This window comes from Sinohyriopsis cumingii, chromosome 2 (assembly GCF_028554795.1).
Source record: "Sinohyriopsis cumingii isolate HCF-2022 chromosome 2, ASM2855479v2, whole genome shotgun sequence".
NCBI classification, from domain to species: Eukaryota; Metazoa; Mollusca; class Bivalvia; order Unionida; family Unionidae; genus Sinohyriopsis; species Sinohyriopsis cumingii.
In genome coordinates, this window is record NC_142962.1 from 136,334,786 (window position 1) to 136,623,143 (window position 288,358).

Here is a 288,358-nt window from a genome sequence, read left to right on the forward strand (position 1 = left end):
AAAACATGATCCAGAGGGATAGAGAGAGGTGAAAGAGCACAATTTCATAAAGTGTGAGTAAAAACAAAACACGCCATCCTTATTATACAATGTCAAGACCAAGAGACACTTACGTTTTCTTTCTGGTCTATTCTCTTTTAGAAGGTAGTATGAAATTTCACATCAGGGCCAACGCATCGGCTCACATTGTCAATTTTTTCCATTTCTATGTCTTTACTGGCACACGTTCTTCATCATCTTCAATTTCTTCTTCTTCTGAATCCCTCTTCTCTGTTTCGTCTTGTTTTTGTTTCTTCTCTTTTCTCGTAGGGCACTCTGAATTCCAGTGTCCTTTCTCCTGACAACGATATTAGGTATCTTGACTTTTGTCTCTCTTTCTTAGACGAAGCAGGTATTCTGGAGACAAATACCCATTTACCTTTGCAGATATAGCAAACTTCATTAGCACTTACACACTTTCGTATGACTCTCATCAAATCAACGACCAAAAGAGTAAGTTTTGTTGCCACTTTCGCCTGTGAATTATGCTTTCGTATGACTTTTAGCAAATATTTGACCAGCAGGTCGATCTGTGCTGACTCTTCCATCTTCTTGATCGTTTGAGAGCGGAATGAATACTCTGACGCTAAGACACTCTCCTTATATACAGGGACCTGCTGCGTAGGGAAACCTCTCAAATGTAATTTTGCAATAAGATGAAAAGATTTCATTGAGGAAGTAAAAGGCAATGATGTACCGTATCGCCTCACACAAAACCTGAAGTGTTAGTTCAAATCCGTGTCAGCGATTTCGAAGACGACATAACTGGGCTTTAATCAATGCTATCCAATTATACCACAAAACCACGGGTCCTGATTCACGCCAAAAGAAATTTCGTTCGGTCCATAAAAAATAGTATCACATCTGAGAAACGCAAAAACGAACTTCCAGAAAACTGAGAACGACGGCTTACACCTACAGCGTAAATGTATGAGTTCAAGTAGTGCGTAAAACTTAGTCAAATTAAATTTTTATAGTCAAGACGAAACGATCTCTTTTCGAAGAAGAAAGCAGACACCAAGCGACAATGGCGATCCGTGTCACACAACACTTTTCAAAATGTGTATTATCAGAGGTTTGTTCTAGCGATCTGCACGGTTAAATTAAATGTTGATGTATTTTGCAATGAGACGGACACAATTTCCATGGGATCGCCCATGGTACGATAGTTCGTGCAGTAGTTTTATTTTTAAAAATATTTTTTTATATAAATCGCCTATAGGATAGACCCAGTAAAGCATGGCCATTCTCGTCACTGTCTGAATAGCTACTTAAGTCAATTCGAAGCGAACGCGGTAAGAAAATAAGTATAGCCAATGAAATGGCTTACAACGGGTGATGCATTGTTTTGTTCTAGGACTGTGTGGCATAATAATCCCTATGTTCTTGCGTTGTTACCATTACAGTGCAGACACTGAAATGTGAACTTACAAGCCCTCTTTGTGTGTGTGTTGTACCATTTCCTCTTACCACATCAAAATACTGAGCGTCACAGTATTGGTTCGCGTTTTCAAGCTGACCATTTTTTTATATCTCACTTAAACATTTCGACATAAACATTCACACTCACATCGGTAGAGTCAGAACAGACGTGTTACAGTATTGAGGGGCATGTAGCAGCAGAGGGGGCGAATCGGACATTTTGTCCAAACGTCATTTGGTTTAATTAATACCTTCTGCACTCAGCGGATCCGGCGTCGTCGGCGCCTGGTAAAAAAAAAACGACGTCGTCGTCGGGGGGTAAATCGAACGTCATTTAGTTTAATATACTTTCTGCGCGCCGATCCCAGCGTTGTCAGCGTCCGGTAAAAAAGCGCGACGACCGCGTCGATGTCATCGCCCCCTCTGCTGCTAAGTGGCTATTTACAATGAAGATCTTTATGATCTTACAATTTAACCGAATATTTGGTCGAGTCCGATACGATATCGTGTCCGAGGATCATGTAAATTTATCGTTACAAATCCATGTGGGGTCGACTGAGCATGACTAAAAAAAGTTTCGAAAAACATTAAAGTCCATGTCACCGCCGCACCATGTCTGTCAAATATTTCGTAGCGTGTGTGTATCAACGCCGTTGAATACAGCAAGAATATTACAGTTGTCTCTGATTACTTTTGGAATCTGAGTGTATCGTTAAGTGACATATATCACGTCGGTGTTTTTATGCCTGCCTCTGGAAAATATCCTAGCTGGGTTTTTTTGATTGTCTAACATAACATCATCGTACACGACTAGATTGTTAACGTCGCCATCAATATCATCAATACCTGGTGCATCATTGATATCTGTAATAAACTCAATAACATTTTTTTCAGTGATCGCTGATGCATTCTCGTTAAAATCTTTCAATACCTCGTAGCATCGTTGATCATCTACGCTAGGGGCGATTAAATACAACTTGTCCCACTTCATCCATCTCATTATTAAATTAAGTAACAATTGCGTCTTGCCGGATCCAGATGGTCCGATGATAATCATCCGGATCGAGTTTGGTAACGCTGCAACATGCTTAACTGGTTCTCTTGTTTTAGTCGCCGAAAAATCAATTATATTCATATCTCTATACATAAATTATGGATCTATATTGTGTGAAGTGTAGAGTGCGTACTGGCACAAATGATATGACAACCGTTACAACAAGAAATAACAGATCGGCACTTACTGGTAAGTGTGTACAATGCGGTACAAAGAAATTTAGATTTATTTCTATTAGACCCGGGGATGTTTTAAAAAAAAGCGAGGAGGTGATATTGCAGCCAAGTTATCAAAACTCCCCGGAACACCGTGGGCAAAGTATCTAGGAGAAAAGCACCTCCCAGGATATAGCTACTGTGGCCCCGGAACACGATTAGATATCAGACTCGATGATCAAAATCAACCCAAACCCGGTGAGTATCCAATAAACGCTATCGATAAGGCGTGTCATGCTCATGATGTTGCTTACTACAAAAGTAGCGATCTGCAACAGCGTCATATCGCGGACGTAAAATTAATTCACGCGTTAAATGCTATTCCTGATAAATCCTTCAAAGAAAAATTGGCTTCATGGTTGGTAAAATCGGCTATGAAAGGTAAATTAATGATGGGCGCTGGTAATTAATAACAACATGGAATCCATCTATTATTCTCCGAGAGGATACTGGAAGGGGAAGGCCGCAATTGGTAAGCTTGCAAGCGCTGCAAAAGTAACGAGGGCCACTGCGGCTAATTGGTTATCCAGACAGGCTATATGGCAAATCTATCTACCACCGCCTAAACAAATCAACTTTTCGCGCTTTGATGTCAGCGTACCTAATGAGGTTCATCAGGCTGATATACTATTTCTGCCGCATGACAACGGTTACAAATAGGCGCTAACCGTAGTTGATGTTGCGAGTCGATACAAACAAGCGGAACCGTTAAAAACAAAGTCAGCAACTGAAGTAGCCGATGCGTTTGGGCGAATTTATCGAAGAGGTCCTCTGCGCTGGCCAAATCTATTACAAGTTGATCCTGGTTGTGAATTTCGCGGCGCTGTTTTATCAACGCTGAAACATCATAGCGTCGCGGTACGACGAGGTCATACTGCGCTACATCGTGATCAGGCAATTGTTGAACGATTCAATCGGACTGTTGCTGAACGGTTATTTGGATATCAATACGCGAAGGAATTTATCCAAGAAAAACGATCTCGTGAATGGGTCAAAAGGTTGCCAGGCGTAATTGCAGCGTTAAATAACGAGATTACCCGAGCAATCAACATGAAGCCCAGCGACGCGATTAAAAAAAAGTGTATACCCGGAAGATCAAGAATAGCGTTTCCAAGCCGATTCTCGGCGATGTCACTGTTAGATATCTATATGAACCAGGAGAGCTTGAAGGCGGTAAAAAAAGAGCTACTGATCCTATTTGGAGTGTTACCACACATAACATATCAACGATAACACGATCAACTAATAGACCACCGATCTATAGACTGGATTCAACTGCCCCACAGCGGGGGTTTACACGCGAGCAACTACAAGTGATACCTGACGATACTCAATTGCCCCCGCGTGGTCTTAACTAGCGCCGTTGCGTCTATTGCACTCAAGACAGGTCAACCTCACATTGTTTTTGACATGACCGAGACTGTTATCGATCCTGTCCACGGTAAATTGGCGAGCGTCTTTATCCGAATAACGCCAGCGCATTACACAATTACAACTCGCGCAGTGATTATTCTGTTGTTGTCGTAACGCAATTATTAATTCGGCATCAATATCAAAACGCCGCTGTTTTTTTTATCCTGTTGGCGGTAACCCGAGAGTTTTCTATCAATGACGCTTGCATCGATGATGTCGTTGGTGACTTTGTCGGTGACTCCGTCACTGGCTTCGTCAATAACAATTCTTCGAAGCTGATTTATCCTCCGTACTCGGGACACTGCAAGATAGACTAGATTTGACCATTCGATGCGATTATCAACCATCCAAACAATTGTGTCCGTGATGGTTAGTCCCTGCGAGGAATGTATTGTTGTTGCGTATCCTAGCGTCCACGGGGATTTATCAGCACGTAGCGCGTCCTCGACGACGCTGATATCAACGAGCACGATATCATTCAGCACAAGAATTTGTTTTTTTGTCCCTGACGCTGTCGGGCCCGGGATTTCAACTTCAATGTTCTGCCGCCGTGTGTCCGCGGGTCTATAACATAACGGCACTGGGCGCGTTGGAAACTTTTCCTTATGCAACGTAAACAACTTTTGCTGAAGTGTGTCTCTGACTATCTTTCTACTCGCTACAATCAAATCGTTTGGTCTCCATGTTTCCCAGAATTCATTTAACGGCGTTTCCGGAATCACCTCGCGGATTATTTCACATTGAATTCTATCCGGCTGTAATCTGATTAATTTTTTAACCTCGCGCAGTTGTTCATCAAGTGCTCGGTAATCAGTATCGGTTTCTTCATAATAGTCCACAAAACCCTTTAACCAATCATGTGGGCCCTCGCCGACAAATGGTGGTGGTTGACCATGATCCCCGCACATTATCACCGCCGTATTCACGCGCAGCAACCACTCAAGAAACATTTGTAAAACATCTAACGAAACAGTACATATCTCATCCCAGATGATAACCTCAGGAATAAATTTTTCCCCCATTCGATCAGGAGTCCACTCACCGCCGCTGTATCGAAAAAAGCTGTGATAAGTAACGGCGTCAACATTTCGTTGTTTTATCTCTCGCGCTAGTCTATGGGTTGGTGTAAGCACGATTATACTTGCCCGCGTTCGAAATAATTCAATTGCCCGAGTCGTCTTTCCTGACCCGCCACAGCCGCTTAAATAAACTGTTTTGTGCCTACAAATTGGATCAGAACACGGTGGTGCATTAGACCATTCTGATAGATTATCACCGCGTAAGTAGTTGTTCTCAACGGTGACATCTGCTGACGGGGAATAATCGCGTCGTATTTCATTTTTAATTCTCCATGTGCCCCAACTCTCGTCTGGACTAGTAAACTCGGCTATGTTTTCCTTATACTTTACGTCAATATAAAATGAATCAATCGCAACTCTAACTGCGGTGTCAGGAAATCTATTTATCATCGAGAATAAATTGATAGCGGCGTAACCCAGCATAGATGCCCTCAAATGCGGGTATGCTGGGCTGTCTCCATCGCTGTAAGTAACAACTGTACCCAACCTTGTTCCATTGGACAAGAAAGCTGTTTTACAGTTCACGTATTTATTTTTCGCCACTGCGTCCTTGATTACGAAATCATATTCTGCGTCATCTATAATCAGCCGTGAGCAATATCGTTTGTAATCGCAGTTTTTTCCACCTTGTGTGAACTTACCAATTATTCTTCTACCGAGATCTTTTGCCTCTCTGTTTCGTTGGTTGAATATCTTTTTGGACCATTCGATGATATATTCCTCGTTGGCATCAATGTGTTTTCTGGACTCGTCAATTATGCTATCTAGACGCTCCGGTTCTGGTAACCAGACTTCAGTCTGCGCTCGATATGATATAATCGCGTCACTGACAATCAACGAAACTAGCATTTTACAATCAATCATATACCGTAGCAGTGCTATTGGCAACCACTTCTTTTCATTCATGTGTCTACCGATCCAAATATAGCAACAGCGATGAAGTCCTGCCGCGAACTCAAATGATACTATGCGAGCGAATCCGGTTAAATCAAAATCAGGCAGTGGTCCATTAATAGCAACACGAGTCATTTCATGTCTGGGGTGTCCAAATCGTTTAAAGTACTCAGCGGCGGATCCATACCCGAGAAAACTCGCTGGATAACAGGCAACCATATCAACGGAAATCATAGCGTCGCGGTTGTATTCAGTGTTCCATAGTCCACCGTGATAGTATTCCAAACAACTGGATTGTACATCCGGTAGAAATTCCTTGCGCGTTGGTCTCCACGCATTTTTCCTTGCTGCAACATGAGCCGCAACCGATGGAATCGTAAAACAATTTGTTAGCAGTTGTTCATCATGCTCTTCAAATTCCATGGCGGTTTTTTTCATCTTGTTGTGAAACGCTTCAGTGCGATATAATTCACCGTTTGGTCTTACAAACTGATCAAAGGTATCCGCATCGTTTTCAGCGCTGCGAAGTAACCACACTGATACAGGGTCGTTTTTACACAAGCAGGCAATAGCATCAAATAGTTTCCTCTCCGCGAGGAAACCGTCCTTGGAGAATTGTTCTCCCAGGAATTCCCCCGGGATATACTTTACTGTTCTATCCCGTGGAAATACTGTGATCGCGGGCGTCCACGCGTGTTCGTTATGATCAATAATTTTGATTGGGGCTCCCTTTGATTTGTACTTTGATTCGTATAATACTTCACCGGTTATCGTTGTAACGGTTATTGGAAATCTCAACGACGTTTCTAATCTCGCTATGTCGCTGATGGTTGCTCCACGCTCGCGCACTGTCTCCTCCCACTGGTTGATTTTGCTACGTCGTAAATCAGTCAATTTGTTTCCTCGACATGCATTTGTAAAATGCTCTATTATTCGTTCTGCTACACAATTTATCCCCGTTGACTGTTTCATCGGCGCTAGTTTTCCGATATCAGGTTTCTTATTTAACGGGTATATTCCATAAACAACTGCTGTTTCAGGATATGCTCGTTCATAGTATGGTCTGTCAATTCCGGTTAACAGCCCCGGCTTGGAGTCGCGGCTAACAGTGACTGTTTTCTTGTCGCTGAGAACTGGTTCAAATTTATCACGTATGATCCAATTACCTGATTCCACCCGGACAATGAATTTTACTCTGAAAAAATACTTTTTACCGTCAAGTTGTGATATTATCGTTGCTGCGCGTTTGTCGTTCATGGTAGCATCAACAACGCCATCAATTCGAAATGTTGACCAACTATGAGATGCACCATCACGCTTGAATTCATTGATACAATCACGGATTTTATTTAACAGGGTTCTATCGTTTATTAACGCTTTTGGTGCGCCCTTGAGGGCTCTATCGAGATTGAATTTAATATTTTTCCAGGGCTTAATTGCTGCTAATTTCTTGAACTCCTCCTCCATATAATTAAAACAAGTATTTAAATGAAAGAATATAGTATAATGAATCACTGCAAATGGTTGATGATTGGGTCGACAACCCCGTGCAATAAATCATGTAGAGGTGAATTCTGCGGGTATCATTTACAAAGCGTTCGTAATGGTTCTCTTGGCCCCCTCCCGTGCTTGGTTTGCCACGTTGGTGTAAGAGGAAAATAGCAGTTGTGTATCAATTGTGGCGGAAAGCGATACAGAGAGTGAAAACGTTATTACGACAAGCGAATAAAAAACGCCGTCATTGACCCCACCGCTGACTCCGTCAAGGACAAAATCATCAAAACTCCTCAGGACTACATTGAAAGGTTTATAATTAAACCAAATAATGAATTAGACAAGTAGTATTATTATACAAATGGACCAAGAATTTCAGCCGCATCCTGTGCTTGTTAATTACGAGGCATCTGGCGACGGTGTTGTTCAAAACCGTAGACTAAAAAAACCAGTTGGTACCGTAAATAATCACGGGTATTTGACATTTGGTGCCGGGAAAAAAAGCTATTACGTTCATAGAATAATCTATGAAGCGTTTAACGGACCAATCGAGGACGGTCTCGTTACTGATCACATTGATGGATGCCCTCAAAATAACAGACTGTGTAATCTAAGAGCTGTTACACCGAGTCAAAATAATAAAAAAGGCCAAACTGGTAAGTTCTCAAAGCAAGCAAGGGGGGTCAAATCGTTTGATACATCAACGCACGAGGAAAAAATATTTCAGTCGATGAATGAGGCAGGAAAATATTTCGACACTTGTAGAGCCTCGGTACGATTTGTTGCAGAACGAGTATATCAAACAGCGATCTCAAAAAAGACTGGGCACAGAATTCGATTTTCATATGTAACATCAAGGGGAATAACTCGTGATGGTATATCACCGAGTGACGAAGTTACCGACAGTGTGAACGCTACAGTCTATTACAATTAATAAATTGTCTGTTCCGGAAGAAAACTGATGAAATAAATTGTTTTTACAAACAACTGTAATATTCTGTTTTATGTTTCATCGAAGTATTTAGTGTTGTTTAAACGCTATTGATGGCGTTTTTTAAGTAAATTAACGAAATACAATAACACACCTTGTGACTGACGCGGTTGTACTAGTCACCTTATATATAAGACGACTCGTTATAAGCCTGGGGCTTTCGAAAGCCAATTCAACTAGTCAAAACTAACCCACGCTCTTGACCCGGGCGTGTGGTTGTCTTTTGTTCACAATCATGCAACCGGGTTAATTTAATTGGGTTGCTTTTGATTGGTTGAATTGGCCGTAGAGTTCCGCCCCGCCGTTTTATGTTTGTGCTGTCTTGTGCCGTCCCATCATCCATCAATCATTTCATTGTAAATATATCCATCCTTAATTAAGTACATGTAGTGATGTCCCCCCAAGCATATCTTCTGGGCGGTCTACGATGACGTTTGTCACCCTAGGCCTCCCTCCCGGAGATGTATGTTTCGGGGTTCCCTTGGGCTCAGATGGATGCGAAGGCACCCAAGGGGTTCCAAGATGTGTTGTTGATGAATGTCCTTAATTAAGTAACCGATGGGCCTCTCTGCCAAACGGGTCTTTTATGTATGTGCCGTCCAATCATAATACTCTCTGTTAACACGAAGATGCGGTGGCAACTTTATGTTATACGAGTCCATAATCACGCACATATTTCTCTAGGCAGTAAAGATGTTAACAGCACCTTTATGTGCCTAGAGTTCATTTTGTAAAACATTTTTTTTTATATTAGAAATAAAGATGTTTATAAGAATATGAATATCGAAGACATCAATAACATTTTAACTGAAATTTCAAAATTAAAAAATCAAGGAATTGTATTATCTGATAAGCTTGATAACCAAAAAATATTGTCCGATTATGAAATTATTAACGAGCAATCAAAGAAAGGTCGATATACCTTGCCACGTGAGTATTCTTTTATAAAGCGATTACAATATACGATCAATGAAAACCTGTATGGCAATGACGTAAATGCATTTATTGGATTGTTTACTACCGTTGAAAAAATACGACGAAAACTCGGACAGGCTTTTGAACGGCGTCGAGAAATCTCTAATAAAATTAAAAACATCAGGAAGATTCTAGACGAAGACGCTGCGGAGGAGAGAACTCTCTCAATTGAAATCACCGATTATACTCATTGAAGTTACTTGTGTGTACAAGTAAAAAAAAAATAAAACGTTAAAACAACATTTTTTTTTTTGCCATCAGCGAAGTCATATACGTGTGCAGGTATATTTCTACATAGGATTTTCTCCTCCAAGAATTCTTATCAATCTGGATTTTCCTATACAACTATGTGCGTACTGAATTACCTGTTCGTGGTCGCAGATAATTACTGCGACACCGCCGTTTTCACGTAGTTGCTGATATTGCTGTGGTGTTAGCAAGAATCTATCATCACCGTGTTCAGCAACCACTAGTTTAAAACCCTCCCCGTGATTATTTTTGAAGCATTCCCGGATTGCGTCGTATAGTTTGACTTTGTCGTTGATGGATACTTTGACCTGGTAGTACATTATTAAATAACTCAGTACTTAATTGCAATGACGTGTTGGGGGTTTGTATTGTAAAATTAGAAGAATTTTATTTATAATAAATGGTAGGTGAATCACTTACAACGAGATTAGCACGTGAAAGACTATCAGCGCTTAAAAAGTTTATACCGTTACGAGACAGAGTGAGAGAGAAACTTCAAACGCGACAACAAATGCAAACTGATTTTGCTGTTGGAAGTGAACAGTTATTTGCCCCGGTAACTAAAGCGACTAAGGATGTTACAGCGGCAACAGAACGAGCAATATATGGAGATATTCCTAAGGAGGGCGAGCGACGAGAACTGCCTCTTCTTCCTGTACTTGAAAAGATAGCAGCAGAGACCGAACAAACAAAAAAGTCTCTGGAAACACTTCCCGTGGATATAGCAACTACTGGACAGCAACAACAACAAAAAGAACGAGTACTAAAAGAACTACGACGACGAGGTGATACTGAAGAAGAGGAAGGAAACGTTACTATAGAAAAAATGTATTCACCACAAAGTATATTTACACACGATGTATACAATAAAATTAAAAGTTTAGATGTCACTGAATTAGCTAAATTCACCGGGCTGAATTTTTCACCTGATCTAAGAGAAAACGCTGTAAACAAGATGTATAAAGAGTATATAAAAAATGACAAGAATTGGATAAAAAAAGTATACCTGGCAAAACGTGGCAAATTTAGAATCACAGAAAATATCCGCGATGATTTCGAGGATTTTAAAGAGATGGTATTGAGTAGAGTAGATAAAGAAAAGTCAACTGGATTTCTTGGTAAATGGGACACAACTAAAGAAACAACTGGAGATGGATATTTAGGCAGCGGCTTAGTTGGAAACGCTAGTGTTACTTGTCCTGGTAATGTTCTCAGTGATATATCACGGTTAGAAGTACTTATCGGAGGGAAACGAGCCGGAAATAATTCCAGAGAAATTATTAATGAAGCCGCTGATATTTGCAGGCGGCTATTTGCCGGCGGCGTAATGGGTATTGATATATATCGAATGCTCATAAACGAACTCGTGGATGGTTTTGATGACCACGGTCATCACAGCGATTGATCAATCACTGGTGATCACAATCACTAATTGGAAAACATTAACATGATAATAATAAGATGATCATACACTACAACCATGATAAACCAGTACTCGTCTACGTGGTAAACTCGCGATTGCCTGTTTACCGCGCGTACTATGGAGATGGTCTCGGTAATACCATTGCGGGGTTATTTACAAGAATGGCTCCAAAAGTAGCGCCGTTAGCCAAACAATTAGGAATGAAGGCTATTGATGTTATTCGTGATAAGGGTATTAGTGCTATTGGAGATGTCGCCAGAAGGGCGTTTTCTGCCGCACGAGATAAACTAGCATCGTTGGTGAGAAAAAGAAAACAGAAACCACCGGTGATGCCATCAACGACAGTGATGCCTGCAAATGTCAGTAAAGTAATAAATAACGCCGTGGAAGAAAAACTAGAGTCGTTGGCGGCTCAGTCATTGATGACGACTCCGTCGTTGGCGGCTCAGTCATCCACCGATGCAACAACCAGCGCTATCATGAACGCGATAGCGGGAAGTGGCCTTAAACAAAATTCAAAGAATTTACGACGAAAACGACGTTGATGAATTGCAAAGCAATTTCAATTGAAAACATCAATATGATAAATAATAAAATGTTTGCGCGAACCGCTGATCCCGCGTTTGATATGGACGCCCCAGTGCGCAGGGATAATTCTGTCCGTGATTATCAATTTTATTCCTATCATGCAACACAACCCAACCTACGATCGCGAATTGAACTTCAAGTCCAAGATACCAGTAGATACTTTTTGCCGTGTGAAGCGTTTATCGAAATCGAGGGAGAACTCGTGACAAATGTTGTCGCTAATACACCATACGCAGATGACCCTCGTGTTCGAGTTGGCTTCGTCAACAACGGTATCATGGCGTTATTTGAGAGTGCCAGATATCTTATTGACGGGCGAGAAATTGAATCAATAGAACGCGAGGTTGATGTTGCAACGACGATAATTGGGCTATCAAGATACTCAGATGATTATACAAGATCGGCGGGCCCATCTATGATGTTCGCAAAGGATACCACTAATAACGCTGACCATCTTCAGTACATTAACGTGCTGACGAAAGAAAATACCGCAGTTGACCCACAGGCTGAAGCAGCTAATCCAGACCGCAGAGCAAAACCAGGCGTTGATTTCACTGTCATAAAAAGTATTAACGATAATTTTAATTTAGGATTCGCAACACGAGTAGCAACATTGCAAGGACAACGCCGACAGTTTTCATGCGCGATTCCACTCCATCACATATTCGGATTCTGTAGAAATGTCAGAAAAGTTATCTATGAGGCTAAGCATACAATCGCGCTAACGCGAAGGGGCGATGATAACAATGCAATATGGCGTGCTGCTGACGTCACTAACGGTAAAGTCGTTTTAACTAAAATAGCATTGTGGATGCCGGTGTTAACTCCATCAGTTACCACGGAAGCACGATTGTTATCATTTATGGAACAGGGGGGGAAATCATTATTGAGTTGGCTAGCGGTAACAACTGATACTAAAGAGGATAATGTCGCTGATACATTTACATGGCACTTGGCATCAAAACAAGGCGTTTCAGCCCCGCGTCATATATTTATAGCGCTACAGAATAGGGATCGATTGGGTAATCAAGAACGCAGCCATATGATATTTGATCAATTAGGAGTCAGGGATGTTTCGCTGAGAATAAACGGACAACAGGAACCATCCGAGGATATACAGCTTAATTACGGCGACAACCATATCGCACGTGTGTATCATCGATTGCTGTCATATATGGGTCGTGATCAAAACGTCGACACTGGTTTGCAAATATCACAACTTGATTTTAAAAACCTGTATCCGATTTATTACTTTTCGTTGGAACATCTTGATTTAACGAGACAATCCGTCGTTGATATACACTTCCAAGCTCGTATAGCCCCGGGTGGTGCTGATTATAGAGCGGTTGCTGTCATTCTCAGCGATAAATCAATGCTGCTAGAAGGTGTTGGTGGACGAATGAGAATCGTTGATGCGCCAGTGGAAAACATGTAATTGAAAACACAAACGCGTTTACAATAAAATGTCGTATAGTGTTGTCGGCGTTACACTAACTGATGGTCAAGTCAAGAAATTACGATCAAAGTCGGCTAAACAATGCGGGACCACAATAACGCTAAAGCCGTCGCAGGTGGCAGGTGGTAATCATAAGATATCGTTGACGGCGCGTCAAATAAAACATTTCAATGATGCAATGAAGAATAAAAAGGGTATTCAAATAGATTTTTCATCCGCAGCGATTAAAAACATGGAAAAGACCGGTGGGATATTTCCGCTGTTAGCTGCGATTCCAGCGTTGATTGCCGCGGCCGCACCAGCAGTGGCTAAGGCGGCGGCGTTGGGGGCCGTTGGTACCGCGGCGGGAATGGCATTGAAGAAGGTAACCGGGAGAGGCTATAAAAAAAAGAAACGAGGACGATCCGTAGCCGGAAAGGGTCTAAGACTACCGGGAACCCCGTATTCATGGTATTCGGGAAAGGGTCTAAGACTACCGGGAACCGTTTATTAACGCAAGAGTCTATGGTTCCGTTATCCAATTTTGATTTAATAGATGCCGCCGACGCGTTATCGCTGAAAAATTTCAGAGGTGTTTTTATGAGGGATCAATTACCGGCGGCACCAAGGAATATTGAAACCGGTATAATTAACCTCGATAAATCCTCCGGAGCGGGAACTCATTGGGTTGCATACGCGATTGATCCGCGTGCGATCGTCTATTTTGATTCATACGGGTTAGCCCCGCCGAACGAGTTCATGCGGTATATCCGGGCGTGTTCAGCCCCGGTTTTTTATTCCACGCTGCCAACACAGCAATTAAGTGACCCACCGATATGCGGCCGTGAGGTATTGAACGTACTCGCGGCGATTTCATCATCGCGAAAACCACCTCATGTGGTTGTAAACGAATACACTAGTGGGAAATTTAGAGACAATTACATTAGATAATAATGATTGATATTTGGGGACGACCTATTTCGGCGCTGAAAGAATCCACGGAAACTCCCGCCACCGATGACATAAAAAAACTAATCGAGGATGAAATCGCTGAGACGTTGAACCTAACAAGTGTTGACCCGGGCGAAATAGTTGTATTTCAAGACCGCCAGGGTAAATTGAAATCCAGTAATGTGTCGCTGGATGACGTTTTAACACGACAGCGTGATGCCGCCGAGAACGCTATCGCGCTGTATACCAGCGACGGACGACTCAAACCGGGTGAACATCTACTGACGATAACGAATAGGGTAACATTAATCCAAGACGGTTTTATAAGGTTGGATAGATTGGTGACCGAACTTGACACGCAGGTGAAAAAATCTGTCACCGAGGTGAAAAAATCTGTCACCGATATACAACTCACTACCGCTAGTTTTTTTGGGACCCCGACGGTAACCGAACCGAATATTACAACAATAAAAAATACTATTTCGGAGTTTACAACGCTGTCGGGCCAATTTTACACGTTACGAAAAAATGTTAACAGGATCGATGACAACTTTGATAAATTTTTTGGTAAAAAAAATACCAAGCTGGATGAAATTACAACAACTATAAATGATATCACTGCGTATGGACAGGAAATAAGTATACTCGGTACTAAGGTTGCAGCGAACAAGAATAATGTAGACGCGAATGGACAGGAAATAAAAACAATCAAAACTGATGTTGAAGCGAACAAAAAAAGTATAGACGCGAATGGACAGGAAATAGGAACGATCAAAACTGATGTTGCAGCGAACAAAAAAAGTATAGACGCGTATGGAGGGGAAATAAGAACAATCAAAACTGATGTTGCAGCGAACAAAAAAAGTATAGACGCGTATGGAGGGGAAATAGGAACAATCAAAACTGATGTTGCAGCGAACAAAAAAAGTATAGACGCGTATGGAGGGGAAATAAGAACAATCAAAACTGATGTTGCAGCGAACAAAAAAGTATAGACGCGTATGGAGGGGAAATAAGAACAATCAAAACTGATGTTGCAGCGAACAAAAAAGTATAGACGCGTATGGAGGGGAAATAAAAACAATCAAAACTGATTTTGCAGCGAACAAAAAAAGTATAGACGCGTATGGAGGGGAAATAAAAACAATCAAAACTGATGTTGCAGCGAACAAAAAAAGTATAGACGCGTATGGAGGGGAAATAGGAACGATCAAAACTGATATTACAGCGATCAGAACTAGTATAGACGTGCATGAACGGAGAATAGGAACGATCAAAACTGATATTGTAGCGAACAAGAATAATATAGACGCGCATGGATGGAGAATAGAAACAATCAAAACTGATGTTGTAGCGAACAAAAGGAATATAGACGCGCATGGAGGGGAAATAGAAACAGTCAAAACTGATGTTGCAGCGAACAAAAGGAATATAGACGCTCATGGAGGGGAAATAGGAACGATCAAAACTGATGTTGCAGCGAACAAAAAAAGTATAGACGCGCATGGAGGGGAAATAGGAACGATCAAAACTGATGTTGCAGCGAACAAAAGGAATATAGACGCGCATGGAGGGGAAATAGGAACGATCAAAACTGATGTTGCAGCGAACAAAAAAGTATAGACGCGTATGGAGGGGAAATAAGAACAATCAAAACTGATGTTGCAGCGAACAAAAAAAGTATAGACGCGTATGGAGGGGAAATAGGAACAATCAAAACTGATGTTGCAGCGAACAAAAAAGTATAGACGCGTATGGAGGGGAATTAAAAGCAGTCGACAATAATATTACAGCGATCAGGACTAATATAGACGTGCATGAACGGGGAATAAAAGCGGTCAAAACTGATATTACAGAGATTAAAGACAGACTACCAAGAATGACAGAGCAACTCGAAAAAATGAAAACACCTCATGGGAACATCGGCAATAGCGTATACACGGTTCAACACGGATCATTCGATTGGACTCCTACGCATAATATAGTAAATATCACCGCAACTGTTAAGGGCATTTATCGATTGACATTGATTTCAGCGATGCAGTTTAATATATCATCGTCGAGTTCATCCGGGTTTAACAATACAATATCAACAATCGTTGACAAGGACGCAACTGAACGGTTTATAATTAGAGCCGTTGATAGCGGTCTATTTAGGACAAACATTACATGGTATGTGGAATTCGTGGTGATAATTTAAGTAAGTAATTGAAAACACTAGCTCTTTTAAAATAAAATGACCACCAGGGTAATTGAATCAGAGGTATCACCGACGTCACATCAATATCGATTCAATACAGTAAAAGAATTCTCCGCGAACTTGAAAACGCTTTCCGAACAATACCGTGTAAAAATAAAAAAATACCGTCGTAAAATAACCGCCATCGACGTGGCCGTGTACTCGGTGTCCGGTATAGTAGCTGGTACCGGTGTCATTTTATCCACGGTGACCATGATGGCCCCGATCGCTGTTCCAATCGCTATCTCTGCGGCGACAACAATTGCTGGAGTCGCCAACGCAATCACTAGAAAGATATCATCGTGTTCTCAAAAAAAACTCAGCGAGTATACAGTAAAACATCAAATAATATCCGACGCGTACTCGAAATTATCCGGGTTGATCTCGTTGTCGATCGATAATTCGTTCATATCCGATGTTGAATTCTCCACGATGGTCCAGTTGCATGACTCCGCGATGTCAAAAATCGAGGATTTTCAACTGGAAGCTGGAAACCACGTCGCTGAAACCACTTCAATGGGCTTAAAACATTCTTCTGAAAACAAGCAAGTTGTTAATATTCGGTGTTGAAATTGAACACTAAAAACAGCGAATAATAATAATGTCGCTGAACCCCGAAGAGTTTCAATTACTTCAACGGATCGCGGAGAACACCACTCCGGTACAAACAAGTATGATATCGATAACGTCAACGAAACCCGAATTCAGTGTGAACTTCCCATCATCGGTTCCAGTAAAGGAAATAGCGCTGGCAAAATTGCGAGTATATCACAGTTGGCCTAATATCCGAGCGGACGCATTTAACGGACAACAACCTAATAACTCGCTGGTTTTTGCATGGACAAATAAGCCCGATGGGACCCCAGACTGGAAGGAGGTTACAATACCAACTGGGTCATACCAAATAGAACAAATCAATAAAGAATTTCAACGCAGGATAAAATCGATCACAGGAAAAGAATCAAAAATCGCTATTACGGTTCATGAACCGACGTTATCGTCGACGATTGAAATAAGCACACCGGGGTATATGGTTGATATTTATAACAGTTCAATAAGAACCATACTAGGATGGCCTAAGAATCCACCTCATGAAATCTCCGCGGACTTGCACACGAATGCGCAATCGTATCATGAAATTAATCCCAGTTATCGAGATGATTTGTCTATTATAAAAAACACGTTATTACCCAGCAGGTTTATATTTCAAGACAGGAATACCATGCAATGGTATTTTCCGTATAAGGAAACTCCTGAATCGTCCGCCGTGGTCACAGTTAGTTTAAATGATATCACTGGTGCGTTTGCCGAGATTAATCGTAATTACCAATCACAACTAGAACAGCTACGGAAAACAAAAGCACGAAAACACGTTGAGGTGTTAAATCAACTTATATCAGACATGGAATATATTAATGAATGAATCGTTAAAACAATATCTGCTAACAGCGATGATAATAAACAAAAATTCCTAACCGAGTATAATATCACAGAAGCCGATTTACCCGATTTCAAGTTTCCAGGATACAACGCACCAGAACTAAGAAAATCTCTTAATGATTTTCTCGCCCCATCAACTATCCTCAGACACGATAACGGAGAGGATGGTAGGCATATTGCTCCATACAACGTAAATATTACGTCTGTGATAGCAATCAATCTAGTGTGTGATGTTATCGAAGGGAGTTACCAGGTGAATACCAAGCAATCAAATCAGGCTCAACAGGGGTATATCCTTTATTCATTTTCACCAACAGCCCCTCCGGGATTTTTAATCGTTGAGAGTCCGATTAATCCGGTCTATATGCGATGCCATAATCGGTTTTTAACGAGAATTAATTTTAAACTTACCGATCAGTCAAATAACCTAATTGATCTACAAGAGGAGGAGTTAGTGATCACTCTGTTTGTAAGATCATTGTAAATAGCCACTTAGCAGCAGAGGGGGCGATGACATCGACGCGGTCGTCGCGCTTTTTTACCGGACGCTGACAACGCTGGGATCGGCGCGCAGAAAGTATATTAAACTAAATGACGTTCGATTTACCCCCCGACGACGACGTCGTTTTTTTTTACCAGGCGCCGACGACGCCGGATCCGCTGAGTGCAGAAGGTATTAATTAAACCAAATGACGTTTGGACAAAATGTCCGATTCGCCCCCTCTGCTGCTCATGTTATCTTTTTTTTTTCAAACTAATAAATTTGGGGTTTGTATGAAGTAAAGAACCGAAAGTACAGTGAAACTCAAGGATGATGACCCAATCTGTCTGTCTATTGATGCGTGTATTTACTTAAGAAGAAATATGACCTCTAAAACACAAAGAGATACGGCAAGCATGATTAGATTAAACACAACGATGTTTTCCTTCACGCCCGTGTAATTTAGAGTTTCAATCGTCTTTGAAGACAAACTTGGTCTTCTTTTGTAGGGCTTGAAATACTAAAAAAGCTGAAAAATCTTAAGCACTTTGCTATAGATAATTTCATCAACAGACTAAACAACATAAATACCGTTACAACAATAGAAAGCCTTAAATCTTCTATCAAAAAGAAATGCATGAAAAAAATTAAAGATTAACGATAACTAGCCAATGAAACCGAATTTAACAAAGTCAATGACATGTGAAGAAATGCCTCTCACTTTGGAAAGGTAGGCGAATGTACTCTGTCATGCACCATCAACTTGAAAAAAAATTATAAACAGAGAGAAACCTGAATTCAAAATTCAGTTGTTTTTTTTTTTTTCTTCAAAATTATTTCGTTTCTTTTTTCTTTTTCATTTTTGGAACAAATCTAAGCACTAATATAGAGTGGAAAAGGGAAAATGCACATACAAGCTTTGATATTTCTGAAAAAATGAGGGGATATTCCTAACGTTCATAACCACCTATATATGCTTGGACTTGTCTGTGACTTATCCACAAAACAAGATGTACATATTTCTGGTCAAGCTGCAAGTGTGTGCGTGTTTTTGAAAATGGTAAAACTTGGATATACAATTTTCTCGTGACACTTATAAAGTGAAGAGTCTGTGCAAGTGTCAAAAGCCAAAGTCATATAAGTTTTGTATTTTGTACGGCTTGTAAAGATTTCCACTTTAGGAAATGTGAAGTATCACAAGTTATTATCACAAACAGAAGTGGAACATAGGGGCTTGCAAGAAAGAAAATAACCCAGACAGTTGGTGTCATCAAGAGTGCTAGAGACGGTACCCGAACTTGCTTGCTTGCTTACTTGAATTAAAGTGATTTTCGCTCTAATGGAGCATGCATCACTGGTTTAATAACACACCGCGTGATTTTTAATTACTCCTGGGGAAGGAAAGAGAGCCTCATCCCCCAGGCTTTTATGTACTCACAGACTATTTTTAAATTTAGCCACTCAGGTGTAGGACTAACTAGTCCTTAACAACCTGACTGAAAGGCTTTAAACATGAGTGGGAATTGTCTCACCACACACTCATTTTTCTGTCCGAGCGTGGTAAAGGAGGAAAAAAGGTGCTCAGCAAGACAGCCATGGATGTTAAGTACTCACCAAAATGCTAGCCCGTACTTATTTCAAATCAAGTCCCGTTTTTTGCTAATCGACAATAATAAGTACCAATAATGTGTTAACCACCTGTGCAATTAGTTCAAATCTAACGAGTCTGTTAAATTTCCTAACATATCTGTCTAATATTAGTACTTAGTGTACATAAAAATAGCCATACTGATCTTTTTTAAATTATTATGTCTAAGCGACATATACCAGTTTGGTCACTGTTAGGTTTAAAAAGTTAAGTTTGTTGCAGTGTTCCAATGGGTCAAGTTTGTTTCGAGAATAGTGTAGTCAAGGAGGGATACCAAGCCAAATATGGTTCCCTATTTAATAAAAAGCAATCTTTTGGAGCCCTAAAAAAAGTCTGTTTTTTCTGTTAGAAGGTAACACGTCTCTCTTTTGCTTTCACGTTCTTTCCCGCACTCCTAGTCTCATGATTCTTGATATCAGGAAATGCGTAGCCATGATGGGCGGTAATGTAAGCAGCGGCTTCTCCAGTTGACTGAGGGGGTATCCAGTGTAGGTTTGTCTGTAGAATTGGGGAAGAACTCTGACCCCTAATCCCCATTGAGAAGGTCTTGGTTTAAAGGTGTCTAGAGATCTGTAGGCAACGTATTGTATGGCTCTAATAAACTGCCCTGCTATGTTGACGTCATACAATGCTTGATCTAGCCCCATTTCGGTGTACTTTTCAAAGAGGGTCAGCGTCCCCCTCCTCCTCATCAACCGCCTCAATTTCCTCTTCTGGTTATGATACAAATTCTTCAGTTGATGTAGATAGTTTCAAATCCGCTGCTATGGTGTCTGTGGCTGTTATTGTTGTTGTGGTTGTTATTTCAGCTGAGATTGCCTGTAGTATCGGAGTGAGAAAAGAACGTAGTGCCTCCGATAATTACATCTGAGTTTGCCATACCGTTTATCTAACATAATTTGACCTTTGTTTTGCAACCACTCTTTTCGGGACGGGTTGTTTGTTAGGTATAGTCGGCTGTTGACTAGATGTTATTTGTGTTCTCGAGGTGGGTGGAGTGCTAACTGGCAGAAACCGTAAAGTGGGCAAACGACGTGTCAAAGAAGTCAAAGTACGTTGGAAAGGATATCCGACCAGTTGTCATTCTTGGATCGACGCTTCGCACGTCATCGACTATAAAAAGAAGTGACCATCATTCTCTTTCACACAGATTCAGCTACTGCGATCACTCCTTCACCCAATTCTTCTCTGCAAGATTTACAAAAACAACCCTTGTGGGTGAGGTATAGAGAACGTGTGCCTAAAACGCAAATCGTCTTTTTCTGCCAAATCTTCGTGGTGTATTGTGTCATCGGGGCAGCCATTGCCAATTTGAGTTTGCAACAAGGAGACAAACAATTGTGGACCATTGTATTGAGCAGTTGCATCGGTTACCTGCTTCCTAATCCCTCCCTGAAATTCTCCTCGAACGGGAACCACGGGAACCTTGTGTCCAGTGTCAGTGCCAGCCACCACTCCAACAACAACTCCATTTTGGGCGGAGACACTCCTCTGACTTCCAGTAACACCTCGAAGAGCCACAAAACTCTGGAATTATGAGCAATAACAACCAGTTTATCTTAACCTTACCCAGTGACAGTTCCATGGAGGTGTTTCCCAACAACACGTTGTGCTGTTACACGGTCAAATTACCTCAGACCATCCCCTTAGATCACGAAGCCCATTGGGAAGTGGCTTTAGTGGAAATCATTCACCCAACACAAATCAAAAACATCACCGAAAAGCAAAACACTTTCGAGGTGGAAATCCTGAATGCCCAGTTGGAGGAAGAAATCAATAAAATCGGGTTTTTAGGGGACACAAGACCAGCCAGCAATCCAGCCTTCATTATATACACCTTGAAAATTCCTTCAGGTTATTATTTTAGTGGTGAACATTTTATGGACACTATTGCGGACAGGTTCAACTTAGCCTTTGGCAAAGCACTGAACAGAGCCAACAAAAGTGTGAAGATTGAGTACCATAAAGTGGCTCATCGTCTCATGATCAAATTTCAAGATATGGACACATTGTCCCTCAGGTTCAATGGTAGTTTGTTTGAAATTTTGGGTGGACATGCAGAAATGGTCGCAAACAATATGAACCCCAAAATCAAAAGTAATATGGATTTTTACAGAGCTTTTGGAAACCCGGTAGAACTGAACCAAGGACTTAATTTGATCTTTGTGTATTCCGATGTGGTGGAGTACAACGTGGTGGGACACACCTCTGTGCCGTTACTGCGTGTCGTTCCTTTCAAAGTGGATAGTGCCACGAACAATGACCAGGAAGGTGCAAACACCTATCACGTACACCGTGAATTTGTACATCCTCACTATTTGCCCGTCAGTAAGTCGTATTTAGACACTGTCAACATTGCTATAAAAGGAGATCTGGGACAAAATATTCCATTCTTCAAAGGGAAAGTTACAGTGAAACTCCATTTTCGAAAACGGTTCTCTAACGAATTGTAAGTCAAGACAGCGACGAGTGACATTTTCACCCTATAAAATCCGGCCAGATGCGTGTGGAATTTCAGTTTGCAGAAAATCTACGCGCAGATAATACGGTGAACGTCCTCCTGTATGCTGAATTTGACAATACGATATAAACCAACAGTTTGAGAGAAGTCATTCTACACCATTAGAAGTCATGGAAGACTTTTATCAATGTTTATATAGTAGGGATTCTTTGGACATGGAATGTGAAGATCCTGAGTAAGGAGAACCCCAAGACAAAGACGAAGAAGTCATCATGATGAAGTCTAGATGGCCAGAACAAGAATCACATATAGTTTCCTGTTATGCTATAGTCTTGACAGAGAAAAATTAAGGAATTGATCAAGGAAGAGTGCTATGGATGTCATAACGATCATCCCAGTCAAATTCAACACTATAAATGCCTAATGCTGAGTCAAGAAGAAAAATTGGACGAGTATCTGGACGAAGCTTGGAGTCTCATCTCGGAAGAAGACGTGTTACAACAGTGGTATAAAGGCTTGCGTGAAGATTATTGTCCTCCATTAACAACTCAAGAGATCCATCGCATCGAAGCTCTGTTGGATCAGAGTTGGGAGACAAGGCGAAGAAACGGTTACTTGTCAGACATTTTCAAGCAAAAAGTCAGGATCGAATTGATGACTTATCATTACCTGTGAAGAAGAAAAAAAACAAAAAATGGATACCTGAGAACTTTATTACCTTTTGAACCACAGTTCGTACACTGCTTCTTGGAATCCCGTCGTCTGTGCTAAAGATGAACTCCCTCATCGCAAACCTCAAAACCATCAAGCTTATGTCATTAACACGGACGACAGTCATCTCCCAGGAACCCACTGGGTAGCCGTTTACTTTCCTCAAGAAGGATGTGTGAAATATTTTGATTCGTACGGATTGCCCCCTTTGGAAGACGATATCATCGACTTTATGAGAAGAAATGCTCAAACCACCCGATTCAATAATGTGAAATTACAAGGCACAGATTCCTTGGTGTGCGGACAGTACTGTGTGTATTTTCTGAATCATCGCAGCCTGGGCTATTCCTTAGAACATTTAGTAACTCATTTTGATCCTCGTTCTTCTTCAAGAAACGATGTGAAAGTAGATCGATGGTTTTGTGACCATTATGCTTATCTTTTGTCTCAAGCTAGGAAACGTAGTGTCCATCAATGGCCTAATGACTTCCAACAGTGGAAATCACAATTTCATTCACAACGTTGTCAACCCTGTTTAAAGTAGAGTGTGAATTGAAAAAATGTTTGGTATTAAAAAAAAAATGTTTGATGTTATATGGTTGGATTATTGTTAAACAAATGTTAGAGTTGTTTGTTAGTGTTAAGTGATTTTGAATAAAAAATGTTGTGTTTTGAAGAAAAAAATGTCTTTGTGGTTTGTTTGGCTATAGGAATCCTGATTCATGCTCTTTGACTTCTCTCTACCCCTCCCATAACACTATTTGAACGGTTCGACTCGAAAACCGTGTAGTAATGTTTTCCTTCACGTCCGCGCTTTGACAATAAAAACGGAGTAGACTCCAGTCCATTGTTAACTTATCTTCCTACGAAGATGTGCTCAAGATTAGCCAAGTTGAACGAAGCCTATGTGAATTTGCATAGGGTCATGACAAGTCTGATACCGAGACCTGAAGAGATAGACAATATCATAATGTTAAAAGTCACTGAAGACCTGAAAGAAGAGCTCTTCAAGGAGGAATTCAAGAAGGAGAAAGAAGAATGGATGGAGAAGTACAGACTTCATAAACAGCAGAGAGAGCAGCAACAGCAGCAGCATGAACCTGACAGAGGCTTTGTCAACAGTTGTATCGACACCAAAGAGTTCTTCTTCTCTTTTCCGAAGAAGCAGACCTTATCCTGTGAGAAAGCCTGTCGTCAGAGGAGGCCGTCATCTTATAACCTAAACGATCGCCATAGCTTCAAGTTCCCATAAAAAATTTCAGGAAAACCCCATACTCTCGAAAAGAAATAACATTCCATTGCCTATGATATGTTAGTCAGTTAGAAGAAAAAATACAGAAGTGATTCTATCAGCACATGATTTCTTTATCTTGGTTAGAAAGTGTGACTCTAAGTTGTTCGTTTCCGTCGCTTATCAAAATTTTAAAAATAGTAATGTTCAGTAAAAAGTGAGTGATTGTTTCTTTTAGGTCTGTGCGTTTTTGTTTTTTTTTGTTGGTGATAATATGGATAATGTAAGTTCGGGTACAACGAAATTTAAAGAATTAGGCCCATAACTCGGTGTGGAGGGAAGAAATATACGCAACAGCAGCGGGAGCAAGAAAGGCAGACCTAGCCAGTTAGCATTGAGGCATTCTGCGTTTGACAATGCCTTTGATGTCGTACACGTCGTCTTTTTTGGTGACACGACTTGATTTGAAATAAGTACGGGCTAGCGTTTTGGTGAGTACTTAACATCCATGGCTGTCTTGCTGAGCACCTTTTTTCCTCCTTTACCACGCTCGGACAGAAAAATGAGTGTGTGGTGAGACAATTCCCACTCATGTTTAAAGCCTTTCAGTCAGGTTGTTAAGGACTAGTTAGTCCTACACCTGAGTGGCTAAATTTAAAAATAGTCTGTGAGTACATAAAAGCCTGGGGGATGAGGCTCTCTTTCCTTCCCCAGGAGTAATTAAAAATCACGCGGTGTGTTATTAAACCAGTGATGCATGCTCCATTAGAGCGAAAATCACTTTAATTCAAGTAAGCAAGCAAGCAAGTTCGGGTACCGTCTCTAGCACTCTTGATGACACCAACTGTCTGGGTTATTTTCTTTCTTGCAAGCCCCTATGTTCCACTTCTGTTTGTGATAATAACTTGTGATACTTCACATTTCCTAAAGTGGAAATCTTTACAAGCCGTACAAAATACAAAACTTATATGACTTTGGCTTTTGACACTTGCACAGACTCTTCACTTTATAAGTGTCACGAGAAAATTGTATATCCAAGTTTTACCATTTTCAAAAACACGCACACACTTGCAGCTTGACCAGAAATATGTACATCTTGTTTTGTGGATAAGTCACAGACAAGTCCAAGCATATATAGGTGGTTATGAACGTTAGGAATATCCCCTCATTTTTTCAGAAATATCAAAGCTTGTATGTGCATTTTCCCTTTTCCACTCTATATTAGTGCTTAGATTTGTTCCAAAAAAAAAAGAGAAAAGAAATGAAATAATTTTGAAGAAAAAAAAAACAACTGAATTTTGAATTCAGGTTTCTCTCTGTTTATAATTTTTTTCAAGTTGATGGTGCATGACAGAGTACATTCGCCTACCTTTCCAAAGTGAGAGGCATTTCTTCACATGTCATTGCCTTTGTTAAATTCGGTTTCATTGGTTAGTTATCGTTAATCTTTAATTTTTTTCATGCATTTCTTTTTGATAGAAGATTTAAGGCTTTCTATTGTTGTAACGGTATTTATGTTGTTTAGTCTGTTGATGAAATTATCTATTGCAAAGTGCTTAAGATTTTTCAGCTTTTTTTGTTATTTCAAGCCCTACAAAAGAAGACCAAGTTTGTCTTCAAAGACGATTGAAACTCTAAATTACACGGGCGTGAAGGAAAACATCGTTGTGTTTAATCTAATCATGCTTACCGTATCTCTTTGTGTTTTAGAGGTCATATTTCTTCTTAAGTAAATACACGCATCAATAGACAGACAGATTGGGTCATCATCCTTGAGTTTCACTGTACTTTCGGTTCTTTACTTCATACAAACCCCAAATTTATTAGTTTGAAAAAAAAAAGATAACATGCCCCTCAATACTGTAACACGTCTGTTCTGACTCTACCGATGTGAGTGTGAGTGTTTATGTCGAAATGTTTAAGTGAGATATAAAAGAATGGTCAGCTTGAAAACGCGAACCAATACTGTGACGCTCAGTATTTTGATGTGGTAAGAGGAAATGGTACAACACACACACAAAGAGGGCTTGTAAGTTCACATTTCAGTGTCTGCACTGTAATGGTAACAACGCAAGAACATAGGGATTATTATGCCACACAGTCCTAGAACAAAACAATGCATCACCCGTTGTAAGCCATTTCATTGGCTATACTTATTTTCTTACCGCGTTCGCTTCGAATTGACTTGAGTAGCTATTCAGACAGTGACGAGAATGGCCATGCTTTACTGGGTCTATCCTATAGGCGATTTATATAAAAAAATATTTTTAAAAATAAAACTACTGCACGAACAATCGTACCATGGGCGATCCCATGGAAATTGTGTCCGTCTTATTGCAAAATACATCAACATTTAATTTAACCGTGCAGATCGCTAGAACAAACCTCTGATAATACACATTTTGAAAAGTGTTGTGTGACACGGATCGCCATTGTCGCTTGGTGTCTGCTTTCTTCTTCGAAAAGAGATCGTTTCGTCTTGACTATAAAAATTTAATTTGACTAAGTTTTACGCACTACTTGAACTCATACATTTACGCTGTAGGTGTAAGCCGTCGTTCTCAGTTTTCTGGAAGATCGTTTTTGCGTTTCTCAGATGTGATACTATTTTTTATGGACCGAACGAAATTTCTTTTGGCGTGAATCAGGACCCGTGGTTTTGTGGCATAATTGGATAGCATTGATTAAAGCCCAGTTATGTCGTCTTCGAAATCGCTGACACGGATTTGAACTAACACTTCAGGTTTTGTGTGAGGCGATACGGTACATCATTGCCTTTTACTTCCTCAATGAAATCGTTTCATCTTATTGCAAAATTACATTTGAGAGGTTTCATACGCAGCAGGTCCCTGTATATAAGGAGAGTGTCTTAGCGTCAGAGTATTCATTCCGCTCTCAAACGATCAAGAAGATGGAAGAGTCAGCACAGATCGACCTGCTGGTCAAATATTTGCTAAAAGTCATACGAAAGCATAATTCACATGCGAAAGTGGCAACAAAACTTACTCTTTTGGTCGTTGATTTGATGAGAGTCATACGAAAGTGTGTAAGTGCTAATGAAGTTTGCTATATCTGCAAAGGTAATGGGTATTTGTCTCCAGAATACCTGCTTCGTCTAAGAAAGAGAGACAAAAGTCAAGATACCTAATATCGTTGTCAGGAGAAAGGACACTGGAATTCAGAGTGCCCTACGAGAAAAGAGAAGAAACAAAAACAAGACGAAACAGAGAAGAGGGATTCAGAAGAAGAAGAAATTGAAGATGATGAAGAACTTGTGCCAGTAAAGACATGGAAATGGAAAAAATTGACAATGTGAGCCGATGCGTTGGCCCTGATGTGAAATTTCATACTACCTTCTAAAAGAGAATAGACCAGAAAGAAAACGTAAGTGTCTCTTGGTCTTGACACTGTATAATAAGGATGGCGTGTTTTGTTTTTACTCATACTTTATGAAATTGTGCTCTTTCACCTCTCTCTATCCCTCTGGATCATGTTTTAGTTAGAATTGAAATGGAAGGATGTTTTCCTTCACGCACGCTCTTTAGGCATGCAAGTCGGTAAACAATAGTCAGTCTATTCATCCATCATTTTGTGTCTTGATGTTTCCTAAATCACACACTGATGCCATAAAATTACGGGTTAAATGGGTTTTGTAGTGTTGGGAGTGGGGGTGGGGGTGTGGTGGGGTAGGGTGTAGGTGTTTGGCAGAGTTGGTCATTGCAGGTGAGGGCTTAGGTGCTTTGCAAAAATCTTTTTCTTCTTCACTCTGTGTTGATAGTATATTTGGGGTTTGTATGCGTTAGCGACGTTGTGTGGATAGTATATTTGGGGTTTGTATGCGATCGCGTACGTTTGTGTGGATAGTTTATTTGGGGTTTGTATTATCTCCCTTCTGTGTTGATAGTATATTTGGGGTTTGTTTTTTCCTCTTCCCTGCGTGTGTGTTTGTGTGTGTGTGTGTTCGCGTACGTTGTGTAGATCGTATATTTGGTTGTTTTTTTCTTCTTCCTCCCGAGTGTGGATAGCATATTTGGGGTTTGTATGCGTTCGCGTACGTTTGTGTGGATAGTTTATTTGGGGTTTGTATGCGTTCGCGTACGTTTGTGTTGATAGGTTATTTGGGGTTTGTATTATCTCCCTTCTGTGTCGATAGTATATTTGGGGTTTGTATGCGTTCTCGTACGTTTGTGTGGATAGTTTATTTGGGGTTTGTATTATCTCCCTTCTGTGTTGATAGTATATTTGGGGTTTGTATGCCTTCGCGTACGTTTGTGTGGATAGTTTATTTGGGGTTTGTATTATCTCTCTTCTGTGTTGATAGTATATTTGGGGTTTGTATGCGTTCGCGTACGTTTGTGGGGATAGTTTATTTGGGGTTTGTATTATCTCCCTTCTGTGTTGATAGTATATTTTGGGTTTGTATGCGTTCGCGTACGTTTGTGTGGATAGTTTATTTGGGGTTTGTATTATCTCCCTTCTCTGTTGATAGCATATTTGGGGTTTGTATGCGTTCGCGTACGTTTGTGTGGATAGTTTATTTGGGGTTTGTATTATCTCCCTTCTGTGTTGATAGTATATTTGGGGTTTGTATGCGTTCGCGTACGTTTGTGTGGATAGTTTATTTGGGGTTTGTATTATCTCCCTTCTGTGTTGATAGTATATTTGGAGTTTGTTTTTTCCTCTTCCCTCTGTGTGCGTGTGTGTGTGTGTGTGTGTGTTCGCGTACGTTGTGTAGATCGTATATTTGGTTGTTTTTTTCTTCTTCCTCCCGAATGTGGATAGCATATTTGGGGTTTGTATGCGTTCGCGTACGTTTGTGTGGATAGTTTATTTGGGGTTTGTATGCGTTCGCGTACGTTTGTGTGGATAGTTTATTTGGGGTTTGTATTATCTCCCTTCTGTGTTGATAGTATATTTGGGGTTTGTATGCGTTCGCGCACGTTTGTGTGGATAGTTTTTTGGGGTTTGTATTATCTCCCTTCTTTGTTGATAGTATATTTGGGGTTTGTATGCGTTTGCGTACGTTTGTGTGGATAGTTTATTTGTGGTTTGTATTATCTCCCTTCTGTGTTGATAGTATATTTGGAGTTTGTTTTTTCCTCTTCCCTCTGTGTGCGTGTGTGTGTTCGCGTACGTTGTGTAGATCGTATATTTGGTTGTTTTTTTCTTCTTCCTCCCGAGTGTGGATAGGATATTTGGGGTTTGTATGCGTTAGCGACGTTGTGTGAATAGTATATTTAGGGTTTGTATGCGTTCGCGTACGTTTGTGTGGATAGTTTATTTGGGGTTTGTATTATCTCCCTTCTGTGTTGATAGTATATTTGGGGTTTGAATGCGTTCGCGTACGTTTGTGTGGATAGTTTATTTGGGGTTTGTATTATCTCCCTTCTGTGTTGATAGTATATTTAGGGTTTGTATGCGTTCGCGTACGTTTGTGTGGATAGTTTATTTGTGGTTTGTATTATCTCCCTTCTGTGTTGATAGTATATTTGGGGTTTGTTTTTTCCTCTTCCCTCTGTGTGTGTGTGTGTGTGTGTGTTCGCGTACCTTTTGTAGATCGTATATTTGGTTGTGTTTTTCTTCTTCCTCCCGAGTGTGGATAGCATATTTGGGGTTTGTATGCGTTAGCGACGTTGTGTGAATAGTATATTTAGGGTTTGTATGCGTTCGCGTACGTTTGTGTGGATAGTTTATTTGGGGTTTGGATTATCTCCCTTCTGTGTTGATAGTATATTTGGTGTTTGTTTTTTCCTCTTCCCTCTGTGTGTGTGTGTGTTTGTGTGTGTGTATGTGTGCGTATGTCTGCGCGCGTACGTTGTGTGTGTGTGGGTGTGTGTGTATTGGTCTCTGTTTGTCCCTATAAAAACTCACTTTATCCCTATCAGATACACTCTACCTACCTACCTGCAGTAGCGTGTATTCAGGTCAGCCGCTTGCAACACTGTTGACATTTATCCCCTAGTGTTCAGTACAGTGACGTCACTGACGCTGGAAATTTCGAGACTATAAATATGGACTTCCATAGGTTGTAGCTATACATATGTACTAGAGTTCATAAACAGGAACGTCACTCAAGCTGAGGCTATAAAAAGATAGTGGGATTTTCCAAAGGAATAACCCACAAGTTGTAGTGTAAATAGATAGTGGGACTTCATAGGAATTTTAGCTGATTATAGCTATAAATAGATACATGGGTGTTTATCCACGATCGTCATACAAGTTGATATTGTAAGTAGTTACTAATTTTATCCATTTTAGTCTAAACCATTGTAACTTAATTTTCGGGGATATGTTTATTTTCCTTTAAATTCTGGTACAATTTCGTCATTTTAGCGTTACTTTTAGTCACATCCATTTTGTCGTTGAGCATTTCCTTGATTATAGCTATTTATAGCATCATTACAATTATGCAAATTTTTGAACACCCCAGCAAGATTTCAGGTCTTGGTAATGCTTTATATATAAATCTCACGCTTGTACTAGTGTATGTATGTCTCTGTCTCTGTTGTGTTTGACCCTCTACCATCATTGTCCCTAGAGAATCCCACCATGTTCAATTCCCCTTGACGCTATACAGATCCACCATGTTCAATTTCTATATGTTAAATTCCCCTTGACGCTAGACAGTCCCACGATTTATTCCCATGTTCAATTTCCCCTTGTCCCTAGACAGTCCCACGATCTATTCCCCTGTTCAATTCCCCTTGTCCCTAGACAGACCCAAACTCTATTCCCATGTTCAATTCCCATTGTCCCTAGACAAGCCCAAACTCTATTCCCATGTTCAATTCCCCTTGTCCCTAGACAAACCCAAACTCTATTCCCCATGTTCAATTCCCCTTGTCCCTAGACAAGCCCAAACTCTATTCCCCATGTTCAATTCCCCTCGTCCCTAGACATGCCCAAACTCTATTCCCCATGTTAATTCCCATTGTCCCTAGAGTGGCCCAGCAATTTTCCCCCTGTTAAATTTCCATTGTCCCTAGAGTAGCCGGGGGGGGGGGGGGTCTGTAATGCTAATTCCCATTGTCCCTAGGTTGGCCCCTATTACTACTGTCGTTCATTAATATACATCTTTAAACCAACAGTGGACGGTTTATTCACGGGTTCTTATTTACTGTTATAATTATAATCAGGGGCGGAGCTAGGATATGATAGATCAGTAGGCATGTTGAAAGGCGAAGATGTGAACGGTTAAGGGATTGTATGTGTGTGCTTGTTTTGGGGGGAGGGGGAGGTGTACGGGGTAACATTGTTAAAATCTAGAGCTCTGAGATAGTATTTCATGCATTTCAGAGTCCTGAGTATCTTGTTGAGACTTTCTGAGACCTGGCACTGTTTTAATAATGTAAAAAGAAAAAGAAAACATCAAGTTCTCTATTAACATACTGAATAAAATCGAGTCTGCAACTATATTAGTTCATGTTTGTGCTTCCAAGGTATCCTTTTTCCGTATGTATGGTATTGTAGAAAAATACATCTCACATCGGTTTTGTGAGTGAAACTTAAATCATTTAATTAAATGCTTCTGACAGACAGCATCATGGGACGTCATGCGGGACAGTTTCGTTAATATTACAGGTCTGGATAGGGGTGGGGTGAGTGGAGTGCTGGGTAGATATACGACAATAGAGATATTACCATCTCGCGTTCTCTGAAGAAGAAAAAAACATACAGATAGCGGGTGTCTTCTGACTCTCTCTGGTGGTGAATTGATATAATTGGATTTGATTTTTGAATTTTTGTCTTCGTACACGTAGATCGGCGTCAAACAAGTGCTTACAAAAGACGCTTTACAGTGATAATACAAACAATGCCTCTTTATTATACTTCATAAAATAGCCAGTAGATCACGTGTCAGAAAAATCGATACAATCATAATTGAAAATGTGGTTGACCTTTGCTCTATGAATTAGTTTAAATAAAATGCGCGATATATATTATGTAATATTATGTAACTGAATTAGCTGGGTATGATTATATCACTTCAGAGATCATGAAGTAGTGGTCTCCACGGATAATTAATAAATTAATCAGAACCAACGAACCAAGTGATTTATATTTTCTGATGAAAAAAATACATGAAGAGTGCTAGTACTACAGCCGAACAGCCCAGTACCTGAGCATGTAAACTCCATGGAACAGACCAATTGTCAGACTGTATTGATTATTTGAAATTGCCATTTAATCAGCCCACCTGTTCTCTGGGGATGCACATGTTATACGTGTATATGAAAAACATGCCCATTAAATATAGTATTTATACAACAAAACACAAACATTAATACCAATAATAGTTGTGAGAACTTGCGTAAATATTGAAGCACTATACTTGCTAGAAAACACCCACGGTAATTATCTCTAACAGATAGTTCAATTTGCGTTGAGCAGTATTAAATTTATCCGTAATATTTTAAAATCCAATTAAGTGTAGGTACAAGTTTGGTGCAGCGAATACCGTCTGCAGTGTGGCACATTATAGTGATGGCTAGCACTGGGGCATCATCCCGCAGATATGTAGCATGATGTCCCACCCAGTCACATTATCCTGACACCAGGCTGACCAGTCCTAACACTAACCTCTTAATGCTGAGCGCCAAGTGACGCAGCTGTTAGTATCATTTTTATAAGTCGATGGTATGACTCGGCTATAGTTCGAACCCGCTATCTCCCGAATCCGAGGCTGTCGCTTTAACCATGCTAGGAGCGGTCTCGTTAATTTTGTGTAATGCAAAACATTAACCCTTGCTTTATTGAATATGTTTGCATGTGGCGCATTTATAGGTCGATTACTATTCTGCATAAAAAAGTTTTAGTAAAGAAGTACGCAATAAACTGACAACGAACAGTTCTAAACTAGTATAATATATATATATATATATATATATATATATATATATATATATATATATATATATATATATATAAAAGAATAATAATAATAATAATAATAATAATGAGGACTTTGTATAGCGCCTAATCTTTAGAAGCTCTAAGCGCTTTACAACATTAGACAACACCTATAAGATAAATAACATATAATGATATGATTACAAAAACAAACACCATGAAATTAGAAAGAAAAAAATAAACAAAAAAAAACATGCTGAGAATATTTAAGGTAGGAAACATTATTAGGTCTTTAAGTTTGTTCTTGCAGTCGAAATAAGTGAGGTTTGAGAGCACTCTTGAATGGGATCACTATATATAAATAAATATATATATATATATATATATATATATATATATATATATATATATATATATATATATATATATATATATGTATGTATACGATTGAAAGGAACAGAAGGCTACCTATGATCCTACATTGAAACCGCTATCACAGCATGAATATATTTTGTATTCACTTAAAGCCTGATGCCACAGTTACATGCAAACATTCGTGCATGCTAAGTCATCTAAATAATACTGAATCTTGAAATATATTGGTCCTAAACATTTTTAGATTCCATTAAAACCAGATAACATCTATGTTTCATCATATTGTGGTGGGCCCCGAGTGGCCGAGTGGTCTACAGCTCTCACCATTACGGATCACTGCAATATCACCTCTCTCTGCGTGGGTTTGAGTCTCGGGCTCGGCAAATGTGGGTATGTGAGAAAGCTTGCCAGTAGCTTCTCGTGCGTCTGTGGTTCTTTCCTTGGTTTTCCAGGGTTCTTCCTCCACCATTTTTACTGGCCGCATGTATATCCTTTCTTGTGCTGAAAAATGGCGTTAAACCCTATGACAACATCATCATATTATGAGTCATGTAATTTCTCCCTCAAACTGAGAAACCCTGAAATATTTCTAATTAATCTGATGTTGATCGGCGACATCAGTGGGTTTACCGATTTCAGTCGAAAGCTGGAACAAAAGTTTTTATGACGCCATCCTTGTACATATGCGAAGTCAACACGATAGTAGTGAAGGGGGATATTATAGGGTCTATGGGATTTATCATTAAAAACACCCTTGGGAACATATAGGGTCTATGTAAATTTAACATGGAGAAAAATCGTGGGAACATATAGGGTCTATGGGATTTAACATGGAGAAAAACCCTGGGACAATATAGGGTCTATGGGAATTAACATGGCCAAAAACCCTGGGACAATATAGGGTCTATGTATATTTAACATGGCCAAAAAAAACCCTTGGGACTGTATAGGGTCTATGTAAAATTGAAACATAAAAAAATAAAAAATAAAATAAAAAAGGGGTAGGCAATGGAAAGGCTATCTCTTTTCGAGAAATATGGCTGGCCCTGAAAAGGGCCTTTGGGTTTATGTTAATGTATTTATTAACATAAATGGCACCGCATTGGTCTTCTTCTTGTCCTTAGGCTGCGTCTTACTGTTGGTCCGTACATCAGCACTCTTTTCAGGCATCCTTGTCTTTCGACGTAGATCCTACGTATCCACAGGCTGGTGTTTGTCCTGTGGACAACGGTCCACTTGGATCGGACATACATGAGCAAGTCTGTCCGAAACATCATGGAAGACACAAGGGTGGATGACTCAACTGTAGTCCACATCTTGAAGCGACGAGAACAGGTGAATCAATGCATTGAACGGCGCTTATTTATAGGGACAGGAAGGATTGAAACGGATTGAGTTCATTCACCAATCCGAACACGCGTTACAGAATTCAGTCAGCCCGCATCCAATCCGAAGAGAGCAGTCTGTGACGTCACGTAGTCTATATAGATTCGCTAGCGCTTGTGTGCAGTCAATCTATGCGACAGTGATTCAACATGACGGAAACTCAGAAAACGATCCATTGGGGTGCACCAGCAGGGGAGACTGCCCAAGGGAACTCGGACTTACTTTCAGAAGAGGTGAATTGGGATTTTGTGGATTTTCTCTCCTCGCAAGAATTTGTTCGGAACCTTCGTTACCTTCTTCATTACCGCAAGTGGAGAATTTTAGACAGAGACAGAAAGAAGAATTGGAGAAATTTATACAACGACAAAAGGAAGCGGAACAGGCTTTTCTCCTACAGCAACAGCAACAAGAAGAAGAGGTAAGAAAAAAACAACAGCAAGAAGAAGTAGCAGCAAAGAAACAAGAGGGTGAAAATCAAACGGTCACGGTACTGTTGGACATTTTAGCGGAGTTAAGAAGTCTGAAACAAATGTATCAGACTTCTTTATCACGACCGAAGAGAATACGACCTTCCCGAGCTAAACACGTCAACCCTGTGACTAAGCCTACCGTACCACCCTTAGTGATTTCAACCCAATCATTATCATCATCAACATTACGCAGTCCAGAAGTAGGCCTTGGCCGTGGCAAAGGCATAAGGCAGTCAAAGTTGATTGCTTAAACTCACCCCTTCACCATGAAGAAAAAGGCCCTTTTCAGGGCCACCCACATTTCTCGAAAAGAAATACAATTTCAATTTGCCAATAACTCAAAAAAAAAAAAAAAAAAAAAAAAACAACTCAAAGACACTTACCTTATATCATTCATTTATTCTTTTATCCATTTTTTACAATCCAATTCACAATTCACAACACAACACTTTAATAAAAAGTTCATTGACTTCTTCTTTCTCCTTGTTTACTCTCTCTGTTTTTTAAATTTCTTCACCGTCTTTTCCTCATTTTCTTCCCTTCTTCTTTTCTTCTTCTCCTGTTTCTTTGCCTCTTGTAAATAGAATTGTCTTTTTTCTTCCTCTTCTTCCTCTGAAGAATCCCTCTCTTCTTCCGAAGAATCCCTCTCTTCTTCTGAAGAATCCTTCTTTTCTTCTGACTCCTCTTGTTTCTTTTTTGGGCAATCTGGAGACCAATGTCCTTTTTCTTTACAATAATAACAGGTATCTTGACTTTTGTCTTTTTTAGTCCCTGTTTTTGTTCTTTTTTGACGGTCTGGACACTCTGAAGACCAATGCCCTTTCTTCTGACAGATATAGCAAGTATCTTGACTTTTATCTCGAAAGGGAGGAGAGTAGTCCGTAGGCTGGTCTGAAGAGAATTTTCTAATGACCCCTCGCAAAGCTCTGACGAAACGTTCCATCTGGTTAGTCTCTTCCATCGTTGTGCTCGGCTTGAGAGTGAAATGAATAGTGAAAGGATAAGACACACACCCTTTTATATACGCTGGTCTGCTATGACTATAAAGTAGCTCATGGTGTTTGAACTTGAGTCATTTGACTTTTTGCTTTCAAGATGAAACGATCCCATTCATTTGAGAAGAAAGAAGAAGAAGAAAGTAAGAGGCAGAAACGTGATCTATCGCCTCGAACCAGGGGTGAAATCTTGGCACAAATTCATGCCAGTGATTTTGAAGAGGACATGAGTGAACCAGAATCCGAACCCTCTAAACCAAGTTCACCACCCTTAGTCAACCCTGAAAAATACTATTCCATTCGAGAGACGGAAAAGCGCTCCTCTAGAAAATTTAGAACCACGGCTTACAAATACACGGTGAAGTTTAAAGATTTCAAGTCCGAAGTACCGTTAGAGAAAGCAGAAGGGTTCATCACCGGAGTGTGGGATTCTCTGCTCACTGCACTCAAGCGACAATGTCAACCCAAAGAAGACGATCGCTTGAGACTTTCCATACAACACGACGGTTTGAAATCCCCTGTTTGGATCGAGTTTAGCACCCCTGCAGAATTGACCGCTTCCAAAGTCATGGACAAGATTCAACACGTGCAACAATCTAATGACCAGTTTGACATCACCGATGGAAAAGCCACATTGGACATGACCCACGTCTCTCCTCCTCAAGGGACTGGACGCAAAAAGATGTTATTGGTGAGCGACCTTCGCAGCATTAAGCGTAGCCTTGTCCAAATTCACAATCCTCATGACCAGATGTGTTTAGCCCGTGCCATCGTGGTGGGACGAACCTATGCCAACAAGAACGACACGGTAGAATGGAAAAGAGACTGGGAGAACATTCGACAATCGGACCGAGCCAAACAACGAAGTGAAGCAGAACTCCTGTTACGACAAGCTGGCATGTCCAAAGACACACCCTGTGGCATTCCTGAAATGCAAAAATTGCAAGATGCCCTAGCTCCACGATACACCTTGAAAGTGCACCCTCAAGAAGTGCGCGGGTCTTTGTTGTTTCGAGGGCAAGACTTTAAGGACGGAAAATACATTCACGTTTATCATCACGATGACCATTTCGATACCATTACCACTATCACCGGATTCCTGGGATACGGTTATTACTGTGAGAAATGTGACCATGGTTATAATAATCAAGAGCAACACAAGCATTGTGGATCGAAATGCTCAGGATGTTTGGCCTCTTCACCCTGTCTGAGCGAAGAACCAGTGCCTTGTTCCACTTGTCTGCGCACGTTTGTTAGCCCTACCTGTTACCAACAACATCTGAAAACGCAAGGTTCACAGAAGAAATGTGCTTGTCAACTTCTGAGATTGTGCCCTACGTGTGAACAAGTCATACGTACCAATAATACCAAGGCACACGTATGTTCAGGAAAGAAAAAATGTCACATTTGTCACCACATCGTGGACTTGGAACACCAATGTTACGTGCAAAAATACCAACCCCCACCAGAGAAAGAGGACGGTCACAAGAAGAAAGGCAATTTCATCTTTTTCGATTTCGAATGCATGCAAGAGACTGGCATTCACATTCCTAATTTCTGCGTGGCTCATCGAGCGTGCGAGAAGTGCATTCAAGAACCTATCTTCAGTCATTGCCCTCACTGTAGCAAGATTCCTGGAGGGCGTGAAAAAATCTTTCGGGGACCAAAGACGCTAGACGATTTTGCCCAATGGGTCTTAGACCCCATCGACAATACGTGGAGCCAAGAGGACATCGAACTTTACGGAGATTGTCATCGTCATGCCACGGTGATGGCTCACAATTTCTCCGGATACGATGGACAGTTTCTTTTGAGGTACTATACGGAACAAGGCACCGAACGTCCTAAAGTGACTTTGAACGGAGCCAAAATCATTTTCATGCAAGTGGGACAAGTACAGTTTAAAGATTCGATGAGCTATTTGGCCATGCCTTTGAGTCGAATGCCTAAAACGTTTGGAATGACAGAAATGGCTAAAGGGTACTTTCCACACTTTTTCAATACGGAAGCCAATCAACACGCCGTTCTACCCCATTTACCTGAGGCTCACTATTACGACCCCGACAACATGCGTACCGAACAACGAGAAGCTTTCTACGCTTGGTACCAGGCTCACGCCTCGGACCCTTTCGACTTTCAGGAAGAAATGCTAAAGTATTGTCGTTCCGACGTGGACATTTTACGACGTTGTTGTGGAAAATTTCGAGAACTGTTCATGGAACACGGAGGGGTCGATCCTTTGAAAGAAGCTTGCACCATTGCCAAAGCGTGTTCCTTAGTGTATCGAAAACGATTCATGCCTGAAAACACCGTGGCTGTCATCAGCCCTCAAACGACCAACTTTGTCAAACGTCAATACTCGGTCAAAGCCCTACGTTGGTTACATTACTTGTGCGACAAGGAAGACAAGTGGAGGGGGCGAAAAGACCATCGGAACGTATTCGGTCGATGGCTGGGACTTAGAAAACCCCAAGATCGTGTACGAGTTTAACGGTTGCTTATTTCACGGATGTCCCATCTGTTACCCTGACCGTGACACTAAAAATCAGTTTTTGCAACGAACCATGGAAGACTTGTACCAGGACACTTGTCAGCGGCGCCTAAAGTTAGAACAGCAAGGATACCAAGTGGTGGAAATGTGGGAACACGAGTACGATCACCGTATGAAAACCGATCCCGAGTTTAAACGCCTCGTGGAAAGTTACCAGTTCATGGACCCGCTGAACCCGAGGGATAGTTTGTACGGAGGAAGGACCAATGCCACCTGTTTGCTGTACCAAGCCGACGAAGAGAAAGGAGAAGAAATCAAATACTTGGACGTGTGTTCGCTGTATCCTTACGTGTGCAAATATTGTCGCTTTCCTGTAGGGCATCCGCAATTGCTGACGGAACACATCGACCTGGTCAACATTCGACAATACGAAGGCTTGATCAAGTGTAAAGTTTTGCCTCCCACGAACCTATACCATCCCGTCTTACCTCACCATTGTCAAGGCAAACTGATGTTTCCCTTGTGCCGTACTTGTGCCGAAACGTGCAACCAAGACCAACCTTGCCATCACATCCAGGAAGAACGTGCCTTGACGGGAACCTGGGTCAGCGTAGAATTATTCAAAGCTCTGGACATGGGATACCAACTGTTAGAAGTGTACGAAATTTGTCACTTTCCCAAGACACAACAATACCACAAGGGTGATCCCAGTCAGAAAGGCATTTTCGCTGACTACGTGGATGCCTTTTTGAAACTGAAACAAGAAGCCAGCGGCTATCCTTCCTGGTGTCACACTCCCGAAGACCAAATACAATTCAAAGAGAAATACTACGAACAAGAAGGCATCTCTTTAGACCACATCGAGAAAAAACGAAGGCAGGCGATCGTTTGCCAAAGTGATGTTAAATTGCTTGTGGGGTAAAATGGCACAACGACCGTGTTTACCCAAGACGGAATATTTGACAGAACCTTCCCGTTACTTCCAGATGATTCACGACAAACCCAAATACATGAAACACGTGGACGTCGTTCGAGAGAATTTGATCTTGGTCAATTACGAAGAAGATCTGGACTTTGTGCAAGACGACCCTTTTGGAAATGTCATCATTGCGGCTTACGTGACAGCCCATGCTCGCTTAAAATTGTACGAAGCTTTAGAACTGTTAGAAGAACGCGTCCTGTACTTTGACACGGACAGTTGCATTTACATCCATCACCCGATTCAACATCACCCTAACATCGAAGGAGACCGTTTAGGAGCCTGGACAGACGAGCATCCCGACGACAAGATTTTAAGTTTCGTCAGTGGCAGTCCCAAAAATTACGGCTACGAATACCGTGACAAACAAGGAGAAGTGCACACGACGTGCAAAGTGAAAGGACTGACTCTGAATTATCGTACCAGTCGAGTGGTCAACTTTGGGGTATTGAAAGAAGCCTTGCAATCGGGAGAGGATGGAAACTTTAAAGTGACCACCTACCAACCGAACAATATTGTACGTTTACCCACTCACCACATCGTCAGTCGACCCTTGGAAAAAATCTATCAAATTGTATACCAGAAGCGAGTTCGACTTCCCAATCATTTCACCTTACCGTACGGTCACGTCGGTATTGGTCTGTATATAAAAAGGAACCCTAGGCAAGATTGATAGTTCATCGTGACTACCAAGACCGAGCGAACAAGATGAATACTTTGAAAGAGACATCGTTCCAGTTTGGGGATTGTAAAAAAGTTGTATCTTCCTCTAGTGTGACTAATATTGGATGGATAAGACCCAGACATTGCGACGGAAAATGTCCGGAAGGAAACTGCGATTGTCCATGTGGTTACTATTGTAATTGCGTAACGGAGTTTGCAGACGAGTGCGATTGTGAGCCTTGCGATGGATACGATGCTGTACCTTGTGACCTGAGCGATGCCGTAAAGCATCATGGGAACTTTAGTGCCCCTACCCCTATCATGGAAAGTGATGCTGTGCGTGTCAAACCTGTGGGATGCGAAAGCGATGCTGCTCGTCCTCTTGGACATTTTACTGGGTTTCGTTTTAAAGGGGAATGTTCACCTTCACGTCTACCCCCCTACGGATGTCATCCAGCCCTGAACAAACTCCTGCCCATGTCACTCAACCCTCATCGAAACGAACCTGTGAAAGACGAATATTCGTTTCCTGTGCGTTTGTCGGAATACTGCGACTTTGAAAATCGTCTTCAATCGTTCAAAGGAAAATGGCCAAAGTATCTGGGAGGACCGACCCCCGAAGAATTAGCCAGAGCCGGATTTTTCTACTTGGGCGAAGGAGATAAAGTCAAGTGCTTCAGTTGCGGTGTGTCACTTCACCACTGGGAACCGCAAGATTCGGCCTACGTAGAACATGCTCGATGGTCACCGAATTGTCATTACTTACCCTTAGTGGGACCGCGACATTGAAGTAACTTCTTACCATAATAATCTGTTCATGGATACTTTACAAGAGAACATTCGTGCTTTGCCTGTGGAGTTGAGAGAACGCATTTATCGAGAACTGGTCAAAATACAAGTGAAACGTAAAGAACAATTGCATCCGTTACGTCACCGGTGTTTGAACCACTGGTACCTGAAGGCTATACAAGGATTGATTCAATTGAAAGTGTTCCATCGGACAGACATTGATCAACGATCCTCTAGTTTTAAAAAGGATTGGTTTGGTATGGACGATTGTAGTTACATCATTGTAAACGTACTGCATCGAATTCCAGAGGAAGAGTTAACGAATTACCAACATCTTGAACACAATGTCAACTTAGTGAAAGAGGAAACTTCTGAACGAATTGTAATGTGTAGATTAGTGACTCAACGATTTAAATTCGACACTGAAGTGAAACCATGTTTGTGCAAAGAGTACATTTCTTGTGTCAGACCAAAGAGGATTTAGTATGACCTATTCATGGATACTTTGCTAGAGAACATTCGTGCTTTGCCTGTGGAGTTGAGAGAACGCATTTACCGAGAGCTGGTGAAAATACAAGTGAAACGTAAAGAACAACTGCATCCGTTACGTCACCAGATCTTTAACCACTGGTACCTGAATGGTATAATAGAACTGATTCGTCAGAAATTGTTTCAGTGGTCAGACCTTGTTCAATACTTCCAGGCCCCCGATGATTCACGTGTTGATCATTTTGGTTACTTCGAGATTCACCTAGAGCAACCCATTGAGGAAGACGAGGTAAAGGATTACCAACATTTGTTACGTGGAATCTACTTAACGGAAGAGGAAACTTCTAATCGAACTCTGACGTTTCGGTTACAGTATGCAAGATTTACATTCCCAACTGGAGAACGAAGATCTCTGGCTAGAAAGTACGTGTATTCTTTTCGAAACAAAGAGACTATAAAAACAGGCTGTTATGCCACGACTTATGTCGTATGTCATCCAACAGATTCCGTGGAAGGAACTCAATGACCATATTCAAACCGTGGATCATTACCATCGATTATTACAAGAACTGTATCCATTCAATTTGGGACGACAAGTGGTGTGTGTCTTAGTGACTTGTTTTTTGGGATTTCGTTTACCAGCCGATTCTTTGTGGACTCTTTACGATCAGTACTTACCACCTTAATGGCCTTAAATGGTCACGAAAAACTCCTTTTGCTCAAAGCCTTGCGTTTTCATCTGGATACTTCTCGACCTCAACAGGAAAAAAAGATTCGTCAACTTTTAGCTACCCAAGACGTGTATGACGATGTGTGTGTAGCTTGTGACTTACATCCCCATTGGACAGATGTCCGTGCCTGGAAAGAATGGGGTTTTGAGGCTTGGACCCAAGAAATGGCCCAGTATGCACGAGAGTTGTTCAAGGAAAAAAGTTACTTTTCAACCCGTGTTAGTGACGGTGCCAGAAGAACCCGTCACCCAGGACAGGACTGTCGTGGACAGGCCTGAAAGACCCTTTCGGGAGGACACTTGTGTGACCTTACCCCCTACTATAGAACTGGTTAGAACATTACCCAAAACATGTGGTTGTTGTACAGACACTTGTGTTTATTCCACGTTCATAGTTATCATGTGCCTTTTATCCTTGTACTTAAGCCTTTGGCTTTTATGTATTTTTGTCTTTCGTATTTATGTTTGAAAAAAAACATTCAATAAAGGTGTTCTGAAAAAGTATATAAACTCTTGTCTTGTTTGTTTTTCGTGTCACAAGTGACATTTCTCACACCATGGCTACCTCTACTGTCTCTGCTCCCTCTTCCTCTACTGTCAAAGTCATCGACGAACACTTAGATCGTGCCAGTTGGGAGGCTTTGTATCTTCGCCATCCCTTTAACATGCTCATTGCTGGACCTAGCGGTTCAGGCAAAACCGAATTCGTCAAACGTTTGATCGAACATAAACATCATTTGATCGATCGACCCCCTCAACGGATCGTGTGGTGTTACAAAGAGTGGCAATCGGCGTACAGCCTCTTGCGAGAAAGTCAAGGCGATTCCATCGTGTTTGTGGAAGGCATTCCTAAAGAAGACGACGGCATCGTCTCTGACTCCCGTCAAACCCATTTGGTCATTTTCGACGACATGTTAGGAGAAGACCAAGAAGAAATTAAACTGTGGTTCACGCGTAAAAGGCATCACCGTAATGCCAGTGTCGTTTACATCACCCAAAATTTGTTTCAACAAAGTAAAGCCCATCGCACCATCAGTCTCAATGCGCATTACGTGGTCTTGTTTAAAAGCCCTCGAGATAAATCGCAAGTGCAAGTCTTAGCCAAACAGTTAGGAACGCCTTGGCTGACTCAGGCGTACGACGATGCCACTCAAACGCCACACGCCTATTTACTCGTCGATTTGAAACCTACGACTCCCGAGGATTTGCGATTTCGTACCCACTTGTTTCACCACTGGTGCCAAGACGGAGGGCCTGTCCTGTACACGTCTCCGTCCTCGACTTCATTTCACTCCCCATAAAAAAATCTATAAAAACCTCAGACCCTTTTTCGTCTGTCTCACACAGTGTGAACATGACGTCCCTTCAGTCGCATCTTCCCGTCAAATTGATTCGTGCCTTGTATGGCATCAGTCGAGAAAAAGATCCACAAACACGAGCTCGTGTCATAGAAGCTAGTCTCAAAGAAGTCTTACGATGGTTCACGGTGACGGCACGTCAAATACTCCAAGGAATCATTCAGATTCCTCATCAAACCAAACGCTTTTTCGATCGAAACAAAGTCGCTTTGGTCCAACTGGCCGATCCCCGCATCGACACTCAAACCAAAAAACAAATCATTTTGAAACCTGGAGGGAGCGGTACTCTAGGAGGGGTCATCATTCGCTCACTCTTAAGATGGGATCCTAATGCCCCCAAAGTTATCCCCAAGACAAAAGTCCAACGAAACCCCAAGAAGAAAAAGAAAAAGACCCCAAAGAGAAGAACTTCTCCAGTGGCGGGACCCTCCTCTTACCAGACACCACCCCGGAAAAAGAAAAGAAGCCCCAAGAAAAAGAAAAGTCCACAGAAGAAAACTAGTCGCAAGAGAGGCACTTCGGCCAGGACGCAACCTTACACTCGCAAACCACGACCTGCCACAGCGGTGACTGCGTCTCCGGCAGCCTCACGTTTATCCACTTCTCCGTTGATGTCACCAGGAACTGAAGAGTACTTGGAGACGTTGATCACACCAAGAACTTCTCCGTTGATGACCCCCAAAAGAACTTCCCCAGTGGCAGGACCCTCCAATTTAGTGGCAGTGGCTGCTGCTCACAAAGTACCTTCTCCCAAAATCAAAGTCCATGAAAGATCGGCCATGTTACAAAGTTTACTGGATTTGTCCAAGCAAGAACTGGCTCGATTTAGTCCGTTGCGTACCCCTGCACGACGTGTCATGCCTGTCCTCAAACTGATACGCCGTAAAGACAATCAATGGCGACGCGTTCCAGTATAAAAAAGGCCTGTGACCGAGTAGGGTATCAGTGTTTTTAGGTGCTCCTAAAGACTCAAAGATGTCACCCTCCAGAAAACCCCAAGGAAAGAAAAGGAAAGGACTGCCACCACGTTTAGCCAAACATGGGGACCTGTTATCTGTCCTGTCCAAAGCTTCTCCACCCCTACGAAAAAAACTCATTCAAACGGCCTCCAAAGAGGTCATCGATACCGTGTGCGAATGTTGTTTGAACGTTTTGAAAGGCACGATCCCTTTGTCCAAACACCAGAAACAATACTTAAGCAAACATCGTCACGTTCTTCGCCAAATGGTTCAAAAGAAAATTCCCATTCGTCAAAAAAAGAAGATGTTAGTGCAACGTGGAGGCATTTTGCCTCTCTTGTTAGGCCCCATACTGAAAGGAGTCTTGGGAACCATGTTGGGAGGACTGGTGGGAGCAAGATTAAAAGGCCCTCGGAAGTCCCAAGATCTCAGAATTCACCCCTGACAACCCCATGGAAGGACGAAAACTAGCTTTAGTGCCTTACAAACGATGGATGGAATACCATCGGTGGCAAGAACAACGCACCCCGCATTTACCTCCCAATCCCAATTTGAGCGAGATGTCCCAGTTACAACACGAATTGCAATCCTTGATGGATCGCCAAGATTTGTCCGAAACAGAAAAATCGCAAAAGTACGGTCAACTCTTGCAACGACTGCAACTCTTTCACCAGAAAGCTTTAGACGAAACAGCTCTACCCACTTTGAAAGATTTTAAGACCTTGATGAAAAGTCCAGCACCATCACCAGTACCAGTACCAGTACCGGTACCAGTGGTCAAGACAGAAAAAGGAAAAGAAGAAGAAGAAGAAGGGTTTCAAACTCCACCAGAAAAAGTACGCAAGTTAACAACACCACCTACCTCCAGAAATGGATGGATTAAAAAGATGATGGCCACCCCTTCTTCCTCACAAGAGAAAAAGAAAGTGAAGACAGAAGTGAAGACAGAAGTGAAACAAGAACCGATATCCCCCGCTCAGACATCCTTCTCCTCTTCGACACCTATTGCTGGCCGCACACGCAAAGCATTGCAATGCAAGAAAGTACCCCAAGAGAAAAAGAGTAGCATCCTCCAAGAGTGGGTGTCTTATTAACACACCAACCAACACAAAAAAATGGAAAAAGTCTTAGCCAGCATTTACTACGATCCCTCCCATCCTGCAGGTTACGCAGGAGTTCAAAAATTGTATCGTGCTGCCAAAACGCGACTGAAAAGTCTCCGTTTACCTCAAGTGCAACGATGGTTACAAGAACAAGCTACCTACACTTTACACAAACCCATTCGACGCAAGTTTGCCAGAAGTCGCACCCGAGTGGAAGGCATCGATCATCAATGGCAAGCCGATTTAGCCGATGTCTCTCATTTGGCCAGCTACAATCGTGGCTACAAATATTTGTTTTGTGTCATCGACGTCTTTTCCAAATTTGCCTGGGTCGTGCCCTTGACTTCCAAATCGAGCAGCGAGTTAGTGCGAGCCCTACAACGGGTGTTGAAACAAAGCGGTCGTCACCCTCTTCGATGGCAAACGGACAAAGGCACCGAATTTCTAAACCAAGCTTTCCAAAAAGAATTAAAGAAACGTGACATTCATTTTTTTACCACCGAGAATCCCGAAACCAAAGCCAGCATCGTGGAACGTTTTCAACGCACTTTGAAAGAACGCATGTGGAAATATTTTACGCATCACCACACTCTGAAGTACATCGACATCTTACCGCACCTGGTGCAAGCGTACAACCAATCTTACCATCGAAGCATCGGACGTGCTCCGCAAGACGTGACTCCCGACAACGAAGTGTTGGTGTTTGAGCGTCTGTTTGGTACGTCCCCGACGAGGGCTGTCCCCAAGAAAAGTGGAGAGTTGGCCGTAGGAGATTGGGTGCGCATTGGCAAAACCAAACGCACTTTTGACAAAGGTTACTTACCTAACTGGACGACCGAATTGTTTCGCGTCACTGGACGAGTGCATGGCCGTCATCCTGCCGTCTATAAATTGGAAGACATGAACGGAGAAGTGCTCAAAGGAACGTTTTATTTGCCCGAGTTACAACGTGCCACCAAAAAAGAAGACGACGTGTACGACATCGAAAGCATTCTCGAACGCAGAACCCGTAAAGTGGGCAAACGACGTGTCAAAGAAGTCAAAGTACGTTGGAAAGGATATCCACCCAGTTTCGATTCTTGGATCGACGCTTCGCAAGTCATCGACTATAAAAAGAAGAAGTGACCATCATGCCCTTTCACACATCAGACGCAGCTACGTCGACCACTCCTTCTTCCCCTAGTTCTTCTGTGCAAGATTTACAAAAACAACCCTTGTGGGTGTGGTGTGGAGAACGTGTGCCTAAAACGCAAATCGTCTTTTTCTGCCAAATCTTCGTGGTGTATTGTGTCATCGGGGCAGCCATTGCCAATCTGATTTTGCAACAAGGAGACAAACAATTGTGGACCATTTTATTGAGCAGTTGCATCGGTTACCTACTTCCTAATTCCTCCCTGAAATTCTCCTCGAACGGGAACCCCGGGAACCTTGTGACCAGTGCCAGTGCCAGTCACCACTTCAACCACAACCAGAACCCCATTTTGGGCGGAGACACGCCTCTGACGTCCACTAACCCCTCGGACAGCCACAGAACTCTGGAATTATGAGTCACCAAAACCAATTTTACTTAACTTTACCCAGTGACAGTTCCATGGAGGTGTTTCCCAATAACACATTGTGCTGTTACACGGCTAAATTACCTCAAGCCATCCCCTTAGATCACGAAGCCCATTGGGAAGTGGCTTTAGTAGAAATGATTCACCCGACCCAAGTCCTCAATGTCCTTCCCAATCAAAATTATTTTACGGTGCAAGTTCATGACGAGCAATTGCAACAGTGGATGGATACCCATAGCAAATATGACAAGAAAAACCGTAACAAAGAAAATCCAAACTGGACCGACTATAAGTTGTTCATTCCCTCAGGTTATTATTTTAGTGGTCAACATTTGGTGAGCACCATAGCCACCAAGTTTAATGGCGTGTTTGGGGAAGCTTTTAAGAATGTCAAGAACAAAACTGTCACCCTGGAATACCACAAAACAGCTCGTCGCTTCCTGATGAAATTTCCTGAGGGGCCCAAATTCATGTCTTTCTTATTTTGTCCTGAATTGTTTGACATGTTGGGCGGTGACATGGAACTGAGGAAGAAAGTAGAACAACAAAAAGGCGAATCATCAGTCATTTCTGACAAGGATAATTTTGCCAAGTATTTTCGTACCCCGGTAGAACTGAACCAAGGACTGAATTTGATGTTTGTGTACTCCGATGTGGTGGAGTACAACGTGGTGGGACACACCTCCGTGCCGTTACTGCGTGTCATTCCTTTCAAAGTGGATTCTGCCGCAAACGCTGACGAGGAAGGTGGAAACACTTACCACGTTCACCGCGAATTTGTCCATCCTCACTATTTACCGGTCAGCAAGTCGTATTTGGACACGGTCAACATTACTATAAAAGGAGATTTGGGACAAAATATTCCATTCACCAAAGGAAAAGTCACGGTGAAACTCCATTTTCGAAAACGGTTCTCTCACGACTCTTAAGTCATGTATCCAGTGTACCGAGGGGTTGCACGACAGCGAGGACACGGTTTAGGAGACATGTTAAAATCGGCCTTTCGTTCGGTGGCCCCGGTGTTGAAACCGATGGTGACACGCGGATTGCACGTCTTGAAAGATGCGGCACTGACGCAAGGCAAAGAATTTCTCCAAAATGTCATCATCGACAAACAAAACCCTAAAGAAGCCTTCATGAGGGCAGGCAAAAATGTCTTGCTGCAAACGGGCAAAGACATTTTGGGTCGCCGAGACACATCTATAAATGCCCTGCACGCTACCGAGTCAGGCATTCAGCAAGGACAAGGCAGAAAGAGACGACGAAGAAAACACCCTTTCACCAGACTTCAAGCGAGAAAGGCCAAGAAAAGAAGAACCGTTCGAGACTTAGACGTTTTCGATTATTGAGAAAAGAGACAAAAAAAATGATGCACCGAGAGTCTTGCGCTTGTTCCAAGACGGAACTGGATCTGTTTGCCATGCCCCCCACCATGATGACGATGCAAGAATCCCAATGGGTGGAATTTCACCCCGTCTCTTCATTGACAGCCTCAGCTCCCATCGAGTTTGAAATCAAAGGACAGCCCGAAGATTACATCGATCTGAATAGCAGTTACTTGTACTTGAAAGTCAAAGTTGTCGATGAGGACAATTCACCCCTAGATGGCGATGAGGTAATAGCTCCCGTCAACAATTTCATGCATTCCTTGTTTAGCGGAGTGGACTTGTACTTGAACAACAAACTGGTCAGCAGCAGCATGGATACTTACCCTTATCGAGCGTACCTGGAAAATCTCTTGACGTACGGAATAGACGCCAAGAACACTCATCTCAATGCCTGTGTGGTATGGGAAGCTGACGAAGCAGGCCAGTTTGAAGAATTCCAAACTGATGCAACCAAAACACCAAACAATGACGGATTTGTAGAACGAAGAGACAAAATCAAAAACGGGCAAAGTTTAGAACTAATGGATCGTTTGCATTTGGACATGTGGTTACAAGAGAAATATTTGCTAAACGGGGTGAATGTCCGCCTGAGACTGAATCGTAGCAGTGCCGCTTTCCATTTGATAGGTAAAACTGCTTGCAAAACTGTCATCGAGGAAGCCAGGCTCTACGTACGACGCGTAGAAGTGTTACCTAAAGTGGGAAACGACATCAGTCAGACGTTGAGCAGAACGACCGCTAAGTATCCGATCCGACGCGTGGAAGTGAAAACCTTCACCATTCCCAAGGGACAGCGATCCATGATCGAAGATCATCTGTTCCAAGGACAGCTACCCAAACGTTTGATCGTTGGTATCGTCGAAAATACAGCCTTCAACGGAGATTTGGGTAAAAATCCTTTCTACTTTCAACACTTTGGCGTGTCCAAGATCGAAGTCAGTCGCGATGGCAAGACCTTGTGTACCCGACCTTTCGAACCTGACTTTGAGAAGAAGAATTACTTGAGATCGTACTTGTCCCTGTACGAAGCCACCGGACAGTTAGGAACCAATACCAGTCACGGTATTACGTACGAGGATTACGCAGGAGGCTATGCTTTGTGGGCTTTCGATTTCACTCCTGACCAAGGCAGCGACGAGGGACATTTCCACCCTATAAAATCCGGCCAGATTCGTGTGGAAATTCAGTTTGCAAACCGTATCCCTGATGAAACGGTGAACGTCATCCTGTATGCAGAATTCGACAATACCATAGAAATCAACAGTTTGAGAGAAGTCATTCTAGATTACTAGAAACCATGGAAGACTGTTCTCCCTCTTTACCTTGTGGAGAAACTTTGGACATGGAATGTGAGGAGACTGTGGAAGAAGTGATCATGATGAAGTCAAGATGGCCAGAACAAGAAGCCCATTTAGTCTCCTGTTTTGCCAAACACTTGGTCGACAAAATGACGGAATTGATCAAGAAAAATTGCTATGGATGTCAAAACGATCATCCCAGTCAAATTCAACACGATAAATGCCTGATGTTGAGTCAAGAAGAAAAATTGGACGAGTATCTGGACGAAGCTTGGAGTCTCATCTCGAACAAAGACGTGTTGCACCAGTGGTATAAAGACTTGCGTGAACATTCTTGTCCACCATTAACCACTCAAGAGATCCGTCGTATCGAAGCTCTCCTGAATCAGAGTGAGGAAACAGAACGAATAACCGTTTATTCGTCAGGCATTTTCAAGCAAAAAGTCAGGATCGAATTGACGACTTATTATTACCTGTGAAGAAGAAAAAAAAAAAACACAAATCAATGGATACCTGGGAACTGTATTACCTTTTGAACCACAGTTCATATACGGCTTCTTGGAATCCTGTCGTCTGTGCTAAAGATGAACTCCCTCATCGCAAACCTAAAGATCATCAAGCTTACGTGATCAACACGGACGACAGTCATCTCCCAGGAACCCACTGGGTAGCCGTCTACTTTCCTCAAGAAGGATGTGTGGAATATTTCGATTCGTACGGATTGCCCCCTTTGGAAGACGATATCATTGACTTTATGAGAAGAAATGCTCAGACCACCCGATTCAATAACGTGAAATTACAAGGCACAGATTCCTTGGTGTGTGGACAGTACTGTGTGTATTTTCTGCATCATCGCAGCCTGGGCTATTCCTTAGAACATTTAGTGACTCATTTTGACCCTCGTTCTTCTGCTAGAAACGATGCGAAAGTAGATCGATGGTTTTGTGACCATTATGCTTATCTTTTGTCTCAAGCTAGAAAACGTAGTGTCCATCAATGGCCTAATGATTTCCAACAGTGGAAATCACAATTTCATTCACAACGTTGTCAGCCTTGTTTAAAGTAGATTGTACATTGAGAAAAAATGTTAGTGATTTGAAAAAAAATTGTTTGATGTTATAGTGTTGGATTATTGTTAAAAAATGTTAGAGTTGTTGTTTAGTGTTAAATGATTTTTGAATAAAAAATGTTGTGTTTTGAAAAAAAATGCCTTTGTGGTTTGTTTAGCTATAAGAATGTTGGATTGATGCTCTTTCATTTCTTACTATCCCTCTCATGACACTCACTGAACGTTGCGACTAGAAAACCGTGTAGGGGGATGTTTTCCTTCACGTCCGCGCTTTGACTTTAAGAACCGGTTTGTTCCCAGTCTAACCATCCATTGTCGACTCATCCTCCTAAGAAGATGTGCTCCAAACTAGCTAAGCTCAACGAAGCCTACGTGAATCTGCATAGGGTCAGACACAGTCTGATACCGAAGCCAGAAGAAATAGAGAATGTAAGAATGTTAAAAGTCACTGAAGACCTGATAGAAGAGCTCTTCAGAGAAGAAATGAACAGGGAAAAAGAAGAATGGACAGAGAAGTACAGACTTCAGAGACAGCAGCAACAGCAGCAACAACAGCAGCAACCTGAAGCTGACAGAGGCTTTGTCGATTGTCGTATCGACACCAAAGAGTTCTTCTTCTCTTTCCGAAGAAGCAGACCTATCGCCAGAAAGTCTATCCTCAGAGGACATCGCATTCTTAGAAACTAAAAAAGAAAGCCATAGCAAAACAAAAAAACAGCCCTTTTCAGGGCTACCCATTACTCTAGAAAAGAAATAACTATTAATTTGCCAATGTGTGTAGGTAGAGTAGTGTGAAAATAAACACTAACTCTTTATTAATAGTGGAAGTGTATGTGTTTGTGTGTTTGTGTTAGTAAGTTGTTAAGTAAGTTGGTATGGGTAGTAGATTAAAATGATGTTTATTTTGGTGTTGGAGGTGTATATTTGGGGTTAGACTGGATTGCTTTGCATATGTAAATAGTCTATTGAAGTGATTTATAAAAAATTTTATAATAGTGATGGGTAGCATAAAAAAGTGAGTGAGTGTTTCTTTTAGGTCCGCGCGTTGTTGTTTTTTGGTCATGATCTAGGTAAGATGAATTTTATGTTTTTAGGGGATGTTTTCCATCACGTCCGCGCTTTCAGTATAAATTGAAACTCGCTGGGCAGTCAAGCTACCCTTGTTGATTGATCAACACAAGAATGAATAGCAGAATAGTGAAACTGTTAGAACTCCAGATGCACCTGGAATATGCCAGGCGCATAGTAAACGAACTATCAGCGGAGGCTATAGTAGAAGAAGCAAGAGTAAAGAAGGAAGAGGAGGAGAGAAGAGAGAGGGAAGAAGAGGAAAAGAAAAGAGAAGAGAGGATGTCGTTCAATATTCCCGAGACAGAGGATTGGGGTGTTGAAGCGAATCATCCTCCCTCTGCGCTCCCCAGAAGAAAGGTGAAAGAAGACTGGGGAAGAAGATGCGTGTGTGGCGCCAGGCCAGGACGGTGCAACCATTAGATAGGTGCATCAGGAGTTCAAAAAACAGCCCTTTTCAGGGCTACCCAATACTCTAGAAAAGAAATAACTATTAATTTGCCAATGTGTGTAGGTAGAGTAGTGTGAAAATAAACACTAACTCTTTATTAAGATATTGTGAGGGTATGTGTTTGTGTGTTTGTGTGGTTGTGTTAGTGTTTGTAAGTGATAACGTAAGTTTGTGTGAATAGTAGATTATGGGTTTCTTTATTGTTTCTTAGCGTATGTGGAGAGTATAGTTCGGGTTTGATTATATGAAATGAGAAAGTAGGGGATGTTTTCCTTCACGTCCGCGCGATGTTGGGTCATCATCTAGGTAAGATCCATTTTATGTTTTTTGGGGGATGTTTTCCATCACGTCCGGGCTTTTCGTATAAGAACCCACAGTATTCGTCGTTCAAACCATTCTGCAAAGAATAAAAAGAAGATGGCGTCAAACCAAATGGACAAAATACAAACCTTGCAAGACGTTTTAGACAACTTAGGAATAATGGAACAGATGCTAATAAGACTGGTTGAAGACCATTATTCCTATAGTCCCCATCGTGTAAAGATGGAAATTAATAACTTAAGAAAAGCAAAGGACAAGATTAGTTGCGTTATGAAAGAGATAAAGGAGGAGAAGGAGGATGAAGAGGAAAGAATAAGAATACGCAAATGGAACGAAAAAATTGAAAAAGAGGAAGAAAATGAAAAGAGGAAGAAAGAAGAGGAGGAAGAGAAGAAGAAAGAAGAGGAGGAGAAAAAAAAGAAAGAAAACAAGAGTGTAGGAGATAAAATAAGAAATTGGTGGAGGAAAAGAAGAAATTAGAAGAAAACCCAAAGGCCCTTTTCAGGGCCAGCCATATTTCTCGAAAAGAGATAGCCTTTCCATTGCCTACCCCTTTTTTTATTTTATTTTTTATTTTTTTATGTTTCAATTTTACATAGACCCTATACAGTCCCAAGGGTTTTTTTTGGCCATGTTAAATATACATAGACCCTATATTGTCCCAGGGTTTTTGGCCATGTTAATTCCCATAGACCCTATATTGTCCCAGGGTTTTTCTCCATGTTAAATCCCATAGACCCTATATGTTCCCACGATTTTTCTCCATGTTAAATTTACATAGACCCTATATGTTCCCAAGGGTGTTTTTAATGATAAATCCCATAGACCCTATAATATCCCCCTTCACTACTCACGATGCTATGTTGGATTGTCTTCAGCCCATGTTCACGCTTCAAAGTATTCCAGCGTCGCACCTAATCACCAATATTTAGCCGAATCTTATTTTTATCGGATGCATGCTTTCACTTTCAGATCCAATGAAAAAAATTGGCTTGCCTCTTTACACCCTCTCGAATCAAATTGTGCGCCAAGTGCGAATGTTGTTATTCTTAAAATAGTCAATAACGGAATTGATGAAATTTGTCGAATGTATCACATCACTACTTTCTGATTGAATTAAGGGGTGGTGCATCTTAATTTAAACAATATCTGAACGTCGTTTAAACCTATCATCTTGATTATTTCAAAGAACGGTTTAAGTCAGATAGCTTTTTTTTTAACAGATAATTTGCATTCTTCCAAACTTTAGTTAGATTGGAAGAATTGTGAACTTTATGATAAACGGCGGCAATGGGACATGAACTGTAGCATACATTTACATGATTATAGAAACAGTGCATTCACACATGTTTTCAGATTTCAGACTGTCCTTTATTCAATTTCATAACTTTTTAAATTTAATATGGTAGATTCTGAATGAAATATGATATCTAAGTTTAATAAATAACTTCACATTAGGAAATCCAAGTAGTCTTAAACGGGTTTCTTGCTCAAAACCCTATTTTGTACTGGGACGATCTCCTCCTTACTATAGGCACCCATGACTAGCAAAACATATTTGAAAAAAAACTTTGTTTGTTGAGGCAACAAAATCGATTTAATCATCGATTACCAGCTCGAGGACCACAATGAAAAACACAATCTGTCGTTTCACAAAATAGTGTTTGACCCAGAAACAATCCCTTTATATAAGACTAATGCGATTTTTATCATATTTTTTAAACATTTATTTTACTACACCTAACATTCAAAGAAAATTGTACTGTACTAACCAGTCCTAAAAAATCAACCTTGGTGAAGTCAACGTTGACAGACTTTTTATAACCCAACTCGACTGTGTTGATGCCATCGGAACAATATCGCTTATCATCTAAGTTACATAACCCGGATTTTATGATAACATCTGTTTCAATGTTATGACGATTAGATTTTATTGTCATCGTCTCTACATAACTAGAAAACCAGTCTAACGCAGCTTTATAATTATCAAATCCATTTACTTTACCTACTACATTTCTTTTAATACCATTTGCTCGTTGTTTTATTTTACTATCAGATAAGTTTCATAATCTGATAAACTCAACGATAGGAACAAAGTTTGTTTCATCTTTAAACTTTCCTATAACGTTTTGTTACTGTCAAAACGAAACCCGCTGTTTCTCGGATAACCTGAAAGATCGAATAATTCTCGATTATCGTAAAACTCGCTGTAAATATCATCATATTCTATCTTATACATTATTGAGTCCGTATCAGTAAATAACAGCTCTGAATCTGGCCACTTACCCTTAACAAAGTCGTAGTGGAAAGATTACATCAACGTCTTTGATATCTCAAGTACTGCCATTCCAATACAAACTGGCTTATTCAAATTTAGATTTGTCCTTTTTTATGGACAACTACAAGATTTTCATTAAAAATGTTCATACTAGCACTATCTTAGATGCAACAAGTTTATTAGGACGTTCAAATTTATTAACAATCTCAAAATTAACTTGCTTTCTAATATTTTCCATGGTTTTGTCAAAGACTCTGTTGTTCCTCAACTTGAAAAAAGTTTTTTCTCTCTCAAATGTTGCTGTTGCAACTTCTCTTAAGTTAGTATTGGAGTCGATATAAGCTTTCATCCAACATGGCTGATTAAACTTTAGAGCTCGATACACTTTTCTTAATGTTATCCCATGATCAAGTGCCTATTTCAGTTTTTTATAATGCGAAACGTATCTACGTTTATCTAGCAGATTAGGAACTAGCTTATGAACAATAGAGTTATTTATAACAGACTTGTTTGTGATAGATTTATCCTGTGAATAATTTCGTTGTTTATCAGATAATAAACTATAATCTATCAACATCGACTCTGGACAAAAAGGATAGTCGTTGTGTTTACCATTAAGCTCAGCAGGATAGTCAAGATCAACTTAAACAAAATAACTGATGTCGTCCATTATGATTTTATGTTTCTTTGAGAAAACATTCTTCGCTGGTCCACTGGCCCCTTAAATAATATTAACGTCAAGATAGGTTATAAAACTTGATGGTGCTGTCTTATCATGATCGGGTAAATATTTGTTGTTAGTAATATCATATTATTTTGTTATGACACTTATTCCGCCTCGGATTCCTCACTCGATGAAATCAGAACATATCCAGGTCTGTCAGCAGTTCCAGTTTTATTTTGCTATGTTACAGTAACGCGCCCCAACTTAATCATGGTGCCGAATACTACCAAGCTGGGTCGAATCCATAGTTATCAGAGCCAACACCTCTGAAATTCTCGAATATATCTGCCAGCAACAGCACATCAGTCATCAGGTACAGACCATAATAATCACTGCAATTTTTACAAGGAAATTCATTCCAAATCGACTTAGCATAATTATGATCATCAACGTTGACACTTTCAAGATTTAATCTAAAATAAAACGATTCTTTGTCAGGTAAACTTGTTTAATCAGATATATTCCAATCATCAAGGTACTCATAACGAAATATATATTTTCTTATCAATTGTTCTTTTTTTATATTATTTTTTTTTACCAAATTGCTCACTAAGATTGTCAAACTTGCAGCAGCCTTTTACTAACTCGTCCAACGATGCTGCCATAAACTACAAACTATCAATACATCTTATTTTGCTAAGAGTTACTGACATATACTTTTCAGTGTTATTTGGAATACATTTTATTTTGTCGTTGCTGTTTATTTTTAGTCAGTGTATAATGTCTTTGTTTCTGAACGCTTCTGTCATTATATGAGCGTCATATCCTCGGAAACTATGAAATACGACAGGAATGAAATTTGGTGCGGTATATTTTAAATTATATTTATCGTGTGCTACGCCGCAATACTTTCCAGTTATGTGACAACAATCTTTCACATGGTCAGATCAAAATTGTCGATAACAAATATGAAATATTTGCTGTTGCAATGTCGTTTTCTTGTTTTATTGTGAGCGGTTTCATTGCTGCTGTCTTTCTAAGCAATATCATGATGACATCAACTGCACTGATGTTTCAAAAGCCAAATCGCAGGATCAGCTCCATGATAATAGTTTTTATTGGATTCAGTAAATTTGTATGAATAGCATAAACAACTTTATAAACAACTCCACACAGAACATGCTCTTGTACTTTTCTTGTCGAAGATTTATTAGGGTTATTTGCTACTCCTAGCACTGGAAGTAAAATAGACTAAAAACTCTTGATAGATTATAAAAGGCACTTTCATCTTGTGTCTGTGGTTTGTAAATTGCAATGTTTTCACGTTAGAGCAATACTTGAGATGTCGAGACTTACATCCATGCAAACATCAGACGTAGAAATATTTCTTTGTGTTTTTTTAAAGTGTCCTCCGACTAACTCATCAGTTTTTTTAAATTATTCACGAGCAGTGATTTAAAAAAAAAGAATTTTTGTTGTTGCCTGTGATACTCGATCTCTGATATATCTTGATTCATCATCGATTCCAAAGACTTTAATATCTCCTGTTAAAAGGAGGTTATTTTGTATCTTTAACTTTGAAATTTGTTTCTCAGCAATAGGAAAGTCAATCTTGATAAAATTTAAATGATTAATTTGACAAATTTAATTTGAAATTATGTCAGCATATTTTTGTCGCTGTTCTTGACATTTATATAGCATTTCGAGTCTTTTATTTTAGCTGGAAGCTCGACATACGAACTACCTCATAGTGGAATATATTTCACAGAGTGGAATAAAATTTCTGTTATTTTATCGAGCCAACAACCTGAACTTGATGATGTGTACTCATCGATTGTTTCCGTATTTAATGAAGTATTTCATCTGATAACGATATCAAGTATGTTCCTGTTACAATTCAACGAGATCTAGATGTTATGTAAGGATCGGCAAGTTCTTCTAGTTGCTGTTGAGACTTAAGCTGCTCCGACAATATATTTAGCTTTGAAAAACGAACATAAAACTACACAATAATTTTCAGACCATTGTGCGCGGCAAGCTCAGATTTAATAGTTGTCAGTAACATATGATACAAATTGGTGGCAGAGAAATTTGCTAGAAAACTTTGTTATCAAATCTCCAGCTGTTATCGAACCAAGCAAATGCTGTTACAATTTGTTAGGCTGATATTTTGATATCCGCATTAAACCTCGTTTTGCTCTATCAACTAGTTTCCACATTGTCTTACTACAGTTTTTTCTTTAATTGAGTGTGATGTGAACATTGTCAATTAGAGATTAGAAAAACTGCAATATATATAATGGAAAATTTATGCCAGATGCCACTCATACCGAGCAATCTTGCAAGGTATAAAGAAATGTTCTGGGTTCGTCCCAGATATAATCTCTTCGGTGGTAATGAACTTGGTGTTGTGATAAACATCAGAACTAAAAATTCGATCGGAGTTTTAACTCCGGCTGGCTATACAATTGGAGTGAAATGTGAAGATGATGCAGAGCATAAGGAAATCTTTTTGCATGAATGTATCTGGGCGCTGTTCAACGATGATATCACAGATGGCATACAAGTTTTTCATGTGAGTGATCAGGTCACTTACAACAATATCTCAAACCTGTCTCTGCAAGATGAGTTTCAATCACATCCTGTCTATAATTTATACGAGGCCAGTAGCCCAGGTGCTCTGACGCTTGCACACCAATTGGCATCTTCCCGTAACTCGCAATTGCATCAACGCCATTGTAAGGTTCTTGCCCTGGTAATGGATTGTCGTCACCATCAAGTTGCTGATCAAGTGGATTATACGGCCCGATATATTTATGTCCCGGCAATGTTCAACCACTACCAGGTTTTGGTAATTTGTCAATAACTGTATGTATATCAAGACCCGATCTTGCAGAATGTTATTATTCTACTTTGCTCACGGCACAGATGGTGATCATGATGATCACAACTACAACTTTGCTTCATTATGTCTTAGTCATCGACTAAAATAACTTTACCTTGCACTCCAGGTACACAATCAGGTATCGCACAACCACCATTAACTCCATTACCAGTAACGGTATCATGTGCTTGTTCAGGAAACATACTCTTTTGCATACCACATAACGAATACATACTTTTTAACATTAATCTTTTCTTGATAGTCTTTTCTTTTGTTTCATTGACGTTTTCAGTTTTGGTTCTACATCTGAGGCAGCAAGTTTACATTTTTATTTTTCATGTCAGATAAAATTAAGAATGTGAAGCGGTTCAAGCTAGCAGTGTACATATGAACCCGCTTTGATCTTAAATCGTGTCGTGTACTTTGTTTATAATATCATGCAGATAAAACTGAGACCACCGAGCAGTCCAGTGCAAAGCACCCCACGTTACAGTAATTGTTTGATCCCTTCACCGAAACGCAATCGTTTTACGACTTCGTTAACAGACATGGCTTTTTTCGTTGTTCCTGATATAGCACCTGATGGTGCAGCTATACTTAATGTTCCAAGAACAGGCAATATCTTTGGCAGTTGTGTTCGTGCCACAGTCTCTATCGCTGTTAGGATTGATCCTCCGGAGATCGCAAAGTGACCCATCGCAGTGATCTGTGTCAAACATAGATCGAGTATGAAAAGTTTTATGGATCGCTCGCGATTGAGTATTTTGTTAATATGTGATTGTGTCAGTAACAATTTCGTTAATGTTCCCATAATATCAAAATCTATTTTTAGTGAAGCTGTTCTTCGTTTAGATAATGCTCATGCTAGTTTTTGTATTTGTCCCTGTGATAGGTATATTATCTCACGTAAAATATATTTCATTATAAATTTTGACAGATACAATTGAACTGCTAGCAGTCTATACCTGTACCATCATCCTACCTCGTACATCATCAGTTGTTATATATGTGTCAGATGTTAAAAGCGCAAAAGCATAATATAGAATGGCTAATGGAGCCGCTCCTAACGTCCATGTTACTTCAATGTTAGCGGTTGATCCAATAGCTCGTTCAGAATGTTTCAATATGTCAAAATGAAATACCGCATAAAGAGTTTGAAACTCTTCGATTGAAATTTGAGATCCGGTATCTGCTCTTGATACTAATGTACAGCCTCCATCAGATGTATTTCCGCTCGATACACGTTTCTGTTAGCGTCACGAAATTCTTTGTTGTAATCCCTGTAAAAGCCATATATTGTACTAAGCGGAATCATCAATGTAACCTGACCTGATGCATCTGTAAGCTTTCTTCGTTTAACATATCCTTCATTATGAAAAATAGCCTGAAACACGATAATAATAGATCGAGCTTTTGCTAATAACGCAACTGTATTAGCATCATTAGCTGGTGGTTTAATTCCAATCGCATTATAAAGACCTATCAGAGCATTTCTCACATTTGTTTCTGCATTATCAGCTGCTGCAGCTGTTCTACATTGGAGATTAATCGGAGCCAAATAATTGTTTACATGTGTACCTGTAGTTCCGTCGTCAGCTCGGGTAACTGGAGAATTTACAGCTGCTCTAACCAATTCATCTACTGCAGCTGTACCTACTTCAGTATCTTTAAACCATAGCATATTCATTACAACAGATCTCAAATAATCATCGCTGAACGACACCACGCTGAGAATAGTATTTGCTATTGGCAAGTGCATGGAAATATATACTGTTTGATTTGCTAGTTGATATCGTGCGTTTTTTAACAAACTTCAGCCGTTGTTAATAAGCGTTCTCTGCACATCGGCTCCAATATCACCACCTACAGCTGTTCTTACACTTATTCATATTTCAAGTACAGCCTTATTAGGCAACAGAAACACATCATCGTCTCGAGTATTACATGTTCTGATTCCCATCTTGTTAAGCTCATTTGAGTTCTCGTCGAGATATTCGATGTACTCAAACTCTGTTGTTGAGTCATCTACCGTTATTTACTCGATGAGGTCAAGATAAGTTTTCATCGACATTTTTTATTGTAATTCTTAGACAAAATCACTAGAATGCCGCAACATCAGGTTTTGATCTAGCTCGTGTTACTAGTTTCTTAACATTAACAATTTCTTTGCCGGGAGGAGACAGCAATTTATTTTGTTGTTATCAACACCCGTATTGTTTCTGATGTTGGTGCCATTTCAGAAATAACCTGTTTTATATCTGCTGTAGTTTGAGCGCCTTTAATTTTATCAGCGATCTTTAGTCCAACATATGTTCCTGCTGCAGATGCGGTTCCTGTTGCAAAACCTTTTGATGCGTCTAATGCGATTGGTGCTATTTGTAAGCTATACCAGGTATATTTGCAACTTTGTTTTAGATGTTTCCAAAGAAACCACCTATGATTTGTATACGATAAGTTTTTAGGTGCTTCATTTTGTTATATAAAGTGTCTGATATAATTGACAGTGGTTGGTTAAACCGTGGTCAGTTATTTGTGGTCAGCTAGCTGACCGATTGCAGATGTAGATAGTAAGTCACAATTTCGTTGTTGAGATCTATCCGTCTCCCAGACGGGTCAGTGTCATTGTGATAGATGATATCTGATTTTCAAAGCTGACTGGATGGTATATCATTTATTTTGGATTGACTTGCAGTAACGAACCTGGTGGAACATCTGGACTAAAGAATAAATCGTTCGTCCTTGGCTACCTAGTGCTGCGTAAGATCCTGTTGCAGTCGAGCAGTTTATCAGAACAGTATTCACATGTGATGTTGACAGCTGACTCTCCTTCATAAGATACTGATGCAATTGTTGCAGATCCATACTGCTATTTATTTAAATAAAAGCAATAATCCAATTGTATCTTGTTTACTAAAATCGATGAAGAAGTTTTTTAGTGTTATTCTTGCTCGTAACGTGTTAGTTTGGAATTATTTCAAACTTATCAGATGAAATACCGTTGCTGCCAGTGGTTAAAAGATAGTTTATATTTTTGTTTAGATCTGTAACGTTGTAGGCGCTTTATCTTAACAAAATTTCATACGATGACGCCACCGGTTTTTCTTTATGAGTATCAGATACTAATTTTTGTTTATATCTTTAAGTTCAGAGGTAGTTTATGCAACGAAATTCTCAGAAACTTTCTCTTGTTTTTCCTTAATAAGACCAATCAATCCTTTTTCTTTTTTTCCCCGCTTCCTCTGGTGATATTTTGTCAATACCAGGTAGTTTGCCAAGCACAGACTCGGTGATTGGTTTAGCAAGTTTCGAGGTTTCCTCTTCAGATTGCTGTTGTCCAACACGTGCTTGGTTAACTTTTTTCTTAAACACAGATCTTGCTGCCACGTATTTTTCAGAAGATCTATCCATTTCTTGTCCATTATTGTTATATGTCATATTAATTTGTTTAGTTATCCGAACAATCAAGAAAACGTATCGATGCTACAACGAAACATATGATTGGGATCTCGAGCAAGTTTGTTAAACAGGAAAAAACTATGCTTTCTCTCGGATACAAGCGTTGGAGCACCTCGCTGCTCAATTGTAGCTTCATGATAAAGATCAATAAATTTATCCTTAGAAACCTCACAGCATTGTTCTCGTGCTATATTTTGCACATCAATGTTATCTAGTCCAGTAAATAGTATAAAACAGCCTGTATTTCTTCTAATAAAACGATCGACTTCATAAAAATCTCGGGAAAGATAAACTGCATTACATTTTCTCTTTCTTGACAGAGAAAAGTAAGATTTTATTTTATCCATCTCGCTAGTACTCAACTGGATGTCATCAAATACAATAATTCTATGATTGTCTGAGTCGAGATCTCCAACAGGGACAAGATCTTCAGGTTGTCTTATGACAAATATATCCTTGCCAGCACCAAGTTCAGTTTTTAGTTTCTAGTTGTACTCTTTCAACAAATTGTATTTGTCTTGCTGGGGGTTGATAATATGGATATAAACCCAATGGTAGTTAAAAATGTCATTCAACAATAGGTTCATTAACAAGTTTGTTTTACCAGATCCAGTTCGACCAACTATCAAAGAATCACAGTGTGATAGTTGTCTCTGTCTTTTATTACTCACTCGGTGTCAAAGTTGATGGTGCTCATTTTGTATATAGAGTGTGCACAACATTTTATCAGATAACAAACTAACATGAGCTACTACACAAAAATTGGAAAAACATTGGTAAGTAGTTGGTCTACTGAAATTACTACAACTAAAACAAACGTAGATCTAACAAACTATCTCAAACGCGATCTGGTGCTACATTGACTGGTAATCTCATCATGTCAAGGCAACGAGTATTAGATCTAGAAACAACACGTCATCCTCTCAACGTAAATAACACACAAGCTGAAAGTTATGATTGGCTAAGCGGGGTTAACGACTGCAGGTTGTCATTGTGCAGTGGGATGATAACAGGTAACATTAACATGTCAGGTAAGCAGATAATAAACTCAGAAACATCATATCCGCTAGAAACATCAAGTGCTGACAATACACAAGCTTTAAATTAGTTACAATCAACTAACAATACTACACAGCAACAAGTTGTTGTTGACTGGTGGCACAAAGACAGGCAAAATTAATATGTCAGGAAACAAAAAATAAACTTACAAACAACATATCAACTTGTCAGCACTGATAATACACAAGCTGTAAGTCACAATCAGCTAACCACAGCACAGCTGTATCTGATATCCTGCTGGAGGAATAATAACTGGTGAATAAACATCACAGGTGAGCGAATAATAAACCTAGAAACATTTTATCCACCAGCAAATCAGAATCTTAGTCAGGCGGTAAGTTGAAACCAGCTCAACACAGTGGCAAATACAAAAATACCTAAAACCGGAGATACAGTACCTGGTACAATCATATTTACTAATGGTGGTAAAATAGCAAGAATTCCATTAGATTTTCCTTTGAGTGAACCAACAGATGCAGTATCTTATGATCAATTAAAAGGTGCAATGACAGGGTAAATTAATATGGGAGGTAAAGTATTATACAATACTCAGCTTGATAATACCCAGCTGTCCAATGATAGTAGGGTACTAAATGTACAATTTGTCAAACAAAATTTCGTACTAAAATCCGATGATACTATTACTGGTAATCTCGACATGGACAGCAACAATATAATATCAACTGCGTTTCCAACAACAACATCAGAGTTAACAAACAAAAATTTCATCGACGATATGATTACCGGTTACACTGCGCTACGAGTAGCAAAACCCAGTGATACAATAACTGGCACAATAAACATGGGCTTGAATAAGATAACTTCGACACATGTACCTGTAGCTGGATCTGATCAAAGAAATAAATCGTATGTTGACACGTCTTATATAACCTCGGCAAAAAGCACTATTTTAACAGCAAATTCAAATGCTAATGCACTTTACGTTAAGAAAACAGGTGGCACAATCACAGGTACCATTGACATGGTAGCGAATAAAATAACAACATATGTTCCAGTTGCCGCATCTGATCTTACCAATAAACAACAAGCTGATATTGTTGTATGTAGTGGTAGCACAACACGAGCTCGTAGTAATGTTGGTTATATTGATAATCGCTGGGGTTTTGTTTCATGTGTGTCAGCACAATATCCTGGAAATAATCCAAATTATGCTTTTTCGTTTAACAGTGCTATACCTGGAGGAAGAGAGTGGATAGCTAACGGGAAAACAAGTAACTTTTGGATAAAAACACAATGTCCAGCAGCTGTTGCAGTAAAAAATTTCAGTTACGAGCTCGACTAAATGCTGGAGTCTGGCTCCATTTATAACTGGAGATTAGACGGATCTAACGATAACACAACCTGGATGTTATATTGCACGACAGGTGTTTATATAACGAGTAAGCACTTCACCATCGCTGATGTTAACACGTATCTGTATTTCAGAATCTATGTTGCCAACACAGAAAGTCCTTATTCAGGACTTGCTATGTTTCAGTTCTACCTGGTTGATGATTTAATGTGATTGTAATCTATAATGTCTATTGATTCTCCATCGATCAGAGTCGCAAAATTAGTTTTAAAATTTCATACTTGATCCTGCAACAGCAATAGCAACAGCTGATGTTTATCAGCTGGACCCAGAAAGTGCTAACAAAGATCATAAATACAATTGCCAGAATGAAAAGTTTAACACTCAACTCACTTGATTTAACTGAGAACGAAGACAATTTGGTCAGAGCTGCAGGAATGAGAGGTCTTCAGATAAAATATACTTATCAAAGACTTTGGTATCATCAGCAAGTATTGTCCTCCAAGCATCTGTGTGGAGCAACTATTAAAAATTGGATCGTTGCTGCCGAAGACACTGATAGTGCTAGACAAAGAAAATCTTTTAACGATCAACATATCTGATGTTGTAAATACAAAATCGCACGGTGGAAAGTAGCCAGAACAAGATCGATCATGATGAGCTTCACAAACTATTTGAAACAAAGAATAAGTTTTTGAGAAATCGAAAACTCAGAGACACATTTGCGAAATGCTGAATATTTTGTGTATTTGGTATCAGCAATTATAAATAACAATGTTATTTGAGATGACAGATGATCGTGTTGATGCTGACCTTTTAGCAACATCATATCTAATATTGCTGGAGTCTCTAACGAGAATGATAAAAAAATATCATATTCATCAGATAAACGCTGCATTAAACGCACTGTCTGACTGATATTGAGTCTCGAATTGAATCTTACATTGATGTTGTTAAAGATTTATTTTATCGGACGCTTGATGAACCAGTATCAATTATTACATTGATAATGTAATTTACAATGTACATTATACCACCACTGATTTACGTAAAAAATGCATTAAAAGCTATAAAAACGAGGTTAAAAAGTTGCTTAATAGAAACAAAATACAAAAATATTAAGGAGCTGATTGTTGGATATCTACATCTACCTGTCAACGACATAGATATAAAACTGAGTGATGAATCTTACGTTGGCTTTATTAGTTTTACTACAGCTTTTGCAATCCTTAATCAATATGTCATTTTAGCTTGCAAGATATAAGCGTTGTCATTTATTATATCGATGAAACGGAGAACATTTCTCGTGATAGAGTCAATTGTGTTTTGCGTCATTAAAGGTATTTAATCCTCCTATCAGAGGTTTTAAAGAAGAGGTTCTCTCGGATCCAATGTATAATGATTGGACCTCTGAAGTATTTGACAAGTATAAAACTTTCTTAATGACCCAGCAAATAACGACTTTTTAATTTTTATGGATTGAATATCATCTCTAAATACTTATACAATAGTATACTTGTCTGACTAAAATTTGTTGAAGTAGTTTCATAATGAGAGAAAAAAAGAGATGATCGACTTCAACAACATATCATCTAGTCTCTCAGACAACAACAGAGACGAGTTTATCAAATACTACCAGTACTATCATAAAAAAAAAACTTTATTGTGTCACACACGCCAGAATATATTGCAGCAAAATAATAAGTGTTCTCAATTATATCCTGGTTATGCTAACAGCAGCAGGAATATCATCAGTAGGAGGAACATCAAATCCATTATTGTTGATAGTATCCGGAGCAGGTAATGTATTATCAGCAATAAATAAAAAGATCGAGGCGAAATATGAAAACAAAAATATATCTTGCAAAATAGCATTAGTATTTATAATAAAATATTGAATCAGCTATGATCTTATCTCAGAGGTGAAAAGTTCATCATGTGAGATCTAATACAAGAACTGCGAGTCAAAGATCATTTGCTAGTTGATGCCTAACAAAGTTATAAAATATGAAAAACAGTAATCAGTAAATTTTATGTGAGTGTCAAAGATAGGAATGGTAGAATTTTGTGTAAAAATATAGTATGGAAAATATTACAGTAGAGGATACTATGTTAAAGATGAAGTATATGACAATTATGCTTGACAATGAAAAGTATTGTATAGATTTTAAAAACAAGAACAAAATAAAGTTGTCTCTTGTTCGTGAAGATGATTCGGAGTATTTTGAAAAACTTACTTTGATTACAGACTCACCTTTTAATGTAGCAGGTAATCTCTATAATCCAATATCGCAGAAAAAATACACAAATATCGCAGTCAATGATGAGCTAACATATTGTCATGTCGATATAACAATAGTTTCACATGTAAATTTTATTTTGATTCTTGAATCTGGTTCTCTCAAAAGCATGTCAGACCAATTACTAACTTACATGCAGATTAAACACGTGCATCTAATTGAATAGAATCATAAGGCAGATTATTTCTATTTCTCAAAAGTTCATCGTATCCAGTTACTTCAGCCACCACATCGTATGTATTTGTCAGTTGTGTCATGACACCCTCAGTTTCACTGCTCACATCTCTACCTGGCTCAATACAACCATCATCAATTTCAGTTTCAGTCTGTCCAGCTGCAGATTTTGGCTGGCTGTTTACATTGGCACCGTCACTCAAATGAAACCTACATTTCCTGTAAATTACATCAATTATTTATAGAAATTCGATTATCAATTAAACTTTTAATCACATTATGACACTCATTGCAAGAAATATATTTCTCATGCTACTGCAATTCCTATGCAAAAATATTACATGTTACAAGTTGACTTTGGTGAACTAATAACATTGTATAAATGTTTTATTAAAGATTGGCATTTTTAAAATCTAAATCTATATGATTACTTGCTAAATAATTTGAGAAAGCCCACGGATAAACTCATAAGGACAGCAAGATTGCTATGCCTCGATTATTATGCAATGATCAGAAGTTACCATAGTCGGGCATCTATCGAAGGATGAAAAACATGACATATACTGGGATTTTTAATGCTACGTAAATCAAACATTTGTTTCAGCTTAGTAATGTGCAGTTTAAGTTTTCAAAATGCACAACTGATTGGGCAGGAAGGAGAAATTTCATTTGACCCTATCTGGGGTGGATGACAAGTTGGTTTTATAGTTCGAGATATTTTGAATATATCACTTTTGAGGCGTAAATTGGCTTGACTTTAAATGTGACTTGTTGATTACCATTTAATGGCGGTAAATACAAGAACACTGAAAACATTTCTTGAACATTAAAAACATTTCTTAAAATGATTACTCACGTTTGTATGATCATTATTACAACTAGGAAAAGTACTGTAACAAGAGCAGCCCCTTCGCAAGCAGCAATAATCTGAAATAAGCGTAAATGTTGTACGATTTTGAAACAATTATCGATAATAAGCATGACAATGTATTACTGAAAAAAGGTAAACTTTATTGGTGTCTCTTCTACAATCAAAACTGTATCTAGTCAATAATGATCCCATTAGTGTATATCTGACTTATTAAAAAATAGAATAAAATCCCTCGGGTCCTCATAATGTTTTCTCTTTATATTTAGGTCACAATCAATTACAACAATAGTTTTAAACAATAAATGAAACTTTCCCATGTGTCTTCAGTATTTCGTTACCTACTGATTTTCTCAGTTGCATTAAAACCCTTTTACTCAATTCATCTGTAGTTGTTATTCTGTGAAATAGCTCTATTCCATACAAGTATAGCTAAGACTAAGAATTTCATTGAAATATTAAATGTCAAATATCTGAGGCTTTTTAAGATATTTGCATGAGATGTTCAAATCTGAATTATTTGTTACTATACATCATTTCTACAAACTTTGAACACTATGGTTTTGGTTATGCTCTTTTCAGGTGAACATCTGAGTATTTTTTTTAAAAAGCAGTGTCATACATTTCGGGACTTCTCCAAGAACTAATATAGTGTGGATCTTAGAGGCATACAAAATGACTGAAATGCACTTGGACTTTTCGTGTTAGAGAAGTCACCAACTATTCAAATACATCCTTTATTTAAAAACACATGAAAATACAGTGATGGTTTTCGAATAAGAGCTTCGACTTTGCTCATCATGTCACTTTTTGTTTCCGAATGTAAACCTTTTTTAGTATTTGGTGATATCATTGTTTAACTTGAAAAGAACTTGGCGGTATGGAATATTTACTAATGTAATAAGCTAGTAGATAAAGTAAAAGAAAGTGTTCCAAACCAAGAGAATATTTGAATTATCGCTGGTTTTTGCTGCCTCTGATGCTGTCGCAATGATATTTAGTAGAAAAAGTGATGTATTGCTCTGGACAGGCGTGCCTTTGTCGCTGGCTCTTATTATTATCTAAAATTCAGAAACAAAAAATATCACTGAATATAAGATTTTCATTTTTCCCTTCTATATACATGTAGGTCACAGAAGAATGGAATGAATCTGTTTAATTACTTCCTTACGGCACCAAAGTCGCTTCGGTTATTTACACAGTTTCAGCTTGAGAGATACCTTAAAGATAATGCTTGCATTTATGTGAATGTGTGTTTATCAGTATTTTAATAAGTTGCCCCAAAGATACATAATCTACTAAAAATTTGATTTTTCCCTTAAACACCTTTCACGATCACATTAATGTTAAGAGGATAGGAAATAGGAGGAAAAAAAGCTTCGCATTCTACCGTTACCACAAACAACTTTTGATGGAAGAATGGTTGGATTCCTTATATGAAGGATAATCCGCTCTCCTAACATGAAAGCAGCACAACTGACAATCACGTATCCTGTATATCGCAACGACAATACACAGAGAAAAATAAACTTGTTATCAATAACAAGTCTAGGCTCTAGGCGAATCCAGCGAAAGCACTAAACCCATTCCCTTAAGGGGATGTGATGGCATCATTGTGCTGGGTCTGGTGATTGTCTGGGCTGCAGCCACTGGACAACACCATATTCCAGTCTTGCTTATGCAAAGCTTGATCACGGTCAAAATTCAAGATGACTGAGTTTGCATGTTCTATTGGTCTCATAAAAAACTACATTTAAACATGAGCTTGCAAATGAAAGGATTGTGATATGGATGATCAAAATCTGACAAATACCACATGCCCCCTGACCCACAAGCCTGAAAACCGTGCTCGGATACGTGGGACATTTGCACCTACTGAGCTGCATGTGTGTGTGTGTGTGTGTGTGTGTGTGTGTGTGTGTGAGTGGGTGGAAACACTTCCCATTCAAATCTAAACAATCTCTGAGGCTTGTGAAGGGCGTACTGACAAAACTTTTCCCGCAATATCAACTACATTGTCACTTCCTTTATCAATTGATGCATCTGCGAATCAATCAGGGCCTGGGAAGAATGCAAGAATGGCAACTCTGCAACCCAGCTTAAATTCACCAGATGTAAACGTCATCGGCTGTCTCTTTCACATTATAATGATGGGTGGAATAACATCATGAATCACCCACTACGTCCAGATTAATCCAAGCGTACCTGAAGGAGTTTGGCACTGACAGGCAGGTTTTTGGCGGACAGCTGGGTGGCAAGTCATACCATGTTCATACAGGATAGAAATAGAAGACACTATCTTCATAATTCGTCTTAACAATTAGACCGCTCCAGTGGCCTAGTGGTTAGAGCGTCCGCCTCGGATGCGGGAGGTCGTGGGTTCGATCCCCGGCCGAGTCATACCAAAGACTTACAAAAACGGTACTAACAGCTGCCTCGCTTGGCGCTCAGCATTAAGAGGTTAGTGTTAGGACTGGTCGGCCCGGTGTCAGGATAATGTGACTGGGTGGGACATCATGCTACATGTCTGCAGTATGATGCCCCAGTGCTAGACATCACTATAAACTGCCACATTGCAGACATCGTAGCGATATGACTGAAAAATTGTTAAAGCTATGTCAAAAATCCAAATCACATCACAACACACTTAACAATTAGAATAGCACCATGTGCTTCAATTTCTGCAGCTTCTGCTACAATTCTCCTTAACTTTCTCCTTCGTCAATACACTAACAAACCAACCGGAACATCCGCTATTTATGTGGCTTTGCATGGTTTTGCAAGTTCTCCAAAAAAGAGCGCAACAGTGCATTAAAAAACAATACATATACAAAGATGCCGCCCAAAATAAACATGAATTTGTAATTGACTATAGTAGGTATGATTGTTATTCTAGGTGCATTTGCAACTTGTCGAATATAGGATTTGATTGAGAAACAGACTTCACATATTGTCAAATGGTCCCTTTAGCTCACCATAATTAAAAAGTCACGAGAAATACCGGCAAGTGTCTAAAATGTACACCGATTTGTGCAGACATGTGTCTGCATAGAATTGCACATTTGAAAGAACAGGTGAGATCAACCGCTAAAATTTATGTCAGTATCAGTACAAGCTTGGGGCTGATTTATCACATAAAGGTCGAAACTGCTCTTGGGCACTGTTTAGTCGCTTTCGCAGAAGATTTTCTCTCTTTTGCTGCTGAGACTAATCCAGTCAGAACACACAAGAGGTTGCGGAAATATACGATGGAGAGGCAGCCTGTTTCCTGCCTTCTTATCTCTCTCTCTCTCTCTCTCTCTCTCTCTCTCTCTCTCTCTATATATATATATATATATATATATATATATATATACCGCTCAATCGATAACTCGCGCGCAGATAACTCGCGATCCCGCTTATAACGCGGTGTCCGTCTTGGCTACCGATTTTTTCCAGAGAAAATGTATTTAAAATATCTTTAAAATATGCTGAACATGAAAAAATTACGATACGAATTGATAAATTAAACATTGATACATTGCTAGTTTTCTCATCGAAAATGGTGATTAATGCCCGTAAAAATATAATCCATATTTTGAAATTTGCAAGTTCTAAAGAAGAATTAATTTCAGAGATCTCGAAAACGCTTAATTACGCGTATTTGGATGCCAATTTTTGATCTGGGAGGCAGTAAATCACTGAGGCGGGAGTCCTCCGTACGCATGTAATAGGTACGCGGGAAAATTCAAAGATTTGCCGGTCCCGTTTCAGCCACCTGCTTTGTGGGAAAATGTGTTGATCAGTTAACTGTGCTGATATTTACAATGACAGAATTCAGTGACTGAAAGACTCTTTGATGTACTGTTGCCATTTTATAAGAGTACATTAAAAAAAAAAAGAACATGATGCTAGGCGGCTAGTTCAAAGGCTTTGACTAGCGGCCGAGTGAGAAAATGTACTGATATTTAGTGATTGAATTCAGAGGCAGAAAGACCCAATTTTGAAATCCTAGCAAGACCTCTGTTTAAAGATATCATATATTATGTAAGTTTTTATGATAAATAGTTGTCAGTATACTGTAAATAAACAGTCTGGTGAAATAGCGATCAATGAAAACTTCTGGTAAATGCTAACAGGTGGCAACAGAGAATGAAATAAACACCAATTAAACGTCTTCCTGTGTGAAAGTCACGTTCTAATCCTTTAATTCCGTTTCAGTGTAAACATTATAATCACAACATATTCTGTTCATTGAAAACATGAAAAGAGTCAATCGACCGTCACATCGAAACCCGTGAGTACTTCTGTGAGCACCTAATTACATGTACATGCTGGCTTTGTTTTGATCAACAACATGGGGAAGTGTTTGTTGCATTTAAAAAGGAAAATTGATTACAAGAGACCTCGGGTGCTGGATTAAGTGTCTTGGAGCTGCCTTTGACGCAAAGCAAAACAATAACAGAGACAACGCTGATGATAGTGACTTCGAATGTTTCAGTGAAACTGATGTCATTAATGCCGAGGCTGTTTGGGAGAAATTCGTACAGACTCATGGTCCTGAGATGGGTATTTCTCTTGATGATATGGAGGAATGGATTTGTGCTGACAATGATTGCCCCACAGCCGAATACATGTCAGATGAAACTATAATTATTTCTATAGCGAACAAATTTGCAGCAGAAGACGATTCTAACTGGAGTAACACAAGTGTTGAAAGTGATGCAGACACAGATTTTGCACCCCCCACCCCTCTGCACAGGAAGCAATCAAATACTTTGATATTGCCATAAGGTGGCTGGAGACCCAAAATGTTGACTACGTAAAGCTCATGCAGTTGAGAAATCTCAGGGATTTTGCTCGGCGGTAGAGAAACCAAGGAGTAACACACACACACACAAAAAATAACTGATTTTTTTCAAAAAGTGAATTGATATTTGTCAAGCGTGGCACAAACGGCAAGTATTAACTTGTTCTAATTTACGTTGTTTTAAATGTGTTGACCAATTAAATATGTTAGTACTGAGAAACCCTTGGTTTTTTTGTTTTCCATTTTACTTCTATCACATTCAAAAATATTTATCTATCGTTCGATCGACACTGTTTCTCGAAAAGAGCGATCTTTTGTATATAAAAAAAAACGTCTAATTTGGATCAAAGAATAAAACTAGAATGTATCCAATTCAACATAAAAATTAGTGACGTAGTACACAATGTGTGAAGTGGTACACATGTTAAGCGAACGGAAACCACGTGGAATAATGTTTTCGATGATCGCCTCAATATACTGTAATTTATCCTGAAATTAATGTTGTCCTATGAGGAAATAATAAAGTACACCGTTATGAAGAGATATTTATTAACATTTAATCTCAGAACGATTATAAAGTGAGTATTCAACAGTATAATCTGTCTACCCCCCCCCCCACTTATTTCTCTGTTATGTCGTCAATCACTTTATTGGTTTTGGGCTTATTTTATAGGTCCCTCGATAACTCGCGCCTCACTTATAGTGCTGTCGATGTTTCTGGACCCCAATGTGCACGAGATCGAGGGAGTGGTGTGTGTGTGTGTGTGTGTATATATATATATATATATATATATATATATATATATATATATATATATATATATATATATATATATATATATATTATACCACCAAGTAGTAATGGCTTATCAAAGGGAAACACGGAGATGAAGGAATGATGCAGCTGTATTGAAGACGAGTGGAGACAGCTGTGTCGTCTCACCGTTTCCAAATCTGCAGATCCAGCCAAGGCATAAACCATCAAATGTTACATATCTTTGTTAATCGCCTTGGAAATGCTAGCCATAAACTCCCATGCATGATCACTGTCCAAATTGTTAATAAGGTGAACATTTTCAAGCAGCGCTAAATCGATCATCAAAGACGTTAGCACCATATTCAACACTAACGAGAAAGCAGAATGGGAAACTACTCTAAACCAATTCATATAAAGAGGTGTTGCACACAAACAGCTGTCATGCTCTTGTCCAAGATCGGCTACTCAGTACTATAAGTGTCCGATTGTATGCAGTACCAGCGTACCTAGAATGTGGCTGGCTTTTTGAAAATAAAACCTTGGTGCTCCCTGAATACTAGAATTTGCCCGAGAGATGATCAGAAATATTTTTATGTTCACCAACTGCTGTAATAGATGGATTATCGTGCTCATGTGTTTATCAGTCTTCAGCTCATATTCCTGGTAAATTTCTTCTTCAGCAGCTTTATAGCTGAAACTCTGTACACTCCATGGTGAGGTAGGAGTACGCTGTGACTGATGTTATTCCCACATTCTCTATGGTGGTTGACCTCAAAAGGCACTATTCCAAATGTGGCCTGATGTCTTGTTAACATGCATGTATATGGCATGAATAACAGGCCTGTGTACTAGTTATCTCCACAATGGGTAAGCCATAAAGAATGGAACCGGTATGAATTGCCGGTAAATATGCTGGAAGGTCGGCTAGGTTATTAGATGGAGACTGTGTGGCTGCCGAGTGGATGGTAGGATTGGCTATCGGCTGGATGGACGGTGTGGTTGTCAACTGGGTGACTGGCTTGGAAATCTCGTCTTTTCTCTATATCTCGTATAGACAAAGGCAACAAGTCTTGCCCATTAGCTCCTCTTGCCACTTCCACGTGTTGCTAGATTTTAAGCTGAAAGATATACCAACAAGGATGCTAGCGTGCTGGGGTGTTTGGGAGTTTCTTTAAGTGATGTGATCAGATTATTATTCTCAGATAAACATTATTTACTTAGAATTTGCTTTCTCCTTCAGTTTCGTTGCCCAAACACATTCATGTCAGGATGTCAGGGGAATGCTGAACATCAAACCCGTATCTCGGGAATTCATCTAGGGATTAACAGCTGGATTCCCTATGCAAGTGATAAATCATTCCCCTAATTTAGATAAAACCAACACAGCTTAGGGTTACATAACCTATGACTCCAATATCGTATAAGACGATTACCAAAATCATCTAACCGACATATTTTCTCTGGCGAATCCAGTGGAGATACTAGGCTGTGTTGATTTTTAACTGGGTCTACTTGTCATTTGGGCAACCATCACATGACTCACAAATTTATGGTTTGTCTCTGCCAAGGAAATACCAAAAATGAAATTCACGTCTTGAAGTAGACCTTACAAGTTCGACGATCCGGACTATGAGAACATGATGAGGCCATACCAGACTGAGATTGGTTAGAAACTCCATTCTCAGATGTAAAAATCACCTGGATAGATGAAGATCGGACTGATCTCGGTTAACGAGAAAATCTACATGATCCAAAAGTGATAGATCTTTTATGCCCTTGTGGTGAAATTAACTCACCATATATTTGTGGAGAATGTCGGTCAAATACGGTGCCATTGCTGTAGATGTAGGCGTCTGGAAAAGAGTGATGACGCATTAATTAGGGATTAAAGGATGAAACATAACAAAGGGGATGGGTCCATTTTGATCCCTTGGAATGAAGGTAAGAAGTATGGGTCACTCTCTTAGACCTACGAGGGAATTAGTTCTATGCATTTAATTCTCTTAATCAAAACACGCATTCTTTTCATTCTGTAAAACTAAAAAGAAAATACAGTAATTTTTCTTTTCATTTTAGAAGAAAGAAAGTAGAAAACTTAGTTGTTTAATTTCTTTTATAAGAAAGTGGAAAAAGAACGCATGATGATTCTTTTTTTATTGTACACCGGTATTGTAATAATTAAAAGCAGGGTGCAAATATTCCGAGTATTTTTGCGTTATTATGGGGGGTGGGGGTGGCATCAGACTTACTATATGATAATAACAATAAAACCAAGATGGTCTGAAAATATCAAATGATATTATCCCCTCCCTCAACAAAAGACCCTTACAAAACAAAACAAAGCAAGGTAGGCTTACTCTGCATTGTATATCATAAGGCTTCAAATTATACTTTTACCTGATTTCAACAATAAAAACTGATATAGACATATTTTGAATGTGTTTACATTAAGTCTAATGATACAAACAGAAAAGTATGTATATTCCGAATATTTTACATCATAATAACGTAGGTGTCAACTTATATGATACTGACAATAAAAGCCAGGTAACCTAAACTATTGTATAATATTAAAGATAAAACTGAGGTAGGCATATTCCTTATATTTTTCACATTATAATATAGGATATGTCAGCTTTGAAATTATTTGGAACATCATCATATGAAATTTACGACAAAAAGTGAGGTAGACATAAACCGAAGAATTTGTTTTTACATTAAGTCCAACGATCAAAGCCTATGTGGCACCAACTGCATTCGGAACCATTATCACATAATTTAATGATAACAATTAAGGTTATGCTAATTTCAGAAACGTCATACAGAACCTTTCGGTTAAAATAAATTTTACCTAGCTTTAAGGTATAACGGTACCAACTGAGCAAGTCCAGGTGGGCGGAGCTTAAGGTGTATGGAACGTTGTATTCAGAATTAAAGAAGAACACTAGCTGTGATTGGTGCATTATGTTGTACTTTCTGTTTGGCTTAAAAAAATGTTGAGCCTCTTGGCAACATGTGAGTTTGTGTTAATTTCTATCTAGATCATATTTTGTATTTTTTATGATTTTTTAAAAATATGGTACACATGGCTGAAAATGTGCTTGTTGTGACTAGATAACTCTTACCCCTGTCTAGTTCCAGTAGAGTTATCTCTCTTAAATGCAATGGAGTACCTGGTTATGTCATTGTCAAATTGACAATCTAGCATTGTTCTATATGACAGTGTGTGACATGCATGCCCAAGTAGGGCAGAAAGTATATTTATTTCACAAAACATTAGCATTGAGGTATATGGAAAAACAATTGGTACCGTGATACCTTAAAGCCAGCGGTATTCCCAATGAGCTAAAATGTGCGGTATCACCAAGTGAAGCGAATGCACGCCCCTTAATCATTATGTCATCATTCACATAGAAGTATGTTAGTTAACCAAAGGCACAGTCCAGGAAAATATTTTTGGTTTATACTGAAATTTCTTAATTATACTTCAGTTACAATTATGGAATATGCTCTCATATATTAATACATGTCATGAAAAGGAGAGTATAAGTTGATGGACAATATGTTCATCCATCCGTCTATCTGTCCTCATCAGTTTTCCTTGTGGTCCGAGTTCCATACTTCTCTTACACAGATTCTGTGAGAGAGAGAGAGAGCGAGCAAGAGAGAGACAGAGAGAGATGCTCATTCTTGGACATTATTTAAAATCTCTTATTTACTCTTTTTAAGAGAGGGTAATATAATTTTATGACGATGCTCCATGACGATTAGTTATAACAATGAAGGTTTTAGATCCTGGATGCATCCCCAATGGATGATTAGAATGATGGGTTTTAGGTGCAAAAGTAACATTTTTAGAATTAAATACCATGGATATCTGCGATTACTTCCTTTTCTAGTTTCTAGTATATCTTCATTTTAATATATATATATATATATATATATATATATATATATATATATATATATATATATATATATATCTTTTTATTTCTTGCATGAAAATACATGCCTTGCAACGTCTTTTAATTAAGCAAAATGTTGTTAAAATAAAATATTTTATTTGAATAACAAAACGTGAGAACGAGTCATAAACTCTTATTATTACTATAATGATATGTTGCTTAGTAACGTTTGTCCTTGATATGTCAAAATAGTCTTACAAACAAAACTGTCAAGCAGCAACGGACGGTGGTGGTGATGGGTGACCACACTCCACTTAGAACTTTTTTTATCCACCAGCTGACCTAAATCAATGTTAATGGAGAATGCAAATTACCTTGAGACTACAAATATAGGTGGGGGGAGGGAATTACCTTGTGCGGTGATGTCACCTCCCTGCTACTTACTCCACAATCCAAAAATATCAATTGAAAAACTATATTACTATTATATATAACTGAAAAAAACAAAACAAATATGCATGGCTCCTCGTGTGTCAAAGAATATTGTTGGATAAACTCTGATCATGTGAGAAAAGGTGGTTCCATGTAACCAATGTTGGGTTGGTGTGCACGGGAAATCTCCATTATGCAAGCAGCATGTAGGTCGCGAACTACATTGGAAACTCATATACCAATGATCTAAATGGTATCAGGTATAAATACTTGCATATTGGGTGTATATATATATATATATACACACACACACACATACACAATGGAACCCCGCTATAATGCGATAATTGGGGTCCCAAAAATTGGATCACGTTGTTAATATCGGGGTTGCGTATTGCGGAGGTTTTACAGTATTTTACTTTTTCAGAGAACAACTCATTGGCACATATTCATGTATAATGTGTATGCTGAATATCGACATTGTTTACCATCATGCCGTCGTGGCATGCAGTTCATCTATAATGCATATAATTCCATTGAAACGTTGCACACATATTTACAACATTTAATATATAAAAATTCCCAGATCATTGTGTCTGAATTCAACGTCTAATATGCAACATGAACAGAGTATCAACACCGTTTACTTGCCGTCTGATATCGTACCATCGGACCTTGCAATTAATCCATAATACACGTAATTATATTGCCAAAATTGCATACATATTTAAACTATTCAATAATTTTGTCACACATCATTATGTGTCTGAATTCAATGGGAAAAATTATCAGCAAAATTAGATTAAGAAAGACGAAGTACGTGTACGGTTCATTACGTTCCAGGGTCTATGAATGGTGTCTGTACAAATTTCATACTGCTAACATTTTCTCATATGCGTTTCCGTGTACATTTATCCACTGCAAATTTCCAATAATTACCGCTTCTATGCCTATTCGTTTGAACGACTACAGCAAGAATAATTAACAATCAACACATGCTTTCAGCATGCATATAACTTTTACTTCAGATTTTGTGAATATAGAAACAAACGTGAAAACTACTAATCACTGCGCAAAGTGCAGAGAACGATTTGCATTTTTGTGAACTTGCTTTTCCATAACGGTAAAATATTTTTTAAATATAAAATATAGGAAATTAATAACGAGTTCATAAACAAAAACCATACCTATGAAAAACCTGAAAACTAAGTGCAGTAGGCCTGTGATGGTCACGAGTCACGTTTATAAAATTTTTTTGGCTGAATGCATGTACAATTTCATAGCCATTCAATTTCCAGCTAATAAAGACGACATTATTTACTGGTCAACTGATTGCGTCTAATAACACCGCCAAGCCCAGCAAACATCTTGGCGGCTTTCGTTTTTTCTTGTAATGTTTATTAAATTGTGAGAATCTTTTATCAACAACCGCATTGTTTGCTGCTTGGTTGTGTATGCAGTTAAAGAAGAAGCATATGTCAGCTATTGTTTGAGCAACGATTATACACAGAATTAATTGAAGACAATCATAAAGACGACTTACTGGTTTTACTCATGGATCAGTAATAATTAACGTTTCCGATAATGTTTATTTTAACATAAAACTTTAAGAACCTGGTGAAATTGTTAAATTTCAGAAGCCAAGCCACGATCGTATTAGATTAGAATTTGTATGCGAACTCTTCCCCAAAATGATAATAAACATTTTAATTTTACACACACTTTCTCGTACTTTAAAAAAAGTATTTTTCCGGGTATGAGAAAAATACACTTAAATGTCAGTAACCATGCCACGATCGTATTATATTCGAATTCATACACGTTCTCTTCCCAAAAATGTTAACAAATTTTTTTTTTGCGTGAAGTGCAGAGCACAAATTGTGTTTGTGAACTGGCTTTTCCATAACGGTATAAATTTTAACAAAAAATAGGAAATTAATAACGAATTCATAAGAAAACCCCATACACATGTAAAACCCGAGAACTAAGTGCAGTATGCCTGCAATGGTCACGAGTCACTTTCTTTAATAAAAAAATTAACAGTTGAACGCATGTACAATTTCATAACTTTTAAATTTCCAGTTAAAGGCACAATAGTGCAGAGTGTCTGTAATTTTGTGAATGTTACAGATCATGTAACTAGTGAAATGTGTCGACTTATAAGCTGAAATAATTAAAAAAAACCTAGAGTTTGAGAAGATTAAATTGGGCAATAGATAAATAAACGAGAGAAAATGAATTTTTGTGGAGGCCCGCTTTAATTGAAACTTGTAGGTCACGAACTGTTACGGAAGCCTCACGTGACCACAAAAACGTATACGTCATCTTCGTCCAGTGGGCGGGTTATGAGTCACGTGGTTGTAATTTAAATATCTACTATAAACAAAAATGGCAGACACACGTGAGAGTCAAAAACGTAAAGGTCGCCCGCGCTTGTCGCTTTCCGAGAAGAAACGTCGAAAAACTGTCAGAGAAACCGAGCAGGACTTATCAAGGATTCGTCTTGGGGACCAGTTTGTTCAATGGAGAGCATTGATGTAAGAGTTAGGACTGGTATCAGACACTGAAATGGCGAAGTTGTTGGACAGGGAGGCCAATGTCAGTGTTATATGGTGATACACATTAGTTTCCCCAGAATCAAGTGCCTGTGATGTCTATGTTTAAGTGTTCTCCATTTTTCAACATCTTGTTCCTACTGTATGTTTGAAAGCACACTGTTTTATTAATACAATGTTTGCACAAGGACTTGCTTTGTAATATTCCCAAAATAGATGTGATCGGCTGATCAATATTTCACTCGGTGACTGCATTGTGTGTATTGTATGTTGGAATATATTTTTTATTTTTTATAACAGCGTGCTCATAAGGTAATTTTGTACACCTGTCAATTATCTTCGTGAGACAGGGGTTTTCGGCGAGGGAACTTAGATACATTTACAAGCGTTGTCATTATTTATATCATCTCTCTCTCTCTCTCTCACACACACACACATACATGCACACACCTTAGGTTAATGTGACATGCACATTACTTGCATAAAAGTTTAATAACCTTTTCATGTAAACGTGATGGAACAAATAATACATGTTTAATGTTGATCTGTACATAGGGTTTTCTGTATCTGAATGTAGAACTGATCCAGTACAATTTTTATCTCATGCTTACAGTAGGCTGGACGCTACGATTTTATTGTACATCTTTCAGCTACCAGTAAATCTATTATAAAGCACTGTATTGACTACAGTTACAAAAGGATCTCTAGTCATGATAGGAAAGGATGTTGTAGTGCTACCAGAATATATGACTGGCAGATTGTTATCAGTTAAAGTTTTGAGCTGCAGTCAAGTTAGTTTTACTGATGTGAATTTTTTTTAGATCTAATATTATGTATTCTTGCTTAAATGAAGTATTTCAGTTCTAAGTGTTTAACACAGTGCACAAAGAAACAGATTTAAAACATAAATTATAATACAAATTAATATTTAATTCATATTTTTAGTTACAAAGTTACAAAGAATATAGCAAAAGATGAACCCAAGCATACAGAACCGATGGCCAGTACATTTTCATGCTTCACATCAACACCTGGCCAAGTGCTTTTGCAATATACTGAGAGAATGAAGATACCTTCAGCATCTGAAGTATTTGCTACTGAATCAGGAAGGTAAAAATGACAAATTTCTTGCAGATTTTGTGTGGGTGTGGGTTGTCTTACAATTGTCATTCTGCTGAAAACAATGATGTAACAAATGCAATGCTGATAAAGGACATTATTATAACTGCCAGCAGGTTGAGTTCCCACTTCATGCTTTTCTTAGTTTGAGTTCGAAAAAAACCTTGAATTTCACAAACTCAGAAGTGGGGTTGAGTATTTCAACTGTGCCACCTGATGGATAGAAAAAAGGCATAATTTGAACTGTCATTGTTTTGGTTATGCAAAAAAGTTCCAGTATGCTGTGCTGGCTAACCCAATAATCACAGCTGTGTTTTTTCCCCTCACTCAATACTTAGAGGACCAGTGACTGTATATTGAAATTGTGTCTACATGCCTCGTATGCTTTCTTTATGCCGTTTCCCATTTATACATGTATCTATGTCCCACATGCAGTTCTTGCTAACACCCTCTTCCCATCTATCCACTTAGCTCATGATGAATGCACATAAGACATATTTAATTTAAAAACAAAATACTGAGATAACAGTTGAAGTTTGTTTTTGGAAACCACTGGCAGTTCATTAGAACTTTATTCATTAGGACTGGTTATATAACTTATTTGGGATTGAATTCACAATACTGTAAGTTCTTTTTAAATTTCATTTTTTATTCTTGGGAATTAAATGACTTGTTGGTTTTCACTCTTTATTGTTATAAAACTTTTGGAATTTAAAAGCTGTTTCTGTTTTGATGATTGCTCTTCATGCATTTTTAACTTTATTTTACTTTTCAAGGTTGCCAAACAAATGGATAATATGGCTTTATTACAATGGTCCCAAGACATGAACCAGTTTTGATTTACATGCAAGACTGCTAGCAGCTATGGACTATTTCTTTTTAAGTTTTCAGTCCTTTTATTTGAAACATATATGTAAACATTTGCTATTGTATACTTTTGTATGAAATCAAAATTACAGTGCATAATCCTTATCTTTTGATTTCTTTTAATGTATATTTTATCCATATATATTCATCACCAAATCTTCTAGGTATGTAGTTTATTAAAAGTAATTTATTTGAAATGTCAGAGTAATGTGGAATATTGAAGGAACAATGATCTGAGCAAATTTGAATCCTGCTACGTTAACTATTAGCCAGTTCTACAATGTAGCTTTCGCTTTATGATATAACTCAAGTTGTCTTATCAATATGGGGTCACCATGACAAAAGAAACCAGCTTTAGGTGTTTAAGGTATTGATTGTGGCATTCTTTCAGAGTATCTTGAGTGTCCTACATCACATCACCAATACACACGAGTAAAACCTCTCACGTGGCCAAGGCATTAATAAATGTCTTCATGAACCTTACCTGGAGAATGAAGAGTGGACAAAGCCTTGGCTTGATAAAGTTGATCCCAAGAAGGAAGCCAAAGTGCTGAAAACCTTGGCACAGGTGCTCTTGGACCAAATGTTTCTAAACAGAGTGGAGTATTACTTAAATTTCAGGTATGCCATTTCAGGATTGCAACAATTGCATGGTATTTAAAAGAAAAATGTGAAGACCACTTTAAATGTTTTTATTCTCAACTTAATAATAAATTACTGTATATATTTACCATTTGAAGATCTGAATAAGTTAGAATTCATAAGATGTGTGCACATGATACATGTATAGTGACTCTCCTTCTCAAGTCTTTGGTAATTTCAGGTATAATACATGCACATCAGGTATAAACAATTCCATGACACTCTATCAATAAACACCTCAGTAAAGATTTTATGTATGCAAAAATTACTAACAGTAATGATTATTTAATAATTGTATTAATCTGTTAGCAGATTACAAATAACACATGTTACAAGATATATGTTTTTGATAATTGCAGAAGCACTGCTGAGCTTGAAGTTTTTCATCAGCAGATCATGATGTACAGTGCCAAGAGATTTTCATACATCCCTCCTGTGTACAGGATTAGGAATGAGCTAACTGCTTTGGATCACAATATCCAAGGTGGCTGAGGTGTAATGAGAAACAAAGAAGGGGAGATAGTGTAAGCTTGTTTCACTACAGGAAATTAGAACTAATTTTATATATTGATTGTACATTATGATCCCTGCCTGGAAATCAGACGAATGGAATATTATTCACATGTACAAGTCATGAAAACTTTGTATTAGATACAAGTCATTTTGTAACAATCGGCACACATTTATATTTGTGGTAAGGAATCTTAATATTTTCATGCATACAGATCTTGTAATTAGTATTGTTATCATTCTAGTGGATATTTATTTTGATTTGAGCAATGCAAGTCTAATAATTAGATCCAGTGATATGTATAGCACTTTCCCAGAGGACTGACACACTTTATTAAGGATATATGGGGTTTATGGAATATCCTCAGGACATTTGGGATAGATGCTGTCATCATGATGATTACTAGCTAATACCTGTTCATGAAAACATGTTGCTTTCTGAAGGAATGGGCAAAAATGCATCCTGTCTCACATAGTATTTTGTGGATAGAACAAATAAGAACAAAAACAACACCTCAACAACTCCTTCTTGGGAACTGATCATGAGGCTCTAATATTGGGTAAAAAGTTAATATGGGTTAGCATGGGGATGCTTGTCACACATGTTAAGAAAATAAAATTTTCTTTAAAACAGGCATCGATGTTATAAAAAAAAAAGTGTCAACCTGAGGGAAAGCAGGGTATGCAGAAGAGAAAAGAACTAAAGGAAGATGATCCCAGGAGAATTTGTAGAAACCTGCACCTCAAGAACCACCATCAACTCTAGTTTTGGTGTGGTGAAGGAGAAGATCTCTTGATTTTAGTTATGTAAAATATGAAACAGTGTCTTATATATGGAGGTGTCTGGATAGGTTACACTTTATATAATATCCCGAAAAATCAGTAGTTGAAAATAAAATAATGTATAATGTATCTGCAGTTGCTGAAAACTTTTTATACTGATTATTTATGATCTTCGTGCTCACAGGCAGAAATAGACTGGTGTTAAAAAAAATCTGAAAGCAATATGTTTGATGCAATATTATGTGCATTTATAAGAAAACAATGAATAAAATCAATTGTATTCATTTAGATACAAACTCATACATACAAGAAAGTGATTAAGTTCATGCAAGCCTGGAGGGAATGAAGCCAGTGTATTGTCCATCTGGATATTTGTCATGTATCTGCCAGAAACAGCAAGAGGGAATTACATGTCTCTGTCCAGACCCAAGCCTTCCATGTTGCTGTAGTATTAACTGCCTATAGGGAGCATGACTGTTGGCACTCATCAAGTCAACTTTATAGTTGAGGACAAGAACATTCCGTCTGTACATCCTGGACAAGGCAAGTACAGCCTCATCAAGGATTAGATCCTGAAAAATCTGAAAAATTATTCCAATTTGTAATATGCTATTTCTAACATGTAAAGAATATATGTAAAAAAATAGGAACATGCGTTTATTCAAATGTTATTCATCTTCGACCAGCAAATTCCACTGTAAAATACACATGGATCAAAACTGCACATGGTTTTATTTTGACATGAAAACTGAGAGTTCCATCGCAACTAGAACTGATAGTTTATGTTAAAAAGGCCAGCTCAAAGTTTTTGGGGAGCATTTCTAGAAGTCAGAGACTCCTGGATTGGGATCAAATAGGGATGGCTGATTGCAGCTTAGATTTGTTTAGCATAGTGAGGTACCCACATTGAAATCAGGTAATGAAAAGAATCTACTCGATGAGTATCAGTTGTAAATTAAAACAAAGTCCTTATCATTTGCATATGTATGCATGTCTGTTTTTGGACGGCTTACAATTTTAAAATTCTTTCACAGTGGTTGCAAAGAAATAACATTTATAACAATCATGTATGTACATCAATTATCAATCTTTGAGAATCCACCTTGGAAATGGAATTCATTGTAAATGTTGTATTGTAAGAGTAACTATCAAAGTTTTAATTCTGTGTGTAAATTGATGCAGTATTTTGATTTTATTGGTACAAAGTGCAAGTTGTACATTCATAGGCATGTGCTACACATATCCTGTATACAGAAAGAGGTTTTCTGTAATGTAGCCAACATACCTGTCAAGTTATTCATACCTTTTGTGATATATATTTTGTACATAAAAATGTTAAGCTTTGGCAATAACACGCTCAAGGAATATATAAAAGTTATTGAAAGAATTAAAGAAGTTTCAAAATTGCCATTGAATCAAGTAAATTTGTTATACAGAAATCATTTGCAGTAATCACCAGTTGAAAGGTGGAAAAACTGAATGCCAAGCAGATTGGGCAATTAAAATTCTTACCCAAAAATGTTAGATCAGACATGAAGGAAAAAAAAGTTTCTTGCAAGCCTTCAAGTCAGTCTAAATTCTGGATAAATAAAACAATTTAGGAATATTAAGTCCTTATATTTATCATGATAGTGCATATATAGTATTATCTTAACATATTTTGGGGCTTTAGAAATACACATTAAGGCATGCATTATATTTAAAACAGAAGAATAAAAGTGTAGTATTTATTTCACAAGACTTAAATGGCTTTATGATTTTTGTACAGGTCTAATTTTAAAAAAAAAAAAACTGCAATCTAGTCAGGTCTAATTGCTGAACTCCAAAGTAAGACTTTTTGTTACCATTTTGTATTTTAAAAAAAATAAAACTAATAAATGTATTACTTAAGTTGGTTTATTAATTAAACTGAAAAAAGAGCAAGTTGACCTTAATAGTATTGAATGTTTGTATGCCACTAATATCTATATATGAAATGATTTTAGCTAATTTACCTTTAGGCCCTCATACAAAGGAATTTATCCATTTTAAGTATATCTCTGAAGCCGCTGTATATATTGGTTTGGAAGAAGGAAATAGAGTTGGCATTTCTAATGTCAACTGGAATACTATTCCAGAGCAAAGTTCCAGAGTACTGGAAACATTTTTTGAATAATTCCTATTTGGTTTGGGAATTTTATACTGTTTGGTAGACATGGATCACAGGTGTGGAATATTACCAGGTAGCCTACACTGAAATAGTGATTGTAAATATTCAGGAGCACTATTATTGGATATCATGTACATTAATTTGGCTTTTCTAAACCGGATTCAGTCTTTAGGGATTTTTTCAGATCATTATAGTCGTTTTCTATCACTGGTTCTTTTAACTTAGTGGTAACGTTAGTGAAAAAAAAAATCACTCAAAACATTTGCAATGTCAGTGTCATCAGTGACTTTTGTGTCATTTACCAGAAGTGAGTGAATTTTATTTGTCTGATCTTTGTGTGTTACTCCAGTGAGTTCACTGAAGACTTTCCAAATGGGAGTTTGTGTTGCTCTTTGTGTTTTCAAGTATTGATTGATAAAAAGTTTTTTTTAGCCTTTTCAATCATAGTTGTAATGTTATTTCCCCATACTTGATATTGTGCATGGTTTCCCATAGCCTTCAATTGGTCTCGTGTCTTCATAGTATCTAGAATTTCAGTAGTAAATCAGTTAGATTGGATTTCATACTTTACTCAATGTACTTTTAGTGGTGCATGCTTAGAGACTACATCCATAAATCAGTCCACACCCTTAGAGCTTCACATATGTCATCAAAATTTTGGATAATATTCCATGGAACTTTATATAGGTCATCTTGAAATTGTTATTTACTTCAATTTGGAAAGATCTGTAAGTGATAGTTTTGTGTGTATTTTTCCTATTTCTGTTGCATTTAACCTTTATTGTCAAAAAAGTAGGATAGTGGTCACTAAGACCAACATTTGGTACATTAACATAAGCCACATTGTTTGGTAGGTTGGTATAAATGTGATCAATAAGAGTGCTTGATATTTCTTTTACACTTGTGGGCTCATTTACCAGCTGGTCTAGGCCTAATGATTCAATAAATTCCATCCAGTTGTTCCTTATTTGAGCATTGAGAAGGTCCTTATTTATATCGCAGAGTATACATGTTTCTTTCTCCTGTGCAAGAACATTTTCTATTTGTTTCAAAAAGTTATCATTCCAAATTGCTTTGGAGGAAGGTGGCCTAAAAATGAAACCAACTAGGAATGATTCTGCATTATTCTGAGAAATTTCCACCCAAATACTCTCAATTTCATGTGACCCCAAGTCAGGTTGCTTTTCTGTATTTACATCTTGTAATGTATACAAGACCCCCCCCCCCGCTGTCTCTCTGTCCCTGGGTAATGGTTTATTGTAGCCTTGACAGTGAAATAGATCATCATTGTGGTTAGCATTTAATTTGGTTTCAGTGAGTCCTAAAACATACATATTATTTTCCTTGGAAGACAACATTAACTTAATCTGTTCTATTTTTTTCCACTATACCTTGTACATTTAACTGACCCATGTTAAAATCTTTTGTATTTAGTTTCATATCAATTATATGTATTTCATCATGCAACGGGGTACTGTATGAGATTGTCTCCATAATACTTTTGCCATTTTGGTATTATATAAGGTGGCCATATAAATGAGGTGGCCTCTGTATTTTCTATTGTATCTGTGCATGGTCTTCCTTTATCAAATCATATGGGGTGGGGTATTGAGTAGCAACAAAAAGTAAAGCAATTTAAACATACATTGTTTGGTAAAATAACTAATCCTTTAATACAAGTATGCATTTTCTAAGTTGTGCAAAACACTACTGACATAGATATTAGAGTCTTTGCCAAGTTACTCAGTACCAACCATTTTTCAATATCTATCAATACTTGTTTTGCAAGATATAAATAAACAATTACCCTCATTCTTGTCTGCCTTGTTTGAACTATGTGTAGAGCTTGGTCAGCTCAGTTTTTAGGCTGCACAGCATGTCTTCCTCCTCTCCCCCCTCTGGTTTTTCAACTTCCTGCTCCATGCCTCATCCTTCCTCTCCCTCTTCCTCTTAAAGGTCGCTCTAGAATTGAGCTTGAAAGTGAGCTGATTTAAGTCTCTCTAATGAATTTTAATATGTAAAAGTATTTCATAATTTGACAACTAATATATTCATGATTACTTATAGGAATATAGTGCTAACTTTGGATCAGAAATCAATACATGAGAGGTTGTGATTTGATGGAAGTTTTTTGGGGCTGGATCAGGTCAAGTGTTGGGTGGGGTGGGGATCCAAAATTTAAAAAGGGCCCCTACTTTCCTCGAATGGGCACCAAACAAAGTCTATGTGTCTATTTACTCAGCGTGCACAATACCCAATAAACATGTGCAAGAATAAAACTGTGGTCAAACTTCAACTGACAAGTGACTGTACGTTTGTGTGTGTGTACTTTTTTATGATCTGGCCTCGAGTTTTGAACCTGGATTCCATATTCTAGTCGCAGATTTAAAAAAAAATTAGCTTATTTAAAACCTTGTGTATGTAAAGTATCAACTTGGAGAAGCGCACAAATTCTTTTCCGCTTTGTCTGAAACGTCAGAAAGATGGGTGTTAGGGGTCCACTGGTGACAATCTGGTTAGAATTTATAAATTGATTAATGAAATTACTCAGTTTTGAGCATTTTTAAATATCCCTGATGCTTTTAAATTATAAAATTGAGTGGTGGGGACGTGAGAGAGTACGAATTCTACTGGGCAAGAAATAGAGTGAGTACCTGTGGGTTTTTGCAATACTGTACAGAGCACGTCGATTTAAATTATTTTCATACCACAAAAACTTTGAAATATAACTATAAAATTAGTTCAACATACGTTTCATTGTTTCCTCTCAAAATTAAAATTAGAAAGGAAAAGGATAAGAAGAAAAGAACGAGATCAGAAGAAGATCGTACTCACCGTTGTTGACATTTTGGGCGGTCTCGTAGCGTGGTTGTGTTTTACGTCATCATCTTCAGTGTTTACAATGTGGTCTATAATTATGCAAATTTCGGTCACCGGAATTATGTGTGTTATTCATTCGGGATCTGCCGATCACTGCCGAGCGGGATTTCAACATGGAGACGATAGATTCGTTACTCTACGTACGAAAATTTCAGAGAGCTCGTATTTCATAACGAGAATCCCTACGTACTTGATATTACCCCATAATTGCCTTTTAAATAGTATTTAATCAGTTGATATACATAAATGTCCCAACATTTTTGCAGGAAAATTCACCCTCAGCTGCACTATTGTGCCTTTAATAAAGCGGACATTATTTACTGGTCAACTGATTGCGTCTAATAACACCACCAAGCCCAGCAAACATCTTGGCGGCTTTTGTTTTTTGATGTTTATTAAACTGTGAGAATCTTATCAACCACTGCATTGTCTGCTGCTTGGTAGTGTATGTAGTTAAAGAAGAAACACATGCTAGCTATTGTTTGAGCAATGATTGTATGCAGAAATAATTGAAGACAATCACAAAGACGACTTACTGACTTTACTCATGGACCAGTAATAAGTAACATTTCCGATAATGTTTATTTTGGCATAACACTTCAAGAACCTGGTGATATTGATAAATTTCAGAAGTTACGCCACGATTGTATTATATTAAAATTCATATGCGAACTCTTCCCCAAAATGATATTAAACGTTTTGCACACTATTTCTCTTACTTAAAAAAAAAATGTTCTTTCCCGGTAATAGAAAAATACACATACATGTATTTAAAATTTCAGAAACCATGCCACGATCATATTAAATTTGAATTCATACGCGATCTCTTCTCCGTAATTATAATACATTTTTAAACACTATTTCATGCACTTTGAAGAAGAATTTTTTTTTTCATGTGCGAATGAATATACGAAATTTTGGGAGCCACGCCATGACTGCATTATATCCAAATTCGCGTTATAGCGGGGTTGCACTACATATATATATATATATATATATATATATATATATATATATATATATATATATATATGTAAGGAAATAACTCACACATTAGTTTATAATGCCCGCATGGACAATGCACATGCATGTGGCGTTATTAATCCATTGCATAATAACATTTATTACCAGCGTCAACGACTAATGGGTGATCACAGACAAAATGGAACCAATATGTGAACTGTGTGGCACAGCTTGCTATTGAGCATTTTACAAGCACATTTCGTAGTATTGGTTTGGTTGTGAAGCGATGTGCCATGATGTCACAATGGGAAGAACGAGTGAGAGAAAATGGCTTTGCGCTCAGTGACATTACTGTGCTCGAACACGAACTGAAGTGTCCATTTGTCTTCACTAGAATAACCGGCAGAGTTCTTCATGATTCTGGTAAATAAAGGCATGGTAGTGTTATTAAGCTTACAGAGCATAATGGATATGTATGGTCGCATAATTTGTAATTTCCTCTCAAACGCAGTCATATTTTACTGTGATTGAATTTTCTAAGATTGTTAAAAAAATCATGTCTTTATTATTATAACTTAGCTATTTATAATTTTAACAAAGATAAGAGTTTTGCTTGATTGGCTGTTTATGGAAATGAAGTATTGAATAAGGATAGGATGGGTAGAGATATGCTGTTTCTTGTCCGTAGTTTTCAAGCTTGTACTTATCGCTGTTTAGAACACAGCGACACAGAACTTAATTTCACTGGGACAGCTGTTACTTATACAGATTCTCCTCAAAGCGCTCGAAAAAACAAACAAACAACGTAATACCCCTGTTGGCGGCTTAATAAAACTGGGCATTGCTGGGTAAGGTAAGATGATTGGAAAGTATTATTTTTAATTAAAAGCAACTGAAGCAAGTTTAGTGTTCTTCAGCTATTCCTCCTGTATTGAACTCATCTACCTGTCATAATGACGATGCACAACAATATCGACATGATACAATCTTGGAGGCCCAGGAGATGCCATGTGTGCAAACTGAGAAACGCCAATGTTTCTTTTTATACAACCGAGCATGTGGTATAATCGACTGTGCGATAAAATGGCTCTGTGTCAGGCATGGCATCGGCGGTTACGATGGGACTTGGTTTGACTGGAATAATAACCAGGTTGACAGTAGGTGGAACCTCAGTAGGAACAGATAATCATTGTTATATGTAAATAGCTGGAGTGGTTACCACCAGGGGTAAACTACTGTTAACAATACTCAACATGAAAATTCAAAAACACAGCCCAATAAAGATAGCTGCAGAAGGTAGTCTGCACGGGATCGCAAACATTGATTTGGGTACTGACGATTATTCTCTGACCGCAAAAGAAAATAATGCCTGTCTGGTCAAACTTGAAAATTTGAACATGCAAATCTTAAAACATACCAATAAAAATTCTGATCAGCAATTTTTTTAAACCTACAATAGCGTGCCCATTTTGTTCTCAGTGTTCTTGATTTATAATTCATTGTTCCCATTGGCAATCCATTTTAGCTCAAATATCATCAGCGACACAAGTAAGCAGGACCAACTCCTCCACATAGATTTCAGTCTGACATAGCCTGCTCAATTTCCTTGAAACTTCTCATCGATTCTGGATTTAGTTGGCCATGGATGAATCAACGTGTACTTGTCCTCGAGTTTAGTTATCTTATCAAAAATATATGACTTAGATCATCGGCTTCCATTATTTGTTAGGTACTGTCTTTAAGTAATTTCTACACCTACGTGTACTTCAAAGTGATTAATATTTTTAAAAATTATTTTACAAAAGGAGATAGTAGTGCTCTGATATTTAATTTACGGTATATCCTGAGATTATATCCAAAAATTTTATCAGAGCACTTTTGTATTTCCCGAGAAAACAATCACTTGAACTGAATAATTTCAAGAAAAAGATTCCAGTCCGAAGTATAAAAAAAAATACTGGGCACAACATACAACTTGATTCTACTAAAACTTAAAGCATGAATGACCAAGTTCTCACAGCTGCAAGATTATATAGTTCTCTACTTGACCTCAGGTCACAATTAGCATTTTCTATAAAAAAAAAAAATTACCTAATGGAAACTAACCTTCTGGAATAATCATGATGTTCACAAAACAATAACCTGGCTTATGTATAATTCACTTAAGAAATTCCAAAACTTTGACCCAAACAGACATATTTACTCCTTCTATTAATGAACATACTGATTTTATATCTATACGAAGAGGGAATAATTTAGCTATGTATTAGTCGTTTACAATGAATAAAATAAAAGTCAATTTTGGTCAAGCAGAAATTAACTCAGTTTTGGACAAGATCAAGTCCAACATACAATGTTACATTACAATAACATATAATGAAATAAAAATAAAACTAACTAGCAAAGCAAATTAAATATACACAACACAGTCATTTAACCAACTGCGCTACTTACACAGTTACACACATATAACATGAACTAATTTATAAAGTTTACAGCGCTGTAGATCAATGAATCATATTTTCCCCCTACACAATGCAATATAAAGAGAAAATTCATTTTATTCCTGTACCCGTCTACCCCGTTTCAAATGAATTTTCTATTTATATCGGATAGGGAGCAAACTCACCTGAGTCTGGTCGAGGTCAGACCTGTTTTTCAGCATAAATTCTTCCTTGAGATTATGACACAGGAAACTGATACTGAACAATAGGGATGTTCTCACTAGACTTAGTAATGTATGTTCGGATGATGTGACACAAGCGGGGTGCACTCAAAACATGTAATGTTTTGTCCTGGATGACATAATGTTTACTACATGCAGACGTTTTTGAGTTTGTTTGGCGTTGTGCAGTGTGTAGTCCCCTAGGGGGGAGCAGCATGGGATGGAGAGTCCCGTTAGCCACACTGCCCCATGGAACCATGAACATGATAAAAGAAAACATGGGGGGGGGGGGGGCTGGTTGGATGACCCCTTCCTACTGCTGCTACCCCATACTGATTACATGGCACTGGACCATGAGCCTTACGTATACGATCAGCATGTATCCAACAATATTCAAGTTGTCTACTCCATAAGAATTGTTTTTTTTTTCTCCAATAATAAACAATAGGAAGATAGTTTTTAAATTGATATTTTCGAATTTTGAAATAGTAGCAGTGAGATGACATCACTGTACAGGTCAGCCCCTAATTTTCAAGGTAATTAAAATTTCTTCATTAACATTGATTTCGGTAAAAGGTGGATACAAGTCATAAGTGGGGCCGGGTCTCACCCCATTGTTGCTTGAATTCATTTCTAGTTTTGTAGGGTAGTAATTACTTTTGGTCTATGGACTGTGCCTAGGATGTACGGTGCAAAGTTGACAATGTTACTGATATCTTGTTATCATCCTCTTGTGTTTGAAACAATTGATGAAAGCCACCACAGTTCTTGGAAAGGTTTATATCAGCAAATATAACAGGTAGCGCATTGTGAAAAGGTTCAGACATTTTCAGATATCAGCATGTAGCTCAGGGTCGGAGATATTGAATAGGCCCAATGCGCCTTATTCTATGTCGTAAGAGGTGACTAGTGGCTATGTCCTATGATGATGTTCCAAATGTGGTATTGAACATTTTAAACAAATACGATTTCTAGTTAAATAATGTAACTTATTATTTTAAACATCTTACCATTTTGTCCGTTTATCGTTGCTTTCAATGCCTTTATGAGATCTCTAAACTCGTTTGTAAGTATATAGCCAGGATTGTGCTGATGTGCTGCTAAACTCTAAATATCCATCCATACATGCATATATATCAACATTCTCTTTCATGTTTAAAAAGTTATCTCCTTCGTATACATTGTTATACTACCAATTTAACATTTTAAGAGCATGTTCTCGAGTGCAATACTTACAAAGAACACAGATCTAGTAGAGACAATACAAAATATTATACCTGGTATTGGTAATTATTTCCTTCTTTCGTGAAGGACTGCACATTGATCAGATGTCCCATCACTCTATCGATTGAAAAAAGTGACAGACCAGAGTAAGGTATAACAGAGGCTATTGTGTATTCGATCTCGCTGTTCGCAGTTCCCTAAACGAACAAAACATTGGGTTATAGATGTATATATAAATACAAATCATATGGGCTGAAAATCAATCCTTTCATGTGCACTGGATTCATTAGGATTGCTAGCAGTATGTGAGGATATATTCTGGCCCAGAACATGCAATATCACTCCACTGCTCCCTCTCTAAAAACAACTTCTACAAGCTAACCAGGTTGAATGCTAGAAACTGATATGCTCAAACAGCTACTCCCATGATTGGTTTATAGCGCTTTTAATGGGTCTGTCTTAATATGCTACATAGTTCAAGACCTACAGTCATAGCAGTTTCTAATGTCTTTAATGAGAAGCATAAATTAACTCCTTATGACATGTTCCAGCACTTAAAAAGGGTTTTAATGGTATAATCAAAAGGTACTGAAATGCCATGATTATGGTGTTTAATGTGGTTTCTAATAATAATAAACAAGGGCATACAATGATGGTATTTATGGGTTTTAGAAGAGTTTATGATATGCTGAAATGGGATATCCAATGATATGCATATAAAGGTAATATAATAGAGCCCCAAATACAATTTATAATATAATATAAAACTCTTATGGAACAGCTATTTAAAAACGTCTGGTGATATGATATCAAGAATGAAAATGATACAAGTTGCCACAAAAAACAAAAAAATGAACTTTTAGTTTTAACACTTGCATATAAAAGGTACATAGGAAAATATAGTAACAGAATATAATTGGAAAATAATTGTTAAAAAAGGCTTAAAGAAAAATAATATGCATTGACAAAAGAAGTGTAAAAGAACTGAAACCCAAATGAAGAAGTGGGAAAAGTGATTGAATGTATTGATTGTACCACCAGCAAAGAGCTTATGATGACTGCAAAAGAGACAGCTAAGTTATGAGTAAATGTCTGGGTATTTCAGTTACATCACAAATTAAAATGGAACCTAAAATGGTAGCCAATGAGGAAAACACCTAAGGTGGTGTTTACTACATAAGTAGCCAACTCTGAAAATATCCAGCTAAAATCAGCAAATTAAAAAATTCTTTGGAAAGAGCTCTTAAAAGGGCCTCAAAACATTTATTTAAAAAGCATCCAAGAAGGAAAAATGCATAAAGAGTTAGCCAAACATTGAACCAAAAATAAAAAGGAAACCAAAAACAAAAATGGCACTTGTCAAACAATTAGCTATTGCTGAACATCAGCCTTCTAAAAAGTCAACAAAGTGTAATAATTCATGGCAAGGGATTCTCAAAGAGCTCCAAAACCCTTATGTGAACAAGCCGTCATTAACAACTTTGGACTATACTGATGAATAAGAAGGTTTGAAGATGAAAAGTGCAACAAACAAAGGTATCAAAAGGGGCAGTTAAAGTAGCCAGGAAGGGAACTTAAGCTAAGAAAACAATACAGAAGCCAATACCCAAATCATGTACAAGCAAATAACAATCAACAATTGATAAGAAAAATACACGCTTTTGATGAATATACTGAAGGTATTAAATCAATAATACAACCTGAAAAACCAAAAGTATATGAAGAACAGCAACCATGAACTAATGAGGAAGAATAAAGAGGCCAGTATTCAAAGGCCAATTAAAGAATAAATTTGGTGCTAATTATGAAGAACAATCATAAAATTCAATATGCAGTAGGTTCAAGAAGTATTCATAGAGACTTATATATAAAGCTGCATTAAAATATACAGTGTACTGCGAAACAAATTAAAAACGTGTGGCCCACAAACATACTATTCTTATAAGCAACTTTCAGAAAGGTAGTAGTCATGAATGTGAGGTGTACATGTCTACAAAAATGACCACTATTCTGGATAAAAGCTACAGAATTAAAGTATTTTCTTTAAGATATAGTTCTTTCACTTCAAATGCAGAATTTCACCAGTCAGGATCTGACTCACAACTTTCAAATATTTCATATATAAATGTAAATACCAAAATATACACCTCACAGGGGTTCATCTTATAAACAAGTATGTCCAAAAATAAAAAATACAATTCATGTATAAATGTAGTAAATGAGATAATCATGCTATAGTCTTGGACTATGATTCAACCACTTCCATGTCAAGAACATTTAAGATAATAATTCTACATTATATTGTTGAGGTTGACTTTGATTATCCAGAAGAGTTATACCATACTAACAGCGATTATCCAACAGTTCCAGAATACATTACAATAAAATATGACTGGTTATATGAACATCAAAACTAGGATGAAAATATGAAAACTACTTAGCAAAATGAGAATTATTAATAAAACTTAAAGAGAAAAGGTAAATATACTGCCCACCATAGAACACTCAAACTACATAGTAAGTTAAGGTTAAAAATTACAAGAGTTTATAGGATCTTACAATTGCACAGACAACCATGGGGAAAAATCACTTATTAATATTAACATATACTTGAAAGGGCAAAGGAAGCAGCACTATATTGATTATGAATCACATTTGTTAACGCTAATGAATAATGTTGTTTTGGTGAAAGTGATGGGAAATGTTAGAAATCGTGCAGATATAAAATTACGTCATTCTGAAGAAAAAGAATAAGAAAATTGTTTGCTGAACCATCAGCCAGCTCAGTAAAGAACATGTTGGTATCAATATGACAAAGCAAAAATATTAAACAAGTTTACATAGGGAGTACAGTATTGGATTTATCAAAATGGTTGATGTGTGATTTTTATTATAATCATTTAAGGAACAAATATGGTAAGAAGAACTTGCTGTACACATACATAATTATAGATTATTTACTGAAGATTTGTATAAAGATCAGATCTGAAACAATATATATATATATATATATATATATATATATATATATATATATATATATATATATATCCAAATGACCATTATATGAGGAGTACAGATAGCTGCAATGTTGATGGTAAATTAAAATATGAAGCCAACTGTGAAATTGTCATGTCACATATTGTGAAAAACTGTCCAATGATAAGGTTCCCTGGTGGATTGCAGTCGCTGCACCTTGCTGATGACGCTGTTAAATGGCTGGGCATGCACTGCATGCGATAAATAATAATACATGCGTTTAATAGGTTTGAAAATAAATATGTATTTATTAATGTTTTTAAATAATACTAAAATTAAAAATTTAAAGTTGTCACTGATGTTGTTGTAAAGAAGCAGGTAACACACAATCTGTACAAAAACATTCATTTAGAGAAGACGAAAAAAGAAATAAAATGCACACAACAGGTGACAAAACATATTTTGGGTGTATGAAATCAGTAAAAACCTGTTTTAGTTCATAAGATAATAACACATATATTAATGTAATATCAATATTAAAGTAAACATCATATCAACATGATAAAAATAAACAGTCCATTCTTATAATATCTAAAGTGTATCCATAAAAAGAATGTGGGCAATGCACATTTAACTTAAAAACCACTTGTTTCTTTTTGTAATCACATTCTGATCTTTTTTCAGTCATAAATATCTCAGGTTCTGTTTTTATTCAGACTCATAGACCATTCCATAATTTTGTTCACCTATTAAAACTGTTATTTCATAACTGAATATAGACGCATAGAATGTTCCATCAATTTCTTCACTATTTAAAAATTTTATTTCATAAATAGCCGAATTTGTACATCTAATTATAAGTTTTCGAAAAATTCTTCTGTTTAATTTTGTATTACCTAATTTAGTGTCTTCTTCCTTTAATTCCTGTTTTATGCTTTCGAAGTTTTCCTTTAAATTGACAATCACTAAGTAGATTCATAAAACACATTTGCTCATTTTTATGTTTTTTACCCTCAACAGTGTTAAATTAATTTTATTGTGCCTCGTATTGCTATATTTATTTATTATTTCTGGAAAAGCATGTACATATTGTTCGTGTTGTTTCCTGTGAAATATTTCCACATTATGCTTTGAAGAGTTCTATTGAAACGTTTATAAACACATTTTTCCATCATCACGTGTGGTACACTTCTATACTATTATGACTGTATAACTCATTATGCATTATGTTATCACATCGGGATTTAGAAGTACTAATACTACAACAATAATCATGCTCTTGACATAAAACATCTAATTTACTAATGGGTGTGGGCATTATGCTAATGGAGTGACAGGTTCGCAATATCTGTAACCAAAATTGTTAAACCTTGTCTTGTTAATATAGATCCAACTGGGTATTGAAAATTACCACCGAATCTTTCATCCTCTATATCACCGGTGCTCACTATACATTTTTCATCATGCTTGTAAACATCCGAAAGAAATATGGGTATATACTTGCAAATGCAGAAACATTTAAATTTGTATTAAGATCTGTGAATTTATTTACATTCTCTAGATGGATCATGAATAATTTTGATTTGTTTGAGCAAAGATGAATTGTAATTATGGATATTGAACACTTAATTCTGACAGAAATTGGTGTCAAATGTCTATATTCAAATATCATTTTGTCTTCATTTTGGCTATTACTTTTGGCCTTATTCTGGGACGCTAATGAATACATGCCTTTGGAGTTGTTCTCAAGCATTTGTAGTCATTCACCAACTTGGATTTGATTCACTAGTGTTATATTGTTCTCTATAAACTTTCGTTTGTTCAAAATACACTTGGATTGTCTATATTCGTATGTTTGTTCAAATTACAAGAAATGACTGATTTAGGGTATCATTTTTGTATAATATTTATAGGTTACTGCATTTGTATGGGAAAATATGAATGAGTTTTTTCGGATGGAAATACTGCACGACCTTGGGATAGCAATTTATCCATCCGACAAAACGAGTTCATATTTTCCCATACAAGCGTAGTATCCTTGTTATTATATTTTCATATTCTACCTTACACTTAATTATATAAACAAAAATACACTACAAGAGACAAAGTAACAGAATGTATGCCGTATTCCAAGCTAAATACAGAAGTGCAGATCAGTACACAACAAAAACGTCATTAATGCGTGCATAACTCCGCCCAGATAAATTTGAACTTAGTCATGCGCTAGGCATAACTTTCGAAAGAAAATGGCGTTTCGGTCTACTTCAAATTGAAATTTAGAGTCATATTGTGAATGAATGTGCATTGCAACAACTTTTCCATTTAGTCTAGAATGAATAGATTTTGGTATTTTTTTCGATTCTGCTAAATTTTGTCATGTGTCATGATTCAAGAAATATTTTCAAAAAGGCATATAATAACCTTTACAAACATATTATTTTAAACTATTTAAAAACCACACCACTTTATACACCTTTCTGTGTCTGTTATTTAGAAATCACTATAATTATTTAACTTTGAATACTTTGTAAGCATATCACTAGAACACTATAAATGTATCATTGGAGAGGCTATTTAAATAAAACCCCTAAAACCCATTAGAAACACTAAGCATATCACCAGAACACTATAAACGTGTCATTGGAGAGGCTATTTAAATAAAATCACTAAAACCCATTAGAAACACTAAGCATATCACTAGAACACTATACACATATCACTGGAGAGGCTATTTAAATAAAATCACTAAAACCCATTAGAAACACTAAGCATATCACTAGAACACTATGAACGTGTCATTGGAAAGGCTATTTAAATAAAATCACTAAAACCCTTTAGAAACACTAAGTATATCAATAAAGAGACAATTTAAGCAAACCATTTTGGTCTTTTAAACACTATCAACATGTCATTAAAGAGGCTAATTGAAAATATTGTTAAAAATCCATTTAAAATACTACAAAAATAAAGTCTGAGAGCCAATTTTAGCCAATTATTAAACCCATTGGAAACAAACTATAACAAATCTTCTGAGAGTCAGTTTAAGCATATCATTGAAACCCAATAGAAACACTCTATATGTATCATTAAAATGGTTATTTGAGTATATGATTATAAGCCAACAGAAACACTATATACATAACATTTAAATGGTTATTTGAGTATATCATTATAAGCCATTATAAGCACTGAAAACATACCATTAAAAAGCTATGTAAGCATATCTTTATCTGATCAATTCTCCAGATGTTCTGTTTGAAAATTTTACATGCAATTCTTAATTAAACCATATGATAAAAATAACTAACAGCAGTAAAAGCCTTGAAACAATTTCTTAAGTAATGCAACTTTTCAATTACGCACTGTCTTTATTGGTGGAAATGGACACCTTCAGAGACTAGATAATTTTCTGTATTAAAATTGTGCTTTCTACTGTATCTCCACTCCCACCCTGCCCCCGAAGAAAATCCAACAACAACAAAAATATATGATGTGTGTGTAAAATGTACTTAGATCATATTTTCTTCACATTCTACAGAAAGTCAAGTCTCAAATTAAGATCCACTCTTTTAAGGCCTGTACCCAAGGATTTTTAGGTGTTGAAATAAGAGATTGATGCAAGATACAAAGTATATATATCTGCATGATGTGTTTAAAAAGAAACTTACCGGAGCATCTCTGTCTGTTGCTGTAGCAGCTGTTAGGAGCATATTGATGCCAGCATCTTTTGCCACATTTAAAGTATCAGTACTTAATGTAAGAACTGGACTGTTGTCATTCTCATCCTGAATAGAAATAGTGCTTATATAAAATTTTCCATATAACAAAGGAGATTAAGGTGAATATTTAACTTAGAGTGTGTGAGACAAAGGAGAACAAAGTAAGCAATACAATGATAAAAAATATCCATCCAGTATACTCCAACCCATATTGCTTCAAAAAACTAGTTTAAAATATTTAGTAATGGCAGTGACAGCTCCATGTCATCACTTGATTGATGAATTTGAACAAAATAAAAAGAAAAGCAACATAAGCATTAAGTATAAACAAAATAAATAAATTACTAATAATTGATAGTGCATGGGTAGATAGAAAGACAGAGAAGAAATACATTAACAAAGATCATTTTTGAAAATTCACTATTAAGTACTTGCTTAATATTTCTACATACCTGGACAGTTACAAGTACAGTTGCAGTTGCAGACTGAATATGTGTATTATTACTGGTAATATATGTTGCTAAAATCATGAACTCATGAAACTTTGCTGATTCATAATCCAAGGCCCTGGCAGTTGTAATTATACCAGATGTGTTGTTTATTCTGAACTGTGATGATGTTTCCTCTAACAGGAATCGATAGGTAAGGTTTGATGTAATAATGTTAGGATTTTTCTGAAAAAAGAAGAACTTCTATGTTGATATGACTGATATGCGCATTTTATAAAAAAAAATATTTGTTTCTCATTTATCAATCCTCAAGATGAATTAACTGCTTTATTTCTGCAATTTTAATTAATGCAATGGATTCTTCCATAAATTAATCAACATCAAATTTGCAGTATATGTAATCCAAGCATATGCCATGACAGCATCAATATTGCAAGTTTAGAATATCTTTGAGTCTGGTTTATTGGCACCTGACAAATTATATTTCAAATAAAATGGCTAACTTACTTTCACATTAACAATGAATACAGTGGCAATTCCTTCAGGTACAGTAGAAGTATAGATGGCTTGAGTAAAGAAAAGCTGATCATCCTTCACATACACTGTAATGACAGCTACATCCATTTGCGGTGGAATGCCTCCATCTTGAGCTTGAACAATGATCTAAAAATGAATATCCTAAGACAAATACATATACCACAGATAGCTGTATTAATAACAGTATACACAATCAGGATTTCATCTTTAGGAAACCAATATAAACAATCACTGATGAAAAAAAGATGGGTGACTATATAACACTAAAATATGTAATTATTTGCTTTGATCCGATGAAAAATCAAATATTTCAGAACAAGTGTCTATGCCCCAGCAAAACTAGACCCTAAAGGTGATTCAAGCTTCATTTTCTACCATGCAGCTGACTAAGAGAAGAGCTATGTTGTCTGGCTCAGGAGGTGGATATAGTCAATGTAAGTAAAATACCAACATCTTGTATTTGTGAAGGTAAGATATTGATTTACCTTAAACAGTGCATCATTTATTTATCTGAAAATTCCTGTTAAAAACTGGCTATTATTGTAAATAAGATATTAATACACACACAACACAGTAGTTCCTGACTGGAATTGCCAGCTAGTTTTAATTACATAGGACACTGAATTATAGAGCGATTTTATGAAAATGACAACCAAATGCAATGATGCAACAGTGCCACATGTAAAGCAAGACACTCACACTGTAAACGGTTCCATTTTGACTGATTACACTTCTACTGAGGGTTATAATACCAGTCCATGGATTGATTGCAAAGTACTCCTTGCTACTTTTATCGCCAATTATAGAGTACGATATGTTTCCAAATGGAATCTGCAAACAGAATCATAAAGAATACAGCAAAAGAGAAATTAATATATTGGATCATGCAATACTCTTCCAGAGATTAAATGAAATGCAGAATGTATAATTATTATAAGTTTGACAAGAGTAAATTACCATAGCCAAGATCTTGTTTGTTTTTTTTCAGAAAAAACTGATAATAATAGTGCAAACACATTTTATTGAAACATATTTGAAATGTCGAGGCAGATTGCAACAGAATAAACAACAGTAGATAAATTACACTCAGAAGTTAAACATCAACAATACATTTTTAAAGTTCAGTACAGTATTTTAAAACTTTCTTAAAGGATTTTTGTAGTTGTTTGCATAACAAAAGTTCTAAAAATGTCATATTTTGTGAAGACATTTTGGTTCCTTACCATTTTAAATATTTGTATTATTTGTTTACTATTTCTCACTCAATTATATACAGACCCCAACATCAAATTTGCGATGCTCTCAGAGAAAAATGTCTAACCCTCAACAACCTTAAACCATTTGTTTTGTGAATTAATTTTCACTAATTATATTGCGGTCAACTTTTGTTAACAGCTCAGCCACATGAATTTATAACTAAGGTAAGTTTGACAGAGATTCATTAAAATTATAGTACTTCAAAGAATATTTGTATTAATGAAAATTATGTTATATTTAGTTTGCAAAGAATAAAGGAAACAAAAGCAAAACAAATAAAACCACTATTGAATTGTAATACCTTATTTGAAAACAAATTAAGTGCCATTTAAGTAAGGTAATATACTTCATGATATAAATGTAATCTAGTTAATAAACTAAGAATAATAACAAAGTTTCATGTTAACAGGATACCACAGTTTAGTGGGATTTTCTAATGACTTACAGTCATTTCTATTTCTATGAACTTTTTCTTTGCATCTTTCTTTTTCTTTTACAATTCAATCACTCTCCCACATTTGCATTGGTAGGATACAGTATACTAACTGTGCAGGAAACATAAAATTCATATTTTTACACTGTAAATGGTAAACATTTTATGATAATATTGATTTCATATAAAGTCAATACTATTAAACATTAATATGACTGCTCTGATGGCCTAAGTGGTTAGAGTGTCTGTCTCGGATATGGGAGGTCGTGGGTTCAAACCCTGGCCAAGTCATACTAAAGACAAAAATGGCACTACTAGCTGCCTCACCAGGATGTTAGTGTTAGGACTGGTCAGTCTGGTGTCATGATAATGTGACTGGGTGGGACATCATACTACATGTCTGTGGCATGATGCCCCAGTGCTAGACACCACTATAAACTGTCAAACTGCAGACATCATAGTGATATTACTGAAAAATTGTTAAAGCCATGTAAAAAAATCAAAATCACACATGCACACACACACTAACATGTATACTATTTATAAGATAACTGATTTATTCCTGTTCTAAAATTTTACTCCATAATGAAGCCCAATTTAGAAATTACCAGATAAAATGATGGCTCTTTTCAAGGTCCATAGTGGTATGCTATGTTTTTGCATTATCTTTCATGGATGTGATAATGTGATTGGTTATTACTGAACCATGTCTGACAAATTGGGAATAAATATTTTTCTTTAAACTTGTTAGCAGTTACATTACAATCTGTAATATTTTATGTAGATGATATGTTATATTTAAAGTATTTATGTAAAATGATTGTGCATGGTCTCATTTTCAATCGGACTTTTAATATGTAAAAAATGAAAGGACTAGAAACATTTCATTTTATGTGAACTAATTTTCAAAAGCATTGGAAGGATAAAAATCTATTATCCCCTCATTTTTTTATTCAAAATATTTTTGATATAAGGTATATGTTACTGTAATTATTTAGAATATAAATTATTAAAGTTGCTCTTTAAGTACCAGATTTCAACTAATAATTGCAAAAATAGATTCAGTCATGATGAAATAAATATAGAAATTACAGGACAAAAACAATTAGCATATGAATATAAATTTGTTTTGTTTGTTTTGAGTTTAATGCTATTTTTCAGTGCATTGCATGATAGGCTATACATGATGGCCAGTATAGCTGATGGAAGAAGAACCTGAGAAAATTCCAGTTAGAACCACTGACTCTAAGGAAACACTGGCTAGCTTGCTCACATACCCACATTGGTCGAGCCTGAGACTGGGTTAAGATGGCACTGATCATTAAAAACGGGCACTTTAGCCTACTTGGCCACCTGGGGCCTCTGGATTTGTAATTACTAACTGAAAGAAATGTAATTGTTTCAGTAAATGGTAAACATTCCAGCTCAGATGTCATTGTTTGGTGTCTTATAGAGTTTTGTTCTAGGACCAATTCTTTTTTATCCTATACACACAGCCTCTATCAAGTATTATAAATTACCATCCTGTGCCCCACCAGTTGTATGCTGATGACATTCTACTGTATAAATCTAGCTGTCCAAATAAGTTATGTCCACCATCCAAAAGAACAGAGAACTGTCTCTGATGATAAGTCATAGATGAGGTGTAATATGCTACAAATGAACTATAGAAAAGAATCCATGCTTGTTGCCTCACAAAGAATTTCACATGCCCAACATTTACCAGAATCAATTAATATCAGTGACATTCCCATTAAATTTAGACAATCACTTAGAAATCTAGATGTTACAGTTTAAATATCTCTCTCTGACTGCACCAGCACGTTTGATGCCATAAAAACCCTTGTGTGTTCATTATTACTCTCTAGACCTTTAATATTGTAACAGTCTTCTTCCTGGCCTGCCACTGTGATTTTTGCAGAAACTTTGAAAGGTTCAAAACACTGCAGCTAGAATAATTCTTAGAGCACAAAGAGCTCATCATACCACCCCACTTTTTCCTAAACTCCACTGGCTACCTATTCACAGTAGAAATCAAACACAAAATCTCTTCCCCTCTGTTACATTCCATTGGCTGCCTTGGTCTGAAATACGTATCTGATCACACCCATGTGTACACTCCCGCTAGAAGCATGTCCTCATCATCTGACAATTGTATTCTTAATATTCCCAAGGTAAAATCAAAGCCCTATGGACAACATTCATTTGCATATCTGGGCCCAGCTTCTTGGAATGAACTTGCTTTTCATCCTGGACTCAAAGAGACCATGATCTATTTCAAGAGTGCTCTTAAGACACATTTCTTTTGCCAGCATGATAAAATTTGACATTCATCTATTTGTCATTATTTTTATATTGAAACTATTGTAAACTCATTTTGGATTTGTAGGTTATTTTTGTGAAGCCATTTATATGTTTCATGTCATTATTTTCTTTAATAATTAATTTGTTTTATAGTGTTTGTTAGACATTTTCATGTGTTTCATGATGTCTGCATGCAAACTGTTCTTATGCCTTATGTGTCAACGTTGAAAAAGGCTTAAAACTTTTCTAAAAGACTAAGCATTTTATTCAATCATCATTATTATGATCATTTATTATTATATTTGAGTGAGAAATATGAAAACTAGATGGACTTGCAGAATCATGTCCACTGACACATAAAGGAAACTTGTGTGACTAACTTTCTTAATTTTCATTCAACTTTCATATTAAAATTTCATTTGTTTTTTTCCGAATTTTGATTTTGGAAATTCTCCATATGGTTTGTTTAAACATTGTTTGAAAGGAAAATTAATGATTGGTCTTTCCCTAATAAATGTTGCTTCTGTACAAATCATGCAGTGTGGTACATAATTATGATGACTGTCAAAATAAAGCAAAGACCAGTGATAATGATATCTATTTTCAATCACTAATCCAGCATTGCCAGTTACTTCTGCATAGATATAATGTAATAAATTAGAAGTGACCCAGCTTTTATTCTGTACCTTCTATTCTATGTCCTTATAACAACCTGGTAATTCTGCATTAGTCCAGCATATTCCCCATAAATATTTAACAATGTGACTTACTGCTGGGTCTTGATCCTGGGCTGTAACAGTGTAAACCTGTGTTCCAACTCCAAGGTTCAGCTGCAGAGAGGCCGTGAAGACTGTGTTGGTGATAACAGGTGCAAAATTGTTTCTTATGATAGTAATAGTAACATTTGCTTGCGTAATGGCTGATCTTGGTGGATTACCGCCATCTTGTAGGGAAATAAATGCCTACAACCAAGAAGCACATATTACTGTCTAATTTAAATACAATACATGTTTGCTTTTTAAAAGTTAGCTTATAAAAATAAAAAGGAGTACTGTTCCTATCAATAAATGTGATCAAGAATTAAACAACTTCAGTAAACCAATCAACTGGTCAAACATTGGTTGAATCTCATTCTATGCTGTTTCAATAATTTTGGACTTTACTACTAGTTTAACATTTATTAATGTAGTGGGTAAAATATCACTCACATGGCAAAAACAAATTAATAAGAATATATGGTTATTAGCTTTTCCAAAATTACATTTTTTCTTAGGAAAGTGAAACTAAAATTTCAGGTCAAAATTGTCATATTAGAAATTGCTGTATGATATTAAGTAAAATTATCATCTCTCAAATAAATGCAAGAAAATAAGTGCTTTGGTCATGATGCTATATGGAAAAATCAAATGCTGATAATTCATTAATTTTTGTGGCCATTAATTTGTGTAGTTTTGTGAAAATTACATTTTTATAGGTACTTAAATTGTGGACTGTGTAACAGCTCTGACTGTTTCAAAAGAAAAATCGTTGTTCATTGATTCTTTGACAATGACATTCAATTTCTCACTCTTTTTGTCATCTTTTTACCATGCTTTTTTGTCATTAAAAGTCTCAGTAATGACATCCATATGTTAAGTACCCTCAAGCCAATAGCCCCAAAAATACAGAAAAGAATGAAAATATCTGCTCTTTCTCTATCACATTCTCCATCGATATTAAATTAAAACGTTTCTTGCTTGCATAACTAGAATGAAATAATTACAAATAAATTAATAAAAATGTTAAATAATAATCAGGAAAGAATCTTTATTGATTTCAAAGAAAATGAGAATTATTTAGGATCTGTGTAAACAAAGATTTCTTGTGACTGTCACAAGATCTTAGCAACACAAATTTACATAATGGATGTGTCTGTGGAATGCATTGACCCACAAGCTGCAGTTTGCAATTGACTTGTGGGCAGTAAGTCGTGCATGGAATTGACTAGGCAAACATCACAGATAAACATGTTGTCATTATTTATAGAGTTATGAATCAAAAGAAAGTTCTACAAATAGGAATGGACATCAGTGAATAAAAAGTGATGTATTTCTGGGTCATGATTTTTCTGTTCAGGTATCAGAAGAGATCAACATTCAGCATGTTGGTTTCATTCCAAGCATCATAAATTGCTTTAATTGACAGACTTTCATGAGATGCTCATGTTTCAAGATAGACTGTCATTTTTTTCAGAATACCATGATAAATGAGACCCCAATTTATGACTGCAGCACAAACACTATCCATCTTAAAATCAATTGATGGTAATACATAATTACTATATAAATCTAAGCAATCAGAAGAAAAAGTTACTGTATCTTACAATATATGTGTTCTTTCCACTGTTCAGAAGAGACTGCTTCACAAATATTCTTCCAGCACTGTCAACACCAAAGTAATTGATTGTATCTGCTTCCCCGGTCATTGTGTATTGCAATGTATTGTATGGAGCCTGAAATTGAAAGTTTGGACTTACAAGTACATTATCTCTTATCCAAATTCTGTTTATCACTAATTTATAATGAATGAGTCAAGTATGTATCACTGTGAATGGCTAAGTCAGGTATGCATCACTGTAATTTATAATGAATGGTCGAGTGAAGTATTCATATTCTATATGTGATGAGCACAATACCACCTCTTCTTGGCCATTTACCCTATAAAAAGGATACCATTCTATAATCTGAATCATACCTTGGTACCCTAAAGCTTATCTGTGGAGTCTTCATTCAATAAATTTGGCCAAATGACTATATACAGAACAATGCAGATTTACAGAATATCTAAAGTTACCATTCCGAATCCTTATTCAGAAACAGTAGACTGAAGGGTAGCATTGGCTGCTTTGTCTGTCCTTTCACTACCCTTAATACCAATGTGACTAGGCAGACAGTACAGAATACTTTCTTCCCCACTGTACGAGTAAATCCTATTTCTGTAAGATTTGGGATATGAAAAGGTTGTCACATTTAAAATTTGCAAAGTTGTCAGTATGGATAGGGAATCCGTAAAGATGAAAGCTGCCTTTTTCTAAAGTTTTCAATTTAATTCAAAGATCTTATTAACTGGCTGTAACTTCTGCATTAAAAATGGAGGCTTTATTCAGTAACTGAAACATCTGTATATATGGACATGTGGATGTGATAGAAGATCCCTATTTTATTGAATTCTATCTGAAAAAACAAGAAGGACTTTTTTAATTGCCAAAGAAATAATGAGAGGCAATGATAACCAAGATTGTGATTTGGGAATGAAGAATTCTGCATCATTGGCAATTAAGACTCAATGTTGATGATTCTAGATCAGAACACATTCATGTGCCCAAAGGTGGAACAAAATTTGGTTTATGAGGGCATAGATTAGATTATGCAGGAATAGATCAATTTGAAAACAGTTTGTTGGTGTACTAAAGAGCCACTTTCATTCATCTGAGATAAAGTGATGATTGAATTGTAAGATATTCTGAATGAGATGTTCTAAATGCTCCCAGGCAACGTCCCTGACTGTGTATTGAATGTTCTAAATGCTCCAAAGCAAAGTCCCTGACTGTGTATTGAATATTCTAAATGCTCCCAGGCAATGTTCCTGACAGTGTATTGAATGCTCTAAATACTCCCAGGCAACGTCCCTGACTGTGTATTGGATGTTCTAAATACTCCCAGGCAAAGTTCCTGACTGTATTGGGTGTTCTAAATGCTCCCAGACAAAGTCCCAGACTATGTATTGGATGTTCTAAATGCCCCAAGGCACAGTCCCTGACTGTGTCTTGGATCAAGCATCTGCAAGTAAAAATTTACAAACTGATCCAGATAACTGTTCCATAGGTGTCAACCCCTTGAGTTGAAAACCTGTACACCTGACCAATAAAAACCTTACAAAGACCAAACAAATCTTACACAAAAAAATTTATTCACACGTTATATAAGATCAAGTTTTAAAACAGCAAATGCTATACATAAAGTATTTTTACACATATTTACATAATTAATTACATTTCTGAAACTTTATTTCATTCATTTTACTTATAACACTATCATCTTCCTGTTTTGGCTAAGCAAAGAAGCATTTGATGGATGCTCCCTTCTTCATTTCAAAATTTCTTTCATGCAGTTTTGTTTTGAAGTGTTCCTCCAGATCATATATGCTTGACATCACCACTTTAATGTCTTTACTGCATATTTTACAAAATTTTTTTTTACATTTGTGGTAGCAGCCTGATGTTGCCTTCCATGCATGTGTCTGAAAATTAACAAAGGGTCAACGGACGATAGATACGCAGGTGTTCTGATGACAGGGATTATTACAGAAAACATGAGTTTTCTGAAGGATTTAATTCTGAGTGAAAAGAAGAGCAATTTTACTTACCATCCACATACAAATGTCAGTCTTTGCAAATATATTAATTACTAGCGAGCGGCCGAAAATCTGATGAAAGATAGATTACGAGACAATGCCTCGTCCGGTTGATCTCCGTTACCAGAAATGTCTACAACAAAAAAGCGGATATTTCAGATCATACAGAACACATGCTAGATATCAAGATAAGCGGATTATGATATAACAATGCACTGTTTAGATGGTTTGTCAGTATGGACAAAGAATTTGTTTATGTAACAATAGATAAATTCCAGTGCATTTTATATCCAGTTTGCGGCTTGAATCCTTTCATGGAGCCTCTGAATTTCTGTAATCCAAACCAATGTCGTCAATAAATAAAAAAGCCACATGGTATGTTTTGCAGCCAATAAGGAAAAACAATCCAAGTTTGCGACATTGGCAAAGACCTACGCGATCCCAGAATAAAATTTTTATGCGTTTTTTTCTTCTTCTTACTGTTAAGAAGAAAAAAATACTTTTTCATGTACGAGAAAAATGCATATAAAATTTCAGGAGCCAAGCCATGATTGTCTTGTATTATTCATACGCGATCTGTTCCCCAAAATGATAAGCAACTTTTTACGTTTTTTTTCTCGTATATTTTAATATATTTTTTTGTGCACAAGAAAAATACATCTATATGAAATTTTGGGAGCCACGCTACGTCCGCATTATATCCGAATTCGCGTTATAATGGAGCGCATTATAGCGGAGTCACACATGTAATGATAGGAAAGGCAGAAATAAGTAAAGGAGTGTCAGTGTATGTATTTGTCCCTTCATACCCAGACCAATCCGGCTACCATAGCAGCAATGAGATATGGAATCTCAACCGGTATAGCCCTGAGAATCACTTGGTCTAACTTGTAGCTGACTAGTTCATTAGAATGTGATTTTGAAAGCTCCTGCTTGTGAGATACCATGCAAGGAGCTTCTGCAATTGTTGATGGTAATTTGTTCCAAGTCCTGATTGCACATGGGAAAAAGCTATACTTGAAATAATTTGTTGATGCTGACTTTAATTGGAACTTTTTCCTGTGGCTTGCCCTAGTTTGACTATATGCCACGGTCAGGTATTTGTCCGCAGGTATTTCCATTAGGTTGTTTGCAGTCTTGTACATCATGGTCAGCTGGGCCTTGGTTTGCCTGGATTTGAGTGGTTCCCACTGGAGATGGTTCAACATTGCACTGACACTGCTAGTGTTACAATATTTATTTGTGGCAAATCTAGCAGCTCTCCTCTGAACCATCTCTATTTTATTTATTAGATTTTTATTATGAGAGTTCCACACAGTTGAGCAATACTCGAGACCTGGTCGAACCAGAGTGAAATATGCTGCACTTTTTACTTCTTCATTGTTGATTTGGAGGTTGTGGCACAGGAAAGCAAGGTTACTGTTCCCTATTGTCACTATCTTGCCTATGTACCTTTTCCAAGAGAGATATCTAGACAATTCAACCCTGATAAATTGTGTTGCGTGCTCACTGGCTAACTTGTGCTCCTTAAGAGTATATTCGGACAAGATTGGTGATTTTTTCCTGTAAACTCTTAGGATGCTGCATTTTTCTGGGTGGAATGACATATCCCAAGTTCTTTCCCAGAGGGCCAGTTGGTTCAGGTCTTCTTGAAGGATCTCACAGTCCTTCGAGACATTTATTTCCCAGTAGACTAAACAGTCATCTGCAAAAAGTCTAATGTTGGATTCAACGCTCACAGGTAGTTCATTGATGAACATCAGGAAGAGGATAGGACCAAAAACACTCCCTTGAGGTACCCCACTAACGACTGCTGCTAGGTCTGATGTTGCTCCATCTACTATAACTCTCTGCAATCTGTCTGATAGGAAATCTCTGATCCATTTCTGGGTGTTACCCCTGATGCCATAGTGGACCAACTTACTGAGGAGTCTTTCATGGGGGACACGATTGAAAGCCTTCCTGAAGTCATGGATAGCAAGGTCCTACTGCTTCCCTCTGTCTAAGGATTTGGCGAGCTCATCCACTAGGGTAATGAGCTGTGTTTCACAGCTTCGATTGGCACATAAACCATGCTGGCAGTCTGTTAGAATGTTGTAGTGATCTAGATATTTCATCATGTTGCTGACAATGATGTGTTAAGCATTTTGCAGCAGATACATGTAAGGGAGACAGGTCTATAACTGCTGGCCTTGAATCTTTCTCCATTTTTGATGTTTGCTGTTTTCCAGACATCAGGGACATAACCTGCTGAGAGGCATTTCTGGTAAATATAACGCAAGTATAGTGTACAATCTTCTGCTAGATCTTTCAGGATCCTTGCTGGAATCATGTCTGGTCCTGTAGCTTAAGTGGGTTAATTTTAAACAACAAGCTGTATACACCTTCTTCAGTAACTTGGATGTCAGACATTGGTGGGTAATGATCTCTATGTAGCCTTGGTAAATCACTCGTATCCTCTTGTGTGAAGACTGACTGGTATTGACGATTCAGGATGTTAGCCTTGTCAGATGCCTCTGAATATAGTTTCCCATGTTTCTTGAGTGGTACCACACCACAGTTGTCTCTATGCAAGGACTTAATGTAGTTCCAAAATCTATTCTGCTCATTTGGTTGTTGTTCTTGATTTGGGTTACCAACATCTGTCAAGATTTCAATAGATCTCCCCGGTACGAAATTTTCCACATGGATTGGATATTGAATCCATATATACTTTTACAGAAATATCCATATGGACATTTTAATTCTAATGGCTGAACCACTCTTATAGATGTCAGTGTATCCATATGGAAATGTTATGTAATCCGTACATACTCCGTATGGAAAATCCCATGAAATATGCAAATTAGTCCATGAGATCTGTAGGTTGTCCATATGGAATAAAATTAATACTGTGAATATTTATCATTGATTCCCAATAATGTCTAAAAATCATTAGGCAGTTTAACAGAAATCTGAAGTATATTTTTTACGGTTTAGGCAGAAAGTACTTAAAAAATCCGCCTTGACGTTTTCATTACTGGCTGGGGTTTCTGCAGATATTTCCATCTAATTAGGCTGAAGTAAAGAATCCGCCTAGTAACAGTAATTTCCATATTTCGAGCTATATTCCACCCTGAATCTGCCTAAAAGTGATACTAAGGGGAATCTAGGCTAAATAAGCAGAATAAACAGATTCCGCCTAGTAGATGGAATAAATAAATAATAGACAGAGTAATCTGCATATTTCGGGCCATATTCCCCCCTGAATCCACCTAAAATTTATAATAAGTGGAATCTAGGCTTTATGTGAAATCCGCTTTAAAATTTCACCTGGAATCTGGTTAAAGTCAGGGCGGACGTTTTCATAGAGGAGAGATGAAAAGGATTTACATGTTGAGTAGTGTCCCTACAAAACAATGCAAATATGGTGATGAAAAGGACTGATACATCGAGTAATATAGAGATGAACAGGATAGATATGTCGAGTAACGAAAACTTCCGCCCTGACTTTAACCAGATTCCAGGTTGAATTTTAAAGCGTATTTCACTTAAAGCCTAGATTCCACTTATTATAAATTTTAGGTGGGTTCAGGGTGGAATACAGCCCGAAATATGCAAATTAGTCCATCTATTACTAGGCGGAATTTGTTTATTCCGCCTACTAGGTGGAATTTGTTTATTCCGTCTACTAGGTGGAATCTGTTTATTCCGCTTATTTAGCCTAGATTCCCCTTATTATCACTTTTAGGCAGATTCAGGGTGGAATATAGCTCGAAATACGCAAATTACTGTTACTAGGCGGAATCTTTACTTCTGCCTAATTAGATGGATATACCTGCAGAAACCCCATCCAATAATGAAAATGTCAAGGCTGATTTCTGATGGATTTTTTAAGCAATTTCTGCATAAACCATAAAAAAATATACTTCAGATTTCTATTAAACTGCCTAATGATTTTTAGGCATTATTGGGAATAAATGATAAATATTCACAGTAATTTTTAAAATGGATCATAAATTTTATTTTGACAGACATTATCAAATAAGATTTAGGTTTTTCTTGTCCTAAGGGGCAATGCCATTTTCTTTCTTGCATACAAAATCTAATCCAACATGGCATCACTTAAGTATTTTTCATTTCACTTTAAAGTTTGGTGAGATTTCACAAATATTTTGACCAAAACTTTCTTTGAAATTATGTTGAGGTCTCACTCAAATTTTTTGAAATATGTGTGAGGTTTCACAAAAAGACTGACTAAAACTTTTGTAAGATTTCACTAAAATTTTGATCATTATATAGTACTGTAATAGACCTGGGGCTCTAAAGCTGTGACAGGATGGATGGGAAGAGTGGTGTTTTTATGTCATAAATTTAACATGTTGTTCATGTCAATGAACACATAAACTGCTGAAAGAATGAACTTAAACAGTGTAATGTATCAGAAGTGTATAGATCGCGACTTACCTTGATATCTGTATTAAACAGTTCATGTTTATGTCAACTGTGATTGCCAGTCATGTGGTAACATGCGTCATGAAATTCAACCTCGCACATCGTTATATACTCACAAAATCTTCTGGAATCTTATTTCATATGAATTTGTCACACCAAGAAATATGTTTATCACCCTTAAATTCCCATGACAAATCATCATTTGAATAGCACTAAGCTCTATGACTCCAACATCTGACATCACGAAAATACGTCTGCAGGCAAGATGGCCGACACTAGATCATATGACCGGTTCCACACAGTAAATTTGTCAAGTGCACATTTTTTTAATTAAATTTCACTTGTTGATTGTAAATGCTGGCCTTCTTTTATACTAGAATAAGTATGTTTTGAATATTTAATGGTGTATTCTTCGTTTTTATGCTGGACAATATATTTTCAATGTTATCAGCGTTCATTGGTAGTTGTGTACTCTTCACCCAAGCTTAACTGTCTTGGTTACGATTTCAAGTACGTTGACGTTTGAAGGACACGACAAAATACGTAATGTTTATATATTTGCTAATGACAGTGTGAACGGACAAATGATGATAGTTAAATTGTATATTAACCCTCAGTTTGTGTCGCTGGTTGTTGAGTATTTGTTCGGCACCACCAGACCTGTTCGGCGTCCCGGACAAGCAATGATTGGCTATGTTTACATCACATGGCTACTTTCCAAACGGTATAAATAAGAGTGAAATTCGAAATTCGGTAGATAGCTGTCAACATCAGCGCTTTAATCAACATCTCTCCACCACTGAGGTAGCTATAATTCCAACTTTATTGGATGGCGTTAAAAAGCTCACAGATACTTATAAAAATAAGACAAGTCTACAAATTTTAATTTCTTTATTCTCAAAACTAGACTGGAATTATATATAGTACAACAATAGGAATCAATTCAATTCAAACAAATTCAATTCAATGCTACTGAGTCAAGCTTAATATAAAAGTGATATGGTGCCACATAAATAAGTAGCTATCTCCCGCCACACTAAGAATTTAGGGTTAACTTTCAAAATACTCCGTGGGTCGTCCATTTCTCGCTGAGTGATTATGTTAAGGTTATGAAGGCCAGCATATTATAACATTTGTGTATTGCATACGTTACACGTAATCAAACACATACATTCATGTTTTAGTCATATTTCTTGTACTAAGCATCTTACCACAATTTCATAGTCAAAAATAAAAATGTCCTGACTTTGAGCATTCTTGCAATTTGTTATTACGTTTACACAAGTTAGCCCATACCCCCCCCCCAATCTGTTACAAATGGTGTCAAGAAGTGGGATGTCATAGTTCTATGTGACATCCAGGATCGAACCTAAGTACATTTTTCGAAGTGTGGTGGCAACATCAACAGCGCTGAATATAAACCCATAATTACTTGAGGTCCCAAAGGAGAGCAAAACACCAGTAGATACCCTAGTGTTCATTGTCTTGAGAATGGCATAAAGTCCCGACCCAGAAATTGAATTTAGACAGGAGGACGAAGATCAGATAGAAATTGGCCAAGGAGACATATATGTGGAAGAAAATGAAGTTTCCCACGAAAGCTCTGATGAAATCTGTAATAACGAAGATGGTGGAGATGTAATGGTGTACGAAGCAAGGCAAACCGTCAGGGGACCTAGAAATAGCAGAACAAGTAGTAGTAGTAAGGTGGGGCACATTAGCGACAATGGGAATTAGCATTACAGAGACCCCTGGGTCAGATTAGCGACAATGGAAATTTAACATGGCGAAAAATCGTGGGTCAGATTAGCGACAAGGGGAATTAACATGGGAATAAATCGTGGGTCACTCTAGCGACAAGGGGAATTTAACATGGGAATAAATCGTGGGTCACTCTAGCGACAAGGGGAATTTAACATGGGAATAAATCGTGGGACTGTCTAGCGTCAAGGGGAATTTAACATAAGGAAATTGAACATGGTGGGTCTGTATAGCGTCAAGGGGAATTGAACATGGTGGGATTGTCTAGGGACAATGATGGTAGAGGGTCAAACACAACAGAGACAGAAACATACATACACTAGTACAAGCGTGGGATTTATATATAAAGCATTACCAAGACCTGAAATCTTGCTGGGGTGTTCAAAAATTTGCATAATTGTAATGATGCTATAAATAGCTATAATCAAGGAAATGCTCAACGACAAAATGGATGTGACTAAAAGTAACGCTAAAATGACGAAATTGTCCCAGAATTTAAAGGAAAATAAACATATCCCCGAAAGTTAAGTTACAATGGTTTAGACTAAAATGGATAAAATTAGTAACTACTTACAATATCAACTTGTGTGACGATCGTGGATAAATACCTATGTATCTATAATCAGCTGAAATTCCTATGAAATCCACTATCTATTTATAGCTCCAACTTGTGGGTTATTCCTTTGGAAAATCCCACTATCTTTTTATAGCCTCAGCTTGAGTGACGTTCCTGTTTATGAATTCTAGTATATATGTATAGCTACAAAATGTGGAAATCCCCAAGTCAATATGTATAGTCTCAAAATTTCCAGCGTCAGTGACGTCACTGTACTGAACACTAGGGGATAAATGGCAACAGTGTTGCAAGTGGCTGACCTGAATACGCGCTACTGTAGGTAGGTAGGTAGGTAGAGTGTATCTGATAGGCATAAAGTGAGTTTTATAGGGACAAACAGAGACCAATACACACACACACACACAACATACGCGCGCAGACACACTCACACACACACACACGCACACACACACACGCACACACACAGACACACACAGAGGGAAGAGGAAAAAACAAACCCCAAATATACTATCAACACAGAGGGGAGATAATACAAACCCCAAATAAACTATCCACACAAACGTACGCGAACGCATACAAACCCCAAATATACTATCCACACAAGGTCGCTAACGCATACAAACCCCAAATATACTATCCACACAAGGTCGCTAACGCATACAAACCCCAGACATACTATCCACACTCGGGAGGAAGAAAAAAAAAACCAAATATACGATCTACACAACGTACGCGAACACACACACACACACACACACACACACACACTATAAAATGGATAAAATTAGTAACTACTTTTAATATCAGCTTCTGTGACGATCGTGGATAAATACCTATGTATCTATAATCAGCTGAAATTCCTATGAAATCCCATTATCTATTTATACTCCAACTTGTCGGTTATTCCTTTGGAAAATCCCACTATCTTTTTATAGCCTCAGCTTGAGTGACGTTCCTGTTTATGAATTCTAGTATATATGTATAGCTACAAAATGTGGAAATCCCCAAGTCGATATTTATAGTCTCAAAATTTCCAGCGTCAGTGACGTAACTGTACTGAACACTAGGGGATAAATGGCAACAGTGTTGCAAGTGGCTGACCTGAATAAGCGCTACTGTAGGTAGGTAGGTAGAGTGTATCAGATAGGGATAAAGTGAATTTTATAGGGACAAACAGAGACCAATACACACACACACACACACACACAACATACGCGCGCAGACAAACTCACACACACACACATGCACACACACATACACACACACACACACACACACACACACATACAGAGGGAAGAGGAAAAAACAAACCCCAAATATACTATCAACACAGAGGGGAGATAATACAAACCCCAAATAAACTATCCACACAAACGTACGCGAACGCATACAAACCCCAAATATACTATCCACACAAGGTCGCTAACGCATACAAACCCCAAATATACTATCCACACTCGGGAGGAAGAAAACAACAACCAAATATACGATCTACACAACGTACGCGAACACACACACACACACCACACACACACACACACACACAAACACACGCACACCACAGAGGGAAGAAGAAAACCATTATACACTATCCACACGGAGTGAAGAAATAACCCTTTATATATATACTATCAACAGAGAGTGAAGAAAATAACCCATTATATTCCATCAACACAGAGTGAAGAAGAAAAAGTTTTTTGAAAGAACCTAAGCCCTCACCTGCAATGACCAACTCTGCCAAACACCTACACTCCACCCCCACCCCCACTCCCAACACTACAAAACCCATTTAACCCGTTATTTTATGGCATCAGTGTGTGCTTTAGGAAACATCAAGACACAAAATGATGGATGAATAGACTGACTATTGTTTACGGACTTGCATGCCTAAAGAGCGTGCGTGAAGGAAAACATCCTTCCATTTCAGTTCTAACTAAAACATGATCCAGAGGGATAGAGAGAGGTGAAAGAGCACAATTTCATAAAGTGTGAGTAAAAACAAAACACGCCATCCTTATTATACAATGTCAAGACCAAGAGACACTTACGTTTTCTTTCTGGTCTATTCTCTTTTAGAAGGTAGTATGAAATTTCACATCAGGGCCAACGCATCGGCTCACATTGTCAATTTTTCCATTTCCATGTCTTTACTGGCACAAGTTCTTCATCATTTTCAATTTCTTCTTCTTCTTCTTCTTCTGATGAATCCCTCTTCTCTGTTTCGTCTTGTTTCTGTTTCTTCTCTTTTCTCGTAGGGCACTCTGAATTCCAATGTCCTTTCTCCTGACAACGATATTAAGTATCTTGACTTTTGTCTCTCTTTCTTAGACGAAGCAGGTATTTTGGAGACAAATACCCATTTACCTTTGCAGATATAGCAAACTTCATTAGCACACACTTTCGTATGACTCTCATCAAATCAACGACCAAAAGAGTAAGTTTTGTTGCCACTTTCACCTGTGAATTATGCTTTCGTATGACTTTTAGCAAATATTTGACCAGCAGGTCGATCTGTGCTGACTCTTCCATCTTCTTGATCGTTTGAGAGTGGAATGAATACTCTGACGCTAAGACACTCTCCTTATATACAGGGACCTGCTGCGTATGAAACCTAGTCAAATGTAATTTTGCAATAAGATGAAACGATTTCATTGAGGAAGTAAAAGGCAATGATGTACCGTATCGCCTCACACAAAACCTGAAGTGTTAGCTCAGATCCGTGTCAGCGATTTCGAAGACGACATAACTGAGCTTTCATCAATGCTCTCCATTTATGCCACAAAACCACGAGTCCTGATTCACGCCAAAAGAAATTTCGTTCGGTCCATAAAAAATAGTATCACATCTGAGAAACGCAAAAACGAACTTCCAGAAAACTGAGAACGACGGCTTACACCTACAACGTGAAATGTATGAGTTCAAGTAGTGCGTAAAACTTAGTCAAATTAAATTTTTATAGTCAAGACGAAACGATCTCTTTTCGAACAAGAAAGCAGACACCAAGCGACAATGGCGATCTGTGTCACACAACACTTTTCAAAATGTATATGATCAGAGGTTTGTTCTAGCAATCTGCACGGTTAAATTAAATGTTGATGTATTTTGTAATAAGACGGACACAATTTCCATGGGATCGCCCATGGAACCATTGTTCGTGCATTAGTTTAATTTTTTAAAATGTTTTTTTTACATAAATCGCCTATAGGATAGACCCAGTAAAGCATGGCCATTCTCGTCACTGTGTGAATAGCTACTCAAGTCAATTCGAAGTGTACGCGGTAAGAAAATAAGTATAGCCAATGAAATGGCTTACAACGGGTGATGCATTGTTTTGTTCTAGGACTGTGTGGCATAATCATCCCTATGTTCTTGCGTTGTTACCATTACAGTGCAGACAGACTGAAATGTGAACTTACAAGCCCTCTTTGTGTGTTGTACCATTTCTTCTTACCACATCAAAATACTGAGCGTCACAGTATTGGTTCGCGTTTTCAAGCTGACCATTGTTTTTATATCTCACTTAAACATTTTAACATAAACACTCACACTCACATCGGTAGAGTCAGAACAGATGTGTTACAGTATTGAGGGGCATGTTATCTTTTTTTTCTTCAAACTAATAAATTTGGGGTTTGTATGAAGTAAAGAACCGAAAGTACAGTGAAACTCAAGGATGATGACCCAATCTGTCTGTCTATTGATGCGTGTATTTACTTAAGAAGAAATATGACCTCTAAAACACAAAGAGATACGGCAAGCATGATTAGAATGAACATAACGATGTTTTCCTTCACGCCCGTGTAATTTAGAGCTTCAATCCTCTTTGAAGACAAACTTGGTCTCCTTTTGTAGGGCTTGAAATAATAAAAAACCTGAAAAAATCTTAAGCACTTTGCTATAGATAATTTCATCAACAGACTAAACAACATAAATACCGTTACAACACTAGAAAGCCTTAAATCTTCTATCAAAAAGAAATGCATCAAAAATTAAAGATTAACGATAACTAACCAATGAAACCGAATTTAACAAAGGCAGTGACATGTGAAGAAATGGCTCTCACTTTGGAAAGGTAGGCGAATGTACTCTGTCATGCGCCATCAACTTGAAAAAAATTATAAACAGAGAGAAACCTGAATCAAAATTCAGTTGTTTTTTTCTTCAAAATTGTTTCGTTTCTTTTTCCTTTTTTTGGAACAAATCTAAGCACTAATATAGAGTGGAAAAGGGAAAATGCACATACAAGCTTTGATATTTCTGAAAAAATGAGGGGATATTCCTAACGTTCATAACCACCTATGGACTTGGACTTGTCTGTGACTTATCCACAAAACAAGATGTACATATTTCTGGTCAAGCTGCAAGTGTGTGCGTGTTTTTGAAAATGGTAAAAATTGGATATACAATTTTCTCGTGACACTTATAAAGTGAAGAGTCTGTGCAAGTGTCAAAAGCCAAAGTCATATAAGTTTTGTATTTTGTACGGCTTGTAAAGATTTCCACTTTAGAAAATGTGAAGTATCACAAGTTATTATCACAAACAGAAGTGGAACATAGGGGCTTGCAAGAAAGAAAATAACCCAGACAGTTGGTGTCATCAAGAGTGCTAGAGACGGTACCCGAACTTGCTTGCTTGCTTACTTGAATTAAAGTGATTTTCGCTCTAATGGAGCATATATCACTGGTTTAATAACGCACCGCGTGATTTTTAATTACTCCTGGGGAAGGAAAGAGAGCCTCATCCCCAGGCTTTTATGTACTCACAGACTACTTTTAAATTTAGCCACTCCGGTGTAGGACTAAATAGTCCTTAACAACCTGACTGAAAAGCTTTAAACATGAGTGGGAATAGTCTCACCACACACTCATTTTTCTGTCCGAGCGTGGTAAAGGAGGAAAAAGGTACTCAAAAAGACAGCCATGGGTGTTAAGTACTCAACAAAACGCTAGCCCGTACTTATTTCAAATCAAGTCGTATCACCAAAAAAGACGACGTGTACGACATCAAAGGCATTGTCAAACGCAGAAACCGTAAAGTGGGCAAACGACGTGTCAAAGAAGTCGAAGTACGTTGGAAAGGATATCCACCCAGTTTTGATTCTTGCATCGACGCTTCGCACTAAAAAAAGAAGTGACCATCATGCCCTTTCACACAGATTCAGCTACTGCGATCACTCCTTCACCCAATTCTTCTCTGCAAGATTTACAAACACAACCCTTGTGGGTGTGGTATGGAAAACGTGTGCCTAAAACGCAAATCGTCTTTTTCTGCCAAACCTTCGTGGTGTATTGTGTCATCGGTGCATCCATTGCCAATTTGAGTTTGCAACAAGGAGACAAACACTTGTGGACCATTGTACTGAGCAGTTACATCGGTTACCGGCTTCTTAATCCCTCCCTGAAATTCTCCTCGAACGGGAACCACGGGAACCTAGTGTCCAGTGCCAGTGCCAGTCACCAGTCGAACAACAACAACCACAACAACAACAACAACAACCCCATTTTGGGCGGAGACACTCCTCTAACTTCCAGTATCGCCTCGGAGAGCCACAAAACTCTGGAATTATGAGCAATAACTACCAATTTTACTTAACCTTACCCAGTGACAGTTCCATGGAGGTGTTTCCCAAGAACACGTTGTGCTGTTACACGGTCAAATTACCTCAGACCATCCAGTTAGATCACGAAGCCCATTGGGAAGTGGCTTTAGTGGAAATCATTCACCCAACACAAATCAAAAACATCACCGAAAAGCAAAACACTTTCGAGGTGGAAATCCTGAATGCCCAATTGGAGGAAGAAATCAACAAAATCGGGTTTTTAGGGGACACGAGACCAGCCAGCAATCCAGCCTTCATTATATACACCTTGAAAATTCCTTCAGGTTATTATTTTAGTGGTGAACATTTGGTGGACACTATTGCGGACAGGTTCAACTTAGCCTTTGGCAAAGCACTGAACAGAGCCAAAAAAAGTGTGAAGATTGAGTACCATAAAGTGGCTCATCGTCTCGTGATCAAATTTCAAGATACGGACACATTGTCCTTCAGGTTCAATGGTAGTTTGTTTGAAATTTTGGGTGGACATGCAGAAATGGTCGCAAACAATATGAACCCCAAAATCAAAAGTAATATGGATTTTTACAGAGCTTTTGGAAACCCGGTAGAACTGAACCAAGGACTTAATTTGATCTTTGTGTATTCCGATGTGGTGGAGTACAACGTGGTGGGACACACCTCTGTTCCGTTACTGCGTGTCATTCCTTTCAAAGTGGATAGTACCACAAACAATGACCAGGAAGGTGCAAACACCTATCACGTACACCGTGAATTTGTACATCCTCACTATTTGCCCGTCAGTAAGTCGTATTTAGACACTGTCAACATTGCTATAAAAGGAGATCTGGGACAAAATATTCCATTCTCCAAAGGGAAAGTTACAGTGAAACTCCATTTTCGAAAACGGTTCTCTAACGAATTGTAAGTCAAGACAGCGAGGAGGGACATTTTCACCCTATAAAATCCGGCCAGATGCGTGTGGAATTTCAGTTTGCAGAAAATCTACGCGCAGATAATACGGTGAACGTCATCCTATATGCTGAATTGGACAATACGATATAAACCAACAGGTTGAGAGAAGTCATTCTAGACTATTAGAAGTCATGGAAGACTTTTATCAATGTTTGTATAGTAGGGATTCTTTGGACATGGAGTGTGAAGATCCTGAGGAAGGAGAACCCCAAGACAAAGACGAAGAAGTCATCATGATGAAGTCTAGATGGCCAGAACAAGAATCACATTTAGTTTCCTGTTATGCTATAGTCTTGACAGAAAAAAATTAAGGAATTGATCAAGAAAGATTGCTATGGATGTCATAACGATCATCCCAGTGAAATTCAACACGATAAATGCCTGATGCTGAGTCAAGAAGAAAAAATTGGACGAATATCTGGACGAAGCTTGGAGTCTCATCTCGGAAGAAGACGTGTTACAACAGTGGTATAAAGGCTTGCGTGAACATTATTGTCCTCCATTAACAACTCAAGAGATCCATTGCATCGAAGCTCTGTTGGATCAGAGTTGGGAGACAAGGCGAAGAAACGGTTACTTGTCAGACATTTTCAAGCAAAAAGTCAGGATCGAATTGATCACTTATCATTACCTGTGAAGAAGAAAAACAAAAACAAAAAATGGATACCTGAGAACTTTATTACCTTTTGAATCACAGTTTGTACACTGCTTCTTGGAATCCTGTCGTCTGTGCTAAAGATGAACTCCCTCATTGCACACCTCAAAACCATCAAGCTTACGTGATCAACACGGACGACAGTCATCTCCCAGGAACCCACTGGGTAGCCGTCTACTTTCCTCAAGAAGGATGTGTGGAATATTTTGATTCCTATGGACTGCCCCCTTTGGAAGACGATATCATTGACTTTATGAGAAGAAATGCTCAGACCACACGATTCAATAATGTGAAATAACAAGGCACATATTCCTTGGTGTGTGGACAGTACTGTGTGTATTTTCTGCATCATTGCAGCCTGGGCTATTCTTTAGAACATTTAGTGACTCATTTTGATCCTCGTCATTCTTCTAGAAACGATGTGAAAGTACATCGATGGTTTTGTGACCAGTATGCTTATCTTTTGTCTCTAACAAGGAAAAGTAGTGTCCATCAATGGCCTAATGACTTCCAACAGTGGAAATCACAATTTCATTCACAACGTTGTCAGCCCTGTTTAAAGTAGACTGTAAATTGAAAAAAATGTTTGGTATTTGAAAAAAATGTTTGATGTTATAATGTTGGATTATTGTTAAAAAAATGTTCGAGTTGTTTGTTAGTATGAATAAAAAAAAATGTGTTTTGAAGAAAAAAATGCCTTTGTGGTTTGTTTGGCTATAGGAATGTTGATTCATGCTCTTTGACTTCTCTCTATCCCTCCCATGACACTATTTGAACGTTCCGGCTAGAAAACCGTGTAGTAATGTTTTCCTTCACGTCCGCGCTTTGACTTTAAGAACCGGGGAAGTTTCCAGTCTGCCCATCCATTGTTAACTCATCCTCCTACGAAGATGTGCTCCAAACTAGCTAAGCTAAACGAAGCCTACGTGAATTTGCATAGGGTCAGACACAGTCTGATACCGAAGCCAGAAGAGATAGAAAATGTGAGAATGCTAAAAGTCACTGAAGACCTGAAAGAAGAGCTCTTCAAGGAGGAATTCAAGAAGGAGAAAGAAGAATGGATGGAGAAGTACAGACTTCATAAACAGCAGAGAGAGCAGCAACAGCAGCAGCATGAACCTGACAGAGGCTTTTTCAACAGTTGTATCGACACCAAAGAGTTCTTCTTCTCTTTTCCGAAGAAGCAGACCTTATCCTGTGAGAAAGCCTGTCGTCAGAAGAGGTCGCCATCTTATAACTTAAGCGACCGCCATAGCTTCAAGTTCAAAAAAAAAAAAAAAATTCTGGGCTACCCCATACTCTCGAAAAGAAATAACATTCCATTGCCTATGATATGTTAGCTAGTTAGAAGAAAAAATACAGAAGTGAGTCTATCAGCACATGATTTCTTTATCTTGGTTAGAAAGTGCGACTCTAAGTCCTTCGTTTCCGTCGCTTATCAAAATTTTAAAAAATAGTAATGTTCTGTAAAAAAGTGAGTGAGTGTTTCTTTTAGGTTTGTGCGTTTTTTTTTATTGATGATAATATGGATAATGTAAGTTCGGGTACAACGAAATTAAAAGAATTAGGCCCAGAACTCGGTGTGGAGGGAAGAAATATACGCAACAGTAACAGGAGCAAGAAATGCAGACCTAGCCAGTTAGCACTCCACCCACCTCGAGAACACAAATAACATCTAGTCAACATCCGACTATACCTAACAAACAACCTGCCCCGGAAAGAGTGGTGCCAAAACAAAGGGCCAATTATGTTAGACAAACGGTATGGCAAACTCAAATGTAATTATCGGAGGCACTACGTTCTTTTCTGGGGCCCCGAGTGGCCGAGTGGTCTAAAGCGCTCTCCGTTACGGATCACTGTCATCTCACCTTTGTCTGCGTGAGTTCTAGTGTCGGATTCGGCTAATGTGGGTATGTGAGAAAGCTTGCCAGTAGCTTCTCGTGGGTCGGTGGTTCTTTCCGGGTTTTTCCCGGGCTCTTCCTCCACCATTAATACTGGCCGCCATGTTTAGCCTATCGCGTGCTGAAAAATGGCGTTAAACCCTACAACAACAACGTTCTTTTCTCACTCCGATACTGCAGGCAATCTCAGCTGAAAGAACAACCACAACAACAATAACAGCGACAGACACCATAGCAGCGGATTTGAAACTATCTACCTCAACTAAAGAATTAGTATCAGAACCAGAAGAGGAAATTGAGGCGGTTGAGGAGGAGGAGGAGGGGGACGCTGACCCTCGTTGAGAAGTACACCGAAATGGGACTAGATCAAGCATTGTATGACGTCAACAAAGCAGGGTAGTTTATTAGAGTCTTACAATACGTTGCCTACAAATCTCTAGACACCTTTAAACCAAGACCTTCTCAATGGGGATTAGGGTCAGAGTTCTTCCCCAATTCTACAAACAAACCTACACTGGATACCCCCACAGTCAACTGGTAGAAGCCGCTGCTTACATTGCCGCCCATCATGGCTACGCATTTCCTGATATCAAGAATCATGAGACTAGGAGTGCCAGAAAGAACGTGAAAGCAAAACAGAGACGTGTTACCTTCTAACAGAAAAAACAGCCTCTTTTAGGGCTCCAAAAGATTGATTTTTATTAACTAGGGAACCATATTTGGCTTGGTATCCCTCCTTGACTAAACTATTCTCGAAACAAACTTGACCCATTGGAACACCGCAACAAACTTAACTTTTTAAACCTAACAGTGACCAAACTGGTATATGTCTCTTAGACATAATAATTTAAATAAGATCAGTATGGCTATTTTTATGTACACTACACTAAGTACTAATATTAGATAGATATGTTAGGAAGTAGGAAATTTAACAGACTCGTTAGATTTGAACTAATTGCACAAGTGGTTAACACATTATTGGTACTTTTTACTGTCCATTAGCAAAAACGGGACTTGATTTGAAATAAGTACGGGCTAGCGTTTTGTTGAGTACTTAACACCCATGGCTGTCTTTTTGAGCACCTTTTTCCTCCTTTACCACGCTCGGACAGAAAAATGAGTGTGTGGTGAGACTATTCCCACTCATGTTTAAAGCCTTTCAGTCAGGTTGTTAAGGACTAGTTAGTCCTACACCTGAGTGGCTAAATTTAAAAGTAGTCTGTGAGTACATAAAATCCTGGGGATTAGGCTCTCTTTCCTTCCCCAGGAGTAATTAAAAATCACGCGGTGCGTTATTAAACCAGTGATATATGCTCCATTAGAGCGAAAATCACTTTAATTCAAGTAAGCAAGCAAGCAAGTTCGGGTACCGTCTCTAGCACTCTTGATGACACCAACTGTCTGGGTTATTTTCTTTCTTGCAAGCCCCTATGTTCCACTTCTGTTTGTGATAATAACTTGTGATACTTCACATTTTCTAAAGTGGAAATCTTTACAAGCCGTACAAAATACAAAACTTATATGACTTTGGCTTTTGACACTTGCACAGACTCTTCACTTTATAAGTGTCACGAGAAAATTGTATATCCAATTTTTACCATTTTCAAAAACACGCACACACTTGCAGCTTGACCAGAAATATGTACATCTTGTTTTGTGGATAAGTCACAGACAAGTCCAAGTCCATAGGTGGTTATGAACGTTAGGAATATCCCCTCATTTTTTCAGAAATATCGAAGCTTGTATGTGCATTTTCCCTTTTCCACTCTATATTAGTGCTTAGATTTGTTCCAAAAAAAGGAAAAAGAAACGAAACAATTTTGAAGAAAAAAACAACTGAATTTTGATTCAGGTTTCTCTCTGTTTATAATTTGTTTTCATGTTGATGGCGCATGACAGAGTACATTCGCCTACCTTTCCAAAGTGAGAGCCATTTCTTCACATGTCACTGCCTTTGTTAAATTCGGTTTCATTGGTTAGTTATCGTTAATCTTTAATTTTTGATGCATTTCTTTTTGATAGAAGATTTAAGGCTTTCTAGTGTTGTAACGGTATTTATGTTGTTTAGTCTGTTGATGAAATTATCTATAGCAAAGTGCTTAAGATTTTTTCAGGTTTTTTATTATTTCAAGCCCTACAAAAGGAGACCAAGTTTGTCTTCAAAGAGGATTGAAGCTCTAAATTACACGGGCGTGAAGGAAAACATCGTTATGTTCATTCTAATCATGCTTGCCGTATCTCTTTGTGTTTTAGAGGTCATATTTCTTCTTAAGTAAATACACACATCAATAGACAGACAGATTGGGTCATCATCCTTGAGTTTCACTGTACTTTCGGTTCTTTACTTCATACAAACCCCAAATTTATTAGTTTGAAGAAAAAAAAGATAACATGCCCCTCAATACTGTAACACATCTGTTCTGACTCTACCGATGTGAGTGTGAGTGTTTATGTTAAAATGTTTAAGTGAGATATAAAAACAATGGTCAGCTTGAAAACGCGAACCAATACTGTGACGCTCAGTATTTTGATGTGGTAAGAAGAAATGGTACAACACACAAAGAGGGCTTGTAAGTTCACATTTCAGTCTGTCTGCACTGTAATGGTAACAACGCAAGAACATAGGGATGATTATGCCACACAGTCCTAGAACAAAACAATGCATCACCCGTTGTAAGCCATTTCATTGGCTATACTTATTTTCTTACCGCGTACACTTCGAATTGACTTGAGTAGCTATTCACACAGTGACGAGAATGGCCATGCTTTACTGGGTCTATCCTATAGGCGATTTATGTAAAAAAAACATTTTAAAAAATTAAACTAATGCACGAACAATGGTTCCATGGGCGATCCCATGGAAATTGTGTCCGTCTTATTACAAAATACATCAACATTTAATTTAACCGTGCAGATTGCTAGAACAAACCTCTGATCATATACATTTTGAAAAGTGTTGTGTGACACAGATCGCCATTGTCGCTTGGTGTCTGCTTTCTTGTTCGAAAAGAGATCGTTTCGTCTTGACTATAAAAATTTAATTTGACTAAGTTTTACGCACTACTTGAACTCATACATTTCACGTTGTAGGTGTAAGCCGTCGTTCTCAGTTTTCTGGAAGTTCGTTTTTGCGTTTCTCAGATGTGATACTATTTTTTATGGACCGAACGAAATTTCTTTTGGCGTGAATCAGGACTCGTGGTTTTGTGGCATAAATGGAGAGCATTGATGAAAGCTCAGTTATGTCGTCTTCGAAATCGCTGACACGGATCTGAGCTAACACTTCAGGTTTTGTGTGAGGCGATACGGTACATCATTGCCTTTTACTTCCTCAATGAAATCGTTTCATCTTATTGCAAAATTACATTTGACTAGGTTTCATACGCAGCAGGTCCCTGTATATAAGGAGAGTGTCTTAGCGTCAGAGTATTCATTCCACTCTCAAACGATCAAGAAGATGGAAGAGTCAGCACAGATCGACCTGCTGGTCAAATATTTGCTAAAAGACATACGAAAGCATAATTCACAGGCGAAAGTGGCAACAAAACTTACTCTTTTGGTCGTTGATTTGATGAGAGTCATACGAAAGTGTGTGCTAATGAAGTTTGCTCTATCTGCAAAGGTAAATGGGTATTTGTCTCCAAAATACCTGCTTCGTCTAAGAAAGAGAGACAAAAGTCAAGATACCTAATATCGTTGTCAGGAGAAAGGACATTGGAATTCAGAGTGCCCTACGAGAAAAGAGAAGAAACAGAAACAAGACGAAACAGAGAAGAGGGATTCATCAGAAGAAGAAGAAGAAGAAGAAATTGAAAATGATGAAGAACTTGTGCCAGTAAAGACATGGAAATGGAAAAACTGACAATGTGAGCCGATGCGTTGGCCCTGATGTGAAATTTCATACTACCTTCTAAAAGAGAATAGACCAGAAAGAAAACGTAAGTGTCTCTTGGTCTTGACATTGTATAATAAGGATGGCGTGTTTTGTTTTTACTCACACTTTATGAAATTGTGCTCTTTCACCTCTCTCTATCCCTCTGGATCATGTTTTAGTTAGAACTGAAATGGAAGAATGTTTTCCTTCACGCACGATCTTTAGGCATGCAAGTCCGTAAACAATAATCAGTCTATTCATCCATCATTTTGTGTCTTGATGTTTCCTGAAGCACACACTGATGCCATAAAATAACGGGTTAAATGGGTTTTGTAGTGTTGGGAGTGGGGGTGGGGGTGGGGTGTAGGTGTTTGGCAGAGTTGGTCATTGCAGGTGAGGGCTTAGGTTCTTTCAAAAAACTTTTTCTTCTTCACTCTGTGTTGATGGAATATAATGGGTTATTTTCTTCACTCTCTGTTGATAGTATATATATAAAGGGTTATTTCTTCACTCCGTGTGGATAGTGTATAATGGTTTTCTTCTTCCCTCTGTGGTGTGCGTGTGTGTGTGTTTGTGTGTGTGTGTGTGTGGTGTGTGTGTGTGTGTTCGCGTACGTTGTGTAGATCGTATATTTGGTTGTTGTTTTCTTCCTCCCGAGTGTGGATAGTATATTTGGGGTTTGTATGCGTTAGCGACCTTGTGTGGATAGTATATTTGGGGTTTGTATGCGTTCGCGTACGTTTGTGTGGATAGTTTATTTGGGGTTTGTATTATCTCCCCTCTGTGTTGATAGTGTATTTGGGGTTTGTTTTTTCCTCTTTCCTCTGTATGTGTGTGTGTGTGTGTGTGTGCGTGTGTGTGTGTGTGAGTGTGTCTGCGCGCGTATGTTGTGTGTGTGTGTGTGTATTGGTCTCTGTTTGTCCCTATAAAACTCACTTTATCCCTATCAGATACACTCTACCTACCTACCTAGCTACAGTAGCGCGTATTCAGGTCAGCCACTTGCAACACTGTTGCCATTTATCCCTTAGTGTTCAGTACAGTGACGTCACTGATGCTGGAAATTTTGAGACTATAAATATCGACTTGGGGATTTCCACATTTTGTAGCTATACATATATACTAGAATTCATAAACAGGAACGTCACTCAAGCTGAGGCTATAAAAAGATAGTGGGATTTTCCAAAGGAATAACCCACAAGTTGGAGCTATAAATAGATAGTGGGATTTCATAGGAATTTCAGCTGATTATAGATACATAGGTATTTATCCACGATCGTCACAGAAGCTGATATTAAAAGTAGTTACTAATTTTATCCATTTTATAGTGTGTGTGTGTGTGTGTGTGTTCGCGTACGTTGTGTAGATCGTATATTTGGTTGTTTTTTTTTCTTCCTCCCGAGTGTGGATAGTATGTCTGGGGTTTGTATGCGTTAGCGACCTTGTGTGGATAGTATATTTGGGGTTTGTATGCGTTCGCGTACGTTTGTGTGGATAGTTTATTTGGGGTTTGTATTATCTCCCCTCTGTGTTGATAGTATATTTGGGGTTTGTTTTTTCCTCTTCCCTCTGTGTGTGTCTGTGTGTGTGCGTGTGTGTGTGTGTGTGTCTGCGCGCGTATGTTGTGTGTGTGTGTGTGTATTGGTCTTTGTTTGTCCCTATAAAACTCACTTTATCCCTATCAGATACACTCTACCTACCTACCTACCTACAGTAGCGCTTATTGAGGTCAGCCACTTGCAACACTGTTGCCATTTATCCCCTAGTGTTCAGTACAGTGACGTCACTGACGCTGGAAATTTTGAGACTATAAATATCGACTTGGGGATTTCCACATTTTGTAGCTATACATATATACTAGAATTCATAAACAGGAACGTCACTCAAGCTGAGGCTATAAAAAGATAGTGGGATTTTCCAAAGGAATAACCCACAAGTTGGAGCTATAAATAGATAGTGGGATTTCATAGGAATTTCAGCTGATTATAGATACATAGGTATTTATCCACGATCGTCACACAAGTTGATATTGTAAGTAGTTACTAATTTTATCCATTTTAGTCTAAACCATTTAACGTAATTTTCGGGGATATGTTTATTTTCCTTTAAATTCTGGGACAATTTCGTCATTTTAGCGTTACTTTTAGTCACATCCATTTTGTCGTTGAGCATTTCCTTGATTATAGCTATTTATAGCATCATTACAATTATGCAAATTTTTGAACACCCCAGCAAGATTTCAGGTCTTGGTAATGTTTTATATATAAGTCCCACGCTTGTACTAGTGTATGTATGTTTCTGTCTCTGTTGTGTTTGACCCTCTACCATCATTGTCCCTAGACAATCCCACCATGTTCAATTCCCCTTGACGCTATACAGACCCACCATGTTCAATTTCCTTATGTTAAATTCCCCTTGACGCTAGACAGTCCCACGATTTATTCCCATGTTAAATTCCCCTTGTCGCTAGAGTGACCCACGATTTATTCCCATGTTAATTCCCCTTGTCGCTAATCTGACCCACGATTTTTCGCCATGTTAAATTTCCATTGTCGCTAATCTGACCCAGGGGTCTCTGTAATGCTAATTCCCATTGTCGCTAATGTGCCCCACCTTACTACTAGTAGTGTTTTTAGTATTAAGCCAGAACCATTTAGTGGACCTGAAGATTGGGAAGAATATATGTCCCATTTTGAAATCTGCGCAGAGCTTGGGCATTGGAAAGAATCGGAAAAAGTTCTAGCTTTGGTCGCAAGCTTGAGAGGACCAGCCAGAACGTTTTACATTAGTTTATCTACAGAAGAAAAGAGATCTTACAAAGCATTAGTCCGACAATTGGGACAAAGATTTGGCAGTACAAGACAACAGAGCAGATGGTTGTCTCGACTGGAATCACGTAAGCGCTTGACTGGGGAGCCGATCGCAGCATTGGCGGATGATTTAAGACAGATGTCACAGAGGGCATGTCAACCTTGATTCAAGAGCTCAAGAAGCATGAGCTCTTAACCAGCTTTATAAATGTATTTCGCTAGAAATGAAATGCAGATGCATAGACAGAGACTGTCAGACCGTTGCACAGGCAGTCGAAATAATTGAAAGATACGAGGCCATTATGGGTGATCAGGGAAGAATATCAACCGTCAGAGGCGTGTTCAGTCATAGTGATCCAGGAAAGAATGTAAATAATATACAGACAGAAATCGATAGGACACTTTGAGAAGTCTATTAGATTGCTTACTGAACGACTTGAGCGACTGGAGAACACCAGATTTTCCAGACAGGGCCAAAATCAATCTTCGAGTAAGAATACCGGAAACAAGACCTGTTTCATATGCAGTGCACCAGACCACTTTTTCAGGAATTGTCCCGTTTATAAGAAATGTCAAGCTCAGACCAGTATTACCAGTCAAAGTTACGGAAGAAAGCCAAGAACAGAAAATGCAAGGGGACAGGAAAACTTGAAGCCGTCACCTCTGTAGGCCGGGAGTTGATGGATAAGGAACGGCCTTCCGAAGAAAAGAATGGGACTGACGCATATGAAAACTGTATACGTTTGGAGCATATTGGGAAAACAACAGGGAAATGGGATAATGGTCCTTTTGTGAAAGGTGACCTCTATGGATTACCAATACATTTCCAAATAGACAGCGGTTCTACCTCTACAATACTTCCATATGATCAATACTTGATGATGGATGATGATACGAAACCTCCACTAGAGCAAACCCACTTAAAGTTACTCGACGTAAACGGCAAAGAATTAAGAGTGCACGGATGTTTCAACATGCCACTAGCACTTGGTTCCTCAGTTTATAGAACGATTGTCTTAGTTTGCGATATAGACCCCTATGCCATTTTAGGGCAAGACTTCCTGATGCAGCATGTCAGCAAAATTGATTATAAACGTTTACTCCTCTGCACAGATTACGGTAGTAGTGAATGGGGCCACCCTAGGGACAATGGGAATTACCATTAAAAACACCCCTGGGCCACTCTGGGGACTATGTAAATTTAACATGGGGAAAATTGCTGGGTCACTCTAGGGACAAGGGGAATTGAAGATGGGGAATAGAGTTTGGGCTTGTCTAGGGACAATGGGAATTTAACATGGGGAATAGAGTTTGGGCCTGTCTAGGGACTATGTAAATTTAACATGGGCGATATTGTCGTGCCACTCTAGGGACAAGGGGAATTGAACAGGGGAATAGAGTTTGGGCTTGTCTAGGGACAAGGGGAATTTAACATGGGAGAAAAAAACTACTTTAGGGACAAGGGGAATTTAACATGGGATTTTTAAAAAAAAATACAAAAAATGGGCTAGGCAATTGAAAGTCAAGATCTTTTCAAGACCTATGAGTGGCCCTGAAAAGGGCCTTTGGGTTTCTTCTTCTAATTTCTTCTATTTCTCCACCAGTTTCTTATTTTCTGTCCTACACTTTTTCTATTCTTTTCTTTCATTTTTTACTCCTTTTTCTTCTTTTTCTCTTCTTTCTGCTTTTCCTCCTCTTCTTTCTTCCTCTTCTTATTTTCTTCTTCTTTTTCAATTTTTTCGTTCCATGCTCTCATCCTTAACATTTCCGCTTCATCCTCTTTCTCCTCCTTTATTTCTTTCAACAGATCACTGACGATTTCCTTTAGTTTTCGTAAGTTGTTAATCTCCATCTTCACTCGATGGGGACTATAAGAATAGTGATCCTAGTTTAGCCTAACTAAAATTTGCTCCATCATGCCCAAATTGTCCAGGACGTCTTGCAATTTTTTCATTTTATCAAGGTAGTTCGAAGCCATCTTCTTTTTTATTCTTTGCAGAATGGTGGAATGACGAACTTTGTGGGTTCTTATAGTTAAAGTGCGGACGTGAAGGAAAACATCCCCCTAAGACACAAAATTTATATTACCTAGATCATTACTTAAAACGCGCGGACGTGAAGGAAAACATCCCCTACTTTTCTCATCTCATATTATCTACTATTCACATACGTGAAGCAGCAATAAACAAACCCAAAATCTAGCATTCACACACGCAAAGCATTAAAATCAAACCCAAATTTACTATCCACACAAACTGACTTAAGCTCTTACAAAACCCAATAATCTACTATCCACACAAACGTACGTGAGCGCTTACAAACACAAACACATACACTCACACTAGGAAAAAAAGAGCCAGTGTTTATATTCACACTACTCTACATACACACACTGGCAAATAGATTACTATATCTTTTCTAAATGTTTGGGTAGCCCTGAAAAGGGCTGTTTTTTTTCATGAACTCCAGGGCACCTGGTTAATGATGGCACCTTCCCGGCCTGGCACCACACACACATCTCCAACTCCAATCTCCTTTCACTCTTCTTTTGACTGGGAGCGCAGAGGGAGGATGATTGGCTTCAGCACCCCAATCCTCTGTCTTTTCCTCCTCTTCCCTCTGTCTTCTCTCCTCCTCTTCTTTCTTTATCCTTGCCTCTTCTACTATGGCCTCTGCAGCCAGCTCATTCATTATACGCCTGGCATATTCCAGGTGCATCTGGAGTTCTAGAAGCTTTACAATTCTTGTATTCATTGTCTTGCTGTTAACAGGTCGATGATGGGTAGCCCAACTGACGATTAGTTTTTAATTTATACTAAAAGCGCGGACGTGAAGGAAAACATTCCCTAAAACAAAATTTATTTTATCTAGATCATAACCAAACAACGCGCGGACCTAAAAGAAACACTCACTGTTTTTTACTACCCATTACTATTTTAAAAATTTTCATTAATAATATACTATCCACATACGCGGAGCAGCAATAAACAAACCCCAAATCTACTATTCCCACACGTCAAACATCAAACAACATTATCTACTATCCACACAAACGTACTTGAGTGCTTACAAACACTAACACATACAATTACACCAGAAAAGAGTCAGTGTTTATATTCACACTACTCTTCATACACACATTGGCAAATCGATTGTTATTTCTTTTCTAGAAATTGGGGTAACCTTGGAAAGGGCTGGATTTTTTTGTGTGCGAAGTTGAAGCTAGGGCGATCTTTTATATTCTAAGAATGCGACGTCCTCTGACGATAGACTTTCTGACGATAGGTCTGCTTCTTCGGAAAGAGAAGAAGAACTCTTTGGTGTCGATACGACAATCGACAAAGCCTCTGTCAGGTTCAGGTTGCTGCTGCTGCTGTTACTGTTGTTGTTGCTGTTGCTGCTCTCTCTGCTGTTTCTGAAGTCTGTACTTCTCTGTCCATTCTTCTTTCTCCCTGTTCACTTCTTCTCTGAAGAGCTCTTCTGTCAGGTCTTCAGTGACTTTTAACATTCTCACATTCTCTATCTCTTCTGGCTTCGGTATCAGACTGTGTCTGACCCTATGCATATTCACGTAGGCTTCGTTTAGCTTAGCTAGTTTGGAGCACATCTTCGTAGGAGGATGAGTCGGCAATGGATGGATGGACTGGAAATTACCCCGGTTTTTAAAGTCAAAGCGCGGACGTGAAGGAAAACTTCCCTACACGGTTTTAGAGTCAGAACGTTCAATGAGTGTCATGAGAGGGATAGTAAGAAGTCAAAGAGCATGAATCAAAATTCTTATAGCCAAACAAAAAGACAAAGGCAATTTTTTTCAAAACAACATTTTTTATTCAAAATCACTTAACACTAACAAACAACTCTAACATTTTTAACAATAATCCAACAATATAACATCAAACATTTTTTTTCAAATGACAAACATTTTTTCCAACTAACACATTATTTTGGACAAGGCTGACAACGTTGTGAATGAAATTGTGATTTCCACTGTTGAAAGTCATTAGGCCATTGATGGACACTACGTTTCCTAGCTTGAGACAAAAGATAAGCATAATGGTCACAAAACCATTGATCTACTTTCACGTCGTTTCTAGAAGAAGAACGAGGATCAAAATGAGTCACTAAATGTTCTAAGGAATAGCCCAGGTTGCGATGATGCAGAAAATACACACAATATTGTCCACACACCAAGGAATCTGTGCCTTGTAATTTCACATTATTGAATCGGGTGGTCTGAGCATTTCTTCTCATAAAGTCAATGATATCGTCTTCCAAAGGAGGCAATCCATACGAATCGAAATATTCCACACATCCTTCTTAAGGAAAGTAGACGGCTATCCAGTGGGTTCCTGGGAGATGACTGTCGTCCGTGTTGATGACATAAGCTAGATGGTCTTGAGGTTTACGATGAGGGAGTTCATCTTTAGCACAGACGACAGGATTCCAAGAAGCCGTGTACGAGCTGTGGTTCAAAAGGTAATAAAGTTCCCAGGTATCCATTGATTTGTGTGTTTTTTTCTTCACAGGTAATGAAAAGTGATCAATTCGATCCTGAATTTTTGCTTGAAAATGTCTGACAAGTAAAAGGCGTTTAGCTCCGACTTCTTACTCTGGTCCAAGAGAGATTCGATGCGACGGCACTCCAGAGACGTTAATGGAGGAGAAGAATGTTTATCCTGACCTTTATACCACTCGTTCAACACGAATTCTAATTCGATGTGATCCCAAGCTTTGTCCAGATATTCGTCCAATTTTTCTTCTTGACTTAACATCAGACATTTGTCGTGTTGAATTTGACTGGGATGATCGTTGTGACATCCATAACACTCTTCCTTGATCAATTCTTTCATTATATCTGCCAGGAATGTAGCAAAACAGGAGACTAAATGGGCTTCTTGTTCTGGCCATCTCGACTTCATCATGATAACTTCTTCGTCTTTGTCTTGAGATTCTTCTTCCCCGGTCTCCTCACATTCCATCTCCAAAGTTTCTCCACTAGGTAAAGAGGGATAACAGTCTTCCATGGCTTCTAATAGTCTAGAATGACTTCTCTCAAACTGTTGATTTCTATGGTATTGTCAAATTCTGCATACAGGAGGACGTTCACTTTGTGATCTGGAGGTGGATTTGCAAACTGAAGTTCCACACGAATCTGACCGGATTTTATAGGGTGGAAATGTCCCTCGTCGCTGCCTTGGTCTGGAGTGAAATCAAAACCCCACAAAGCATAGCCTCCTGCATAATCGTCGTACGTAATACCGTGACTGGTGTTGGTTCCTAACTGTCCCGTGGCTTCGTACAGGGACAAGTACGATCTCAAATAATTCTTCGCGACACCAAAGTTAGGCTCAAAGGCTCGGGTACACAAGGTCTTGCCGTCGCGACTGACTTCGATCTTGGACACATTGTAATGTTGAAACTCAAAAGGATTTTGATCGTGGGTTCCGTTGAAGGCTGAATTCCTGACGATACCAACAACCAAACGCTTCGGTAACTGTCCTTGGAACAGATGATCTTCGATCATAGATCGCTGTCCAGCGGGAATGGTGAACGTTTTCACTTCTACGCGTCGTATCGGATACTTGGCGGTCGTTCTGCTCAACGTGTGACTGACGTCGTTTCCCACTTTAGGCAACACTTCCACACGAAGCACGTAAAGTCGGGCTTCTTGAATGATAGTTTTGTATTCATTGGCATGGGCCATCAAATGGAAAGCGGCACTGCTGCGATTCAGTCTCAGACGGATATCCACCCCGTTGAGCAAATACTTTTCTTGTAACCACATGTCCAAATGCAAACGATCCATCAGTTCTAAACTTCGCCCTTGCAGAATTTTCTTACGGCGGTCGTTAAACCCCACATTGTGAGGATTGTCATCTTCTGTTAGGACTGTGTCGTTAAACGTGGCTACACCTGCCGTGTCAGGTTTCCATACCACGCAAGCATCCAGATGAGTATTCTTGGCTTCTTTTCCGTACGTCAAGAGATTTTCCAGGTAGGCACGATATGGGTAAGTATCCATGCTGCTGCTGACCAGTTTGTTATTCAAGTACAAGTCCACTTCGCTGAACAAGGAATGCATGAAATTGTTGACAGGAGCTACTCTAGCATCGCCTCCTGGATTAGTGTTGTCCGTTTTGATCACTTTCACTTTCAATTACAGGTATCTGCTATTCAGATCGATGTAATCTTCGGGCTGACCTTTGATTTCAAACTCGATGGGAGCGGAATCCGTCAAAGAGGAGACGGGATGAAATTCCACCCACTGGGATTCTTGCATGGTCATCATGGTGGGGGGCATGGCAAACAGATCCAGTTCCGACTTGGAACAGGCGCAAGACTCTCGGTGCATCATTTTTTTCTGTTTTTTCAATAATCGAAAACGTCTAAGTCTCGAACGGTTCTTCTTCTCTTTGCCTTTCAAGCTTTAGACGTGTGAAGTCTGGTGAAAGGGTGTTTTCTTCGTCGTCTCTTTCTGCTTTGTCCTTGCTGAATGCCTGACTCAGTAGCGTGAAGGGCATTTATAGGTGTTTCTCGTCGGCCCAAAAGGTCTTTGCCCGTTTGCAACAAGACATTTTTGCCTGCCCTCATGAAGGCTTCTTTGGGGTTTTGTTTGTCGATGATGACATTTTGGAGAAATTCTTTGCCTTACGTCAATGCCGCATCTTTCAAGGCGTGCAATCCGCGTGTCACCATCGGTTTCAACACCGCGGCCACCGAACGAAAGGCCGAATTTAACATATCTCCTAAACCGTGTCCTTGCTGTCATGCAACCCCTCGATACACTGGATACATGACTTACGAATCGTGAGAGAACCGTTTTCGAAAATGGAGTTTCACCGTGACTTTTCCTTTGGTGAATGAAATATTTTGTCCCAGATCTCCTTTTATAGCAATGTTGACCGTGTCCAAATACGACTTACTGACAGGCAAATAGTGAGGATGTACAAATTCGCGGTGAACGTGGTAAGTGTTTCCACCTTCCTCGTCAGCGGTCGTGGCAGAATCCACTTTGAAAGGAATGATACGCAGTAACGGCACAGAGGTGTGTCCCACCACGTTATACTCCACCACATCGGAGTACACAAACATCAAATTCAGTCCTTGGTTCAGTTCTACCGGGGCACGAAATAACTTGGTAAAAGACTCGTTGTCGTAAATGATTGGTAATTTCTTTTTCTTGATCATGGCCATTCTCATGTCCATGTCTCCGCCCAACATGTCAAACAATTCAGGACAAAATAAAATGGACACGATTTTACTCCCGTCAAATTTCATCAAGAAGCGACGAGCTGTTTTGTGGTATTCCATGGTGACACTTTTTTGACACTTTCCAAAGCTTTCATAAACACGACATTAAACCTGGAGGCTATTATGCTGACCAATGTTGATCACTAAAATAATAGCCTGGGGGAATGAACAAGTGATAGGTGGTGTACTTTTGATTTTTTGTGCCAGGGGTTTTCTTGTCATATTTGCCATTGGTATCCAAGTACTGTTGCAATGGTTCGTCATGAACTTCCACATCAAAAAAATTTTGATTGGGAACGACATTGAGGACTTGGGCCGGGTGAATGATTTCTACTAAAGCCACTTCCCAAAGGGCTTCGTGGTCTGATTGGATGGCCGAGGTAATTTGGCCGTGTAAAAGCACAACGTGTCGTTGGGAAACACCTCCATGGAACTGTCACTGGGTAAGGTTAAGTAAGATTGGTTGTTATTGTTCATAATTCCAGAGTTCTGTGGCTGTCCGAGGGGTTACTGGACGTCAGAGGAGTGTCTCCGCCCAAAATGGGGTTATTATTGTTGGAGTGGTGACTGACACCGGCACTGGACACAAGGTTCCCGTTGTTCCCGTTCGAGGTGAATTTCAGGGAGGGATTAGGAAGCAGGTAACCGAAGCAACTGCTCAATAAAATGGTCCACAATTGTTTGTCTCCTTGTTGCAAACTCAAATTGGCAATGGCTGCCCCGATGACACAATACACCACGAAGATTTGGCAGAAAAAGACGATTTGCGTTTTAGGCACACGTTCTCCACACCACACCCACAGGGGTTGTTTCTGTAAATCTTGCAGAGAAGAAATGGGTGAAGGAGTGGTCGACGTAGCTGCGTCTGTGTGAAAGGGCATGATGGTCACTTCTTTTTATAGTCGATGACTTGCGAAGCGTCGATCCAAGAATCAAAACTGGGCGGATATCCTTTCCAACGTACTTTGACTTCTTTGACACGTCATTCGCCCACTTTACGGGTTCTGCGTTCGAGAATGCTTTCGATGTCGTACACGTCGTCTTCTTTTTTGGTGACACGTTGTAACTCGGGCAAATAAAACGTTCCTTTGAGCACATCTCCATTCATGTCTTCCAATTTATAGACGGCAGGATGACGACATTGCACTCGTCCAGTGACACGAAACAATTCGGTGGTCCAGTTAGATACGTAACCTTTGTCGAAAGTATGTTTGGTTTTGCCAATGCGTACCCAATCTCCTACGTCCAACACTCCACTTTTCTTGGGGACAGCCCTCGTCGGGGACGCACCAAACAGGCGCTCAAACACCAGCACTTCGTTTTCGGGAGTCACTTCTTGCGGGGCACGTCCAATGCTTCGATGGTAAGATTGGTTGTACGCTTGCACCAGGTGTGGTAAGATGTCGATGTACTTCACAATGTGGTGATGCGTAAAATATTTCTACATGCGTTCTTTCAAAGTGCGTTGAAAACGTTCCACGATGCTGGCTTTGGTTTCAGGATTCACGGTGGAAAAAAATGAATGTCACGTTTCTTTAATTCTTTTTGGAAAACTTGGTTCAGAAATTCGGTGCCTTTGTCCGTTTGCCATCGAAGAGGGTGACGACCGCTTTGTTTCAACACCCGGTGCAGGGTCGCACTAACTCGCTGCTCGATTTGGAAGTCAAGGGCACGACCCAAGCAAATTTGGAAAAGACGTCGATGACACAAAACAAATATTTGTACCCGCGATTGTAGCTGGCCAAATGAGAGACATCGGCTAAATCGGCTTGCCATTGATGATCGATGCCTTCCACTTGGGTGCAACTTCTGGAAAACTTGCGTCGAATGGGTTTGTGTAAAGTGTAGTAGCTTGTTCTTGTAACCATCGTTGCACTTGAGGTAAACGGAGACTTTTCAGTCGAGTTTTGGCAGCACGATACAATTTTTGAACTCCTGCGTAACCTGCAGGATGGGAGGGATCGTAGTAAATGCTGGCTAAGACTTTTTCCATTTGTTGGTTTGTGTGTTAATAAGGCACCCACTCTTGGAAGATGCTACTCTTTTTCTCTTGGGGTACTTTCTTGGATTGTAATGCTTTGCGTGTGCGCCCGGAAATAGGTGTCGAGGAGGAGGAGGAGGAGGATGTCTGAACAGGGGATATTTTTTCTTGTTTCACTTCTGTCTTCACCTTATTTTTCTCTTCTGATGAAGAAGGAGTGGTCATCATCTTTTTAATCCATCCAATTCTGGAGGTAGGTGGTGTTGTTAACTTGCGTACTTTTTCAGGTGGAGTTTGAAACCCTTCCTCTTCTTCTCCTTTTTCTGTCTTGGTCACTGATAGTGGTGGTAGTGGTACTGGTGATGGTGCTGGACTTTTCATCAAGGTCTTAAAATCTTTTAGAGTGGGTAGAGCTGTTTCGTCTAAAGCTTTCTGGTGAAAGAGTTGCAGTGGTTGCAAGAGTTGACCGTACTTTTGCGATTTTTCTGTTTCGGACAAATCTTGGCGATCCATCAAGGACTGCAATTCGTGTTGTAACTGGGGCATTTCGCTCAAATGGGGATTGGGAGGTAAATGTGGGGTGGGTTGTTCTTGCCAACGATGGTATTCCATCCATCGTTTGTAAGGGACTAAAGCTAGTTTTCGTCCTTCCATGGGGTTGTCAGGGGTCGATTCTGAGATCTTGGGACTTCAGAGGGCCTCTTTATCTTGCTCCCACCAGTCCTCCCAACATGGTTCCCAGGACTCCTTTCAGCAATGGGCCTAGCAAGAGGGGTAAAATTCCTCCACGTTGGACCAACATCTTTTTTTGACGAAGGGCAATTTTCTTTTGAACCATTTGGCGAAGAACGTGACGATGTTTGCCTAAGCATTGTTTCTGGTGTTTGGACAAAGGGATCGTGCCTTTCAACACGTTCAAACAACATTCGCTCACGGTATCGATGACCTCTTTGGAGGCTGATTGAATGAGTTTTTTTCGTAGGGGTGGAGAAGCTTTGGACAGGACAGATAACATGTCCCCATGTTTGACTAAACGAGGAGGCAGTCCTTTCCTTTTCTTTCCTTGGGTTTTAGAAGAGGGATGTTTTCTGGAGGGTGACATCTTTGAGTCTTCAGCACCAAAACACTGATACCCGTACTTAGTCACAGACCTTTTTTATACTGGAACGCGTCGCCACTGATTGTCTTTACGTCGTATCAACTTGAGGACAGGCATGACACGTCGTGCAGGGGTACGCAACGGACTAAATCGAGCCAGTTCTTGCTTGGACAAATCCAGTAAACTTTGTAACATGCCCGATCTCTCTTGGACTTTGATTTTGGGAGAAGGTACTTTGTGAGCAGCGGCCACTGCCGCTTAATTGGACGGTCCTGCCACTGGGGAAGTTCTTGGGGTCATCAACGGAGACGTTCTTGGTGTGATCAACGTCTCCAAGTACTTTTCAGTTCTTGGTGTCATCAACGGAGAAGTGACTGAACCTGAGGCTACCGGAGACGCGGTCACCGTCGTGACAGGTCGTGGTTTGCGAGTGTAAGGTTGCATCCTGGTTGAAGTGCCTCTCTTGCGACTAGTTTTCTTCTGTGGGCTTTTCTTTTTCTGGGGACTTTTTCTCTGTTTCTTTTTCTGGGGGCTTTTCTTTTTGAGGGGTGGTGTCTGGTAAGAGGAGGGTCCCGCCACTGGAGAAGTTCTTGGAGACACGTTTCTCCTTGGGGACCTGGTCTTGCCACCGTGGCATTAGGATCCCATCTTAAGAGAGAGCGAATGATGACCCCTCCTAGAGTACCGCTCCCTCCAGGTTTCAAAATGATTTGTTTTTGGTTTGAGTGTCGATGCGAGGATCGCCCAGTTGGGTCAAAGCGACTTTGTTTCGATCAAAAAAGCGTTTCGTTTGATGAGGAATCTGAATGATCCCTTGGAGTAATTGACGTGCTGTCACCGTGAACCATCGTAAGACTTCTTTGAGACTAGCTTCTAAGACACGAGCTCGTATTTGTGGATTTTTTTCTCGACTGATGCCATACAAGGCACGCATCAATTTGACGGGAAGATGTGACTGAAGGGACGTCATGTTCAAACTGTGTGAGACAGACGAAATGTGTCTGAGGTTTTTATAGATTTTTCTTTTTTTGGAGTGAAATTAAGTCGAGGAAAGAGACGTAAAGGACAGGCCCTCCGTCTTGGCCCCAGTGGTGAAACAAGTGGGTACGAAATCGCAAATCATCGGGGGCCGTAGGTTTCATATCGACGAGTAAATAGGCGTGTGGTGTTTGGGTGGCATCGTCGTACGCCCGAGTCAGCCAAGGCGTCCCTAACTGTTTGGCTAAGACTTGCACTTGCGATTTATCTCGAGGGCTTTTAAACGAGACCACGTAATGCGCATTGAGACTGTTGGTGCGATGGGCTTTACTTTGTTGAAACAAATTTTGGGTGATGTAAACGACACTGGCATTGCCCTTTGCGCGTGAACCACAGTTTAATTTCTTCTTCGTCTTCTCCTAACATGTCGTCGAAAATGACCAAATGGGTTTGACGGGAGTCAGAGACGATGCCGTCGTCTTCTTTAGGAATGCCCTCCACAAACACAATGGAATCGCCTTGACTTTCTCGCAAGAGGCTGTACGCCGATTGCCACTCTTTGTAACACCACACGATGCGTTGAGGTGGACGATCGATCAAATGATGTTTATGTTCGATCAAACGTTTGACGAATCGGTTTTGCCTGAACCGCTAGGTCCAGCAATGAGCATGTTAAAGAGATGGCGAAGATACAAAGCCTCCCAACTGGCACGATCTAAGTGTTCGTCGATGACTTTGACAGTGGAGGAAGAGGGAGCAGAGAGAGCAGAGGTAGCCATAGTGTTAGGAATGTCACTTGTGACACGAAAACAAACAAGACAAGAGTTTATATACTTTTTTCAGGACACGTTTATTGAATGTTTTAAACATGAACACGAAAGACAAAAATACATAAAGGCCAAAGGCTTAAGTACAACGATAAAAGGCACATGATAACCATCAACGTGGAATAAAAACAAGTGTCTGTACAACATGTTTTGGGTAAGGTTCTGACCAGTTCTATAGGGTGTAAGGTCACACAAGTGTCCTCCCGAAAGGGTCTTTCAGGCATGTCCACGACAGTCCTGTCCTGGGTGACGGGTTCTTCTTCTGGCACCGTCACTAACACAGGTTGAAAAGTAACATTTTTGTTTGGACGTTGAAAGGAAGGATCACAACTCTCGTGCATACTGGGCCACTTCTTGGGTCCAAGGCTCAAAATCCCATTTTTTCCAGGCACGGACATCTGTCCAGTGCATGTGTAAGTCACAAGCTACACACACATCGTCATACACGTCTTGGGTAGCTAAAAGTTGACGAATCTTTTTTTCCCGTAGAGGTCGAGAAGTATCCAGATGAAAACGCAAGGCTTTGAGCAAAAGGAGTGTCTCGTGAACATTTAAAGGCACCACTTTCATGTTGAATTGGGTGGTAAATACTGTTCGTAAAGGGTCCAAAAGGAATCGGCTGGTAAACGAAATCCCAGAAAACAAGTCACTAAGACACACACTATGCGTCGTCCCAAATTGAACGGATACAGTTCTAGTAATAATTGATGGTAATGAACCACGGTTTGAATATGGTCATTGAGTTCCTTCCACGGAATCTGTTCAATCACTTGTGACATAAGCCGTGGCATGAATTCCTGATTTTATAGTCTCTTTATTTCGGAAGCAGTAAAGGTACTTTTTAACTAGACATCTTCGTTCTCCAGTGGGGAATCTAAATCTTGCATACTGTAACCTATACTTCAGAGTTTGTTTAGATGTTTCGTCGTCCACTAAGCAGATTCCACGTAAAATATGTTGGTAATCCTTTAACTCGTCTTCTTCAATGCATTGCTCTAGGTGAATCTCGAAGTAACCAAAATGATGAACATTTAGTTCATTCACTAACTGAAAGTGTTGAACAAGGTCTGACCACTGAAACAATTTCTGACGAGTCATTCCTCTTATACCATTCAGATACCAGTGGTTAAAGATCTGGTGACGTAACGGATGTAATTGTTCTTTACGTTTGACTTGTATTTTGACCAGCTCTCGGTAAATGCATTCTCTCAACTCCACAGGCAGAGCACGCATGTTCTCTTGAAAAGCATTCATGAATAGGTCAGTCCGTACAATTCACAATCTTCTCCTAGAGCAAAAGTAACCCACATAGTGAGTAATTTCTGACCACTGCCATTCAGGGTAACGTCCAAGAATCTCATTGAACTCTTTTGATGTAAACGGTTTAGAGTAATATAATAGGATGAATGCACCCTTGACCCAGAGAAATCTAACACATTGATTGACTTTTTTCACTTTCCTCTTGTGAATTTCTCGGCACAAAAGTTCTACAGTCACCCATTGAGATTTCACTCTGGCAAGCCCCTGCCAAATTTCCTTGTAAATCTTCTCTTGCAGTTCTTTAGGTAATGATTCAATATCGTTTTTCAAATGGAGTTTAAATACTGGTCTCGGTGATGTCCAACATTTGACTCCTAGTCAATCTGGTTTCTTCTTCTTCGACGACACGGTAAGTTACTTCAATGTCTCGGTCCCACTAAGGGTAAGTAATGACAATTCGGTGACCAACGAGCATGTTCTAGGTAGGCCGAATCTTGCGGTTCCCAGTGGTGAAGTGACACACCACAACTGAAGTACTTGACTTTATCCCCTTCGCCCAAGTAGAAAAATCCGGCTCTGGCTAATTCTTCAGGGGTCGGTCCTCCCAGATACTTAGGCCATTTTCCTTTGAACGATTGAAGACGATTTTCAAAGTCGCAGTATTCCGACTAACGCACAGGAAACGAATATTCGTCTTTCACAGGTTCGTTTCGATGAGGGTTGGGTGAAATGGATAGGAGTTTGCTCAGAGCTGGATGACATCCGTAGGGGGTAGACGTGAAGGTGGACATTCACCTTTAAAACGAAACCCAGTAAAGTGTCCAAGAGGACGAGCGGCATCGCTTTCGCATCCCTCAGGTTTGACACGCACAGCATCACTTTCCATGATAGGGGTAGTGAGAACAAAGTTACCATGATGCTTTACGGCATCGCTAAAGTCACACCGTACAGCATCGTTCCCATCGCAAGGCTCACAATCGCATTCCACTTCAGAAGCCCCAAACTTGAATTGTGCCTTTCTGAACTTGTTTTGTGTTTCTCTGAAAGTATTCATCTTGTTCGCTTGGTCTTGGTAGTCACAATGAACTATCGATGTTGCCTAGGGTTCCTTTTTATATACAGACCAATACCGACGTGTCCATACGGTAAGGTGAAATGATTGGGAAGTCGCACTCGCTTCTGGTACACGATTTGATAGACTTTTTCCAAGGGTCGACTGACGATGTGGTGAGTGGGTAAAGGTACAATCTTGTTGGGTTGATAGGTGGTCACTTTAAAGTGTTCATCTTCTCTAGACTGCAAGGCTTCTTTCAATACCCCAAAGTTCACCACTCGACTGTACGATAATTCAGAGTCAGTCCTTTCACTTTGCACTTCGTGTGCACTTCTCCTTGTTTGTCCCGGTATTCGTAGCCGTAATTTTTAGGACCGCCACTGACGAAACTTAGAATCTTGTCGTCGGGGTGCTCATCTGTCCAGGTTCCTAAACGGTCTCCTTCGATGTCAGGGTGCTGTTGACTCGGGTGATGGATGTAAATGCAACTGTCCGTGTCAAAGTACAGGACACGTTCCCCTAACAGTTCTAAAGCTTCGTACAGTTTTAAGCGAGCATGAGCTGTCACGTAAGCCGCAATGATGACATTTCCAAAGGGGTCGTCTTCTACAAAGTCCAGATCTTCTTCGTAATTGACCAAGATCAAATTCTCGCGAACGACGTCCACCTGTTTAATGAATTTGGTTTTGTCGTGAATCATCTGGAAGTAGCGGGAAGGTTCTGTCAAATACTCCGTCTTGGGTAAACACGGCCGTTGTGCCATTTTACCCCACAAGCAATTTAACATCACTTTGGCAAACGATCGCCTGCCTTCGTTTTTCTCGATGTGATCTAAAGTGATTCCTTCTTGTGCCCAGTATGTCTCTTTGAATGTCTTTTGGTCTTCGGGAGTGTGACACCAGGAAGGATAGCCACTGGCTTCTTGTTTCAGTTTCAAAAAGGCATCCACGTAGTCTGCGAAAATGCCTTTCTGCGTGGGGTCACCCTTGTGGTATTGTTGTGTCTTGGGAAAGTGGCAAATTTCGTACACTTCTAACAGTTGGTATGCCATGTCCAGAGCTTTGAACAATTCTACGCTGACCCATGTCCCCGTCAAGGCGCGTTCTTCCTGTGTGTGCTGACAAGGCTAGTCTTGGTTGCACGTTTCGGCACAAGTACGGCACAAAGGAAACATCAGTTTGCCTTGACAATGGTGAGGTAACACGGGATGGTACAAGTCGGTGGGAGGCAAAACTTTGCACTTGATCAAACCTTCGTATTGTCGAATGTTTTTCAGGTCGATGTGTTCCTTTAACAATTGTGGGTGCCCTGCAGGAAAGCGACAATATTTGCATACGTAGAGATACAGCGAACACACGTCCAAGTATCTGATTTCTTCTCCTTTCTCTTCGTCGGCTTGGTACAGCAAACAGGTGGCATTGGTCCTTCCTCCGTACAAACTATCACTTGGGTTCAGGGGGTCCATGAACTGGTAACTTTCCACGAGGCGTTTAAATTCGGGATCAGTTTTCAAACGGTGATCGTATTCGTGTTCCCACATTTCCAACACTTGGTATCCTTCCTGTTCTAACTTTAGGCATCGGTGACACGTGGCCTGGTACAAGTCTTCCATGGTTCGTTGTAACAACTGATTTTTAGTGCCACGGTCAGGGTAACAGACGGGACATCCGTGAAATAAGCAACGGTTAAACTCGTACACAATCTTGGGATTTTCTAAGTCCCAGCCATCGACCGAACGCATTCCAATGGTCTTTTCGCCCCCTCCGTTGCGGGCATGCTGAATCCATTTGTCTTCCTTGTTGCACAAGTAATGTAACAAGCGTAGGGCTTTGACCAAGTATTGACGTTTGACATAGTTGGTCGTTTGAGGACTGATGACAGCCACGGTGTTTTCAGGCATGAATCGTTGTCGGTAGACTAAGGAACACGCTTTGGCAATGGTGCAAGCTTCTTTCAAAGGATCGACCCCTCCGTGTTCCATGAACAGTTCTCGAAATTTTCCACAGCAACGTCGTAAAATGTCCACGTCGGAACGACAATACTTTAACATTTCTTCCTGAAAGTCGAAAGGGTCGGAGGCATGGACCTGGTACCAAGCGTAGAAAGCTTCTCGTTGTTCGGTACGCATGTTGTCAGGGTCGTAATAGTGAGCCTCAGGTAAATGGGGTAGAACGGCATGTTGATTGGCTTCCGTATTGAAAAAGTGAGGAAAATACCCTTTAGCCAAAACTGTCATTCCAAATGTTTTAGGCATTCGGCTCAAAGGCATGGCCAAGTAACTCATCGAATCTTTAAACTGTACTTGTCCCACTTGCATGAAAATAATTTTGGCTCAGTTCAAAGTCACTTTAGGACGCTCGGTGACTTGTTCCGTATAGTATCTCAAAAGAAACTGTCCATCGTATCCGGAGAAATTGTGAGCCACCACCGTGGCATGACGATGACAATCTCCGTAACGTTCGATGTCCTCTTGGCTCCACGTCTTGTCGATGGGGTCTAAGACCCATCGGGCGAAATCGGCTAGCGTGTTCGGTCCCCGAAAGATTTTTTCACGCCCTCCGGGAATCTTACTGCAGTGAGGACAATGACTGAAGATAGGTTCTTGAATGCACTTCTCGCACGCTCGATGAGCCACGCAGAAATTAGGAATGTGAATACCTGTCTCTTGCATGCATTCGAAATCGAAAAAGATGAAATTGCCTTTCTTCTTGTGTCCATCCTCTTTCTCTGGTTGGGATTGGTATTTTTGCACGTAGCATTGGTGTCCACGATGTGGTGACAAAATGTGACATTTTTTCTTTCCTGAACATACGTGTGCCTTGGCACTATTGGTACGTATGCCTTGGCCACACGTAGGGCACAATCTTAGCAGTTGACAAGCACATTTCTTCTGTGAACCTTGCGTCTTCAAATGTTGTTGGTAACAGGTAGGGCTGACAAACGTGCGCTGACAAGTTGAACAATGCACTGGGTCTTGCCCTTCGCTCAGACAGGGTGGAGAGGCCAAACATCCTGAGCATTTCGATCCACAATGTTTGTGTTGCTCTCGATTGTTATAACCATAGTCACATTTCTCACAATAATATCTGTATCCCAGGAATCCAGTGATACTGGTAATGGTATCGAAATGTTCATCGTGATAATAGACATGAATGTATTTTCCGTCCTTAAAGTCTTGGCCTCGAAACAACAGAGGTCCGCTCACTTCTTGAGGGTACACTTTCAAGGTGCAGCGTGGAGCTAGGGCATCTTGCAATTTTTGCATCTCAGGAATGCCACAGGGTTTGTCTTTGGGCAAGTCGGATTGTTGCAACAGGAGTTCTGCTTCGTTTCGTTGTTTGGCTCAGTCCGATTTTCGAATGTTCTCCCAGGCTCTTTTCCATTCTACCGTGTCGTTTTTGTCGACATAGGTTCGTCCCACCACGATAGCCCTGGCTAAATACATCTGGTCTTGAGGGTTGTTAATTCGGACGAGACTTGTTTTGGTGCTGCGAAGCTCGTCCACCAATAACATCTTTTTGCGTCCAGTCCCTTGAGGAGGAGAGACGTGGGTCATGTCGAGTGTGGCTTTTCGATCGGTGATGTCAAACTGGTCATTGGATTGTTGTACGTGTTGAATTTTGTCCATGACTTTGGAAGCGGTCAATTCTGCAGGGCTACTAAACTCGATCCAAACAGGGGATTTCAAACCGTCGTGTTGTATGGAAAGTCTCAAGCGATCGTCTTCTTTGGGTTGACATTGTCGCTTGAGTGTGGTGAGCAAAGAATCCCACATGTCGGTGATGAACCCTTCTGCTTTCTCTAACGGTACTTCGGACTTGAAATCTTTAAACTTCACCGTGTATTTGTAAGCCGTGGTTCTAAATTTTCTAGAGGGTCGCTTTTCCGTCTCTTGAATGGAATAGTAGTTTTCAGGGTTGACTAAGGGTGGTGAACTTTGTTTAGAGGGTTTGGATTCTGGTTTACTCATGTCCTCTTCAAAATCACTGGCATGAATTTGTGCCAAGACTTCAGCCCTGGTACTAGGCGATAGATCACGTTTCTGCCTCTTACTTTCTTCTTCTTTCTTCTTGAATGAATTGGATCGTTTCATCTTGATAGCAGAACGTCAAATGACTAAAGTTTAAACACCATAGACTAATTTATAGTCATGGCAGACCAGCGTATATAAAAGGGTGTGTGTCTTGTCCTTTCACTATTCATTTCACTCTCAAACCGAGCACAACGATGGAAGAGACTACACAAATCGAACGTTTCATCAGAGCTTTGCGAGGGGTCATTAGAAAATTCTCTTCAGACCAGCCGACAGACTACTCTCCTTCCTTGCGAGATAAAAGTCAAGATACTTGCTATATCTGTCAGAAGAAAGGGCATTGGTCTTCAGAGTGTCCAGACCGTCAAAAGAGAAAAAAAAGGGGTTAGAAAAGACAAAAGTCAAGATACCTGTTATTATTGTCAAGAAAAAGGACATTGGTCTCCAGATTGCCCAAAAAAGAAACAAGAGCAGTCAGAAGAAAAGAGGGATTCTTCAGAGGAAGAAGAGGAAGAAGAAAAGGAGGAAGAAAGCAGACAGGTGAAGAAAAAGAAACAGGAGAAGAAAAGAAGGGAAGAAAGTGAGGAGGAAGAGGAGGAACAGACTGTGAGGGTGAAAAATTTCAAAAAACAGAGAGACTAAACAATGAGACAGAAGAAGTCTAAGAACTTTTTAAAGTGCTCTGTTGTGAATTGTGAATTGGATTGTAAATATTTATAAAAGAATAAATTAGGTATATAAAGGTAAGTGTCTTTGGGTTTTGATTTTAAAATAAGAACGTACACTCACACACTCATACACAAGTACTATAGGGGTAAAATGGGTTGTTTTTTGTGTTTGAATGGATGTTGGCAATTGAAAGTCTATCTCTTTTCGAGAGACGTGGGTGGCCCTGAAAAGGGCCTTTTTTGGTGTAGTGGTGAGTTTAAGCAATCAACTTTAACTATCTTAAGCCTTTGCCACGGCCAAGGCCTACTTCTGGACTGCGTACTGTTGATGATGATGATGATTGGGTTGAAATCACTAAGGGTGGCACGGTAGGCTTAGCCACAGGGTTGGAGTGTTTAGCTCGGGAAGGTCGTATTCTCTTCGGTCGTAATAAAGAAGTCTGATACATTTGTTTCAGACTTCTTAACTCCGCTAAAATGTCTAACAGTACCGTGACCGTTTGATTTTCACACCCTTGTTTCTTTGTTGCTGCTTCTTCTTCTTGTTTTTTTCTTACCTCTTCTTCTTGCTGTTGTTGCTGTAGGAGAAAAGCTTGTTCCGCTTCCTTTTGCTGTTGTATAAATTTCTCCAATTCTTCTTTCTGTCTCTGTCTAAAATTCTCCACGTGCGGTAATGAAGGAGACGAAAGTTCCGGAACAAATTCTTGCGAGATAAGAAAATCCACAAAATCCCAATTCACCTCTTCTGAAAGTAAGTCCGGGTTCCCTTGGGCGGTCTCCAATGCTGGTGCACCCCAATTTATCGTTTTCTGAGTTTCCGTCATGTTTAAAAACTGTCACATGGATTGACTACACACAGGCGCTAGCGAATCTATATAGACCACGTGACATCACAGACTGCTCTCTTCCGATTGGACGTGGACTGACTGAATTTTGTAATGCGTGTTTGGATTGGTCAATGAAATCAATCCGTTTCAATCCTTCCTCTACCTATAAATAAGCGCAGTTCACTGTATTGATTCACTTGTTCTCGGCGCCTCAACATGTGGACCGACGTTCAATCTTCAACCCTTGTATCTTCGACGATGTTCCGGACGGACATACCGATGTATGTCCGATCCAAGTGGACAGTTGTCCACAGGACAGACACCAGTCTGTGGATGCGAAGAGTATATGTGGAGCATCAAGGATGCCTCAAAAGAGTCCTGATTTACGGTCCTGCAGTCAGGCGCAGCCTAAGGACAAGAAAAAGACCAATGCGGTGCCCCTTATGTTAATATATCTTAATATTAACATAAAACCCAAAGGCTCTTTTCAGGGCCACTCATAGGTCTCGAAAAGATCTTGACTTTCAATTGCCTAGCCCATTTTTTTTCCATTTTTTTAAAAAAAAATCCCATGTTAAATTCCCCTTGTCCTTAAAGTAGTTTTTTTCCTCCCATGTTAAATTCCCCTTGTCCCTAGACATGCCCAAACTCTATTCCCCTGTTCAATTCCCCTTGTCCCTAGAGTGGCACGACAATATCGCCCATGTTAAATTTACATAGTCCCTAGACAGGCCCAAACTCTATTCCCCATGTTAAATTCCCATTGTCCCTAGACAAGCCCAAACTCTATTCCCCATGTTCAATTCCTCTTGTCCCTAGAGTGGCCAAGCAATTTTCCCCATGTTAAATTTACATAGTCCCCAGAGTGGCCCAGGGGTGTTTTTAATGGTAATTCCCATTGTCCCTAGGGTGGCCCCATTCACTACTTACGGTGATATTCAGTGTTACACAGGGGGTGAAGCCAACATGGTGTGCCGTGTTGTAGTGAAGGAGACAATCACAGTACCCCCTCAATCTCGAATGTGTATACCAGTTGTAATACCAGGATCGGAACATCTAACTGATACTGGCGTTATTGAGACCTCTCCAAAATTGTGGCAGGACAAGAAAATTGTACTCACAAGAGGAATAATACATTCAAAAGCTGAGAATCAAGCGGTACAGATATTAAACTTTGGCTCAAAACCAGTTGTCCTATATCCAAATACGACACTTGGAACATGCGAGTCATGTTACCATACTCCATCTCCAGAGTTAACTCAGTGCAATGCAATATCTTGTGTGGAATCTCAATCAACAACTGATAAACTGCCAGAACATCTACAAGATTTATGGGAAAGGAGCTCTGTCCACCTTAAAAACGAAGAAAGGAGAAGGCTAGCATCTTTGCTGATAAAGTACCAGCATATCTTCTCGAAGTCATCTGATGACCTTGGAAGAACTGATCTCGTAAAGCATCGTATCAACACAGCAAAGGCAACTCCTATAAGGCAACCTCCACGTCGATTGCCTATTGGAAAAAGAGAAATAGAGAAGACAGAAGTCAAGAAATGCTTGATCAAGGAGTCATTGAGCCCTCAAACAGTGCATGGAGTTCCAACATAGTGTTGGTCACCAAGAAGGATAATTCCACCCGATTTTTGTAGACTACAGGAGACTCAATGATGTAACGGTGAAGGATGCATATCCCTTACCCAGGGTTGATGAGTGTCTTGATGCCCTTTCAGGTTCAAAGTGGTTCAGTTGCTTGGATCTCAATTCTGGATTTTGGCAAATTGAAATGGCCTCTGATGATAGTGAGAAGACTGCATTCTCTACTAGTCAAGGTTTGTATCAATTCACAGTAATGCCATTTGGGTTAGCAAACAGTCCATCCACGTTTGAGCGTCTTATGGAGACTGTCCTGAGAGGTTTGCAACGGGAAGAATGTTTGCTATACATGGATGATATTATGGTCCCAGGGTCGACTTTTGAAGAAAGTCTCATAAAGTTGGAAAATGTGTTTATCCGTCTGCGAGAAGCAAACCTGAAGCTGAAACCATCAAAATGCATTTTTTTCAGAAAAGTGTAAACTTCCTGGGACATGTCGTTTCTGAGAATGGAGTTCACACAGACCCAAGCAAGATCGCTGCAATTAGGGATTGGCCAGTTCCACAGAATGCCAAGGAAATTAGAAGCTTTCTTGGACTAGCTTCCTATTACAGGAGATTTGTCAAGGGATTTGCCCAAACTGCAAAACCGTTGCATAAAATATGCGAAAAGGGCAAGAAATTCAATTTGTCCGAAGAATGTGAAACATCCTTCAACCGATTAAAACAGGCATTGATATCGCCTCCAATCTTGGCATACCCAAAGCCTGGACTACAATTTATACTAGACACGGATGCCAGTGACCTGTCGGTGGGGGCAGTTCTGTCGCAAGAGCAAGATGGTCTCGAAAGAGTTATCGCCTACATGAGCAAGTCTCTCAACAAGCACGAAGTTTCATACTGTATCACTCGGAAGGAGTTATTAGCAGTTGTGCTAGCCACTAGGAGTTTTCACTCCTACTTGTATGGTCAAAAGGTCCTCCTTCGCACAGACAACGCAGCAGTGAGCTGGATGCGGAACTTAAAAAATCCAACTGGACAAGTTGCAAGATGGTTGCAGGAGCTGGGTACATACGATATGGAGGTTACTCACAGGGCTGGGCACAAACACAGAAATGCCGATGCTTTATCGAGAAACCCATGTAAGGCCTGTAACAGACAGCAAGAAGGGAACACAACGTATGACGATGAGACTTTTTGTCAAAACGCTGCTAGTCCAAAAGAACAGAAGGTAGTTACAGGTGTCGGAGACAATCTAAGAGTTGAAGCCCTCAGAGCTGTTACCAGAAGTCAGCAGAAGGATAAAATGGAGCAGCTAAAGAACAATGACGCGTGGCTTGCTGAATGGGAACCAGATGAAATTAGGAGTCTGCAACAGAAGGACCCCAATATCGGATTGATAATGACTGCTCTAGAAGAAGGAAAAGATAGAGTGAAATGGGAGAATATCTCCAGCAGTGCAGCATCATTAAAAACGCTCTGGAGCCAGTGGGACCGTCTATGCTTACAAGGAGGCATGCTGTATCGCAAATGGGAACGCGATGACGTAGGCACGAAATTTCAGCTCATCGTCCCCGAAACCAAGAAACAAGAGCTTATGAAGTATTTTCATGACATACCAAAAGCAGCCCACCTTGGAGCTGAGAAAACGCTCGAGAGATTGAAGACTGGATTCTACTGGCCATGTATGAAAGTATATGTTCAAGAATATTGTCGAAAATGTGACAAATGTTCCGCCCGTAAACCTTCAGGAAACCATAATAGAGCCCCGTTAGGACAATATGTTGTTGGAGAACCTTTTGAACGAGTAGCAATTGATATTCTTGGGCCACTCCCAAAGACAAGACTTGGAAACAAGTACATACTTGTCATCTGTGATTGTTTTACTAAATGGACAGAGGCCATTGCTATACCAAATCAAGAGGCTGCAACCGTTGCGGAAGAATTTGTTAACAACTTCATCTGTCGATTTGGAACACCACTGCAGTTACACTCGGATCAGGTGAAGAATTTCGAGTCTCAAGTCTTTCAAGATATGTGCCGATATCTGAGTATTGACAAAACGAGAACTACAAGCATGAGGCCCAAGTCGAATGGAAATGTAGAGAGATTTAATCGCACGCTTGAAGTGATGTTGACTATGTATTGTGAATCAAAACAGAACTGTTGGGACGAAATACTGCCACAAGTTATGCTTGCATACCGCTCTTCTGTGCACTCAAGCACTTCGCAGACACCAAATATGATGACCTTGGGACGAGAAGTTGTCATGCCACTACAAGCAGTAATTAGACAGCCAAACAGCATCGATACGCCTATAGAATGTGGAGAGTATGTATCTAACCTAGGGAAGACGTTTGAACGGGTTCATGAAATAGCTAGGAAATGCCTGAAACAGAGGACAGTACATCAGAAGAAATATTATGATCTTTTAGCTAGAAAAATATCTTTACAATTAGGACAAGCTGTGTGGGTACATGAGCCAGTCAGGAAGGTTGGAGTTTGTAAGAAACTTACCTCGTCTTGGAAGGGCCCCTTTGTTGTTGTGAAGAAAATTGATGATGTGACTTATCGCGTGAAGAAGTCGATAAAACAGCCGTCGAAGGTATACCACATTGATCGTTTGGCACCCTACCATGGAAGGAACACCCCGTTGTGGGCAAGGCAGTACCAAACGTTGGGACCTGGTCGACCATGAGGATATTACAGCACTCTATTTACCGTTAGATGTACATGCATGATGTAATGTAGTTCAGTTTTATTTCTGATGGTTGCAACGATGCAGAGGCATCAAAAATGGTCTGGAAACATCTGTTCAGGACGGGCACCGATTTTTATTTTTATTTGAGTGGTGTACGCTAGCACACCATTTCAGCTGGAAGGTGGAGCGCTCTACCGTGAGGTTTATGTACGGTTTGGGACTGGACTGATCACCCAGTTTCCTCTCCAATGATGGTATACTTATTCCTGTCGGACGGACAGAATAAGTAAGATGGTTCCATTATCAGACGTGATGATGGAGGCGGTGCGTCCATGATAGACATGATGTTTTCCATTTGCGATGAAATAACTATATGGATTTGAAGTTGTTTCTTTTTTAATTATTTTTTTTCGGGTGAAGTGTTGTGAAGAGTGCTCACGGTAATAGAGTAGTATCCAAAGATGGGAATAATTTTCAATCTTCCAAATTATCCAGGGCCTTCGAACCACACATTAGTAAAGGATAAAGAAAGACCCCACCAATTTACACGGGAGATAGCGATTAATTTGTTAACTTACTGATTTGGCACAGGTGATGATTATAAATGGCTGATGTTAATGAAACCTTTTTTTTCTATTAAATATTCGACCTTTGGTTACAGAATGTCTGCCTCCACATCAAGACTAATGTGCTGGATCTGTCCAGAAACATTCAGTAACAACCGGGACTTGAAGAACCATCTAATGGCCAGTCCTCACAGCTGCATGAGAGTCATTTGCCCTTGGTGTACCCGTGAAGAGTCGACGTATAGAAGAATGACAGAACTGAAGAACCACATTGAAAGACGACATGCTTCCATTCTGAAGACAGTACAGCCTGAATTTTTTAGCCAGAGCAATGGGTTCTGGCTGTCCCTACAGCCAGAAAATTATAAAAGAATCGTGAGTCCCAACGCATGGGAGTCGACTATGGCAATTCGTACAAGAGCAGCAGTGTCGAGCTGGCTGGAAAGTATTAAGAAGCCAACGAAGGGACAGAGGAAGTGGGAGTCTGGTTGGGACGCCATGATAGGGCAAACGTCAAAATCAGTCCAGCACTCAAGTACGACCAAAAGACACGATACGCCAATGTCAAAGTCCAGCTTTGTTCCTGACTATGATGAAGAAATCGAGGAGCCGCAGTTGAAGAGACCCCGATGTGAGTCATACTCGCCCACCCGACCGGAAATCCAGGCGGAACTGGAAGTGCAGTCCTTTCACATGACGGGAGATGGAGTTACAATACATGTCGTATCCACGAATGGTACGTTGTGGTACAGGTGTGACATAAAAAGAGAGGAAACCAGTGCAAGGTTGTTGGATACTCTCCTCCGGAGAGTGAATGCTAGAGAGCACACCTCTTCACTGATCCCTCCTTCCGTGATGACAAATGTAGAAAACCCTGAAAGAGAATTAAAACTCAAGTTGGCCAAAATAATAGGAATTAATAAAGATGCCATCATACATATCAGCCAAGCTTCAGCCACATTCACCCCACCTCGTGCAGTTGAGGAACCTTCCGTCAGTTTACCAACCACGCCAAAAGTGAATCTAAATCCACCAACGACAAGATCTCCAATGATGAAAACGCCCAGTATAGCGAAAGAAGCTCCTGAGGCCCTAGACTTGTCTATGAAGAACTCTTCTCCACCACCGATTCAGGGCGCAGCTAGTGACACACCAAAGAAGTGCTCTATCATCAGGGAAAGAATTTTGATGTTTTTGAAAAAGGGATGCATGCCTCTTTTGGCCCCTGCTCGCCGGGACTGAAAGAAAGAGCTGCAGTTTACGCTTATAGAGGGGTCTACTGTGATTCACTGGCCACCGGAGGGATGGACCAAAATGACGCCTGACCAGAAGCTGTTGACATGGGAATTTGCAGCCATGACATTAGAGACAGGGGCGGGATCAATGATGAATCCAGCCTTGGAGAGGAGTTACCTCCTAGACAAATACAACATGCTGGCCCTTCCAGGAACAGCTGAACCAGCATATGGGGGTGAGATGGTCTCAAGAAAAGCCAATTACAACTATGAATGGCTGCGACAATTGGCCATACATGGTTGCAAATCAACGGCGGATGAAGAATTTGTAGCGATGGTTGAGGGGTCAATGTCCAGAAGAGACAAATCCACTGATAACGTTCTGAGGGAGATAAAAACAGTTCCCCTGCGTATTAGTTAAACTGTATTGTCTATTAAAATTGATAGTCTAACTGAAATTGTGGTTCTCCTTTTTGATTCAGGAGAATCAATTTTATTTAAGTGGGGGGTGGTGTAATAGACATGGGGCTCTAAAGCTGTAATAGGATGGATGGGAAGGGTGGTTTTTCTATGTCATAAATTTAACATGTTGTTCATGTCAATGAACATATAAACTGCTGAAAGAATGAACTTAAACATTGTAATGTATCAGAAGTGTATAGATCGCGACTTACCTTGATATCTGTATTAAACCGTTCATGTTTATGTCAACTGTAATAGCCGGTCATGTGGTAACATGCGTCATGAAATTCAACCTCGCACATCGTTATATACTCACAAAATCTTCTGGAATCTTATTTCATATGAATTTGTCACACCAAGAAATATGTTTATCACCCTTAAATTCCCATGACAACTCATCATTTGAATAGCACTAAGCTCTATGACTCCAACAGCTGACATCACGAAAATACGTCTGCAGGCAAGATGGCCGACACTACATCATATGACCGGTTCCACACAGTGAATTTGTCAAGTACACATTTTTTAAATTAAATTTCACTTGTTGATTGTAAATGCTGGCCTTCTTTTATACTAGAATAAGTATGTTTTGAATATTTAATGGTGTATTCTTCGTTTTTATGCTGGTCAATATATTTTCAATGTTATCAGCGTTCATTGGTAGTTGTATACTCTTCACCCAAGCTTAACTGTCTTGGTTACGATTTCAAGTACGTTGACGTTTGACGGACACGACAAAATACGTAATGTTTATATATTTGCTAATGACAGAGTGTGAACGGACAAGTGATGATAGTTAAATTGTATATTAACCCTCAGTTTGTGTCGCTGGTTGTAGAGTATCTGTTCGGCACCACCAGACCTGTTCGGCGTCCCGGACAAGCAATGATTGGCTATGTTTACATCACATGGCTACTTTCCAAACAGTATAAATAGGAGTGAAATTCGAAATTCGGTAGATAGCTGTCAACATCAGCGCTTTAATCAACATCTCTCCACCACTGAGGTAGTTATAATTCCAACTTTATTGGATGGCGTTAAAAAGCTCACAGATACTTATAAAAATAAGACAAGTCTACAAATTTTAATTTCTTTATTCTCAAAACTAGACTGGAATTATATATAGTACAACAATAGGAATCAATTCAATTCAAATAAATTCAATTCACTGCTACTGAGTCAAGCTTAATATAAAAGTAATATGGTGCCACATAAATAAGCAGCTATCTCCCGCCACACTAAGAATTTAGGGTTAACTTTCAAAATACTCCGTGGGTCGTCCATTTCTCGCTGAGTGATTATGTTAAGGTTATGAAGGCCAGCATATTATAACATTTGTGTATTGCATACGTTACACGTAATCAAACACATACATTCATGTTTTAGTCATATTTCTTGTACTAAGCATCTTACCACAATTTCATAGTCAAAAATAAAAATGTCCTGACTTTGAGCATTCTTGCAATTTATTATTACGTTTACACAAGTTAGCCCATACCCCCTCCCCATCTGTTACAGTATTTTACTGAAGTTTTTTTTTTTAAAGTGTTTCAGACATTTCAGCAGGTTTCAAAGAAATAATAGATATGAATTAAACAGGACTTTATTAACCAAGGTGATATTTAAGTGTGCATGAAAACAATTATACTGATGTTGTAATTATATGACATCCAAGGCAAGAGAAATGGGAGTTAATAATAATAAAAATAATATAATAATATATGACTTTATTTAGAGAAGGTAATTCAATTAGTTACAGAACTAATCTACCTTAAGGCCTTCTGTGATGTACAACATATGCTGTATATACAACATGATATGAAGTATCTGACACTAAATAATTAAGTGGTTTTAAAAATCAAAAGTATCAAGCCTGGAACATATGCACAGGCATCTGTGAACACATAAACATATATAAAATATAAAATATTAATCTGCATTGAAAAATTCAGCCTTGAAAATAATGCAAAATTACAGAAAAGCATCCATTTGAAACAATTTGATTATGAGAAGAAGAAAAGCTAGGAGCATGCCTTATGTCACTTGTACTGTAGACTGGAATTTTGACTGCACAAACTATGATGCTGTTGTGGTCTCTCGAATTAGTCCTTGTTCCATAAGCAGCCGTGACAAACGTTTATCATGATATAATTACTCTTATTTTACACTGAATTCCAACACACCAAGAATATTTTGATAATATACACAATAATGCCTCACGAGATTGAAAGTAGATTCTACTTTTCAGCCAAGAAAATTCCGCAAAGATATAGCTATCTTTGATAGACATGGATATCTGGCAACAATTCCCACCAGTGATCTACACATTGTCCCTCCTTAAAGTTAATCAGTTTGGAGTTGTATAACTTCGAAATCATCCTGATTCCTGATTCAATTCCTTGTCTTATTTAACACGTTAGCCGCTACTGTAAAGCTCTTTATGGCACAAAATGCAAAATGCTTGTCCTGGCGATCAGTTTTCATACAGATTCATCAGTTATGTTCCCATCAAATTTGAGTTCTGGGTATTCTCATTGCCGCACATTTTTCAAATGGTTATTCAATCTCTCGTCCCGCTCGAAAATTCGAATCGCCATGTTTAGCAAATATGCTCTTTTCCATCAGTTTCTGTTACGCGACGATTCATTGGTCAATTAAAATATTTTGACCAATCAGAAAGCTTTATACAACGATCATCTGTTCAACAATAAACGGAACAAATACTTATTTGAAAGCTCGTTGTGGAATGGGACTGGATGGAGCATTATTTTAAAAAAGTTTCGGAGACGATATTAAACAATGGGTCCATATCGAGGAAATTCAGGTCAGGAGAAAAGCGAAATTATGTTTTAAAACAGAAAACAAGATGAAAACTTGTTCGAGGGCAGTTAAATCCAATTGAAGTTAAACAAAAATACAACAACAACAAATTTGAAAAAGAAATTTAACATGGAAAGCTGTAAAAAGAAGTTATAAATTGTGCCCAAAATAAACAATAAAATTACAGCTATCAGAAACAGGAAATATAAATGCTGCTGAAAAATCATTTAAATTGTACAAGAAACAATAAATGTTATTATATCTTATTGATATTTTATTGAACTGTCATCGATATTACAATCACAAAATATCACTATATTTTCAGTCATTTAACTTTACAGACACACAAAAGCCAAGTCCTAATTATGCCTTATTTAACTGATGTAAAGGACTAAGTTCTTCATTCCGCCTAGATGCTGGTTAGAAAATAAACTAAGTCCAGATTCCTCCTTTCATATAATAGATGTCAGTGACTAAGTTCCTAATTCCACCTAGATGGTGGGTGGAAAATCAACTAAGTCCAAAATTATGCCTAAAGATGTATTTATAGAAGTCCATCTTAGAGTTAGACGGACTCTAGATGGATTCATCTTTGATTTCTCAAATTTTCCATGTCCGCCTTTGTATTAACAATATTTTTAACATTTTAGGCAGATTCCGCCTGGAGTCTGCTTAAGTTCCAGGTGGAATCCGCCTAATTATTTCGTACGGGACTATAAAGCAAATGCAAATACAGAGATGTAAAAGATTGAACTGTAAAGTAGTGTCCCTTAACAAAGCAATGCAAATATGGAGATGAAAAGGATTTGTATGTTCAGTAGTATCCCTAAAAATAAATGCAAATACGGAGACAAAGAGGATTCATATATTGAGAAGTATTGCTACAAAACAGGGATGAAAAGGATTGATATGCTGAGTAGTGTCAGTACAAGACAATACAAATACGGAGATGAAAAAGATCAATATGTCGAGTGGTGTCCCTTCAAAACATTGATAACATGGAGATCAAAAGAATATGTTTGAGAGTGTCCCTACAAAACAATGCAAATACAGAGATGAAAAGTATTGATATGTTGAGTAGTCTCTACATAAAATCATGCAAATAAAGAGATGAAAGGGATTGATATGTCAAGTAATGTCAGTACAAAACGATGTAAATACAGAGATGAATAGGATTGGTATGATGAGTAGTGTCCCCACAAAACAATACAAACACAGAGAATAAAGAGATTGATATGTAGAGTAGTATCCCTATAAAACAATGCAAATATATCGATGAAAAGGATTGATATGTTGAGTCATTGCATGGCCCCGCCCTGGCCCCCGTACAAAATAATTAGGTGGATTCCACCTGGAACTTAAGCAGACTCCAGGCGGAATCTGCCTAAAATGTTAAAAATATGGTTAATACAAAGGCCGACATGGAAAATTGGAGAAGTCAAAGATGAATCCATCTAGAGTCTGTTTAACTCTAAGATGGACTTTTGTCAAATTCCTGCTATATAATACATCTTTAGGCATAATTTTGGACTTGGTTGATTTTCCATCCACCGTCTACGTGGAATTAGGAACTTAGTCACTGGCATCTATTATATGAAAGGAGAAATCTGGACTTAGTTTATTTTCTAACCAACATCTAGGTGAAATGAAGAACTTAGTCGTTTACATCAGTTAAATAAGACAGAATTAGGACTTGGCTTTTGTGTGTCTGTAAAGTTGAATGACTGAAAATATAGTGATATTTTGTGGTTGTAATATCACTGACATCTCAATAAAAATATAAATAAGATATAATAACATTTATTGTTTCTTGTACAATTTGAATGATTTTCAGCAGTATTTATATTTCCTGTTTCTGATAGCTGTAATTTTATTGTTTATTTTGGGCACAATTTATAACTTCTTTCCACATCTTTCCTTGTTAAATTTCTTTTTCAAATTGTTGTTGTTGTTGTATTTTTGTTTAACTTCAATTGGATTTAACTGCCCTCAAACAAGTTTTCATCTTGTTTTCCGTTTTAAAACAGAATTTTGCTTTTCTCATGACCTGAATTACCTCAATATGGACCCATTTTTTAATATCGTCTCCAAAACTTTTTTTATTAAATAATGCTCTATCCGGTCCCATTCCGCAACCAGGTTTCAAATAAGTATTTGCTCCGTTTATTGTTTAACATAGGATCGTTGTATAAAGTTTTCTGATTGGTCAACATTTTGTAATTGCCCAATGAATCGTCGCGTAACAGAAACTGATGGAAATTAGCATGTTTGCTAAACATGGCGATTCGAATTTTCGAGCGGGATACGAGATTGCATCATTTGAAAAATGTGCGGCAATGAGAACAGCTTGAAACCAAAGTCAGTGGGAACGTAATTGGTCAATCTGTATGAAAACTGAATGCCAGGACAAGCATTTTGCTTTTTGTGCCATAAAGAGCTTTACAGTAGCGGCTAACGTGCTAAATAGGACAATGAAATGAACTTGGAATCGGGATGATTTCGAAGTTATACAACTCCAAACTGATTAACTCCAGAATTTAAGGAGGGACAACGTGTAGATCACCGGTGGGAATTGTTGCCAGATATCCATGTCTATCAAAGATAGTTATATCTTTGCGGAATTTTCTTGGCTGAAAAGTAGAATCTACTTTCAATCTCGTGAGGCATTATTGTGTATATTATCAAATGTTTTAGGTGTGTTAGAATTCAGTGTAAAATAAGAGTAATTATATCATGATAAACGTTTGTCACGGCTGCTTATGGAACAAGGACTAATTCAAGAGACCACAACAGCATCATAGTTTGTGCAATCAAAAATCCAGTCTACAGTACTAGTGACATATTAGGCAGGCTCCTAGCTTTTCTTCTTCTCATAATCAATGTCTCAATTGGATGCTTTTCTGTAATTTTGCATTATTTTCACGGCTGAATTTTTCAGTGCAGATTTATATTTTATATATGTTTATGTGTTCATAGATGCCTGTGCATATGTTCCAGGCTTGATACTTTTGATTTTTAAAACCACTTAATTATTTAGTGACAAGCCAGATACTTCATATAATGTTGTATATACTGTATATGTTGTACATCACAGATAGAAGGCCTCAAGGTAGATTAGTTCTGTAACTAACTGAATTACCTTCTCTAAATAAAGTCCTTTATTATTATTATTATTATTATTATTATTATTTTTATTGTTGGTATTATTATCAACGCCCATTTCTCTTGCCTTGGATGTCATATAATTACAACATCAGTATAATTGTTTTCATGTACACTTAAATATCACCTTGGTTATTAAAGTCCTGTTTAATTCATATCTATTATTTCTTGGAAACCTACTGAAATGTCTGAAACTTCAGTAAAATACTATATAATGATCAAAATTTTCGTGAAATCTTACAAAAGTTTTAGTCAAAGTTTTTGTATATTTCAGAGAAATTTTAGTGAGACCTCAACATAATTTCAGTGAAAGTTTTGGTTAAAATATTTGTGAGATCTCACCAAACTTTCAAGTGAAATGAAAAATACTTAAGTGATGCCATCATGGATTAGATTTTGTATGCAAGAAAGAAAATGGCATTGCCCCTCATGACCAGAAAAATCTAAATCTTATTTGATAATGTCTGTCAAAATAAAATTTATGATCCATTTTAAATATTACTGTGAGTATTTATCATTGATTCCCAATAATGTCTAAAAATCATTAGGCAGTTTAATAGAAATCTAAAGTATATTTTTTATGGTTTAGGCAGAAATTGCTTTAAAAAACCCGTCTGAAATCAACCTTGACATTTTTATTATTGGATGGAGTTTCTAAAGGTATTTCCATCCAATTAGGCGGAAGTAAAGATTCCGCCTAACAGTAATCTGCATATTTCGAGCTATATTCCACCCTGAATCTGCCTAAAAGTGATAATAAGGGGAATCTTGGCTAAATAAGCAGAATAAACAGATTCCACCGAGTGGACGGCATAAACAAATTATGCCTAGTAGGCGGAATAAAAATTCCTCCTAATAATAGACGGAGTAATTTGCATATTTCGAGCCATATTCCACCCTGAATCCACCTAAAATTTATAATAAGTGAAATCTAGGCTTTAGGTGAAATCCGCTTTAAAATTCCACCTGGAATCTGGTTAAAGTCAAGGCGGAAGTTTTCATACAGAGGCCCTACAAGACAATGCAAATACGGAGATGAAAAGAAAGAAAATCTTGAGTTGTTTCCCTACAAAACAATGCAAATATGGAGATGAAAAGGATCAATATGTTGAGTTGTGTCCCTACAAAATAATGCAAATATGGAGATGAAAAGGACTGATATTTTGAGTAGGGTCCCTACAACTCAATGCATATACAGATGTGAAAAGAATTGATATGTTGAGTAGCACCCCTACAAAACAATTCAAATACGTATATGAAAAGGACTGATTCGTCAAGAAGTGTCCCTAGAAAAAAATGCAAATACAGAGATGAACAGGATAAATATGTCGAGTAGTGTCCTTATAAAAAAAAATGCAAATACAGAGATGAGAAGGATTGATATGTCGAGAAGTTTCCTTATAAAACAATGCAAATATGGAGATGAAAAGGGTTGATATGTTGAGTAGTGTCACTACAAAACAATGCAAATACGGAGATGAAAAGGTGTGATAAATTGAGGAGTGTCCCTACAAAAAAAAAATGAAAATACATTGATGAAAAGGATTGATATGTTGAGTTGTGTCCCTACAAAACAATGGAAATACAGAGATGAAAAGCAATGATACTGAGTTGTGTCGATAGAAGATAATGCAAATACGAAGATGAAATGGACTGACATCTTGAATAGTGTCCCTACAAGATAATGATAACACGGAGGTAAAAAGGATTAACATGTTGGGTCGTGTCCCTACAAAACAATGCAAATAAAGAGATGAAAAGATTGATATGTTGAGTAGTGTCCCAACAAAATAATGCAAGTACAGAGATGAAAAGGATTTATATGTAGTGTCTCTACAAAACAATGCAAATAAAGAGATGAAAAAGATTGATATGTTGAGAAGTGTCCTTACAAAATAATGCAAATACAGATATGAAAATGATTATTATGTAGTGTCTCTAACAAAACAATGCAAATAACGAGATGACAAGGACCGATATGTTGAATAGTGTCCCAACAAAATAATGCAAGTACAGAGATGAAAAGGACTGATATGTAGTGTCTCTACAAAACAATGCAAATAAAGAGATGAAAAAGATTGATATTGAGTAGTGTCCCTACAAAATAGTGCAAATACGGAGATGAATGGGATTGATATGTTGAGTTGTGTCCCTGCAAAACAATCCAAATACAGCAATGAGAAGGATTGATATGTTGAGTAGTGTCCGTACAAGACAATGCAAATACGGAGATGAAAAAGATCAGTATGTCTAATAGTGTGCCTACAAACCATGCAAATATGGAGATGAAAAGGATTGATATATTGAGTCGTGTCCAGAGAAAACAATGAAAATACGCTGATGAAACAGGTCTATATGTTGAGCAGTGTCCCCACAAAACAATGCAAATACAGAGATGAAAAGGGTTGATGTGTAATGTCCCTACAAAATGATGCAAATACACGGATGAAAAAGATTGATATGTTGAGGAGCGTCCCTAGAAAACAATGAAAATATGGAGATGAAACTGACTGATATGCTGAGTAGTGTCCCCACAAAACAATGCAAATACAAAGATAAAAAGGATTGATTTGTGGAGTAGTGTCCCTACAAAACAATGCAAATACAATGATGAATAGGATTGATTTGTTGAGTAGTGACCCTACAAGACAATAGAAATATGGAGATAAAAAGGATCAATATGTTGAGTAGTGTCCCTACAAAACAATGCAAATACGGACACGTATTTATATGTTTAGTAGTGTTTCTTGGATGGATGCCTGCACACGTTCAATAACAATTATTTTTTTTTTGATGTTGTGATCACAAACACATACATTTAACATAGGCTAGTAATATTTGAAATGTAGATCACAGCGACCTTTAATCATAGGGGTGTGGTGAAAAAAGAGTGCATAAACTCATCCAGTTTACTGATTCAAGTGTGAACTGAACATAAGAAATAAGCGTAACACAAAAAAAAGTATGATGAGTTATTACATAGCTCATCTCTACTTCAACAAGTCTTCTGCAGCTATTTTAAACATCATCATGCAGAAAATAAATTTGTATTACAGTGATCTTTGCCCTTTTATAATTAAAAATTTATTTTACAATCTATAATCTTTACATATAAATTTTTAATAATTTTACAATTTTAAAGTTAAACCTTTAATTCCCAATACAAAACAGTATTGGTTTAAGATATTATGAAACCGCCTACCGGCTTGCCCACCAATTAATGTACCTACCTAGAGTGACCGGATAAAAAAAGACTTAAAACAATTTTTTATAAATCACTTTTTTCCACAACATCAAAACAGAAGTGATAAGTCTGTTTAAGAAGCTATTACCAGTGTTCACCTCTAAACACTACCTTTTTTCTACAAAACAAAGTGGAAGTCAATATTCCTTGTTGTACATGTATATACATAAATAATTCTGTATTAAGCACCATTGGAACAAAGTGAAACTATGATCAAACCATGGTACAAACTTCACACTTACTGTTGCATCAGCGTCTGTTGCTGTGGCAATTACTAGGACACGATTTACTTTGGCATCCTCAAACACCTGAACTGAGGTAACAGGCAGTAACAAAACTGGGCTGTTATCATTTTGATCCTAGAAAAACAAGATGAAAATTTCGTGATTTTTTTTATCTGCTTCATGTTTTCTGAATATTGTTTTTAAGTCAATATTATTTTGCTGTTAGTATTTTCACCATGTTTTTATTCAGATAATCTCTTATGCTTAGCCTTTAATAATTATTAACATGTACAATATATTCTGATCAAAAGACTATTAAATTAAGATAATTTACAATCATTATAATAACGGGACTGAAGAGTGACATTTTGCTTGTCACAAGTCTATTTTAAATCACTAACTAGAAATGTGTAAATAAATGAATTAGTAAAATAAAGGTCCCAAATCAGCCATGTATGTTATGACTATATGGATATGACTGGGATAATGAGATGCCGTAGTAAACTTTTGTTAAATTGAAAGAATTATAGAATTACCAATTCCAGGTATAGATTGTGCACTATGATATTTCATGCTATCGTGGAATGTCTTAACTGAGGAAATCCTCTACATCCTTCATATGCTTACCAGAACAGTGACTCGGACAGTGGCTGTGGATGGTGGATTAGTGGACCCTTGACCATCAACGGTTGTTACAAAGAATTCATAGTATCTCTGAGTCTCATAGTCCAAAGCAACAGCAGTATTAATTTGGCCTGATGCACTATTAATATTAAATGTTGTTGCTGTGGCTGGTGATAGGAACTTGTACTGAATATTATCAACTGCATCTGCATCAACAGCCTGTGAAGAAAAATGGATGATTTTCTTTCCACCAACAAGTAGTCTTAGGGCAGAAACAACTTGGGAAAAAGGGGTTTGATAGAAATGATGATAAATTTTGAGGTACCAAAATAAATAACTTTGCCTATGAATTTTAAACTTTTTGGTCTCAGAAATGCAATCTGCATAAACACTGATGAAAATATCAAAATAAAATATGAACAAGAATACAACAAACAGATGTTTAGTGTAACGAAAATCTACATATCTGATTAAGCATTATATCAACAAATATGTAATAAGGTTAAAACCAATTATAGTGACAGGCAAGCAAATTCTGGAGGATCTCTGACAACTTTCTCTCCCTCACATGTAGACCATCCTTTCACTTTGAGCATGCTTACTTTTAAAACTGGCAAAATAATGTCTTGATCTGCATTTTATTTTAAACGGCTGTCATCTAAGTGTCAGATTAATTAGCTAATTATGGACACAGATTTTGAATGCCTCGAAACCAATGGCATACTATGCACCATATTAACCATCAATTTGCATCTGATTTATTTTGTGCCTATTTGTTCATTCAAACTTCACTCTTTAACTAGAATATTAGCAATTTAAAACTTTATTCATCTTGACTGAGAGAATCAGTCTGCCAAGGATACCTACGGAAACAAAGACAACAAATGCATTGGCATTCCCTTCAGCAACATTCGCAGTGAAGATTTGCTGTGTAAACAATGGCACAGAATCCTGTACATCCGTCACCAACACGGTAACAGACACTGTTCCTGTTCGAGAATCAATGGCACGATCAACAGCCAATACTTCAAATATATACTGACTTTGAGACTCATAGTCTAGTGGTTGTAAAGTAGTGATCTGTCCAGTAGTCGGGTTAATGGCAAAGCTGAAAATAATAATATTACAAACATTTTTAAAAAATGCCGTCAAGGTTTAATTATAAATTCATAATGATGATTTGATGATTTTAAGTTTAACTATGAAGTTTAACAACTTGAAAAATACATAGTATCTAGGAAAGTTCATGCTGTTGAGAAAATGCTCCCATCTTTGAGGGTCTGATAGATATAATTGATGGATTAGCTGAGGAGGCATTATTGCTTTGAGTACAAGCAATTATACAATGTCTGTCTTATACAAACTGCACTTCTCTAAATGTGCTCTGTAAAAGATCTATTTGAGATCCAATTAACATGGCTCAGATTTCTTACAAACATATGATTTCTTAATAATCTTGTGAAATTATATTGCAAATTTGTGAATTCTGATCTTCATGCAATTATATTACTTGATTTTGAATATGGATATGAACTTAACTTCTGAAGATCTGATCCAACCAGGAATTTCCCCTTTTGGAAATTAATTCCATCAAGTACAAATGAATTATAAAATATAAACAATGTCAGCATTGGTCTCAATCCTGCTTAACAACAAATTATCAAATTATTGCTACTCCATTATATTACTGAGAATAAATGTTTAAGTCTGACATAATTTAAAACTATAACATAGTCCTTCACTGAATAACAGGTTTTATACGAGTCTATTGTTGTTCTTTTGCTTTTAAAATGGGGAAGTACTGAAAGAAAATTATTAATACTCTTCTGAAACATTAAAAAATTACACTTAACATATTTCTATCTCTCATTCTGTATGTACTGAGTGGCATGAAAATAGAGGGACAAGAGAAGATGGAGAAAGCTGTTGTCAAGATTTAGAAGTCCATACTATTAGTACAAGCTTACAAGCTATTAGCCAGGTTCAGTCTGTAAGTAAGTTCAGAATTCACAGTGTTAGGCTGATCAGCATCTGTTGCCTGTAATAAAAAGTTTAATATTTGTAAAATATGCTTGTATACACATACCCAAAACAAATTACCAAGTCAACTACAATACAGTAAGGGTTCTTATACTAGTAGTCTACATTCACTCACATGAACACTTTCACTGTCATCTATGTTATCACTTCCTGACATGATGCATAAGGAAGCACTGAATAGGCAGGAGAAAAACAATAGGACTTGAACATAGGCAAGATATACAGATCTAGATATAATGCAGGCATGCCAAAAAGTAATACTGACTTGAAATAACAATAAGAATGAATATAAAATTCTTGTGAATTTGACAAACAAACTTAACTTGCAAAAACTATTATGATATACACTATGATGTAAAACAGTACACACATTTAGCAAGCCAATAACTAATTAATAGCACTATGATGTAAAACAGTACACACATTCACCAAACCAATAACTAATTAATAACACTATGATGTAAAACAGTACACACATTTACCAAGCCGATAACTAATTAACAACACTATGATGTAAAACAGTACACACATTTACCAAGCCAATAACTAATTAATAACACTATGATGTAAAACAGTACACACATTTACCAAGCCAATAACTAATTAATAACACAATGATGTAAAACAGTACACACATTTACCAAGCCAATAACTAATTAATAACACAATGATGTAAAACAGTACACACATTCACCAAGCCAATAACTAATTAATAACACTATGATGTAAAACAGTACACACATTTACCAAGCCAATAACTAATTAATAACAAACAATCTGGTCTCACATAAATGCTGTAAAGACCAGATCACTTAAAGATATTTTAGAAATTCATGGGTTGCCAAGTGTCAAACTTGAATAGTGTCAGCTCTGAGGGTTTATCAAAAATTGCTTCTCTTAACATTTAATCTGTTGAAATGAAAGATAGAAACTCCATCATTCAGGGTTTCCATCATGGATGGGTGAGAGATAATATTACTTACTGTTACAGTTCCAACACTGCTGCCAGCAGGTTGATTTTCTGGCACAGTAAACTGGTACTGGCTGGGAAAGACAGGACTATTGTCATTGACATCAGTTAGGATGACAGATACTGTGGTTGTCGCAGACTATTAACAAGATGAAGTACATTTGTGTAAAGAGATAATCAAAATATAACTGTACATTTGTGTACAGAGGTTGTAAAAAAATAACTGTACAATTGTGTAAAGAGATAATCAAAATAAAACTGTACATTTGTGTAAAGATATAATCAAAATATAACTATACATTCGTGTAAAGAGATTTATCAAAATATAACTACATTTGTGTACAGAGATTATAAAAAATATAACTGTACAATTGTGTAACGAGATAATCAAAATATAACTGTACATTTGTGTAAAGAGATAATCAAAATATAACTACACATTTGTGTAAAGAGATAATCAAACTATAACTATATTTGTGTAAAGAGATTTATCAAAATATAACTACATTTGTGTAAAGAAATAATAAAAAATATAACTGCATAAATTGCATTTTTAATAAAATGCTACTCGAACTTTTAAAGTAAATGATCATAATGCAAACAAAATTTATGAAAACCTTTGAAAACTATAAGTAAATACAATTGCTGTTGTGAATGAAACAATTATATTGCAAAATACAAAAATACAGAAGATTAGTTAAATTACATATATAGGAATTTTCAGTACATTGTCGAGAACATCAGTCTGATGCCTCACAAATACTTTCATGTTGTAAAAACATTTGTAGAAATTATTTTCACAATAAAATACAAAAAACCTCAAAAATGTAAATACTTCTTTAGTAGTTTATGTTTTTTAATGTTACAGGTAATAGATAACTTCATTCAGGGACTGGACAAGTCATTTGACAGAAGTTGAGTTACTTCAGTAATCTGTGTTGAAGTGAACTTTATTCAGGGACAGGACAAGTCATTTGACAGATGTTGAGTTACTTCAGTAATTAGTGTTGGAGTTAACTTTATTCAGGGACTGGGCAAGTCATTTGAGAGATGTTGAGTTACTTCAGTAATCAGTGTTGGAGTTATGTAGGTCTGACTGTATGGAACTGACAGATGTTGAGCTTTAAGTGTTGGAGTTATGTAGTTTTGAATTGAGAGATGTTGAGTTACTCGAGTAATCAGTGCTGGAGTTACATAGGTTTGACTGTATGAAACTGAGAGATAGCGTTACTTAAGTTATCAGTACAGGATTTGCAGAGGTTTGACTGCATATATAAAAACATTCTGGCATATATGGCAACATTACCAATGGCAGAGGTGTAGTGGTGTCCCTCACTGTAACTGTTAAACCATAGGTGGGGGTGACTTCTCTGTCCAAGCTTCCTACGGTTCTCAACTGACCACTGCAACAAAGAAACAATCACAATATGTCAAATTCAGATTTAATTCTTTAGATAAACTCTGGATCTGTAATCTACATTTAATTCACCATGTAAATCATACATACTAAAATAAAGGAGATTATGGAACTATTCTAACCATATCATAACAAAAATAACAAAGTGTCTTCAAATATGTTTTCTGTGAAATCAACCAATTGGTGCTCAGGTGTAAATGCAAGCATCGAAATTTTGATAAAATAAAAATGACATTATTTGGATATTGTGTGCAGGTCATACCTAACACTGGATACTGTTTGTACTATCTTTCTAACATTAGGATACTGAATGTAAGGTCATTTCTAAAATTGGATCCTGTTTGTAATGTCATTTCTAACATTGAATACTGTGTGTAAGGTCATTCCCAACATTTGGATACTGTGTGTAAGGCCATTTCCAACAATGGATACTGTAAGGCAGTGCTGACCAACCTTTTTGACACCATGGGCCACTGAAAAATGTTTTTCATGAAGCAGAGGGCCGCAGCAGAAAACTGAAAAGCAACAACTATATAGCTGCCCGAGCTCTGGCGGGCCATTTAAAATCAGCCCACAGGCTGCATGCACAGGACACGAATTGGACAATGTATGCGTGTGTGTGTGAGAGATTTTGATTTTTAACATAACTTTAACAATTTTTCAGTCATATCGCTACAATGTCTGTAGTGTGGCAGTTTACAGTGATGTCAAGCAATGAACCATCATGCCACAGACATGTAGCATGATGTCCCACCAAGTCACATTATCCTGACACCAGGCTGACCAGTCCTAACACTAAATTCTTAATGCTGAACACCAAGCGAGGCAGCTGTTAGTACCATTTTTATAAGTCTTTCGTATGACTTGGCCAGGGATCGAACCCATGACTTCCCGCATCTGAGGCAGACACTCTAACCACTAGGCCACCAGAGCGGTCTGGATTGGATTGATAAAACCTCATATTTAGGATGCCGTGTGTAAGGTCATTCCTAACACAGGATATTGTGTGTAATGCTATTTCTAACAGTTGATAGCACGTAACATCATCAGGTCATTTCTAACATTGGACATTGTGTGCAAGGTCATTCCCAACCTCAGGTACTATGTGTAATGTCATTTCTAAAATTGGATACTATTTGTAATGTCATTCCTAACATTTGGATACAGTGTGTAAGGTCATTCCTAATACACGATACTGTGTGTAATTCCATTTCTAACATTAGAAACTGTGTATAAGATTATTTTAATAACTTTGGATTCTGTGTGTATCATCATTCCTAACATTGGATATTGTGTTAAATATGATTTCCAACTTTTGTTACTGTGTGTAATGTCATTTATAAACTTGGATACTGTGGGTAAGGTCACTTCTAACATTGGATAATGTGTATAATGTCATTTTTAATATTGGATATCGTGTCTATGGTCATTCCTTGCATTGGATATTGTGTGTAACATCATTCCTAACATTGTATATAGTGTGTGCAATCATTACTAAGATTAGATACCATGTGTAAGGTAATTCCTACATATTTGCAGCAAGTAGTCTCTTTTTAGGTGGATTCAGTGTGTAGTTAAAGTATTTGTATAACTGATGGGATTCTACTAATATTGATGAGATTTTAACTCCTATTGATGGTTATTCTAACTGTTATTGAGGGGATTTTATGTGCTACTGATGGGATTCTAACTAATATTGATGAGATTTTAACTCCTATTGATGGTTATTCTAACTGTTATTGAGGGGATTTTATGTGCTACTGATGGGATTCTAGCTAATATTGATGAGATTATGACTCATATTGAAGAGATTTAAGTGCTATTGATGGGATTTAACAAATATTGATGAGATTTTATGTGCTATTGATGGGGATTATAACTGCTATTGATGGGATTTTAATTGCTGATGGGATATTTCTAACTGCTCTTGATGGTTATTCTAACTGCTATTGATGAGATTCTAAATGCTATTATACACAGACCAGTGGTAAAGGGTGACCAATAATACTCTTTAAAAACCCTGTTGACACAGTCTGTAATGTTGAATCTTATGGCAATGTTTGTGTCAATATGTTTCCTGGCATATGCCATAAAAATTTCATTCAGCACTGCAAACAGAGCAGACTTATTGAAAATGTGAAAATACACCCATTTCTTATTTTTTATTTGTTAGAATATTTATTTTTAGTTGAGTATAGTTTCAGGATAGTGTGACCAGAAAATGACGTTTTGTATGCCAGCACATTCATTTCTTTGAAAATGAATACATTTTACTAGGAATATCTCTTCTGCATTCTAATAGGTAATAAACAAATGGATCCTAATTTATTTGTCACTCATAAGAGACATCCAGACCCAATACATGCATTGAATTATGACATTCTATACATTATAACAGTGCTATAGCTCTTTTATTCTACCTATAAATTTAATAAGATGCCGAATATCTAAACTAAATAGAAATGAGAGACACAGTCATGCAGACTGGCATGCTGACTTACCTGCTGTCAATATTGAATTTACCAGCTGCATTCCCTGCAGTTATGGTGAATGAAAGCACCTGACCATCAGGATCTGTTGCCTAAAATAACCAAAAAAGGAACTATTTTAAATCTAACTCCAGACACAGAAGAACACTTTTTATTTAAATATAACTGAATTTATTCAGGGTCAACATCAAAACAGTTCATTCCAGGTGATGGTTTGTGTGTCTTACATATGACACAATACTTACAAGATGTTTGTACTGAGACCAGGATTTTATTGCCATAATGAAAACTTTACTTGTTCTCAGCTATAATGAATCAAATCTTTCCAATAACAAGAGTACTGTGAATGACACATCATACACCACCCCATGTTTAGTTGTCCACTATGTAGGTAACTGAAATTTTTACACTGAAACTATTTTTCTTCTCAGTCAGGGACTATAACCTTGGATCGTTTGACCTACACATAATCAACCTTTTTCCTTAACCCAAGTGCATGTCATTCACAAATAAATTTTGGTCCAAGTATGTTTAGAAACAAATGCTTTTGTACAAGAATCATTTTTTTCATTCTTATTTACAGTGACACTGACTTTTGGACTCCAAAATCAAAAGCAAGTTGTCCAAAAAGGTTTGTAACCAAAGATTATGGAGAACTCAAGTTACTGTGCAGAATCCATTTTTCTTCTTTCAGAGTGACCTTGACTTAAACATTTTGGGCTCAATATCCATAGAGTTCTTCATCAGCTGACCTGGAAACTATCCATAAACTATGGTAACTAAAGATAGTGGTTAATTGGGTTATTTTACAGAAACTATTTTTCTTCTTTGAGTCACGGAGACCTTCACCTTTGAACTTCTGACCCTAAATTCACTAGGACTTTTGTATACCCCAAGAGCAAGCCATCCACACAAAGTTTGGTAAACATAAGAGTGGAGAACTTGAGTTATTGTTTGAAAACTGATTCCATGTTTCAGGCACAATGACCTGAAACTTCTGATTCTTTTCAGCCGAATATTGTTCAGGTCTATTTTATCCAAGTGCAAGTAACCCACAAAGTTTGATAACTGTACACGGTGGGCAGCTAATGTTATTGTGCAGAAACCAAACTGGTCATGCATGGACAAATGAGTGGACATCATAGCATAATATGTTTCACTGTATGGTAGACATATAATAAACACAATAAACTTCTAAAGATAAATTATATAAATTGTTTTCTTAACAGAGAATTAAACAAAACACAATAATGTTTCCATCCATCATGATCTCGCATTGTTTTAAGGTTGAAGGAAGTTCATTAATTGAAAATCATTTTTCTATTTAAAAAAATGGAGAAAAAATGAACTTTTTACCTTTAGGTAGAGGAAAAACGATGATAAAACAGTGAAACAATGTATTATATTAAATACCATACCTTTTATGTTAAAGTCCTACACTTTACAACTTACCTAAAAATTGTTTAAAGAGTTAGTTTATATCAGATAAGAATATTGATTTGATATATAAATCTGCAATTATGTGACCATAATAAGGCCTTTTGTAAATTCGCGTCTAAAGAAGATAACTTTATGTCAAACAGACACCTGGCATAATTAGGAATCAAAGTATTCCATTTGTATCTAGGTAGGTTCAGTGCTTCCAGCACACTATCTGACATTCACAATTTATATTTTAAAAACTGCAGTATGTTTGTTTTATATTTGGTGACCAATACATTTTTTTAATAATTTGCAAAGGCTAATATCATTTCAAATATGGCTGAAATTTTAAAAAAATCCGGATATAAGAAAATGTCACAATTAGGGCACAATTCCAAAGAATCCTAATAAATTCAATTAAGAGGGTTATATAACAATGATGTATATAGCAACAAAAACATATTCATGATGCCCCACCCACCCACTTATATCTTTAGATCCAAAGGACAGGATTTTTTAACAAGACATTCCTGTCTCAAGTTATTTAAGCATTCTTCCGTCATAACAAAAACAGACTGCTTTGTTTTTTAAGAACCTCCGGATGACATCTTCATTATTTATTGTTATTCTAGGTTTAAGTACTGAGAGCTAAATTCACCTTGTTTCCGGAAACGATGACATTTAATTTTAACAACATGCCTATCATAGAAACAATAAACATCAGTGAAGTCAAAAATATGTTTTTCATATAAAATAGTGGATTTGTAACATAGTTAAACATTTTTCACATTTACAGATTTGAATGTTAAAACAAATTATCTTGGATTGAAATTAGTACTTACAGGAATTGTAAAGATAGAGGTTCCTGACACTGTGCCTTCACTGATTGTAATTGTGTACAGTGTCGATGGGATTTGTGGAGCATTGTTTCCAGTACTGGTGACATTCACATACAAGTTCTTTGTTGCTGATCTAAATATAAGCAAAATAATGTAAGCTGGTCAACATGAAAGTAAAATAATATTGGGGAAAGTACTTTCAAATTCAATCAACCCACAACAGAAGCATTTTCAAAACAATTATGATCCACCATCAGACATGTTAGTAAAGAAATTTTAATACTGGGTTAGGGACAAGAGCATGCCTTTTTGGCAATTAGGGTTTTGGCTATATTAGGGTTTTAAGTCTGTCAATGCCATAGTCTGCTTGTATAGACATGGATATTTTCTTTTTAGATTCTTTTCTATTCAATTTATCTCAACCTTTATCTTAAATTTGCACAAAAAAACTCAGTGATGAATGTTTTTCCAAAAATAAAATAAAATTCTCTCTACTTTTTAGTTGCCTGTATTTAGAATTGGTATTCTACATTCGATTTCAAAATACCACTGAATGGAGGGTTGACCAGCATGTGGTCTGCTTGTTGATCCAGCATGTACATTGGACTCAAATAAAAACAGCAATTTTGGGCTCAAAATCACACGTTGGTATTTCCAGTTACACTTTCCCAAGGTCCAACAGACTATACTTCCAAATCATTGCCATCACAGCTATCATCCGCCAGTACTTGAAAAATTAAATCATCATCTGAAGACAAACTATTTTGGGATTCAGCCATTTTGGTTTTCCAGTTGACCCATATTTTAAACATGCAGTTGTAAAACTTCCTTGACAAATGTAAGGTTAAAACTAAAATAAAATGCCTGTTCCAGGGCCCAATTTACCAATCAAATTAACTTTAACATTATTTATGTTAAAACGAATTATCCAGATGGGTACGTAGTTGCCTACCATAAACACTGCTGCTATGAGACCTATACTGGCAGAGCAACTGGCATCACAACAAGCACTTCAAGAGTTAAAAGTTACTGTATTTACTGTATATGTTGGGATACCATACTTGTTGGGACACCATAAATTAATTTTTAAAGTAATTTTTCATGCACTGTATGTTCTGGGACATGTAGGGGTTTTTTAAAGTCATATTGTGGGACACCTTTTAAATCTTTCAAAAATTACTTGTCAGAAAATGCACTCCAACTGAAATTTTATTTTAAAAAAAACTGTTTACTTGAGATAAATCTCTTAAATCCACTGCAGCATCATTTGTGTGTGTGTGTGTGTGTGTGTGTGATTTGGATTTTCAACACAGCTATAACAATTTTTCAGACATATTACTACAATGTCTGCAGTGTGGCAGTTTATAGTGATATCTAGCACTGAGGCATCATGCTGTAGACATGTAGCACGATGTCCCACCCAGTCACATTATCCTGACACCTGGCTGACCAGTCCTAACACTAACGTTTTAATGCTGAATGCCAAGTGAGGTAGCTGTTAGTAAAAAATTTGTTAAGTCTTTGGTTTGACTCTGCTGGGGATCGAACCCACGACCTCCCGCATCCGAGTTGGGTGCTCTAACCACTAGGCCACCAGAGTGGTAGAGGATCATCTCATCAACAAAACCCTTCTCATGAACATGAACAATCCTTTCTTCATCTTTCTCATGCCATGAAAACTTATCATTGGAGGCAACACATCACATGAAGCAGAAACTGCAAGGACTAAAGTAAGATTTTTTAAATCTGCACAAGTCATCCTAATTTTCACACTTTTAATCCCCATCAGATCATCAGTCCATCCAGGAATGAAACCACAGTAAACTAGAATTTCATCCATGTTAATGCTTATGTTGTCGGCGAACTTATCTTCTCTTCTGGCCTTCACAAATTCATCCAATGTCATTATTTTCTCTAAATCTGCTGGGCGGCACTGGGTTGTTGATGTCCATACATGAAGCACTATATTGTGTCACTTTAAAAATTGTTCCATTGTTTCAAATTATTTTCAAAATTCCCATGAATACCAACATAAAGGAACAAAAGTTAGCTTCCACATCTTGATTGACTTTATATATTAAAAAACAGAAAACGGCATACTTAAAAGAATGCAAAGTCAGCTTCCTAGGCCGGCTTGCATTGTAACTTGCTTTAATAATATTTTTTGTAAGCAAGCAAAAGGATTGTCATTTGCACTAAGGTGAATGTGTTTTCAAATAATGATTTTTATTTGTGAGATACTGTCATACAGTTGACATGGTTATAATTCAGTCTTGGCTATTTTGCATTTCACACCGTGGCATGCATAAATGGTAGATGCCTTCAAGCACTCAGTTCATTATTTCCCTCTTGTTCGTGATCTTGTTTGATCCAGTTTTCAGTCAGATAATGTATTCAAACGTCTGAGTACAACCAAACATGATTTGTTATTTTATGGTCATGTTAATGAACAATGTGTCATGTGTTATTGGACATAAACACTAGATGCTACAATATGGATGCCTCTGCTACATATACTGAGTTCATGGATATATTTGATTCTTTAATGCTGGTGATAAAAAAATAAGCATTTTATTTATCTATTTTATAGCAATGTGCAGTGGGTGGGTGCACAAATTTAACACATATTTAAATGTTTCTTAAGTCTTGGGACATATGACCTAGGTGAAAAAGTTTCATCATTAAGTACTGGGACAGGAAAAAAATTATTTTATTGTGTCCCAATATATACAGTAAATATGGTAAATAAAAATTGCATACTGCACAGATTACACTTTTATATGCTTGATTGTGAACTAATCTGAGGGAGTTCTTGTGCATCACTGCTTTCAAAGTTTGTGAATTCATACAAATTTGGCAGACTCGCATGTCCTGGCAGCATTTCTGGTCCCTGTGTGTTGATTTGCCACAAGTTAGACCACTAAGAGGGGGTTTGTTGTGAATTTAAATTTTTCCAACAATCCAGTCTATTATTTCTGATTTTGTTGACACAACCCGCACCAGCAGTAATTTTTCTAACCAACCCTCCAGTTTCTGAATCAAAATAGTTGCAACACAACCTTCTACAGCAGTATTTTTAAAGTGCTGTCCTGGGAGTGGGGTGAGGGATATGTTTTACTGGAACAGTCCTTAAAACAGTGGAAAGATATGTAGTACATATGCCAAGTTAGGGAACCTCATTCAAATGCACAGAAGAATGCCCTTTAGAGACAGGAAGCAAAAAGTGTAAAGCCTTCTTCTAAACTGTTGGCTACAAATTAGCATACCTTGCCGGTGATCCCAATTGAAACAAAAAATACTTGGTTAGGAACACAAACTATTTTGGTATCAAGACAAGAAATTGTTTCTATGATTACTGCCAAAATAGAATTTGCATGCTAAGAACATATAGCATACAACTTTAACTGGAACATACACACTGGCCTTCTAAATATCATACAATAACAGTATCCAAATTAATTTCTCTATCAAATGTTCAGTTACCATTATTTGTGTAGAGGAGGAGGATTGAAAAATTAATTGTGCAATATTCATAATTTAGACAATGGAGTCTACTTAAAATTCTAATTGTGGAAACAGAGGAAGGACATAATTATTGATGGTTATTAGAAAATAAATAATCCATCTTAATACTTACCTAATGGCATCTGGAGATACTGCACTATCTGAGGCTCTAACAACAACAACATAGTCACTTGGATAAGTGACCCGCCCACTGAGGCTGACATCACCTGTTTTAGTGTTGATGGTGAAAAAACCAGATGGTACAGCAGGTTCAACACTCATAATGGAATAGACCAATAATCTATTAACTCCAGAGTCTATATCAGTTGCATCAACCTTAAGAGGAGAAATAATAACAGCAATTAAACATTGTGTGGAACATGTTTCCTATTCATTCACTTCATAACTAGATAAGATTATAATTATTTATTTTAGAACTTTAGACTACATAGTCCATACATCTAAATTAAAACACAGATATAAAGAAAAAGTATTGCAAACAAAAGATCATATATATCTTATCTACAAGTATACAGACACATCTACAACAATGGACTGTGTCCTGTATCATTAAGAACGAAATTATATAGCACATTTAAAGAGTCATTTGTTCCATCTACTAATAATATGAGAAGTTAAATGAATGTCAAAGTTCCAGAGATTTCAATATACAGGTCTTACTATTAGATATTCTTGTCATCATTGAGAATAGATATTTTCTCATTACTTCATCAAAACTGAATACATTATAATTTACAAACATGTTGGCAGCATGGTTCAATCTTGGAAGGCCTAACACAAAACATAGACTATTATAATAACCAATAACTAGTCTTATTTTCATGCATTCACTAAAGTTTGTCCATAGAGGAGCACAATATATTGTGCAACAATAAGATTTGAATAATCTAATTTTGATATTCAATGAACAATTCTTAAATTTACATAGAAGCATGTTTGTTCGAGTACACAAAAATCTGTCCTGAGGACACAATTGTCCATTCTAATCAAATAAATGAAGAAACTTTGGTTGATGGTCATATTTTTCAAAAGCATTTTCAACCCACATTGGCTTTATCATGCCAAGGAAATGGAAGCTAAGTGCCTTTCCCAAACACACACTGGGACAGCTGACCCTGGCTGGTCTAGATGGGCAATGAACCTGTGAACCTTTGTGATTACAAATCTGACACTACCAGCTAACATAGTGCCTGGACAGGTACCAAACCCAAGAACCTTTGGTTACAGATCTGACACTCTACCATCTAGCATACTGCCTGGATAGGTACTGAACCCACAAACCTTTGATTTGAAGTGTGACACTTTACCAACTAAGATACAGCCTGAATAGGTTCTAAATTTGAGAACCTTTGATTACAAATCTGACACTACCAACTAAGACACAGCCTGGACTGGTATTGAACCCAAGATCCTTTCATTACAAATCTGACACTCTACCAAGGCAAAGCAGCTCCCTGAAAGCTTTGATGAAGCTTCAAATTTCAAGGTCAAGTTTGAGAGGCTATCACTCAAATTCTGATAGAAAAACCTGAAAAATCAAACTTAGCTTAATGCTCTGAACATAGCAACCATACCAACATAGCAACCATACCAAATTAGTTATAGAAGGACCTTGATCTTAACTAATCTAGAGATATCAAGTTCCTAAGGATAATCATGAATTTGAACAATTATGAAAGTGTTATAGAAAATCACAGCAGTTGGTGACATGTTGTGAATTCTGTCAAACTGATAGTTCAGACAAGAATGACAGGGTCTTCCTGTTAAGCCCACAAACATAGCATTACTGAAAAATTTAAACAGACTGATCATGATGATGGTGGAAAAGTGACTATTATGTCTCACTTCCCACTAACATGTGCTTGAAAATAATCAATGTTTTGATGCTTGAAGCTTTTCTGTACCTGAGCAAGGAGCCTGGAGGACAAAGTATAATCTCCCTCAGGCACAGAAACATGGACTGCTCCAGTTGATGTAAATACAGGATCATTGTCATTCAGGTCCAACACCATTATAGTGACAGTAACATCTGTGAATCTTCTTTCAGCTGTATTAGTTTCTGTCACCCTCACCTGAAATAAACAAAAATACAAGTGCATGATCTAGACTGAACTTAAAGATACGTGTCTTATCTAATGCATTAAAACTATTCTCTTCTCCATATTTCTGCTGTATTCTTTTCATAAACAGATTTGTATTGAGACAGGCTCATTTTTTGCATCTCTAGGCAAAAGCAAAAACAATTCCTTCTCCACTAATAATGAATGCCTAGATCACAAGGTTAAAGGCAATTTTTTAAACTTTCTATTAAAATCGGTCAGAAAAATCTTATTGACATGTATTTTCACTGCAATACTGTTGTTAAGATGTTCCTCTGGCACTTCATCACAACAATGATGTTCTCTGTCCTGTAAAAATTGTGGGAACCCAACCAGTAAAATATTAGTTTCTTCATTCCAAGTATTTCAATCAAGTTGTGAAGGTTAGATTGCAATGAGCTCAATCGCTATCTATCCATATATATGTTAATAACAGGAAAAGCTCTCAAATGCAAGTTTGTGGTTAAAATTTAAAAGTATAGCACATTTGGGTTCTCCTTCTTTCCATAGTATGTTTCAATAAATGAATTATATTTCCCCTTCAACTGCAAATAAATCTGATCATTATTTATCTGTTTTGTCAACCTGAATAACATTTCTTTAATTTGAGCTTGTATTCTTGAATAATTCTAATATAAAACTCAACTTGGCAAAATATCTGAACTTAGAATGCAAATATTTCCACAGGCATGAAAACAATGTAAAGTATGCAGATGAGTAAGAATAAATTTTTTTTTTTTAAATGCCAAGTAGTTGTCAAATGTAAACACGGACAGCAGCAACTTACATTAAATGTGGCACTTTTTGTGGTCTCATAGTCCAGGTTGCCAGAGGCCAGGTAGATATATCCACTGGAGTCAACATTAAAAAGTCCAGTGCCAGTGGCAGAGAAGCTAAAGGTTGTTTTCTGACCAGATATACTCTGGTAAAAGAAAAATGAAAATAGCTGAAGATTTAAGTAAACTGAAATATATCAATAGGCTTAGCCATTTACATTTCTTATCACTGCCTTTCAAAGACAGAAAACAAGTAAGAAGAATATGAAATGAGTTTGTTATTACTTTCCCTCCCTCACATACAGTTCTGAACACAAATAAATGGACCAATATGCCAACTAAGATGGATCTGAGAGAAAACAACACTATAAAAGTGTTTCCAATTATGAAGAAAGAGGTGAATTTTCAAAAATGGGAGTTGTTTCTTTTCTTTGTTTGGCATATTTTGAAAAGGAGTGAGTGTAACTATGACTTCTGTAGAAATACAGATCTGTATAAACACCAATAATTTCAAATCATCCTTTCTGTGACATTACACTAAAGAAGGCAAGTGAAATGTAAACATACATCATCAGGATCTGCGACAATCAGCTGCAGAGGTTTTGCCAATGAAGTAGTTCCATCAAGCACATTCTGTCCAAGGTGAGAGTTCTCATAAATATACCCTGTGTTGACTCCTGTTGCAGTGGTGACAGTTGGTGGACTGCTGTTGGGGACATCTATCTCTACAGACACTGTGGCTGTCTCCTCATATTTTCCATTGGCTTGGGTGGCCTGTGAATAGAATAAAAGATGTAGATATATTCTCGTCCATGTCTATGATTCTTGTATCATTTCTGATCATTAAACGAAGTTACTTTGGAACTCTTCTTTGATTTGTTTATACTGGTTAAGATACTGATTGTTGAATGAAGTTTGGAACTCTTCTTGGTTCTCTGTTATACTGGTTAACACATCAAGATAAAACCTGATAATCTATAAAATAAACAAAGGTCACTCGGAGGGACTGATGCTCTGCTGTCCAAAAATACATTCATTTAGTACTCAGTTCATTTCCCATCAATTCAAGCCCATTTCAACTTTAACTGGTGAGTGCTGAAACCATCTCTGATATTCTTGTGTGAGAAGACTTTCAAATTAGCCACTGTGGCAACCATACTGGACATAAAATCTGCACCATTTTCATTTAGGGCAGATATCATGCAATCTCTTTCATCCTGAACATGCAAGGTAACATTATAATACTGCCACTTACAAGAATGTACACCTCCACTCTCGTCAGAGTACTGCTTCTGGTTATTGCCCGTAACTGTGTCAAAGTTGCTGTGTAGATGTCCTTATCTCCACTGGAAACAGGTCCTGAACCAGCGACTGAGAAATAAGTCTCATAACCTACTGGTGAAGCTGGAAGTAAAATGTTTCAATGGCTTTATTAGCACAAACATTAAGAGCCCTTCCATTCCATTCAAAATGAATTAGGGCATACATATTTTAGCTTATTTTAAATCATCACAGATACTAACACCACCAACAAAATATAAAAAAGCACCGCAGCACATAACCGAAATATTAACTTCTCATTTTGCATGTAATCTGAACTGTGAGAAAAATAACGAACCAAAAGTTTAACCTATTAAAAATAACTAAAGATGGTCAGTAATGTGACATTCAAGACCCATATTTCATGATACTTGACACTATTGTCATGTGAAACTTGGACCAGAATAACTATCAAATGTAATAATAATAATAATAATAATAATGTAATCCAATTCACTAACTTCCTGCAATTCTGAATGTCAAAGGTGATCTGAGTGTATCCCGGTCTACAGCTCTAATAGTGCTAGCAGTCTGCCTGGTAAATCCCACTAGTGGGTAGATAGTCAATGGGTTTGTCTGAAAATAACATGTGAAAAAAGTAAAAATGAACATCACTGCTGTAAACAAACTTAAAGTAGTCATACTCAGTTATTAGGAAGAGAAGGGTTCATAAGCCAATTGCAATTACCTTTTAATCAAAACTATCCAATACAATAATTACAAAAGACATTCAGAAGTGACAAATTTTTTCTCCTGGAAACCAGCTGTGTGTGGGAATGGGGTGAAGGGGGAGCTTATCCATCCACATTCCTCTGAAACTAGTAAAAATTAGTTTTAGAAAAAATAGAACTGCCCTTCGAAATACCTGAAACTACAACTTAAAACATGCCACAAACAGATTAAACAAACTTAACACATAAAAAATGATTTTAAAACCAGTCTACAATTCTGATACATGAATGTTTAAATCAGAAGTTAGTTCTCACACAAATTAAAAACAATGTTGATTTTTTAAAGAGGAAAAACACTTCCCTAGAAAAAAATAATTTGCTGATAAATTTGTAGAGTAACTGTTGACCAGAAGTGTGACACAAAATCAAAATCATTTTGTACAACCATGGTAATGACAATATAAATGAATGTCATAGTATCAAAAATGTCATGACTGCTAAGTCTCATAACAAAAACAAGTACACAAATGTTATTTAAATATACAATAATTTCAACTACACTGACACACACAATGATCAAATATTTTCTATCATTTCTGGCATTAACTTCTAATATTTACAACACTGAAAATATAGGCCTAAATTTAAATGCACGACTTGCTGAATAAAACAACCTCAAAGCTAACTATAGAAGAGTTCTTTCAAAACGTAAAACTTAAAAATGGCCACCAAGAATTCTGAAAAGAGGTAATTTGTTACGGGGAAATAATTCTGAATCACTCAAGCTTACAACTTGTCCCAAAACAACACTGGTGGAGTATCTTGGATCAACACAATATATTCCTGAGAGAAGGCAGTCGGCATAGACAAATGCTGGTGCCATATCATCACTATCTGTAACAGTCACATTAACTTGAGTGACAGATGAAAGTGGTGGTGTGCCAAGATCCTGAAATAATAATAGTAATGAATACATGTAATAATGACAATAATACTTATATGAGAAAATCAACATATTAACAAAGGATGTTATGATGATGCAGTTTTCTGCTTATCGCATATAAATAAGGAATAGGATAAATACTGTAACCCTTTACCTCATGCAAGCGCCTTTGGACACCTCTATTCCATTCTCATCAAGCGCCTTTTGACACCTCTACCCAATTCGCATGGAAATGCCTTTCAACTCATGCTGTAAACATCAGCCATTTTGAGCAAGTTTTCGTAGCACCACCTTTGGGGAATAGCCCCTATGAGATTCTACATTCATTAGTGTGAATAACCATTAAGTGAGATCATGTTGTCACTGTTTAAGATCTAGTCCAAATCTGCTTTTTTTAAAGTAACTGGGTCTTATTCTCCACTCTCCAAAATGAAGTCTGCAGATTTCATTCAGTTCTTGAGTTTTCACGATTAGAATCACAACTATGAAAGCTTCAATAACTTAAGGCTCTGATACTGATTTAGGCAGCAATTAAGTTTTTATAAATTATCAAATTCAGATGATTTAGTGATGTAGACACAAAGAACTTGTAAATTTTGAGTATGAGAAATGGCAGCTACGGTTGGTCACACAGCTTCACTGGTAAACGAGTTCTTCCAAGATTTTAAAGCACATAAATAATTCTTAAATGAAAAATAATTATATAGCCATAATGATTGGATTTTACTCTTATATCTTTCCATACATAATATATGTGTACCAAAAATGTAAAATGGTTAAAATTGATGTTAAACATCACATATACCACACTGCTTAACAGTTAACAGGCATTCCTACGTGTATGGAGTCAAATAGGAAACCCGTGTTCTATTTATAGCACACTGCACTGGGTAACTTTGCTACACGTTTATTGAACGGATAAAAAGCCATATACTCTATGAGGTAAAGGGTTAATCCTATGCATTATTATCACATTATTTCACTTAAATACAGCAACTGATGTTAAAGATAATTACTTTCTGAAACTTTAACACAAAACTTTAACTTTTTTAACAACAATGGTAATATTTTCTACTCATGCAGACATGACTAATTTCTATCTTACTGTAGTAGACATTTCTGAACAACAATTTTTCTACTCACACAGGTAAGACAGAAATTTCTATTACATCATGGCACACACTTCAGAACTACAATTATCCTACTCACACACACACACATGAAATTTCTATCACACAGTGGTACACATTTAAGAAATACAAGTTTTCTACTCACACACACATGACAGAAATTTCTATCACACAGTGGTACACACTTCTGAATTACAAGTTTTCTTCTCACACAGGCAAGACAAAAGTTTCTATCATATTATGGTATGCGTCACAGAACAAGATTTATATTTACACAGGCCAGACAGAAGTTGTATCATAGTATGGTACACATCACAGAACAACAATATTAATATTTAGACAGGCCAGACAAAAGTTTCTATCATATTATGGTATGCAACACAGAACAAGATTTGTATTTACACATGCAAGACAAAAGTTTCTATCACAGAATGGTACACATCACAGAACAACAAGAGTTCTATTTACACATGCAAGACAAAAGTTTCTATCATATTATGGTATGCATCACAGAACAAGATTTATATTTACACAGGCAAGACAGAACTTTTATCATATTATGGTACACACTTTAGAACTACAAGAATATTATCACAAAGTTTCAGATGAATACAACAAGATGTGTAACTATAAAAAACTTTTACATACTACTTTAGCACAACTGGAAAAAAAAGCAACCAGTTTTCTTCTTACGAAAGGAAGAAAGGAACTCTTAGCAGACAACAAATTAAAAGTAAGAAGTAATTACTTTTGCAATGACATTCATCACATAGGTGGTTTGTCCCAAAGCATACATAGGTTCAAAATCCAGAGACTGACTTATGATAAGGTTAGGAAATCTGGTTGAAGTAAAGATAAACTTTCTGGAACCATCCGTCTGAAAAGAGTATAAATAATACAGTTGTTATAAAAACTGGTATGACATGGTGATACATAAGTACAAGAATATATATCAATAAAAGGTCTCTTCAAGCTCTTTTTCACTTCCCATTTCATCAGCAATTCATACTAATGTCTCTTTCAACCTCTTTTTCATTTCCAATTTTAACAGCAATTCATTTTAAGATATTTATCACACACAAAAACTAGTAAACAAACAATTCTTTTAAAGACTATTGTGTAATGAATGAAAATAAATTGAAAACTTAATTCATCACCATTGCTTAACTGCTCTTTATCTTATCAGTTGATGCCAGCAATACTCCGTCTGACTATTAGAATGGTCAGTAATCATTGCCTAGTGACAGTAATACTCAATTGACTATTAGAAGAGCTATCAGCTGATGCCAATAATACTCCATCTGGCTATTAGAACGGTGAGCAATCATTGCCTAGTGACAGTAATACTCTTTCAGACTATGAGAACGGTGAGCAATCATTGCCTAATGTCAGTAATAATCCATCTGACTATTAGAACGGTGAGCAATCATTGCCTAATGGCAGTAATGCTCCATCTGATTATTAGAACGGTGAGCAATCATTGCCTAATGGCAGTAATGTTCCATCTGATTATTAGAAGAGCTATCAGTTGATGTCTAGTGTCAGTAATACTCACTTTGACCAAAAGAAGGGATATCAGTCAATGTCTAGTGTCAGTAATACTCACTTTGATCAACAGAAGTGCTATCAGTGAATGTCTACTGTCAGTAATACTCACTTTGACTAATATAAGGACTTTCAGTTAATGCCTGGTGTCAATAATACTCACTTTTACCAATAGAGTGGCTGTCAGTTGATTTCTAATGATAATGCTTAGTGACAATCGTTCTCACTTTGACCATTAAGAATGGTTATCAGGTGATGCCTAATGACAATAATACTCACTCTGACTATACAGAAGGGCTATCGGTTGATGCTTAGTATCTGCAATACTCACTTTGACTATACAGAAGGGCTATCAGTTGATGCTTAGTGACAATCATACTCACTTTGACTATATAGAAGGGCTATCGGTTGATCCTTAGCATCAGCAATACTCACTTTGACTCTACAGAAGGGCTATCAGTTGATGCTTAGTGACAATCATACTCACTTTGACTCTATAGAAGGGATATCGGTTGATCCTTAGCATCAGCAATACTCACTTTGACTATATAGAAGGGCTATCAGTTGATGCTTAGTGACAATGATACTCACTTTGACCATTAAAATGGTTATCAGGTGATGCTTAATGACAATATGACTCACTGCCAGGTGTCAACAATGTTCACTTTGACTACATAGAAGGGCTATTGATTGATGCCTAGTGTCAGTAGTGCTCACTTTGACTATATGGAAGGGCTATCAGTTGATGCCTAGTGTCAGCAATACTCACTCTGACTATATAGAAGGGCTATTGGTTGATGCCAGGTGTCAGCAATACTTACTCTGACTATACAGAAGGGCTATTAGTTGATGCCTAGTGTCAGCAATACTCACTCTGACTATATAGAAGGGTTATCAGTTGATATTTAGTGTCAGCAATACTCACTCTGACTATATAGAAGGGCTGTTAGTTGATGCCTAGTGTCAGCAATACTCACTTAGACTATACAGAGGAGTTATCACTTGAAATCTAGTGTCAGAAATACTCACTCTAACAGAAGGGCTACCAGTTGATGCCTAGTATCAGTAATTACAGATCAGAATTAAAAAACGTACAATTTAACTAAACCTTGCAAAAGTTCTTAAAAACAAAACACACACAATATTAGGATTAATGAATTTTACTATACAAAGAATTCCATTTTATTTTCCTTGTTACCATATTCCACAAGTTTGCAAACGAAAAAATGTTGGTAGTAACTTTCATGACATTTCACTGGCATCAATGAAAAGAGTATTTACAGTTGTACTGGGGTGGGTGGGGTGAGATGAGAGGAACAAAATTCCCCAAAAGACTATGATGATAATATAAGGACACTACAATGTCTGAGCATTTACAGCTATTGCCATAAACAGGACAAAATCAAGTTAAGACAAACATACCACTGAGCCATCCCCTGTGGAAATTGTATAGTCAATGATGGCTGCAAGACCACTATCTTTATCCAAGGCTGAAATTTGCCTGTAAATAGTTGTTTCCACTGGAGTAAGCTGTTAAAAGAATGAAAAATTAAAAGCATCATAAGACTGCAAGGAAACTGAATCAACATAAAAATATGACTATATTCTATATCTTTCATATAATGGATACATGTCAATCTAATACACTAAAAGTGTGCTATAGCTATCATTTACATGTGGTTTATGTTTGGGAACATCATTTGCAGCAAAAGCAATAATTTATGTGCCAGTAGAAATTAAAAGAAGTACTCCATTTATTTGATTGGATATTAAGAGCTAAGTTCTCAATCACATGACAATGAAGCGTACAGTCTGAATCAAAGGATGATGAAATGTACATTCTAAATCAAAAGATGAAGTGTATGGTCTGAATCAAATGATGATGAAGTGTACAGTCTGAATCAAATGAAGATGAAGTGTACAGTCTGAATCAAATGAAGATGAAGTGTACAGTCTGAATCAAATGATGATGACGTGTACAGTCTGAACCAAATGATGAAGTGTACAGTCTGAATCAAATGATGAAGTGTACAGTCTGAATCAAATGATGATGAAGTGTACAGTCTAACTCAAACAATGTGTACAGTCTAAATGAAATGACAATGACGTGTACTGACTGAATCAAATGAAGATGAAGTGTACAGTCTGAATCAAAAGATGAAGTGTACAGTCTGAATCAAATGACAATGAAATGTACAGTCTGAATTATAGTCAATGAATTATACAGTCTGAATCAAGTGATGTGTACAGTCTGAATGAAATGACAATGTAGTGCACTGACTGAATCAAATGACAATGAATTATACAGTCGGAATCAAATGATAATGAAGTGTACAATCTGAATCAAATGACAAGGAAGTGTACTGACTGAATCAAATGACAAGGAAGTGTACTGTCTGAATCAAATGAAAGGGAAGTGTACAGTCTGAAAGATACAAAGAATTTGGATACTGAATGGTTAGATTAAGCTTTTACAATGTCCAATACATAGTTAATTTTTTTTTAGTAAATGTGATTACTCGTGAAATTTTAACAGTGCAAGAAGACAGGTATCCCTACTTTTCATACAAACGTAATAACAGATTGTAAGTATTTACTTTTGTCAGGGGCAGATCTAAGACTTTTCTAACACAGCCTGATTCTGAGAAAAGGATGGTTTCTTCTATGTCAAAGTAGCTAAATTTCTGTTTCTCCCAGAAAAGTGTACTATTTTAACTGAAAAAAGAGGCTTCCTCAAAGTCCCCATTCAATCCCAACTTATTTATTATTATTTTTGTTATTATTATTATTATTTGTGAAGATTTTCAATGTTAAACAAAATGTCATCCATTGATATTTTAAAATTGATCATGGAAGGAGAAAATTATGACAATGAAAACATAATTAGGTTTCTCTTTCTTAACAGAAATAAAACAGCTGCATTGTTAAAAACCATAAAAACAACACTTACCTCTTCCACTGATAGAAAATATGGTGTATTAATGAACTGTGGACTGTTATCATTTACATCTCGGATGTTAACATTAACTGTTGCATAGGCAGTCTGAAATTAAGAAGAAACAATTATATCTTGCTACATTATCATGGACACTTAAACAGTACATAAAATATAACCATTTTGTAATGCATCAAATGTTGTGGGATAGATGTGTTAAATGTTGGCATATTAAAATTTTTAGAAATGGATAATATTAGACATCAATGGGTACAAGCAATCAAAATTCACATGAAAATATACACGAAGATAATTTTCATGCACTAGCCTTGGACGAATCTCGATCCTCAAGTAAGAATAGTTATGTATATAATTATCTAGTTTAATGACAAATGAACAGTTAAACATAAAATTGAACCCAAGTCAAATATAGGTCACTGGGACCTACTTTTGCAATCAAACTGCATACATCCACAAAGTTTCATGATTCTATGCATATCAGTATACACATATATATATAAATGGTGCAAAAGCCCTTTTTGGTTATAACTAAATGCAAAAAACTTACCCCAAGCCAGTAACATTTTAAATGCTGGCCACAGTGACATGCTTTTGTTGTTAGGGTGTAGTACTAATAGAGAACATAAAATCTTCTAGATTGATGATTCTAGAACAAACAGAGCTTGTGAAACAAATTTAACACAGAATTGTATTATAGCAACTGAAGAATAAAATGGAGGTTACAGTAACCTACTTTGTGATAAGGGATAAAATACTGCACCACATCACCAATTTTCTTGATTCTAGTATAACAGTATGAGTAAAGGGTGTAAGAAACCAATTTGGGTATGACCTAAACAAAAAATGTTAATGAAGAATGAACAAATAACATGTTTGTATACACAAAGGTAGCCATGCGAGAAGGTGTTATAAAACCCACTCGAAACTGTTGCTAGAGACTATAGTATTCACATACTCTCCCATTTCTTTGTAACCCCTACCAATTTTAAAAACAAAAAGCATCAAAGAAGTAAAAATGCATAAAAATTGGTCATTTTATTCATCAATTTATAATTTCTAACCTGATCGATGTCAGAGGTTCTTGACACTCAATTTATTCACATTTCAACAAAATGGAAACTCTCAGTGTCAACAAGCAGATAATGTATTTCAGTAAAACCTGTGTCATCTGCACCCAAAATTTGCAATGTCTAGTTTTAATATTTCAAAAACAAAGTGAACAAATAAAAAGGAACAACTTGTGTATAAATGTGTTTAAAGAGATATAATTCCAAAATGTATGGAATTAGTGAGATTGTTAAAGATGGTAAACCACTTCACATCTGTTGCTTGAAAACAGACCCACCTGTGCAAATATGGTGACTATATTATCAAAGAAACTTCCATATGATTTGAAATGCCAATAAGATGAGAGTGTTAGGGACCCCATTGTGACAAACAGGTTAGAAATTATAAACTGATGAATGAAATGACCAAGATTTATATATTTATATAGCCTTGATGCTGCATGTTTTGAAATCAGTAGTGGGGTACAAACAAACATGATATTATGCAAATACTATTGGAAAGAAAAACGATGGGTTGAGAGGCCTGGAATTTTAATGTCCCACCCCTATTTAACAGAGGTAAGCAAATAAAAGACCGATTGTAATCATGTCATTTGATGTCCTGTCTTTGCCAGAGTTCATAGTGCTACAATACACTTCAACGAAAAGTGAAATGATATTGATGACATCATAATATACAGACCATGTTTTTTCCAGCTGAGAAGTTTGAGTTGCTTTTACAAAAGTTATCTACCTTTAATGAGTGTGGTCCTATGACCATGTCCATTCAAACTGAACAATTAGAGTTAATGCTACATAAGCAGACTACCTATAATGAGCGTGGTCCCATGACCATGTATATTCAAGCTGAGTAATTTTAGTTGATTTTACAAAAGCAGGCTACCTTAAATGAGTGTGGTCATATGACCATGTGAATTCAAGCTGAACAGTTCGAGTAGATTTTATAAAAGCTATTTTAAATACATGCTCCTATGACCAGGTCATCTGAAGTTGAGCAATTCGAATTGATTTAACAAAAAAAGACAATTTTAAATGAGAATGGTCCTATGACCATGTGAATTCAAGCTGAGCAGTTTCAGTTGATTTTACAAAAGTGGACTACTTTAAAATAAGTGTGTTCCTAAAGCTTTGACAATTCTTTATCAAAACATAACTTTTGCAGCACTGCTCAACTTAAACTCACACAATGTTCTGATTGGGTGAAACTTGGATTTGAAAAATGCAACACAAAACAGAATTTACAAAATTTATTTAATTTCACATATTTAACTCAACAAAGAGAAACCTTTCAATGCTGAGAGCTGTTCACTGAAATTTCCCTTAAAGGAAATTTGTAAGTAAATTATGTGTCTCAGAGAATACATACCCGAACACATTAGATTAGGACTATTATCCTGCTATCTCATGAATCCAGCCGTACTAAAAGACAAAAATCTTTTCCTATTTCACATAGTCATCAGGCAATAACTCTTGCCCATTACTTACCCTTGCTACTACCATTTGTCACTAGTTTTGTATGTGAGTGATATACTAACAAGGATACTTGCATGGCAGGGTGGATGGTTTAATTATCTTTAAAATTTTCTTTCTTTTTCAAATACATTCCCCAATCACATTAAATTAGATTAATAGGTAGGAGGAGGAGGGAATGCTGAGCATTCAACCTCTACCATGTGTATCCTTCTAGGGAATGATGGCTGGATTCCCCATGCAAACGATAACCCATTCTCCTAATTACATAAGCAGATTCACAGCCCAGGGTCACTTGATCTGTGACATTTTCATATGCTTAAGAAGATAATTATAGAAATCAGCTTACCTACAAAATTTTGCTGGTGAATCCAGCAAACTTGATAGGCTGTATTAATTATTTCAGTTGGGTCTGGTGGTTATCTGGTCTGCCCCTACAGGACTTAAAAGATTCAAGGTTTGCCTCTGCAATGCTAAATCACTAGAATAAATAGGCACTTGCACATACCACGACTTGTCCCTGTGTGTTTCAAGCAGTGCTTGAGTGTGCAAATAGGATCTTGCATAGCTGCTGTTCTTAACCTGTCTAAGAGGATAGCAAGTGAGCGACAACACTTTGATAATTACAGACAGATGGTAACCTATTTTTGGCTACAATGCCTGGTTGTGTCAAGATTATCACTGAACCATCCAATCTGAACTGCAAATAGTTTCGAACGATGGAAGTGCATGTAGCTCATGTAGGGTATAATGCTGAAGCTAAAGCTATCAGAAAGTATGTTCTGTATGAGGGTAACTTTAGCAAGTTTGGGCGCAAAGCTTGAATTCATTTTAACTGAGCCATGTTAAAACCCGTGACAGATTCCATTTTGGAAACTGTCAGGGATTATGGTCGCATGAGATCAAAATTTGCTAAAAGATCAAACAGAATTTTATCTTGCCTGATATCATGTCTACCATGATGCCAAAATGTCTGACATCATGGAAATGTAGCCTTTGATAGTAATTGGGGCCAACTGTTTGTCTTCTAAGAGACAGAGAAAAAAGTTGATTAGATGTTATTGACATGGCGACAGTCCCTGAAAAGGTGCTACTTTCCCTAATACACCTTCAGAGTGAAGGTCCTTCTTGCTCTCAAAGATTCTCTCCACAATCAAATGTTTAAAATGTTTGTCTCACAAGGCTATCCATACAAGAGCCAAGTGTGCAGAAGAAGATGGTCTAGACACGGGTGAAACACCTGTGACTCTGGATGCTTGAGAAGATTCGGCTTAGCCAGAATCTTCCTGGGCAGATCTACCGCTTGATCGTGTAGATCAACACCCAGGATTTGACCTATATGAAAGAGACTATCAGAATCATCTTGCATTTCTAACCCCATAACTTCAGGATTATTTTGGTATCAAGACAGGGGGAGAGAGGCAAATGCCCACAACCCCTCCCAACTATTTGTCAGTGTGTCCAGGGTCCAAGCTTCAGGGTTTGGCACTGGAGAAAGAATGGTGGCTATCTATCATTGGATACACCCAAACAGCACAGCAGCACAGATCTGAGCCAAGATCAAATGATGGAGAGACCATACAGGTGAAGGACTTGACCTTCCTTGATAGAGTGTCAGCCAAGACAGTGAGTCTGCTGGAAATGTGTCTGATCTGTATCTTGATATGGAGATTATTGCACCAGTGGAGGATCTGCCAAATTAGAAGATACAGGTCAGGTGATCTGGTGCTCCCGTTTCAGAAGGTAGGACACCACCACAGAGTTCTCCGGCATAATGAGGACCGTTTTGCTTTACAGCAAATCTTTGCAGAAATAAGAGGCACTGATGAAAACCATCATTTCTAAAAGGTTCATGTGTAGAGGTCGCTCCATAGCCCCTTATATTCAGCTGATGATATTAAAGTCTGACAACAGACAGGCACTCCAACCGTAAATGCTGGCATTGGTACATACCGTTATTTTCGAGTGAGGCTTCTCCAACAGGATCCCCATGGTCAGCCAAGCTGGCTGGCACCACTCATGCAGGAATGATCGTATCTCAGGAATGATTGTGACTGTTTGATCAGGATGACTTCAAAAAGGGTGCCACAGTGCAAGCAACATCATTTGTAAGGGGCACATAAAAAGATGCCCAAACTGGATTAGGTATGCTGACACATTGAAATCCAAAGAGTTGCTAGAACTATCTCACTGAAATCCAAGTCCTGTTGAAAACGAATTCAAAGATTCTGTTTAATCAAACAGGAGGAAGCTGTACCAGATTCAGGCTGGTGATAAACTCCGTAACCAAATTGATAAAAAGTTGGAATGGATGGAGGTCAGACTTTTTGCAGTTTACTAGAAAGCCTAGATGATCTAAAAGTTACAGAAAATCATTTCTGCCTTTGAGTAGGACAGAATTTACCATACGTTTCTGGAGGATGTCATCATGGTATGTTGCCGTTATTGTAGATGAAGTCGATCAGAACAGAGTAACAACACAATCCATAACCATGGTATAAACCCAAGGGCTGATGTAGAAGGCAAAGGGTCTGACTTTGAACTGCTAAACCATGTCACAGCAAAACAGAAATTCCCATGTTGTGGGGTGTATATGAAGATAAAAAATATGCATCGGTCAGATCAAGACTGAATCGGCATACTTGTCCCATTGGATGAAAAAAAGGATTGATCTCGACATTTCCATCTTGAATTTTGTAGGTGAAATAAATTGGTTGAGCAACTCAAGTCGATGATTGCCCTTCACCCTCTGAATAAGAAAATCCTTGAATAAAACCCTAGCAATTTGTCATCTTTATACAGTCTCCATTGCCTGTTTTTCATGGAGTGACAGACCATATCTCCTGTTGTAGAAGGTATCCTTCCGACCTGACAGTATGTCTGTGAAAAGAGGATAGGAGATAAGGGGAAGGGGGATAAATGAAATCCAAAGTCCTTCCAAAATGAAAGGGATCACCCAATCTTCCTGAGGGAATAGGGAGATTCACTGACCCTGAAATTGCAGGAGTCGACTGCCAACAAGTAGGCTGTAAGCAGGAAGTGGAGAGGGTAGGTCCATGTTTGTGGTTAGGAGGCTTGAAGATGTATTGTTGCTTCCTAGTTTGTTTAGACTATTGTCCCCCAACATTGGGTTGGGATCTATCTTTATTCACATCTAACTGATAAGGTCCCTGTCCCAAGGCCTCTTAGTGTCACTCTTCACTGGCAGGGCCTGAATGTTTCCAAATGGCTATGTGGATTGAGCAGTGAGTTGGAGGAGCAGTTCCTGAGCTGCCGCCCCTAACGTTTTCAATTATTCCTACTAAAAACAATGGTGACCCAAACAGAGTCCTCTGCAAAGTGAGGGTATGATGAGGCTTGGTGGACTGCACACATGCGTCATGTGGTGTCAGGTCTAACCTGGTTGAAGCAGTTAATGCACTGGCCATGGCATGGTGAGCTGCTCAGTTAACAACTCTAGCAATTCTGGCCATCACCTCCGAAGCGTGTTTGCTGGATTTCTCAGCATGATGGAAAATTGTCAATGAGGACAAATCTACCATTGAAGACGTAACAACAATGTTCCAGACTAGCTTAGGCATCGCATGGAACACATTTTGTCCACTTTATAAGACAGTGGAGTAGACATATGAACAGCAGCTAGACTTTTGTCAGGGGCTGGGAGATCAGTTATGAAGCCATCTGAGTTTTATACCAGTGAGATGAGAATGTTGATGGAATTTGGCTTTCTGAGAACAAAACCCTAGAATTCCCCAGGTTACCAATTGTACCAGAAAGCCAGTCAATGATCTTAATTTTTGCCAATTGAGGAAGGAGCTGGAAGGACAGCATCTCTTCCTCCTCATCAAAATCTACCAATGCTTTAACATTAGAGTCTTATGTAGCAGTAAGGGGGTGGAGGGCATTATGAAGTTGCCAACATCCTATAAATTTCCTTGACTGTGGCCTTAACCCTTTACCTCATGCTATTTAATGGTAGGGTGTGAGTATGGCTGATCTGAAGGAGCTTCAACACATTCAATGTCATTAACTCTTCCTTGTGGATAAGCAGTGAACATATGAAATCCTTCACTGTCAGAACTGCCAGCTGACTTGCCCATCGGCCTAGATGCTGTGGTATAGATGGTCACCGATTCTGGCCGCTCCAAAAGGCCTGGCTGGCTGGACAGATATCTCACCGAGATCTCTGCCATAATAAGGGTTATGCGCTGAAGGTGTAGCTAGATGGACAGATCTGTCACTAAGATCCCCATAAATCCTAGCTGGTTGGACTGTTTCATCAAAAAGGTCCCCATGCTGGGATGGCTGGATGGCCAGTGATGGCAGGACTGTCAAGACTGGATGGCCGGTGACAGTGCATTTTTATTATGAACTGGATCCAATGGAACTGGTACAAACCCTATGTGTCTTGACTTACAGGCCCAAAAGCCATGCTCAGACAAGTGGGGAGAATTACACCTACTGAAAATAACTAAAATTAGGGGAACACTTGCCCAATTAGTAGGAATAAGGTGCGCAAGCAAGAAAAGGAAATGGAGGTAATATTTGGCCAGATGTCAGTAATTGTGTTGTTGTCTCCTGGACCAGACAATACATCTGTTTGAAGGCAGAAGGTTGTACCCTTCCTCATGCTCCTCCTCCCCTGCCACTAATGTTACTGTGGCTGACAGCTGCAAATGATAAATTTTTAGATGGGGGGGGGGGGCGTACCCCAGTGTCCCCCCGCAAGACTCAAAAGAGAGGCTGACCTGGAATGTATACTGAGGGCATCAATGCTATCCATCTTTCCTCATCTTGTTCCTTCTTTCCTTCTTTTCTGCTGACTTCTGGACTACTATAGCCCAGACTTCTGCTGACCAAGTATTACATACACTGCATGGTATAGACTTTGTACACTTAGGACATACAATACTAGACTCATGGATGTCTTCCTTTGCTTTGAACTTTTTGCATTTCATGCATTTAATTGACTTTCCCACTGAAACAACACAAGAAGAGAAAATCAACACACAAATTATTAATTCAGTATGTTGCCAGCTCACAAATATGACTCCTAATATTAATAGAAAAAGCAAAAATAGTTTTAGCTTTAGTTAACATTTCTATTGAAATAACACAAGAGAAGAAAGAACTAAACACAAATTAGCAATGCAGCATTTAATTAACTTGCTGATACCATCTCAGTTAAAACAGTACAGTGTCATGTTAACTCACCAATGACAAAATGTCAATGATAGCATGGTGTAATGTGGTCTTAAATTGACAAAGTCCATAAAGGTGACAAAGACAGTAAAATTTGGCAGATATTATAAAAACAGTGTATACAACCCGCAAAAGAATGATTATCTCACATAATAAATCCAAAATGAAAGTTTGATGGTCCAGTTTGAATACTAAAATGGCTTGCATTATCGTAGGTAAAATCTACGATGTTATCAGTAGAGCAGTGAAGCTAAAAACTAGCAACAGCTAGCAATGACAAAGGGGAGGTAAAAACTGAAAATGACAATTTTCATCTTTTTGTAGTGCTTGATTCGTGAGGTAGCAGGGTAATATTCCTAATGTAATGTGACTGGGAAACATATTTGAAGAAGAAATTAAATTCTGCTTCTTTTCCTGAATGTTTAATTCAATTTCAATAAAAGGTAACCCAGTAAAACAAAACTCAGCAAAAGAAATGTTTGGTTCAAAACGTCAATTTTACATTAAAATGAACCCCATACAGCCGGCAAGTGGTCTATTAAGCCATACAAAGTAACAAAAAAATGGCATCATAGAAACATGTACTGTACAGATGAATTACATCCTAACAATAACATATAACTGGATATTTGATAATTTGTCAAAACAAAACATTAACTTTAATGTGATATGCTATATCTTTATCTCAGGGGAAAGAAATGAACCTGAGTAAACCAAAAACTCTAAAACCTGAAAATTATATGCCAACCACTGGCGAGAAAAAAAGTGTATTCCAAGTGGACAAAAAGATTAATCCGAACAGAAAAAGAGTAATCCACATATAACGTAATAACATTCAATGAGCATATGTACCACATGATTTGTTTACCCCTCTGGTCTTTTAACATCAATTACTGCTTCAAGTTTTCAAATATAGCACGTTAAGCTTTAAAATGCTACAGCCTCTCATATTGTATTTCAAAACACTTTGTAACAGCTGAGATTGTGAATGTTTTGAACACCAGTAAAGTGCTAAGTGCTGGGTTACAGAGCCTGAATCTGAATTTACTTTTATTTGTATTAACAATACTGAACAAAATCTCAGTCAGCATTATAATGATAAAGAACCAATATTCCTTTCATAACCTAACAAAAAAAGAGGAAATATATGTCTTCCAGTTGTTGGGTCCTTTAGCTGGAAAATAATGTGCCATTGCACATCAACTTTGTCCGCATGAAGTACATTGTCAAGTAGAATGCCAACTTGATACTTCAGGAGTTCTCCTTCTAATTTATTGGCAGCCTTACCTGCAGCAAGGTGCATCATATGACGGGGACAAACTGATACATACACTGTTGGAAACATTTTTCAAAATATAGAATGAAACTCATTTATGATTTCCACTCATCACTGATGCATTATACAGTTCTGCCAAATTAAGTTTATTCAAAGCATTATTAAGCAAGTAAAAAATGTTTTCTCTAGTGGAATCTACTGTTAGTTCTGGTAATGATGGTAATGAAAAAAGAGTACACTGACTTTGTCCTTTTTGTTGTCAGTCTCTTACACAGACTGGGCGCAACATTTTGGTATCATAATCACTGTTCCTGTCTGTAGCAATGCTAAATGGCCCAATTTTCATGGATTCTGCAATTTTAAGTGAATTATCTTCTGCTAAACACCAAACAATATTACATGATTTTGTTCTTGCACATGCATATTTTCTGCAATTTTGGAATCAGGAAACCTCCATTTGAACAAAAGACCAATGTAGTCTTCTACTGATAGGGGTAGTCAGTGTTCTATTAAGAACTCGGTAAATAATGCCTCTGCATTTATACAATTTGTGTCCTCAATTTAGTTCTGCTGTAAAAAAGAAGTTACCATAGTACTAGAGTTAGTAAAACGAGCCAATTCAAGGTTTCTTTGTTTTACCACCATGACCAATATTAAAATCCTTTCCACACAGCCTGCAATGGGCATGAAGCTGCACTAGAATGAAACATTGTATTGTGTAATTCATGTATTCATCTCTGAATCGGTTTTTTGTCTTTTTCTAATCAATCTGTGAAATTATTTGAAAAACATTTTTGCTCTAACTCATGCATCAAATAGAATAAATATGACTTGACTTTTAGCGCCAAATACCTACAGACTGGTTCTGTACCATATATGAATTAAAATAAAGAATCTGTGAGCAAAGATTAAAATTTAGAAAACTAGCCTGTTCTCTCCTAGCTAAGCCATACAGCAGCTATAAATAGAAACTATGGTCAGAAGTTTGAAAGTAGAAACCAGCTTGTTTCTTGGAAATAGGGCAGCTGCTATAAACAGAACATAATACTGTTAGGAAAGTGCATGCAAGTCTATGGACAAGTATACTCTTATGTTGTAGTTACATAGAAGCCGTCTTTTCTAGAATACAGTCTGAAAGGTTAATGGAATGTTAATAAAAATGAGAAAACAAATCATTAATCTTGGGGGTGGATGGGGATATATCAAAAACACATAATCTGAATACATTTACACACAAGGCGTAATTTAGTGAAAAAAAAGCGTAATGATTATACCAAAAGTATAATGGTTGGCATATATGTTTCAGGCCAATGCATTTCGATCAAGAAAAGTGTCAGTGGTTATAATGAGAACTACAAATATAATGCTCTGCTAAATTAAGTACTCTATTAAAAATTTACAAACTAATTTTAAATGGGTTCAGATTACAAGGACAAAAACAAAAACTTCAAATTTCAGTACAATTAGAAACTAAAGGACACACACATATGCATCAAATCATGGAATTTGTTGCTTTCAAAGACAAGTTAACAACTATTTATTTTGCACTGCTTATTTAGCCTTTACTCTGGACTTGCTAAGACACAACACCTTAAAACAACAAATCATTAAATATTTTGTTTCAAAGAGAAAGTTTACAACTTTTGTATGGTATATTTTGCACTGTTTATTCATCATTAGTTTGGACTTAAAAAGAAATGGCACCCTGCAAGCACACAAGTCAAAGAGTTAACATCATTCAAAATCAAAATAACTAAAACAAATGCATTTAGGAACTTATTTTCTACACTTATTCAATTACCGTAGACGTATCAGCATTGGAGGTACACTTCAGCTGAAATGATATGATCTCATTGTCATCCAAATTTGTAAAAGCAGGACCCTGAAATGAAAGACAATGAATGTTTCATAAATAGATTTACAAGAAATGATGAGGAAATTATCAATCATTGATGCTTTAGGCTCCAGTACTTTTTTAAGGCAAAGAAACCTAATAACTTTTATATCAATGACCTTGTCGAAAGCAGGACCCGAGGATCTAAAAATGTTCCTACTAAAATTGTGAATTATGAATTGAATCCATTGAATACTTGTAAAATCACATCTAAATTTCTATTTCATATTAATTTGATATTTTACTTCTGTAATTGATTCTCCTTCCTTATCTCTTGTACAATACATACGAATTTACGGACATTACATGGAACATATTAAAATCTATTTTATCAAAACAATTTCCTTGCAATATATATAACCCCAATTATATTCTGTATGATTTATTTTCTCAATTTGTAAAAAACAAAGACTTCAACAAGCATCACATTAGAATCATTCTCAATAATATATGACCATTTTAGAGCAGGTTATAAAATATCAATAAAATGTTCACAAATGTTTTATCACCTGAATGCTGCAGGAAGAAAAGAATTAAGTTCAGAAATAAAAATATTGCATAGTTATATACATTGAAACGTTAAGAAATGAAAACTCCATTAAACTGTCACTGATCATCAAAGAATACTTATCTGAAACTGAGGGTTGTCTCTTTAATTTAAGTTCAAGTACAATTTATGCATATCTCTTCATGATATTAAAACTAATTTACATTCCTGTCCACTTTATTACCTGAATGCTGCTAGCAGAGAAATATAGAATAGTTACATATATTCAAAGAAGAAAAAATGAAACCTCATTAAACTGTCACATATCATTAAAGAATTCTTTATCTAAATCTGAGAGATGTCTATTCAATTTTAGTTTGAGTACAAGTAGAATTTAATGAAATCTCTTCCTCATATTAAATTAACTTACATCTCTGTCCACTGAAGTGATGAGACGAATCCTGGTCCCTGTCCCAACATCCTCAATTCTGAAAGTGTTGTTAGGATTCGGGGCTAATGGGTTGTCACTAGTCATTATTAATTTTATCCCATTAGCGGCACCTAATGATCCTGTCACTGGAAGAGAAGCTTGGTATGGGCTGGTGCTGCTCAAAATCTGATTTGCTGTAAAAGGATTTCTAAGATAATGTATTCTGCCCAGACTGACAGAATTAAAATCAACATGCATCGAGCAAGCATTTAATAACTGAGAATGACCAATGACATCTTTTCCCATCCTTGTTTGAAATGAGAGTAATCAATTTTTAATGCAGATGAACTCTGGTGTGTTTTTCATAGAATTTAATGAAAACTCTGAACACAGGCTATGCTGGAAGGTCAGATTGGTAATGTGCTGACCTTTCCAAAAAATTAACATAATGTTGTAATAACTTTTAACCAGTGTATTTTCCCACCACCGCAATTATACTCTAACACTAATGCTTCTATTAAAAGGGAATTCTGATTGACCTTTCTTAAATATCCAATATTTATGAAGTGCAACATACATCTCCAATTTTGTCATTTTTATTTTTTATCTCTTCTTATGCTTCATAAAACCTCACAAAATCATCCTTATGCAAAATGTGATAAAAACATGTATACACATCATATGCAATGCTTCTGGGATGTAGTGTCAAATGACATATAGTGCCATTTAAGATTGCCCAGTGCACTTTTTGGTCTCACCAATTAACATTAATTTCCTAAATGGTAAGGGTAAAACAATTATATATCAGTGTATGAACACTTCTGCTATATCAATACCATATCAATACCCATATTGATACATGATGTGAAGTACCTTTACAAATGATAATGACCTTATACAAGTTACTTTAATCTAAAGCAGTTGTGAAAAATTCTTAGTCGTTTTCCTTTTTATTCTTTAAATTGAGAATTCATCTGAGAGAGCTATAGCAAACACATCAGTAAAAATGAAAACTGTTCACAACACTCTCACAACTTCTACAAATTAACACATGGTGACTAACTCATTTGATTCAAAATCTCCCCACCTCTCCCCCATCAATTTAAAGCAATTACTTCATTATGTTCAGATATTGATAAAATAATATCAATGTAAAGAAGACGTTCCAGATTTGTTCCTCATGTTTGATCGATTTAATTAATTTAATGATCAAATAATAAATACTTTTACATGAAATTTCGTGCATGTTGTCTACTTGGAATGAATAAAAGGGCTACACTTTCAATGTGTCAGGCAGTGATATATGTTAAATTCAGTTCTGATTAGTGGTTATTTTTTGTTCAAGTCCTGAGAAAAATAATAAGGACCAATCAGAACTGTAGCTTATTAATTGCATGACACACCTAAGTACTGGTGTCTAAACCCAATCCAAATAGATACAAAGCAAGACAGAAACTTTCTGCAAAAGTGACTTTTAAATGATCTGTAAAATACTTAAAATTGTACAATGAGAACAAGTTTGGAGTGTATACTTGTATAGTTCACTGATATATGATATCAGAAACTCAATGTGCTGACATCATTTAAAAACAAAATATTTATCATTGGGGACAGATTCCAAACTGCATTAGGTGAAATAACCTTGTTAAAATTTTGTAGAGGGGATTGGGAAAGAAATGAGTGCCTGACCCTATTAAGTGCCGACCAGTGAGTGCCCCTGTACTCAAATAAATGCTGAAAGCACCTGTTTTTCCAGGCTGAATTTTTGTTCTCTAACTCAGAGAATAGAAGCATGTGTGATTTGTATATCAATCTCATATATGAACTATGTCACAGAATTAGGCAAAGAAATAACTTGGTTTTGTCTTAAAAACAATTAGGCTATTTCTCGTTGTACATGCGTACAACGTTATATAGGGTGAATGTGTTTTTCCAGGTAATCGACTGTATAACATGTACCTAGCCACAGATTACTTGTGTCAGGTTTCATGACTAGCTGTTTGTGTCTGTGTTGGCAGCTGTGTCTGTGTTGGCAGCTGTGTCTGTGTTGGAAGCTGTTTCTGACTGTGTTTGAAGATGATTCTGACTGTTCGTAGCTGACTGTTATAGTAGCTGACTATCATGGTAGCTGACCGTGTTTGTAGCCGTGAATGTCGATGTAATGGTATTGTGAATATAACTAGAGCGGTCCGAAGCTGTACGAAGCCGTCTAAAGTTTCTTGGAGTCATCTGGAGCTTCCAGAACAACGCTGTCTGTTGTGATAACATTATCGCGAATCTTAGTCGTGATAAGATTATTGTGAATCTTAGTCGTGATAAGATTGTGAATCTTAGTCGTGATAAGATTATTGTGAATCTTAGTCGTGATAAGATTATTGTGAATCTTTAGGTGTGTCAAGAGTATTTTGAATCTTGTGTAAGATTATTTTTGAATCATTATAATTTTGTTCGAGATTTTGTGAATATCTTGTTGAACAAAATACTGTTTAAGGGGTATGTGCAGTCCATGAGGGTTCTTGGATCTGCACTTCATTTTATTTAATATTTGTTTTGTTTATTTAGAATTGTATTTTTACATCATATATTTATCATTATTAATTCATTCATAAAATTCCATCTTTCCCACATTGTGTTTGGCTTGTTCATTAGTCCAAAAACCCACTTGGTTACAATTCTGCGACAAACTATTTAAAAAAAATATAATTTATGTCTGTGGGAAATAACTTAGTGATCTGATCCCTAATATGTAATACATATAAATGAAAAACATTTCTGCTTTGAGCTTATGTAAAACTATCCTTTAGGATGCTTTATACAGCTAATTGTCATAAAGGCTATTACAACATAAATGTGATCTGAGATAAACAACTACCATTTCACATATTACTTTACTGGTTGCCAATAGCTAAGGTGGTGTGTTAAGTCCTTTGAAGACTCCTAAAAGGGAGCCCATGAGGCTAATTTAGATAGGTATAGTTCAAAACGCAGAATAACCCAATTTGTTTGAAGTCAATCAAAGCAATGCACGCTGAAGAACAAAAGTAACTACACATCGTTGGCAAGATATAACAACAAAAAAGAAGTACACCATAGATTTTTTATGAAATTTCAGAGGGGACTGGAATTTTAGAACTTTGTAACAGAGAAAAGTAACCAAATTCCTTTATTTTTCAAATTGCTAAGGTACTTGTCCATGTCAGTGATGCTGGACATACATGCAGTAAATAATTTATATTGGAATGATTACTCTCAGAACACTTATGTAATGGTAATAAAAAAAATCATAAAACAATATAAATTTGTACAGATATGTTACCACAATGAAAAAAAAAATCACTAAGAGACAGCTCAATTATTATTCCTTGAACTTTATTTGAAACATCTTAAACAACACAACAGCAATTATACAAAACAAAAAAATCAAAATCCTTATTCAAATGCTTCTGCCAAAATCATATTTTTAGCAGTCTTTCCTTTTTATCTCACTTCAACCAAACGATGGCCAATTTATAATAAAAAAAATCAAAAGCCATCATTAACCACACTTGATCACTTTCCTACTTATAACATCTCAAACAACATCCAGCATTTGGTCCTAAACTCTTCAGATTGCAACATTAAGGTTCTTTCCAAGGTTTACCTGGGTTCTTCTTCCACCATTTATACTGGCTGCCATGTATAGCCTATCTTGTGCTGAAAATGATGTTAAAGCCTACAACAACAACGATAAGGTAATCAATTAACATCTTGTTGTGTACACATGTTAACATATTACTCTTGCACGTATAATTGCAATGGTTGCAATGATTGATGGAATAGTTCCAGTACCCAGTAGACTGGTTCTGACTGGTTTCTGTAATGCATGGGCAGAATAAATGGAAATACAGTTTTTTATCTTCAATTTATTTTTAATCCTGTCAGTTTTCAAAAGCAGCTTATAAGAACTACAAAATGGTATGTGTGGTAGACAGCCCTAAAAGCAGTACTGGCATTTTTGTCCTACCACCAGTAGAATCACATGTATATTAAAACCATGTGAGCACTAATTAAGTAGTCCATGCAATCCGTTCCCCATTCATAGGTCAAATACTTCAACTTGTATGGGACGTTTACAGTTTTTGACACAAGTACAGCGAGTAAATGACCGTCATAAAGGTAAGGGGCATATGTGGGGATACATATTAATACTTTACTAAATGTCTTTCAACAATTTGAAAATATAATGCTGCATTTCATCAGCAAGATCAAAGTTTTCTCAGGCAAATTAGATTATTTTTTTCCAACAAGCATAAAGGGGACTTGACGTAGACTACAAGAGAGGACATATGAAATTCGTGGGATCCCAGGTGTCATGATATCGGCTGTTTTTTTAGCAATGACTACCATTGTTTCTCTGGCTTCTGCACTTCAGGTGATAAAAACGAAATAATTGAGCTAATTTTCTCTGACAGACCACATAAATCAAATGCTATAAATCAATTAAATATTGTAATAAGGGAACATTATAACAAAGACTTTGAAATATATATTTAGTCAGGAATCTGACAAAGGAATTTGAACTCAAGACATTATAAAAGAGGAAGCGTCTTATCCAAGAACATAACAAACAATTTTTACTATATTTTGAAGGGCTCAGGATAGTCCATACCTGTCACATTTCCTTCGTCAAGTGTTACAGTGATGGTAGAAGCCATGGTGCATGGTGCTGAAGATGATAAAATACAAACAATTATATATATATATATATATATATATATATATATATATATATATATATATATATATATATATATATATATATATATATATATATATATATATATATATATATATATATTATAATCACATATCAATCAGAATGCCTAACTCTGCTTTTCAAAGTTTTAGAATTGTCGGAAAGAAGGCAATAGAGTATTAATTATATATGTAGCTTCTGAAACTCGTACCGGAGTATTATTACAATCGAAATTTTCCATGAAAGTAGAATATACAAAGTAGGTGAATGCTAAGGTACTTTTTTCCTATTTGTCTTGTACAAATAGATATATCAAAAATACATTATAGAGAATGTTCAAGCAGGTTACATTAGTAGGGTAATACAGTGTGACCCCACTATAGCATGCTCCCTTATAATATGAATTCGGATATAGCATGGTCATGGCTCCTAAAATCCCATACACATGTATTTTCTTGTACATGAAAAAAAAACCTTCTTTCTTAAAAGTACAAAAAAAACCCAAAAAGTTTATTATTATTTTGGGGAAGAGATTGTGTATGTAACTTTTATATGCATTTTTCTAATATACAAAAATAACTTTATCTTCTTAAAAGTACAAAAATAACATGTAAAAGTTTATTCTGGGATCGTGCAGGGCTTCGCCAATGTCACAAATTGCGATTTTAGTTCCTTTTCTGGTTGCAAAATATACTATACGGCGATTTTGTTTTTGTTGGCGACATTGTTGGCAGAATAAAATTGTACATACACCCATTGGTTTGGCGTGGAGAAATTCAGAGGCACCATGAGAGGAAGCTTCAAACTTGATATAAAATGCACTGAAATTTATCTATTGTTACATGAACAATTCTGTCCATATTGACAAACCATCTTAACAATGCACTGTTACATCATAATCCGCTTATGTTGACATCTAGCAAGAGTACTGCATGCTGTGAGATATCCACTTGTTTTTACACAATATCTAGTAGTACAATTTCCATCAGGCTGTGGAAGAAATGATCAATCAGTGTATAGCAAGTGACAACTGTTTCTGTTAGCCAGCTTTAGCTACAAATAATATGGCATGTAAAAGAATCAAACCAATCCCATGTGTTTTGCATGCTATACTGGCTTGTAGGGTAATGACTAAACAAACATTTTATGTCAAAAATTTTGATCTACCTGACATTTTAGAGACAGGAATAATAGTATCGTATTATGATAATGTGAACCAAAATGATGGAAACTTAGGTAACCATATATAGACAGGTTTCTTGTCGGGTGGCCAACCACTAGAACCACTAGAAAGCAAATAGACAACAAGACACTAAGTCTGGTGCCCAACAATACTATTACAGGTTTGAGGACTGATTTATCAATCAAACTACAAATCATGATAAGAAAAGGAAATAGCTTGATATCATTTATTTGCTTATCTTATAAAAGACTAAATAAGTGTGGTAACATGTGTGACACCTTCCATTAGCAGGACTCATGGTGGGTTCCAATTTCGGGTCAATAACAGAAATTTACTGGACATGCAGAAATTTTCAAACTTGTTCTACCACCAAATTCTACATTCAAGACAGTCCTACTACGATGCTCAGTGGTATCACACATTGGCAATATAAAACTTGTTCTACCACTAAATTCTACATTCAAGACTGTCCTAGTGGTATCACACATTGGCAATATAAAACTTGTTCTACTACCAAATTCTACATTCAAGACAGTCCTACTACGATACTCAGTGGCATCACAAATTGGCAATATAAAACTTGTTCTACCACCAAATTCTACATTCAAGACTGTCCTAGTGGTATCACACATTGGCAATATAAAACTTGTTCTACCACCAAATTCTACATTCAGTACTGTCCTACTACGATACTCAGTGGTATCAAACATTGGCAGTATAAAACTTGTTCTACCACCAAATTCTACATTCAAGACAGTCCTAGTGGTATCACACATTGGCAATATAAAACTTGTTCTACTACCAAATTCTACATTCAAGACAGTCCTAGTGGTATCACACATTGGCAATATAAAACTTGTTCTACCACCAAATTCTACATTCAAGACTGTCCTAGTGGTATCACACATTGGCAATATAAAACTTGTTCAACCACCAAATTCTACATTCAAGACTGTCCTAGTGGTATCACACATTGGCAATATAAAACTTGTTCTACTACCAAATTCTACATTCAAGACAGTCCTACTACGATACTCAGTGGTATCACACATTGGCAATATAAAACTTGTTCTACTACCAAATTCTACATTCAAGACTGTCCTAGTGGTATCACACATTGGCAATATAAAACTTGTTCTACCACCAAATTCTACATTCAAGACATTCTTAGTGGTATCACACATTGGCAATATAAAACTTGTTCTACTACCAAATTCTACATTCAGTACTGTCCTACTACAATACTCAGTGGTATCACACATTGGCAGTATAAAACTTGTTCTACCACCAAATTCTACATTCAGGACAGTCCTAGTGGTATCACACATTGGCAGTATAAAACTTGTTCTACCACTAAATTCTACATTCAAGACAGTCCTAGTGGTATCGCACATTGGCAATATAAAACTTGTTCTACCACTAAATTCTACATTCAAGACAGTCCTAGTGGTATCACACATTGGCAATATAAAACTTGTTCTACTACCAAATTCTACATTCAAGACAGTCCTACTACGATACTCAGTGGTATCACACATTGGCAATATAAAACTTGTTCTACTACCAAATTCTACATTCAAGACTGTCCTATTGGTATCACACATTGGCAGTATAAAACTTGTTCTACCACCAAATTCTACATTCAAGACAGTCCTAGTGGTATCACACATTGGCAATATAAAACTTGTTCTACTACCAAATTCTACATTCAAGACAGTCCTACTACGATACTCAGTGGTATCACACATTGGCAATATAAAACTTGTTCTACCACCAAATTCTACATTCAAGACTGTCCTAGTGGTATCACACATTGGCAATATAAAACTTGTTCTACCACCAAATTCTACATTCAAGACAGTCCTAGTGGTATCACACATTGGCAATATAAAACTTGTTCTACTACCAAATTCTACATTCAAGACTGTCCTATTGGTATCACACATTGGCAGTATAAAACTTGTTCTACCACCAAATTCTACATTCAAGACTGTCCTATTGGTATCACACATTGGCAGTATAAAACTTGTTCTACCACCAAATTCTACATTCAAGACAGTCCTACTACGATACTCAGTGGTATCACACATTGGCAATATAAAGTGAACTGTCTACAATATTTTCCATTTGCCACTGATCCTTAAATCTAATTAGGGCATATACATGTCCACGCAAGCATATTTTCTATCTCTAATTAACTTATATATGACAAACATAAATCTACAGTAAGTAATAACAATGGGGGCTACATGTAAGAAACAGGCACCTAAATTTTTTTCCATTTAAAGTCAATTCTATACTGAAATCACACTGTTTTTAAAGCATTAATTTCAACTGTTCCCACTTATACCTTGGCTGAATATTAAATGATTTCCGATCAATTGAATTTTCTTTTACAGAAAATGTTGTTCTTTGTCATCTGACATCAAAAGACAGAAATGATATGTAACTTGTTTGAACTGTACTTTTATGCTACACATCTCTTAAAATGAGCCTATTTACAATAGAAGTAAACAAAGTACAGTATCGCAAAATGTATGAAAATTGTATTACACACCGGAAAGCAGGTCAGTGACCTAGCTTTGTCAGATTACAAATATTTATCTCAAGACCCCATGACAGAGTAACTTTGGTTGCAAAAGGTTAAAATGTATTTGAAGTTGAACCCTAGGTGTCACCATGTACCATAAATCATCTTTCAAAAAAAAATGCATGTTATAACTAACACTGGACAACATACAAATAGGAAATTACCCTGGGCTCTGGCAACAGGCAGCAAAAGCACAAAGGCAAGGAAGACAAAGGACCACCCCATCTTGCAAGTGTTTGGAGCAAACAGCTCTCTGCAAATATCTGAAATAAAGAAAACAAGGGCTTCCTGCTTTTGATACGACATGGTGTCTAACTAATCTGAATATTTCTGTGTTCAGTGATATGTTCAAATAAAACTATGGGGCACATATAAATATATAAGAGAACTTTCAAAAGTTTGACTACTCTTAAATTCAAATAAAATCATTTAACAAAGAAACATTTCTTGCCTAAATTTAAACTTTCAATATTTTGAAAACTAATACATGTAATTTTTAAAAAAATCACATTCCAGTACTTGATATGTATAATAAATGAGGCAACAAAATGCCTTTGTTTAAGCTCATCACAGTTTATACTCTTGAAATATTTAAATGCCCTGGGTAATCTAAATCCATGTTCATTGTTTCTGTGCATTAGTGCACAAGCTATCATGTCGACTATAACCTATTTTATTTCTCTTATCATTCACTGCAATTGAATCAAACTGGTTTTCAAGTACTATTGTTTTCAAAAATTTGAAAATTTAAAATTACCATTTTTATTGTTGTTTAAACTGTATAAAGTGGTGTTTTAAACGCACATATATCCATTTCCAAAATCATATGATGCTAAGTTCTATGGAATAGTTAATGAAGATAAAAAAATAACTGTCCAAGGTAGCTCATCATTGTGACATCATCAGTATATTGTGACATCTGCTGCATGATGTAATATTGTTAGCCATAAGGTCTATCTCTGCAAGAGACAAATCTTGGAAATTTGTTGCCAATAAATTAAGAAAATCTTCAGATCCCTGAACAAACACCACTGTAGAGAAAAAACTGGAGCAAACTGAGATCTAAACTAAGCGTGATGCACTTATCAAACCTTGAGGATTTCTCCATATCCACCAAATTTACAGAATTATGGCTGTGGTGTTGCTCCATATCAGGAGGCTAACACAGTCCTACGATGTAAGACATAGCACACGTTGTTTTTATTTTAGTACTATCACCCCCCAGAACAAAAATATCGGATGATGTGTCTTACGTTGTAGGACTACTGGCTAATACACTGTGAGAAGTATGGCATCTGTTTTGAAAACCAATACAATTCCCTTCCTCCACCTTTGCCACAATTATACTGACTGAATCTGCCTTTTCCATCAAACAAAAGATAAAAGCTTAAACATTAATTGCAGGAATTCAACTGAATTGGATTGCTTTGAGTTATGTGCCTAGAGACACCACAAGAGATGTGATAGAAAAACTTTATATTCCACTTATCGCTCTTGTTAATTTGAACTGCCATGCTGTGCCATGAAAGTGAAAGTAATTCTCATTAAACCATATGTACTAGCTTATAAGTTGACTCAAACTGCAATCTACAAAGATCATGACCTGCAATAGCATAGTGCACTTGTTTATGTTGTTTGTTCTACTGATTACTCCTAAACAAAATGCATAGAACCAAATCTGCTGGCGCATTATTTGATGGCAGATCTGGGTCTTTTGTGGTTTGAAGTTGGACTTCACTTATAGGCAAATATATACAGTAGTTCTCACGAGCATCAAAAAGTACAAACAAAAGGTACAGTGTGTTCTGACTGCAAGTATACATTAAGAGCAATCTCGGTAACTCTGATGGCTTGCCATCACAAGTACTTATGCACTCAATACATGGTAGTATTTAATCTGAAGAACTGTAGTGTTATTCCTTAGGATTCAATTAATCATTACCTTTGTAATCCAGGTCATATAACATGAAAATTATTAGATATATAACATATCATCTTATTATTACTACATTTAAAAATGTTCTACAATTAAATTTTGTATTTTATAAAACTTGACCTCTGATGCCTTCTTCAAGGGAATGGGTCAGAATAGTTCCTCTCTTGCACATGGTCATCATATGACCAGGAATACCACCAAGTTGCTCAATCAAACTCAACAAGACATTTCTGTTAGCCAATAAATTTAAACTTGGGATGTACTAACTCAGTCTAAAATGAACAACAATGATGTTTTATCAATATTTTCTTGGGAACACTGGATGGTACTTTCTTGCATACACCCCAAAAAAATAAAAAAAAATGATGGGCAATTGGTACAAAATTGCAGCTAAAAATGAACCTTGTTGGTGGTCTCTCACTTGTATTTGCCTATAAGTGAAGTCCAACTACACTAAATAACTAATAAATCTGTTCACTACGAATCAGGTCTCTGAATACAAGTGAGTGTTGTGGTCTTTCAAGATAGGATTTTCCTGTCTCAGAAATGGATTTTATACAGAAGACAACAATTTCAAGACCAGACTACTATTTAGAAGTTCATCTTGTCGAGTTCTGAGACCATTTTTCCTCTGCATCATCTTTGCCAGATTAGTGGGTTAAAACTGAAACCACTGTCCACGTTTTTGTATGTGCAATTACTCTCATAATTCTTTGTACTCTAAAGCCAGGATGGTGCTGTTGTGACATTAAACCCTACATACATTCATACATACATACATACGTACGTATGTACATACATATGTACGTACATACATACATACATACATACATACATACATACATACATACATGCATGCATGCATACATCCATCCATCCATTCATACATAAATTCATTCATACATACATACATATACATACATACATACATACTTGATCTATTTAAATTTTTAATGTTTTAAATGTCTCAAGCAAAGGAAAATATGTGACAAGAGAAATAACACGTGTACTAGGACCACACTAAAATAAAATGTATAATTGCCCCTTTTATATTAGTTAAATAATAATTTAATATGTCCCATGATATATATCTATACATTTTGCTTTACATTTTGAATACATTGTATTTGCAAACAGATATATGACCATTTTACACTTATCTGGATGTAGAAATTATACACAAAAATCATCACTTGAATATAGAAGATAAACATTCCAGTAACTTTGTCCTCCTGAATTTCTCTAACCCTGTATATCTGTCCCGATCTTGTTCTTGACCTCTTTGACTTCAATTCTTCAATGAAAACTGTTTATTGATAAAAACACATGACTGTCTTTTCCATGTTCTTGGCAAAACATTTTCTTAGGGAATAAAGAATTTTTACAAAGGAAACAGTATCTACTTTACTCTATTACCTGCTTTGGTCACTGAGCCACATAACCTAGGCAAGCTCTGGTCAACAAAGTACTGAATTATTTGGTCACCTGTCCTTGAAAACTGTAACAAGGCTGATAAACCACTCTCATGGGCATTTAGCTGAGACATAATTAACCTATGACAATATACAATAAACATGTACATATTTTACCTGATGACTGTGAGGGACTCAAAGTTATTATAAAAAAAACTAAATTAATGAATTTTTATTTTAGAATTTGGGTCATTCAAGAAATTGTGCTAGAAAATCTTTGAGTTTCCAAATGAACGCAAATCATTTTAACCAAGAAAAAAATGCCACAACTACAGACAATTTCCACTTGTGAAACTATCTTGTAGCAGAAAACATATTAAGTTTTGCTTTAGAAGCCAAATGTTCTTGCATTGTTGGTCATAGTGGGATGAGCAGCAGTCAGTATGATCCTGTTTATTTTACCTGTTTTGCTACTTCTTTTCAACCAAAGCAAACTTTAGATTCACCCTGCCAGAGATGGAACTGCACTGATATGACTGACTACTACATGATATCTTATTTAGCAACTCAAAACCCCAAGTTCTGGTAAGAAGCCATGTGAAAGCTGCCCTGGTAAAAAAAAAGGTATTTTATCACAGAACTCAATATTCAATATCAAGATGATATTATCTCTGATCCGGCTTGTGTAGCAGAGTTCTTCAATGATTTCTTCATTAACGTTACTAAAGAAATAGGCAATAACCACCTAACCTACAATGAACATCATAGCATACAGGCTATTAAAAAGACCTTCAATATTTCTGGTGAACAGTGATGGGAATCAGTCAGAATTTCATAGTCAGTAATCGAATCACACTTAACCAACTGATAATCGATTACAATTGGTAACTACGAGAGACTTTTAATTTTTGTTTGTTATGAGTTATATCTTTGCTCAAGAGTTCAAAATGTTAATAAATGTACATGAGTAATCTTTTTTACCTGATTAAAATATTACATATTTTTCAAATGTGTTATTTTTATTCTACAACTTTGATAAATGAATGCAACTTTTTATGGCTGACCATTCTTATGTAATTGTGATACTGTTGCAATCCCCCCAAAACCCTTTCATTCATATGTGATATGCCTATAATTTAAAGTATAGAAGGACATGGTTTTCTTCTTTGTTATTATTTACAAATACTAGAAAGAAAATTTAACATTTTAACAGAAGCAAATCATCAGAATTTGTTTAAATTTACTAACTCAACAATTTAACAGCTTTATCATGTAGTCATGTCTATATATGTTCCTAAATATGAAAGTTTGTACCTTCGGAATATGTATGGTTTTGTATTTGAAACTTGCGAAGGGAATAAATAATGCAGATCAACTTTAGTGGATTGGAAGCCCTCTTTAGCTTACCATTTACACAAGAGTTTTACTAACCTTTGTGTTTTGTATGCAGCTAAAAATAAGTAGTCTCCCTTTACCCAATCAATTATCGAGTTTCACAATCAATTATCTTATTGGTTTGCTCAACTAACTGATGATTGATTATAATCGATAATCAGAACAACACTAAATAATTCTACAAAATCTGATTTCGCTGAAGACTTTAATCTAAAAAGTCTTTAGATCTTTAATCTAAAAACAGATCAGAGATTAGCACCATTTTTAAGTTTAACACTAACAAGACATTATATGAAGTCATTTGGAGAAAACTCAATAATGATATGACCATCTACCCAGAAGGAATAATAGCAGAATTTTCAAGACTGCTGCCATGATGGCCATGTCAGAGATCAGATCAGTACCGTTTCATTTAGGACAAACTAGACTTCATAAGAAGTCTTAAGGTAAACACTCTAGGTCAGTAAGATTTTCCATTAGAATAATGAAGGCTGCCTGGTGGCAATACTAGATGTCAGATAAGCAACACTTTTAGTTTAGATCAAGCGGACATCACAAGAAGTCATGTCATGGAAACCCCCACATGTATATGATCATCCATTATGAAGAGTAGCAATAAGCATATTTTCATGCTGCAGTCATGGTGGTCGTATAGGACTTGACATCTGCACCATTTTCTTTTAAGTCCAACAAAGCACTGTAAGAAGACTTCTGCGAAAATCTCATGTCAATATAATGTTCTATTCAGGACCAGTATCTATAACTAGATTACTAGATGGCTACTAAGGTAGTCATATTGGAAATCAGATCTGCACTATTTACATTTATGACCAACAAGTTATTATATAAAGACTTTTAGAGAAATTGTCATGTTGATATAACAATCTAAGTAGGTTTACAAGATTTTTAAGATGGCTACCCAGGTGGCCATATTGGATGTCATAGTGTCACCATTTAGGAAAACTACATCTTAGACTGAATGTGCATGTGTGTGAAGTTTCATGGCAAACCTCCAATCAGTTCAGAAAAGGTAGCAACAGCAAACATGCGCTAAAGATGTATGCGCTAAAGACACTAAGCCTTGCATATATTCTTCTGACCTGTGACCAGTGGAGCTAACAATTAATGGATATAATGTAAGTAGTTCTTTTAAAAAAGAACACATTTGGAAAATGGAACCATCAAATGATGATATGATGCAACAAATGTTTAGTGAAAACAATTGAGCTGACAGCAATCTGTAGTGGTCCTATCACAGATTACTGCCTAGTGGAAAGACTTGATTTCATGATAATCACAATTTCCTATGAAGTAATGGAGAATCCAATTAAAAAACTTCATTGCTTCATCAAACGATGACACCTTATCACCCCCTTCCCCCACCAACAAAAACTACACCACACCACAAGCGTGACCTTTTCTAACTAATTTAGACCAATTTATGTTATGTAAGATGGCAGGGGATTGTACAGTGTATGCCTCTCCAAAGTAGTGCCAGAAGATGCGCCAAGATTGGTGACACTGGGTGAAAGAAAAAGGGAAAGTCAAGGATTACATGACTGCAGAACATTATGTTCTATCTACAAGAGATGGGCTTGTGATGTGGTGAGGCAGATATATCAGTAGATATCTGGGTGGAGTGGAGGAGACATATTGTGGCTTTATATTACAGTGAGAATAAAGAGGATTTACAGGTAAGAAGTATATACGGAACTTTAATGAATATTATTGATAGAGTGGATTCTGAGCTGAAAAATAAACTGCTTAATCCATTATCAATACAACTTAAATTTTTGGGTGGGTGGATGGGAAGTGTGATCACCAGATTTAAAAGCCACTTATATTTATAAAGTCACCAATTAAGTGAATAAATCTGTGAAATCATTTCATAATTTCACACTTGAATTCAATAACACAGCAGTGCAAACTACTAAATGGGTGGCAAAAGATATGGGAAATATGAAGTACAGTTCAGAAAGAACAACAATTCAAGAACTATTTAAAGTTTCACACCTATTTTAAATTATGTAAAATGAGAAAGTTTAAGCATCACTTGCATCCATCTGAAAATTAGCATAATTGCATAATTTCAATCAAAATAAGCAAATACATCCCTGTGTAGCTGACCACATTATGAACCAATGAAATTTATTATATTACTAGTATAATCTGTGAACATTTATGAAAACATTCACTATATTTTAAAACATTTTGTGATCAATGATGCTTTTAAATACCTGTACTTTCCCAATCATTGCAAAAGTCTAGAAACATAAAATAACTAATTAAATCCATCATATGCTCCACACAGTACACTGACCAACCCATAACTTAATCTTTAGGAACCTACTCCAAAAGACAAATATACATTTTTGTCACTAGTAAACTTCATTCCTTATCCACATATTAAAAATCAACAATGAAAGTTTCCAGTAATGCAAGCAACACATTATTGAAATAAATCTTTTATTGACAGAACTGTCTCATTCTAAGACATTTTAATCAAAGATTAATTTTTTTTCTTCAAATTTTCATTTTTAAACTGTTTATTTGTTTTTCTGTCAACAAAAGTGTGATTTAGAATGGGATAGCACTTGAGTATGTTTGCACAAGTAGACAAAACATTTCATTCACTCAACTAAGCTTTTATATAAAAAACCCTTGCTACCATGACTTAGTTTTATGCACACAACATTATTAAAATTGCTTTATATGTGTAAGTTATCACTTTAAGAAAATGTAATTGATACCAAAACAATGTAAATTTCATAAATCACTTTGGACAAATAAACATCATTTATATATAAAACTAAAACCATTTAGTTTTCTGTATAGATGACAACTGCTTTTCAAAACTAATAACTAAAGATTATATATTCTTTATATGTAATAAAATTATATATTGCAGAAACATTGCATGTGCATACATACAAAGATCAACACAAACCATACGATCCCCACTATCCTGTCATGTTTTCATCAGAATTCATGAGGTGGAAATCACTTTGCCAAAGTTGCTGACTCCAGCTTGACCGCTGGACTATGTCAAGTGTTCATCAATATAGGTGAAGAAATTCGGTATCCTTTATCATGCACTTGAAAAATGCATTCACTGACCACTGATATAAAATAAAAAGATAGAGTAGTGATGACTAAGCAATGAAGCGATATTCACTCTTTAGGAGTTATCCTTTTCTTCACAGTACAACATAAAAAGAGTTGATAATATACAATGTAAATCCATATAAATAAATGTTTACTCCAGGTTATTGGTACTGTAGTAGTCTAATAGGCTTGACTTAGATTTAACAATGCACATTCTATTTTGCCTATTGAGTACAAGTTTAGTTGCAATAAGTTAAACGTATAGCATGGATATGAATTTTAAACAATTGCTCATAAATTCTGGAATCTTGGGCACATTGACCAGTGTGCAACATGTATTCCTCCCAATATGCACACAGTTTTTTTGGTGCAAATAATTGTATAACATATAGGAGTTATAACCTAGAGAGGAAATATAGACAAAATTAGAATTGTACATTTATGCATATTTAATTTTATTGTGTATGTGACTTTGTGATGTTGAGGGTTGTGGCTACATGATTTTGCTCACCTTTTTATGTTTACTACAATTTGAGTTGAAGGCCTAGCCTTGTTTAATGTGCAAATTATTCAGCCAATAGTATTGGTTCAAAGTTTATGAAGTTTACAATATTGTACAGGTATGTACAACCACACTGATGGGATCCTAGGTAGCTAGTTGGTAAAGCGTCAATTGTTAATCTAGTGTCGCAGGTTTGATATCCGAATAGGCAATCGCTTGTCGACTGCTTTGGTTTGTCCTTGGGAAATGAACTTTGCTTCCATTTCCTATGTATTATATAACCATTCATGTGTAAAACCTTGGGTTAAAAATATTGACTGATATATCGATGTATTGATATTTTTCTATACAGGTACTCATATTGATACAAGAGGTGAATAATCATTACAAAACAATACTTACTCTAAAGAAGTTACTTTAATCTTCTGCTGTCATGAATAAATATTAGTCATTTTACTTTCAATTATTTAAACTGAGAATTCGTCTGAGATAGCCGTTTCAGACACGTTCATTTATTTATGTCAGCAACAAAAGACTAATGAGAAACCCCACTTGCCATCTAACAACTAACAAGCACAGGTCACTGACTCACCTGGTTTGAAATCTGACCCACTCCGCAAATTCCATACTGATCATTTTATACTGTCAGCATGAACAGCGACGGACAACATATCTCAACTTAAAGATGACATTCAAGATTTGTTGAACATGTATGATATAATTAGTTTTCTGATCATTTAATAACTATCCTTACGCAAGGTTTACTGATCCACATCTTGTCAACGTGCATTAGATACAGATACGAGGGCTACACTTCCAGTGTGTGGATATAAAATTGTCCAATTAAAGAAGTTTTACAAACATGCTTGCAATGCGAAGCAAAGGACAAGATGACCAAAGGAGTCTTGCACCCGACCAAATTAAACAGCTTGAAATGACCTAAAAGTCTGAATCAATGACACCTAACATATAGTTTGTTTGGAAGTATTTGTTTTTCCCCCCTGAAGGATGAGAATGGTATATGAATCGATGACAAATCTATATCTGTCTGTAATATGTACGCTAAAAATACAACCAATATGTCAACAAATATAAACGACACCATCCTACCACACTCATGGCGTCGTTGAAGTGAAGAGAGCTATGACCAAAGCACCACCAGTCGTGGGAGTCTAAAAAGTCACTTCGGAGTTAAGCGGGGTACATCAAGAAAGGAGGAACGTCGATTGAATCCCTTCCCTTAGACGGGTCCTTAAATCTTGGGCACCGTTCTCGAAAAGATTGAATGGTAACATGGAGAAATGATGCTTTTGGTATCACCCGATTCATTTCGCTAAACCGTTAATCGTAATCAGGTTTCTAAACCTGTACCTTGTTCGGAGATCGGCGAAAGTTTGAGAAACTCAAGAAAAATCCATTTTGTTAGTAGAAGATTTCCTTGTGAATACGATAGGATCGTGTCTGTCTTTAGTCAGATGCATCTCATTGTATATTGCATCTTAGGAAAAGACGAAGAGGACGTCATCCTAATGTAAGCATTATAACATTACTCAAAATCTATTTCAACAATATAAAGCGGAAAATGCCATCTGTTTCAATATTCATCATGTGGTATTGTTTAAAAGTCCGCGAGATATAACTGAAGTTGAAATATTAGCTAATCAGTTAGGACTATCTTGGCTGAAACATGCATATGACGATGCCACTTGATTGTCGCATCTATATTTATCGATCAATTTAAAACCTACCACTCCCTATTATTTAAGTTTTTTGCAGAATTTTATTTTGCAATTGCTGTCAAGGAGGTCCAGTAATTTATGTGTCGTTTTCATCAGACTCACAACACAAAACTATACAAAATCACCATGAACTTCTTTCCTCTACAACAGTATTCAACAGGACTTCCGTGTAGGCTTATTCTTCTGATACATTGATTCGTCCACTGTAACTGTGTGCCATTAGTCATGAAATAAATTTATAAGCACGTCCTTATTTGATAGAAACCAGTCAAAAATGACTACTACAATTGTTGACTTTGGCAGCACGTCAATTACTACAAAGTGTTAATCACGATCCCAATGAAAGAAAAATTAATTTCTTAAAAACATTAAGTAGCTAGTTCATCGACAGAGCTTGTCGTCTAGCAGTACCTAACATCAAGCCATGAAAAGAAGTTTTCCGTAAGAGTTACTTCAGTTTCTCTGAACAAAGTTGCTTTAATCTGGAAGTTTACACCATCGTCCATGTCAAAAACACGTTTCAAAAGAGGAACCACGAGGCAGTCAATACATGCTAAAGTCAATTCTCTGATACAAAAACAAATTATTTAGAAATAGCCTAAAGGAATCATCTGTGCATATGGAAGGGATTCTTTGATCTAATGATGTTGAATCAGCGCACAGGACGATATCGTCACTTTCTTTGCTAATTGGTGTAAATTAAAATTAAAGTCCAAGAAGATAAAGACATGCCGAACGGAAATCACAGTTGTCCCTCTCGTGCTTATAGAAAAACGAAAATTAACTTTAGTTCCCAACAAAGGTGGATGGAACAACGGATGCTTCACTTACGTTTTTCCAATCCTAATCTCAGAGATATCTCACTTGAAACAAGAGTTACAATCACTGATAGGTTGAACAGATTTGTCAGAAACGGCGAAAATCTCAAACGCTACGGACAATGCAAGGTCTTGAAATGTTTAAATAGAAAGATTTAGACGAGGTCTTAAACCTAATCCAATAGAAATTATGATTGTGACGAAAATCTAGTGAAAACAATAATCAGCAGTAGTTCAAAAGACGACTGTAGACAAGACCGCGGAGACGGATGATGTTTCAAAGGTCTCAAACTCCGTCTACTCCAATTGCCCGCTCTCCCAGTATGGCAGACCTGATACCTTCTTCTAATACGAAGCGAGAAGAAATGAAAGCGTAGCTGAAAAAGACGATGGGAAGAAGAAAAAAGTAGATAAGATAGAAGTGATAAAATAATCGATAACAAAGTGAAAAGGAAACAATGACTGATGTGGCAACTTCCTGCCTGCTTCTGTTGCTTGTCGGACATGTCAAGGATCACACTCCAAATGCTACACATACCTAAGAGGACAATCAATGACCTATTGAGCAGCAGCAGTATAGATACACTTTTAGAAAGCATTTACTACCTATTATGACGGTTTGGAATTCAAATGTATCAATGCACATACACTGTATCAATGGCAAGCCAATTTAGCCGATATCTCGCCTTTGTTTCGTACAATCAAGTATTTGGTATGTGTTGTTTCTGTCTCTTCTAATCGATTTAGGTAGTTACTTTAATTTCTACAACATGTGCATAACTAGTGCGATATATTAAAAATCGTCTTAAGACACGAGATGGCAGACAAATGAACTTTTTCTTCCCCGAGTAAAAACGTTGGAACAAGAAAGAGGTCGACATGAAAGATGTCGAAACCATTCTTGATAGAAGAACGCACAAAGTAGGAGACCATCTCATCTATGACGTTAAGTCCGTTGGAAAGAATATCCAGCAGACCAGTCATCGACTATGAAAATATATAGAAGTAAAAGAAGATGACTATAAACACTGCACCCCTTCCTCCCTGAAAGAACTACGCGAACAGCATCCACAGTGGGTGTGGTTTGATGAACCGATTCCTAACAATTAAATCATCTTTTACTACCAAATCTGTATGGCGAAAAATGTCCTTGGAACAGCGACTGGAAATATGAGTTTGCAAGAAAGAGATTTACAACTGTAAATTTGTACTTGGTAGTTGTACTCGGTATCTTCCCAGTATAATGTTGAAAGATGCCGACAATGACAATGGTAGCATCACCAATGCAATCATCTGGAACCCTTAAAAATCATTCTCCTTTGATATCGGGTAATTCACCAGAGACAAATATCACTTTGAATAACAACATTTATTAAACATTACCTATTTACGGTATTATATATGTGTTCCCAACAGAAAATAATGTTATTTCTCAGCTAAATAGCCCCAGTCTATTTGGACCATTAAGCTCAGCTCCTTGTGAAGTGGATTTAATAAAAACCATTCATCCCATAAGGTCCGGAATAGTGGTGAGGATCAAACCTCTTTCCTTGTAGGATTACTCAACAACCAAGTATAATAACAATTTGACAAAAATATCTTTTCAATTTCTAAGTCGGTTTGATTGATTTCTGCATTCAGCATTCAACTATTGTAATACAGTCTTCTAGAGATTTTGTATTTTATCTACGATATTCTCCAAAGCAGATATTAACTTTGTTTGACTCTGTTTGAAGCCACTTCGTAATTTGGAATCAATAATACCTACCCAGGAGAATATACGTTGTAGGATTGGTGATACGTTCTTTCACGGCTTAGACATTTATCACGTCTGTACATGGTACGATTCACACTCCACAAGAACCCTAATATCCCCGAGGTGCTTACTCGCACGTAACCGGGTTGAGGTCGGATTGTGGCTCCATACTCACTCGACCATTAACTAAATGACGCACTAGACAGTAATGTATCGGGTGGCCGCACTGGTGAGCTTACCACACGACGAGAAACTAAGTAGTTCGTTCTGAGGAGATTAATTCTTCATACTAGTCCGAATGGACGCAAGCGCAGAAAATCAAACACACAGATAGACAGTCTTCGCTGAGTAGCGGTGAGTCGAGCTACCAATATAATAGAAGAGTAAACTCAGACGAGGTGCCCACATATATTTCAATCAAAGCTGTAATTCCTGCTCCAGCACTACGGGTCCTCGAGGCCCTAGACATGGCTCTAATCACATGCTGCTGCCTAAATGCTGGAGATAAATGAACAACTCACCTATTGGTGTGGGACGATTCACAGGATCTTGACCCAAATGTATCAACGATGACTTGGGATGTGTAACAAGATAACCGGGTGGGATATTTCTTATTGACAACAGAACACGTTTTGACGACACAGATATATATGGTTTAATGTGGTGATTTATATGAGCAGTAGATTATGAAGATGTGTGCGTATTTATAATCCAAATATTGGGTCTATTTAACATAAAACGCACAGATTCAAAGATGGAAAAAAATACGAATAAATTAGTTCAGTAACACAAAAAACACAGGATAAATGATTCACAAATGATTCAATAATGGAAAGATGAATATAGTTCACTCATATAGTAAACGATGTAAGCTTTTTACTCATAGTAAAAATGTATTCGCTCAGGTAGCGAAATTATGTTGCTAAACACAAGAACGGATATACCATCTATCTTTCCAGTCCTGCTGAATGATACACTGGGTCTTACGAACCCAAAATTAGCCTACAGCTAACAAAATACGTGTACGGAGATACACTCCGTTACCCGTGCACCATATCCGCTCCACAGCTCCTACAAATCAATTTCACAACTGCTACAGACTCCGGACCCTCGGAATACTATGATCACTCGGAACATTAGACCCTCCGGACACTCCAAATATTAGATCCTCCGGACACCCTGGTCCTTTGACGACTCTACAGCTGGGTCACCTTAGTCACTCTTGACATTAGACACTCCGGACACTAGACCATTAGACACTCGGGACACTAGACATTAGACACTCCGGCACCTTAAACGCTCCGGATAAATGGACGTTTCTACACTCAGACAACACCGGACACCCCTACCTTCAGACAACACCGGACACCCCGGATATTCCTACCCTCAGACAACACCGGGCACCCTGGATATTCCTACCCTCAGACAACACCGGACACCTCGGATATTCCTACCCTCAGACAACACCGGGTACCCCGGATATTCCTACCCTCAGACAGCTGAAAATATACCCGATACAGTGTACTAAACCTGATACAGACATAATAACGTAAGGGCGTCATACATGGTAAGTTATAAAGATTATATTATTATGGCAATTACAAAATGACAAGTTCAAAAGTAAACCTAACCCTGCTCGATAAGACTATAGTAAACAATTCTTTTTAAAAAAACGTAGCTTTACATTACCAATATAAATCCTGTACTACGTCGCAACAAGAATAAAAAAATGCACGCATTATGCTGTATAAAGAAAACTATATAACAAACATGCAAAGGTAAATATGGTAATACACTAGTTATCACTTAAGACCAAAAAATTACCTACCCCTACAGCTGGAGTTGTGCGAATCCTTTAAGCAGGCCGCTTGCTGACAAAACCATTAGTATTGTAAAGACCCTTTACATACAGTAAAGTATTTATACGTTTAGACTTTTCGTTTTGCACGTGTGGCATAGGACGAATCGTACTCACGATTTCGAAATACAATAGACCATATACATAATCACCCTCGGGTATCGTTGTACAGCGAAAAAACGAAACCCGAGTACATGTATTTAATGAATAACATTTACACCATTCCGTGACAGGATGGAGCTAGCAACAAAAAAGAGGCAGAATAGGAGGCAAGGAGCTCGCTAGAGGGACGTGAATCATTTAATATCTCTTCCAAAAGATCCAGTCCTTGTACTGAGGCTTGAATCCGTTGATAAGCTCGTCAACAAAATCAGGATCTCTCTCCCTCATCACCTTTACCTCCAATCCGCATCCCAATACAGCGGAAGACAGTAGGAATGGACCATGAGACCTAAACAGAAAACAGCCAAAATCCAGACAATAACATTATCAACGACCCCGACTGCGAAACATTGGAGCTGCAAGAAGAAAAGGTGTAACAGATAGAGGATGTGATCGATAAAGAAGAATGCGACCCGGACAGACAAAACCTTTGGACACAGGACTTCTACCTGCATTAGAAGAAATAAAGTAAGCCAGCCATTTCATCAATGCAGTTAAATACGTGGCATGGCGGTCTTTGATAACCAAGCAGGGAAGACTCTAGCATTGGCATTTTGGAACCTGCATTCTCAGTCAGTTCTATCGTGATGCCTGCCAAAACCACCCCTTGATTAATCTGGTGAAGGCTGCAAAAGATGTATTGGAGATCTACGACCTGCAAGCATTTCCGATACAGATGAAAATAATCACTGAGTGCGTCGGTTTTCTATAAAGAAGAAAAACGCCGCAGATCATTCAGTCTGCCGACATCAAAGCCGTTTTCAAGGTTATTAATCATACTGCCATAATGTTTTCATATCAGTTAGAAAACCCTTTTTGACAATATCTATTTACATATGAATTTAAAGCTTTCGATCACAGTTCCAAAACAACACTAAATTTACTCAACCACGACCAAACATTTATAGGGTCACTTAAATCCGCCCCTGTTTAGAGCATTAATTTGAAACATGTAAGTATACCTTGTACACAAAATTCTAAATTTCAAATGGATAGAAAAATTTCACACAACGTATTGGAATGTCAAATTTAATATGTGGTTGTTAGGAATGATCCGATTTATGTAAAAGGGCGGAATTTAATCAAAAATTACATTTTCTTGCGGTTCAAAAATGTCCAGTTGGCGTTAGGGGTCTCCGGCCGGACTTTTCCTTCCATGCCTTTCCAAGACTGTTGCTGTAATATACGCTGGACTGATTGCTTTCAGATGGATGTCTATTTCTCACACAAGACGATTTATTACTTAATTTTTAAATATCCAATTTCTGAAAGAGTACCTAGTAGGTACTACCTAGCAGGGGTAGTTCATTGGGTGGGCTTTGTTTCCACCAACTGGGAAATTAACCTACCAGCGATGATTGCATAAACGCTTAAGGGAGAGTGGATTTATTTCTCTTCAGAAATTAAGAAGACTTCGTTGCAGGCATTAACCACTCGCACGAGACCTAATGGTCATACGTGAGTATAATCCATGTTCGGTCAGTCAGATTTCAATGAATAGTCCAATATAGACAACTGGGCAGAATTTGATTTATAATATGCATATGGCGTTTCAGCAGCCACCCATAACGGGCGGGGAATTCAGCCGACATTTTTCATATTTTCCTCGTCCCGGCATGCTTATATAGGGACATGAAGACAAACGTCGTGGCAGGCTCTGTATATTATAACCAGGCACACGACACGTGCTTACACGCTGAAATGGGTGTCGTCAAGTGGTTGGCTATTTCTCACACCTTACGACTAAGAAGATTGCGTTGCATGCATACATACGTAAGGGAGCGTGACTCTTTTCCATCCTCTACGATTGGTTAAGAAACAAAAAGTGCAGGCATTAGCTCGTTTCGCAACGCCAGATGGTCATAAGCAACGTTATTTAATGATCAATCAGTCAAACAGTCTTGATTCTCCGTTCAGACACAAGCCTTCCTGCCATCAGCATCAGAGTGCACGCTGTGGTAGTAAGAGGAAATGGGATCACATGTGACCATCTGAAAATCACGAGCAAGTAATAAACGTTCTGCTGCTAGACTTTAAGAAGTCAGGGCATGGCTGCGTATACGTGGAAGTATGCACACAGCTGCTGAACAACCTACCCCCTCCACCGAAGTCAAGTAGTACAAAAGAAAGAAATATCATCGGGAAGTACACCGACGCACCCGGCGTCATCCTAGGCATGTATCAGGCTAAGGAAGAGAAGACCAGCGAAGAAATCATCCGGATACAACCGAAGAGCAGCCAGTCTGCAAAGAAGAGGGAACAATCCAGTTTGTCTATGAGAGGTGACCCGTTGGTAGGTGTTTCCAGGACCTGCGACAAGGAGACCATTGCCGTTCCGAGTATCACGTCAGCTTCCTGGGATTTCAGCACATAGGATGACAGAAATTGGATCAGCGTGGCCGAAGAGTCAGCCGGAGTGATAGCTGAGTTGAACGTCTCCAGCGGCGGACTGACCGAAATTACCGAACTGAATAGGGTTTTCCTTTCGGCCTTTTCAGAACCCTTTTCGATAATACTCTTTTGTATCACAAATTGTATCTATTTGATACCACCGACAAACAGTCAGATATACTTTAAGAAACAATACATGATGTTAAATTAGAATGAGAACATATACTCACAGATTGGCATGAAGTTTTGGAGAATTGTTGCTCACTATGTACATAAAATTAAAAAACAACAAAATGAAAATAGATAAATAAAATTTGCCACTTACTGGATTGCTTTAATTAACCGTGTGGCTAACACATTATTGGTTGACAGGAATGGCCCGATCTACGTAAACCTGGACATAATTGTTTCCAATAATCATCATATGGAGTTTCAGAAAGTTTCAATTGAAGTTTTGAGTCTCCATCCGGACCTTACCTCCTTTATCTCACCCAGACTTGCTATCATGCCGAGTGAGAAGAACATTACGAAAATCACAAGAACCGTTCTTGCATGGTGGACTCGGTATTGTTAGGTGGCTGGGTATTTCGCACATGCGGCGACTGATTAAGAAGTATGCGGTGCATGCATTCATTTTTAATCCCCGAATCACCTTGTTTAGCCCTATTAGGGCTAGCTTGACGGGTGATGGTTTCATTTTTGTTAAGTGGCTGCTCGTTCCCACTCCACAAGTCGACGGACATGGCTGAATAGCCTTTCACATCGTTAATACGAGATCAGTCTTCCCATATCATAGTAAACAAAAGCACGTAACCAGAAGAAATTAATATAGTGACAGCAATGATTTCCGCATCGCCATAAGCTCACTAAATGGCCTAGGCCTGACAGTTTCTTCAGGATGGAGATTGATAGCTGAGGATAAAAGGATAACCCTTCTCCTGATTTGGGAAAAACCTACTGCATGTGTGAGAAAAAGACCGGGACGGAAAGGAAGAGACGACAGAGGGAGCGAACATTTACAAAGAATCTACAAACATCATGAGACCCTACCAAGAAACCCGATTCAACAAGCCGTCCGAGATCGACCACACCCAGTACCACCAGTGAGTAGAACTCAACATGGGGCCAATCAAAACAGAGAGGAAAACAAGAAAGAGGCAGAGAATGGAATAGAGGAGTACATAAAGCAACAACTGGAAAAAATTACATCAACCACAGAGAGCAGCGGCAGTACCAGCAGCAGCAGCAACAACAACTGCAACTTCTAAGATTACCCATCCTGGGAACAATGCCATGGAAATACCATCACACAACCAGGAAAGACAATGGCAAAAATATAGCATTAGACTGTTACTGCAAACCTTTTCTTCTAGGCTAAGAAGCGGGGAAAGGGAGTCTTGATATAAAACAGGCTGTCAGCAAAGCAATATAGGAAAATTTAAAGACAATACACAGATGAGAGACGGCCAGCCAAACAAAAGGGACACTGTCCAATTTCCTTCACGCTGTGAGGAATATTATCTCCCAATTAGAAAAACATTGCCAATGTCCAGTTCCCAGAGCATTTAGCATTCCTGCTCAGCCCATCCAGTAATTGTCAGAATGGGGCGGCAAGGTGATGGCGGATATCATCGCCTCTAACACCAAAAAGGGGAAGATGAAACAAGTTCATGCCACTGGAACACCTAACATCATTCTTGTTCCTGCCTTTAGGCATTTGATCTCAGTCATTTTCATGACTACTGACCACTTTGCCTCGTATACCTAGGGTTTTCAATTCATCTTGAAAATCTATTTTTAAATCACTGATTTAATACTCAGAAATGATACATCTAACCACCGTTTAAAAATATTACTTAAATTGTTATCAGTCTAAGACTGCAAAGTGTTATTGCTTCACTCAGTCCAAGTTCTTTTTGTTGTTTACGGAAAATGTAAGTACACTCTCTACACAATTTTCTAAACTAACAGTATCTGAAAATGTTAACTATATCGTGATCCTTATTACAGTATGTAACTTGGTAATAGGTAAAGTCCATTTAGATAACCGGACAGAATTCGATCAATATTAAGTATAGGGCGCTTGAGTAACCTCCGTTGACGCTGAGGACCCCATGGGGCTTTCTCTTCTTTTCCGCGTCCAGTCTTGCCATACAGAAATAAACGTCGAGTGGTGGTTCTACTGCCCACTCGACGAACCAGAAAAGCCCAATGGTGCCTGCTTGAACTGGTGTATCTCCATTTAGCACAAAAGGGCTAATTAAGAAGCCGTCAGCGCAGGCAGTAACGAGTCGAGTTGTGGCTGCTTTCCTAGTTGACCCCCAATGTCGAATGGGGTCTTTTCCAATTGGGAACGTGTCGAACACTCGACAAATTATAGTGTGCAGTTCACACAAACGTAATCCCCAAAATACGTGTTTTTACACAAAGTAGGGGTGAAATCTCCTCGAGTATTTGCTCCATTCACACTCGTGGTGTCTATGCTCATGGCTAGAGTGCCGAACAAAACAAAGATTTATTCAATAAAGCTTAAGTTTACATCTTATTCAAATATACATATGATGCAATAATAATTGAAATTGAACATGAATATGTCTTACGAAGTACACAATATATACACAAAATAAAGAAATATAGTAACTTTATACACGCCAGAGTGCATCTGCAAACTCATTATATTTTCCTTTGAAGTACCTTATGTCACTGTTGCATTCCTGTAATATCAAACTCCTCCTAAACAATCTCTGCGTTCTGCTGAAGAAAGGAAGGGATGATGATTACTAAATACAATAATTGGAGAAGGACCTGAACCAGTATACGCTTCAAAGTGTCGCAAAGCCAATATCAAAGTCAAATATTCCTTCCCGACAGTGAACTAATTTCTCTGGTTCTTGTTTACTTATTTAGAAAAATAGCACAGGATTATCAAGACCATTTTTATCTTCTTAAATCAATACTCGACTAACCACGACATCACTTCTTGCATGAATTGACATTTTGAATAATTCACTGAAATTTGGAGCATAAAGAACTGGTGCACTCTTAAGTGTGGCCTTTACTTTATCAGTACTTTGTTAGACCAATGAAACTTACTGAACCAATCGGTCAGTTGTTTAGCAATTATGGAAAAATTGAAGCAGCGTTTCCGGTAATGTCCAGTTATACATAAATATTGCTTTTAACTAAATGGCACAGGACATACAGAGATAACCTTGACCTTATGTTCTACGGATTAATTTGATCATGTCCCAAAATATGAAATAAAATGTGACCACAAGATATAAAAACTCAATTTGCCTAAAGTAGCCGTCAGATTTGCATCACTGAATCGATCAAAGAATTTCCGAATGACGGTTTCCAATTATTGATATTTCCAGATATCGCTGCGGATGCAGACGTCATCGATGTATCATCAATTTATGCGTCACAATTATCTAGGCCATATATAATCATGTTCATTAAACATTGGAATGTTGGCGGAGAAGTCTTCACACCAAATTTCATCTCTTTCTATTCATATCTGGAGTTGCAAAAGACGAAATTTCTTTTGCTCTTTCCCCAAGCGAAATATGTCCGAAAATCCTTTTAAAATGTCAAACTTGTATGTCTACTACTTTGCTCCAAACTATGCGAGTTAGATCTTCAAACAGAAATAGTAATATGAAACTTTGACTTTGAAGTGAGCCCCATGAAACTGGTAAATTAGTCACATTCGTCTTAAATGTCTATAAAATTAATTTGCACACTGCTATCTTCATCATTTCCAAGGTTACTATCAGAATGCTAAAAGTAAATATAACCCTAATCTGTAATGTTGACCCTCAAAAAAGGAAGGCAACACACTCTCAAGTTTCGATGTGTAAATGGACAAAATATCATCCAACCTATAGACTGGTTTGAGTAACTATCGCGTGCGGGATATTGCGGTGGTTAGGTTTCTTAGGTTATTTAAACAACAAAAATTCCTTATATGCTGACCTTGTCCAAACTCAGAGACCGTTTTGTAAACAGCAATGTTTACCTTTTCTCTGACTGAAGGATACATATTAGGACTGATATCTTAAATTGAGTCAATGCCATTATGTTTACCGTGTTCTTTTTTTTATAATCCTAGTAACAGACCTTCTAATTATAACTAAAACTTCATCCAGTCAAGATCAATTGTTGTTGGAAAAAAATAGAAATTAAATAATTTTCTCCATCGCAGCCTTATATAAAAATCTAAAACAATAACATGACCAGTATGTGGGACATCAGTTTGCTTCCAGAACATTATAAATTGAACCACAAAAGAAACCAACTAGACCTTGAACACAACTATTAGCAAACAACCTATTTATAACTTACAAATCGACAAAAAGCAGGTACACACAAAAGCTCCATTCTCAATCATGGACAGAGGTCATGCACACAATACAAATTAACTATACATGACACTATATTAATAGACATATGTATTGATATACGATAGAATTTAAATCATAGGTTTGGCTAATTGATTGTAATGTCGTTCTTTTATTCTTTGAACAGTTCACAGATTGGAAGGAAAAGTAACCAATACTTTTTCACTGTGGGATGGGTCGTTAGCAATTAAAGAGAGATAAATATTCGGAAAAAGAGGCATAAAATATTGGAATTTCAAATTTAATTTCTTACTTAATAAACGCATTTAGGATTACAGATATATGAAATCTTTAGAATCAATGAAGTATGTGTATGCTTATGCTATAAGGAAATGTATTAAACTGCTGCTAGAAGTAACGATACGTTAAATTAAAGAGTCACGTTCAAAATAGTTCCATACCAAAAGCTGTGCCGACCACGCTTATTAATACCAGCTGAATAATGTCTGTCATTGAGTAAACAAGTTGGTTTTTTCCCTAACAACTGTTGTATAAATGACAACTCTTAATGATGTACTTATTATTATCTGGTCACATTTTCAGAATATTTCTTTTCATGCTCTCCCAGTCAGCTAGTCTCATACGTGGTTAATAAAGGACTTGTCGCACCCAGAGAAACCATCCACTACTGGGCTGGTAAAATGCAATATTGGAATTTATCTTTATTAAATTTTCTGACTCTCAATCAGGAATAAGATACGATATTATCTTTACACTCCACAAATGCCGACGATCCTTGCGCTGTTTAAATTCAGATAAAATAACGATATGTGCACAAAGAATAACAAGTGTTTGCAGAACGATTTTGTTGAATAGTGTATGGATATCTCAGATCACAGAACGCATGAATATTCTTTGCAATAATCAGGAGATCAGGCTGGTTGCATAGTCAATGCTTGCGCATTCTGACACCATAGCATGAAGTTCTACTATTGATGAAGACGACGTGCGTACATATACCATTGCAACTTTGCAAATAATTCATGACAGCCGCAAAGGGACCAAAACATAGATAATGACTTATATTCATTATTTCAGTATTCAGAAATCTTCCAGTGATTTTATGAAATAAAGTTTATACAATGAAGTCACTATTAATTTCTAAGATATTACTAAACTTTTTATTTCAGTGTAAATAATGACAAATCAAGATAGAGAAACGAAGGTGTCCATGTATCAAGAGCAGTGCCGGATTAAACCCTGTGGAGGCCCTTAGACAGTCGCAATCTTGGGGTCCCCCTAGCAAATTATCTCCTAATACGTTTAATCAGTATTATTTTGATCCGTTGTCGCGGAGAAACTAAAAGGCGTGGGATCCATGGGCTGGTGTCTACTCTGCCTATTTGGTAATCCGGCACTGATCAAGAGATGAGCAATCAATGATAATTTGCTTTCAATAGTAAATGAATACGCAGAAGTATTGTGTTGTTCTCATGCGGTAAAATCATTAACACGTATATTACATTGAAACAAATGAAATAAAGCTTGTTTTATTTTCAGATGATCAGACGGTTGATTTTCAATGACGCGCAATCATGAAGGAAAGCTACCAGTGTGTGTGTGTGTTAAAATATTTTGATATTAGAATAATTACAACTGATAGAGTAAGATAATAAGATACCTTGTAGTGGAAGTAACGCGAATTATTTAGTATATGTTCTTCAAATATGGCATATTAATTATTTACCCCCTGGCCACACGAGTATATAATACGTTGTAAAGCATATGTATGACTGAATCTTGTACATTGTCATCACAATTAGAAACGTTTCATTCAAATTCACATCTGCCTAGTTTTAAAACTTTGGAAGAAAATATGTATACTTTGTCACTTCAAAAGTGAAAATTTTCAAAACTAGTGTAATGTAGCTGCTTTATCGATGTTCATAATCAAACAAATTGCACATGCAGTTGACTTCGTCATACCGACAAGGATCAAGAAAATAAGTCGAGCGACAATTTTAGAAGCTATGAGCTTATCATAATTATAGGATGGATGTCTTTGATAAATTCATGAAGACACATGTTAGTGTAGATACGTGCTATGAAATAATCTAATTTCTTCTATGTTATCGAAAATATAAGAATCGATTAAGGAAAACTCACCTGGAACGAAATATCCAGTTAACATAGACCACTCATGTCGGTAAACCAGACTCAAACAAAACGTTGTACTAAAGGGCTATATTATCTTCATAACTTCCTTGTTTTGACGATAGGTTCGGTGTCTTGGAGTTTACTCGTAGGCGTAACTGTTTTAGCTGAATGACCTGATGTCGTTTTTTCTACCTGACGACACCTTATGTAAAATCATTCACAAGACATTGAGTTATTTCAGAGCTTGCACAATCGGTACTGAAAAAAAATCATTTTGGGTAATTATTCTGTACGAATTGAAGTGTGACTGCTATTCATTAGTGTAAGGTTTCTGTGGAGGTTTTTATGTTTATTCTAGCTTAAACTCTTTGTATGTGTACGGTATCTGAGATGAAAATAAATTTCACTTTTTGTTCAAAGGTACATGGTTGCAATACCACGGGCGATAATCCACTATGCACCTTGAATAAGGAGCGTAATGGATTATCACCCGTAGCTCACGAAGCTGTGCGTAAAAATGCATTATGTTAATGTTAAAAGCAAAATAATATAATGCAAATAACTTTTGCTTGGTATAATATCCAGGAATAAATTTGAATGCTGTATTATTAACAAACATAATTATACATGTTCAAACCTTATTAAACAGTATCTTGTGGTAATTAAGTCACCAGAAAACTTATATGCATTCTGTTATGCGTTTCAATCCATATGTCAAGAACTGTATGCTGGAATCAGTAAACATATTTATGCTTTGCAAAGTATCCATACCTATTTATTTGTCGATATGTATACTTAGTAGATTCATTAAATGCAATTAAAATTTCTTTGTTTTAAAATGACCTATTATTAGGTTTCTGATAACAAATCTCTTAACACATTAAAACAAAACAAAGAAGGACCAATACAAAACCATTATTGATTGCAACATATTTTGTAATGTGTTTTTGATGCGATCAAAATAGTTTGTTTTTATTCATATGGCAGTAAAGTGCTGTTGAACAAGTTACAAGGTGTAAAAACCATAGCATGAAAAATCACAACAAAATCTATCAAAGGAACTACAAGTAAAGTTGAACAACAAGCAAAACATTTATGGTCAAATGTTATGGTGACAATTATCGACAAAATTATAATAGCGCTTATTAAGATTTTAAAAATATAAAAGGGATAAACTAATAGTAAGAAGAAGGTAAAATAAAGTATGGAATACACCTTTATATGAAAATGCAATGCGTATTTTATCTAAGTAAAGGTGGCAGGATAGTACAATGAATTTAACTCCATTTCTTGTGTTTAAAGAAGATAATAACACGATTAAAGAAATCATATCTTGCTTGAACACGACACTATCGTGTTCAGACAAAATAATATATTGTTTAAACAAAATAATATCTTGTTTCAGGAAAATAATATCTCTTTTAAACAAATCTTGGTTAAACAAAGTAATATTTTCATCATGAAACTTGTTAAGGAATTAATCAGTTCAAAATGCACTCACCTGCTATAGTTCCATGGATGCATAGGTACCTATTTAAATATATATATACATACCAATGTGCATGCGTACAATCGTACGTACTCACATTTGAATTTGGGACTATAAATACGTAGCTACGCCTGTGCATGCATGCATAAATACAGAAATTCTCAGATGAAACATACATGTATACATACACAGATGGTTTAAACGCACACAAGACTAGAGCCACAAACCATCACAAATATTCACTATTCAATAACCCCTAATCCACTCGACCCCTGGCCCTCCTCAACCACATATCACCATGGCTATATTTTGGTTCGATATATATTTTGCTTTATTTTTACAATCTACTGATCTTTCTAAGACATTATGCCAAATCGGATCAACCTCATTTGTTTTGCAACCGATGCTCCTTTTATAATATCCTTCTAAATAGACCCTGAACAACATCACCGAGTCCATCTTCGTAGGTAACTTTATATGTTGGTATTCGCGAATTTATCACCCTGACCATGATCGGTCCACTTTGAGCATTATGCATAATCATCTTATTTTATTGTTACTGATTTAATTACATACCCTCAATCACTGTGATAATCATCAACCATTTCATCAATGATAGATCGATAAACATTAATATCCATGATACCGCCTGTAAATAATCGTTGACAAATATTGGATATTTCATTATGATTTCTGGTGAATTATTACCAGCTCGTTTCTAGCCTTTCAACATCGGCAAGAACATTATTAGGACATGGAGCAATAAGACCACTTCCTCGAGTAACAAGACAACTTCCAGTTGCTCCTTCTTCCTCACTTATTTTTATATCTGCTTCTTTCTCCCATTTTCCTGAGACTGATTTCCATTTTGCTTCTTTCTTACTTGGTGAAGAACGTAATTCCCTCCTTTGTCTATTTCATCCAAATTCCAAATCTTCTACTTCTCTTTGTTTCCTTTCTCGTTCAACTTCTTTAAATCTCGACTTCATTTCTTTTTCTCTTTGTTTCCTTGATTGTTTAGCTTCTTCAAGTTGTAACTTAATTTCTTCCCTTTTTTGTCTCCTTTCTTGTCCTTTTTGTTCAATATAATCATTTAATTTCTGGTTATAGATGCTAAAATCATTCATGTCTTTCACGGATCTGATCTGCGGAGTATTAGTAGCCACACAATATACACCCTTAATTTAATCGATAGCTTTTAAAGTATTAATATATTCGGGTTTTACATATTTCTTCTTTCATGATGTCCAAACGCGGCAATATCAATTACTTTGTCCGCGTTTTCGATACCGGCAATACCTTCAAGCGTAAATTTAAATATTATCTTAGTTCTGACTCTTGGCAGAAGTTGTGGTTGAACTTAGGTAGTCTGTGGTTGAGGAGGCTGCTGGGGTGGGTGGATGGTTGAGCTGCTTGAAGACGGCCAGCAATATCAACAATGTTTCAAGAGCTTTTTTGTTGCCTCAGTTGCTGTAACAATTTTCTTGGTTGGTTCGACAATTGGTTTGAATAATTGTTCTGTACCTTTTGCAAATTCCACCTGAGACTCCTGACGTGCTTGTAATTGCTGCTTGACAGCATCACGAACAGGGATATATTTCTTAATTAGCTCTAGTCGATCTCGAGCTAATCTAGCTGTATTAGACTCCAATGCTGGCGCCATTATTGACATAATAATGATTTAATTGCAGCAGCATTGAGGGTGCGACCTCAATAAAACGTCCGGTGGGTAAAAGAAAACGCAAATACAAATTTAGAAAAACACTAACGACAACAATAAAGTAACAAAATAAACTAACCCAATTAGAGAAACTCTCCTTGAAGTCAGAGGCTTTGATTTGACGTTATTACGCTTATATTTTTTATTTTGTTCGTATGAGGTTTTAGTTTTCATAAATGACGTTTCAGTAAAAGGTCTGTTCACATTTTCTGTTGCTATTGTGCAGGACTTACAGTATGAAAATAGAATCCGAACAGATCATTGAATTTAGGTTTTGAAAGTTATCTATGACTACAAGGATATGAGTTTGACTAAATTTTTATTTAAAATTGAGGCTTTATCCTGTTTCCGGCTCAAGATCAGAGGCGGCGTTTGGAGTACGCGAGGCCTAGGGCCGACCATGACCGCGCGGAGCCACATTATCGGTATCTCGATTGGTATGCTACTGCAAAAACTGATTATGTCTAGACTAGATCAACTTTCGCGATTTGGCGCACGCAACTTTGCGTGCACTGGGTGCGGCCTGTATCAGCGTTTCCAATTTACCGGAGAAAATAACTTGACAAACTCATAAGGACTACCTTAGACCTGAAGCGCAGGGTCCCCTCAAGAGCGGGGCCTCGGGACGGTCGCCCAACTTGCCACCCCCAAACACCGTTCATGCTCAAGATGATACCATCGAGTGTTATGATTGCAGCAGATGTTCTAACTTCACTAACGTTGCTCTCAAACAGAACATGGCTGGTAGAGGACTTTGTGCAATGACGAAAATAAATTATTATTTTCGGTGGTTATAATAACAAACTTATAATTGGGAACGTAGAATGTTGTTGTATCGAAGAACTTGATCGTTCATGTTTACAAGATGACATAACTTTTGTATTTCTGGTCACACAAAGTTTGTTTGAGGGGCTGAAAGAAGACGTTATAAAATCATTATAGAACGTTGAGAATAATTTAGTAGTGTACTGAAGAGCCCGCTTCATGCATCTGAGATAACAGACTCAATTATTTAACCAATACTTTTGACTCATTCATGAATAATTTTCTTATCGAAATTTGTATGGTCTTGTCACATGTTTACATTGTGTCTTAATAGTTTATATACTTGCACTTTAGAGTAAATATACCACAAGTGTTACTCTTGTTAGTATACATTTAACAGTATCATAGTAGATCTAATAGGCTGCTACTCGGGGTTAAGCAGTCGTGACACGTGCCTTGGGCTGTATGCTTGCTTTCTACCAATTTACCAGCAGAAAGCACATGATCAGTTTAGTTGGACTAATGGTATCTGGTATTATCGGTTCCTTCGTATGAATAACTGGCTGTGTTAGAATCATATAAAATAACGATATAGCAAAACAATTTTAAACTTGAAATTTAAACTTATGGAACGTCAAAGCCAGATTTCGTAACTATGAAACAGCTCACGTAAGCCTTAGAACAAACTGAATAATACGGCAATAAAACCAGACCTAATCTGCCTACAAGAAACCCTCATAACACAAGAACACAAACGCCTGCCCAAACTACAAGGTTCTACCCAGGGAATCTTTAAAAACAGACCCATGGGGCAGAAAGGGGGTGGACTAGCAACTTTTTTCATAGATACACTAATCTACTATGAAGTAATAGAAGTACCCCCTAACCTAAACATCAATAATAGCATCGAAATAATGTCAGTAATGATAAATATAGGAACCACAGACATTCAAATAATAAATGCATACGACCCAGGGGGTACCTTCTGCCCTACCAACCTAATCTCACTAAAGGCAATCACTAATAACAACAACAACAATCTAATGATCTGTGGCGACTTCAACGCACACAGTGAATTATGGGGAGGTAAAAAGAAAGATCAAAGAGGAAAAATGGTTGAAAAATGGATAACTGAGAACAATCTGGTCATCTTAAATGACGGGTCGAACACTAGATTAAACCCTGAGGATGGCGCTCTCTCAGCCATAGACCTAACCATCACTACCCCAAAATTGGCTCAAATCACAAATTGGTGGGTGGATCAAGAAGATACGTTAGGAAGTGACCATTTTCTCATCACAATCAATATTCAAACAAAAACTCAACACATTCCTAACGAAACCCCGCCTAAATGGAGGTACCAACAGGCAGACTGGGACCAATTCCAATTATTACTAGCTAGAGTAAATCCAGATAACTTAGAAAGCCCAAGTATTGACATGTATTATGATAACATAACAGACACAATTACAGAAGCAGCTAACAGATGCATACCAAAGACAACTAATATCCAAAATAATAACCCTGTACCATGGTGGACTAAACAGTGCACTATAGCACATAAAGACGAAAAAAGGGCCTTAAATAAATATAAACGCACCAAAAATTCTATTTACTTCCAGCAATATAAAGATAAAGAAAAAGCACTAAAACAAACTATAAAAACTGCTAAAATTAAACAATGGCAAACCTTTTGCTCTAAACTGAGTCTAAAATCAAACTCAAAACAAATATAGGACAAGATAAAAGCCATAAATGGGAAAACAACTACCTCAGCCCCAAAAATTAAAAATGCCATAACAAATAAAGATAAGGCAGACCTCCTAGCGAAGCATTTTTCGAACATGAGTAGCAACAATAATCACACCAAAAGCTTTCAAGAACACAAAAAACTAATGGAGGGAACCCAACCTCAAATGTTTCAAGACCAAGGAACAAAAGAATCTCACCTAAATAGCGACATCACAGTACATGAATGGAAGATAGCCCTACGATCCAAAAACGAAACATCCCCTGGTAAGGATCAGTTAGGTTACATTATCTACAAAAAACTACCTATCAATATAACAACAGCCATAATCAAACTCTTTAATAGGATATGGGATAAAGGCCAACAACCCACCAAATGGAAACAGACCATAGTAATACCAATCCCCAAGATAGGTAAAGATCCCAACAACATAAATTCGTAACGACCCATCTCCCTTACAAACAATATTCGCAAAATAATGGAGACAATAATCGCAAATAGGTTAAAACACCATCTAGAAACCAATAACCTACTCTCCAAAATCAATGTGGCTTTCGGAATAAACGGTCCACCACTGACCAACTTCTCAGATTGGAAACAGACATCAAACTCGCTTTATACGCACATAGGAAAACCGATCGCAACCTCATAGCGGTTTTTTTAGACCTAGAAAAAGCGTTCGACCTAGTATGGACCAATGGACTAATGGCCAAATTAAACCAATTTGGAATAACTGGACGCTTGTTCAACTGGATTGGCAATTTCCTCACAGGCCGGAAAATTACCACAAGAATAGGCAACACCCATTCGGAAGAATTTTCACTTGAAAATGGAACACCGCAAGGCAGTGTAATAAGTCCGTTATTATTTAACCTAATGGTAAACGACTTTGACCTCAATGTAGCCTCCACAAAAATAAACTTGTCACAATTTGCAGATGATAGTGGCATATGGAGGAATGGAAATCCTGCCAATAACACAGTAGTTAAAGAAATCCAGCAGAGCCTAGACAACATAGGGAGATGGGCGGACAAATGGGGTTTCAAAATATCTCATGAAAATACTGTGGCAAACATATTCACCCCCAAACGAAATAACAACCTAGTCTGTCCAAACTTCTATATACAAAATCAATTAATCAAATACGTAACAGTAGTAAAATTCCTAGGAATGTTCTTTGACAACCACCTCACATGGAAACAGCACATTGAACAACTCACCCAGAATTGTAACAAAGATCTCAATTTACTCAGGAACATCACAGGGACTGACTGGGGATCCAACCAGGAAACCCTCCTCACGATATATAAAAGCCTAATTAGATCAAAACTGGATTACGGTTGCCAAGCATATAACTCGGCTAAGCAGCCTGTACTACAAAAACTTGACACTATCCAGAGAAAAGCCTTGCTATTATGCACAGGAACACTCCCCTCAACATCATTAGAAGAACTACAAACACTAACAGGAGAACTACCCTTAAAATTACGTAGGCAAGAACTGCTCCTCCGATACTCCATTCGATTAGATACCCACCCAGACAACCATCCCACCAAAATAGCTATAAATAAGTGTAAAGTTGTCTTCAAACCCAAAATCATATCTATCACACCAAGTGGCAAAGTAATCCTTGAACTAAGAGAAAAGATACCTCTACTAAAAAAACAGGTAACAAACAATACAGACCAGAACAAATCACCAAGGTTACAAAAACCACCAAGGATTAACACTGAAGCTACCAAATTAGGCAATAAAGAAGGACAAGAAAGCTTACTAAAACCTGTACTGGTAAACGAAATCAACCAAAAATACCCGGACTATGTTAAAATATATACCGATGGATCAAAAACAAACAACCCACCAAGAACAGCAGCAGCAATAGTCATCCCTGAATTCAATATACAAACGGGATCCAGATTACCTGACTATTGCTCCATTTACACCACTGAATTCTGGGCTATACTTGAATCACTACAATGGATCATAGACAACCAAATACCTAAAGCGGTCATTATAAGCGATTCCCTAAGCGTTATTAAATCGATCCAAAATCGCAATACACACTCTAAGGAACAATTCCTCGACAGAGCATGCCAATTAATCGACGATATCACCACAGCACATCAATTAGTCGAGCTCATGTGGATACCATCGCACATTGGAATCTCTGGCAACGAAACAGCAGACAAAGTTACAAAAACCAAACTAGGAGATCAAAACTCTATCAAGCTTAACTATAGCTCTACAGAAGCAATAAGCTTCGCACAAACATATATAGACCAAACATGGCAAGATTTTTGGAACTCCTCCACAAAAGGTAAAAAGCACCATGAAACCCAAAAAAAAACGTAGATAGGAACATACAGCTACCTAAGGGTACCTATTTAGAACAGAAAACCATAAACAGGATAATAACTGGAAAAACTAAACTAGCAAGCAGTTTTGGAAGGTTTATAGGACCCAAACCAGCAACCATTAACTGCTTTAACTGCCACACCACCGAAGATCTACACCACGTATTCAATATATGCCCAAAATATCAACCCGCTCGGAAAATATTTATCAAAAACCAAAAAGAGATTGGATCACCACACACATACCCAGAGTTACTAGTGGACTCTAATAAAAATAAACAATCAGCATATAAAAATATAAATCAATTCATAGACTCAGCAGGACTTAGGAAAAAAATATAATTACTATCCCCACAAAACCAAAAGACCCAGTAACTAGCTAAATAAATTTAGAAGCCACCACATAAAAACCCATAACATATCATTCAATTTTATAAAAGTATTAATAAATAATTCACTTACGAAGCACCTATAAAAAACTAAGGAAACCGCAAAATCGGATGTCCTAGATGTCCTTAACGAACCGAGTAATCAGCTAGGATTCCTCTCCTAGATGTCCTTAACGAACCGTGTAATCGGCTAGGACTCCGGTCTCTTGCTAAATAAAGTATAAATAACATTCAATCTCTAAAAACATCAATTAATAAATAACTTAAAGAGGTAATATCTAAAAAATTTAAATAACATAACGTAGGAACCACACGCTAAACACCTCGACTAGTAATCCCATAATAACCTTGAAAATCTCTCTTCATACATGATATCTACTAAGAACCTCTATAAACAGCATAGAACATCCCCCCTCCTTTTAGGACATTTTAAAAAAAAAAAAAAAAAACACCAGGCAAATGCAACAAGAAACTAGCGATGTAAAGCAAGCAGGACCGTTCCCGAGCTCTCCTTCCCACTAATGCCAGCCAACCATTCAACTGTAGGGACCTTTATGGACCCACAGATTGAGGTCAAACTATCAGGGTTCCTTGAATCCATAAAAGCCTGGGGGAGGTGGCACCATCCCCTTCCACAGGAACAACTAGCAGGCTGCGGTGCAGTCAGAAAAAAGTGGCACATGCACAATTGTGCGAACGCTACTATAATTAAACTCAACAACAACAACAACAACGTAAGACTTTAAGCTTTCTAGCATCTGTTTTGGCATGGATAGACATGGTGCATCAAACAGGTCATGTAACAGAAGCGGTTCAGTCATATTTCTGAACTGAAGTAGTAGCTATAAAGTGTACCAATCTCGTTACCGGTAAAATTGATGGTGCACACATATGAGAGTCATTGTTTCTCGTTACAGAAAGAAGTTACAATAACAAATAATTACATGATAATTATGCATGATTAGAAAGATCTCGTATTTAAATATAAACTTCTCACTAACGATGTCATTCATTAAAATTTTAGTAAACATCGCATAACTGCCTGGCAAGTTTTAAACATGTTTTGTCTACATTGTACTTGCGTGTATTAACAGCCAGGTTATAGTGGAGAGAATTCTCCCGATTAGTTACAAGTATTCCAGTTTCTTTGTATTGAATTTCTATAAGAAACATTCCATACACATGTAACACAAGTCATGCATATTTGCCCTTGAGCATTTACCAAGAATATCATTCGTACACCTTCCCTCAGCTTGATACGAATAAAATGTTCGTTGATGCATAGTACTTTGCTAGGTGAAATCAAATTTAAAAAGACTTAAAATAGTACTGTCAAACACCATATCTTCATTCAGATCTAATAACTCAACCAAGACCGCAGTTTGAAATTTGAAGCCTTAACATTAATTATTGAGTCATTTTCATTTGACACTTTTCGATTTTGTCTATACCCATAAATTATATTTAAAAAAAACACTCTCCCGTTTATCTGTCAGCCTAATATGGAAATTGTAGATGCTGTTCACATCGCTCAACAACCTGGGCTATTGTGCCTAAAAGGTTGGATCTCAATCAAATAAAAGACTCGGATATAAAAGATAAGACGCCTTAAGAGGCAAGGTCAGTAGGGCTTCATGTATGTGCCTGTGTATGTGTGTTTAGAACTGATGATCGTGGGACTGCAAACCTTTAGTTTCTGCCAGGAAAAAGCCAGTGAGATTTGCACATGTACATGCATTCTACACAGATCCCCCTGTAAGGAGCATTAAAAAATACTTAGGATTTAAATGTAGTCAAATAATCATTTCAAGGTAATGAACCGGAGATTTCCAATTACTGACCTATTCATTCATTGAGAATCAAATATACAAACCCAATAGTTTACCTGAAAATTAGGCATATATATACATATATATTTTTATATATATATATATATATATATATATATATATATATATATATATATATATATATATATATATATATATATATATATATCAGAACAAAGGAAGCTTATTCCTCATCCCCGCCCCTTCCCCACCCCAAGACGGGTTACTGGTCGCCTTGTATCGTTTTAGGAACATAACTCTCACGCGTACAAGGGATTTCAATAAAACAAGGGATACATGTCAAACAGCTTGAATACAGATGCTGGCGTTAAACCCAAAACAGCAACAACAAAATTTATTTATATATTCTGTTTTAGTGATATCTTTCTACCATTCCTAAAATCCGTTGTTTATTCACCGTCTTATACCAGCAAAAGTAATATTTAAGGACCACCGGGTCAGTTATAATATGCAGCGTGGCTTATATCTTCCTATTCAAAAAAAAAGTTCCAGGTAAAACGCTACACTTACATGGCAATTTGTAAGCGTTGTCCTCTCTTCTAGCCATTAGAAGAAATATACTTTAGTAACAAACATCTAAAAATAATAAGTAAAATAAATGAATTCTCAAACTACACTGGACGGTGTGGAAGGTTGAGATTTTGTTCATTTACCAAAGCATAATATATAATTAAAGTAAAAACTGTATCCGTCCAGTATACGCTTACTGTACGATATGGCTATCAAATTTAAAATTATCTTTTACAACACAGAAAAACGTTTGTGTATATGCAAACACCCACTCTAAAGGGCCTGTAAAAACGCATACCGTGAGGACATCGTAATGTCAGTAAATTTAAGTTATTCAGGGGGGGGGGGTGTATGTGTGTGTGTGTGTGTGTGTGTGTGTGTGTGAGAGAGAGAGAGAGAGAGAGAGAGAGAAAAGTGAACGAAGTGAGTGAAAATAAAAGATTCTGTGTCTCATCCTGGAGTTTGGACCAAAATCATTATCTTTGGAAGGACAAGACGTCCGTCTACAACCAGTTGTTATATTGCAGATATCACGCAAACTACCACTGATAAATGTATTCTACAAAAACTCGTTCTAGTCATGCCTAGGTTCACTCGCAAAAAAACTTTCCGTGTGGCTCGATTTTTAAGTCCATGTTTCTCCTTCCATTTCATACATTTCTGAGGGTATGAGAAATGACAGACAATCTGGTTGCAGTTCTCTCGGCTGCAGATCATTGACGATGGTTTAGTTGTCGTGTTTACACATTACAAACACTCCAAGTGTACCCCTTCTGCCCATGTGCCATTCCCCAAAATGTACAAGACCAGTACCTTGTCCATGCACTACGTCAATATTTGCAACTGCTGGGTTGTTATTTGGGACCACTCTTTCTTACCTGGGTGGGTGGGTGTTCCCATAACTATGCAGAAGTTCAACCAAGCCTTGCACACATCGCTCGTGCTATGCGGTTTTAATCCTCAGTTATTCAAAACTTTTAGGATTGGGCAGCATCAGGGCGCTAAATATGGTCTATCACACAGTATTATTCGGGTCTTAGGAAGGTGGCAATCATATCCCTTTAAGAAATATATCCTCCTGAGCAATATAATTTCCAGTTTATAATTTTATGCTGACTTCGTTCGTTTTTTGCACATCACCATTGCACTTCCTACTGCCTGGTTCTGCTTTCTGATTTTTCATCTTTCAGGTCTCGTGGGGGTACAGATCGATACAGCCGTCCACATCATATGGACACTGCACTTCATATAGGTTCATTGGAAAGCATTTCACTTTATATGGGTTCACAGAAGACGTGACCGTCTTTCAACTCATCATTCTTCCACTGCCTTTCTGTGGCATGGAATACAAACAGTTTTGGATAGTGTGTGCACAGCTTGACCGACAGATACATCCGTCCACATCATACGACACTGCACTTCATATATGTTTATTGAAGAGAACTTCATATTTGTTTATTGAAGGCGTGACCATCTTACAGCACATCATTCTTCCACTGTCCTTCTGTGGCGTGGAATACAAACATTTCTGGATATTGTGTGCCATTTTGACACAGCGTGTGCTGGACTGGTGGTGTTTGTATGCGTCCTATAATACTGGGTTAGTGTACACAGTAAACAACTGGCTTCGAGTGTTTTTTGGCATTGTCAGGCATTGTTACTCATGCTCACTCTTTGCCGTATTCTCAGAAGATATTTTGATTTATTTCATCACATACTGTAACACCATGATGCAGCTGCAATACTCAGCAATTAAGCTGTACCTTGCTGGAATTAAATTCCATTACCTATCGGGTGGTCATAGCAACCCTTTTCAGGAGTCGGACAGGCTATAATATATAATTCATGGGATAAATATGAACACTTATCAAAAGAGTAAGCCCAGATTTCATATTACATACAGGATGGAGGTGCAGTGCTATGTTACTTGAAGGAGTGTCCCACCGGCTGTGGACTTGTCGCTGCAGGGCATTTGTCTGGTGGAATTTTTTTATTCTTGTGATGTGGTGAATTCATAGTTCAATCATTGCATAGCATTTCCTCCTGCGAACACCTGAGGATACGAGATGTGAAATTTCCAATGGACAAATCTTTGTATTTACTCTCCTTGTCGTCTTCAAAAATGGACCCGTTTCGTGCTGGTGTCAACATTTCATTCTTTCAGAACTTCGGTGTATCCCGTATCCTGTGTGGAGCAGTACTTGAGTCAGCGGACTTCTTTCTGTACAGGAACACTTGTGTACATACATTTAGTGTCTGGTGCTTTGGACACCATTTTATGCAAATGGATCGCCACATTCAAATTGTCATCCTCTAGGAGCTCTCATTATATTAATATCAAATTCAATTTGACATTTTCCCCCAAATCGGTTACTCATATGTTACGTGTTTAGGCTCCAGTAAACAGTAACAAAAGAAAGAGTGAAAACAACAAGCTTTAGAAAATGTAACAAATAATTTATTTCCCTGGAAAAACAATGTAAAACTAAAAAAATAAGAACATACGGTTTGTAAGAATGAAATCCAAAATAATCCAAGAATAATCCACGAATTATATTTTAGACGTCCTTGTAATGAATCAGCCCAGAATATATTTAAATGCTGGGATCAGCCTAGCACATAATCTACTTAAACTTGGATCAGCCGATCACAGTTTTCGGTAGATGGGATCAGATCAGAATACACTTTAATACTGGGATCAGCCTAGTACCAATTATACCTGAGCTGGGATCAGCACATAATACACTATAATGCTGAGATCAGCCTAGCATAGATTTATTTGAAGATGGGATAGCTGGGATCAGCCCAGAATAAACTTGAATGCTGGGATCAGTATAGCACCGATTCTACCTGAGCTGGGATCATCCTAACACCAACTGGGAATCATAGTCATAGCTTCATACTTCAATGGTTATATATATATATATATATAGAGAGAGAGAGAGAGAGAGAGAGAGAGAGGGAGAGAGAGAGAGATAGCTTGTAGTTATATGCACAAATAATATTGACTAATAGCGACAGAGCTTGCAGGTGATTAATCAGATCAAAATGGTATTTTACGTTTAAAGTTTGGACAACGTCAGCATCTATGGTCTTGATTGTACGGTTTTAATGAAAGGTAGAGTATATAGAATATATACAGGTAAAAGTGTGAAAGGAAACATTCAGTATAGTATGTAGGGTGTACCTGCACTGCATATTGATGCATGTGTTAGTAAGTGTATATATGTATCCGAAAATAGTGGTACAACAGTTTATCGGAGAATGTTAGAATAAATAAATTTCTTCATTTCACTTATTTCTTATTGTATGACCAAACTTGTGTTTCCCAGTAGTGCTTAATTACGTTATAACAGCTGCTGTGTGTGCTCGTGACACTAACTGCTTTGGATTGGTATTAGTTTCACAATTCTTCTAAAAAATTCCCAAGGTTATGATGTCGCACAGCAAATGGTACAATCGAAACGTCCTCGACCGTTTCCTTTAGGATGCAATTTGCCACTACTGATAATATTCGGAATAAATTTTGTTCACATGCACAACATAGTGGCAAAAGGAGACAAAATCTGAATATTGTCAGCTTTTTCTGTCTCAACAACAGTGAATCATTCAAATTCATCAAATTTAATCAGTATTCGAACAACACCATTCGACTCTATGTTTCGACGTGAGAGACAAGCATAAGCGACATTTCGTTTGTAATTCGTTGCCACGTGACAATCATGCAACCAAACCATTCGTGGATACTTATAAATAGGGGTCATGACTCAATTAAATTTTGTAGGGTAAATGTGATATTCCAAATATCTATGTTGCTCTGTATATTTAACGTGTATTGTTTGTTAGCTTTTTAAACAACAGACATTCCTTATATGCTGACCTTGTCCAAACTCAGAGACCGTTTTGTAAACAGCACTGTTTACCTTTTCTCTGACTGAAGGATACATGTTAGGATTGTTATCTTAAACTGAGTCAATGCCATTATGTTTACCGTGTTCTTTATTATAATCCTAGTAACAGACCTTCTAATTATATCTAAAACTTCATCCAGTTAAGATCAATTGTTTTTGGAAAAAAATAGAAATGAAATAATTTTCTCCATCGCAGCCTTATAAACAAAACTAAAACAATAAAATGATCAATTATGTGGGACATAAGTTTGCTTCCAGAACATTATAAAATGAACCAGACAAAAAAAAAAAACAATTTGACCTTGAACACAAATATTAGCAAACGACGTATTTATAACTTACAAATCGACAAAAAGCAGGTACACACAAAAACTCCATTCTCAATCATGGACAGAGGTCATGCACACAATACAAATTAACTATACAGGACACTATATTAATATACATATTTATTGATATACTAGACAATTTAAATCGTAGGTTTGGCTAATCGGTTGTAATGTTGTTCTTTTATTCTTTGAACACTCCACAGATTGGAAGGAAAAGTAACCAATACCTTTTAACTGTGGGATGGGTCGTTAGCAATTGAATAGAGATAAATATTCGGAAAAAGAGGCATACAATATTGGAATTTCAAATTTAATTTCATATTTAATAAACGCATCGATGATTACAGATATATGACATCTTTAGAATCTATTAATTATTTATATGCTTATGCTATAAGGAAATGCAATGAACTGCTGCTAGAAGTAACGATACGTTAAATTAAAGGGTCACGTTCAAAATAGTGCCATACCAAAAGCTGTGCCGACCATGCTTATTAATACCAGCTGAATAATGTCTGTCATTGAGCAAACAAGTTGGATTTTTCCCTAATAACTATTTTATAAACGACTACTCTTAATGATGTACTTATTATTATTTGGTCACATTTTCAGAATATTTCCTTTCTCGCTCTCCCAGGCAGCTAGTTTCATACGTGGTTAATAAAGGACTGGTTGCACTCAGAGAAACCATCCACTACTGAACTGGTAAAATGCAGTATTGGAATTTATCTTTAATTTTCTGACTCTCAAGCAGGAATAAGGTACGATATTAACTTTACGTTCCACAAATGCTGACGATCCTTGCACTCTTTAAATTCAGGTAAATTAACGATATGTGAACAAACAAAGAATAACAAGTCTTTGGAGAACGATTGTGTTGAATAGTGTATGAATATCTCAGATCACAGAACGCATGAGTAATCTCTGCAATAATCAGGAGGTTAAAATGGCTGGTTGTATAGTCAATGCGTGCACATTCTGACACCATAGCATGAAGTTCTACTATTGATGAAAACGACGTGCGTACACATGCCATTGCAACGTTGCAAATAATTCATGACAGCCGCAACGGGATCGAAACATGGATAATTACTTATATTCATTATTTCAGTATTCAGAAATCTTCCAGTGATTTATGAAATAAAATCAGCACCAGGGAGGGCGAACCGACCACTAAGTTCCGACAAAAAACAAAACCTCTATAAAAAAAAATACCCCGTAGAAGACTTAGATTTATAAATAGAGGCTTCCTTGGGATGTTTTAATTTTTATTGGAACCCAATCCATCAATAAAACTATAGTTCGAAGATTTAGCTGAAAAATAAGATCCTCTATGGGTTTTATTTATTTTTGTTTACTTTTTTTTCACGATCAACATAGGTAGCGCCCTCCCTGCTGCCGTAGTTTTTTTAATTGATATGAGTCAGAGAAAATGTTAAAAGATTCTATCTAGACCGACTCGATATCGTGACCTGGGATCACACAAATTTACCGTCACAAATCCATAAGGAGTAGCTTGAGCGCGGCTGAAGAAATTTCTGAATTTATTTAGATCCATGTCCCCGCTACACCAAGTTTGATGAATATTTCTAAGTGTATGAGTATCAACGCCATTAAAAGCAGCTAAAATATTGCAGTTATCCCTGATCACCTTTGGTATCTGAGTATACCTCTGAGTTACATAAATAACGTCAGTGTTTTATGACGTCCTCGGGAAAATATTCTAGCTGGATTGGATTGTTTATCTAACATTACGTCATCGTAGACAAGTAGGTTATTAATTGAACCGTCCAGGGAATCAACCGATGGAGCCTCTTCGATATCAGTGATAAAATCAATGATATTTTCACCATCATTTAATAGAGCCGCGTTTTCATTAAATTCTTTAAATACTTGATGACATCGTTGATCATCAACGGATGGTGCAACCAGATACAATTTATCCCATTTTAACCATCTCATTATCAAATCGAACAACAACTGAGTTTTACCCGATCCTGACGGGCCGATTATTATCATTCTAATTGAATTTGGTAGCGCCGCATGATGTTTAACAGGAGTTGATTTTTTTTGTAGCTGAAAATCAATTACATTCATGATATAATTAATAACATGGATTCATATTGCGCGAAATGTAAAACACGTACACCAACGAAGGATCTGACTACAGTTGTCACACGCAACAATAGATCAGCTGTTACTGGTACATGTGCAAAATGTGGTACAAAGAAATTGACATTTACTTCATCAGGTAAAAAACAAATAAAAACAAAAACAATTTTAAAAAAAAAGAAAAACCCAGGGAGGTGATATTGCAGCAAAGTTAATGTCTGTTCCAGGATTTTTTTGGTCAAAATATCGCGGAGAAAAACATCTACCAGGATATAATTACTGTTGACCAGGAACTATACTCGATATCAGATTAAATAATCAGGATCAACCAAATCCTGGTGAGGATCCAATAAATGCAATTGATCGAGCTTGTCTAGCTCATGATATTGCTTATCGAAGTAAGGATCTGCAACAACGGCATCTTGCTGATGTAAAATTAGCTCACACGCTAGATTCTATAAAAGATAAGTCTGTCAGAGAAAGAATAGCTAGTTCGATAGTTAATTCTGCTATGAAAGGTAAATTACTTTTAGGTGCAGGTAATTAATATCATGGAAGCAATTTATTATTCTCCTGTTGGATTTTGGCGGGGTAAGCCAGCTATTAAAAAAATTAGCAAAAGCTGCTCGGGTAAATCCATCAGTAGCTGCTGCGTGGTTATCTAAACAGGCTATATGGCAGCTTTATTTACCACCACCTAAGCGAATAAAACACGCGCACTTTGACGTCAGCGTATCAAATGAAGTTCATCAGGCTCATATAATGTTTTTACCGCATGATAATGTTAATGATAAAACCTACAAGTACGTGTTAACCGTGGTTGATATTGCAAGTAGATACAAAGAAGCTGAGCCGCTAATAACTAAAACAGTAGCTGAGGTTGCTAGCGCATTTGAGAAAATATATCAACGAGGACCGCTAACATGGCCAAAATTACTTCAGGTTGATCCTGGGCGAGAATTTCTTGGTGCGGTAACTTTTTTAATGAAACAAAAAAAAAAATGTAAAAATACGACGTGGAAAAGTTAATATTCATAACGATCAGGCGGTTGTTGAGAGATTTAATAGAACACTAGCTGAGCGGCTATTTGGATATCAATATTCAAAATAAACGATCTAATAATTGAGTTACCAGGTTACCAGGTGTTCTTTCAGCATTAAATAATGAGCCAACGAGAACGATATCGATGAAACCAGCAATTGCTGTTACAAAAAAAATTATACCAATAAAGCGACGCGACTTTTCAACTCGGCCGGTTCTCAGCAACGTTATTGTTAGATATTTATATAAACCAGGTGAAGCTGAGGGAGACAGAAAAAGAGCAACTGATCCAATTTGGAGTACAACAACACATAAAATAATATCTGTAACGAGATCGTCAGGTAGACCAGCTATTTATATACTTGATTCACTTGCTCCTCGACGTGGATTTACCCGTGAAGAACTTCAGGTAATTCCAGCTGATACTCAATTACCACATCAATCACTAAAATAATCAACCCCACGTTGATTACATTCTAAGCACGCCAGAGTAACATTTTCTCTGTTATGACCTAAATTATTATTTATTCTGTCTACGGTGAACTGTCTGGAATCGTTTTTTCTGATACTGCCATGTCATAATACAATTACAACCACTACAATGATTTTTTTTTTGTTTCTCTTTCAGCGATAAAATGAAATCCACATCTAAATCAAATTCATAATTATTTTTTTTATCAAATTGTTTACAACTGAATAATTTTTTTTTTTCTTATCACGTACTCATCGGTTTCATCTTTAATAATTAATCTGTCTAGGGTAATACGCGCTAGTTGAGATATTTTTCTAACCCTGGAAACAGCTAAGTAAACTAGGTTAGACCACTCGACGTGATCATCAACGATCCAAACCCGAGTATCAGAAATAGTTAGTCCCTGCGACGAGTGAATCGTCATAGCATAACCTAGCGTCCAGGGCGACTTTGCTGCATCAAATACGAAATATGCCGTCCGGTACCATCTGGTGCGTTATCACATTTAAGAATAGATGATGGTGGTAGTAATTTTTTCCACGACGATAAATTAGAAAATAATTCCTCAATAGTATCAGTGGTAGATTTTCTCATTTTATCTACTTCATAACCGGGAAATTTATAATTTGGTAACGTCGCCTCGGTTAGCGAATACGCGGTTAGATATTTTTGTTTATTTTCTGATTTATCATTAGCTACCATCTGAATCAGTCGTGTATTAAGATATTCCATGTCGGACGCAATTTGATTTAATATTTCTATGTACTTGATAATTTCATCACATGAGCCTGATAAATTAAAAACACATTCATTTAAAGTTCTGCTTAACATATTTAATTGTTGCTCATGAATTTGATTCAAATATTTAAATATTTCAATAATATTATCTAAATTAAATGTTAAAAATCTTGTTATTCCAACCAATCCAATCTTTTAATCTTCATCGGTTTGTTTATAACCAAAACTCCATTGAAAAATCAACTGTTCTTTTATATTCATAAAAGTGGGAAAATCCTTATCCGATGTATTTTTTTTATCAGCTAAAATCTCTTTATATTTTATATTAAGATTGTGATAAGATTTTTATCTGTGTTAAAGTCAGATTTTTTAAATTCTGGTGGATCTGGTGGCGCTGGTGGTCTAATCTCGGGCCAACCTAGTACGCTTCTTATTGAGCTCGCATAAATATCCACTTTGTGATTTGAACTTATTTCAATAACTGATGTTAACGTCGGTTCATGTACAGATATTTTTATCCCAGGTTCTTTGTCTCCGGTTATATTTTTTATTCTATATATGAGCTCATCATTGATTTGCTCAATCTCATAACTACCTGTTGGTATTCCAACTACGATCCAATCAGGTCTTCCATCAGTTTTATTTTTATTAGCAAAAACAAAAGAATTATTTGATTGTAATCCACCAAATGATTTCGATCTGATATTTGGCCAGCTGTAGTAGACGCGCAATTGTGATAGTGCAATTTCACTGATAGAAATAGGAGTCGGAAAATTAATACTGAACTCGGGCTTAGATGAGCTCGCCGATATCATTGTTGTTTTTATCGGCGCCGTGTTCGTCGCGATCTGCTGCAGCAACTCGGTCATTATTTATAGTAGTATCTTTAATCGTTTGATTATAAATTTTAGTCATCAGCGAGAACTCTGCGTCAGATATAATACCATCATTAAGACTCTCTGATAACAGCGAAGATAATTTTGAGTACGCTGCTGTTGCTGTATTTAATTTAGTATTATAATCAATTAATTTTGCATTAGCGCACGAAGATATTTTTTTTTTTGTTATAATACTGAATACGCCAGCCAACGTAGTAGTTGCAGAAACAACGATGGTAACGGTTACCGGCACCATCATCGTCATCGCAGATAATATTATATCAACACCAGCAACAACCGCTGATACCGAGTAAACAATAACATCAATGATAACTAATCTACGTTGATATTTTTTTTATTTTTATCTGGTAGACATCGATGATACTCTTCAGCGAAGCCTTCCACGCACGCGCCTGATTGTATCTGTACTTGGATGCGCTCATTATTCATATCCAATTAAATTAATTAGGATGTTTTAGCGATAAATTCTAACACGTATGAGCAAGATGCTCCAAATAAAACATTATCAACTGGTTGTAATTCAAATACTGCTTCAATATCTTTTTGTAATTCAGTAGTTGCTGGATAAAGAGATTCAATTGATAATCCGACTGTGGTTATCTTAAATTTCATTGGACTAATTACTGATAACCTATAAATACCAGTAATTGCTGGAGTATATTTTATTTTATTATCTGTTCTTGTCCATGTTGCAGATGAGGATGATGATACCACACGAACTGCATCATCAGATAGTTTTTTTTAATTTCTGCGAGTTTTATGCTAACTACAGGAGGTTTTCCAAAAAATTCATTAGCTGCTTTGTTTGGATCTAAAGTATTTTTTCTAAAGTTTGAGAAAGCTTATTATATGAGAATCATATTCTGCGCGTAAAAGACCTAATTTTAAATTTACATCATCGACGTATTTTTTTGTTACCGCGTCTTCACCTGCTGTTGGATCTCCTAGTGAGGATATTTTATTTTTGTTCATATTAAGTTCTACTAACATTATATCGCCTGTGATTTTTACGCGATTATTAATTTCTTCGCTGGCCTTTTTAATATCTTCTTTAATAGTATTAAAATCACCTACGTGAGTGTTATACTCATCTCGTTTGATTATATCAGCTATTTTAATATTACTCGTTTTTAACTTTTCGTGTTGATCTTGAAAGACAGCAACCTCATCAGGATCTACTCCTTATGTCGATAAAAGATCATTAACATCATCTTTTGTTGCATATTTAGATAGATCACCAATAGCAAATTTTTCTTTTTCTAGTATGCGTTTTACCGTCCTTGATAACAAAGATCTACCATAAATATCAGCTATTATTTATATTTGATTGATTTAATTTATTTGACTTGTACTCGTGGACTGTTTTATTATAAGGTTTATCAGAATTAGATATCGCAGCAAGAACATTTATTGCTTCGCTGCCGCATATTGGAGGATCAGTTAATTTTTGCGTTGTTAGCGTAGAATACCACGTTGGGATATTTAACTGAGCTACATAATTTACAAATTCTTGAGGTGGAGCTAATCCGTATGAGTCAGCATACATAATTTCACGTGGATTAATGGCATAAGCAACCCAATGAGTACCCGGTCCGGTGCTGTTATCGAGATTTATAATTCCTGTTTCATATTTATTTGGATACGCCGGTAATTTATCTCGCATAAATACTCCTCTGAAAAACTTTATTTTTAGTTTTTCAGCGGCATCAATTAAATCAAAATTAGACATCGGTGTTATCAGATTGTTCCGTACAATGATCCTGGCAGACGAAGGCCTCTCCCGTACAATGATCATGGCAGACGAAGGCCTCGTTATTTTTGTTTTGCTATATTTTCCTCCTACATCTTTTTTCAGCGCCATTCCTGAGGCTGTACCAACAGCACCTAACGCAGCAGCTTTTGCTACGGCTGGTGCAGCAGCAGCAAATAATGCTGGTAACGCAGCTAACAATGGAAAAAATCCACCTGTTTTAATCATATCTCTTACGGCACCCGCAAATAAATTAATTTGAACACCAACGTTGGATGATTTAGCTTTATTAAAGTGCTTTTGTTGTGTTTTAGTTATCGATAATTTGTTTGGCCCACCTTGAATTTGATTATTTTTTAGTGTTAATTTTACCCCACAGTTTTTTGACATGTTTGGTTGAAGTTTTTCGTATGACTCGGAGTCAGAGTAACACTAACATGTTCATATGGCATTTTATAAATAACGTGATTGATTTAAATTACATTTTCTCCACAGGAGCATCAATGATTCTCATGCGACCACTAACACCCTCAAGAATCATAGTTCTGTCGCTGAGTATAACAGCAATAGCCCTAAATCGAGCAGCACCTGGATTATTTATTCTAGCCTTAAAATGTATATCAACGACGGACTGTTTTAGCAGATCAAGATGTTCCAATGAAAAGTAATAAATTGGATATAAATTTCTAAAATCTAACTGTGATATTTGTAATCCAGTATCAATATTTTGATCTCTTCCCATATAACTCCACAGTCTGTGATATCCACGTGCTATTGAGTTATTAGCAAAATGCAGAGAAATTTTTTCGATTGGTTCCTGATGTCCATTTATTCTGAGCGAAATCTCACTAGCATCATAATGATCAGATATCATATGACTTCGAGTTTGATGATCTAATCGATCAGCTTGCTGAAGAGCTATAAAAATATGTCTGGGTGCAGAAACACCCTGCTGTGATGCTATACGCCAAGTAAAATTACCATTAATAGTATTAGAAATACTATCTGTGGTTGTTGTTAACCATGATATCACTGATTTACCACCTTGGTCCATAAAAGAAAGTAATTTTTGTTCTTCACTTATTGATGGTGTCATTGATGGCATCCACAAAGTAAGTTTTTCTAATACAACTTTACCGTTATCACCTGCACCAGCGCCATCTTCTCTCCAGATGGCATCGCTGCTATCACCTTTTTCGATAAAAGACAATCGTGTGCTTGGCTCCAAAAATAACTTTTCTAAAAAATCTGCAGAATCCAAAAATATGTGATAGCGGAATAACACACGAAAATCTTCTGCGAGGATTTAATAACATATTTCTTCGCATGGCAAATCCTAGATGAAATTCATGATCAACATCTACGATCATATTCTCTACAAAAACAGGAGCAGCAGGATTAGCACGATCCACTGGTTGCCTTATAACATACTGATTAGGTTCAGCGGCATCAAAATTATCTTTTGTGAACATCATGCTAGGTCCGGCTGATCTAGTATAATCATCTGAGTATCTTGCTAAGCCAATAATTGTTGTTGCTACATCAACGTTGTCATTAATTGCTTCAATTTCTTTTCCATCAATCATGTAAGCGGCGCTCTTAAATAATGCCATGATGCCGTTATTGACAAATCCGATTTTAAAATTATTTGCAAAAGTGTGAACAGGACCAGCAGCAGGAGTAACTCCTATAATCTCACCAACAACTTCGATAAACGCCTCACACGGCAGAAAATATCTTGTTGTATCATGTACCTGTAATTCAATTCGACCACTACTATTTGGTGTTATCGCGTCATACGAGTAATACTGATAATCTCGCAGTGACTCATCTCTCTTTGTTGACTCATCCATCTCAAAAGCCTCGTTAGATGTTCGCGAAAGCATTTTATTATAAAATATTATCTTCTTCTAAAACGAAGACCACCTCCATACATACTGGCATTTATTATCTCATTTTGCTGTGTTAATGACGCCAGATTTTGATTAGCTGAGTTATTTATTATTTTACTAACGTCGCCGGGCATCTCAGTAGTACTCGGTAATTTTATGGCTGGTTTTTTTCGTCGTATTAATTTTAATATTCTGTCTTTGACGTCATCAAATGCTTTGCTGGCAACGGCACCAACAGCAGCTGTAGCTTTATCACGAACAAAATTCATAGCTTTCATTGATAGCTGCTTAGCAATAGGACCAATCTTAGGAGTTATTCGCGTAATAAATCCTAATTCACCACCATATGTAAATTTATACATCGGTAACCGTGAGTTTACCACGCGAGCTTGTATTGGTCTGCGATGACCCTTATGCACAATCATTTTATTTAATTACTTATCTTTAATCGCTGTGGTCGTCGACGAGGTCATCAATAAGATCACGATAAATAGCTACATCAATAATGTTACCCTGAAATAATCTCCGGCAGATATCGGTTGCTTCGTTAATTATTTCATGTGAATTATTTCCAGCTCGTTTTGCTCCAATAAGAGCCTCTAGTCGAGATACATCGTTGACAACGTTGTCGGGGCAGATAGAATTATAACCACTACCAGTAGCACCAGGTGCACCTTGTAGCAAAGGACTTAATCTTCTGTCTCGATAGCCAGATACTTCTCTAACAAATTCTTTATAATCTGGATCATCAAAATTAACTTCTTTATTTCTAGAAACAAAATATATTATTGAGGGCCATGAATCTTCTAATATCTTATCACGATATTCTGGTTTCAAATAAAAACTGTTATTTATATATCCGTGAGCCGCAATTGCAAACGCTTTATGTTTATTTTTAAAATCAGCAATAGCATTATCTGTGAACATATTAGTATAATATTCTAAATTTGGTTCACCTTGGACTGGAGAAGGTATGTAATCTTCTTCTTCTTCTTCTTCTCTCTCAAGAAATCTTCGTCGACTTGTTTCTCGCTGAATTTCTTCTTCCTGCTGAGCTGCTGATCCTTGCTGAGCTGCTCCGTCGTCGTGATATATTGTTCCGTTACCTTTTCTCTTTTTTCTTTTTCCTTCATTTCTTTCATTTTTTTTCTCTTCTCTCTTCTTTTTCCTCTTCTTTTCTTCTTTTATATCTTCTTTTTGTTGTTTTTCAAAATCTTTTCCTTCTGATACCCCCTGCTCAAATGTATGATAAAAAGGATCAGCAGCACTCACACGTGTAATATTTCGTTTTAACTTATATATTAACTTTTTCCAGGGGTCAATACCCCATATTTGAAAAAAAAATCAGGTTTTAAATAATTTTTTGATTATGTGTGAAGGAAGATTGAGTAAAAGCACCAGCTTTATACACATCTTGTAAATCTTCAAAAGGCATTTTTTTTTATTGCCTGTTTACCTTCATCAGTGAGTTGTTCCCATAAAGAATCTATTTTTTGTTGATATGATTCATCGGGTTCATCTTCAGGTTGATCCTCAGGCATTTCTTCAGGTTCATCTACTTCTTCAGCTTCAGTTTCTGTTTTAGTTTTAGGTTGTTTGGTTTTAACTTGGCTCTAGGTTTTCTGGTTCTAAATCCTAGTATGGGTCTTATAGATGCAGCAGCAGGTTGTGGTCGAGTCTGTTCTTCAATTGTTTTCAACACAGGAAGAATACCATGTTTTCTCACCTCAGGATCCTCTACGTCACCTAAAATATTTTTTTGGTCTTAGTTACTGGTTTAAATAATAATTCGGTCGACTCAGCGAATCCTTCCTTCGCATCCTCAATTGCGCGTATTTTTCTTTTAACAGATTCTCTCACTGGTAGATATTTTTTTATCGCTTCTAATCGCTCTCGTGCTATTCTGGTTCTAAGTGTTTCTCCAACATCCATTGATTATAAAATAATTATTAATTTCAATTTGTAAAATATTTTCTGATTCATGTTTTTTTAACCTTTCTGATGTAAAATTCTCAGACTCATATCAATTAAAAAAACTACAGCAGCAGGGAGAGCGCTACCCATATTGGTCGTCAAAAAAGTAAAATAACAAAAAACAAGCACGTAGAGGACTTTATTTTTCAGCTACTATTTCGAACTATAGTTTTATTGATGGATTGGGTTCCAATAAAAAATAAAGCATCCCAAGGAAGCCTCTTTTTATAAATCTAAGTCTTCTACGGGGTATTTTTTTATAGAGGTTTTGTTTTTTGTCGGAACTTAGTGGTCGGTTCGCCCTCCCTGCTGCTTAAAATCTATACCAATCAAGTCACTATTCATTTCTAAGATATTACTAAACTTTTTATTTCATGTAAATGATGACAAGTCAAGATAGAGAAACGAAGGTGTCCATGTATCAAGAGCAGTGCCGGATTAAACCCTGTGGAGGCCCTTAGACAGTCGCAATCTTGGGGTCCCCCTAGCAAATTATCTCCTAATACGTTTAATCAGTATTATTTTGATCCGTTGTCGCGGAGAAACTAAAAGGCGTGGGATCCATGGGCTGGTGTCTACTCTGCCTATTTGGTAATCCGGCACTGATCAAGAGATGAGCAATCAATGATAATTTGCTTTCAATAGTGAATGAATGCGCAGAAGTATTGTGTTGTTCTCATGCAGTAAAATCATTAACACGTACATTACATTGAAACAAATGAAATAAAGCTTGCTTTATTTTCAGATGATCAGACGGTTGGTTTTCAATGACGCGCAATCATGAAGGAAAGCTACCAGTGTGTGTGTATGTGTGTGTGTGTGTGTGTGTGTGTGTGTGTTAAAATATTTTGATATTAGAATAATTACAACTGATAGAGTAAGATAATAAGATACCTTGTAGTGGAAGTAACGCGAATTATTTAGCATATGTTCTCCAAATATGGCATATTAATTATTTACCCCCTGGCCTCATGAGTGTATAATACGTTGTAAAGCATATGTATGACTGAATCTTGTACATTGTCATCACAATTAGAAACGTTTCATTCAAATTCACACCTGCCTAGTTTTAAAACTTTGGAAGAAAATATGTATACTTTGTCACTTCAAAAGTGAAAATTTTCAAAACTAGTGTAATATAGCTGCTTTATCGATGTTCATAATCAAACAAATTGCACATGCAGTTGACTTCGTCATACCGACAAGGATCAAGAAAATAAGTCGAGCGACAATTTTAGAAGCTATGAGCTTATCATAATTATAGGATGGATGTCTTTGATAAATTCATGAAGACACATGTTAGTGTAGATACGTGCTATGAAATAATCTAATTTCTTCTATGTTATCGAAAATATAAGAATCAACTAAGGAAAACTCACCTGGAACGAAATATCCAGTTAACATAGACCACTCATGTCGGTAAACCAGACTCAAACAAAAAGTTGTACTAAAGGGCTATATTATCTTCATAACTTCCTTGTTTTGACGATAGGTTCGGTGTCTTGGAGTTTACTCGTAGGCGTAACTGTTTTAGCTGAATGACCTGATGTCGGTTTTTCTACCTGACGACACCTTATGTAAAATCATTCACAAGACATTGAGTTATTTCAGAGCTTGCACAATCGGTACTGAAAAAAATCATTCTGGGTAATTATTCTGTACGAATTGAAGTGTGACTGCTATTCATTAGTGTAAGGTTTCTGTGGAGGTTTTTATGTTTATTCTAGCTTAAACTCTTTGTATGTGTACGGTATCTGAGATGAAAATCAATTTCACTTTTTGTTCAAAGGTACATGGTTGCAATACCACGGGCGATAATCCACTATGCACCTTGAATAAGGAGCGCAATGGATTATCACCCGTAGCTCACGAAGCTGTGCGTAAAAAATGCATTATGTTAATGTTAAAAGCAAAATAATATAATGCAAATAACTTTTGCTTGGTATAATATCCAGGAATAAATTTGAATGCTGTATTATTAACAAACATAATTATACATGTTCAAGCCTTATTAAACAGTATCTTGTGGTAATTAAGTCACCAGAAAACTTATATGCATTCTGTTATACGTTTCAATCCATATGTCAAGAACTGTATGCTGGAATCAGTAAACATATTTATGCTTTGCAAAGTATCCATACCTATTTATGTGTCGATATGTATACTTAGTAGATTCATTAAATGCAATTAAAATTTCTTTGTTTTAAAATGACCTATTATTAGGTTTCTGATAACAAATCTCTTAACACATTAAAACAAAACAAAGAAGGACCAATACAAAACCATTATTGATTGCAACATATTTTGTAATGTGTTTTTGATGCGATCAAAATAGTTTGTTTTTATTCGTATGGCAGTAAAGTGCTGTTGAACAAGTTACAAGGTGTAAAAACCATAGCATGAAAAATCACAACAAAATCTATCAAAGGAACTACAAGTAAAGTTGAACAACAAGCAAAACAGTTATGGTCAAATGTTATGGTGACAATTATCGACAAAATTATAATAGCGCTTATTAAGATTTTAAAAATATAAAAGGGATAAACTAATAGTAAGAAGAAGGTAAAATAAAGTATGGAATACACCTTTATATGAAAATGCAATGCGTATTTTATCTAAGTAAAGGTGGCAGGATAGTACAATGAATTTAACTCCATTTCTTGTGTTTAAAGAAGATAATAACACGATTAAAGAAATCATATCTTGCTTGAACACGACACTATCGTATTCAGACAAAATAATTTATTGTTTAAACAAAATAATATCTTGTTTCAGGAAAATAATATCTCTTTTAAACAAATCTTGGTTAAACAAAGTAATATTTTCATCATGAAACTTGTTAAGGAATTAATCAGTTCAAAATGCACTCACCTGCTATAGTTCCATGGACGCATAGGTACCTATATATATATATATATATATATATATATATATATATATATATATATATATATATATATATATACCAATGTGCATGCGTATAAACAATTTATATTCAAAATTATTAGAAATGCTTATATCGCTGATATATTATCTTCAGTCATAACATTTCTTAAGTTACTAGTTTCATTGCAACCTAATTTCCATCTACACCGATTTAGGGAGAGTTATCATATTTCAAATGAGTTTTGATAAGGATGGGTAGATTATGATGAAAGTTTTTGATCATGGATACACTCCTCGGGGAGGCCGTGAGTGCAGGCATAATTTACATGGATAATATAGACTTGTCTGCGTAATCCGAGCGTCATCCACACCAACCACAAGAGGTTGATCCGATTTGGCATAATGTCTTAGAAAGATCTAAGTACACACACACACACACACACACACACACACACAAATACCAACAAACACACACATATAAGTTTATTGGGACCTCTTTTATAATTTTTGAAGCCATTTAAGATAACACACTCAAATGTTGACAGTGTTGACCGTATGTGTAACGGTCTTTCTATGATTATTCTGTCGGTCTACATATTTTCAAATCAAACCAGTCATACTTCTAAATGCAGATGCTGATCCTCTTGTGTATATTTAATTTATATTGTGTGCTTAATTTTTGTCTGTGATTAACGATAGTAAAAATGGAGTGTTTTGCTACCTTAACTTAGATGTTTATTAAAATCTGAGTTCAGGGCTTAATATTATTTACGAACATAGACTGTTCTGGAATCGGATTTATTTACAATCGGACTGAATATTTAATTAGAAATGACTCATACCTAGGGAATTCCAGAACGACCTATTGCATTTGTAGATCAAGTGGGTATTTGTATTAAATGCCTGCAGAAAATATATTTCGACCATGTGAGTAGCTACTAGTACCAATGTTTTATATTAAAAAAGCTGGCTAGACCTACCGTCGATCGATAATTAATATTTCATGTCTTGTGTAAACAGGATAAGATATTGTTTAAACAAAAAATATATTTTCTTCAAATAAGCCTAAGTAAGATTTTAGTTTATTGAAATAAAATATTTTTTTCTTAAAAATAATAATTCAATGTTTCAACGATATATTATTATAAGAAAAGCAAGATTTCTGCCGTCGAAAAGGTGGTAAATTGGACAGATATAAGGCAGTCATACCATTAATGGCAAAGATGGACTAATGCTGCCTTTTTACATATACTGCGGTCCTGGAGATCCGTTTGAAAATGGACATCATGACAGCCAGCTTCTTGGTGTTGACTATTGTTTTGATGAAGACCCTACTTAGAAAGACTAAAGTGATATCACTTGAGATGAATTTATCTACAGGTAAAGATTACCACCAAAAAGCACTGTTAATAGCACTAACCGTAAACTTGCGGAAAAAGGCGATAAGTGAGATAAAATGAACGATTTAACTATCCGATCGGTTGCAGAAACTAATCATAAATGTATACTAACTGATAAAATAGATAGAAAAGCTTACTAAATACGTTCCGATATGCCTAATGATAATAATTTTGAATCTGGATTTAATATAACTAACGCCTCTAAACCTATTATTTACGCGCGGAAGCCTGATAAATTATGGGTTGACCAGAGTAATGAGGTTTGTAATAAAGTATTGCAAAATTTGTTTTGCATGAAAGCTATATTGAAACGTACCACGCTTGTTGAATGATTTTATCAGGGAAGAACAGAAATACATATCTGAATTTTTTCTTTGAAAAATATGCTTCGTTGCAATCTTTCATTATTGCTTTTTTGCCATAAATATTGAATTATAATTACTACTACTGAGGCAAGTAAAAAGGAAAAGGAAAAATTTGTTTATATTATTATATAAGGTAATTAGGGTTTAAGAGAGAAAAACCAAAATATAAATAGTTTTTAATGTAAGAATAGCAAGCAACAATCACCAATCGGAAAAGGATAAACTCCCAACCTGAGAAGGGAATCTATCTTGGAAAACAAATATCGGGTGTACAAACTAGTTGTGTATGAAAATAAAGATTTAAATGACGAAATAATCTGAGAGAATGAGTCAACTGGTGCTGCAAATAGCCAACCAAACTGTATTTAGATTAGGAAAAAAATATAAAAACATGATCATAAAAAACCAAACTGTTGTTGAATAGAAAGGCTACGAACCAGAAATTAATTCAGGGTAACAATCTAAGATAGACAAAATTTAAATATTTAGTCTGTATTGTAGTAAACTAAATTATCGCTTATAGTACTAATTCGATTTCTGAAACACGAAAATTACATATAAACTTTTATTTTAAAAGTACATTTTACTTGGCACTGTTTTAAGAATGACAAAATATTTAGAATAAGTGAAATACTGTAAATGTCTATATCAATGTGCCTATGGAAGCATCAATTATCAACTGTAAAATATTCAGGATGTAAATTTACTGACAAATACACAATCCCTTAGTGGGTATAATCCATTTTCGATTGTGTCACTAGAAAGCAAGTATAAGTTCTGTATCATAGCATTAAAATTCCTTATCATTAAAAACTATTTTGTACACTTTACACGTATATTTTGTGAGAAGTTTCAAGAATATTTTTTGAAACCACTTTAACACTATAAACATCTCATCTGAGAGGTTAAGTGGACCCCATTATAAACACTATAAGCGTATCACTGAGAGGTTAAGAAGAACCCATTATAAACACTATAAGCGTATCATCTGAAAGGTTAAGTGGACCCATTATAAACACTATAAGCGTATCATTGAGAGGTTAAGTGGACCCCATTATAAACACTATAAGCGTATCATTGAGAGGTTAAGTGGACCCCATTATAAACACTATAAGCGTATCATTGAGAGGTTAAGTGGACCCCATTATAAACACTATAAGCGTATCATTGAGAGGTTAGGTGGACCCCATTATAAATATCATAAGCGTATCATTGAGAGGTTAAGTGGACCCCATTATAAACATTATAAGTGTATCACTGAGAGGTTAAGTGGACCCATTATAAACACTATAAGCGTATCATTGAGAAGTTAAGTGGACCCCATTATAAACACTATAAGCATATCATTGAGAGGTTAAGTGGACCCCATTATAAATATCATAAGCGTATCATTGAGGGGCTATTCAAGACTTAAAACTACAGCGCTTCCTAGAGACCGCTAAAATATCCAGAAGGACCCGTTCACATCTATTTATAAACTGAATTATACTCAATTGTCTAATAATGTAAATAAACCTTTTATTTTTAAGCAGAAATAATGTTTGAAGATTTGGACCAAACTTGACCAAAATAATCATTGTATCAATATTTTTACAAAATATATTGTTATGTCCATCTGTATTTTTGCTAAATCCTGATGTGAATGGTCCCATGGCCTAAGTGGTTAGAACTTCCGTCTCGGATGTGGTAGGTCGCGGGTTCAAGCCCTGTCCAAGTCATACCAAAGACTTATAAAAATGGCAGTAACAGCTGCCTCACTTGGCATTCAACATTACGAAGTTAGTGTTTGGACTGGTGGGTCAGGTAACAGGATAATGTGACTAGGTGGGACATGATGCTACATGTCTGAGGCATGATATCCCAGTACTAGACATCACAAAAAAAACTGCCAAACTGCAGACATGAGCGATATGACTAAAAAAACGCTTAATTCTACGTTAAGAATCCAAATCACACAGACAGAAACTCCTGGTGCGTGATTTTGTCTAACTTTTTTAATTTTTACTTATTGCTGTGAAATTATAGTAAATATCTAAAGCTGAATTTCGTACTTACATAACGTTTATACTAAGATATTAAAGTACGTAAAATTGCACAGGATCTATAAAGCGATGCTTGACAGTTAGTAATAATACAATTATTATGCTAATCTTTTGGACAATACTATTATTTTGGAACTATTGTCATTTTGACAGCATCACGATTTGTGGCAGACCACTACGTGTTCGATTCTGAAGTTTATATGGAACTTTGTTTTGCATCTTTCTGCTACTTAGTTATGAGATTCGTATACATTGATGTCGATCCGCCATCGCATTTGGTCGACATCAATAAAGAGAGAAAATATTTAAACAAACTCTTCTCAACAACCGCTTAACTGTAGGTCACCAGAATTTATAAAAGCATCATGACATACAGCGTTGAATTTCATAAAACCGATGCTGACTTGTTATCTGAAACTGCTGAGAAACTGCTGAGAAATAAATTGACATAAATTGAATGAAATCATTTTGGTAATAAGGTCTTTCAATTTATACAAATGGTGCCGATTCGCTACCATATATAAACGCCGTTACTTAAAATGGAACAATATTTCAGACTAGTAAAAAAATAACTGACCATAATTTTATCAACTTTTACGGAATCATTCTTGAATTAATCTGGCAGAAGATATGGCTCACGTTACTTAAATGAAAATAAGAAAAAGCACTTCAATAATGTCTTCTAAAAAAGGAATAACGGGACATTGATCAAATTTAACAGAAAGTGTCCTACCATGACCGACTTTCTGATTGCAAGAAAGTTTGCTTTTTCGACATTAAATTTGGCTATCTTTTATACCAAATTTAAAAATATTATACAATTTCCCCATAACGACTGCTGAACAGAATTAGACCAACATAGACCCAAAGTACCCTGCCATAATGGCCCTTCAAAAATGTTACCACTGATATTGAAGTGATGTCACTCATGGGTGAATTGCAAAATCTAGAGAAACATTGGAACAGTTATTTTCTTGGCATATACCATCAGCAACATGGGAAGCAATTTCTGTGAAGAAATATGTCACTATTTAATCCGGGGGATGATTATAAATGAAAAGTATCTGAACAATCTAGAAAGATAGAGATTAAGAAAGCATGAATAATAAAAGTATTTTCTTATGGTGACAAGACTCTTTTGCGAACACATCAATAAAATGCACTCGTGTATTTTCAATCTGTGAAAGTGTAAAAACCGTTACATATTACACGTATCATCAGAGAGATTTGAAAACTACACTACAGCAAAGATTTCTAGAGAATCTCCAGACTTCTACCTTAATATAAAAGTCAAAATATGTTTTATGTCTCTCAAATAAAATACACTGTGTTAAAGAATGTCCACAACGTCAAAGATAATGAACCTCTAAACTAGAAGAAAAGAGAGACATCCCAGGCGCAGTCAATAATATTATAAAGGTATTCACATATGACAAGAAAGAACATAGAGCAATAGATTCAGCTGATCAAGATAAAGCACTTACAGATGACATTAAAACGGGATATTGGTGGAGGATTTTATGGTAGTTGGAATTCAGATCAGTCACGTGGAAGGTGATGTACTTAGAAAACAAAGCGAGCCACACCATACCTACTATATAAAATCCACAGACTGAAAAGTGAATGAGCATGCAACCATATAAGAAGAGAAGGACCTAAGTGTTTTGATAGAAGATGAACTGACGTTTTACAAGCAGGTTGAAACAAGACAATAGTGTCTTTCGGGTGATCAAGAAAACTCGTCCATCTTGCTGTGTCCACATTAATAAAACTCTACTCGGCAATGGTTTGACCAATGTTAGAGAATGGGAACCAAGTCCGCTCACCAAGGTTCAAGATGGATATAGCTAACGTAGAGGGAGTATGGAGTAGAACGTCAATGTTAGTTCAAGACCTAAACGGACTGGCATATCAGGATAGGGTGAAAACCATCAAAGGTGTGGTGACATGATTTGAGTGAAGGTGGTGAACGGGCTAATCAGTTTCATAAAAAAGATCTACCCTTTTTCATAATCAGAAAAGGAGACTACATGGATATGTACAAATTACCGAAGACGCAATGAAGGCTGGATACACTCAAGTACGTCTATTTTTTTCAGTAATCAATGCATGTAATTCCCTCCCCAAGACAGTTGTAAACGTCTGAACACTGGCCAGCTGTATGGACCACTTCGACTGCAAATGTCTGGACACGAGATTTGACCATCCGTAAAACATCAGATTACATCAGTTTTACCTATTTATTTTACAACTACACCTCATTTATGCAAGTACCATTTAAAGCAGTTTTTGAAAGAAGAAAAAGAATGGCTGTATTTTTATTACCTGAAATCCTGCATATAAACCCCTAGCACAGCATGATTATGTTTTTTATACTTAACTCAAGCGTACATTTACGTGATTATATAAACAGTTTATTCACGCATTCTGCAGATAACAGACATTGTCCTTTATTCAATTTCATATCGTTTATATTCAATATAGATACTTCTGGATAAAATATGATATCTAATTTTAATAAACAACTTCACATTAGGAAAACCATACGATAGAGTCAAAATACAGGTGGGTATTATTAACAATACATTCAGATGATGACGGTTTCTGTCAGTTAGGCCCTAACACTTGCTATATAACGTCAGTTCTGCCCTGACACATCCTCCGTAAACGCCAGTTAGGACTTGACACTTGCTATGAAACGTTCGACACAATTCATAGGACTCTTCTACCTACTTCTCGAAAAAACTCAAAGATATTAGAAACCATTTCAATGATAAACGTTTAAAAATTTATCCAAAATGCGTTCTCAGAACCAGGATTTAGTTTGTTTTTAAAATTGGACGGCAGGAAAATATTTCCTTTTAATACAGCCCAAATTGGGAAACTGGGAAAGTTTAATTGTAACAGATATCAAAGTGTTGACTTATTTTATTCAGTATTTGTATTGATATTCATCCATCATCGTCGTATGTCCCTGTAATGTACGAGTTTCACCGTATATGCATAATTTCAATTTCTCGGAGAGGTTAAGGTCCAAAATAAAGAACACCGAATTTTCAAATTAGCAACTGTCACTAAAAAGGATTTGCCACTGAGGACAGTATAAAAAACCCTAGGTATGTTTCAATATAGAATACACTATATGCTACTTGTCCATTCATGTCCTGTATATGGATTTTAGTTTGCAATAATGTTATTATTATTATTATTATTATTATTATATGCAAACAGCGTTTACATGTGCAAAAGAATCGGAATACGCAAAAAGATAACGAGTTATCGCTATGCATTTTTAATATAGGCTTATATTGTTGCCATTTATTATGAATCACGTAGAAGTGATTTTGACTATCTCTTGAACTTTATCATTGCATACCTGTCTAAATATGGAAATCATCGTTATTTTCATAAGACTTTAGATAAAGCTTAAGAGAGATATTGTCAGCAAGTACACATGAGCAGTATTTAAGTGCCTTCACATTTTAGTACATTCATAATACTGTTGACGATCTCACATAAAATATTTGATCCACTTAAAGAGAAAGGCAATTCTCTGAAACATTTATAATTTTGAGTTCAATGTCATGTCAAGACCAAGTACTAACTTAGGTGTATATTAAATATGTGCATGTAATTGAATATTATCATATGGCAGATTATTTCTATTTCTCGAAAGTTTATCTTATCTATTCATTTCAACCACAGCTTCGTATAGATGTGTATGTTGTGCCATGACAATCTCAGTTTCACCGCTCACACCTCTGATACAAGATGACCATTATGAATTTAAGTTTAAATCCGTCCAGTTTCAGATTTCGCCGATTCACATACACTAGAACCATCACTCGAATGAAACCTCATACATTTTTCTGTATATAATATCAAAGATTTTGTAGAAATTTTATTATCAGTTAAAATTATTTTTGCATTATGACAATCATTGCATTGAACAACGTCCTTATATTTATGATCTACCATATACAAAAAATCTTCAAACAAATATAACATGTTACAAACATTTTATTAATCTTTTATGCAAGAGATGCATTTTTAAAATGTTAAATCTATATGATTAGTTGCTATATAATTTGAGAAACCCCATGAACTTAGAGGGCTAAAATGATTGCCATGCTGCGATTATGACATACACTGTATAGACAATGATCAGAAGTTATCATAGTCAGACACCTATAGAAGATTAAAAATTTGACATATGCTCTCTGGGATTTTAAAGCTATGTACAACAAACATTTACTTCAAATTCGTAATGTATAGTCGAAGTTTTCAAAATTGACAATTACTTCAGCAGAAAGGAAAGATTCTGTTTTACCATATTTGGGGTGGATTTTAAGTTTTACTTTTTCCGTGATATTTTGAATATATCACTTTTGAGTCGTATTCTGAGCCACTAAGCCACTGAGGTTCCATAAACAATGTTAAGTGTTTTAAACAATATTGTCATGATTGCATGTACTTACAAGATGCTTACTAGAATACAAGTTTACTGTTTAGTGGAATATTCCATGGAACTTTTTAGTGTTCGAGAACATATTATTTCGACACGGGGCAATTGAGATATTAACATAGAAGTTTGGAAACAATTATTCAATTCTGTTTTATGATCAGTCTGTGGAATCATTTACGCTTGTGTTCAGATATAACTTGAGAAGAACAATTTATTTAAAATATAATAGTGCTCATAGACCTTTCGGACTAAACACCATTTGGAGATTATTGAGAACTCATTTATATGCTGAGAAAGGTAATATTAAAAAGCCCCAAACATAGTTAATAAAATAGAATTCAAAATAAATAGATATGAAAAATTTCTGTTGATGTGATAATTTACACGAAAATGATATGTTAACCTATCATGCAAATAACAATGTTTAGTTGAGGGTTTAATGACTAAAGTGCAACCAACAAATGTATCAAGACCGGCACATAAAGTTGTCAGGAAGGGAATAAAACTATGAAAACTAATTTAATGATGCAATTTAAAACTAATTTAATTATACGAAAACAATACTGAAACTAATACCCAAACCAAAAGCATGCAAACAACAAGCAAACAACAACCAATAAATGCTAAGAAAAAGTACACGATTTGGATGAATCTATAGAAGGCATTAAATCAATAATATAAGTTGGGGAACCAAACAAAGTGGATGAAAAATAGCAATCATGAACTTATAAGGAAGAAATACAGAGGCAATTATTCAAAGATAAGTTAAATAAACACGCACACACACACACACACACAAACAGATTTATATATATAAATATATATATATATTGCCAGGAAAGCAAAATATCACAATAATCAGGTGGGCCAAAACTCGACCCTCAATCATAGACAATGGGCATGCGCAAAATATAAATTCATTGTACGTAACATAAAGCAAAATAGAAAGCAGGTGATAACACAGGAATAACTGCAAACATATTCTATGCTCCTTTGCTATAGATTCGATGGAAATGTAACGGAAATGAAAAAATATACCGACGCAAATGTCGCTGATATGTATATGAACAGTCTCATTTGTTCAGTAAAAAGCATACAAATGTTTTAAACCAACCAGAAAAAAAGAAATAAGCAATATACAAAACAATATTACTTAGCGACACTTTACTATACATTTGAATAAATGAAGCCTGACAAATAGATCATTGTAATATAAGTGCAGCACATACTAAATGCAACTTTAAACTATTTTGCCAATACGTGCAGGGATATGATAGTCATTGCAACAGCTTGAAGTAAACTAAATCACATGTTAAGCTAAGAATATAGAACCATATGTCGTTTGCTAATGGATAACTCAAACTCATAGATATGCTTCGATTCATTGAAAATATTAGAAATCCTGCAAATTTACTAATGTATCATATTTTAGAAAGAGTAAACCATTAGGGACGTGAGAAAATATATATTTATGAAGCATTATTTTGGATGAACATGACAAGAGCAAAATAAAACTTAATAAACCAGTTTGCGTCATATAGGTCGGGAATACGGTATTGGATTTATCAAAATAGTTGATGCATGACTTTTAGCATTCTCATTTAATGAACAAATATGATTACAAGATGAACTTGCTACCTACTGATAGATAATCTTTCCTTATAGAGTCATTTGCTAAAGATGTGTATATAGAACTCATAGAAAATTTAAAATTCATGATACAGCAGAATATCCAAAAGACCATTATATGAGTACAGAAAACCTCAGTGTACATGGTAAATTCAATGGTGCAGCCAATGGCGAATGCATCACTGAGTATGTATGTTGAAAAGAAACAAATGTAATCAATAATGCTTTTAAATAATATTAAATAGCTAAATAGCTTAAATAGCTAAAAATTTCACTGGTCTTGTTCTGAAGAAGCAGTTAAAATACAATTCATTTAAAAGTTTTCCGTTTGGAGGAGAGGAAAAAGAAATAAAATGCACACAATAGGTTCACAAAAACATAGTTTAGGGGTGTATTAAATAAATAAATTCCAATCTGAGTACCTTAGACAAATATCATATTGATTCAATAAAAACACACCATAACAACAGAAGAAAGAAAAAAATAAATAGTTAGAGCATATACATTGTTTAAACGAGACCATGAATAGAATTCTGGGCCATACCCATTTAACTTAACAAACGCTTTTATAATCTCATTTTGACATTTTTCAGTCCTAAAAATGAAATCTTTTGCTTTATTGAATTCAGACTCATAGAATGCTCAATCAGTTGTTTAACCATGCAAAAAATTTAATTTATAAACAAATGAATTTGTAACTTGTTCTTTTATTATGTTGAAAACGTCTTCTGCCGAATTATCATTACTATTTGATTTAATTTCTTCCTTGATTTTCTTGCATACTTTCGAATTCATTCCTTTAACTTCCTAATCACCAAGTCGATTCATGTAATACATTTGCTCATTTCGATGTTTTCTTCCCTCAACAAGTGCTAAATGAATAACTCTTATATTTATCTGTCAAGTTTGGAAAAGCATATAAATATTGTCTGCGTTGTTTCCTGTGAAATGCTGCCACCCACATTATACTTTTAACATTTTTATTGGAACGTTTAAAAACCACAGACCTTTTCCAGCATGATATGAGTGGTACATTTCAATACTGTTATAAGGAACCACTTATTAAATGTTTTTTTTATTCTTATAAAATTCTGATCCTGGTTGACCCAAACATTTTCTGGATTTCTTGTTTTGGTAATATCTTTGAAAGCTTTTGTTCTATTAATTCTAGATTTATTCCATAATAATATTTCCCATGGATATTTACTAACTGTGTATTTATATCCTTTATTACTAAATTGCTGCATGTCATCCAATCAGCAGACCATACTGAGTCTATTATTTCTTTTTGTACACGGTAATGACTGAACATTTTACTGTGTGCTCATCTAATTATTTAGCTAATTATGTTCTCCACTTGATGCACATCATTCTGTATTTTGATTTACCTAAATCTAACGTAAGCTTACATTTTATGATTGTTCTGACAATCGCTCATTTCTTTAATGAAATGTGCGTTCCGCAATGGGGTTCCAGGCCCGAGATATCTGTAACCAGTAGTTTAAAACCTTGTCTGGGTATATATACTCAAATGGGTATTCAAAATTACCACCAAACATTATTATGTAACCTCTTTAACACTGGTGCTCAATACAAGTTTCTCATCATGCATGCTAACATCAAAATGAAATATGGGGTAAATAATTGTATCAAGATCTATGCATTTATTTACATTCTCTCGAAACACCATATAGACGCTGAATAATTACGATTTATTACAGCAATGTTGAGGAATATTAAACTATTAATTCTGACATTTTCTACAATTTTGCATTATTAAATATAATATCGTCTTCACTTTGGTAATTACTTCTGGCTATGTTCTAGGATGCTATAGACACAGGCATTGTTCGTTGTTCTGAGGCATTTGCAGTGACTCTCCAAGTTGGATTTAATTCATTAGTGTTATATTGCTGTCTATATACTTACGTTTGTTCAAAATAAAATAAGAAATAATTAGTTTATAATATCATTTGGATAATATATACTTAAATAATCTTACATATTGATTTGTACTGCCGTCAAGTTGTAATTATTTTATCATTACATAATTTAATAAATATACATGTAATTGCATTATCAGTATTTATTTATTACCATTTACTTGCTTGCACATAACAAAGTAATCTTCATACTAAATCTTTAGGGTTTATATTATTTTATATTGCGCAATTTATTGTCGTATAATGTCTTTGGAAGCTCATTGATCTCCATCTGATTTTATGAGAATTGTTGAAGTTATAACAAACTATCAATAGTGTTTTCTCGTATTAATATGAATTGGGATCAAATCAATACAATAATAATATTTTGCCTCGACAATGGACGTTTACTGTCGCAATTTACATCCAATTTACATTGTCATTCTGGGAGCTTGCCAAAAATGAATTAGGAGTTAATTTGTCCGGTTTTGTTGTTAACATATCTGTGCAAGTATCATACTCTATTTCTAATTAAGCCTTTAGTGTTTAGAATTTTCATCAAAGTCATATTTATTATGAGCGACTAATAAACGCTTAGGGCTATTCCATTTAAACATACCCCTGGGGGGGGGGGGAAGGCACATTAAAAAATGGGTGACCACCTATGGAAGTGATTTTTTCCTACCACCACCAGTCACGGAAGTGAAGTTTGGACACCCATGCCCATGGATAGAAGGAAATTTTGGAAATTCATTACCGTGAATACAAATTACTTTAATAGAAGTAAATTATATGTAGATTAATTTTTATTATTTGTAACTTGAATAGAAGTATTAAACTTAATAGTCAGAAATAAAATATAATGGATCTAAATAATATTGTAAGTTTTAAAAATTATTTTAAAGTTAGACAAGGTAATATGTATTTTATATGAAGCGATTAAAGAATTATTAAAACCACAAGATACCCGAATTATTTTATTTTCTGTAAACATGGAAAATGTTCCCCAACAAATTGGGAACATACAGCTTTAGTTGTCTTATATAAAGATGATACATATCTCATATCACACCTTTTACACACAGTATCATTGGATACTCAGCCAACCCATTTTAAGTTTTTACACGTTTATATGTTCAAACAAACATTACAAAACAAAAACATTACCATATATATATATATATATATATATATATATATATATATATATATATATATATATATATATATACGGTTGTTGTCTTTCCCAGGCATTATTGTTGTATCTTGTCTTAATTAGTCAAATATTACACCTGTAAAATTTCTGCAATTTTCAACCACACAAAACTCATTGGATCAGGAGATGCATGTAGCTCAGAAACCAAAAACAATTCCACAAAACAGTTTTCCCATGACAAAGAGTAACATTTCGAAATATGGTAGTTTATCACAAGGTCGACATATTTGTAGAACCATAAAAAACATTATTTTCACAGTGATTTGTGAATAATTTGTCCAATTTTCAATAATGTATCATTTCATATCTAAACTTTGCTGTCTTCAAATCAGTGAGAATCCAGAGATATTATTGTTTTAGAGGAAATATTTCAAAACTCTGTGACCTTTCTATGAATGTTTACATTAACTGGCCGGAATTGGTCTTTTATCTTACAACTCACAGCAGATTCAAGTAACAGTTCATTATTTATGGAAAGTACCAAACTATATTTGACCAGCCAATGGCAAACCCACAGTGAGTAATAAGATAAGAACAACATGCTGGGAACCAGTCCATTTCCGGCTTACATAGAAAAGTCTGAGCTTTTCAAATAAATTCACAGGAAGCATTCAAACCATTTTTAATATTGCTCTTTGGTCACTTTTTGAAAATTCTTGACCTCGTTATTTCATGCTGAAAGTTGCATATTTTTTACATATGGTTATATATAAATGTGTCGCGAACATTCAGCTTCAAGAATAAATTCACTTTTTCTATGTTCCAGGTACTTCTGAAGACTTTCTGTGCCTTTTTCTCACATGCCCCCTAACATTTTTGCATGAAATAGCATAATCATGAGTCATACCAAGTTGAAATTGTATGTTACTCTTAAAACCAATAGTGCATATTCATTATAGTGTTCTTGGATGGTGCAACATTAAATTTTGGATGTCCTAAGTTTGCATATTTTCATAATGATTCTGACCCTTGTTTTGATCAGTATTACATAGTTCGTGAAGCAAAGACAACTGTGGTGTCAGAGATAGAGAAGAAACTGGCACTAAGTTGGTTCTCAAGAAACATTTATGATTATGTATTTGTTTAAATGGAGAAATCCTTCAGATTGATTCTCTATTCCTTGGCTTATGATGACAATATTCATATTGATATTCACAAAATAATGGCATGAAAATTTTAAATGAATTTGTTTTCATTCTTCAAAATTCTGAAAAATATTTGAACTTGTACCTCTTTTCCGTCCTTACTAAACATGAACATTTTAATTTTAACAGCAGTGTCTCTAGATAAAAATCCTACCTAGAACAGATGACCTGACATTGATTGTATCTCAGTGATCACAATCACATACATATCATCAATACGTCTAGTATCACTGAGTCAGTGAGTGATACTCCCGTCGAGTCTCTAACCTCGAAAATATATTACACAACAAAAATTGTACAAATATTTTGTAATAAGTTTGGTATAATGAATGACAGTATGTCTGTATAATCCGATTCCTTGGTATAAACGTCTGCCTTTTCATACAATCGTTTTTGTGTGTTTTTGAACCCAAATTATGTATTATTGTTGTCATTGTTAACATTTGGTCTCACTGGATAGTTTATCTGGTGAATTTTCATCCGACGATGACCAATTATAGAAAAATGAGAATAATTTTACACTGAAGATACAAATAAAAACAAACTAATGATTTTTGTAGAAAGCATACATGTGAGATTTTGACTGCAGTAATCAGGTTAATTCCTGATGCAACTGGTGGTTTTTATACTGAACCAACACTGCCACCAACCCCTAAATTTTACATTCATTTTTGACAAGAAATAGCTATTTTGAATATTTTTCTGTGACAAGGCAGCTAAAAGAATCAGTATGTGCCTTATGCATGAATAAAGTTCACTAGTACTATAACAAATTAGCATACTTTTCATCACCCCTCAACCATCTAGATTTTTAGATATTTACCTCTGTAGCAGACACACATAAATACGTAAGCCAAGTCGACAGCTCATTTGCAGCCCAAGTTACGCATTTGATCTCCAATGCAAATCTAACTGTGACAGGCAGTCACCAACAAGCCAACCTATTTCCAAGCCTAACTCAAAGTAAATCTGAACCACATTATAGATTTAGCTTATGTGTGAATTTATAAATGCTAGGCTTGTGATAATTAGGTTCATGCCTTCTTCCTTAAAAATTAGGGGGGTGTCAAAATACGAAACTATCCAGTGAGACCTTTCGTACGTACCCATGTACCGGGAAGAGTTACCGTTCTTGCTGGCATGGGTGACCTTTGAAAAAGACGTAATTCGTAGGTTTTCCGCAAATATTTGCACACATATTACCATTATTCTCGTAAAAAGAACTACAAAGTATTTAAAAAGTAGGCGTAGGTGAGCGTATATGGTCGTTTATTTAATTTTCCAGCGTTTTGAAAAATTCGTATTTCGTTTTTTCCCCTGCTGAATACGTTGTAGAAATGGCCCAATGTCATATACGCTAAATATAGACATTTGACCTTTCAACCATGAATACATTCGGCTTTTTGTAATAATGTCGGCTTTTTACATATTAAAGCGGAGAAAGTACTGGGTGTAATGAGGTTGACATTTTGAGAAAACGTTAATCTTGATCGCCAGTGCCCTCTAGCGGTGTCCCCTGTTGCTACTAACTATTAAAGAATCAACGCTGATATTTTAAGCTAAACTGCGCTTAACGTAATAAATTTGGTAGCAATGTTTCGCTCGGGCATTCGACTTCATACTCCTACTAAAACTTTTACGTATTATTTATAAATTATCGGAACGTCATACCATTTTCCCACGCTATCGCTCGACATGACCATGATCGCGCCTATTTAATATGCTAGTGCAACGCAAAAAATGGAATACTGTCCCCCTTATAGTCAACTGAAAATCAGTTTATACCAAAGTTCAGTACTTCATTTTCAGTCAACCAATGAGAAGACAGCGTTCCATTCTGTGCGGTGCACTTGCATATTAAGTAGGTGCGATCATGGCCATGTCGAGCTATAGCGTGGGGAAAATGGCCTGGCATTCCATAAATGTATAACAGTACGTCAAAGTTTTAGTATGCATACAAAGTCGAATGCCTGTCAGAGCAAAACATAGGTACCAAAATTATTATGTTACGTGCAGTTTAGCTTAAAAGGTCACGTGAAGTCGCGTGAGAAAGTGCGCAATGCGGTTTATTTCAAGGTCGTGTTTTTTTTTTCGGAAGCACGTACTTGTCATACAAATAGTTCTAAGAGAAGGGGACTTTTTCCATATTTGCGGAGTTTCAAATGTACGATTTTCAAATTTAATTCTGAGGCTGAAGAATGTCTCAACCTTGTGTCTGTCTATGGTCAAGTTCTCACCTCTAAAAGTAGCCATATCCCCACATCTTCGACGGACCACATCTTGCATTGTATTTCTGTAGTCCATTTTATGTCATGTTCTAAATATTCGGCTGTAGCATCCTTACTATATATGGCTACATCCGAAGACTTCCGGGTATCCACGTTCCCATTGTTTCCGTATTTCCGTTACAATTCATCGGGAAATTGCCAATTTAGTTTTTATTTTCCCCGAAATCCCGCGAGTTACCATGAGTGAAATCCGCAATGACGTTATTTTTGTTAACGGAAGGGGGGGGGGGGAACAGAAGAAAAAACAAACACAACGGTGGCATTATAGAAACATACTATTAAAATAAAATAGGCACCACCGATAGAAGCAATTTTTCTTTTGATATGACAAGGCACAGAAGTGATTATTGTTTATTGATGACCATGCATGGAAGTTTTTTATTTTGCCGTCCGTGGGGTAGTGGTATGTTTAAATGGAATAGCCCTTACATTTTTCCCTATATTCCTTCAATATTTAGGAATAACGTTTCAGCATTGGTAATGTTGTTTTAGTTGTTTCTAAAAAGAATTTGCATTACACATCAATCTACATTTAAAAGCTCATATTACCTCTCAACATGATGCAAAATGTTTTTATATTTTTTAAATAATAAGTATATTAGGCAAATAGCTAATCAGTATATGGTAACACAAATTTATTTTCGAATATTTACAATCAATGCGCTAATTAAACAATTCAGTTATATCTCTTTTGAAAAAAAGCAAGTATTTAAACATCACAGCGATATAAGCACGGCTTAGATATCGTCTTCGTCATGATTTGAGGAATATTTTCAAAAGACATCTAATAGACTTTTTAAAGCATATTACTTTTAACCTTTGTTGAAAATACACCACTTTACATGCATTCTTTGCATACTATTAGTAACCATTCGTAACACTATAATTATTACATTTTTAATACTTTTTAAGCATATCATTAGAACACTATAACCTTATCATTTAAGAAGCTATTTAAATATATCATTAAAACCCATTAGAAATATTATAAACCTATCAATAAAGAGGCAAGTCAAGCGAATAATAAGAAATGCATTTCTAAAAAGCTATAAACATGTCACTATAGAAACTATTTTGGGGTTTCGGCCGAGACTAGGAAATCCTATTCAAGGGGTAGCATTATTTGTCTCCACAAGAGGTTCTGATGAGGGAGGAGACTAACAAATATAACTCAGCGACTGTATGTTCCTTGTCTTGGTACAAACCTGACATAGATTTTTTTTCTCATCCATTTTTTCCAATTGAATTAAAATAATCCTGCACTTTTGCAATATAATTAGCAGATTAGAAATACAGTATTCATCGGGCACTATAATTGGCTCTCATTATATATCAAGGTCATCACATTTTGCACTCTTTTATGAAAATAAGGAATAATTATCTAAATAGAATCTAACTAAATATGCTGCTCTTAGAAGAAAAACAAATTAGATTTAAAAAAACAAGCTCTAATTGTTTGGTGTTGGAACTATTGCACAATAAGCCATGTACTTTTATAATGTAAACGCACAAGAAGACCAATATGTTAATGAGGGCAATGGGGTGACATGTCCTAAATAAACAAGTTCTATGCATGAAAAAATAGAAACATAAACGAAACCATTAGATATTAATACTGTATTATCAGATGTAATCAATTTATGTCATATGAAGAAGAATAAAAAAACAATAAATAATTAATATATTTTATACGGTTAAATATTACTTTCATCAGCTCAAATGTGGAAAATGTTCTATGGCAAGCAAACAGTACGATACAGTGCAGTACAACAGTCCTAACGGTAACAGTTCTAACGACGTGTATAGTGACTGATTAAATTTCTAATTCATAACTTTCTGAGAAATTTATATTTTTTCTATCCTTGAAACATCACAACTGTTGATATCACTAATACAATGATATGCTAAATGGTCATCTTCGTGAGGAATATCAATGGTACTGATAAATAAACTAATCTGGGTGGCATGTGCAGGACGTTTAATGTGCAATCGCATTATTATATCTCATGCAGGTGGGGCGGATTGTGGGTGTTCGACAAAGTTAGACAAAATTAGTTTGACATAATATATTTCTGGCTTTTGCCAGCATTTTAGTAGCACCTCAGAAAATCTGGTTTTGTGTGGCCATTGATGTGTATTACCAGTCTCTGGACCTTTGTGTGTGTGTGTGTGTGTGTGTGTGTGTGTCAAAATGTTTAGTATGGTGTTGTCAAAATTGGTGACACCTTATTTTGCTTTATGAGTGAATTTCTCTTTGTTATATATCTGTTTTTGTTGTTGTTGGATTTTATAACAACTCCGTCAGGCACAGAAGACAACTTTGCAGATTTCTTTTCCAAAGTAGTTCCGTGCGTGGACATCATGACTAGGCCTACAGGATTGAGATAACCACACTGAGATAGGAACAGTAAGGTTAGCAAGTAAGATTTCTATGTTGCATGGGTGCGAAATTTTCAGTGCATTGCGAGATGGATGGATTTAAACAAAACACGAAGAAATGCAGCATAATTAAATGTGGCTATAACAAAAAACATGTTAATAGTCGATATATATATATATATATATATATATATATATATATATATATATATATATATATATATATATATATATATATATATATATATTGACAGAGTACAAATACAAAAATAAATCTTCTGTTACTGCTCTTTACATGGTAATGCTTCTTCATACCTGTACATTTACTTGGACAGTTACAATTGCTGATTGAATACTTTTATTATTAATATACGTTACTAAAATCATAAATTAATTCAACTTTGTTGAGTCGTAATCCAAGGCAATGGCAGTTATGATCGCAATAGATGTGCAGTTTACGCTGAAGAATGATGATGTTTCCTCTAACAGGAATAGATAGTTTATCTCTGATGTAATAATGTTTGTATTTTTATGCAAAATAAAACTTTTAAGTCACTATTAATATATGTGCATTGAGGAAAATGTATATTTTATCATTATTCAAGCCTAGAGATCAGATGACTAATTTACTGCTGTAACTGAATGAACAAAATTTTAACTAATGTAATGGATTCCACTCGTTATAGAATGCATCCATCTTGTGCTGGAACTGGTGGAGAACTTGAGGTATTGTATGAAAACTGTTTGTTTGTATCAGTTACAGTGACTTTAAACTTCAGACGTTTTTAGGTAATAATTGATAGGGTTCTTCCGTACCCAAAGTGCAAATCAGCCACAAGGTGTGATAATTGTAGAAGGTCGGCAACTAAAGATTTTATGTAGAAACGAAATTGGTAATAGACACGGACGACCTGACTACACAACTTTCAGAATGGTATCTTACAGTCGCGACGTGAATTTTCAAAATCTCATTATGTTTGTTTTATTCTTCGTAACCAAAACATTTTGTTGCATTTTGGAAAGTCTAATACTATTTCACATACCACTGCGAAGTATCTTTAATGTTTTGATATCAGAAAATGTCGCATATAGGGCACAATTCAACTGTATCCGACAAAACATAAGAGGGTCATAATACAAAAATATACATGGTAACAAAAGCATGCATTTATTGCCTCTTACACTCATATATATTTAGATCCAAACCCTTATTTGTTTATTTAAACACGAATGTCCAGTCACAAGTTATTTAAGCATACTTCCATCATGACAAAGATTAGTTTGTTTTAAAACAACCTCAGTATGATATTACCGTAATACAATTTTCTTATTGGTGCAAGCACAGAAAGCCAACTTACCTTTGTCCATGCTGATATAGTTTTAACATAATGCCTATCTTAGATACAATACACATCACTAAAGTCAAATATGATGATTTAATTCAAATAAATATGGGCATTTGTAACATGCTCAAACTTATTCACATTTACAGACTTCAATATTAAAGCAAATTATCTTTGATTGTAATTAGTACTTACAGGAACTGTGAAGATAGAGGTTCCTGACACTGTGCCTTCACTGATTGTAATTGTTTGCAGTGTGGATGGAATTTGTGGAGCACTACTGAGATTTATATACAAGTTTTTAGTTGGTGATCTAAATATAAGCAAAATAACGTAAGTTGTCCAGCGTAATAGAGGTAGAAGCCAAGTAAGGTACTTATATCAGAGCCGATATGCGGTACAATATACAAAGCTAGTGAATTTCATACAAATGTACAAACGAATGCCTTTCAGAGACAAGCAGTCAAAAGAATACAGCATTCGTCTGTATGTTTGGCTAAAAATTAGTATACCGTGCCAGTTATCTCAATGGTAACAATAGCTACTGGTTTAGGAGCTCTAACTATATAGTATCAAGTCAAAAACTTGTTTCAAGATTACTGCCAAAATAGATTATGCATGCTAAGAACATGTAACACGGAAATTTGATAGAAACATACAACACACAGGCATTTTCAGTTACCATTATTTTGTGTGGAGGATTCTCAAGTTAATTGCTCAAGACTAATAATGATGCGATATAGACAATAAAGTATATTTAAAATTCGAAGTGTGGGAGCAGAGGAAGGACATAATTAATTGAGGGTCATTAGACAAGAAATTATTCATTCTCTTAATACTAACCGAATGGCGTCTGGAGATAAAGCACTATCTGAAGCTCACACATCAACAACATAGTCACTTGAAAAAGTGACCGGACCACTTAGACTGATAGCACCTATATTGATAACAAATCTAACACTATGAGGCTACAACAGCTCCCTCATGCACCGATGAATATGTAAAAGCTAATTGCAAGGTCAATGAGTGGATTTCGCTTAAATTCGGATACAAATATGTTAAAATCAAAACTTGGTTTAAATGTTTTAAACAATATCACAACCATTGCAAATTAGTTATTGCAGAACCTTAGCCATATCTAATCTAATTATATGAAATTTCCTTGGATAATCAGTATTTTGAATTAGTATGAAAATAGTTACACAGAATCACAGCAGTTAATGACATGTGTCCATTCTGACAAACGAATGGCTGAGACAATAATGATGGGGTCTGATTTTTAAACCCACAGTTATAAAGTTGCTGAAAGCTTTAATGATTTGCTGACAAAAATGGTGGAAATGTGGCTATTATCTCACTTCGCACTAAAACAAATCAATATTTCGATGCTTGAAGCCTCTCGTACCTGAGTAAAAAGCCTGGAGAACAAAGTAAAATCTCTCTCAGGCACAGAAAAACTTACTGCTCCAGATAATGTAAATACATGATCATTGTCATTCAGGTCCAATACCAGTATAGCGAACGTAACATATGTGAGTCTTCCTTGAACTGTATTAGTTTCTGTCACCATTACCTGAAATACACACAAAAATACAGGTGCATGATCTAG

The 288,358-nt window shown here is 37.0% G+C and overlaps 3 protein-coding genes and 1 pseudogene across 5 annotated transcripts; 2 read left to right on the plus strand and 2 right to left on the minus strand.

The window, feature by feature from the left end:
• Positions 1-65,604: 65,604 nt before the first annotated feature.
• LOC149805906 (cadherin-99C-like) lies at positions 65,605-214,412 on the minus strand. Of its 2 annotated transcripts, XM_089950669.1 has the most exons (32): positions 214,314-214,412; positions 210,290-210,346; positions 205,642-205,835; positions 204,632-204,712; positions 193,810-193,902; positions 192,282-192,389; positions 190,063-190,191; positions 188,032-188,190; positions 187,032-187,146; positions 186,506-186,654; positions 185,818-186,024; positions 185,262-185,396; positions 184,280-184,447; positions 182,488-182,690; positions 178,854-178,983; positions 176,602-176,681; positions 173,990-174,086; positions 172,697-172,822; positions 171,641-171,711; positions 170,541-170,781; positions 169,677-169,892; positions 169,068-169,184; positions 108,497-108,625; positions 106,905-107,096; positions 102,840-102,971; positions 102,111-102,266; positions 101,607-101,828; positions 101,104-101,220; positions 94,510-94,653; positions 69,155-69,277; positions 68,205-68,275; positions 65,605-67,567 (listed from the first exon to the last, which is right to left on the minus strand). In XM_089950669.1, exons 1-32 carry the CDS (start codon positions 214,372-214,374, stop codon positions 67,315-67,317), a joined length of 4,476 nt encoding a protein of 1,491 aa, XP_089806795.1. In that variant the 5' UTR covers positions 214,375-214,412; the 3' UTR covers positions 65,605-67,314. The 2 variants fall into 2 exon arrangements, with proteins under 2 accessions (XP_089806795.1, XP_089806796.1); XM_089950670.1 differs by lacking the exon at positions 94,510-94,653.
• On the plus strand, positions 79,155-83,775 carry LOC149805907 (uncharacterized). 2 transcript variants are annotated; one of them, XM_089950671.1, is made up of 4 exons: positions 79,156-80,636; positions 81,600-81,764; positions 82,550-83,261; positions 83,642-83,775. In XM_089950671.1, exons 1-3 carry the CDS (start codon positions 80,488-80,490, stop codon positions 82,599-82,601), a joined length of 366 nt encoding a protein of 121 aa, XP_089806797.1. In that variant the 5' UTR covers positions 79,156-80,487; the 3' UTR covers positions 82,602-83,261; positions 83,642-83,775. The 2 variants fall into 2 exon arrangements, with proteins under 2 accessions (XP_089806798.1, XP_089806797.1); XM_089950672.1 differs by lacking the exon at positions 83,642-83,775 and having other exon boundaries at positions 79,155-80,636; positions 83,032-83,174.
• LOC149805908 (P2X purinoceptor 7-like) lies at positions 83,318-94,489 on the minus strand. Its single transcript, XM_089950673.1, has 2 exons — positions 88,532-94,489; positions 83,318-85,156 (listed from the first exon to the last, which is right to left on the minus strand). Exons 1-2 carry the CDS (start codon positions 88,535-88,537, stop codon positions 84,899-84,901), a joined length of 264 nt encoding a protein of 87 aa, XP_089806799.1. The 5' UTR covers positions 88,538-94,489; the 3' UTR covers positions 83,318-84,898.
• LOC149805909 (uncharacterized) lies at positions 132,839-133,475 on the plus strand (annotated as a pseudogene).
• Positions 214,413-288,358: the final 73,946 nt, after the last annotated feature.

What these genes read in the sequence shown, in the direction of transcription:
- LOC149805907 (XM_089950671.1), top strand. Translation starts at nt 80,488, where the DNA reads ATGGCAGACACACGTGAGAGTCAAAAACGTAAAGGTCGCCCGCGCTTG. An exon ending in GTTCAATGGAGAGCATTGAT is followed by an intron (nt 80,637 to 81,599) that starts GTAAGAGTTAGG and finishes TCATATTTTTAG; the next exon opens with TTACAAAGTTACAAAGAATA. An exon ending in TTTGCTACTGAATCAGGAAG is followed by an intron (nt 81,765 to 82,549) that starts GTAAAAATGACA and finishes TTACTTTTCAAG; the next exon opens with GTTGCCAAACAAATGGATAA.
- LOC149805906 (XM_089950669.1), bottom strand. Translation starts at nt 214,374, where the DNA reads ATGGGGTGGTCCTTTGTCTTCCTTGCCTTTGTGCTTTTGCTGCCTGTT. An exon ending in GTGTTGTTTTGGGACAAGTT is followed by an intron (nt 187,147 to 188,031) that starts GTAAGCTTGAGT and finishes TGTTATTTTCAG; the next exon opens with ACAAACCCATTGACTATCTA. An exon ending in CAACAGACAGAGATGCTCCG is followed by an intron (nt 94,654 to 101,103) that starts GTAAGTTTCTTT and finishes TTGTTCGTTTAG; the next exon opens with GGAACTGCGAACAGCGAGAT.